Source organism: Plectropomus leopardus, chromosome 21, assembly GCF_026936395.1.
Source record: "Plectropomus leopardus strain MGB_pleo_1.0 chromosome 21, ASM2693639v1, whole genome shotgun sequence".
Classification (NCBI taxonomy): domain Eukaryota; kingdom Metazoa; phylum Chordata; class Actinopteri; order Perciformes; family Serranidae; genus Plectropomus; species Plectropomus leopardus.
The window spans coordinates 8,689,110-8,919,917 of NC_142196.1; the positions used below are offsets into that span (position 1 = coordinate 8,689,110).

At 38.7% G+C, this 230,808-nt stretch overlaps 3 protein-coding genes and 1 long non-coding RNA gene across 11 annotated transcripts; all 4 read left to right on the top strand.

The window, feature by feature from the left end:
* The first annotated feature begins 256 nt into the window (after positions 1-256).
* Positions 257-28,949, top strand: rnpc3 (RNA-binding region (RNP1, RRM) containing 3). 5 transcript variants are annotated; one of them, XM_088072164.1, is made up of 18 exons: positions 257-320; positions 3,328-3,410; positions 3,525-3,703; positions 10,780-10,936; positions 11,021-11,068; positions 11,201-11,310; positions 11,709-11,798; positions 14,840-14,951; positions 15,632-15,700; positions 17,217-17,359; positions 17,597-17,722; positions 18,098-18,240; positions 21,130-21,315; positions 23,810-23,904; positions 24,046-24,104; positions 25,274-25,406; positions 27,973-28,050; positions 28,597-28,898. In XM_088072164.1, the coding sequence occupies exons 4-17, from the start codon at positions 10,784-10,786 to the stop codon at positions 28,039-28,041; spliced, it is 1,536 nt and encodes a 511-aa protein (XP_087928290.1). In that variant the 5' UTR covers positions 257-320; positions 3,328-3,410; positions 3,525-3,703; positions 10,780-10,783; the 3' UTR covers positions 28,042-28,050; positions 28,597-28,898. The 5 variants fall into 5 exon arrangements, with proteins under 5 accessions (XP_087928290.1, XP_087928291.1, XP_087928289.1 ...); XM_088072165.1 differs by lacking the exons at positions 257-320; positions 3,328-3,410; positions 3,525-3,703 and adding an exon at positions 9,927-10,037; XM_088072163.1 differs by lacking the exons at positions 257-320; positions 3,328-3,410; positions 3,525-3,703 and adding an exon at positions 10,000-10,171.
* A 2,894-nt stretch (positions 28,950-31,843) lies between these two features.
* LOC148186012 (uncharacterized) lies at positions 31,844-60,532 on the top strand. Of its 3 annotated transcripts, none has more exons than XR_015775415.1 (4): positions 31,844-31,968; positions 35,901-36,013; positions 51,054-55,515; positions 56,842-60,532. It is a non-coding gene; the product is annotated as an uncharacterized LOC148186012 (long non-coding RNA). The 3 variants fall into 3 exon arrangements; XR_015775414.1 differs by having other exon boundaries at positions 51,054-51,262; positions 51,352-60,532; XR_015775413.1 differs by having other exon boundaries at positions 51,054-60,532.
* Positions 60,533-61,142: 610 nt separating this feature from the next.
* LOC121960482 (uncharacterized) lies at positions 61,143-172,728 on the top strand. Of its 2 annotated transcripts, XM_088071802.1 has the most exons (6): positions 61,143-61,265; positions 61,609-61,710; positions 65,775-65,912; positions 102,855-102,908; positions 143,079-143,157; positions 172,033-172,721. In XM_088071802.1, exons 1-6 carry the CDS (start codon positions 61,159-61,161, stop codon positions 172,111-172,113), a joined length of 561 nt encoding a protein of 186 aa, XP_087927928.1. In that variant the 5' UTR covers positions 61,143-61,158; the 3' UTR covers positions 172,114-172,721. The 2 variants fall into 2 exon arrangements, with proteins under 2 accessions (XP_087927928.1, XP_087927929.1); XM_088071803.1 differs by lacking the exon at positions 102,855-102,908 and having other exon boundaries at positions 172,033-172,728.
* A 48,013-nt stretch (positions 172,729-220,741) lies between these two features.
* On the top strand, positions 220,742-223,515 carry prmt6 (protein arginine methyltransferase 6). Its single transcript, XM_042514091.2, has one exon. It carries the CDS (start codon positions 220,796-220,798, stop codon positions 221,849-221,851), a length of 1,056 nt encoding a protein of 351 aa, XP_042370025.2. The 5' UTR covers positions 220,742-220,795; the 3' UTR covers positions 221,852-223,515.
* Positions 223,516-230,808: the final 7,293 nt, after the last annotated feature.

The following is a 230,808-nucleotide window of genomic DNA, read 5'->3' on the forward strand; positions in this document are numbered from 1 at the left end:
ACCAGAATGATGGTCAGTCAACCCTACATACCTTGTCACTGAAGGTAGCTCTCATCACCCTGATGTTTGTTCAAGTGTTTGTTTTTATATGTTCGGTTTTAATGACTTGAAAAATTATACAAAAGGGGCTGTTTCGCCACGATTGACAGCCCCGACAGCCAATCCGTGCGCTCACATTCAATGGAGCTGCTCACAATTGGTTGGATGGGAACGCCCACCGCGGATGTCGCTACTGCGCAGATGTGGGCTCATTTACATCACCCTGGCAAGATGGCAACGGCCGTAGTCCCAATGTTTTTACCTCACTTCAGTGTAGCCGGGTAAGTGGGGCGTGTCGTCCATCTTTACATACAGTCTATGGCTAGAAAATAAAACTACACGATGACTCGTCGGAGTTAACGTTAAGTTTTTGAATTACATGTAATTTTTTTTCTACTTTAAGTCACATTTCACTTTTATAGAGGTAGTTACACGGTATGTGCCCACTGGCAACGTTAGTTGCCGTTCATTCAAATGCTGTTTTCAGAACAAAATGGAGAAAATAAATGTCAAATATGTTTGTAAGTGACTCAAGTGACATGATTATATGCATGAGAAAGTACTGTGGAAAACTGGGGAACAAATAGGTTAAGTGCATTTAGCTCTACACTAACTATACTTATGAATACAAGATTATATAGCCTCTGAAATTAGTGGGGAACTTTGCACTTTTTTAAAGTAAAGTACAATAAACTAGTAAATGTACTTAGTTACACTGCTGGCCACTTAACAGCATCATCAATGACTAACAAGCTTGCAAATATTATTGAATTAATAGAACATATTAGTGGCTTAGTGGCGTCGCCACTGTCTTTGAAGACACCATGCCCCTCCTTGGAGACAGGCCTTCTATAATTAAAGAATTGCGGCCAGCCATGAGAGGTGGTGGAGACTAGCAGTCGAGACATGGCAAGTGGTGGGGATCTTAATGTCAGATTCTTAGATCCTCCCCACATTAAAATGATAGGACTGTGCTTAAATGGCCCTTTGACTTTTACCCCGGTGCACTGCAAACCTCTCTATATTACTTTAACACTTTGTGGATTGCGGATGTCACTATAGGCTGCAGGTGGCTGCAGTAAAAAAGCCTACGAAAAGAAGAACTAAAGTATGGGACTACTTGAGGCTTAACAGTATGTGGTTAAAAACCACAAAGCAAGAAATGGTCATATTAAGAGAAGAGATGATCACTGGAGAACCAGAACCACTGACAACGAAATATATGCACAATGTATATTATCATCGGTTTTGTGCATTGCTACGGCTGGAATCACTTACAGATGTGAATGGTCTCCATATGTGCTGTCTTTTGTTACAGATGCCAGTGCACTCTAAGCGGGTATATTATGTGGTCTGTTCAGATGATGTCAGAACAATGTGGATTTTTTTCAAAAACTTTATTTCATTACAGAAACCTTTTTTGTTTGATACAACACTAACATGAAAGCAGTCAGTGTCCCTAAGAAATCCATTTGGAGAAATAATTTACAAGGATGGGAATTGCTATTAAAAACTTTAACTGTGGCTTTTTTAAGGTGTTGAGCATGTTTAGGGGAGGTGTTTTTGTGGGTTTGTCAGAATGCATTGGGATTAAAACTAGATTAAACCTAATTGTTGTCTTACATGGAAAATTCTCACCCAGGGCCCAACAGCTGCAGCTTCACCACCAATAACCCAAACTGTTACATGCATACAGCGACTGCTTCAAACTTCAAAGGACCTGTCATGTTCCCCAGAAAAACATAATTTCTCCTCAAGAAATAGTGGAAGACTCCTGCTGTAGTCCAGCTGTGTGCCTCCAATCACTCACCATGTGGCCCAGTCGAGCTCAGGGTCGTGCCTGTGCATTAGAGAGATAATTAACTGTTTGGAGAGGGCAGTCTAGCTGAACCGATGGACTGGAGTGACGTGGAGAGACCAAACATCAAACAGGATGGCAAAGTAGAACACAGGGTACGAGACTCTTTAGTCAAATTGTGATTATGGGATCTTTGAGCTGAAATAGAACAGCTGTGTCCCAACATATATTTTGGTTTCCGTGAAGAAAGTAGACTTCTTACTTGCTAAAGTTTCAAGGATGGGTATGTTTGGTTCCTATTTTCACTGACAAAATGCAGGCCAAAATGCTCTGGATACAAGCTGATGGTATATTGACAAAGCATGCGATCGTGTTGTATAGGGTATGTACTGCTCTCCAGAGAATAGTTATAAAATGTCATTTTTAGCCATGCGAGCAGCATGTTGGATGGCAACATCTGTCTGCCACTCTGTCCACCACTTTCATCAAGACTGAAATATTTTAACAACTGCTGAATAGATAGCCATGAAATTTGGTACAGACATTGATAGTCTCCAGTGCAAAATCCTTATGACTTTGGTAATCCTCTGTCATTTTATCAACCTCCATCTGTGGGTCAAAGTCTTTTCTTAATCTGTGAAACATCTTAGCATACAGTACATGTGATGAACTGGCACAAAATTTGCAACAGACGTTCATGGTTTTCGGTTGATGATTCCTATTGACTTTGATCCCCTGACTTTCCTTTTGCGCCACCCTGAGATTGATATTTTGGTTTTATCTCTCAGCCTTGCTTCCATTTTTTTCCCAAGAGGCAACTGTAAAATCTGTGGGTCAAGTGGGAAAGGGGATCTGGATATTTACACTTCATTCATTTGGTTTCATGTCAACCTGGCAAAAGTAAGCCTAAAATTCACTCTCTTTTACCTCTGTTTTTGGTCTCTACCAATACTTGAATGGAATATCTGGCTCTTTAGCTACTCAAAGCTTCACTGTGTTCACCAGTTAGTTGCTAATTGTGTCTATCTGCTGCTTGGTGCTGAGCAGATAGTGTACAGTAGGTTTTCAGAGATTCTTTTGCAGTAAGCAGCATGTTAACAGGTCATCCTTAGATGGTGAACATGGTATATACTGGCTAAACATCACCGCTGTAAGCATGTTGACATTAGAATTTAGCTAAGAAAAACCAGTACTGCCCCACAAAGCAGCAGAAACAGATGTAAATATATGTGTTGGATCAATTTCTCTGCACATTTACTTGATTATGTAATTTTCCAAACTACAAGGGAATAAATCACAATGAAGATGTGGTCTCCTCAAACCTCGGAATAGACTAAGAATGTGAAACCTAATGGTGTCAAAGCAAGCCGTTAAAGGCACATGTGATTCAAGTTATCTCTGCACATACATAATGTTGAATAATAATTTTTTGTTGTCTTTGATAATGAAAATCTTCTCTCTTCAACAGTTTGTTTTTATTTCATTCGCAGGATTGCAAATGGATAAACTGCAGGACCTCTTCACTCCAAAGATTTCTGAGTGGCACTCCTTCAAACGACTTCATGCATTTGGTGTGAGTTTGCTTTTGGACCAGGACTCTCGCTAATATCACTCATCCTGTAACTTTGACCCTGAGCCATTACTCTGCAAATCCTTAGATGGTATCTCTCTGGTCACTGGTTTTCAGTGTTTGGGGTCTGCAGGCAACATTCCTCGCATTCTGCCTTAACCCTGGATTCCTGACCTCCCTTCACCCTCTGCAGTCTCCTTTCAGAGTGGGTGACACCATGCTTGATCCCTGCACACTTCTTACCTTTCTCCAAGCCTTCATCTACATGGCCAGGAAGAGAGAAGATAAGCAAACACGTGAGTTCAAGTTGCATTAACAGAGGGCCTTCACCATTAATCGTAGAGACGAGTTAAGGGCAGAAGTTTGCACTGGACAGATGTAAATTATCTTTGCAGGTGGAAGTCTGTTTACATGAATCCTTAAATAGAGGAATTTGGTGTTGCCTGTAGAATTACAGAAGATTGTAATTTTCTCACACAGTTTCAGACAGTGATTTAAAACACGATACAATACAGATTTGACTGCAGGGGCTTTACTTTGCAGTTCAGCCAACCCAATGAAGGTTGAGGCAGTGCCAGCTTGTGACTGTAGCTGCTGCATGAATCATTTTAGGATGTCTGATTTCAGGTCTACATAATTCCAAAAGCACTTTTAATACATGTCCACTACGTTAGATTGTTGTGTATATTTTGTGCATGTTTGGGTTGATGCTGAACCTACATATCATTCACCCTTAACAGGCTGAACTTGGCCATTTCCTCTTCTTCACCATCCATCAAATGCTTGCTGAGAAGAGCTGATTAAACAGAGACTACCCAAAATTCATGTTATTTCTGTCTTTGCCTGGACTCAGACTGAGAGCCACTATGTGCCATGATTATTAACCTCTGTGCTGTCCAGAATATTCAGCTTTATACCACACCTCCATTTTCTAAGCATTGTTTAGGTTTAAGGGCAAAACAGGAATTATCTTTTATTTCTTCCAAGGTGTTTTTTTCATTTCCACAAAGCAAGACTTTACAAATGTAAAGAGGAAATGTGAAACTTGAGCAGCAAACTTATCTTTTCCTCAGAAACAGAACCAGCCAATAACAACTATTGCATTAATTATAACGACAATGAAATTATCAGCTAACATGGCACAGCTGTTGGCCACACGAGTCTTCAATACTCAGATGGCTTCAAACCCTACATCTGTCAGCAGGATGGCCTTGTCATCCATTCTGACATGAACACAATACATTTATGCAAGCCTTTAATCGTCTTATGTAAACAACATGTTGTGTCTGTTTGAAATTGAACTCGTATGCAGTCAGCTTGGGACATTGACAGTAGTGAATCAGTATGCATATGTGACTTTTTTTTACTTTGATTTTGAGGACAACGTCTTGTTACAGTTAAACATGAGCATTTTGTTTTAGTAGAAGCAGATGCTAGTTCTATTAGCAGCTAATTGTTACATATTGGTTGCTTTTTATAGTATTATTAACATTGGTTATAGTATTGTTTATTGGTTTCCCTATAGCTTGTTCAAGTTAACTGGGATGAACTGAGTTGGGTGGGAAAGGGGGATGATACTATTAAACAAGACAGCTTACACATTATATTGAGAATATACAGGGAATATGGAAACACATCATGGTTTCCATGGAGTAGAAGGTATAGACATTTTAGGGATGTTATTCCATCATTCCGCCAACTTTGTTCAAGAGTGAAATATCTCAACAACTATTGGATGGATTGTGATGACATGACACGTTATTAATCTTGTTAACTTTTGTGATCCCATAATTTCCTCTCAACCCATCATTAGGTTGACAGTTTTGGTTCAAGTTCAAATATCCAGACAATTATGGGACAGATTGCAGTGAAATTTGCTGCAGATATTGGCACCTGATAGATAAAATCTAATGACTTATGCAATCCCATGACTCGCGCCATCATTACATGAAAAATTCCATTGTCCAATACTTAGAGTTTTTGACCAACTAACCGCAAAACTAATGACGTTCCCATCAGCCTCACTTTGTGTGTAGTGCTAACTGGCAATGTTAGCATCCTAACACATTATACTGAGATTGTCACAGCGAGCGTGTTTGCATTTAGCTCAAAGCACCACTGTGCCTTCAGTAAGCCTGCCTCACAGAGCTACTGTCGATTTTTGTTCATCCATACTGCCAATTCTCAAATGGACCTTCATGTTGGTGCCAGACGAGATGGTTACTGGAAGACATGTGATTCGATTATGAAGTTGGTGTGAACTGTTAGTGTGGCTTTTTTTAGTCTATAAAGACTGACAGGTTATCAGAGATTGTGGCCATTAAACTCAATAATATAAGTAATAGAAGTAAGTAGCAGTAGAAGTAAAGTATCTAATGAAAATCACTCTGCTAACAGCTTAATCTGAGCACACTTTGAAATGGCTTATTCAAACAATTAGCTTGGCTCGTATTCTAGCTTCTGTAATCATGAACGTCTGGACTGAAGGACGACTGGCTCTAAACGGAGGGAAGTGCAGATTGGAAACCAGTCAGTGCGTTCTGGCATTCCACACCAATCTGAGAAATGAGCTTTGCCAAACACACACACATGCGCAGTGTGAAACAGACTGACACAGAAAGGAATTTGGGGCATTTGGGGAAATGCACTAATTTCTATTCTTTCCTTGCATTAGATGAAAGGATTGATACCCCATCTTTCTGTTTAATGTGAAGCTAGAGCCAGCAGCTGCTCACCTTAGCTTAACATCCAAACAGGTAACACAAGTGCTGTTCAGTCCAAATGTAACAAAATCCTCCTACCAACAAACATGTTATATCTTGTCTGTTAAATAGTACAATAATCAAGGAGTAAAAACAACTATTTTTCATAAAGGTTGTGTGAGGGGCTTTTTCTTGGCCCGGTTTCAGGGGCAGTTAATGAAATACGGAACACTTCAGATGCAAAAAATAAAAGATCCCAGTAAGCCTGAACCCTTTTCCTGTAAAATAAACCAAGTCTTGTGTGTGACATGTTTGTAGAGGCACAATGGAGGCATGATATGCTCAGGATCTAAGTTTTCAATGCAGTTTCCACGCAGGCTGCTGGAAATACACACTATCCCACCACAGAGGCCCCTGCTGCCCCATTCATTGCCCCAACCATGAAAGAGTCCATTTAAAGTCTCAGAGGCTGGACATGACCTGAGTTTACTGTCTAGGGTGTATTCGCCTTCCCTCTGTGCCCAGTCAGGGAATACACAGGCCATATGGACTCGATGAGGACTGTAGGACCCTTATTTAGTGTCAAATTAAGGCTCAGGACAATTCTGATCTTCATGAAGAGTTCTTTTTAAATTAAAAGTAGATTGGATTTTATGTCATGATAGATCAAATGCTGCAAACTTAAGGCTTTTTGGCAGTTATTTATTAGTAAATAACTCACAATCAGAATTGGATGTGTGTAGCTGCCATTTTTTTTTATCTAGGGCCAGAAACTAACTGGAAAATATGTCTGTGGACACCCTTAGAGAGGAGATGACATACTGGACAGATGTGAGTAAAAAAAATGTTATTTTTAAGACGGAAATTTGGACAACCAGGTTGTAAACTGTGTCTGGAAGCTTACCATCAATATAAAAGAAGTGTTAGTTCAATGACCATATAAACAAGATAGATTTAGAACAAAAACTTGAATTGGTTGCATTTTTTTGTTTTGCCTCCTATTTATTCCACATTATATTAGCCTTACTCCCTCTGTTGGCCCGAGAAGTGAAATAGTGGTGTGAAGAAGTTCTTTCACCTGGAAGGTGTAACACAAGCAGGTCTCATATAATCTCTCCCAGATCCCACCTCCTGACCAGGTTTCTCAACCAACCAGTATGAGACAGTAGTGCAAAGACATGTGATGATCCTTACCTAAAAGTAAAACTTTTTTGAAACTCAAGATCACTCACTTAACTTTGCTTTACATAGTGGCTTCTTTTTTTCAATGAGCATACGTTTTTCACACAATAAGTAGCTCTTAAAAATGATACTCAATATTTATTAATAACATTAGAATAAAGACTATGTGTAATGAGAGTAGTGTAAGACAAAGGGATGACCCACAGAGAACTGAGTGGCAACCTCCGAGGTTAGGCCAATGTGTTAAAAACTGCAGTTCATTGAATGACCATATGAGGCTGACTCCAAAATAGAGTCAGTCCCCATAGACCATTATGTTATGTCCAACTTAAAGCAGAAATATAACATGTTTACCGCCTGGTACAAAAAACGGCTTTTGGTCTCTTGTAATTTCAACATTCTTGTCAGTTGCAGCGAGGGTGAATTTTTTAATAACTTTTTAATAACTTTAAAACATGGCCTCCAGTCAGATCCACCCCTTGCTCCTGCACAGCATCAGCCTCTTATCAAAATATGGTCATTCCTGGCTCCAAAAAACCAAGATGGTGATGGGCAAAACGCTAGTCTCGAGGCTTCAAAAAAGAAGTAGCTTAAAGTAATGGATGACAAGCATGTTTTTTTTTACATTGTTTGTTAAAATTTTCCAATAAACTTGAGTCAGTTTCTTCCCCTGATAATATCAAGAAGCGGCTGAGCTTGAATTAAAGCTAAATGACTGAAGTAAGAAAAAGAAAATAATGTCTTACTGACAGAGTCATTACCTCAGCTTGCCTACAGAGTCAACCTCCTCTGATATGGCAGGCATCATGTTTATCATGAAAGTGTTCAAATTTTAAGATTTATCGTACAAAATGTCAGTTATCCACAGCTTTATCCTCCCAAATACTAAACGAAAGCTAGACCGCTAGAAACTGAGTCAGACTCTGCTTATTTTTCCCTCACTTTCCCAGCTACTACATTCCCAAACAGCATCTCTCTCTTTTCCTCTCCCTGAGTCTGATGCGTTACGTCGGAGGGAGGAAGGAGGATCGAGTGTCTACCGTTCCTCCCATCACCTGTGAAATTTCAGAGCCAGGCCATGGTGAAAGGGGGCATTGTGTCCCCCTGATGAGGAATGCCCTTGCGTCGCTCCTCAAAGAAAAGGCCTCATTTGGCCAGGAATTTGGAGGCATCTCGAGAAGTGTTGGGGAGATTTTCTCGGGGGTGGGGATGGGAAGCTGAAGGCCTTCATAAGCCTGGACAGGCCTTCCCGAACTGGTGCTCAAATTCTCTGATACTCACAGGTTACAGAAACCACAGGGCTTGGGGGTTTTTCACTTTGTGATCCTTTTAAATATCTATCTATGATTACTGAACAATCTGACCACTTTCATATCTAAGGAAGGTCAATTAAATGGGACTTCTCATAAGCTTTGAAAATTAATACATTATACACATGAATAAAAATGTGGTTGAAGAGGGAAACCTATATACAGAAGTTAGAAATGTCAGATTCATTATTACTGTAGCAGCAGTTATTTCATATGGTGAGGCTGACACCTGCTGGTGAAAAACAACAACTAACTGTCTCATGTGTTGGGATGTTTATTGAAATACATGACCTGGAGCAGCAGGGCCATATATTTCTTCATTCAACCAATAATACCTTTACTGACACATCTAAAACATTAACAATAAGGGTTAAAAAATATATGTAGAATTGATTTGTACTCTGTGACCACTAGAGAATAATGAATATAGTTATCCAATGGTAATTTCAGTTTCTATGTGATTGCCTCAGTTAGATAACTGTATCTATATATACAGTATAAGTACTAACGGGAAGTGTTCTTAAAATGGCCTCTCGCTGTTGATGTAACTTGATGAATTTTACATGTTGCTGTTCCTCCGTGTGGCCACCAGAGGACAGTGGGAAAAAAACACGATATTAAGTATACTCAGCTCAGTGCCCCCTTAGGATGATGTTTTTCTGTAGGCCAACCCGTTAACCCTTCTCAAAAAGCCTATGGGATTTTTCCATTGGATTTTCGATCACAGCAGAAAATAAGCTCTGTTGTAACAGGGCTGATTAAGTGACGGTTCTCCGCGAGCTCCACCCTCTCCTCCAAATGTGGCTCCAAAAAACAGCAAGATGGCAGTTTAAACTTAAAAATGAGTTCAAAAACCAGTGGGTGATATTATATATATATTTTATACACTCCATGATAAGGATCCATTACTCTGAAGATAAGTACAACGGCACAGACTTGTTGTTTGATGATTGTGAAGGATTACTTTTGCATAAGCCCATACGTTGTTTTTTCATTGTTCTTTGTTTGTTTTAGAAAAATTCAGCATACCTTTAACAACAGCTCCATACTCTTCAAGTGCCCAAGTCAGCCTGACAGTCAGCACTGATGATAACAAGACCCCCAAATCAAAGCAGGTCAATGGAATTCAGCTGTAATTAGTTTAATTGTTTACACCTGTTCATCTTGAACTGTGGCGCATCCAAATGCCATCAGTGTTTCTATGTATGTAAAACCCTGCAGCGGTTTCAAATATTTTAACTCAATAACGTTATTTAAATTTTCGGTACGAATACAATGCTTTAATGTGTTCGTACTTCACAAACTTCATTAGTTTCCCCCATCAGTAGTTGCAGACGGCTATACTCCAGTCCAGAAGGTGGCAGTAATGCGCATCATTAATCCTCTTAGAACAACTAGGGGCGGGCGGAAGTGGATGTGTTTACTACTGCTGGCAGGCACGTATGCTATCAAAGATAACACTCGAGCTTTGAATTGTTAGCTTTAAAAAAACACTTATTTATACTAGTGGATGCATTAAATGTTTCGGAGTCAGAGGATAATGTGACTGGAAACAGCAAAGTAAAAAAAGGTAAAGACAACTTGGGACTTTGCCGCACATTAGCTTCGTTCAGCAGCTAACCTTTTTAAGCGCTAACGTTAGCCCAGCGTAGTTGTAGTGCAGTTCTTCATTCAAAGAAACGGCATTTTAACTTTGCCTTGACTATCGAAAGACGTACACATATGATAGAGTATGACTCTCGACACTAAAGACGTCTTTAGGAGTGGTTCTTCAATTCGGCAACACTCGTTTTAAAATTGACAGGTTTTACAGAAAAAAAATCAACCTTAATAACTTTGAACTAAGAATGACTACAGACCGTATATTACACTCGTGATAAACAGTGTTTTTTTACACCCTGCCGACCTCATTTGCATGAGGTATCAAACGCGACAATGTCGCCAACAGATAAAATCTAGGTTAAGGGCATTAGTTATAGTAGAATTGCAATATTTGATCCTAAAACATTGAAAGAGTTTTTGATGTTTCTGGTAACTCCATTTGATATCATGCCAGCAGTCAATAAACTGGTGAGAAAGAAGTAAGTGCATGTTACTGACTGGTTTTGGGTAGTCTGCAGTGTAATCTAAGTTTTTGTGGTGTATAATTGTAAGATTTTTCTGCATGCTGTCCTACAGGGAAATGGACAAGAATGAGGACCTGGTCCAAGCCAATGGCGGTAAAACACTGCTAATCCGCCACTTACCAGCTGAATTCAGCCAGGATGAGAAAGAGGACCTTTTGAAGTATTTCGGAGCTGAGTCAGTCAGGGTCTTCTCAAACACGGGTCGTTTGGTAGGTTGTCCCTCACTGTGAGCCTTTACCTCTTGAAATTCATTGAAGTTGCTCTCCATTCTGAAGTTTTTTCCGTCTGCACAGAAACATGCAGCTTTTGCAGCCTTTAAAAGTGAGAAGTCAGCAGCAAAAGTAAGTTATTTATACAGTGTTTTTAGCTACATGACATTTTTCGAATGCCTTGTTTTATGTATGTGTAGACTTAATCAAATTTTATCGAAATCTGTCCTGTAAGGCTTTTAATCTGTATTATATCTATTTTAGGCACTTAGCAGGCTCCATCAGTTGGAGATTCTTGGTCATACTCTTGTTGTGGAGTTTGCGAAAGGCCAAGACAACCTGACCGTATTAAAGGACCCACCAGTGTCAGACAGGTAAGTTGCTGTGATCACGTGAATTAAGAAACAATGTTATCTGCTTAAACTGTATCAGAAAAGTAACTTTTGCACTTACTGTATGGGCTCTTAACCTCCCTGTGAGACAGAGACAGAGGTTGGTGTCTGTTGTGCAGTCTAAAGATCATGTTGTAAGCCCCACTAACAAGAAAAGATTTTCCAAACAGCGATTTTACTTATAAATTATTAGGGAATAAACAAAACTCATATTGACCTGACTCAAACTGGAGAAAGAGTAAAATTCCAATATACTCAGAAGTGAAAATCTATAGCAATAAAAGTGAAACTTATTTTGTTTCAGTGTGAGCGTTAAAACACTTCTTCAGTATACAATCAAGGGTGAAAGCTGTTGAATCCCTTTTTACTTTTTTCCACAGTGGTAAACATGAAAAGAAAGAGCAGAAGAAACAAGAGACCAAGCAGCCAAATATTCCTCTCATAGAGACGGGCATTGCACCTAGCCTTGGGTGAGTGTTGAACTTATGATAGTGCTGGTGTGATATGAGTAAATTTTGTGCTGATTTCTGAATTCCCACTTAAACACAGCAGGTGGGTTTGTGTTATTCTCTAGTGCATTACACTTGAAGGAATATTTAACCTCTCAACTGATGTAAAGTTGGATTAGTGAAGAAGTAAGAGTACAGGTAAAGACTCAAACCAGTTAAGAAGTTGTAGATGAATTGAGGTGATAGGAGTCCATATTTAACAGTAGCAAGACTTTATCAAAACAATCTCTCACACCACTTGGGCAGTATAATCCAGGTCTCATGTATACAGTTTAAGGCTTAATAAGTCCAAAACAGACAGCCCCATTGAGAGACTGCTCCCTTCAAAGCCAGAGTCCGTTGACAAAAACAGTAATTTTACCTCACTGAACACCGGAGCCACTGCTCTACAGCTGCCTCGATCAGTTAGTTTGTTTGTGTTATTGTGTGATGTTGGTGTTTTAAGTGATTAGTGTGGATTCAGCAAGAGGCCATGGATATATTTCACTTTTTGTTAAGTTCCCCATCGAAAAAGGGCTGTTTGGGAAGCACTGAGCATATGACTAGATAAATGAGACTTGGATTATTCTGCATGCATTGTTTGAGAGTTTGCACACAGATTTTGTGATGTAGTTTTGCTGTTGTTATACATGGACCCCCATGTCTTTAAGTCATCGAGAATTTTACCCATTTTTGGACCATTCTTTCAATGGAGGCTTCTGAATTCAAGATAACATGGGGTACCTTTTTCTATACAAAGGATAATTTCGGGGGTAAAGTATTTCTTTAAAGACATCATGTTGGATTCTCGTATTGGTTCTCACACTGTCTTGTGAGGTTAAAACAAAACAATATTGTTACATTTTGCAATTTGGTAACAGCTTCTATCTCCCCCTACGGCGCCATTACCCCCCAAATTATACTACATTCAATTACATATGCATGAATGATACATGCTGTCCAAATGTGATGTTGTCAGTTTATGTGTGTGGAGGAGGCAGCCTGGAGGCTAGCTGACAATAAACCTGGATGAGAATCTGAGACCAATAGTCAGGAGCTGTCAGCGGCCTTGTGTCCAATTAGATGGTCAGGCCGCCATTGAGTGCCTGACAAGCCGTCTGTCCTGCCAGTTGGTGGGACCAGGTGGTCTTTGATACCTCTCGCTCCAGAACTGACAGTCTATCCTGCCTTGTGCTAAAATAAAATCTGGAACAGCCAGTAGTGTTCACCACCTCCTGATATGAGGCAGTTTGCTTGCTTGATTATGCATTTGTACCACGGATCAATACTACACTGATTGTTTATCAGTGTTGTTTTGGAAGCCCATAACTTGAATTATATCTCATGAGAATATCCTGATTTGGGTTCCTTTTAAGTCCAAGCAAATATTTTTATTTTCTTCTTATTACGTATGACAGTAGATAATTCTGGTGTACTGCAGTGGAAATACTGCTAATTCTGACAAGAATATGTGCTGGGATAAAACAAAGAAGCAAGTTTGATGTCCAAAAGCAACTTTGTTCTTAATTGAAAATGTTTGTTTTTAAATGTTTTTTTTATGTGGATGAAGTGATTCCTTCCTTGCATAAGTTTTAAATTATGCAGACTTTGCTCCATTAATCTGCTCAAAGGAATTAAATCATTTTTTGAAATGCTTTGAATCCAACACATAGTGATTGTTAGTGCAACGTAATATTTTCAGGGTGAGGTTGCCTCCATGCCATAGTGCCGTCGACTGACATTTGCAGGTGTTTTATAAAGATATAATAGGCAAAGACAATGCTAACTGCATTCATTGCATGCTTAAAAACTATTCTGATTTATCAACCAGATGAAGTGTAGGCTGCCAGGTGGGCAAGGCGGTAGTGTTTATAGTGACCAAGTTTGTCACTGCCATCATTAAGATTTGCCACCGATCATTATCCTCTATATTTGCTCGACTGACTGTCTTTTTTTTTTTGTAAATTCATTTTCTATAATACTGAGGGTTTGGTCAGGCAGGTCAAAAAGTGACAAAGCGGTGTTCTGATGAGTTGCCAATAATGTAGAGCAACATTGCATGCAGTAGTCCACCTTCCACTTTCTCTTCCCCACTCTCTGTCATTCTCTCTCTCTCAGTTAAACACACACAACACACACCCTGTAGCACTTTGTCCTTGTGTCAGTCTTCAGCCCTGATAACTGTGCTACTGTAATGCATAAAGTTGGCAGTTTGTAGGTCAGTTCAGGTTTGGGTATTTGATAAATGCACTTTTGTGTGGGTTAGGTGGTGCGGATTGGCTCTCATCATGGATCGCCCCCCTCCATAGATAAACATAGATTAATATCATTGTCCATTGTCATGTAATCTTTTGATGTAAAAATATGTGATAAATCAGGGTACATCCTCAAGTTAATGCAGAAATCCCATAAGTTTTTGAATGAGACCTTGTTATTGATTTATGACATTGCCTATAATAGCCTTAACCTCTACCACGGGTCCTGAATACAAGCTGATTCCAAATTTGTATTATTTATCTGCCAGTTACTGAGTAACACTCTAATTCCAAAACCAAACTATATATATTCGTCAGTTCCTTCTTCTCAGTCCCATCAGAACTGCTAACAGATTTCTTTGACATCATGCCAAGCAGCAGATTAAACAACATGCACCGTACCCCACCTTAAGTCTTTGTTTATTAGGCCTCAGTAGATTTAGATTTGTTCTCTTGTGCCATGCCGAGTCTTGGCTTATAAAAGTTATTATTACACGAGGACAAGCTTTGGTGCTGACATGGCTTGCTGGTCTCAACGTCCCTTAATGGCTGGGTTTCACATTTTATTGGCTGAGTGCTTGTCATCTAAAGAATAAGCTGCCTAGCTAAAGCTCCCTGGCTGGACCACATATTCATGTGTCTCCATTATTTTGACATATTTTGTGAGTTGTTAAGTGAAGGGGATATTGTGTTTAAGGGAGCGTGTCGCAGCTACACAGCTTCTTTTTAAGTAATTTTGCTTTTTTTCTCTCACTCTTTCTCCTACAGGTTGAAATTTCAATTGAATCCTTCTTTGAAATATTTATACCCACCACCCTCAAATGGCATTCTGACAAATATAACACATGCCCTCATGAGTGTGCCAAAGTTTTATGTTCAAGTGAGTAAATACTGCTTCTTTTACATCATTTTATTCCTTGTCCAATACCTGCATGCCTTTGATATGCATATGTAGGTCATCTGTGTGTATTGTATTTGTATTTTTGGACCATTTCATACTGTCCCTGTATTTTCTTTTTATGCAAGGTGCGACTTTGTACAAAAAATGCAAATGTGACAGCATTTCTAGCCTTCAGATTCATATTGTAAAATGGAAATATGAATATCCCAGAGGTTTTTGAACTGCATCCAACCTCTTAAAGATCAAACAGCAAACATTTGCCTTTTAAATTTCAATTTGGGGAGCAAGTATTAATAATAAACCATAAGTGGGAGGCATGAGTTATGGGTTTAACATTTCCCTGGGAGCCGTGCTGCTTGGATTTTCCTTGCTGCTATTTCTAGCATTGGAATCTTGGTGGTGCTAGTGTGTCGCAGAGAAGCCGCCTTCGTGCTCAGCCTCACGGCTGGTATCTCACTTCAGCCTCAATCTCACCTTGATCCTTGTATTTTAAATGAAAATGCAAAAGCCTTGCAATCTGTTTTACATATGGAGCCTGAGTTACAGGCTGCCGGTTTGAGTGAAGCAGTATATTTATATTACCAGCTCCCACCCAGCTTTTGGTGTAAATCTTCAGATACAACCATCACTGTTTTATTCACATATCTTCAATTATACAGGTACTTCATCTGATGAATAAGATGAATTTACCATGTCCGTTTGGCCCGGTCACTGCCAGACCCCCAATGGTAAGCTTATATACATTATTTTTAGAAAAAGAAAAACAGGCTAATGCGGTTAGTGTTTGGTGGCTTGGATACAATGAATGTGATGTTAAACAAGAAAAATAGTGTTTAAAGAGGTCAGTATGTGTTTCAGAGAAGATGTGTGCAAGAAAGAAACTCAACTATTGAGGTTAACCAGCTCGCAGCTTCAGAAGACTCTCAACAATCAGTGGCGTATTGATTAATCAACACTCTGGGGTTTTGGTGACTCCACTTCAACCCATTAAACATCTCCTTTACTGAAATCAGTGCACGTTTTGTTAAAAATGAAATGTAAAAATAGTGATTTCATTTTGTATGTGAGCATTTGAAATATGTGAAAGAACATGGAAAGCCTTGAGTACTGAAGGCAGACAACAGACAAGCTTTTTTTTCCAGCATTTGTATATCTGAAGTCATGTTGCATTAAAGCTCTGTTATTGCTCTGCTTGAAGGGAGGTTGAAAATGCCATTCAACCCTTGGAGACTCAATATAGATTCATTTTTATCTGTCTTTTTAGGGTAGCAGGGGATCTTTAGGGGGAGGTTAACAGTATAAACCACATAGAAGTGGTATATATCATTTGAGTTGATTGCATTTGTTTCACATTGTCAAACACATTTGAACACTTGAGAATTAATAAAAAATACCACATAAAGACGCAAAGACATTGAGGAACACCATAGAAAAATATGTGACATTAGTTGGTAACAAAAACTTTTGACATTTCTAGATATCAGTAAGAAATGTGTTTTTTGATGAGTGAATGGCGATACATCTTCTAAAGGCTCAAGGTCTCTAGTTTGTGGTTGTAAAGTTTAATGAGGTCTGTGGTTATCCTAGAAATTACACTAGGTCATTTTATACTGTGAGGGCATGTTTTAAAAAATGGCCTGGATCCTGCAGGTCTCACACGGTTAAAGCTATACAAGTAAAGTTGATAAGTTAATTTATTAAATTAAAAATCCCTTCTCAACAGTACAAATTAGCTTGGTCCAGCTTGTTTAAAGGTGAAGATGTTTTGAGTGGTCTTTTTTGCGTGAGAGTAAAATGACTTGTCTCTAGTTTTTTCCACTGCTTTTCTGACACAAACAATTTGAAGACCACCTTAGGCTCTTGGAATTTCTTTAATTTTAAAGCAGTTTATTTCCTTAAGGAAATAGTCATCACATTAATGGATAAATTGTCACCAGTTACAGCCTTGTAAACTACACCACTTATCACAGTCATCTTTATTATTGGTGTGGGTGACATATGAAAACGTTGCATAAGTCTCAAAATATCATGATTTAACTGAAAGCTCATATCAATCCCCCATGCTGTGATAATAACCATATGCCCAGCCTTACCTTAATACTTTTATTACTTAAACTGTCTCCAAACCAGAGTGTCAGTTTTGACTAATATCTACCTGGTAACTCTGCACTCTGTGCTTGTGAAGTCTATCAGTTGAATCCAGAGGCAGTTGTAAACTAAGCTATGTTGTTTTGTCTCCCGCAGTTTGAGCTACTGCCTCCCGTGCCACCCATCCCCATGCCTCCTCCTTTCCCTCCTGACTACCCACCTTTACCACAGGAGGAAATGGAGCTGTCCAGTGGAGAAGAGTCAGAGTATGAGAGTGGGGATGATGAAGACAAGGAGAGGTGAGGAGCAGTTGGAGATGACTTATCATGAGGCGAAGGAGTTAACTTTTATTGTGTTTTGCATTGTATCACTGCAGCCAATTGATCTAGTGTGTTAATGTGTCATTCAGGTGTAATAATTTTTCGAGAAACACAAGTGACTTGAGGGGAAATGTCTTAAAATTCCAATGGGTTGGCATTTTTTTTTGTCCAAGGTAGACATTTTTTCCCTTATTCCCTATGCTTGCTTTATTTCAGGATTGTTCGTCTGATGGGCCTGGTCAACCAAGCATGCAAGAGACCCTTGAGACTGAAAACAGCTTCAAAGAGAAAGAAGCCCAAGATCAAGGATCTACTCTATGCTCCCAAACCGGACTCTCAGAGGTACACCAAAGGCACTCATGCATGTCACAGTCCTCAAGCATAGACAGTATTCACAGGCAACTAAAAAAGGAGGACAAAAAGCTCCAGACAATAAGTTTTCCTCATAAAGACAGCCTTTTGTGGCTCAGAGACTTATTGTTTCAGCACCACACATGCACGCACTCCCTTAATGACAGACCACAAACTCTGTTTCTAAACTATAAATACACACACCCCTCAGTGTCTCCAGGCTGCATGTTTGTGGACTGGGAAATATCTGTGGTTGACCAGAACAAAATATCCCAGCCCTTAAGCCGCTCAGGAGCCAGGTTTATTGTGGGTACTTTTTAGAGGCTGTTGTTGAGGGGGAGTTGTGATTGTCTCTGCTGTCCTCAGTGCTCCGGTGCTGCAGCCCTCCGATGTGTTTGAGCAGCCCCACCCCGCCGGCCACAGGAAAATTGAATTCCACATTTCGGTTCCAGAGGTGGCAGCCATAGTGGAAGGAAGTGGACCGGGTCAGCCTGATGATGAAGACAGAGGTAAGGGCTGTGCTTCCCTGTTTTGACCTTTCTTGCAACTTGTGTTTTTTTTCCTCCATAAATACATAGTCTGTTGGTCTTTATTTTATATTGATTCATTTTGTTGACAGAGAAAAAAGTCCATCACAGTTTCCCAGAGCACAAGGTGGTGTCTTTGAAGTTCTCGCTTTGTCTGACCAGTAGTTCCAAACAGTAATATGAAACAGACAGCAACTCCCAGAAGTCCCATTATAAACTTTAAGCATATTGTACGTTCTGCATGTCCGCTTGGCTCTGTTTTCAGGCTTTAAAAAAATCTACCTTGTGACAGGAAACTCTGGCCGTTTTCAGAGAGAGCAGTTCAATCATGTCAGTCACTACCCAAAAACTGCGGTCAAACTGCCAAACTAGGCAGCGCCAATCAAATATGAATCAAGTGTCTGTTACCGCACTGCCTGTTTCTCGCTGCAAATGTTTTCAGACACATATTTAAGTTTACTGTTTAAATGAGCTGTAAAATTAGAGTTTGCTATCTGACCACCTTGAAAACAGTTAAGCCAAAAGTGAAGCTCTGCCCACCAGCTGGAACAAACATTCACATTTTACAGCTAAACAGTACACTAAAATATGATTCTAAAAACATTTGAGGTGAGAAATAGGCAATGCTGCCAAACAATGTTGATTCATTTCTGCCTAGTTTGGCATTTTGAACGTATTTCAAAACAGTGATCGGCATGTTTGAGAGCTGTGTTAGAGATTCCTTGGTTGTTCCTTGTTTTTGTGATTCTTGCAAATGCCATTAGGAGTACATTTTTTTTCCACAGATTTTGTGCCTCAAACTGCTGTCAGAATGTAGTGACAGTTATAAAAAATAACTTCAGATTTGCTAAAAAAAAGTTACCTACTGTAGCTTTAAGTTCTGTGAATTAGTAAATATTTAGAATTTGTGCTTAGAAAAGTGATCAATCTGATATCACTTTACTAGAGGTAAACCATAGGTAATGTCAAATCAGATCTGCACTTGCCTCATCAATGAAATCTGTGATCTCTGTAGAATTTGTAGTGAGTTCATAAGATAGCGGTCTATTGAAACTAGGCTTTAAAGTAACCGTTATTTTCAATCTCCTGACTTATTTTCTGACTGAATCCATTAATGGCTTGGTCAATTTAGATATGGTAAAAAGTGAAAGCCTATATTGCAAATGAAAGAAAATCAGCAAATATTTTGAGTTTCTGCTTGAAAAATGACTTAAATATTTGTTCAATTTTCGAAATTGATGTCGATTAATTTTTCTGTCAACTGACTTAATGCAGTGCATCCAGTAATCATTTCAGCTTTAACTTCAGTAAACATCCACTGTTTCCCATCACTTACCTGTCAATGATGACTTGCTTCTTGGGAGGGAACTCAGTGTCAATGTGGATTAAGTTACAGCAAATTACATAAAGTAACACAAAAAAGGCTTCTTTTGCAATTGGCTAGTAAAAATAAATCAGACCAATACTATAGTCTGCACATATATTGGGGAGGATCTGTGTAAAAAGTGCGCTGTATTCTCTCTTTTTATCAGCAAAGGTACTGTAAGGATTTGATCATTACTATACATCATGTTTATTATCACATTGAAGGAAGGGGTGGTTTGATACTCCTATTGACATAAGTTAAAGCCCTTACCATGGGTGAAGTCAGTGCCAAGTGTTACACAGCAGTATATCACAGCAGAAACTTGCACCAAAAAGGTTTCACCATTATCTGTATGAGGAAAATGTCATTGGGGGCACAGTCTGTGTTACTTGTCAGCTGTGCAGTTCCCCGTTTGCCTTATCTCCCTTCTCTCTAGCTACAACTTCACTCCCTGGCAAGCCCCTGAGAAGTAAAATAGATCTCAAAGTCAAACACAAAAGATTTCCTAAAGGCAGGGGAAAGATAAACTATGACAGGTGGCTTTTTGGATTAGTCTTGTTTTGGGGAAGGGGTGTGTGTATGTGTGTGTGTGTGTGTGTGTGTGTGATCCGATAAACAAGCTATTTAAATGGAAAGGGGAGGTGGGGGACAGATAAGGAGGAGGATAATTTTGAAAGCAGTGATCTAGTTCTCTGCCGAGAGTGTATCAGAAAAGCTCCCTAGCACTTCTTGCTCCAGTGCACACACACATACACCTTACGTGGATGACAAGCTTTCTTTTTTTTTTTTTTTTTTCTCCCCCACCTCGGATTTGTACGGGCTCACTGCTCTTAGTAATTCCATCTACAGCGTGTGTGTGCGCATGCATGCTTTGCAGAAGTCTGTCAGAGTTATCCTTCCCACTGCCTTTCAAACTCATGTTTGCAAAACAGGAATGGATTTTGATTTGATTACAGTTCTTTATTTGACATAGACTGAATGTGCTTATGCCTCACTCTTGAGACCATCTTCTTTCAATTATCAGCGCAACCAATTTCCCTCAAACGTTTCTGCCAAAGGACAGCATTTATCGTATTAAACCCTGACGCAGAAATTATTTTCAACTCAATTAGTTTATAATGACACCACGGTTAAAAATTTTTAAACATCAACGTGTTAAACTAATTGTGACCAAGAGGATTTGCTTCCACTCTCCCATCCTGAGCTTGTTTGGTTTACTGAAGAGGATAAACAGTGTGGAAGTGATTACTTCACCATCTGCTATTGTTAGACACTTTGAAAACTTCCATCTGTATTTGTGCTAGAGGGAGACTGTCCTCTCCCTGTTTTGTTTTTTTTAAATCATAAAGCACTACAGCAACTTATGCGCATCCAACTTAGTAGCACATAATATGGAATACAGTTTAGCTGCTGCCAATGTTGTTACCAACATTAATGTTGTAACAGTATAAAAGTTGGTTTTTAATGTGCTTTGTATAGTTACCTAAAAACCTCTGTCCCTTCAGAAGTGGATGAGAGGGAGCTGGCCGCGAGCAGCAGTCAGGAAGCGGCAGAGGCTGAGGGTTTTGGGAAGCTTTACCCCAGCGCCCAGGCGTCCCAACAGCAAGAGGAGCACAGCGACGACGAGCAGGATCTACCCAAAGATGTCATCTCCAGAAAGGAGCTGGAGAAAGGACGACTGTCAAGAGATGGTAAACGTGATCTTTTTAAGCAGCACTGTGGCTCAGTCGTCAGCACTGTCCCCTTACAGCAAAGATGCTTCTTGGTCCAAACAATGAGGCCATCTTGTGTGCAGTTTGCATGTTTTTCTCAATTTTTGTGTGGGTTTACTGTGAATACTTCCATTTACTCCCACCTTAAAGACATGGTGTTAGTATCAAGGAAGTGATATCATTGCCCTTACCGAGTTAAGTGACAATCAGAGCGTGTCTGGAGGCCCAGACACACCAAACCGACATCAAAGAACTAGTGGCTGTGACTGCTGTGTCGTCTGGGCAGGGTTTTTTTCTTTTCAGTGCCATAGATAAGCAAATGTCTATAATATGATAACCATCAATTTTAATACTACCTTGAAACCAGTACACTGCTGCCACCCTGTGCCTGTGTATCGCCAAACGTTGCACTTGAACACACTGCAAAGACAACAGCCAACGGCAAACTAACGTATGTTCTTTGCCTGTTTGAGAGGAAATAACTTTGAATACCAGAAAAGCCTGAAATTGATAGAGACAGGAAAGAAAAAAAACACTGATTAAGGGGAAGAAATTATTGTTTCAGGTGAGGAAAGTTATTTCAATAAAAGTCCAAACTTTGTATTTTCATGGAAGCAAATGTTTTATATTGATGCTGTGTATTGCAGATTGATACTGTACAACAGAAACCATATAACCTTAAAAAAGCTTTTGCATTTTCTGTTAATAACATTCTCCTTCCGTCCTCACAAACCCTGTTCTGTGTCGAAGTGACGCAAGAAGAATGGAAGCAGCAACAGTGGTTTGTTTGAAATGCATATTAGAGAAATTTGGCAGTTAGTGTGAGCAGTGAGAGCCACCATGGCTGAAGAAAAAAAAACTGGTGCCAACTGCATAGAATCAGACTATTCAAAAGAAACTGATAGATCCCTCCAAGAAAGAGGAGCTTGTGCTAAAAAAGTTTAACATCAGCATTACTTTTCTTAAATTAAAATCACCCTAAGATGATGAGGACTGAGGAGAGATGTAAAATAGTTGTTTGGCTCTCAGAATTGCAAATTTCTGCTGTCGGTAATTAGCTGCTGGCTGTCATTACTGTCTTGTTGTGTTTGGACAGTGCCCAGTGCTGAGTGCAAACTATAAAAGCAATGACCACTGGTCACCATTGCTGTCAAAAAAACCAGTGTGGGTTATTTCTTCAAGACATATTAAGATGTATAACAGAGACAAGTGGAGTAATTCTCATATAATCATTTCAATAGATACAGTGTCATCTGAATGTATCAACTGTTAATGTTTCAACCACCCTGATATCCAGGCTTAATCATTGTATAGACTCAAACAAAAGTAATCCCACTTTCGCTGGTTTTTTTGTATACAAACAGTGGCTAACAATTCCTGCGTAGTATATTTTAAAATGAATCTTTATAACTCTGTAACACCTGAATCCACATTTAAAGATTTTTTTTTTTTTCTATAATGTAAATCTAAGAACAAAGCAAGCACTGAACTGAAAGTCAGAGTTCCCACGGTCTTGAAAGTCCTGGAAAAATTATTAGATTAAATTAGAAAAACTATTTTCCAGGCCTGGAAATGCTTTGGAATTACCTGGGTGTTTTTTAAAAGTTTTGAATATACATTGTTTTGGCTGTTGTTTAAATTATTTTCATAACATTCCCGAAACATGTCAAATATGCAAATTACAATGTATTTAAAAAATGTAGTGCATCATTGCTTGACCATTGTTTGGATCTTGGTTTTCTGTCCTCCAAAAAGAGGTACAGCACTGACATTTTGCAAAGTACTCATATGTGCTGTTCCGGTCAGTTGACATATGCAACTCATTGCCAGCAGGAATGTCTAACTTGTGATTACAGGTAGCAGGTGAAAGCAGTTTGCTTATTCACAAATGCCTTGGAAGTGCACGTTTATAGGCCTACCCATTTTAAACTGCTTAAATCAAGTCTTGGAAATGGGTAAAATATTATGAAAAAGCTTTGAAAATTCATTATTAAAATGTGTGGGAACCCTGAGAAGTGTGTATGTTGAAACATTTGAAATTTGGGAAAGTTTTCTACATTATAATCTCCACATTCCTAATTTCAGACAACCATAATTATTTCCTCCTGACATTCACTTCATATGACTCAAATTATTTATTTACTTCACATTTTGTGCACTGTGCTCAGGCATGTTTCCTGCTGAAATACAGTACACAGCTGAGATATAATCTGCCCAAGCTATACACAAAATGAACTGGCTGGAAGGTGCTGGGATCAAACATGTGATCATTGCTTTAATGTCTCAGCGCACCTCTTACCCTGGTTCTTTACCCCACTCTATATTAAATAAAACATTGAGTGGATGGTATTGAGCTGCAATGACTTTGAATTTCACCTTTATGTATGTACGGGCAGCTCTGTGATGATCCTTTGTACCTGTTTTTGAAATGCACCTTGCATCAGTTTTTTTCTTCTTCTTTCTTTTCAAATAGAGATAAAAAGGATGTCTGTGTTTAAAAATTATGAACCGGGCGAGCCAACCTGCAGACTGTACGTGAAGAATATCGCAAAGCAAGTGGAAGAGAAGGTAGGTACATTTATAGCACTTGACCCACTTTGGTTTCACTGGATATGATGTTTATTGTGGAGTTTGGCTTAAGACCATTACACGTCATCATACGTCATGCATTCATACCCACATATTGACTTTTCATTCTCTATCTTTCAGGACCTGAAGTACATATATGGGAGATTTGTCAACCCTCTGTCAGAAGCAGAGAGAAACATGTATGTAAACCTCCATCCGGATGATCCTGACTTGATTTCTTATCGGCATGGCTTGCGTGTCACTTCACCCCGTCCCATCTTCATGAGCTATTTTTGACTCTAGCAATTTGTCACTTTCCTTTGAGAGTTTTCAGTAATTCATGCTGACTGTGTGTTGTGTTATTAATAAGTATCTAACCTGACATAGAGATCATGAGGGACATTTTATGTTTGTGCATCAGCAGTACTTCAAATGAATATTCCACCTGAGTCATCAAACTAAGCTTATGTTGAGTGGAGGGCCAGAGTCTGAACACAGATGTAGGTGATAAATAGAGAGCTGCAACTCTGCCAGACAAACAGTTTGTCCTTTGGTAGCCTATCTTTAAATTGTGGCTTTTTTCCCTGTTTGAGGGTTACCAGAGGTTATGTGAGCTAGTGAATTTCTTATGCAAATTTATCCTAACCTATATACTGCCAAATTTTAAATATCCTATCTTAACTGAAAAGTCTGGTTTTCATTTCAACCAAATACTTTACTGAAGAGTTGCTTATAGAGTTGCAGTCATATGCAAATTCATGTTTTGATGTTTTGAAATACTTCAACTTAGGGTTGATGTTTTATGCATGTTCACTTTGTCAATAAAAAAGAATATATAACAGTTTCTGATATCAGAAAAAATCAGCATGTTGGCCAATTCAGATATTTAATTTTTAAGCCAATATCTGCCAATACCAATAATGTGCTGATATTCTGGTGCATCCCCATTTGCAATTATAAAATAAAGTTTGGTTTAGCCAGGCTTCCTTCACCCAGACAACGGTTGGCTGTAATCCAGAATTTTTTTGCCAAATGAAAAATTAAGGGGAAAAATAAGAGATTTTTTCTTGTTCAAGTGTTTCACTGGGGGCAGAGTTGTGGACAAAAAAACTTATTCACTCAAAACTGGTGTTTTATGCACATAGTTGCTTCTCTTTGGGTAAAGTTGCAAACGCATTGGTTGGAATAGAAAGCTGCAGGTTGTTGCATCTCAGTAAAACATGATTGGCAACCACTATTTTACATGGTTAAAGAAGCAGATAGCATATTGCTCTTGTAACACTGAATGCTGCAGTATAAGCTTGACTCTGCTCGGCCACAAGCCGGGAGTGATAATGATGTGTCCCCGCTGTGTTTTTTTTCTCTTCAGGTTTGACATTGTGTTAATGAAGGAGGGACGGATGAAAGGGCAGGCCTTCGTTGGACTCCCTAGTGAGCAGAGTGCAGAGAAAGCCCTGCGGGAAACCAACGGCTACGTTCTCTATGACAAACCCCTTGTCGTTGTATCCTTTAACCCCCTCTCGCAAGATCAAACAAGGACAAGATTATGTAAGGAGTGAAAATCTAGGCTTATTTGATATGGTTTGGTTATTTGGAAAGCATAGAGTATATAAATAGTTCTTTTTACTGGTACATTATTTTAAATGATCAGTCACTTAAAAGAAGTTTTTAAAATTTTTGATTTTTATTCAGATTATTTTTTTGGGTTCTTGCCTTTATTTGATAGGGTAGCTTGAGAGTGAAAGGCGGAGAGAGAGGGGATGACATGCTGCAAAGGGCAGAGGCCAGAATCGAACACGTGGCTGCTGCAGCGAGACTACGCCCTGGAGCCTCTTTACATGGTGCGCCCGCTCCACCAACTGAAGGAAAAAAGCTATTTAAATGAGAGCAAGTTCCTTTGCAGACTTAAAGACTAACAAAAAGGGTGGGGTCAGTTGGTAGGTAGGTTGGTGACAAGGCGGCAGCGGCAGGGCGCTTGGTTGGTGACGAAAAGAGGCTTACTGAAGCTGAGCGTCCCAAAGCAAAATTCACTTGCAGTAGCCAGGTTTTAACCTTTGGTAGGCAGTCACTATGCATATGTATACACAATATGTAGAATTTTAATACTTTGCACACGATTGTCAAGAGTTGGACCTGAATCAATCAATAACACTGCTTAATACCCATATGTAATAATTTTCAACTGAAAAAAAGTGTTTTGGAGGTTTAGTCACTCTTTAAGCTGTGAGTGAGGCACATAGATGGCACCCCAAAATACAAGACCTATAGACTGGCTTGTACTTAAAAAGTCTGGCTTTCTGTTGGTGTGTAATATTTTACCTGTTCCACACCACCAGGCTATTTTATATTAAATCAAGAAGTAAACATTTTTCTTGCCAAGTTTTAGGCAATATGTTTAAAAAAAGTAAATAAAAAGTATATCCTGCAAGTGTGCCCTATTAGGAAAGGTCTAGACTGATGCCGCAAGATCAAATGCCACTAAACATATACAAAGGGGCAGTTAGGAGGTGTTGTGTGAAGATTATTAGGTGGACACCCCGTGTCACAGATGTGTTGTTGGCTTCGGTCCTCCATGCCTTCAGGAAGACGAGGACTAATTTCTGGCAGCCCTGAACCGCCACCTGTTTTTCCTCAGCGCAACACCGATAATTGCACATCAACCTTTGAACTTGTCTAATAGAACAAGGCTATTGATTTTGATGGCATTTTAATGTGCAGCCCATAACCAATTAGCTTGGTGACAGCATATTAGGCTTTGAGTTCAAAGAGTGAACTTGAGAGTCTGCAATGTAATTTAGTTGAAGATGTTTTGCTGCATGTAGTTATATTCCAGGTAAGGTGACAGATATTAGGTCACCGTTCAGCCATCAAAGAGGTGGTTTGGAAGTTTGAAATTTTCTTTGCTAACTCGAGTTTAGTGGTTTATAGATTTTCAAGCACTGTATGTTGGATGTGCAAGCTGCATTATCTATCAGCTATATTAGTTTGATATAATAGGTGCTTTGAGATGGCGTGTTCCTACATGCATTGTTTCCTGAGAATCCCTTGTGTTTGTGTTTATTACAACTTTAAATGGGTGGTGACGTGCAGTAGCTAGCCCACATTAGCCCACACAAGCACTGCAAGCATGCTCACAGGTAGCAACTAGAACATGTTACAGAATCAACTTGGATTTTTTGGGGGGGAGGGAGTATATTCTATTTGGAGCATCATAAAGTCGAGCAAGGTTCATTTTGGTACAGATGTCTTTTTAAGCAGTCATAGGCAGAGGACAGCCGGTCCCAGTTTAGATTCCCTATAATGATTTTTTCAGTGCTAGCTAGAGACTGCAGTGTGGCACTTGCCAGAGAATCCTCAAACAGCCTGCTACTAAAATTAGTGAGCTGGAAGAAAAAACCTGCACGAAATGCTAGTAGTATAAAGTGTCAGGTTTATTAAGAGACAGCACTACGGGACAGCCTTTCACACATCTGTGCCCTCCCCCTTTATTTCACCTGGCACATGAGCCAAAGCTTTGCAAAATGTATCAATCCACGTGAATGACAGTAGTTGTCACTGAGAAAGTGAGCCAAACTCAAGAAAGCAGGAGACTCGAGATCTTAATAGGTCCGTTTTTGGCCAGTAGTCTTCTGGCATTTCTGTGCAAACAGCTGCGACCTTTTCTCAAATTAAATTCATATGAGGCGGCAAGTGTCACAAGGAAGTGGGCCCCTGTGGCTTAAAGCTGCTTCATACAACTGTGGGAGTTGAGCATTATAGTATATGAGTAGGATATAAAATATTAGGCTGTGATTATCCGTCTGTGAACCTGTGCCTAAAGCTGAAATTGGCTTTATACATTTGTTGATAACCAAAATTGAATTATAGTCGTAGAGATTATTAATGGGAGCAGACGGAGAAAGCAGATCTGTTGACTGTGAAGGATTATATGTTGAATAACTTTCTTTACTTAAAAGAAGCTACAGGTCCTTGCCTGAAAAAAAATGCTTAGAGGTTAAAGTGAGAGCAAACCTTTGTCTGTTTAATGAAAACATTTGCTGCCTACAGACCTTAACGATACATTTACAGCAATTCGCCAGATCCGCCAGACCAAAAGAAGACAACACAGCTTCTAAGAAAGGACCGAAACAACGATGAATTTAACAGGTGAGTGAAACACTGAAGCATGAGGTGCAAAAAGAGAATAGAAAAATGAAAACTGAGTTTTCATCAAAGGTATACTATGCAGTGTTCCTAAAAAGCAGCGTATAGACTGATACAAAAGTTATCCCTCTGGGTCATCACTATGACACACTAGCAGTTTATGATGGCTGCAGAGACTCTGCCTTCTGCCTGGATTTTTTTATTTTCCTTTTATTTTGCCATGTCCAAAACGGTCCTGGACACAGCGCACAGGTAAGGTCGGGACTTTATAAACTGTAAGCAGCACCTATCCAAGAGGAAACTACAAAAATCACAGACACGACAGAACAAAGAAATCAAAAATAGCAAAGCGAAGCGCCAAGTGGAGTAAATCTGGGGTTGGTTTTCACTTTCACTTTTCACCAGCAATGCTGTACACAAATGGTGACCAACGATTCCTGCACAGTATGCGATCAAGTTATAGTGTATCTGTTTCATTTGCAAAAAACAAGCCTTCTTGTCATGATGCTTTCTTTTTACATTTGTGTTTATTTCATTCATTTATTCAAGATGCCATGGCTTGATATTGTGGCCCAGCAGAACCTTTTGTATCCTTATTCTGGCATATCCTTTGAAAAAAAAACCTAAAGTAAATGTGGGGCAGTTTTATTGTAGCACAATTGGAACTTGAAACAACTTAACCTACAATGTAGTCTGAATTTAAAAAGACTGAGTACCAGCTTTTGTTTTGTTTTGTTTTGTCTCTCACTGTTTGTCCTCTGAAATATTTTTTGTGCACACTCTGTAAAGCTGTTCTATTTTTGCGTCTCTCAACCGTCTCTTTACACTTTTCTCCACCTTGTTTGACTGACTTTCAGGTGATGGTCGTCAGATGTCATCCTCTTCCTTTTTTTTTTTTTTTTTACTAAATAAAAAGTATTTTATTAAGATAACTTTGTCATGTTTTTCTTCCAATCAAAGCTTCAAACACATGTCACAGTTTGCGGGTACGCTTCAGTCAAACTATCATAACTGATTATGTGTAGTCCCAAACTTAAAGTCCTGGCAGCAGAGTAAACACAGACTGGCGAAGGTATATGAGATCTAGATTGGCTCTGCAGCAGATGGTAGGCTGTCAACACAGTGGAAAAACCACAGTCCTGAGGAGACAGCAAACAAAGCAAACAGACTGCAGTCTGTGGGAAATTGCTGGGACTGGGTTAGCTTACCTTTACAATCCCTGGCTGGCCCCATCTGTGTGATTATAGAGAGTAAACCTTGGAGGGTGAACTTCTCCCCTCAACAGCCATCATAACTGAAGATTTGGAAATCAAATTGTTTTTTGTCCTCTTTTGGTGTAAGCAATACTGGGAGTGTACTGGGTGCATGTCAATCACAGCTAAATTAAAGTTTGTAATGTCTGATCTTTAAGACATCTGAAGTGGGAAAAGATTAAATTGCTGTGGTGAGCGGCTGGCCAGTGTGGTTTGATTCAGTTTTACACCGCTTCGGTGGTTTGACGACAGACATAAAAGCAGCCCCACTTATTTTGCGTCAGGTCCTTAACAGTGGCAACACTGGAGCATCTCATATTTTAGCTAGAACACAAAAAAAGTTCCCTTTGCCCGCATGAAAGAACAGAAATGTGAGCATCACTGAAGCTCCCTGCTTGTATCTAAAATAGGAGGAATGGAGCTTACTGGTACACCTACAGTAAAAACTTAAAGCACACTAGAACAAGCATGACAGTGGCACACAGCTCAGCTGGTGCAAGAACACTCTTACTGTGTGGGAGCTCTCAAAAATCTCCAAAAATACACAAAAAATGTTCTTTTAAAGTACAACAATAACATATAGAGTTCCCCTGCTGCAAAGGATAAAGGACCGGCCTGATTTAATGGCTTGGTGTCAATTGTTCAATAAATCAGTGGTTCCCAACTGATGGGTTGTTGGTCCATTCCTGATGGATCACGAGTGACTCCCAAGCATGTCAAGTTTGTAAAAAAAACCCAACAATTTTGAATTTCGGCACAGGGCTTTTATTTTGAAGTGTCATTTCCTCCTGTTCAGCTACCGTTTTATTGCCCTGCTATACTAGCTGTACCTTTGCAGCAATTCTATATCACTGATCCTGAAGCAAAGTGACTTTTTTGGCTGTCGTGCTATTTATTTACAGGTTTCCCAAAGTCTTGGAAAACCTGGAAAAGTCATGGAATTTCATGATCACATTTTTCAGGCTTGGGAAGTTATGGAATTAGTAAAAATCATTGAAAGTTTTGGAAATGTCATGTATTGTCGTTACAGTAATCTTACATGGATAACCTTCCATGTAATGTAACACAACAACAAATGTATTTGCTGTAGTTGTCGATGTAACATAGCTGCAATATACACTATGTTGATGATGTTGCTTTATCATTATGCATCATGTTTGAATTAAGTTTGAATCTGACATGTTTGAAAAAGGCCAGGCACGCAGGGCAAGAAAATATATATATATATATGTGTGTGTGTGTGTGTGTGTGTGTGTGTATATATATATATACATATACATATATATATATATATATATATATATATATATATATATATATATATATATATATATATATATATATATATATATATATATATATATATATATATATATATATATATATATATATATATATATATATATATATATATATATGTGTGTATATGTATATATATATGTGTATATGTATATATATATATATATGGGTTCAAATTTCACAAAAGTAAAATCTAATGATTGGCTTTATCACTTACAATGTATCAGACAGTTAACTTTTCTGAACCCTGTATCTTTTTTCACAGTTTGACCACATCCCATTCAAATTTTAGTATTGTTTCAGCTCGGGAATCCCGTGGCTCCAAAACCAAACTAAGCGCTCCTGTTTGAACCCCTTTAAGAATCTTTGAATGATACTGCTGCCTTAAAATAATTCAGGATACCACAGGCTAATCTAATTAACTGACAAGCCAGAAGGCACGCAGTGCTCTGTGGCTAACCAGGAATATCATCACAGCTATTGTCATGTAACCTTTGTAGTTACACCTCCCTGTTCAGATCTTGCAGAAGGGGGGGAGTTTTTAAAAGAGAGTTGATCTCCTTATGAAGAGGGCAATGCAAAAACCTTACTGATTTTATTTAACCACCAAGTGTTTACTTGTTTAAAATTGTTTTGAAAATGCCTCCTCTCTCTTCCCTATGATGCAGATCTGTCCATGCACATGCACATATTGTCACGTGAGTCAATAACATGTAATCTATTTTAATGAATACCTCAGTGTTAGCTGACAATTTGAATGACATACCATAGCCATGTTTCATCAAAGTTACCCTTTATGTGAGCGTAGTGACTGTGCAGCTACTAGGTGATTTAACAGCACTATAATCTGCACATGCAACAATTGTGGGTTAATGGGGTGTGCACCATAATTAAAAAATTATCTGTGCCTCCTTCAATTGCAAAATGAGCATATTGTGTGCATCTTATAACAGACAAAAGCTCCTTTGAATAAAGCTGCTGAGATGCAACTTTAATTCATTGATTTACTGTAATGGTTTCCAGAGACAGGCAACCTGATTTGCAAAAAAAAAAAAAAAGTCAGATCATGTTGCATGTGAAATCCATCGCATCTCTCCTGATTTTACTTTTGTGTAACTTTTCTATAAAAATCTGTTGTAGTTCATTAAGTCCCAGCAGCCCTGCTCATGAGTTCAGCCTCTTTCTGGTTAAGATCCAGCCACAATGCATTATCAATCACATGTGCTCGTCTGGTTCGACCCACAGCTCATACGTCAACGCCAGCGTGAGGGAGGAGTTCCCATCTGTGCCCTACTCTGCCCGCCATCTCAACGATGACAAATGTGCCACCCGCAGTGGAAATATTGAGAGTTACCAGGACATTTATCAGGTAACATTTGAGCAATATGAAAGATAACCTTTTGTAAGTGGACGCAGATAGAGATGTATGTTCTGCCTTTCCCCTGCACAGCCACCACCTCTGTTTAATACCGCAGCTACCCAGAAGTAATATCATGATGATATGTTTCTTATTTGAGGTTCAGCCAGGTTTGCATTGTGTTTGCTGGATGCAGGGTGGCTGGGTACATGTTGGACTTTAAGCACAAGTGGCCCTTTTCCTGGTCACTCTGTGACCAGGAAAAGTCAACCTCCACTTCTGCCTCCGTACGCACTACTTTTACAAATTGAGTGCAGTGTTTACTCATAATCTTTTTTAAGACATTTAAAAGAAAATGCCAGAAACACTTCAGGCTACATAAACATGCCCCAGGCCATGAGGTTTCTCTAGACACCGCCAATGACGACATCGATGTCTGAATTTACCTGTGGGCTTCTGTGCTCTATTGTCAAGGTTTTGTTTGGCCTGGTGCAATGCAAGCTTCTGTTTTTACTGGAACTGAATACTAATGCACCAGTACACATCATCACTCTGTCTTTGAGTCAGTCCATTCCCCATGCCACTGCAGCACAGTATATAAGCATGTTTGCTGTGTTGCTCTGGGATTAGCTGTGTTGGCAAAGCACTGGTTTCTTACATCTGACAACAAAGGTTCAGTCCGAGACACTATAAATTGAGAAACTGACCATTTTTATGACAGCTTTGTTGAATACCTGACTCTGATTGGTCTATTGCGACATTCAGACTGCTGCTGTGGATCTAGTTTTGATCATAGATGCTTGGCAAAAATAATAATATCACTTTAAGTCAATGACATCATTTTTGAATCATTATTTTATTGTAAGTCATTGATTTCTTTAGTAAGTAGTTGTGTAATAACTGGCACGATGTATAGTCATGAGTGAGTCATGAATCATCATTATTGCAAAATGAAAAATGAAGCACATAATCCTGAATAAACAGAATGTCATTTGTATTTCAGGGTTCCCATGCACATGAAAAACCTGGAAAAGTCATGGAATTTACTAATCAGATTTTCCAGGCCGAGATAAGTCATGGAATTAGTAAAGTAACTGAAAGTTTTGGAAAAGTCATGGAATTTTGTCATGTGTAATGAAATTGAATCTTGCATGGATGACCTCTCACGTAACATAATGGCAAATTAATTTCTGTAACATAGCTCTATAATGCATCAACATGTGACAGTGTTTTGTTTACTGTCACTTACGTTATGTAATTTTCTCCCTGGGTTCATCTTTTCTTTCCTGTATGCCAGCTGAAATTATGTTTAGAATTTGAATCTGAAATGTTTGAATAATGCCAGGCAAGCGGGGCAAGAAACAGTGAAGAAATTTTGAAACTTTCAACAAATGCTTAGGACCCATCCGCACCCCCTACCCTCCTGACAAATGTCTAACTTGTGTCAGGATTCAGTGGTTCAGTGCCATTTCACTGGAGTTGCACCTACTATAATGTGATGATTGATTGATCAATCTAAAATATTTAATTTTCTGTGTCCTCAGGCCAGACCTGAGTAGGTGTGTTCGACAAAAGACGCTCTGTGCTTTGTCTCGTAGTGGTGCATCACACTGCTGCTTTTAAAAATCACCACGGCCTTGGAATGTAAAATGAGTCGTACCGGTTTTGAACATCCTGTAGGAAGAGTAAACATGTAAGAGTCTGCCCTTTCTTGATCAGAAGCTGAAGTCGCATTGCTTGTCAGGATTCACAGATTTCATTGTCTGAGTAGCATCACATGAGATGATTTGATGCATGCAATTGCTGAGCGATCCGCTAACTCTGTGAAACAAATGCTGTGCCGCACTAAAGGGCAGTATCTTTGTCTGGACTTGAGCGATGGAGAGGGATAGCAATTTAACAAGAGGGATGCATTTTGGTCATTTTGTAAAAACAAGGAGGACGGCGCCCCACCTTGTCCCCACTCTAATCCCCTACTGGTTATGCAGTTGCATTTGGCGGAAAAGGTTCTGCTTTTGGAGGGAGTTCTTAAAGGAGGAATCTGCTAGGAGCCATAATCCCCCCTTAACATAACGGATGAATCATCAATACAAAAGATTAACTTGGAAAACATCTGGTTCTTTGATGAATAAGGTACAAGCCTGCGCATGTACGTGTACTGTTTACATAAAAACATAAGGGTAAGAGCGTTTTATTCACTGTAGTACTTTTAGTATTGTGCCAGACAAAGCTTTCAAACTACATCATTTTAGAATTATGCTGGCTAAAATATAAATTGTTGTGAAATTGTTTTTTTACTGTGTTAATGAAGAACAATGAAGGTAATCAAGTTCCCATTTTTATCAGCATTTCTGCCTCTGCTTGTTCCTAACAGATGAAATGTGAAAGACTTGCAGATTTATTTAGTTTCTATCTACCTCAGAAATATTTATATTGTTTATCAAATGCAATTGCATTATGCACAAATTTGTTAGTAATTTGGCTCATGAATTTGGCTCAGCCCCGAGGATTTTAATCAGAGGAGTGATTTTCTGTTACTTGATGTTGGTGCCAACAACACATACAAGCAACTAATGGATGTGATTTTTTAAAATCCCTGTTTCAACATGCAGCTTAATGGGCTTTATTTGTCAGATATTTATCAGTTTGAATTTAAGGAAGGCCATTAAAACTGGCATCACATTTTTTTTTTTCTAGAAAGCTTGGATACTTTCCTTTTAGCACCACTGAAACTCAAACTAACCTGTGACAAAGCAGATGATGCAAAATCTTAGTATGAATTATGGGCAAACTAAGGTGTAAACAGGTAGAAATGAGAGTTAAATAACAATACCAAAAAGAAAACTTAAACGACAAAAAAAAAATTAAAAAATCAGTTAATCATGGTTATAATGTAAAAAAAACCGAATGGCTTACTGAGCTAAAGATGTGGATATGAAACACTAGGGTCTCTAATCTGTGCTGCTGACACGTTAATTGAAATGTCTTTGAAAGCATTTAGTACAAAAATAAAACAGACATCCCTTGTGACTCTCAGCGTATCGCTACTTGAAACCTTGCTGTTGGATGACATTAAAACTGACATTGAACCTGCGTTACCAGGGGTTGCCGGCCCCAAGTGAATTAATGTTAGTGATTAATGCAGCGTGTAGAGTTCACTTGCAGGGAGTGATAGGCTGGAGCTGTTGGGGAGCACAGGGCTCTCAGGGGCCACAGCTTGATTTCATAAATATCTAAGCATATAGGGGAGAGGAGAGGCTTTGCTCAGTTTTGTTTTATTGAAAACAGTTTAAGCCAATCAATACTGAGCGGTGAGGTTTAATGGAGATGTAGTATATCTTGGTCAAATTTGGCACCATTTCTCTTGGCACAGATCAAGCCAAGCACAATGATGTCTCTCTTTTGGCAACTTTTCTTTCTCTGCTACACATCTGTTCCCAAAGTCATCTGATTTTATGCTAATAATAAAGGTATACTGTAGGATTTTCCTAAAAAAATGTATTGATTTAAACAAAAGTAATTCCTTTCAACCATTATTTATGGCCCAACAGAAGTGTGTGGCGGTGTATTTATCTGCGGAGACTCTGCCTGGATTCTCTTACTTTCTTTGCTATATTCAGGACATTTCTGGGCAACATGCTCTCACTCCCAACTTGTCAAATACTGCTGTTTGGTCAGTAGCCCTCAGCATCAGATACGACACACTGAGGCAGCCTATAGCGATGATATAAGACGAAACATGCGGTTGCTCTTCCTAACGCTCAAAGCAAATGTCATGGTATAAAGATTGAGTTCAACATAGGACGGCTGTGAGGGGAAGCGAATCTGTCAAATAAGCCCCTGACTTTCAACCAGGAAACTGCTGTACATGTCCTGTGATAAACTTAAAGTCAGTCAATTATTTTATTTTTTAAAGATAATTTTTTGACTTTTATTACATATAGGACAGCTGAAGCGTGAAAGGGGGAGAGAGAGGAAGGATATGCAGCAAGGGGTCGCAGATTGGAGTCGAACCTGCAGCTGTTGCAGCGAGGACGAAACGTACATGTTGTACCAGGTGAGCTACCAGAAGCCCAAATCAATTATTTTAAAGGTGCTGAATGTGACTCTGAAGAAAGACATGACTGTTGAGTTCATTTCCAGGTCGTCAAATACTAATGCTTAGGGTTGGTGGTCAGGCAGGACTTGAAAAAGTAGTATACCTTTTTTGTCTCCTTTCTAAGTTCATTTTGAATTGAACGAATGTAAACTTCAAAGGTCCAGGGAAAATTAAAGTTTTTTTATTTATTTATTTTTTTTGAAAAGACATAATGTATGTACTGAGCATAAATTGACAGGCTTTCCCTGAATGTCCAAAACTGACAGTGGAGGGGTACCTTGAGCGCCATAGCTTGACATGTATGGCCACTGACCAAGCCTTTGTATTTGACCAGTTGGGAATGAGAGAGTGTTTTCCTAGCCTCAGCGCTCAGGTAAGGCTGGAACTTAATGAAAAGGTATTGATCCAGACCTTAAGCAGCATGCACTCAAGAGGAAGCTATGAAAATTGTAGACCCAGTGCTGAAAAAAAAGGAAATATAGCAAGGTGAAATGCCAGGCGGAGTGAATCTTAGTTTGGTTTTCACTTTCACTTTAGCCGGTAATATGTTTACCAAAAAATAACTGACAATTCCTGCATAGTATACATAAGCTCTTGTCTTGCACTGACAAATTTACTTAAAAATACCTTGCTGTTTCCACTCTCGACTATATTTTGGCAGTGACTCCCAAAGATATCTGTGCAACTTCCCAACTTGGTTTTTACTTTGCATCAGTCGAGTGAAACTTACACCTCCTTGCTGCCTTGTTATAAAATCTGCAAAAACAATAAAAAAAAAAAAACACAAAGTAAAAGAACAGCAGGGGATGCACATGATGAGCAGTTGCTGAAGGTATTTCTTTGAGCTGATGGTAAGGCACAGACAAAACTACCACCTACAGCATGAACACAAAGTAACAAATTCCTATAGCTTTAAGCTTTCCATCTTATCTCTTTGTTTGATGGCGGATATGTCATCTTTTCTCCGCATCTTCCTTTTTTAAGCACAGGATGTAATAACCCTCAATTTGCCATCTGCCTCTTCCCCGACAGCCATCGCTGCTCTCTTCGTGTAACCCCACTGGTGTGTACAGTAAATAAATGAACACTGCCAACCTGCAGTGAGGATTCACAGTTTGGGTTTAAGCATTCCAGGCAATTTAGATGATTGTTTCTGCTTCCTATAAGAGTTACCTTTTTTTTTTTTGGTTTGGCATGGATGATTTGAGCTAGAAAATATTTCTTAGAATTGAAAAGAAGACTTAATCAACAAGGTCTCATCATTTAAAGGTCCACTTTGTAGGCTTCAGAGGGCTATATTGGTAGAAATGTAAGATAACATAAATGTATTCTATAGTGAATAATCACCTGAAAATACAAATTGTTGTGTTGTGGCAACTTTAAAATGTGCCGTTTATATCTACAAAGGGAGCGGGTCTTCATCATCCACGGAGTCTGCCATATTGCACTGCCATGTTTCTACAGTAGCCCAGAATAGACAAACTTGTTTGCGACAAGCAGCATCAGAAAAACACTACATTTTAACATAAAACTGCTTTATTCATCGTTTTAATCAAGTGAAATCACCTGGTCTGTTTGTTTTGGATAGGAAGAGACTTCTATGGATAATTTGGCTCCCGGTAAAAACCTTAAAATATCTGGATCCTAAGTTATCAGAGAAAAAAGGTGAGCACACATTACTTAGTGCTGTACTAACGCCCCATCTGCGACAAAGTGAACAGCATCAGAGAAACACTGATTTGTAATGTAAGACTGCTTGTTTCAGTGTTTTTACCAGCTTGTTTTTGAGAGGAAAACACCTCTATGAATAATTTAGCTCCTGCTAAAAACCTCCTGAACATTGAACACTGACAAAATTCTCCCTGAAAGAAGTTTCAGCTGGTTGCAATCTGCAATCCTCATCACTAGATGCCACTAAATCACCCCTAAATCTTACATACTGCTATTTCAATGACTGAACTGCAGTCAGCACAGTCACACCATGTGAGAGTAAAAATACAGCCCTCAGGTCGACAGATTATGTCAGATGTACTCTGTGAGCTAAGAACTAATCAAAGTGCATTTTATTGAAATGCTTTAAATCCTCTTGACCCTGTGGGCCTGGCAACAACACGTAGGCGTCAATAAATAAGAGCCACTGTGTATATTCACCTTTAAATGATGAATACTTATCCTGGGAGAGGCGGTTTACAAACACAGTTCATTTGAGGTGACCGATACAGAATCAACAACAGACCTTAACATTTCCCAAGACTTGCTTTTATATTCCTCACTTGTAATATTAGATCATAAATGTACCATGATGCTTTGCAGCTGCGTCGGTGGCCTGCTGAGACATTTACCGGTGTTGTCTTTATGTGGTTATTTCTGCAATTCATCAAGTTTTGTCAAGACAAATTTATATCATGGCTACAACATGAGCTTTTTCTGAAACAATCACTTTGTCCTTCTAGTTGACCTCCATTTGAACTGGGACCAGTATAAACAATTAATGTCCCACATTGAGTTCTTTTCCTGCCCGGACCAACTGAACTGTGAGCTTTTGCTGACTTTGAAGCAGCAAATAGCAGGAAGACACACAGTGCTTAGTCAACTCCAGAGTGGATGTATGGTCGTCAGTCTTACAAGTCTTTCCGAGAGCAAATGTGTCAATTCCAAGGTATGCTTATTCATTATGAAGCGACTGATGGCTTGACCATGCATATTTTATGCTTTTAAACCTTGCAAGTTTCATGAAGTTGTCCGAATGAGTAGCATTTAAAACTGAAGTGAAGTAATGTGCTTGAATAATTAATCTATAATGTCTTTGATAAGAATTTACAACCAAGGTCATCACTTTTATTAAAGCCAGGAGGTTTATTTATTCATCTTAATTTCATATTGAACTTGTTTACATTAGGAGCCTTATGGATTGGATTTATTTGGCACATACAGACTGACAGAAAGAAATAATCCAGTTGTGACACTTGAGCTCTTAATGGGTTGGCTTTTTTTTTTTCAGAGGAGATAACTCTCTTCACAAGTTATGCAGTGAAATGGTGAGAGCACAAGATGTTTGTCGGTTATTGCAGAGGCTTGTAAAGCCTGTATCGGTATGTAAAAGTACACCCTGCTTTGCTATAAAGTGCTCATCCCCAATGCGAGTTCCTTCCTCCCTTTTCTGACATTACACCTCCTTTCTCATTGCTCTGCCCTGTGCTGTCCGAGTTGCCAACTAAATCTCAGCCTCATCTTGTCCGCCGTAACCTTGTTTATTCCCAACAGTGGCATTAGCAAAGCTGTAAAAGTATTTATGGGGGTACAAATGCGGGACAGCCAATCTAAGGTAAATCTATAAATCCTGGCTGTTGATTTCTCAGGGCCAGGAGGTGCAGGCCGGTGATCAGTAGAGGTAGAAAGTATTCCCCGGGTGACTCTATGTGACTAACGCGCAGAGGCCGAGCAGCATGCCAAACAGTGCTATGGCGACACTGTTGTGCTTGCAATATGGCCAGGCTGGCCTTCGCTTCTGCAGTGAGACACTGCCTGGCAATCCGTCTACCATGAACTGGTATCATTAGCTAACACCCAACAGGGACCTGACTCAGCAATTGTGTGTGAACTATATCACATTTTGCATCCTGTCCTTGGCTTGTTTGTAGTTAAAGTACAAGCTAGAGCTTATAATTATATAAAAAAAAGAGGTGCTATTACGCTACAGCAACTGGAACTTGATATACAGTTGCATGAATCAGCTTTTGACCACTAGGGGGCAGAAAAACATAAAAACAAGCTAAGCAACAGCTCATTAAGTTCCTATCAGCAAACAGTTGCCTGCTTACACAACCTAAGCACTCATTTGTAGTCATGTTTCTGGCCACTAGATAAATGTAAGTCCAATATTCCCTCTTTTTGAGCTTTTTTTTCTGCTCTCCACCAAGTTCTTAGAATAATATTTAGGTCTCTAACTGCAACTCTTTGTCTAAGAACTAAGAACAGGAAGGGCAAGATTAAAGAATGGGTTAAATTATAATTAGGATCATATTTGGTTTAAATTGGGTTGGGAAATTATTTATTACCAAACTATTTATTTAAGTTTTTTGTACTTTATTCCATATAAATAAAATATTTAAACATTCTGTACAATTATAATCTATATGCCATTAACTTAATGAATAGTTATAGATGTTTTATTCATGGCCAACACAATATTTTAGTTGCTTGATTTTCATATGTAATATCTCAATAAATGCAAAACAGGAAAAGGGTAAAGTAATAAAAATATGATTATTAACAAGAAAATAGGTGTTGATAGTAATATTTTGTGATATTTGGATTATAGTAGACTTCAGTGTTCATTATTTGGATAATGCACACTGAGATATGGTGAACAGTACCAAATATTAATTAATAATTTACAGTTTAAATCATATTTTCACAATCTCCTTTTGAAATTCTCAGTTAAATTACCTGAAAAAACTCATTGAACTTGTTTAGAGTCAGTGAGCTTGCAGGCATTACTGCATGTTTTGGCAGAAGCAAGTTGAAGACCGCAGCTTTTCAACCTCAGTCGAACTTGTCTCTTCTTTTAACCTTGCGCTCTCTCTCAGTATCGTGCAGGGAAGGGGCTTCCATCAGCCTCCATCTCTAATAAGATTTACAGAGAGTATAGCAGAGAGAGCAGGGTGATATGTCTTGGGAGCTCTACCCTTAATATTGGCAAGGAAATCAATGCGGTGAGTAAACCTACCAGCACAGTTTGCAATCAGCTGCTAGGCCAAAAGTAATCACTGAATTGAAATAATCCTGAAAGGTTTCCCCCACTGTAGCAAAGTTAATAACAAAAGAGCCACCCAGCCCTACGCCTTGAATTAGATATTAATCCTTGTATCAAGAATAATTACCAGGAAAGTTCAGAAACAGTGACCTTGCCGAGTGAGCCTCTCTGGTTGTCTTTCTGGACTCATTTCAACATTCAACAGGCACCTTGGTTCCTGGATGTTTACTCAGTGACACAATTTGCAATGGGACAATGTAGTATCTAACTGCTTAATTCTTTGCACTACGCTGTCAGGGAGTGGGTCCCTCAGCAGCCAGGAACCTCATCATCAACAATTTCTCACTTGTTTACATTAATCCTATCTAGATATCCTTTCATTCCCATGGCAGCTCCTTGTAATTCTGCTCTATTGTCACGGTTTTGATAGACAGTCGGCCAACACTCACTAATTAGCGGCGAATATTAGCTGTGTGCAGCTCCGGAAATTCTCCTCTAATGCTCCTTAATGGGAGTCGGGTCATTTAGTAATACTACCAGGGCAGATTGAAAGGCCTCGCGTGTACACACTCCCATTGAGCTCTCACGTAAATCCTGATTCCATGCTGTTTTATTAATTAGGAGCTAAAGCCAGGCAAAGCAAGACACTCTGTGGGGAGGACCAGTTGCGCGGGAAGCGATGATCCGTCTCCTGTTGTTCTTGAGCCCGTCTTTTTGCGGGAGATAAAGCATACTCTCCTGCAAAGTCTGTCTGTCAGTCAACTGTCAGACAGCCAGGTCAGGTCTTTGTCAAAGCCCCAATCATTTTGTCTCATGAGAGGTCAAGTGGAGTCATGTTTGAGTCTGAATTGCAAGCCCTCCCTTGTCTGCTTCTGTGAGTGTAATTGCAAGTTATTTTGCAATGCCGAAAAGCAAACACGGCCATCTCTCAGAGGCACAGTTTCATAAAAGCCTTAAGCTCCAGCGTGTCTGATATCATCCACCATTAAAAAAAACGTCTCTCAGCACCAGATAGATCAGCGACTAATATCTGATCAGACATTATTATGTGCATTATTATCGAGGGAAATATTAGTACAACAGAAGTAACTTCAAATGTGGATGTATTTATGTGATGATTATTATGTTTTAGTTAAGACTTCTAAGTAGTAAGAGATTTTTACTTGACCTTTTATCTCTGTATTATCCAAGCAATTAAGGGAAAAATTCACTTGGGAAAAGCTGACAACAACATAACAGAGATTGTTACATTAATGCACACCTCCTATTATTATCCTGTTTGCCTGTTGGCTATTTATTCATGGACATAACTTTTTTAAGAACAGTTTGGAAAGACAAGCATCAGTGCACCCACTGTATATTAAGGTAGCCTCTTTTTTCCCCGTTATCCACTTTTGCATGGCCACTGCAGAAAGGAAATGGTCCAATCATGCCAGTTTTTTATTAGCTGTACTTAAACTTTATAGTAGCATGAATAGCAAATGTCTTTATCTTATTATTAATCTTAAAATTGAACACATGAACTGGCAGTGGCCCTGATGTTTTTAGTCTGTGTTGCTTAGTGTCCTTAGAATATAATCGAGATGAAAATTAATTTTTGCTATGAGGCTTTATTTTTGTACTTATGTTTTTGCTTGGTCAAAATTGTAATAAAGGTAACACGCGGTCTGCAGTGCTCCAAGTACTTCACTTGAAATAACAAAAAAATGCTCTAGGTGCTAGGTGAGTTAGCAGTAGATGCACGTTTCCTTCTGTGCGTTGACGTCGGTTGGTGGTTGTAGCTCGGTAGAAAGAAGGTTTTTTTGAATATTCTGAGTAACGGTAATGATTTCTGGAAAGAGACATTACTGTTGAGTTTTTAAAGTGCCATTTAGTTCCATTATATATGAGTTAAGGCAGACATCTCTACGGCTGATCTCTCCAACACTCAGCAACTTACACTGAAACAATCTAGATTGATGACTAGCACCAAAGGTTAGATGAAAATTATGTGTTTTTGAATTTTGGGTGAACTGTCCCTTTAAATGTCAATACGAACAAACCTCTCATTCTACGATGCGTAACAAACACAGCACTTTGTGGGAACTGCCGATGACTAAATAACATGAATGTAAAGTGGGAATCAGTCCTAACTTGATGGTCCCAACATTAGCAAAGTGGGCTGAATAGATTCAACGTTAACCCTGTGTGTTCAGCATCCTGAGAGCAAACTCAACAGTACAATTGACTTTCTCATATTGAATGTTGTAAAGGGCCTTGATAGTCAACGAACGCTATGTCAGCTTGTTAAAGAAGGGGGGAAAACGTCTCGTATCAATGTTCGTAGACAGTATGACGTTCTGCCGTCAGTAGCGCACCACAGATGTAGACAGCACGTCTCCTAGCAACGCCTGCTTTCAAATGTCAGTTAACCGCTGTGAGGGGAAATGCTCACCCAGAGGGTTGAAGCTAGAAGCTGTTTCCACAAATATGTCAAAATATGGTAGTGTCTTTTTGAAATGCGGACAAGTCTGCACAATAGCTCCAGTATTATTGTGGTTCATTAAACTTTTAGTTGGACTGAAAACTTCACTTCCATCGGAAAAGTTATGCTTGAATTTATGCAATTACAAGTTTCATATACAGTAAGCTCTTGTTGTGGCTTCAAAGCTGTAACAAGCTGCTATATCTTGCTGCACAGCACTGACCAACATAACAATCTCTTAAACACACAATATATTCCTGTTTTTAAGGAAAAAATATTTAGCTGCACTTAACTGCTTTTCTTTCACTGACTTCTGGTACTGACAGTATGTGTGTGTGTGAAAGACAGAGATGTCAACCACCGCCCCCATCTCCCTCCTCTTTTGATATTGACACAGGGTTCCTATTAGTTAAATGCACGCTTCAGGTCTATCTATCAATCATTCTGCTCATTGCTTGCAGCGTGTACACGTGGGTGTAGGTCCTCTCCTTGGCCCCGGGTCTATGAAACAGCAGTAATGATCATGGAGAGCTGGGGCAGGAGATCTATCAGGTCCACCGCTGAACTACTGGCACATCAGACAAGCGGGCATTTCTTACCCCCTGTTTGGCGTGTTTGATAGTGTTTATGTGTGTGTGTACATAGACACTGCTGTGCAGAGCTGTGGATTCGTGGTGGGGCTCGCTACGTGGTGCTCTCTGCAGTAGGCCCCAGTGTGGCACACAATAATAACCTGTCAGAAATGCAGGCCTCTGAAAACAGGGATAATCCACAGAGGCTATCTGACTAAATGAATTCTAACAGGAGCCAAGCCAAACCCCTGAGACCCATGAAAAGCATAATCTATTCTGCTGGTCTCTTATCAAAACTGACAAGAAAAAAACAGTAGCACATCAGAAAAGCACTTGCTTAGCTGAGGAGGAAGATTCTGTCATTTAGTAAAAGATAATTATTCTTTTATACATATATATATATATATATATATATAATGTTGCCTGCTTGTTTGTTTGTTATGCTTGGATAATTCTATGATCTGCTGACTTTGTGACATTATTTTCAGCCTTTTTCAAGGTTTTGGAATCATTTCTTTTCACCAGAGTTAGAATTCACCATTTAACACAGTTTGCATTATTAACTGGGGTAGCACTTGTATTTCTCAGTCTGTGTTTCCAAAGATGAACAAGCCTCACTAACAAGATTAAATTACGCGTTTGAACATGGTAAGGGAGACTGTGGTCAGTTGGGGCAATTTTCTTATCGACATGTAATAACCCTCCATTACTCACAGACTACTTGAACAGTAATGAAAATAATTTGATCCCTGAACAGATACAGGTGTCTGCTAATAATTTATCAAGATTTTAAGAGCCATTTTGTGAAAATTAGAGCCATTTTTTAAAATGTACACTGGTTGCATTTTCTCAAAATCTGGCCTCATCAGGATGGTTGGGACAGTGTGTAGGGTCAATGGGCGCACCTTGTACCTGTGGCTCAGAGGTAAGAGCGGATCCGCCAGTAATCGGAAAGCTGGTGCTTCGATCTCTGGCTCCTCCAGTCAACATGTCTAAGTATACTTTGGCAAGGTATTGAAATGCTCACGATGGCTGTTCCATCAGTGTATAACTGCTAGTGAATGACTACTGAGTAGCAGGTGGCACCTTGTACGGTAGCCTCGGCCAGCAGTGTGTGAATTTGTGGGTGAATGGGTTAATGTGACATGTTGTGTAAAAAAAGCTCGAAAGACCAGACAAATGCTATACAAGCGCAGTCCATTTGTTCTTGGCTGAAATAAATGTCATTTAAATTGAAAACAAAAACAGTTAAAAGGTCAACACCTTATATTTACAGTGTCACTTGTTCTATGAGAAAAAGAAATAATTGATACAATTGTTATATTTTCAGAAATTACTGAGATGTGCACTATTCAGAGTCTTCATTTCAGTTGCATTTATCAGTTCAGTGTGGCTACCATAGGCTACAGGCAGTCTGTGGGTTTATGTTGAGTTTGTTTCATTTTGAAAAAAAAAAGTAACAACAACTTGAGAGTTAAAAAACTGTAAAGGCTTAAGTCTTATTTAATTAAGTAACATATTTGTATTTGTATATGTATTATGTATATGTATATAGCATAACTAAAACAGTATGGCACATGAAAAATAATAAAAGAGCCAAAATTAAGTCACACATTGTAGATTTCAAAACAGTTTGTAAAATGTGAGCAGTAATCAGAAGGTCTTCATTTTAAAATTGAAAGTAAAGAGGGTGTGGCTGAATTCGAGCATGGTAAAGACATAGGCATAGTTGCTTTTTAACTTGCTAAAAGGACCTGTCTCAACCAACCCCGCTCTCCCCTATCATCTCGCTTGCAGTGCATAAAGATGACATTAGAAAATGCAATGTGCGATTAGGTCTCACTTTGTTTGTGTTTGTTTGTGTTGGTAATGCATTTAATTTGGAGATACTGTGACAAGTCAATTTTACCGTTCCAAAGTGATAGTGTACCTGTGGCATAAGGCCTGTTTGAGAGTAGTTTTAAACATATTATATGGACACACACACACACACACACACACACACACACACATAAAGCCAACGCTTCAGTTGCTGTTCAGGGAGCAGCTTTAAAGAGGCTGTTTGCGATAACGAATAATTGATTGAAATTAAAGCTGCAAAAGGCATAAAACTGAAGTCAAAACACATCATTATAAATCACAAAGTGGGACTGCGAAAGGGAAGAGCATCACACCCTAACTAAGTGAGAAACAGATGCCTCTTAGTTAACCTAAATTTATTTCATTTGTCGGTACAGTCCAGGAGGTAAACAGTGTACTTCAAAACTGGAGCGAAAGTATTTAGCTTGTGTCAAACAGGCACATCTAAACAATTAAGGTGATTTTCGACCTGGGTTTTACTTTACTTAAACTTAATTGTTTTCTAAATGTAATCACTTGCTTCACAATAGGGCTTCTCAACTCCAGTCAGCTGCTAGAGCTGTAATACATCCTCAAGGGGCCTGTAAGTCTGAACAGTTGAACCCAAAAGTGATTAAAACACACTCTTTTATCACAATAACGTCAAACTGTAATGGAACCTGTGTCCAAATTCTGACGACACACTATCTGAACTTGTATTAACCAGACTGCCAGGGACTATGATGTTGGGTTCACTCATATTGTTCTGTAAACAGAAAACTGTCAAATGGGAAAAACATGTTGACATCAGCCTCTAGTAGTAATTACAAGTTGTATATATGGGATTTTGCTGGTGGGAGATATTGTATTGTGCAAGTATACAAACCCAAGCAGCAAACACAGCGGCAGCCTCACCCACACTGGCAAACAAAGTCAGCTCTGAGATCAGAATTATTTATATATCCACATAAACTTTACTTCTACAAGCAAAGGATATATGTTCTAGATTTTGGAAGTGGGGTTCTAATAAAAAGAAAAGTGTGCTTAATGGCTTTTAAATTCAGCTTGTATGTTAGACAGCAAGCATAGTCAACTGAAGGAAATGTTGGCATTGTGCATTTCTGCAAAAACTGGTTAGTTCCTTTTGCATGTTTCATGAATGTCATATTTGAAGGTGAAAGGAATGGTGGATAACATGCCACCAAAGGGAGATGCTAAACAAGCTGCAGACCATTGTTCAGTTGTTCAGTCATTGCTGCTTTTTCAGCAGCTTTGGCACCAAGCGTTGTTGCATTTAAGTGAATCATCACTGTGGATCCACTGCAGATGGTGAACATAAAGCTGTTGTTTTTACTGAGACATTGCTGTGCTTCCTGTCAGGATGGTGCCATGAAAATTGGTTGTTTCATATCAAGACATTGCGATGTTCTCAGCGGCTTTTAGCCACCAAACATGGTTGTATTCAATTGACCTGTTGTTGATTTCCACTGCCGATAGTGTAGGAAAATGCCTTTTTTACTAACACATCACTGCATTGCCTGCCGGGTTAGCGCCCTGAAAAGCGTTTGTTTTTTTACAGAGACCTGGATGCGTTTTCAGTGGCTTTTTAGTCACCAAACATGGTTGTATTTGAGTGACTCGTTGCTGATTTCCTCTGCCGATAGTGTATGAAAAGCAATTGTTTTTTACTGACACATCGCTGTGCTTCCTTTCAAGATAGTGCCACCGAAAGTTATTATTTTTTATTGAGAAGTCATTGTGTTTCCTGCTGGGATAGTGCCACCAAAACTGGTTGTTCTTAAGTGACCTGTTGCTGGTTTCCACTGCCGATAGTGAACAGTAAGTGGTTGTTTTTTACTGACACTGTGTGCTTCCTTTTTGGATAGTTTTTTTACCTTGTCTTTTTAAGCCAACAAACATGATTGTTTTTAAGTGACCTGTTGCTGTTTTTCCACTGCGGACGGCAGTGGCGTTAGGGGTTTTTTATTTTACTGAGACATCACTGCATTTCCAGATGGGTAATGCCCCAAAAAGTGGTTGTTTTTTACAGAGACACCACACCTCCTGCTTGAATTGTGCCACCAGAACCAAGTATTTTCAGCCAAAACATGATCTTTTCAAGTTTTAACAATCAGCTACATAATAACATACAATTGCAACCTATTTGCTATTTGCAGAAATGTAAATTACAATATTTACACTTGAGATTGGGTTGCAACAGCACCAGCACTGGCAAGCAGAAATAGTAACATTGGTAAAAAATAAAGCGGAAATTGGCTGAAAATATCCAGAATTATCTTTTACAATTATTATCCCAAATTGTTGTCAAGCTCAACAATCTTTGCTAAATATATATATATATATATATATACATATATATATATATATATATATCAAATCCACTCTCAAAAGGAGTCTAGGTTCATGATGTTGCATCATTTCCAGGTAATTAACTCTTTTAAATGTTTAAAAAGCAGAATGGTCATCAGTCAGTGCCATTTTCGGCTGCCAAAACTGTGACACTGCCTCGTGCAGTCCAAGAAAAATGGAGGAGGAGCCCATGCTAAATATCCGGCAAGGTGGATATTGCCTTTAAGACATTACTGTCAGCTGTGTCAAAGGTGCTTTCCTGTCAGATATAAGTGACGTTGAATCTGAACCCTCAGTCTGCCAAAATTACTTTCTGATGGAATCTTCACCCCCATAATAATCCTATTCAGTCATATAATCAGTCTCCATATAGCTTAGAGTGTGAGTGAACCTAAAGTGTCAGCATCCAATTAGGCAAAGATTTTGATCTCCCCTTGGCACAGCTTGTCAGGCTGAATAATATAGCTGTCACCCCTGAAGGTGAAAACCGCCCGCTGCGTGGATGGAGACCTATTGTCTGGAGGATTGACAAGGGTTGATGCAACAGGCTAAAGTGAGTTATGGCCTTCACACACACACACACACATACATTGACACACTCCCTCTCTCCTCACTACTCGTCCTCCTTCGATCCCCAGAGAGGGTATTTTTCATGCTTTCAAACCACCCAGCAGTGACAAGCCTCTGACAACCCCTGCTTACTGTGACACCTTTGTGGGTCCAGAGGAGGTTTCCACCACAATGCCTCCTTTGACGGGCATTCTTGAGAGGAAACACACATTATTCTGCCATAACGCCCCGTTTGACTGATTGGCACAGTGAAACTTTTTTGGAGTGAGAGATGGCACAGAAGACTTCGACATTTATTTTTTAAGGAATCCCAGTGAAAATGTACGGATGCTGGATGTGCAATTCTTGACGTCAACCCAAAAAATAGTAGAACTACTCCCTCAAAAACTTTTATTTGTCATTATAAACCACTTGAAATATGATTTCCAGAAAGCATAAGACAGGACATGTTTATCCACCCCAGCCACACCTCTCAGTTTGTCTGTGGTTAAAAGGTGTAGGGCTTCAGTGAATGTAAGAAAGCAGCAATTCCATTTCCATTGGAACATATTTGGGAAAACAGTTTAGTAGACAAGCATAATTTCAGGTAGAAAGAGAGAAAATATAAGACAGATGATTGAACAAATTGTCAAAATTCTCCCCTACATGACCTGACCACCATGATCTGACTGAGAACTCAAGGACACTCTGCACACACACCTGTACTGGCCTCTATCCTGATTGGTAGCTCACTGTGGTAGCGACTTGTCATTCACATTGTGCTTTAAAGCATACTATGCTGAATTGTCAGTTTTACTTTTAATGAGTCCATAATTTATAAAATGAACTTTGTGCTGTATTGAAGAAGATATGAAACGGGTGATTGAAACCATAAACTCATAAGGACAATGTTTACTGAGGTATTAAATCTTGTGAAAAGTAGAGCCATTTTTATTATAAAGTGCCCCAAGGATGAGGTTTTTCTGTAGGCCAACCTAGAGGCAAATGTTGCCCTGGTTCCCTTGTCAAAAAGCCTATGGGATTTTTACACTGGATTTTGGATCATTGCAGAAAATAATCACTGTGGTAACGTTTATGATGCTTTAACATTTTGTTGAGCATCTTGATAATCTTTACATATGAACACCACTTTCAGGATTTATGAAGAGAAACTCCTGCACACTGTACCACTAACTGCTAAGATATTTATTGAGTGAGAAAAAACTATGTCTAGCATACCTAATGAAGGTCTGCTAGACTGAAATGTCATTTTTTTTTCACTCAATTAATATGTTAGCAGTAAGCGGGACAGTGTCTCTTTGTCTTTAGATTGCTCCTTTCTCCAATGCACCTGTCACACATTCAGGTGTGCAGAGATTGCTTCAGATTTCAAGAATTTTTAAAGCCTAAATGCGATCTCCAGAACTGAAAAGCTAACGTCAGGCTATAAACAAACTACACTTCCTTGACATTTCCTCCTTTACGAGACTGTTAAGCCCTGTTTGATGCGGTTCGGCATGATGACGTTCTGTAGTGTCATTTAGCCACTTGTTAGCAACCTGCTTTTTTAAGACACATAAAAGCTTCAAAGTTTGCATGTGGAGTATTTACTGACATATTTTATGTCACTGAACAAAATTCAGCTTGTATTAACCACCTTCTTACCAAAAAACACATTCAGTAAACCCAATGACTTTGAGACAAAGGGAATCAGATGTGCTTCCTAAAACCTGAAAACAGAGACAAATAGAGGTGCAGAAGACTAGGTTTCTCTCAGAGCACTTTAATAAAAAATATGCTCAAAGTTTATTATTGGATTTTTCCCAATAATGCCAAAATAAAACGGCATATCCCAGCTCTAAGTGGCCTCTAAAAAACATCTTCATAGTCAAACCCTTTTGGTTTGTTTTAGTTTGGTCCAACTCTCATTGTGCTGAGCTATATCTGACAATTTGTTTTTACTTTATTTATTCATTCATATTTTTCATGTGTTTATGAGAAGCACTCTGTGACTGTGTGTTTTAAAAAATGTGCTATATAAATAAAGCTTTACTTACATATGTTAAAAATGTAAAGGATAGCAGACTGATGCGCAGAGACCTTGGAACTTACAATAATTCAATAGTAATTCATTAACTAGCTGATTTTGAACTACATTATGTTTCACTTTGAGAGGTTCTGACATTTCAACGTGTATTACATTATAATATTCAAAGCTGCAGCTGGAGGAGGTTCCCTCTCTCAGTGTGGCTCATTTGCAAACAAATGAGCAATAAAAGTCACTATCACTGAATGCATTTTTGTTCGGTTTTTATTATATTCTGCACATTAAGCTGCTTCTCTTTGGAAACTTTGTTGTTATTTTCTTGATGCTGGCTTTTGTTGATTCTTTTTCAAGTTTCCTGGGCCCTTCATTTTTGAGCCTTTTTACTAATGCCCTGTCCACAGAGGAACCTGTAGCTGTACACCGGAGTGTTGTTGTTTGTGTCAGAGGGCAGCGCCTCGCCTTCACAAAGAGGCCACGTCGGTTTCAGCTGACTGCAGTTGTGGCACTCGCCATGTGTGGCCGGGAGACTGGATACCTGCTTCACAGCATCTCGCTTTACTGAATCCATCCCTCCCTCTCCCTAAACCCTGCACAGGGACAGCCTCCCAAGGTCAGTCAACCCGCCACACACATACCTACATGCACACTTTTCTATTCTCCCTTGCTTCCCACCACTGACAACCTTTCCCGTGAAATCAGGAATAGGTATGGCCGTGAAGTCTTCGTTCAAATGAGAAAGGACAAGGGTGAAATGTCAGCATGACATCCCAATTTGTTGTCATGGCAACCTGAACACTTGATGACAAACCTGGAAACAAACACACAACAGCAGGAAGACCGAAATGATAAATGGTAGCACTTTATTGGAAGGGGTGTGCATAAAACGGACATGTAATTGTCATAACCGTGACATTAACCCTGTCATAGACATGACGGAGTCTTTATGAATGCTTATGATAGTTGTCACTAAGTGTCATTCAGTTAATTATGTCAATTCTGATGCTAAATTGACATTGTTAGGAATGTCTTTTCATATGACGACTTGACAATACCCAGGACAACACAACCTGTCATAATGGCTGTCATTAACTCTAAGAAAATTGGCTTGCTTTCTGTCAAAAAACAGGAAAAGAAGAGATGAGAAACTTATCAAGAGATGGCCCAAAAAATTGCAAGAAATGAGTAAAACCTTATAAGAAAATTATCTAAAAACTAAACCGAACAACATTTGCAAGAAATTAGTTAAAAGTTATAAGAACATTAAAATAAGAAACAAAAACAATATATAAATGAAGTTTTCAGGACATTTTCCCCTGTTTTTTTCATCATATCAAATAATCACCTCTATAGCTAATTTTCTGGTAATTTTTTTGATCACCTTTTAATAATTTCTTTCCAAGTTTCTTGCCGGACACCTCTTGGGAAGTTGCTCATTATTAGTTTTTTGCTCATGTTTTCAAATAAAATCCAATCAATTATATCAGGTTTCAGAGGGTTAAATGCTTGTGGAAGACGTCTGAACACAGCGCAAGAAAACTGATGTTGATCCACGTGTTTAAGGTTTAAGTGTCATTTGCTCAATTATGTCGGTTTTATTGCAAAGTTGACATTACAAGTCTCTGTTATGAGACCTTGACATTAGCCAGAACAACATATCCTGTCATTAACGTGACACATCAGGTCTAACTGTCAAACTGACAGAAGCGATTTAGCTTTATGTGTTGACATAACATGAAACTCATATGTGGTTGGTTTTGACATTGGCTGTCATGAGACCACTATAATTATGTCATAAATAGTTTCACAGGATTTTAACTTTTTATTTAGGTGTCATTAAGTGTTTTTACACTGTCAAATGAGTTTACAACAGTATCATGAATATTTTACTTGACCTCATGTAAAGTAGTACAATTTGAACTTTCTATAAAGTGCTATTTCATTGATAGATTAATTTATAACAATTGTAACAGTGTCATTAATATTATAAATCATCTGTTTTCACCAAATGTAGCTGGAATGGACAATGTATGTGGTGGGGAATCTGAGATTTTCTTTTAAAGAGCAGCAACTGGCTGCTTTTGCCTTTTGGGGGACTGAAGTGGAAGGGAGCATGTTTCTGGACCACAAAATGTGAGGCAAGTACTTTGACATTTCCCCCAAACCAACATTTGTTGACTTTTACCCCAAGCAGAGGACACTGCAGACATTTTGGGTTAGCCCTCCCCCACCTCGTCCTCCTTTCTCCCCCCCTTCACCCACTACCGAACCTCCCCCACCCTGCCTCAACATATTGCACCTGTTCAATTATTTAGCTGCTACTCTGTGGTTCGGTCCTGAGCTGCAGTGAAAGCTGTACCTGCCGATTAGAGCGAGGCTTGTCACCGGAGCTGGCCAAGATATCTCCGTCTTGTCGTTGTCTGAGAGAGAGAGAGATGCCTTTGGCCACATTACGCAGGAGGAAATGTCATTACCTCATTGCAGGCTTGTCATCTCCAGCCTTTGGTCTCCCAGGGGCAGTGAGGATTTGTATGCGTGTGGAGGTGTGTGTGTGTAGCTCAGTCACCCAACACAAATGCATGAGGTGTACTCGGCAATGTGGGGGGGGGGTCACTCTTGGGGTTTTTGAAGGTAAAACTATTTGCTTGAGTCTAGAAAGTTACATGTTGTTATGACAAATCCCCCAAAATCTGACTTCTTGTTGAGAGGTAGAGTCCTCCAAAACATTAAGATTTCAGAAAACTAAGGCTTTCCATTAATACCATCATTATTATGTGAAGATTGTACATGCATGAAATTCAGGGTTATCTTAAAATTAAAGTTAAGGCTTGACACTTGAAACCAACCAGACACTTGGTCAAATCTGCGTGTAACATGTAATAAAAACGGAATTATATTTCATAGAAATAGATCAGATTTTATTTTAACAGACAGGCTTCATGCAATTTGATGAGAATGCATTACATTGCAATGTACCTGGTCAGACTATTTAGTGAGAAAAATGCTCAGACACACAAGAATACATCATTTAAATCTTATGTATCCTGATTTGTGTCTGCAATTAAATACAATTTCCACAGCTATTTGTATACAGCTCTAATAACTAGTGTCTTAATTGACATTTAACTTGTTGATATAACTACAGAGTGCAATGATCTGGCAGAAATCATGAGGAGCACATGTTTTCTCCCACTGGGGGGCACTGTTGAAGCAAATACAAGCCTTTAACACCTAATCTGCCTTCATTGTCCAAGGAACGGTTTAACCAGAGTTCTGCCTTGGTCATTTTTGGGGGGGGGTTGTATCTTCTTAAACTACTGTTTGTAGCAGGAACAGCTGGAGTAGTAAGGTCTCCATTTTCCCAGCCTTTCTGCATTGGGCTGGGGCTAGGGGCTTAAGGAAAGGATTGGAGATGGAGAGTTAGAAAGCAGCCTTTAAGCATTGGCTGTGTGTGTGTCTGTGTGTGTTTTGCAGTCACTTGTGTGTGATTTAACCAAAGAATATTCCATCCCCCTCCCCGGAGATCCCTCGTCCCACCAATACCACATTCGCCAGTTTGTTTCTCGCTGGACTGTATTTACTGTGTGAATGTCTGTCCTCAATTTCAGGCATAGATATGCAAATCACACTGGAGTTATTAATCAGAGTGTCACAGGGATTATGCAAATGAATAAAGAGCGGCGAGAGACGGGGAGGAAAGAGGAGAGTCTGGATTTCAGCAAACTTGTGTTGGCATTCACCAGAGGGAAACGGTTTTGTCTGAAAGGCTTCGGATTGTGGTTGTGATCATGGTCCCCCTTGTTCTGACCTGACTCAGATAGTCCCGGTGAAAAGGTCGTCTTTTCGTCGAGAGATGTTCGGCGAGGAAGGAGTCAAGGCCTGTCAGAGTAATGATGAGCGTGTTGTTTCACAGGGGGAAAGCCAGGCTACACGTTAATATTGATTTCCCTTTTGAACAGCTCAGCCAACATTTTTGACGTGCAGCAGATGTCGATATGACAGATTGCACCAACATTAGAAACCTGTGTAAACATAAATGCACAAATGGAAAAACAAACGGATATATTAAAGGGAAACTTGATGTAAATACTCTATTGTCATCAAAATATTTCTTAATATGATTTTTTTCAGTGCCATATCAATCCAAACTTTTTATGGTATGACATGGTGGCATGGTACAAGGTATTAAACAGCTCTGGACACTTGTGAGTTAATATGAGTGACATATTAGGTCCCATTGCACTATGATCGCACAGGTTTTTTTTAACACCAATGAAGGCAATCCTATTAACACCTATTCATCATCCAAATCTTGGCTGAGATGGAGTCCATTAACACTAAGGTTAATACTAATATGTCTACCCATATTATATAAAAGTGGCTATAATCAAAGTTTTGATCTTAATGAAGGACATGTTTGTACTCATAGTAATGAAGCCACAGAGAACTGCAGTTTCCCTCAGCACAGCTTTACCATTTTTTCCTAGTAAATAAGCTATAAAAACCCACTGTTGCTTGTTGCAGCAGACAAACACTGTTTTTGCAGCTATAGATCCTGATATTTTCTTCTCAAGTTAAAGGAGATGCCAAAAAATTAGGCCTGACATTCTGTAGGTGGTCAGAAAAACCCCAAATGACTGCTAATTTTGCTCCCTGTCTTCCAGATGTATCCAGATGCATGGCTGTCCATAAAGGGGAAAAAAGGGGAAACTAAAACATCAGACTCTGAAAAGGGCCATTCATGTTTTTCTTTTTTTTTTGTTAGCCACCGTAGTTCTCCTACATGCTTGGCACACATAAGTTTCAATTCTACAACCTCAGTGCTCGATGCCACCAATTCCTACACAATGGACCTTCAAAACAAAGGTAAACTTCATATTTATTGTTTCATTATGTAGTGAATCTAACTCTGCACTGTATTGTGTAAAGAACGAGACAGCATTCCCTGGGATGGCCTTGAGCATTTTATTGTTGCGAGTGGTCATTAGCTGCTGCAGTTCTGCAGTTATAAAGAGAACATTTTACAGGGTTACCTTTGTGTATAATGCTCCCCGTGCCTTCCCAGGAGAAAGTCAGATGCTAGAGGAAGTACAGCTTGCAAGAGTGCAGCAAATACAACTCCTGCGAAATAAAACCATGATTGCACTTTCTGCTACACCAAAAAAAAAATCTTGCAACCTTGCATAAAATTATGTTACCTCTCATAATGATTATTTTTAAGAACACTCAGTAAAATGATATCAAAATAGTGTTATCCCTGTCAAAATAAAAGTCTCACAGGAAAATATGTGATTGATTGATTTTACAGGTAAATATAATTCATAATATAGCGCAACAACATACGCTAATCACATTTAGTCAGATGTACCTGTTTCATAATAAGAATCTTTTTTTTTTGTTTTATACAACAGTTGCAAAACAAAAAAGAAAGAAAAGCTGTGAGTGGCCATGACCCGATGTATTAACTGATCTTAACTAGGTGAGAGAGAAAGCAAGAACATGCACTGTGAATTCTTCTGACCTTTACGGGGCCTCAACCACTTTTGTGAGCGGGTCTGTATACGGGCAATTTTCTGCTAACACTATATCAACTTTATATGGCAATAATTTCTTGTGAAGTTCGGCGTCTTAATTGCCGTATTTCGGACCAATTACTGAACCACTAGAAATAGGAAAAGTCGAAACAATTTTACTGAACAGGTCACGATGAAACGTCTAGTGGCTTTTTATACCAGCAACTCGACAGAAACATATTGATGTCTGTTGGTTGAGTAAAAAAGGCAATTGTTTGCTGACAAGCTTGCCAAAATTTAGGGCAATAACAATGTCACAGTTTTGATCAGAGTTTGTTAAAACTTCCCCGATGTGGCCAGAAATCACTTATTGTTGATATATTAAGACTATACGAGATATAAAACACGTCAATTTTTATGCAACAGGGATTTTTTCCCCTCATTCTGTTTATTTTTAAATAATTGTGTTTAGTAAAATAATATGTTGAGAGGCAAACTATGAAAATGCTAATAACTATTTTCTCTTGAATTTCTCTTGTGTGAAATATGTCTGAGCTCCTGAATGCTATGCTGTATGTGTGTTTTCCACAAGTGCCACAGCATCCCTGTATTTGAAGACCACCATCACTTCTTAAAGCCTGTTTCCACTTGTCCCTAATCTACCTGTGGGACTTTACAGATTGGAAATAGATCACATGAGGAAAGCTCGGCTACCTGCAGTGATTCTTTCCCGCCCTGGTGGACGATTATTGGCAGGTTTTGGGGCCCTGCCGCGAAGGGTGAACGAATGCATTTCTGCAGATGACTGTGAGGCAAGGAAAGATTGAATTCTCACTCCCTTCCATCTGTGTGTGTGGTGGGGGAAACGGGTGAGTCTCCTAGAAATAGGCAGTGATAGATGAGGTACATGGAGGAAGACAGCTACCCCTGCTCTCCAGCCTGGCTGAATCAGGAAACTGTCTGCCAACTAAATGCCTCTCCCTCCCTCCTTCTCTCACGCTCTCATTATAATTTTCTCCCTTTCCTCTTGGCCTCCTCTTTTCCTCTGCTTACGAATCAATCGTTTTGTTAGTGCTTACCAGACAACAGATCTTTAGTCATTATGAGATTGTGCTTTATATCACTGCTTAATGAGCACTACACCCACTGCAAGCATTCCAGGCAGCCGCTAATGGTCAAAAAAAAGCTACACTTTCTTTCACTTGCTTTTTTCTGTGTGTGCATGAGAATACATCTGAGTTAATTAAAAATGTTTACATACTGGATAGTATGCGACTTGATGCAATTGTTTTCTGTCAAAATACTTTGACCAGGTTGAAATGGTGATAGGAACAAGCACATGCAAGCATGGATTCAAAACTGAGTTTCTCTCACGATTGGATTGGTGTCACATCACCTTAAGGAGTTGCTGACTCTAAAAGGATTTCATTAGTGTGAATTGGAGTGGAGTTTAAGTTTGCCGTGATGGGGGCGACCTCAGGCTCACCTGGTAGAATGTGCGCCCCTGACGGCTGAGGCTTCTGCAGCGGTTTGAGTCTGGCCCTTTGCTGCATGTCATCCTCCCTCTCTCTTCCTCATTTCCTGTGTCTCATAACTATACTATAATTTCAATAAAGGAAAAATACCCTAAAAATAATCTTAAAAAAAAAAGTTTGCTTTTGAAGGTTTCCTGGTGGATCTATTCCTGCTCATACACTAAAGGCCCTGACACACCAAGCTGACGGTCGGCAGTCGGTCAGTGTTGGATGAGCGTCTGTTGATCTAGTCTTTGCAGTGTGTCCTACATAACTGGCCCTCAACAGACGTTGTTTGCTTTTTTTGGCCAATTCAGTATGTTAAATTGGCGTAGGAGACCAGTTGGTGAATGAAATTACTCTGACTGGCAGTCAGAGAAGAGAAACCAATGTAAGGAGAGTAAATAGAGGGCCAAAGTCAAGATGAAGCGAGATCAAAACAAACTTGTTATATAGAAGCTTAGCTCTTTAACAGAAACACCCTGATGGTTTGTGCTATTATTTTCTGGAGCACAATCATTTTTTTTTGTCCTTTCAACATCAGATTGTTTTGTTTATCTGCTAACTGTCTAACAAACGTCTCAACCCATCCTGTCTGTCTTCTGGTTTTCCTTTTTGAATGACAAATACAGATTACCACAGCCTGCAGCTATGGAGAGTCATTTCCTCTCACCAAGGCACAGAAGGTATGTGCTGGTTGACTGGTTATAGTCTTTGCAGTTTGTTCATGTGCAACTTTTTGGCCAAGACACAGGTGATGTGAGGCGATGCAACAGTCAGCTGTCGTCACCGCTACTTCTTTGATGTCGGTTTGGTGTGTCTGGGCCTTGAGAGTGGATTTTGCAGAATACCTGCTGTTACTGAAAGCACTCCAACAGATTTTCTCTCAATGAAAAATCTCCATCAGTCCCTATTTATGGTCTCCTGGGTGGATGGCTAAGAGTCCAAGCCAGGGAGCCAGGCCAAAAGTCAGCTAATGACAGGTGGTTGCGATCTTTGACCCATGACCTTTAAAAAGGCTCCTTGTTGAAACCCACTTCTCCAAAGCAAATGTTGTTTTTTTCATCCTTTTGCGCTGTGGTGCTGCTCAAGCCTCTTATTCCAGCCTGTGGGTGCTTCTTTATTCATTGCTTGGATAAATGTACATGACCCCTTAAAATAACAGGAGCTGCCCCAGAGGGCAAACTTGAGCGATGTGACATTCCAGCTAACCTGAGATGACTTTTAAAGAACAGATAAGTGAAGGACAGTAGGAGGATGGAGGGAAACAATGGAGGATGAGGGGGGAAGGCAGAATGGACAAAATCAAATCAGCGTAAGCAGATAGGTTAAGCAGAAAAGGTTAGAGACAAAATATGAGACTAAAAAAATAACATGACGTCCAAAAAAAAAAAAAATCCTTTTTGGCACTGTCAGATGGAAGATTTCAGTTTTTGACATGACAGGCTTTTTTTTTTAAAGCACGCGCAATTGTCTGTACGCACACACTCAGCAGTGCTCCGAAATGGGAAGATCTTTTCACAGTAATTGAGACATACACACTTGACTGCTCATCATTCTACAAAACACCTAAATGCAGAGTTTGAATTTGCATGCAGCTAAGGCAAGGTCTTCTGTCAAACACACAGGCGAGCACTCATCAAGGATTCCGTATTTAATCAGTGGAAGTTAATGCTTTACAAACAGTCTCTGTAAAATGTTAAGCAGAGCTCCTAATTAGCCTATCGTGCAGTCATAATCACTTCAGAAATAAATTAAGCTGAAGGTATTTCGGCGGGCTAATGACCTGCATTGGTCCTCACAGCCAGCCTCTTCTACTAAGCTGTCATGTTCAAAGTGGAGCACTGAATAGCACTTACTTTGTCCCTAACCTCTTGCTCCGTGGCTCTGTGTGTAAATATGAAATACTTTATCTGTGTATGCACCAAAGAACTAAGCTCAACCACCACATGTGCTTATGTGGGGTTTTTTTTTGGATGCTTTAGAGTAATGCTTGCTATTTTGCTTTTCAGAACAGCTAGATTCTTGTGCAGTTATATTGCTTTTCATTTGAGCTCTGTGGTTGAATTAGGGTTGTTTGATTGGCACACTATGATTTCGATTGTCATCCCAGGGTTTTCTGTTGCATTTAGACTGTAATAAATACCCCACCTGACCACCAACATCGTTAGACATTATATTTGTTTGAAATTAGGTTCTGACGTCTGTCATTCTATGTCAATTTCACATAGAATACTGACGACAGATTGAATGTTTTACATTTTTTTTTTTTTTTTTAATTCTGTTGTTAAGTTACCAAAGTCCAACGTCTTCCAAATGCCTCATGCCTATATCAGCTGGTTGTAGAATAGAATAGAATAAAAACATTTGTTGTGAGGTGGTTTTGTGTTTTTATTTGGATGTTATATTAAATGGATATTCTGTTGCTCCAGAGTTCACAGAAGATTCACGATGGGGTTTCATCACAACAGGATGCAGCTGGTTTCTGTTGAGATTGGACTGTACCCAGGAATGCACTTTGACTGCCTTGTGAAGAAGAGCTAGATAACCATATGGGAGAAGTTTTAGGATTGAGAATACATTGCCTTATTCGGAGCGAGGACAGGTCACCAATTTCGAGGTCAGTTATCGGTCAGAAGTCAGATTGTATTTGGACTCAAGAGTTTGGTACTCTCTGATTCCATATTTGGAACTTCACTGAGGTCCTGTTGCATTCTGAAGCTTCTCCCTCTTCCTAATTCTCTATATAGGATAGTTTGCAAAATGTTTTAATGTTAACGTCCACACAATGGAAAATTAGATATTTCATTAATTTATTCATTCCTCCCAAAATTTAATGTGTGTCTAATGTAAGAGTCCAACATCATATTGACATCTGTCATCTGTAAAATGAATAAATAATAATAATTTACTTCACAGATTATTATTATTTTTTTTTAACAGCAGTTACTTTGACATGATAAAAAGAACATCAATAATGACCACATTACATACAGGTTTATTTGTTCCTGGGCCCTGTATTGTGTATGCTGACTTACTAACATGGTTATTTTACATGCAATGTTGGAAGAAGTACTCAGACTTCTAAAAAAAATATATATACTACAAAGAAAAAAAAGTCATTACACAGTGGTTACATGAAAAGGCCTCCATTTAACGTTTTAATTCATCAAAAGTACTGAAGTATGTGCCTGTTTATGTGTAAAAATATATGAAACTTTAAACTTAATTAAAAAAGCTTTTCTGTAGCTGTCAAATAAATATAGTGGAGCAACAAGTACAATATTTCTCTCTGAAAAATGGAGCATAAATAAAGAAATACTGAGGTGAAGTAAAGCGAAGTAAATATAGTACTTGAATAAATGTACCTTGTTACCTCCAATCACTGCACAGCTAATTATAATAGTGCCATGGTTGATGACATATACTTTCACCTGTGACCAAAAATGGCCTGCTGTCTGCTCTGGAACGTCAAGCACGTGATGACGTCATCGGTGCCGGAGTTGCCTGAGAAGAGAAGAAACTCCTCCAGCTGCATCTTTCTATGTACCGAAACACGAAAAAACACAGCGCTTTTCTCTGTGAGCATGTAAGTAATTACTGAGCTGTTTCTGTGATCTCGTTTTATTCTTAAAAGAAAGTTCTGACCATTCATTTTTTAATTGGTATTCAGAAACTCTTACCTTAGAGCACTAAACATGGCGGCTTTCGACGTGTGTGCTTTTGTGGTCAGCTGTGTGGTAGGCTGCTCTGTTAGCCTTGAAACCATGTGAAGTGCAGGTGGAGGAAAACACGAGTGGCCATGCTGAGGCCTACATTACTGTATATTTCTTATTTTTGTCGCGTTGAATTTGATATTTTGGAATTTACTTCCTGTGTGTGGCTAACTGCTAACGTTGGTTAGCTAAGGTAAATATGTCCTCACTTTGCAGAGCTTCACTCATACAGACTCCTGTGAAGAAAGGTGAGCAGCTGAGGAAGGCAGCTAAACGAAGAACTTTGAAGATGGTTTCAAGATACCAGCTGGCTACCAGGTGAAACGTTTCTGTCACATTTTTACAGCGGAGGAAAAGGCCCCTGTTAAAGGGGGAAAAAGTTACATTAGGAGAATACAGAATTATGTGGTAATTTCGAAAATTTAGTTGTAATATTGTGAGAAAAAAGTTGTAATACTTTGAGGAAAAAAAGTAATATGATAATAAACTCGTAGTGTTACGAAAATAAAGCCATAGTTTTACGAGGAAAAAAGTTAATTTTATCAGAAAAGTCATAATTTTGACTTTTATATTTTTATGTCCCTGACTGCTCTTTTCTTCAATGTGGCCCTAAAACTTTTGTACATTGTCATTTCTAATATCATATCCTGTTTTTCTCTGTAAGAGTTAAATGCAGCCAGTGTTGTAATGTAACAGTACTTAAGTGTTTTTTGTGAGTATCTACTGTATATGGCCATATACTTTTGGGAGTAGTAGTACTCAATTTGAGTTTATTTTTATATTTCTGACTCACTTTTACTCCACTACATTTCCTAAATAAAGTGTATACTTTTACTCCATTGCATTACCCCTAAGCATTTCAGGTATTTGCTACAAAAAAGGGAGGTAAGGAAGGGACAGACAGACAAGTGAAGGAACAGGAGGGAAGAAAAAAATGGATTTTGTTCTTTAAATCCTTTTATAATTTTATAATTAATAATAGACCTTGTTTTTCTTCAGTGGTATTATAGGCTCCATTTTCACATATAGGCAAAAGCATAGCCTTTCACACTTTGCTTTGAAGAACCTGAATGAAAAACTGAAGTGTATGGTTTAAATATTGAAAATGTCTCTATCAATTTAACAGTTATGAACAAAAAATAATTTACTAAATCATATAAGCTGTATTCAGTGGTGGATGAAGTACCTGAAAGCCATACTTGAGTAAAAATACATATTTTCTTACAAGAAAATTACTTAATTAGAAGTTAAATGTCACTAATTAGAATATTAATTGAATAAAAGTATCTGATATTTACTGTATGCAAGTATCAAAAGTAGTTTTATGATATTAAATGTACGTAAATATTGAAAGTAAACGTACAAGTAAATGCTGGTAAAAAAAAAATCAAGCGATCAGAATTTTGAGAATCATGAAAATGGATCCTATAATACAACGGAAGAAAAACATGGTCTTTTATACAAAAGGAGGAACTGATTTAAAGAAAAAAAATCCAGTTTTTCCCTTCCTCCCATTCCTTCATTCACTCTTCAATCACTTCCTTCCTTCCGCCCCCTCACTTTTCTGTATTGTATTAAGTAACTCAAATACTTTGGGGAAATGTAGTAGAGTAAAAGTACGCATTTTATTTAGGAAATGTGAGGGAGTAAAAGTAAAAGTTGACAGAAATATAAAAGTAAAGTACAGATACTCCCAAAAATACTAGTTCTATACTAGTATACTAGTAATGTACTATAACAAAGTATTATTACTGACATTACACTACTGGTTAGGCAATACAGTTTAGGAAATGTGGTAGAATACAGTATTTAAAAAAACCCTGCAATGTCTAGAACTTAATTTCAGGGTGGCAACTTACAGTTTTTTTCATTATCAGTCAATTTATCAATTTTATTTCAGCAGCTATAAGGTACAGGATGAGCAGCAAAAGAACAATACAATAATAAAAAATAATTACAAATATAAATAATATTGCTAAATAAAAAAACAAGGCCCCAGTATAAAAAGAAAACAAGGTCCAAAAATAGTAACATAAAATTACAAGGTGCCAACAACTCAACAGTCTGGAAAAAAAAATCTCTCTCTCTCTCTTTATATATATATATATATATATATATATATATATATATATATATATATATATATATATATATATATATATATATATATAGAGAGAGAGAGAGAGAGAGAGAGAGAGAGCGAGTTTGATATATTATGTACAACAACAACAACAACAACAATAATAATAATAATAATAATAATAATAATAATAATACTAATAATAAAATGTCAGAAAATAGAAAAGGCAGAAAACAGTGAAAAGTTTCTCAGAGGCCACCATGGCAGTGGCAGATGTCTTGTTTTATTGGACAAGCTTCATTTTGAGAAGCTGAAGATGAGAAGATGATTGGAATTTTGCATGCTGAATGAGTAATTGAATTTTTAGTGATGGCAATGAGGTTAACATATTCTGGTTTGTTTTCCTGAGTGGTCGTTATTAATTTTACCCACTACACCACAAAATAACGCTCCACTGGTGTTCTGAAATAGCTATCAGTCACTGTGACTGTTTATAGCTCTTGCTTCATTTGTGATAAAGCAGTGTGAACTAAACTGGCTAGTGCAATCAGTGCATCTTTCTCTAGTGTGATTCCGACCGAAGGTAATCAACTAAAAGTGTGGTCACACTATCAGCGGCTTCTGCACCAAAATCACTTAAAGAAATCAATTTGTCACACAACTTATTCAAGCTGTCTACAATTTCGTCCATAGCTTTTCACAAAGGACCTGGGAAGTGAAAGCCATTTATGCTGAAATGACGAATGTTAGTCACGAGGTCCAGAAAGATTTCAGAGGGAACATCAGAGATGCATCTAAAGCTTTGGCTGGAGTGTAATGAGATTGATGGCTTCCTGGAAAGCTCCCTCCCACCTTTCCTTGCTGTTCGAACGTACATAATACAAACACACACACACACACACACGCTCAGTAGAAAAAGCTTTGATTACTGTTACTGGCATCAACTGTAGAGTCTTTTGGCCTAAAAGGAAAGAGCTCTTTCACAGCCCTTACAAGTGAACAAGTGAAAGGATGCAGCTTTGCATTTCTGTAAAAGGATGTGATACAGCCCAGTCATTTGAATTCGGTTGATGGTGGGCTCACTTCACACTGTAATGATGTGGGTGGGAATTGCTCATATGTTTATCACTCATATTTGGAGCAGACAGTGGGACATCCCAGCCTCAATATCAAGCAAAAGATGGATTGTACCCTTCGGTTACTGATAGACAGAAGTGTTTTTAAACTTGCTCTGAGTTTTACTGAGGCACGTTTCAGTTTAAACACTTTACGTTATTTTTTTTAATTTATGTAATTTATTCCTTTCAACATATTCGTCTGAAGAGAGTGTTTTCTAGTCTCAGAAAGATACGCAAGTGGCATCATTTAATTAGTCTCATTTAAGGCTAAGACTACATTTTTTAACTGAAAGCCTGCAAGACAAACAGAGAGCATGGAGTTTGAAAGGTGTGTTTATCAAGCAGGTTAGGGTCTTTTTAAAGATTTTATTGAGTTGCATTGTGGGATCCAGGGTCATTAGGGATTTCTGGATCAATTTTTAAAAAGTTTCTCTTGCATTTACTGTATGACAGTGCTTTGCTTAATAACTGAAGTACACCTTTATCTTTTTATCAAAATGCATGAGAAGAGCTCAGTTAACCTAAACCAACTAACCTTGTTAGCCAATTAAATTATGTGCATGATAATTGAGCAAAGCAGTTTATGAACACATGCAGCCAACACAAAAATTGGGATCAAAATTGGGTCCAAAATTAACACCCGCCAAGTGTCAAATGTGGATAGATTTTCTATTTGACCAGTTAATCTCAGAAGGTTATCCGCCACACTGGTGGGTAAATGTTTGTGCCAGAATAGTCATGTATTAAACTTTGCTGAGAATCTCTGCTGCATTTTGCTGTCATTTAGGAGACGCAATGCTCTGCTGCCCTCTGCTCCTGTGCTGGTTGTGTTTACCGTACGAGACATCAGCTTAAACAAATGTATAGGTGAAACAAAGACGACAATTTTTTATTTTGGATGATAGAAAAATATGCTTGGCTGGTAGATTTTTTTAAATCCACCAGCCGTATTAGCCAGAGTCCAAGAGTTAATTTTGGACACTGCTTAGCAACGGGGAGAGGTTTCAACTACATTTTGCTAAATCCCACACACTGCTCCTTTAATAGTGCTCAGATTAAGAACTTCATGGCTACATACAGTACATGTATTCTGTCATGTATGTAAGACTCACTTCACTCACTTGCATTACACACTAACTTCTCTTGCAATGTAAATTTGTGTCTTTGCTTCTCTCTTCCAAAAGACAACATGGACAACTAATCCAGCGTACACACAAATCTGAGCTGAAAGCTTCACTCTCCATTTCACTGAAGCAAGAGGACCTGGTACTGGAAGCAGCTGAGAGGGGCTACACAAGTCTGGAGGATTCTGCCTTGACATGGTACAATCACTTTTCATTCTTTGCACACACATGCTCCACTTCACACACTGGTTGCATAAAAAGATTATTTAATTTACACCAAGGATTTTTATCAGCACTTGCAGCTGACCGACACAGCCATTATGGTGCTGATGATAATCAATCTCAAATCAATTAGGCAGTAATTGCTGAGTCAATGGGGGAGGCTGGTTAAATATTGATAAGTGTCTAAAAGGCCCATCAGGCTCTATTGACAGCCTAGGGAGACAGACAGCACTGGTTCAGCTGAGAGGGGAGGGAGGAGTGATGGAGAGATGGCTTAGGGGCTCGGGTCATATTCTCTACTCAAGCTGGCCGCTCCGGTAATCAATGCAAACCTGCTCTCTCTCTGGCTGTAAGCTCTGTTCATAACTTTTATATTACTGTTGGAAGTACCTGCTGCACAGTTATGAAACTATCTCCACCCTAAGCTTGATAAGAGAAGAGATTAGCCTCTAGTGCGTAAGACAGCACTTAAAAAAATCTCTGCATTGTTTTCATCTATGGACCCTTTTTCGTGGTTTGGTGGTACTTGTCTCATATCTGTAGATAACAGGCAAAGTTAAGATGTAGACATTTCAAATGCAGCTTTAATTGCAAAGTAACTGAAAAACTGTACAGCAATATGGAATATTAAGACACTTTAACCCGTATATGTGCAAATCGTCCTGCCAGTTAGAGCAGCTTTCCCCTCTGTGAAGTAGTGATTTATATACTCAAACATGGCGAAAGTAAGAAAATCCACCCATACTTTCCATGCATATTTGCCATTTGATTATGGCATATCACCATCACACTATTTTCTCAAAAAAAGCAGAGGGCAAACTCCTCAATTTTGTATAAGAAAATCTTAAAAAGTTATAACAATCAGCTTTCCAAATCTTTAATAAATAGTAAAGAAATACATAAATTATAATTCATATCAAATATTCTGTCATCTGTAATTTTAAATGTGTTTTTGCGCAACACTGGTCCACTGGTCACTATGACTGACTTAATCTTCAGTCAATAATCCATATAACGTGACTGATGGGGACAGGCACAGTGTTTTTTTTAATCTATCAAGGCCCATGGACTGTTTTCATGATGTGGTGTTGAGTACACCTGTGTAATTATTGCGTGTGGTTTTGATATCAGGTCGGACATTCTCGGCTACTGGAGCACACCTCCTGACAGCATGTTCAGTTCAGCTGCCTCTCTCTCATCTTTTCTGCTCTGCATTAAAGCTGAGTACCCCCCTCTGTCTATCAGCATGCAGTCAAAACTTTATTACCATTCCCCATCACACAGCTTTGTGAAGGTTTTGTCCTTTGTCAGCCACAAAAATAATATTTTGGAATAGATTGGCTGTAAGTGTATGACTGATGTATCGCCTTCAAAACCGGGGGTTTGATTTGACCATGGAATTAGTTTATCTTTGAACTTTATGTTAGTAATGCTTTTGAAATCGACTTTCTTTTTCATTTTGCACGTATTGTTTTCTCTCTCTGCATCGCTGAGTTCATAGCAGCTGCTTCAGGAAGGATTAGAGGTTCCCTTATTGTGCTGGGTTGTTGTAATTTAACAATTAGGTTTGCCACTTCACATTTAGCTACCTGAGTTTGGCAGGTAGCCTGCGTGTGTAAACTGCCTTTTTGACCACACAGTTCCTCTTTCTTTGCTTAAAAACAGAAAAATAATCTTGAAAAATTACTGGTGGTTAGTGTTGCCACTAATGCTTTCCTCACACCTCACAGTTTGGGTTTAGCGGGATGTTTGTGGTGTGTTAGGCCTATGTGTAAGACAGTATATTATGTTGTATACCTGCACTTGAATGTCCTTTTTGGAACCAGCAAGCTAAATAGCTGCGCACTGTCTTAGTAGCTGTATTAAGAAATAACAAAAATAACTCTTCAAAAATTACATTATTGAACAAACTTCTTCTTGTGTAAGCTGTGGCTCTTTGCAGACACAGACACACACACACACTTGTAAACACATGTACATTATATGTTGATGAATTCTTTAGATCATAAAGTGATTTAAGAACATTTGCGAGCCGGTGTCCACACCAAAAAACAGTGCCATTTATATTGAGGAAACTGTTGGATAAAACATTTTGTGTATATGTTGTTTTCATTTGGCAGCAGTCATGTGTTTGACAGATGTGGGATGTTAACCTATTCAGTTCTAGCACAATGCATTAGTGTCTCTTTTAGGACAAACTGAACTGAAAATATCAAACTACAGTGTCAGTGTCGGCATTTGAAACCCATATTAGTAGCACCACAGCTGTGCCATTTGCGGTTTGAGTTTCATTGGGTCTGAAGCTTAAGAGAGGAGATGAGCAAGGACTTTGTCCTAATTATCATGCTGGCTAAACATGCTGTGTTGGTTAAATGGTGTTTGCAACAGGCACAACCTCTGGCTGCTTATAGCAGCTACTTCCTGACACTCCCAATCAGCTTGATTGATTGGATCCCAAACCACTCCCTAACTCTGATTGGCAGCTTAATGACAAGGGGGGGGTTAGCTAAAGGAGACAGGGCATTTTTATGGTACTTAGCTAATCCAGAGTAAGTTTTTGTTCTTAAAATGGTTTGTGTGTAAGTGCCTCCCTCATTTGTAGGTCTGCAGTAAAGGCAGCATCAGAAAAATATTCATCCATAATAATCTGTCTGGGCTCTTTTCTTCGGCTTTCCGAAAACTGTCACATCTATCAAGATTAGGTGACTGGTGGAGCCCAATTCTCCCTTTAAATGAATCAATCTCACTGAATGCCTGCAACAACTGATGCTGACTGTCCAAGTGACTCGTGGTATAACCAACTCAGACAAATATTCAAGGCTCATACCAAACTACTGATTAGACAGCTAAGCGATCAATCTTCTGCAGACGATACTGACAGTCATGTTAGCATCCATCTGCATTTGTTTCTCATAGGCAGTTAATACTATTAGCCTTTTGAGAAGGGTGGTTAGCTCATGATTTTCTATAAATCTTTTCCTTTAACAATCGTAAATCAAGCAAGGGGGTTTTCAGCTATACCTTCTCTTATGCTGACCCGCTCGTGGTGTCCTTGTTTGTCTTTGACTCTACCAAGATGTTTAAATGCCTCCTACTGTCATTAAAACATAAGGTACTTACATACAGGAGTATAGCCATGAAGCAGTTTTCTGAAACTATTTGCAATGTTCTTAAAATATATGACACATTGTGTGCTGTCATTTGCTTGACCTTTGCTGCCTGCTTTAAATGGTAACGCTAACGTTTTTGATTAGATTCTTTGAATCACAGGAATTTGACAGTGCACTTTGCCAGCTCTCATCTTTGTCTTTCATTCTTCTTAAAATGTGTTGTTTCCTTACATATCCTTTCAGTGAGAAATGGGATCTTTATCATTTTTCATCTAGGTAACAGTGTCCCAATGGAGTAAATTGTTTGTAATCAGAGAATTAAAAGAGCATTTAATCTTAAAAGGCTTGTCGCGTGGAATCGCTTTGATGTGAGCTAATTCAATATGAACGCAACCTGGGGGCACTTAAGATGGAGATTGGGGTTGCGATAAGATGTGCCTTTGGAATACTAGTGCAGAGTTGGCACGCCCAGTGAAGATTAATCGTGTAAAGGAAATCTTTTCTTTGAACCCTTCCCGAGAATATGAATAAGATGAATTAACAGCTGCTGATTGCATACCACCACAGGACTTGTGCCAAAGCTTGCGCGTGTGATAGCAGAAGTTTGAATAGAAACTCCCAGTTATATGAATCAAAGGTCAGTCTTTGGAAACATTTTAGAGTTGGTGCCACTTATAATTATTATTATTATTATTATTGTTATTTTTATTATTATTATTATTATTATTATTATTATTATTATTATTATTATTGTTATAATACAGTTTGTCAGTGTAGACAGCAGCTGGTAGAACACCACCATCACATACTGTTGAAGTGCTGTAGAGTGGTGCAAATAACTGCTGTTTGTTTTGCTGAGCTTGTTACTTGTAAAGAGTAGAAGACTGTGGTAGCACTGGGCATCTTGCTGGGTGAATGTGTGTAAGTGTATATGAGCTAATGTGCGTGTGATACAGAAATGAAGCTGCATGCTCAGCAAACCTCTTTAAAACAAATAGACGTGTTAAAAAGGGAAGAAAATTATAACTCAAAGGGGCAGTAAATACAATTTTTAGTTGACAGTTGAACAAAAATGACCATTATATTTTAATAGGATTGTAGATCAACAACAGTGACTCAACAAATACTTGGAGAGAGAGTTCAAAAGTAGTCTGATTTCTGGCCAGATTTCTCGCTTTTGCTGTAGGAGAAAAAAAACGTTCGAAATTTTGACATGGTCCTAATAACCCCCTTATTTTCAGTTGCTTCAAGATTGCATTTAGTAGTTTAGCAGAAACTCTAAAGAATAAGTTAACAAAAAAAAAGAAAAATGAAAAGTCCAAAGAAATGGAGCAGGAAGGGGCTTTGCAGAGACTTGAATAGGAGGGAAAGAGGCATAGATGTTGGTTTATTTACTATTCTTTGCAAAAATCATAAAAAAATCATCATAATATCTGAAAACATATCTCTTTTAAGGCATAGACAGGTCCAGTGTGCCACAGAAATAGACATTTCTCCAAATCACATTAAGGCATTAAAACAATCACTGGACACTGGAGGCACAGGAGGAAAGGTGACGCGATGTAACTGGGAGCAGATTGACTTCTACAAGACTGGCCATTTGGTACAATTCTAATTAATCCACTAACTCTCCATGGGACTGCTGTTAGCACCACAGCCGTTCACACAAACTTACTTGGCCAAGGACACCAGCTAAGAGGAATTTAATCAATGTGATGGATAACATTTGTCTTTACAGCTCTTGCGGCTATTCCCATGTTAACCATCCGAGGCGACAGTACTTTTCCTTCCAAATGTTCTTGGCTTTTTTTTCTGCTGGCAAGTGATAAGGTAAAGTAGAACCTAAAGGCAGTGAAAAAAAGTGGATTCACTGCCGTCACAAGGGGAGGTGGTAGTGGGTAGTTAGGGCAATGGAAAACAAGAAATTGTCTTTGTGGGGCGTTCCATGTTGAGAAGGACAACATTTTCACAGATATTTTCCAAAAGATTATGTGTGTTTTCTGTGTGTTTGTAATGCAGAGGGGTTCAAAAGAGTTCAGAAGAGGTACTATCTACGTATTTTATGTGACATAATAACAGCTTGTGACAATTTTTGTTATCATGGATAAGTTATAGACCTACATAGATGCTCATAATAATAGACTCTGAATCTCAAATAATGCCTAACAAGGATGAAAAAAAGAATACCCGAATCCCACTATAGAAAACCTACACAACAATACATGCAATAACTTGCATTCAAAGCCACAAAGCAGACAGCCAGGACTTAAATGCGTGATGCTACCAAGATTTACAAGCAACCTACTGGCAGTTAATGAAAGGCTAAATCTGTGCGTCTTCCTTCCCATTACAAAATTAAGGTTTCTCATTTCTGAATAGGCTGAGTGGGGTTTCATCAACTCCTCCCGGAGCTGACACCAAGACATTTTCAAGACTTTATTCGTGTCATACTCATAATGTTATAGTAGTGCATGACACACTGGGCATCTTTTGAAATTGCCTGTATTAATTTTTGGGGGGGTGCATTTTTGAACAAACTAACAATTTGAAAATATTGTAATTTCCATTTTTTAAAGTTTTGTCTCTGCTCAGTTAAATCTAAAGCAGAAGCGAGCCACATTTGGCTTTCATGCTGCTTGGAGTGCATTGAATCCTGTTATGGATAATAGTAAATGCCTCTTGAGTGATAGTTAATCACTGGCTGGCAAGAAAGGCAGTCTTTTGGGGGCCTTAGTGTTATTTATGAAATTGAAGATTATATTCTATCATCACCTTATTTCACACATACAAAACGGCAGTGCAAGATGACGTGACTGTAATTTCCCCAGAATGACTGGAGGACTGGGCAAAACAGGTTACCTTATACTGTGTCATAAAAGCCAGTGTGTGGCCTTGGTGGGGCAGATATTCACAGAGGGAGGGGGGAGTTGTGTGGAAGCAGCGAGCTGTTTTAATCAAACAGCCCCTCCAGCTGTTCCCCACCTGGTGAATAGCAAAGCGTCTTCTATCGACACAATGCACCGGTGAAGGAGAGAATGCTCCTTGTGCATCAACTGTTCTTTATTGTAACTCGCAGTTGTGCTGTGCTTTAACAGGGCTGCAGAGAAAGCAGTACACAGGACAGAGAGCTGCAGAATTGCAGTACTGTGTAATCATGGGAGCTGACAAACAACTTTTTTTGCTGTCACAGGTTACCACATGTCGTGCTGTGTGCACTGGCAGGCAACTATACTAGACTGACCAAGTGAATTTGCATCAGGAATCTTGTGTGGTATCATGCAAGCAGCTATTCCCACCATTCTGCCGTCTGATATTCAAACAGGCGGCAATATTTTGGAATATATTTAGAAAAAACATTACAAAACAGAAGTCTAACATGTTTTGACAAATATCATATGTTACCATCTGCAATTGTTGGCACCAGTGGTGCAGTAAAAATTAGGAAGCTGGGATAGATTACAATAGCATGAATAACAACAAGCAACTTTCATAGAAGTAGCTTGCAGTACAAAAGAGTCAAACTGTAAGTTATCCTGACATTCACATGAAACCCAGCCGTCACACTGACTGCTGAAAGAACAAAGACAACACGAGAAACTGACATTGAAGAAAAAACATGGGCCCGTCATGAATATTAATAATTGCAATTGTTTTGAGTCTGGTGGTCTCATTCAATGGAGGAAAAGTGTGACTGACAGCCGGATGGCAATGGCGCACCAATCAATCAACCACTTGAATGAGCTGTATTCCCAATACCATATGCTGCCTACGTGTAGGACACCGCACTGTCTTTTGGACGCACCACCATTCTGCATTTTTTATAATTTAATTTGAATGACTAACAAGACCAACCAAGCGGGTGCTTGTAAAAAGGGCTGAATATTCAGTGAAAATGTTAATGCATCATTTTATGGAAATTAGGCACTGAGCCAAGATGCAGCAGATTTATAAACACCTGTTTGCTTTTGATGTTTTGCCACAAACTCACCGCCATTTCAATCCACAAAGTGAAGACTTTACTTGAGGGACCTGCAGGGATGCGCAAGAAAATAATAGAATAGACGAAGGAACAGTACGTGTGTGACTCAAACCACGTCTCTATTGAGTTAATGGATCTATAGAGGCACATTACAAGGATGATAAAGTAATTAACTGATCTATATTGGAACTTTTCTTGAAGAAGGAAGGGAATTCTTCTTCCTCCCCACCAGAGAAGTGAAAGTCTGTCCCATGAAATATTCAAAAAGCTGTTTTTCCCTGGGATAGTAATTCATCATCTATATATAGCCTCCTTTTTATCACTCTTCCTGGATCATGGATGATTCCTGATTCCGGCGATGCATTTTTTTCCTCCAGACTTAGATGATGAGAGGAATGCTGGATGAATAAAATATTCAGCTGCCTACTTAGTCATAGTGACAGTGTGAGTGTAGGGGGGCTATTTTGTAAGTGACCATAAATAACCAGTGAACTATAGCTAAACATAGTTCAGGCTGAAATCAAATTATGATTTCTGAGAAACTATAAGAGGTGATAGAAGGGAAAAGTGTCTATAGAGTGATCAAGTGTGCTACAGACTAAAGCAGTGAAGATGGAAATATCAGACAGTCTAGTTAATGCCGAAGGGCTTGGAAAATATAATTGACATAGTAATAGGAGCTGAGTGCAAAGGTAATCAACACCTCCACATGGGGCAGAACATGTTTCAGAGCTGTAATTCTCAGCATTTTCTGTGAAGTAATCCCCAAAGGAAGATGCACAAAGCACTCACGTTTCCACTTTCAAAGTAGATCTATAATAAAATAAAAATACTTTTTTTTTTCTTTTACTCTGGCCCAAGTGTAAACTTAGTGAAGCACATGATGGTGCTTCTTGAAAAGCTTTACAGTGAGTGAAATTTTGTCATATCATCGTGGTGATCTTTTGGACTAATTTGGCAATCTTTTGACATTAGCATTATGCTGCATATGGTGTTCTGAGACCAATCCAGGATGGAGGAATGAATGCTGAAAAGTTCGAAAAATATAGATTTTTTTTTTTTAAATGTCTTAATGGTTCTGCTTGTTACAATTACCAGACAATGATTTCTGACATAGGAAATGGAGAGTAGCGTTATATAGTGAGGCATTTTTCCGTTATTTGGATCTTTCAAGTTAACGTGGGGTACTGATCAAAGTTGGTGTTACTGACTTTCTGATGCAGGTTACGCTCAATGATCAACAGCCTTCCTTCTGGCTTGTAACCTGCTATGTTTTTAGCATCTGGCAACAAATTGATGATTGTACAGTAAAAGGTTATTTTACTGCACAATTTTTGTGTGTTCAGGGGTTAGAAAGCTTATTGAACAAATGAATTAAGTATCTTTCTTTACCACTAGAGATAATTTTGGCTTAGTTTTATTTTATAAATGGTTTAATTTCAAACCAAAACATAGACACCCCTTAAATAATTTTGCTTATTTGTATTGAATACGAGTGCATTTATATATTTCTAGTAAAACAATGCATTAACCATCATTGTAACATGTCTTGATAAACATTACATTGAAGGTCTCAGTTGACAAATAGATAATAATAAATAAGTTTGAATAATTCCTAATTACAAAAGTTCTGATCAGTCAAGAAAAAGTGTTATTTGAAATATTAAAAGCTATTTACAGACTGTGTGGGCGAAAACACACAAAAAGCCTAATTCTCCTTTACACTTTCCTTACTCACTCCATGTATAATCGGGTGAGCAAACTCATTGTAATGTGCAATAATTAAAATCAGGGTTTATGATGGAATAGCTACTTTTTCCCCAGTGGCCATCTACTCCAAGTTCATGTGGAAAGCTCTGCATCTTAAGTCATGACATAATCTCCAACATCCATTTGTGTGTTTTTTGCGTGCACAAACTGCCATTTCTTATTTTTGTGAACCCCCCTTCCCTCCATTGTTTTTTCTAACCCCTGAACACATTTCAGGCACAGAAATTTTCCTTGTTCTAGGACCTGAACGCTTGATACATTTTCAGCTCTCTATCTATCTAAATACCTTAATTCCTAAATAACTTGCACCTAGTGCACTGTGTTTCATAAAGGAGGTAGGTTATTGAAACTATTTCTTTTTATCTTGTCTTTGGCGCTGTATCTTGCAAGGGATTGGGATGGGCCGAACAAGGTACCTTCAAAGAGCTTGAAAGGCTTTGATGAGTCCACTTCCTCTTCCTCGTGGATCAGCAGGGCTGTGGCCTTTACTTGCTCCAAGGAAGACAAAGTCCTTCCTTGAACTTGTAATCAGCTCCTGGAGGAGAGCTTGAGCTGTGACTCAAGAAATGAAATCACTGCATATGACATGTGGTTTCAGTGTGTGGCTTTTGATGCCTTGATTTCAAGGTACTTGGCTTTCTGTGAAACTAAGACAGTGGTTTTATCTTTCATTAAAATAGATGCCTTCGTAATTTATTTTTATCCTTATGAGCCATCTGGATATTGCAGGACTTAGGATGTAGTAGAGGGAAATTACATATTAGCATGAGGTTAATCATTTAAGACCAGCTAATTCACATGGTCAGTAGTGTTTGATGATTCTGGTGGAAGCATGTGGTGCTTCAACTGACCAGTTTCTTTTCCATTTATAAAAGCACTTAGAGAATGAAATTGAATTTGAGTTTCAAAACTTCAAGTTTCTCATATATCTGTAAGATTATAGCTGTGTGCTAATGCCGTACTACAGCACAATGATTCTAAGCATGTTTTGAGTTTGTTCACACTAGAGAGGTAAAAAAAAAAGAAATCCAGATGTACCATTTTTGAGTGTGCTGTTGATGTTCATGTTCATTATTGTCTAACAAGGTAATTGTACAAAAGCCATGGAGGAGACACTGCCAGAGTGCATTTTTGGGTGGGTAATTATTAGTGGAAACAGTGCATGCCTGTCGTGGCTGCATTTCTAAATCCAGTGCCGTAGTTTAAGGTCAGCAATCCATATGAATTCTACTCAGTAGTCAGTTCAGTAACAACTGTAATAACCACCTTATTAAAAAAGCCAGAATATGTCACCATATGCAGTTATATGTGACTATGATCAGTTTCTTGCTTAAAGGTGGCACAGAGGATGGAGAGAAGTTGAGATAAGAGACACTGCAGGATACTTGCTTCACAGCCAGGGAGCAGAGATGACCAAAGCAAACCCCTGTGTTGCCATGTTGCCAGCAGGGCCCCAGGAGGCGTGTGTTTAGGTTTAAATGTCGATTTTAACAGGCACTGTCTTAACACAGCATTCTCCAAAAGTGTCTCAATTTAGCACACTTAGTACAAATTAAATATCTAACAAAAGTATTTGCAGCTGTATGCAAGCAGCCATTTTTAACCAGGTAGGACTAGTGTGTTGTAATTTCGCTTTCCCTAAAGGTAAGGTGTAACCTGTGCAGGTATATTAAAAATGCTTTGGTGGGGAAGAGACACTAATCAACCTGTATTCAACAAAACTGCATTTAGCAGAAAAAAGAACGAGTGCACTACAATGTATTATTAAAGCAGCTGGTCTTAATAACTGTAAAAAAAGAAGAGTTTAAGAGAGAAAAAGGGTGTATATATATGAGCCTGGTGAGTTGCAATATTGTGTTCATTACGGTCGAACCTTACCAAGCTGCTGGAGTGATTTTGTCTTTTCATTTTACCTTTGGATAAAGTATTTGAAATGTACTTGGCTACAGGTACTTTAGCAATCCAGGGACAAATCAGCTGTATCACTGCCATGCATGTCCTCCACCTGCTCCAGGCTGAGCTTTTGCTCTACTTTGTTTTGCATGTTATTATGTAATCCCATCTGTTTTTCATTTCTTTTGACAACTCCTGTTGCATTCCTTATTTTTAACATATTTTTATACAAGGAGACTGTTGTTAAAATTTTAAAAAATATACCCAATTTAAAAAGAAATGAAGACAGATTTGAGTTGCTACGGATGCCCATTTCCATCAGTGTGATGGATAAAAGAAAGGTCCTGGAAGTCATTATAATGGAAAACTTTTTCCAAAATAGTGACTTACCTATCTCACAATAATGACTTTATATCTTCAAATAATGAAAAGTGTTCTCATATTAATGACTTAGTATATCAACTTGGTATTATAAATATTGAGTTAGTATCCCAAAATAATGAGAAATTTCTCAAAATAATGACTTATTATTAAGTATCGTTTCAGGAAGTTTATCAGTTTGAGATACCAACTTATTTTTTTGAAAGCTATTCAGTATAATGACTTATGGGTCTGTTTTCTTCATCATACTGGCAGAAATGGGCTTCCTTAAATTGCAGCCATAGTGAATGGTTTGGAATCTGTTATTTCATTATGTAATTACATTTGTGAACACAAATTGAATGAAAGGAACAGCAAATTTCCCCTGTGAAATTTACACTGGAACTAACTTCAAAATAGAGCTTAATGATCACGAACAGGGAAATGTAATGTAAATAATAATGAGGACGAAATTAATCACTTATAAACAATTTAAAATGAACTTCGCAAAATCGCCTTTGATTGACATTTTACAGAACTCGGTATAGCCGGCAAAGTAATAGGACAATACATGAACACGGCTACAGTATAACTCTGTGTACTTCTGGTCTGAAAAGTGCACATTCTTCCTTTATAAATACCAGTTTATGTGTGGGAAAAGGGGTGGCATAATTTTTGTGCATGCATACATGTTTATGCATCTGATGTCATATTACTGGACACAGTGACGGACAGCTGATATCTGTGAAATTCAGAGAAGAAACATCACAGCATTCAGTTCTTAACAGAAGAGTTCCCAAAATCAAAACAAAGTTTCAAAAATGAAAACCATGAACCTGTAGAGGTGCTTCATAAGTTACTGTGTGTGGAGGATTACATCACAGGATCAGCATCTTTACACAGTAGCCATCCCTCAGAAAATCTAACCTGAACAATTGCTTGTCACCACTGTGTCAAACACTGAGATATGAGTGCTGACAGACTGAGTGGAAAAGAAAAGTGTAGCTTAACTGAAGATTTCCCTGCAGACCCTCAATACCAGGTAACACTGCTCTCCCACTTAATTGCACCGTACAGTTAAGAGTCATTTTCTCAGATCCAGGAAGGGGCTCCGGCCTTGATTTGCTGTTAACAACCCCTCAGACCGCCACATTCTCCAGACAAGGCTATATTAGACTTTAATTAATTCTGTGGCTAGCAATACTCAAAGGTAATGGCGATGCAGGTATGCAGCTCACAGCACAGGTCTGCAGTGCTGTAATGAACAACATGGCTCGAGTTCAAAGTGGATGCCTGGTGTGGGACACTGCAGGAGCTTGATTTGAGGGAATGCTGGAGGGACTGTGCCATGTTTGGCTGTAGCAATAGAAATTACCCACATTTGAGTAGTCGCTGTTATCTATGTTTTCCGTCTCCTGTGATTTTTTTGGATCATGAGCTATCAATGCTTCGTCAGTAAAGAGCATTTTGGTGTGTCTCTAAACTGGGAATGCCTGCATCTGGTTTGGCACAGTGGTTTAGTGTTGATGACTACAGGTAAAATACCGATTGTATGTTATGAAGCTTTGAGATAATCAGAATTACCTTCATGATAGAGATGATTTATGAACCATTGCCTCAGGTACGATTGTTCCATTCCCAGTAATTGAAATACTAAGAATTCACTTTGTTGCCCAAATTACATTCTGCTGTATGACTGTATGTGTGTTTTAGTGGTGGTTTGGTGATGTTTTTAGGCAATTGGATTGGTCTCTAATGTAATATTACATTATATGTAACAGTAAAAGTGGCAGTTTTATCAATATTATACAGTTATACAGGAGTTTTAGCATTATTTAAGTGATCGTTGTGCTACTAGTAGCAATATTAATAATAGTAACAGTAATAGCATCTACTAGATGCAATAGTGGCAGTAGTAGTGTCTCAGCACAGGTAAGACTGAGCTTGGCATTGTTTTTACTTCATTCATGTCAACAAACAGACACAGACAGACACTAAATCATGCATTTATTATACATTATTGGATTAACTTAGACTCATATTAGATAATTGCCATTTATTTATTGCCACTCATTACTGCTTAACCTTTTTTGTATTTTTTTTAGTTATTCATTATAACATAGGCGCAGAAGTTACAAACAGAATCTTACTGTACTTTGACAATGACAGTAAAGATAATCTATTCTGAACAACCTGCTCTCCTGAAATGACAGCTTGTTAGCGTGGCAGTAGAACAAGTCGTACTAGTTTTATTAGCTGTAATAGCATCAGCAGTAATAATGCTAATAGGACATTTTGACTGGTCACAGCAGGAAAAACACACGTGTCAGTAAAAACATTAACAATGGCTCTTTTCTTCTTCGTAAATGTCCCAGTATATCATGATACTGTGACAGTGAGAAAAAAAACAAAAAAAAAACAATACAATCACAGCAATACTGGCAGTGTAAGAAGTGTTGGTAGTAGCAGAGCAGTGCTTCTTTTGATACCTAGCCAGTTCATTGAACCATTAGTATTAGGAGTCATTGTAACCATCATGGCAGTGGTGCTACCTGCAATATTTATAGTGTTTGTTTTAGTTGTCCATAATTCCCTGTCCATCAACAAGATTACATTTGAAGTCTTAGCTATTAAAAGAATCTTAGCTGTTTCGTACCTAAAGAGTTCACACCCAGGTTAACTTGTATATCAGAGACCCGCTTATGTGGAATTAACATCTTGCTGCACAGCTTACTTCACCACCCAGAGTGAGCTGTTTGTTTATTTTCAGGAGTATGATTCTACCAAGGTACAAACTCCGCTGAAGTTCTCTGGGTATTATATATTATATATTATATTCTCTGGCATCCTGGTAAAAATATGCCGAATATGATATTGGTAGAGTCCTGGTGATTAGTAATGCAGTTTTAATCAAATCTCCTTGTATAAGGGTTTCAGCCAGCAGGCTGCCACCTCTGTACAGACTGAAGGTCAGGGAGAATGTCTAAGATCAGCATTGCTGGCAAGCTTAGGTAGGGCACAACAGTGTGTAATCAGAAGGGATTAAATTGAAACACATTTGATTCACCTTCATCGCGGTAATATCCGCTCCTTTAAAAAACTAGCTGACTACTCCAGCTGAGGGCACAAAGCATCATCTGCTGTTTGTACTCTGAACACACCTCGTCCTCTGCACAAATTAAACCAAACCACATGAAAACACCAATCCCACACACAAACGTCATACATACAATGATGTACATGCATGCATTCACATGCAATGCAGACACACGTACATACACAGTGTAACCCCGCAGAGGTTCATTTCTCCTGATGCAAAGATAGTGTTATTGATGTGATGGGTCACATTGCAATTTAGAGGCAATTAAAAGGTAATGAATGTGCTCAAATGAAACCTGTGTCTGGAGGGCATTTGCAGTGTATGGTAGAGATGATATATTTGTCAGTGTGTGTGTGTGTGTGTGTGTGTGTGTGTGTGTGTGTGCGTGTGTGCGTGCTGGACACACTCATGTAGCTATGAGCCAGTATGAAAGATAGCTCAAAGAAAAGTGCCTTTGAAAATGACAGCTATTATAATATTTTAATAGTTATGGCAATATGTAAATCTATCGAGTTTATAGTCAGAGGACTTAAAACAGCACAGCGTAGCACATGCTCATATGTACGTTATTCTAAACAAAATACTTAATGGTCAGATTTATTTCCTTTCATCCTATTATACATAGGTAGAATTGGCGTGAAATTGGACGTCGCTGTGGCCCGACAGTTACTGACCCTCTTTTTTCCCCTTATCTTGACATGCACAGAGGACTAAACACTCTGTGACAAATTCATTTCTAACAAATTATCTTTTCAAGTGGAACGGTTTTTGGACTCAACTATCAATTAAGGACTTGCAGAAATTCGCTTTGCTCCTCACTGAGTAGAATCATTTTCTGAGCAACTTCATTGTTTAATAAGGCCTTTGTACATGCAATACTTCATCATTATTTGGATGGTTATGAATAGTTAAAAAGGTGACATTTCACCATGTCAGGATGTAACCAGTAAATGTACTCCAGTGTTATGCTTGAGTAATCAGTTTTTTAGGCCCCTTTAGTGTTGTATAGAGGTTGATAAAAGAAGCATTTATACCCAAGCGGCAACTTAAATGGTTGAAAAATGATGCCATTGCAGAAGTGCCAAAAACTGCAGTTTTTTGAATGGCCACTTGAAGCTGGCTCCAAAACAAAGTCAATCCCCATGCAGCCTGTTTGGTCTCTATAGTTAATTTACGGGGGGGTGACTTTTTATGTAGCTAAACCATTTAAATTTCAATAAGGATTAAAGTTACGAATTATCAAGGGCATGGATGCTTGGACAGCTGTCTGAGAGGTGTTGCTACAGTATATGAGTCAGATCAATTCCTCATTCTTCCATAGCTTCATTACTGCATACAGTCTATGGTTACAAGACCATGCTGATGACAGGAACTCAACATTCTGTGTCCGTCTGGACTTACTGCTGCCCCAAACACTCAAACACCGTCAGTGGGCGGGCATACGCGCCTTTACAGACAAACTCCTTTAGCCAATTCTTACATTAACACTAGCCTCTACTACACAAATATGTTGTTACGTTAGACGGTAACAGTACGTCTAAAAAATACAATTTATTTACCGTTCGTATGTGACATCTTAAAAATGGTCTTACCAGGCTGTGGTTATACCACATTGAACAGTAATTTGAAAATTACTGCAAAACGTTATCAGAAGTTGTAATCTTGATTTGGCAAACCCATTGGCATTTTCCAAAGAAGTAAAACTGCCTGCAGAATTTCAAACCAATGTATACCAACCTTTTTCTAAGTTTCCCATAACTAGCAAATTCTGATCATTTGTCATTCCTCTGCCCACATGTTGCTCAGAAACCTGAAACATGGTTGCAGTCCTCTTAAATAGCTAACTATATAAAAACTGAATGCGCTATTTGAAAGTTAATTTATGGATATCACTTTCATGCCACATGTATAATTTTATCATCTATTTCAGATGTCTAACGACCTAGCAGGACGAAGAAAAATGTTTTTGTCAGGCACACGTGTTTCCCTAAATAGAGTGTCTGCCATTCTAAAGGAGGAACTTATAGCAGTATTACTCATTTTCATGTTCATTAGATCTCCCTAACCTTACAAACCTAACCAGGTATTACTTCCTAACTGCTCTCCTAGGTGTTTTTAATTAGTGAGGAATCCTCGTTATGTGAGGCAGATGGCACAATCCTCTGTCTTTTGTTAAAGTCACACTAATTAGGATTCTCCGAGAAGATGCGTCCAACCAGAATCCTTAATAAGGGAGCCTGTTAAGCCAAGTAATAAGAAACCTGATGTCTCCACGACAGCGCTCACCTTGAAACTCGATAATAGAAACCAGTCAGTTTTTCAGCACAAACCTTTTGTCAATGCTTTCTGTTGCATGCTGGTGTTTCTGTGTCTTGGAGTTAAATATATTAATGTGGTTTAAACAGATTTTCTATTTTGATTCACTGTATGAAGTCCGCTTTTTAGCTGGTGATTATATGTCATTGCTAAATGATGCACACTGGCGAAAAAAGTGGCCGAAAAACAGATTAATGATCAGTGATTACATAGATATTTACTGTTAAATTAAACAACAGTTGAGTCAGAGAGGGAAAGCAACACACAAGAGAATGTCTGCTGACTTTTGTGTGAATGGAAATTGCTTGCACATCAAACCTCCCACATGTCAGTCCTCTCTGGGCCTTCCAGGGCTTTGAAAGCAGGACTTTGAGGAAGAATTGTAGACACTCTCATCCGAGTCCAGATACCCCCTTCTAAACAAGCACAGATGGCAAATTAAGGCAAATATGGCCCAAAATGAATCTAAGTCAGTTTTGGCTTCCTCCACTGAATAGGGTCTGACAGAAAATAGCGCTGGCTTGGGGTTTTGACATTCTGAAACATTATCATTCACACTCAGTCTCCAGGAAATAATGTTACCTGGTTTTAATTGCTATCACCATCACTCATAGTGTATACTGGTGATGGTTGCAGCATGACAGATGAAGGTCAACCAGTTGTATAGTATGTATGTGTGCAGTTTATAATACAAGACATTATGGACAATAATCCATAGCAGCATTCTCAGCTCTAATAATTGGGCATTATTCAGTTGCACATTAAAGAAAAAAAAAAATAACAATGCTGGACCAATGACCATGTGATACTGCTGGCTGTTTACATTTCTTTTTCTCCTAGCTTACACGTTGATGCCGACACCTACCCACAATGTCTGTAGAAGAGTTTGCATTACCTCTAATAAGGGGAGGACTGGAACAAGTAACAGGGAACATGCTAAAACATGGTGGTGCTAACAAACAGTACCATGTGGAGGTTTCTTGTAAATACACTCATATTTACTTACAGTGCTGCTCACCAAATGTATTGGCAATGGCAATATTATTCATATAGTACTTCTCATTACATAATTCAGAGCGCTTTATATTTAAAGACAACAGATAAAAAAAAGAGAGCGTAAATGGCATAAACATGCATGAACAGCAATCATCAGCATCAACATAATATCACAGAATACAAAGCATCAACACAGTCACGTGTGATATTGTGTATCTTTAAGGCCCGTCAAATAATTGCGTTCCCTTTCTCATTAAACATTTGAAAAAGTAATTTTTGTAATAATTTGATAATTTATTGTTTATATTCATGTTAACTTTGGTAAGTCTTCTTGATTTCCTTCTACTGGTGCGTTGCTACATTTCTAGTCAAGTCACCACCACTGTCGATTAGTGCTTTATTATTAAACCAAGGAACGTTCTACAGCTTGAATGCACTTCACATTTCCATTATCGCCCCCGCATTTGGTATAAATGTGCATTGCAACACTTGCATGCTTATACATATACACATACACATGTGTATTCGTGCACATGCTAGTAGAGCATGAGATAAAAGACACAATAGGAAGACTGCAGCTTTTCGATTCTGTGATCCTCCTGTTCAGCCCTTCGTAATTTCAAAAACAAAAGTATAGAATTCAGCCGCTCTGGTACTTATTGGTTGCTTACCTTGGAAAAGGACAATATATATAAATCAGTAGACTTTCCTAGTGTGCAATCAATAATGGTTCAATAACTCCTCATCTCCCCTGTGTACTGATGGCCAGAGCTGGCTTTACAGAAACAAACAAGACTATGCTGAGAAAGACAACTCTATAGTCTGAGCTTCCTTCTTCAATTATATAGTATTACCCGAGCAACAAAGAGTTACCAGTACAAAGCTGATTCATTTTCCAGGTTAGAGTGCTTTGTGTTCTGCATCTCTTTTATTCAGCATCAGTCACTTTTTAAAAAGAACTAATATGGACATCATAATTAGAGAGAATAATGCACCACTTAATTCAATTTGCTTTTTAAGATGGAATTAATAATAGGAAGGGTGAATGGAATTTTCTACCTGAATCATTTTCATAAATCTTAATAATGAAGTTCACTCCCTTGTTGGCTCTAAATGTCATACCTTGAACTCAGAAACATGGTGCCTTTCTCTCAAACCAATTAATCTTTAGGATGAACTCTTTCCCTTTTCCAAGAACAAGCTCTCTGTTATAGTCAGTCCTCTTTCTGACAGTTTCCCTGCCTTGTCTATGATATCATCTTCATCTTACAAGATGATGTATAGTACCTCTGCCTATATTTTATACAAGACATCTTTCCCATGTAATGGAATTGACAAAGAATGAGGGACATCATAGAGCCAGTTTCTATTTATAGCTTGAATTCCCACTGCTAATAAAATAAAAGCTGTTGTACTGTAGGCATCAATAAAAAACATATAAAAAGCATTATTCAGCACAAACTAAAAATATGATCACTAATTGGTGAGAGTTTTCATAGATAATGGCCCCAAAATCTAGTCATTCAAGTGGAGTCTGGACTCTTAAAAACGAATTGGGAAAAACATTTTGTAAAATGGAAAACAATAAAACACTTAATACCTGAGGTAATTTTGTGAAGGGAAGGGGGGCTTCAAAATCCAAAATCCATCTACAGACAGACATACTGTATAAAAACACGTGGCAAAATACTCAAAACAGCTTCAGTGCGTGTTCCTGCTACAATTGGTGTCACCAGTACCACATTTTGCCACAATAACACACACACGCGTGCACACATACTGTACATGCAGGCTCAAAAGGTGAAAACAGAACAGGCTGTTTGGATATGGATCTGTGAGTTGATCACAGTTTACAATCTCATTTTCAATGTCAACAACAATGGCAGAGTAGCAGGCAAAGCACTTGCAGTGTCTCACAGACATTGTAAAAAAAAAAAAAAAGTTAAAATAAACTTCAAGTCCAATGTTCCGCTTGAAAAACCCCACACGCATCCATATGATGTCACTAAATTGTCTAAAACTCAATGATAAATACTACTGCTGTTATTGTGGTCAGTGTTAGTAACAAGTCCACCTCACATAAAGCAGATGAATATATTTCAGATAAACTGACTGAGATGAATATGGATATAAACATGGTGAAAGGAAGAAACAGCTGCAGGTCATCTGAATGACGTGGATTTGTGGCCTGTGTGCTTGTAGCATACTGGGTGCTGAGGGAATAAAGAACAGTCTGTTTGGGAAGCCTGCAGGATGGATGTCTGGGCTGCGGCATGCCAAGGATACCTCTGACTGAAGAGATCAGAGTGTTTGTTTCACACACCATATGCATCAAACTATTCATTTCCAGTGATCTAGTGCACATGGATGGAGCCAGCCTGAATTCACCTTAAACAGGGAGAGAGGAAGCACAGTCACATGATGTTGTGGGAGGGCATATGGAGAATTTCATAATGTGGATTTCAGGATATTAAATCCCACTCACCAGCTCTATTTCAAGACCATCCTTGCGTATTGGGAGAATTGTTAATACTGAACAGACATGGTTTGGGTGGAAAATGTTGCGGCAGAACATATGGAGTAACATGTAGATTTCAGCAACGTGGATCCCACTCATTAGCTATTTTAAAAATCATCTGCTGTCAGTAGGTGACGTCCCATGTTTTCAATGTTGTTTGAGAGTCTCAACAAAAAATTGAAATTACCAGCAAATGGTATTTGCTCCAAAACATACCCAAATCTCTTTTAAGCCAATTGTTTGTGCAATCACACAACCTCAGCATGGATATAATGTGCATTGTGATACTGTAGTTACCTCTGTCCAGCATCTGTGACAGGCTCAGAATGGCAGTATGATAGAGACAAAGGTTTTTTGACTAAATAGATGATATTTTGCTGCAGTATTTTTACACACATTCACTTTAAAGAGTTCTTGATATCAAATCATCAACACGTCCTTGTGATTATACTTCTTTGACTGACTTAGTCTCGACGTGCCCTCATCCACAAACACGTTTCACTTGCAAAAGAGAAGGGTACTCAATTACTTGACCCGAAGAATTTTTGAAGCACTACAAAAGCGTGAAGTGCGTGGTTAGTTCAATATCTTGTTAGTCTTGTCTTGCAACAGTGTGGTGCAAGCCTTGAATTCAAATCCCTGCAGATAATGAGAGCATTAAAGTGACAAGTGTGAGGAGGTCTCACCTTGAAGTACCACTTGCATTTCCTCATGAGCCAATTTATTTTGAGGTAATTAAGTCACAGGTTGGAATTAGTTGGTGGCGTTTACAGTCATATGGTAAGGGGAGGAAACGGCAGGATGCAACTGAAGCCCTCTCTGAACCATTTGGTGCCGTTTTTCGTCTGGGGAACAAATTAAATGGAATAACAGGCCTGTGAAAAGAGAGCCTGCCTTGCCCTTAGTTCAGCCACAATAAATAGCCTGGGCCCCCACCACATTCGTCATATTGATTTTTCTTTAATGATATGCACAAGAAAGTAATTTCCTTGTCTCTGCATTGTCAGCGGTGACTAATCAGATTTTCCCGAGACAACCAATTCCATACCTCAAGGAAATGCTTGGCTACAGATACTGGTCATCCAAGTGACACAGACATCACCTAACAGCTTGTACAGGTGCAATCTCTCTCTGCATGCAGGGCTGGAATACTAAGTGTGTACTACCTACACTGTGTCCTTGGTTTTTTAAAGCAACATGTGCATCCTAGGCGAAGCATTATGAACACAGATATGATATCACTAAAGTACGCACCAATGCACATAATCCTGCTTTCTTTAGAAAAGTAAATATTTCTTCCACAAAGGTATTTCTTTGACTTAAGTACTCGGAGGGGATGAGTAACTCCACTAAGCAACAAGGTTGTTTGTGTTTCCCACCTTCAGTACCAAATCGACACAGCAGCTCGCAAAGTAAACTGACCTCAGTTCATTACCACACATTTCTTTTTACAATGATCCATCAGCAGGGAGGCTCGCCTCAGTTTATGGCATGGTTTTCATTGACCAATAAACACCGTAAAAGGCAAAACCTCCGATAGTTTATGCATTGTTTGTGGGATTTTCATATGCTTGTCTTCAATATTTAACCTTGGCCAAGTGAAATTTGAATATCTAATCAATCATGCCATATTAAAGTTGAATGCTAATCGCCATCGGCTCATTACTATTTCACGAGGCGGCTCCATTTATGAAATGTCACTCAAAATAGTGTACCCACAAGCCAATCGATGTCAGCCGTCTTTCCATCTGAATGTTTCATTTGCTGTAAATACATAAACAGAGAGATATGGATTGAGGGCAGGCAGTTGGACGCCCACATGTGGTTTCTGTGCCGGGTGGGGGCATGCTGAAAAGGCATTGATCAGTGGTGGGGCTCAGTATACAGTTTCCTGGAGGCCTAGTCTAAAGCTGGGACTAAAGCCTACCGTGACCAAGACGTTTGGAGTCAACTCGTGACCTTTGAGGTTGGTCTGAGACCATGCTATTGATAGAAAAAGGGATACGGTTACTACCCCACTGGAAGTTGTCATTTTTCAATAACTGATATCAGACTGTGTACAACATTGAGCAGAGAGAGAGGGGTGCACACAGCATCACTGGAACAGAGTATTTATAAAGAGGCTACAAACATTACTGATGTGTTGTATAGCTGTTGAAATATTTCATTTCCATTCTTTTTTTTTAACAGAAAACAACAACTAACAAATGCACTTTTATTTAGTAGCTTTCCATATAAACGTGTAAACATGGTTTTACAGTATTGAAAACTAGATTTGAAACTCTTTGATCACCCTTTTAGCCTCTTAACTGGATGTGTTCCACATCCATTGTCACAAAAGTGACTCACCATTTAACCTGCTCTCCGAAACAGCAGAGAGGCGATAAATAAGCCAGAATGGGTGATGTGGATATGCTATTATGCAAACAGAATTATAATGAATCATCCACCATACAGTGAAAAAACATTTCCTGTGTGCAAACAGGAAAAAAAACCTTGGTTTGCTGTATTGTAGAAATAATGCAGAAATACATAGACATTAAAAAGACAAGACATAGGGTGAGTGCAGACACATTCATGAAGTGTTAAGTGGCAATGCAGGTTCTATCAGAGCACAATAACTTATAGATATAGATAAAGACAGATAAAGACATGGACATTCCTATCTATTTGGTCTTTTCTAGTAGTAAATTATGCATCAGGATACAGTCTGTAGTCACCACTGTAAATGAACAACAGGAATAAGAAAGTAATTGGTTGTCACAGTTTGTACATCCTTTAACTCAACCACATTATTGGATAATTATTATTGTATTGAGAATTATTGTATATTGACCCTTGGTTGCCCTCTTGTTAAAGCTAATATAACTTGTGGATGACAATGGATTTTTTTATTATCGTGTGTGTACGTGTATCAAGTGATATAGTATGTAAATGGCCTTGCACAGCTCCTGCAAACTTACTTTTTAACAGACACATTTTACCTCTTGTTAGCTCTGAGGATCTAAATAAACACAGGAAGAACACAAGAATAACTTTACATAATCCTAAATGATAAACGGATTCAAATATGAAACACCTTTTACAGAGCTAATTCTTTGCTTTATGACACATCCAAAAACATTCTTTGATGTCAATTTTTCTAATAAGCTTTTCTCTTTGAGTATGAGTAGTAAACTGCAAACAGCCGTATTTGCCGTTTAACAAACCTGTCTCTACACTCACTTGATGCCATTATGTTAATTGAGAAAAGTAAATATCATCAGATATTGCAGCTTTTAGTGTGTTGCTTTACTTCAAAGACATCATAATTTGCAAATTAGAAATTAATTTAAGCCAAAAATCTTCATATTCATATTAATTTCTCTTCAATACCCATTAACCAAAAACGAAAAAAGCAGAAGAGAAATATCAGATGCTTTTTGTTTCCTTTGATTGGTATTAACCAATATTCTCTCGGATGGAAAAGACTAGTGGCATGTTGTTGTGTTTCATATAACTGAGACTTCTATGTGTCAGTGTGATCACACTTAAGCCCCTGCTTGATGTCTCTGCAGAGCAGAGAGGGAGGTAGCACAGTGTGTTTGCCAAGCAGCCTGTATCATATGCGTCTCTAAACTTACCACCCACTTCTGCACGCTAGCTAGCACTGCTCCTTCTCTTTGTAGCCCTGGCTTTGGTGAATTTTCCTGAAATACACATATTCACCACTGCCAAGGGCATAAACAATTATCAATCAGCTCTAATCCACTGTTCCGCATAAATAAGAGTTTCTCATGCAGTTTGCTGAGCTGTGCTGTCACTTTTTTTTATGACTTATAAAATTTGACTTGGCAGACAGAGCCCAACATGATGCATGACAAGTAACTTACACTGGGGTCTCAAATCCATTGCAACGCTTACACAAATAGACTGTCAGTTTGCTGCAGTAATCGTGGTCCAAATCGGTGTTTGTGTTTATTACAAGTGAACCCCTCAAAATATTTCTTGTCAGAGTGAGAGGGCCTCTGAAACAGCATTTAGACCATCACAAATACTGAAACTGTCTTCTGAAACTCAGACAAGCGGAACAATATTAGGATTAGCATCTTATTATGGTTGTGTGACCCACCTGCCACCCTATTCAGTGGTCAGATGATTCAGACTTTGGATACATTAGACCTGTTTGATTTATTTAAAACAAGTTGTGGGTCAGGAAAAAACATCCCTACATGGACTTGCTGATATCTAGGGTGGTATCAGCCTATTCATTTGTTTCCTCCCGCCCATGGGATTTTTATTTTTTTCTGCAGGGTGCTGACTAATTGAAATGCTGCTGACTCTCATCATAGTTTTACCATTTCAATCACACACCGGTAGTCAACCAGCTATTGATAGTGTGTCCACTTTCTGGCCAGTCATCCACTTTTAACAACCCAAAGTTGGTTGTAAGTAATGAGAGAAAGAGAGAGAAGTAAGGGAATTATTCCACAAAAGTTTGCTTTTGGACACTTCTGGATCCACTAGTTTAAGTTTTCTTGCAGCTGCACTCAGTTGTTTTGGGCAATAACCAAAGTTGTGCTTTAAGACTCACCGCAAGAGATCGTCGAGGACACAGATGTACTGTATTCAGATATATTTACTACGTAGATAAAGACATTATACACAGCGTGTGTCATTTTGGATATGCCACAAAAGGGAGCAGAAGCAGACGATTGTAGACACAGTGTATAATTGCCTCCCTGTACCCTCCTTCAGGCATTTTTCCAGTCAGAAACTATGAAACACCCAAAGGCAACTGCTTGTGTGCATAACTCTGAGACACTACAAGTAAAAATGATTAGACTGTGAAGGCCTGTGTGAGCGTTGTGCACTGGAGGGCATTTGTTTAGCATGCATATTGTTTGGTTTGTTTTTACCGTATGGGCTCATCAATAATGCAGGGCGACTTAACCAGCAATTACAATGATGAAGACATCAAAATGCAAAACAGAGGGCTGTGAGCTCTCCTATCCAATAAGAGTTGTCTGCAAAGGGAGGACTACAGACTGGACAGACTTTTAATTAGTGGGCTTTGTATCCCAGCCAGGAACAGCAGATTGGCTGCTTGCTCTTTCTTGTAATCATAGCCATAGAAACCAAGAACTTGAAGCATGACCATTTGAATTATGGGTAATTTAGTCTAGTTAGCAAAAGCTTGATGGACAAATCACTTGCAAACCAATTTTACAAGAAGACGGACAAAGCTGTGAAACTACTGACTGGTAAAATTAAACATTTTTATCATTTTGTGCTGGCCTGTCCATCCCTGGTGCATAAAGGACTTTGATGACCAGATAAAACCACCATGCAGTTGCCAAGTTACAAGCAAACACATTACATAGATTTGCGATAATTATTTTCCGTGTTTATATTCTACAGTTCTCTGAGAAAGTTACATTTTCTGCTTTAAGGCATCTTTTTTTTTAGCTAACACACATTCTTAATGCTTGTTTTTATTATGTTTAATTTTCTATTTTTATAAAAGTTGTAAATACATCATCTTGTCATTTTGTTAGTGGTTCAGTTCTGTATTTATTTTGCATCAAAGGCATGACTCCCAAATGTGCTTTGTGAAATTCACTGTAAATGTGACAGAAAGGTTTAAAAATGACTTTATACTTTTTCATCTTAGTGTCATGCTTTATGTGTCTCAACGAATTAAGCCACTCACTATATTAATAACTTTATCAAAAGAGTAAATGTAGCTAGTTGACTGGCTATTTTTTTTCTTTTTATTTTGAATCACAATTAACAAAAGTATTACACTAGTGCAGCTTGTGTTATGGTGTTCTGTAAGTTGGTCTTTTCTCTCTAGTGATGTTACAGTGTTGAACGGTGCCCAGGACCAGCTTATTAATGCTTTTCAATTAACAGTGTGTTAAGACCCCTATATCTGAGTGGCTCTCTCAATGTTGTACTGTGACTTTGACTTAATGTATTCTTTTATATATTTATATATTTTATTTATCAATATAGGCTTGGACTCAGTCAAGGTCACAAGGAAGTCCTCTGCAAAGAATGATATATAAATGTCACTTAACAGTATTAGTTTATTTACTGGAAGATTCAGAGGAGACAAAAATGAAATGCTAGTTCTAGGTATCCCTCTGTGTCTTCTCCCCAAATACAAATTATACTCAGACAGCTGTAGACAACACGCTTCAGTCTCTCCGAGCACAGAAAGCAGCTGCTTTGGAAATCAGTACAGTCATGTAGATTTTTTTGGCCACTAAATATAGGCTAGTGTGGAGTAACATTTTTGATGCATCCAGCATCGTCTTCTACACCTCCCAGTACTTTCTCCGCATCACTGTCCCATTCTTTGAAGCACATGCTTGTCTTATGGGAATTTCCAAGCTCGTATAGAATTGAATTTCTGATAAGTCACCTTGTTTACTATCCAAGCGTTGGCTTATTTGCGCATGGTTGCAGTTTGAGTTTGCCATATCGTGTCTACATTTAGAGAGGGTAAATCTGAGCACTCCATGGCAGCCAAGTTTACCATTACAATCTCTTCGCCTAAGTGTGCCCTCACCCACAGTGACCTCGGTCTTATTGAAAGTAGAGTGTCTTGTCTGACCTTTTCGGAGGACCTTGTACTTGTAAAGAATGTCCCTGTCAATACTAGTTTTCATGGACCACTTACAGTATTTCAGCTTTTCTTCCTCTGGCCAGTCCTCTCCATGGACTATTGGGCTGCAGCACGAAGAAGACAACAAACTCAAGAAAACCAAACAAATGCTGTTTATATTCAGATCTTTTTGAGCAAATATTGAAGTTCTGCAATTGTATTTCATCTGTAAGGACATACATGCTTAATCTGTAACACAAAAGTAATCTAATGCAACCCAATTTAATGGACAACACTGCACTTCTTGCATTAACCACTTTTTGGTAATATTTGATGCCATTACCACTGAGTTCAGTTTCATCCCTGGCTTCACTGAACATTTTTCCGTCCTTTCTGTTAGCCACAAGTGTGCACACAAAGCCACACCAATCTGAGACCACAGCCAGTCCAACACAAAAGTGACTGAAACCTGTCCTTCCCAAATTACCAATTAACCTTTACACATTACAATGTCCACACTTCAGTGGTCCTGTACCTTTCTTCATGATTTTTTACACAAAATAATGTTGTATTTTTATGTCTCTGCACTGGCAATTGCTCTGGCTGCAGATATTGAACGCCAAAACCGTGATTTTCTTAAAATTTGGCATCACTGTAACCTTGCATCAGTCTCATTCTCTGTAAAACAATATCTCAAAATATTGTTGAGGAAATTCCTTCAAATTTTGCACAGACGTCCACTTGGACTCGACAATGGACTGATTAGAATTTGGTGTCTTTGTGACCTCACAAAAAATGTTTTTGGCCATAACTTGAGAATTCATACGTTGATTTTGACTACATTTAACACAAATGTCTAATAGGATAAAAAGTGATGATATTTTAAATCCAATAGGTCAAGGGTCAACTTTACTGTGACATGATAATGTTCTGCAAAAATACTTTTCTGGCCATTAATCACCGTCATAACTCAGGAACAGAAGGGGCGACATTTGGTCTGATAATGAATTGTTTAACTAATCTTGGGTGTCCTTCTTGAAACTGTGTTGATTGTTTAGAGCACCTGAGGTGCCAGGAGCAAGATGTGTGTGAATCAACCATGTTTTCACAGACATGGGTGTAAACTGTAAGTGCAATGTGAGTGTTTGTGAAGGCATACAACTGCAAGGCTATAATTCTAGTTTGCCTTGTGATCTAAGCAGATTAAATGTTTGTGTTTTTAAACCGACACCCAGACTTCTACAGCTTTTGGATGTAAAGAGTTTGACAGATTTTTGTAACATGTCTTGCAGTAAAGCTCACATTTTGCCCTGTTATGAGTCAGGAGCAGTGTCAAAACAAACAAATGGGATCTTGACTCTGTCTCTGAAGTCATATGAAGGTTTAATGTGAATCTGTGAGAACTTCTAGTACTTGTGGAATGTGTTATGAGCTAATGAGGACAGGTTCTGACATGGTTCGATGTGGAATACCTGGCACGCTGGTTCTATGTGATCATGGGCTCTAATACCTCCTTTAATCAACACAGCTTGGTCGAAGGTATTCAGAGGGCATTTGTCTCACCTCGCCAGCGACACTCGCTGGCAGATGCTTTGCATATCAGGCCTGGTGGATCAATATGTTATTAGAGAACAACCTCTTGGAGGCATGTCAATTAATTCTGGGCTGTCAGCCGCCCCCCTTGCATTGTCCAGTGGGGCTGAGGGAGAGCAGTGGGTGTCTTTTTAACTTGGTGCCTGTGGAGAATTTGCGACCTTAGCTGCTTCAAGGTTTCATCCACAGATCCTGAGAAGTGGAGAGTAAGGACTGGATGTATACCGATCACATGATCTGACTTATATGAATATAAAACTGCATCAGACATGATTTTCATGTAGAAAAACATCTAATCACAATACATGCACTATGCTGTGTGCTATGCTATGCTGAAAATATACAAGTATATACAGGGTATATACAGGGGTACAGCAATGTACACAACACAGTATTATTGGAAGTTAAATAATAGGTAATATCAATAATATAAAAACAAAGGCAGTCTTAAGCTCTTCATTTTTTGCATGTTAGTTACTGTTAGATTGTACACCTGCATTTTGGTAGGCAGTAGGGATGTATGATAATCAGTACATCATCTGTATCGGCAGATATTGGCTTTAAAATGAAATATTGTCAAAGTGAACGTGTAGAAAATATCACCCCTAAGTTAAAGTATTTTTATTGTTTGGCACAATGAGTGAATATTAGTTACACTGAAAAGTATTATATTTCATGTCTTTATCTGCTGGTGGGCCATCACAATAAGAGCATGCATAATAACATGTTAATTACTCTACTGAAGAGACTTGATATTCACTAAAATTTGGCGGGGAAAAATGTGGATATATTGGTTATCGGCCGAATTAGTTGTTATATATCTGCATATCGGATATCAGCAAAACATTTAAAATCTTGCATTCCTATTAGGCAGTGCAAATAAATCAAATATGAACCAAGATTCAGTTACTGCATATTTCACACCTTAAATGTTTTCAGAGACCTTTCCATTTAACTGTAAGTAGAGTTAATTTGTTACCTGTCAATCTCCATATTGTTACCTGTCAAAATAGCCAAGCTTGCATTACTTCAGTCACCAGCTGGAACGTGTATTGGTCCAGTGTGGCGCTGTGCATTCTGGTAGTTGTAGGTTTTCTACCTCTTGAGCAAAGAGCTTAAAGAGCAGAAAACCCTGGTCACATTTTATACCTATATGTTCTGTAAATATCGGGATTAAATACCAAAGATCGGAACCAGTTGTTTTTTTCTGTTGCAAGAACTTTTTGCAAAGTTTGGATGACACTCTCAGATGGAGGATCTGCTTTAGAGTCAGATCAGGGCCTGAAGCCACAAGATTAGTCGTTCCCCTCTCTCAAACTTAGTTATTTTCCTCTCCCAGTTTGACATTTTTTTGTCTGGCTCATGGTTATATTGTGCTTTATTTGCCAGCAAATCTAGTATTGACTGTTTTGGAAAATATTCAGTGTTTGCATAATTTGACGTAGCCTGACAAATTCCAGAGAGATGATGTAAAGGCTGCAGTCTATTATAGGTTTTACTGAATGCATTACTGTTTTCCATCACTGTTTACCTGCAGAGGGTGAATGCAAAAGAAGTTCATACTCCTGAGGGGGACAGGATACTGTTACTACATATTTTCTGTCTCAATTGAAATTAAGTTGGTGGCTGTGTGTGGGAATAGCTGGGTATTCTTTAAATACACCATAAAGGAGTTGGCTGTAGTGTGTGCCCTCACTCTGCCACAGACAGACAGAAGTGTTTGCACAGACAGAAAGCAATGAGATAACCTGGATGACTCATGGCACTTTTATAAAAGGCTCTTTTCACATAGAAATCTTCACACTCTTGGAATCAATGCCTTCTAGCGAGCCACTGCACCATCAATATGTTGACGTTCTCTTTGTGCCGGCTGTTACAGATTTTTCAGTTCTCAGAATTTAACATCACACAGCGGGGGGACTGAGGGACCGGTTTCTTGAAGTAAAACCTCCAAGACAGCCTGTCCAGCCATTTTTCTAAGATTGACCCCAAAATCCAGCACTCTCCACAGATTTCTCTCTAGACATTTGAAGTAAAGTCATTGTGCTGGCACCGGATGACAAAGATGGAGAGACTATTGTTTAAAAATGTGACTGATGGTTTTTCTGCCTGCTCTGCCTTGAAGAAAGAGATGGTGTTGATAGATGAACCAATACACTCCAAACTCTTTCTTCTTTAGGTTTGCTGTGTGTGTTGTTTGATTCACTTTTCTCCTGCTGAGGTGATATTTCACCTGTTTGCTGTGACACAGCGCAGCAGTGCTGGTCTCTGGCTGTGGATGTCTTCATTAGGTTACATTTCTATATATTTTTTTTTTTTGACTGCTGAGCTAAAGGCTGTGTTGCAGCTCTTTGCTCTTTCTCGTTTCAGTGCCATAGAAAACTTCAGCTGAACATACCTTATGACATCTAATAGTGTGTTATTTGAACTATAAAAAAACATGGTACAGAGTTGTGTTTAAGGTGCAGCATTAAATCAGTGGAGAGAGGCAGGAAGCACAGTGATCAAACAGCTACTGTTGGTGGAGCGATATAAAGAAATATCCCCTGTCACTTCATTAAAATTATGCATACAGATGTACTGGAGGAGGAAAATGTTGAAATTGAGAATGGCTGCAAATATCATGAACCTTGTAACTCTTTCTTCACTGACCTTGGAATACATTCAACACCAATACGTATATACTTTAATGAAAATCTTCACTTAAATATGCACTTCATTATTTACATTCACTTTGCATTTGCAATCTTTTAGAGGGTCTTCACACAACACTTACATACTTGAAGTATGTGAGTGTTGTGTAAAGTGTTTTTGTTTATTACAACTCATTGTTGCATTTATCCAAAGAAGGATATTTATTACTTTATTTATATATTTTCCTATTTATTTATTTTAGCATATAGCACATCATACCTTGCACAAGGGCCCTGGTTCTCCCTCATGCCAAAGTGAGCGTAAACGTTTATCACTTTGATAAGAGGGTGAAGCAGAACTATGCTTATTGTTTGGAAACATGAAAAAAGTCATGAGAGTCAACTGTTTCTTTTATGCCACAACTTGTGCTGTGTTCTGTGACTTCGTAACTGAAGTGAGAGTGAAATACAACTAGCTATTACATTTGTTTAGGTGTTTATAAACTGCAACTCAAAAAAGAACAATGCATCGTGCATGAGCATGCATTCAAATGCATACGCACAAAATGAAACCACAGCCTGTCTGTGGACCAGTCCAGACAATACGTGGTCGTAATGCCACTCTTTATAGGTGCACATAATTTATATTGGGCAATAGGGATGCACATTTCTCAGTAAATAGTAATTATCAGGGATTCAGCTAAGCCGTAGTATAAATAGTATTTTATATTTAAAAATGTATGAAAGGAAATTCTGGGGGGAAAATACGAAATGAATAGTGTATGTTTAAACCTCATTCTGGTCTGTCTGTATAGGTTTACATATTCTTTGACTGACAGATGGACCAAACTGTTTTAAAGGAGGGAGGATTGTAGTGGGAGCACTGGGATGTCAGGCAAAAGCAAATGGTTTAGGGCTTCAGGGAGGTCAGAACCGCTCTGCTTCATCACTCGGTTAAATGACATTACTCTGTTGCATGTTTTTTTCTGACAAAGGCAGTTCTTTCTTTTTCACTATACATATGTTTGTGCCCCTGGAACAGGTAATTCTGTTTCTTTTTTAACACAACTTGACAGATGTAGTCTGTTGCTAAAGTAGATTTTTGGTTTACTTACAAAGAAATTAGACATTTTTGTTATTGAAAATTGTGATGAGAATAAATTTAGTTAGTTTGGAGATTCAAAATGTTAGTAATTTGCTCAATTTGGTTTATCATAACTCCCTGGTTTGATCCTGTCTCTTAAAAGCCTTCATTAACTGATTCCTTCTATTCCCCACCTTTCTTATCCGCCTCCTCCTTCACCACCACCCTCTTCTAACGCGTTTAACTTATTTTTATCTCAAATGCATCTTAATCACCTCTCTTCTCTGACTGCCCCCTGTCTTTTTTTCCTTTTTCCCTTTTTTTTTGTCTTCCCTCCCCTTTCACTCATTTCACCCCACTTCCCTTCGTCAGCTCCTCTTTACACCTTTTCGACCAGACAGCCAACCTCTGGGGATGCTAGTTCCTGTTTATATGCAGAGCGCCTCTCCTTCCAATCAGTACTTCTGAAAGGTTGTTACTAATGGTCCCCAAGGAGGAGAATCAACCTTGAATACGTACAAGGCCTCTGCCGGCATTTTGCAGGTGCGCTGGGCACTGGGAGTGTCACATCTTGCTTCACACCTTGTCTCCACCAAGGTTTAGATGCAATACCGTGTCTATGAAATGGAAATACAGCCTATTCATCTGGATTTTATTGTCTCACAGGAAGATTCTGAATGATTAAACACATAAAAACTTTATTTTCTAATATTCATGGATGTTGTGCAGTGCTTGTAATCAGAATAATCTAGTATATGAACTTAATAGTCCTGTGATTAAGGTTTAATACTTAGTGTTTAACAGACCATCAAAGTATTGTTTCACTTTGTGTCAAATTATCATAATCACCCATGTTGTTGTGTGTTGTAGCAAGCCACGGAAAGCCCTGCCTTTTATTTTATTTTACTTACTTTTAGCAGAGACAAGAACAGGCTGCACAATTTATGACAGTGGGCAGCCACAATCTTGAGCCCCCGAGAATAGCTTGATTATTCTTCTGGGAGAAATGCATGGACGGGGAGAGGCATTCCATATGTTTCACTTAACAACCAATGAAGCTGCGATTCAGATAGTTGGGGCAGAAAGAGCTGACAGCGCTCGTCCACACCCCTGGCTTTCTCCAGCACAGCCGAGGCAGGCAATAATCTAACTATAATTAACGGGTATAAAGCATGTCATGCAGCCATTAGACCAAATAGCTGGCAACCAATCAGCTATGACATTAATGGTAGTAACCAACCACAACTTTATAATTCAGCTGTGTTGTAAGAAGGGAGATGTGTTTTAAGAATTCTACAGTTTGGTGCATAACTCTTTTTGAGTCAGTTGGCAGTTTATTTTTATGTAAATAAATCACGCCTTGTCATGCTTTCATTGTAGTCAGGGGCTCTTTGTCGAAGGTGACAATCAATTTTGGTAGCTCTGTGAAACTATGTGAGCACATATTTGCACACACGCACTCGCGCACTCACACACACACACACACACACACACACACACACACACACACACACACACACACACACACACACACACAGTGTTACTGTGTAATTGGCTGCAAAATCCTTTGGTAGTGACATCAAAATAACCAGTGTTTACATTTTGGGATTATAAATGAGGTTTTAAATATTTGCTAAATAAGTACAGTTCAACACAAATAATTTAGCCCAATTTTTCCTGCTTAGATGTGGTCAACCTCTGCCTCTGCACTGGCGATCGCTGTGGCCAGAGGCATTATGTTTCTACATCTGTCCATCCCACTGTTGCCCTTCTTGAAAATAGGTTAAATCTACACTTAGATCCCCATGGGCAGATGACATAGACTTATAATGTTGACAGAAGAACAACACACACACACACACACACACACACACACACACACGCATTCTGCTAATCAAAATAACTTATAATATCTTCATGATCATTAATGCTGTGTAAAAATAAAAGACTCACATTCACACACTCATCAGAAGTCCGAGCTCCTATAATCCTGATATATGAGGAACTGATATCCCGTCATACTAAGGCTCATTTTTGTAAAAAGCTGTAAGGGGAAAATGTGGGCGATATGTAGACGGGAGTTTTTAGAGATATAATATCATAACTGAGTAATACACTTTTGAAAGTGAAGAGAACGCATGTATTGGTTTTCTGACCAGTGGTAAACTGACAGTGAGCTGAGCTATCGTATACACTGTTTCCAACAAGAAGACAAGTATACTGTATCTGTGGCAAAAGGTGGATAAGGTCCACACTATTCTGTTCTATGTCAATGAGAAGTCAGCACTTACAGGAGATTCCTAATGCAGCTCCTGAGACCATTTACTACCTGAATAATGAAAACATCAAATGGTTTCTCGCTGAAGAATGAAGTTGCATCAAAACTTTGTGCACAGTGTGCCAGCTGAGCGGTGCTCGAAAGGGTAAGACCAGCATCAAAGGAAACGAGAAATACATCGGTTATGGTTGAAACACCAGACACTCAAATCTACCACCAAAGGGTTTGGTGAAGAATTATTTTTAATTTTAAGATTTAACTTGGAGTCATATTAGGTCCATCTGTGTTACAACACTTTGTTTAAACACTAAAGTACTACGTATTCTTTTGTTTTGGCAAAACAACTTGCGTCATTACATGTAACTGAACAGGAGTGTACCTATCCAGAGAGTACCACATGTCTCAAATTCTGCAAATATAGTTAACATTGTAGTTTGTATTAAAATTAATGGCTCTTACTTAATGATGAGAAGGAATTAATTATTGTCTCCAGTTTGAATCAGCAGTTTGCATGTTGATCTTTATGTACCTAAAACAATAGGTGGCGCCAGGGGCAATCTTCATGTCCGCATGTTCCTCTCCTATGTAGTCTCTTAGCTCTGCCCTAACACTGGATGGCCGGCCATTAGGATTTCCAGTGACCAGCTTTCATGCCAAGACACTCAGGCCACTAAAATGAAGCAAATAAAGTAAACACAGCGAGGGGAAGCTACATTTACTCACGTACTGCTGCTAAGAATAGTTATTTTTTAAGCACACATTGATTTTGCAATATTTGTCAATTGAAGTGTGACTCCAGACTCATTCAAAGACTTCTGGGAAAAACCCTTGGTTTTCCACCATCTCTAGAAATGTCCCTGCTTAAAAGGTTGGCTCACCCCAAACTCAAAAATAAATATTTATCCTCTTGCCTGTAGTGTTGTTTATCAATCTAGATTGTTTTGGAGTGATTTGCCAAGTGTTGGAGGTATCGGCCGTAGAGATATGTGCCCTCTCTCCAATACAGTGGAACCAGATGGTGCTTGTGGTGCTTAAAATACCAAAAAAATACATTTGAAAACCTCAACAGCAATGTCTCTTTCCTAAAATCATGACTCTGTTACTCAAGATAATCCACAGACCTTGTTGTGAGCAGTTTGATGTAGGAACTGTTTTCTTCCTACCAACCTTCATTTGCCAACCAAATCACTGTACAAATAAAAGGGTTGATGTGATCTGTCCCAACAAAGCAGTTAGGTTCTATGCATTCTTGAACACATAAAGTTATCAGTAACATTTTACACTACCATAAAGTCAAAGTAGGTGCCACCTATGAATGAATACAAATAAAGAGTAATGAATACAGCTTTTTACTTCAAAGCTCCTGTTTGACGACGTTTCAACAAAAAGATAAATAAAAACACTAATACAATACATCAGCTTATCTTTTTCATAATTTTTATAACTTCATTAATGTACATGTGGGATGCAGTGTGATGACGATATGCATTTTACAGTTTTTTAGATGCCTGTTTTTAGAACACACGAGAAAAAAAGCTGATGACCTGCTGTGCCCTAATTACAGTAATGAACTGGCCTCCTATATGTCCCTCCGTCATTGTGAATATCTTACAGTAGTCCACTAAAACAAAATTGAACAGTATTACTAGAAATATTGCTAAGCATTTTTAATAATAAAAGCCATACTATGCATCTTTGTTGCCAGCAAAACTAACTTGCTTTACATTTACCTATTTTGATGAATTGATTTTACACAGTTTGGCATTGTCTTTCTTCATAATGGGTTACTTGGAAGGATTGCATGTTTACTCAGCAAATGATCAGACAAGAAATTACTCTTAATGGAAACTATGGATCCTTCCCAACCGCATTCTTCGCATTCTCACAGCTTAAAGATCTGCCCCTATAGACAGTCACTGACAGCAGCAGAATTTACTGTGTGTTGGAATGCAGCCAGAGTACGACTTGAGTAAGCATTAAAAGGATGAGCTTTGTGTGTGGCTGTTCATGTTATATACAGTAACACAAATCAATAGTTATATTAAATTCTTAAGCAGTCATATCATCGTAGAGATTATATGCAAAGTGTTGAATTCTCTGTATCCTTTGCTCCTTGTTGGTTCATTCTGATTTAACAGCCTTTTTTTTTCTCCTTTTTTTTTATTAAAGACAAGACACTGGAGGTTGGAGGTCAAGTTTTCTGCACAGCAGTATAATCCATAATGGTGCTGGTAAAATGCAGTAAACCAAGGAAGCTGATTGAAGCATATATGAAAAACGTTGCTTGGCCTTCCACTTGTAGAGAATGCAAGTGGAGGAGCAGTGAATTTAGATAAATACCAAGCACTTCTAAGTTGGTCCAGAGCTGAGATCTTTTGGTTTGCGGCAAGCCCTTTCTTCATTTTTGATTTATGTTTCAACTGAATTTTTACTTGAAGCAAGAAGGTTTATTTTCTGCTCACATAACGTAATTGATGGAGGTTCAGCATGAGGCAAAACGGCAGCAAATCCATGTTGTGTGATTTTGTGCAGACTACAAAAACATATCAGAATGTTAACTCAAGGTTTCCTTGTCTATTCTGTGTGGAGCAGACAACCAGACAGAAGTACAGACAGACATCTGTCTACACACTTGTCGTCCACACTGCATTTTCAGTACATCCATCCATTTTTTAACACCCACTTATTCCTTTCAGGGTCAGCCTGCCCCAGCATGCAAGGAATGGAAGGAAGGGAAACACCCTGGACAGGTCAGCAGTTCATCACAAGTCTAACACGAACATTCGCATTCCCACTCACATCCACACCTAGGAGTAATTCACAGTCTCCAGTTCAACCTGAGAAAACTGTAGCACCCAGAGGATGCACGCCCAAGATGCATGAATAGAAATGCTGTATGCCATTTCAGACAACAACAGCAACACATCTTCCACAGCCAGGTAGATAGCAGATTGCCCTCCACCCACGCTGTCCTTTGCATTATGTAAATTACAGTTTCTGGATGTAGGATTAGTTTTAAATATCCATCCTGTTTATTAGCTAACCAAAAGAAAGCAGTTTAATGAGCAGGAGACACAAGACAGCTGTGTGCAGATGTGACTGCCATATAGTACAACAAGTGTTCACAGAAAAAGAAGCGTGCACAAGTAAAGTGAGGGCTGCTGGAAGGGGATTGCTTGTTATGTTTGTTGACAGTGGCGGGGCAGGTAACCTTGGAATGCATCATCTCCTCCCTGATTAATCTGTGAGAGATTGCACCCTGTTTTGTTAATGAAAAACACACATCTTTGCATGGCCATACCTCAAGAGAGGAGCATTACAATGCCTAATCTTTTAGCAGTGGTGTATGTCACCTCTGGACATGATGTTACATGTTGTCTCACCTTTTAAAGTAATGATGTCTACATTCTGCTGCTACACGGAGCAGAACTATATTAATTAATAACATAGTTTTGCCCTAATGGTTCATGGATGTTCACTTTAATGGGGGCCCAGCCACTGATGCTGCACAATTTGTGCAACATGCATAGAGGATATTTCGCTGTGGACACGATAGAGAGTACAGGTCTTTTCATAAAGCATCTTTTGTTTGTATCTGTGTTTTTTAAGGTTGACATAATCACTCTGTTCTGATAAAGCATTTTATCCATTCAGACATTCGATAAAATACCACATGTACTAACACAGTCTTCGTGCATCTCAAATTAAGTAGAAAACAGGATCATAAGAGACATGGAAATGTAAATACGGAGCAGTCAAACCTGAACATGGAGGTGTGAATCTTCAAAAATGAAAAGGTGTGCCTAAACCTACAAGAAATAGGTCAGACTGTGAGACACAGCTGTCAGACTACTGAGAGAACAACATTTTTTACACATACTCTGTATGCTACTATTACAGCTTGTACTTTTAGTTATGGTGTGATTCAGGATGTTGCAATGGTGGGAAAGCAAGCAAGACCTGCTGTCTTGTGGTTGTAGTGACAAGAAGGTACAGTTAGTGTTTGAATATTGGTGGAGCTGCATGGGCAGTTTCACTGCATTGCCACACATATAGCAAACAGCTCTGACTTTTTGGCCGCTTGCTTCTGGAGCTGTAGCTGTCAGATATAATCTTTGAAAAAAACGTTATCAAATGCCTTCTTCTTTGTTGTGTTGCCACTGTATGTAACCAGAAAGAAAGATGTTAGTCAGGGATGCTTAACTTTACATCTAAAGAAATGCAGATTTTAAAGGCTGTAATCTATTTATTGACTGGATGGTATGTTTAATGTGAGCCAAATGTATGTTTTGTTGAGGACTATCGTAGTGCTTCATGTGATGTAAATGTCTTACACTGTGGGCTAAAGCTGCCTATTCAGCAGATGGTGGCAGTGTAATGAGTGATGTCTCATAAAAACACTCATCGTCATCCTCAAATATAAGTTATGGTGTAGTACAAAATCATCGTAGTACTCTTTGCATTTTCCAGTTTTTTTTCCTGTTTTTTATTGTTTTGTGTCCACTCTCTTCTCTAAATTCAGATGTTTTGCGGGTCCCTTAATGCAGTACAGGCGTAGTTCGCACTTAGAGTGCAGTTCATGGTGGCAGATGTTTTGATCGTGGTGGACAACAAAAATAAATAAATATATGGGAAAGCCATATGTATTTTTTTCTAAAATAGGCAGTCTTGCAATGCACTATCCTCTCATTGTGACTCCATCATAATTTTAATTTTACGTTTTTCAGTAACATTTAACGGAAACTACAATCTTTCCTGAACCAAAGTACTTTTGAGCCTGTTTATACCTGGTATTCATGTGTTCAGTGATCCTAACACCAGTGGACAGCGGAGACACATCTCTGTTCACACTTGTGCTCATCGTGCATCTCCAGCTGATCATGTGTTCAGATTTCCTTACTGCCTACATCACAGGGTAGAAGATCAATGGCGCATGGTTATTAAATCCACTGTTTCATTAGCTGCTTGCTAGCATGCTCAATAGCCATGTTAGCTGTTGTGTCGGTACAGCTGGAGATGTTGTTGTTAGCAAATTCTAAACTGTCTTCTTCCGTAGGGTGAAACAATGGATTTTCACAAAACTCTTTTTCCAACTTGTTGTAAAATGGGCAAGTTACAGTGAATTAGCATGCTTTTACCAAAACAACCACCACGTCATATGTGGATGACGTAGTCCTGGTCAGGGACGCATCAGGACGCATTACCAATAACATAACTAAAGATATGTGGTTAAATGCATCCCAGACCATGTGTTCTGAGTGATTGGATCACAATGCATCTTGGTGGTTGTTTACACTTGTATTTAGCACTGTCCACTTGTGATCAGTGTGAAGCAGTTACGTTCAGGACTCTTGGAACCTTTGTAATGCCTAGCAAACCAGCTTGTATTTCCACCAGTTTTGATGACTGACAATATCTCACTTGACTTTTCCATCCTCTCATTCAGACCAGTAGAATGTGACACAAACCAGCTATTGTTGTCACGGTTTGCTTCCCAGGTCAAGAAAAACCTGCCATTTTTTGTTCCAAATGGGAACCAACTCTTCGAACTCAGAACCAATTTATTTATGGTCGAAATGCTCTGAATAGTTCAAAGCTAGATGCAGGATCTGGAACAGAGCCTGTTCTTTGTTGGTGGAAAAGTGGTAATACAGGACTCTAGATGCAAAACCAAGGATTCTTGGGTCACAGACCTGCACTTTGAATGTCCACCAACCACCCCATCCACCTAAATGTAGTGTTTCATTGATTCAGACAGAACTGAACTGAGTAGTCCAGGCAGCATTTAAGTTGTCACCACAAAGTGTTTATGAATTCAATTTAGTAAACAAATGTAGCCTACAAATATAGTTTACAAATAGTATACAAATGTAATTGCTTTTTAGGACACAGGATTGACACAGTACATGAAAATTTGTTACATCTAATGCAATTTAATATTGAACGTCATAATTCAAGACTACTTCTACCTTTATATTTATAATTGTGAATATAGTGCAGCAGTATTTTACATACTGAATGTGAAAGTCATCCCCTTCCACAGGATGAGGAAAATAAATAAATAGTAAAGGGAAGTATGGAGGGAGACGTCTCAGTGGGTGAGACTCTAGGTCTCTCTGTCTCTCTCTCTCTTTGCCATCTCCCCTACAGTTGTCACCTGGAAGCTTTCCGTCAGCCCCTCTCTCTCTGGAAGCCTGAGATGAGAGCCTTTCAGAGGAATGGCCTCAGGCACAGGCCTCTACGAACGCTCAACTCAACAACCCCAGCTGTTTCAAGGGAGCCTCTCTTTGCGCTTCAAAAGCTTTCTACGAATGGGAACCAAGTTGGCTTCCCACCATAGGCTGCCTCCATAAAGACCTTTTTTAGTTGCTCAGTTTAAAATCTATATGAAAGGCTCGAACCACAAGCACACTTGGGATTAAATGTAGAAAAGAAGTAGGATTTAAACTAACAAAAAGTGAAATTCCTCAATACTCCTATAACAACTGACATTCGGAGTGGAGTGGAAGTGATATTTGGGATAAAATCAAACCTCAGGGGATGCTGAAAAGCCATATTGCCTCAATTCAAAGCCTGACAGAGTTAACAGTTTGACAGAACAATAGTGATCTCTGTGTGGCATTGTGCATTGAAAAGTGCTGTGTGGGATTTCAGCATCAACATGACCAAGAGAAATGCCCCAAAACAAATAACATGAAGCAATTAGGGAATTAAGTATGAATTTGTTGTGTTATTGTACTCCGTGCCAGCTTTGGTTTGTCACTTTAATCACATATAAATCACAGGACAACCTGAATCAGCCTGGAAACTGTCTTGAAATTTCATCCTGATGGATGATGGTGCTTAAAGTCATGACAGGGTAATAACTGCAAAACAAACCTCACACAAAGACACCAATGCACACAAGCACCCAGATATTACAGGTGCTTTATTTGTTCCTTCTAAAACGTATAATTTAAAAAGCATTCAAATTGTTCAAGTGATGACTGAGGAACCTAAATATAAGCATGCTGTTTCCTCCACCTACAGCAAAACAGCCACATATTTCTGTACAAAACGCACATACAGATACAACCTGTGCCTTAAAATTCAGCCCTCAAGTATATCTTTGAATAGTAAGTGTTGTTTCCATGGAAATGGTATTTTAACCTGCATTAGGACAATGCTTTTACTTTTTCACCTTCCAACAGTTTTGTTAAAAATCACTGCATGTGGGGACTTCGCTCGCCCAGAACTTTTGTTGACTCGAACAAATTAAACCAGCATCCAGCTGTTTCTTTTGAAATGAAATCTGAGCACTCAGACAAGCCAAGGAGCATCTCACTTGGCAGACCAGTGAAATTGTAACAACATTAGAGTTGACATAGTGTTTTACTACAGTCCTGGGCAATCATCAGGATCATTCATCTGCACATTCAAACTCTTTACTTTCTCATTTGTCAACCCAGCGGCTTGGCTCCAGGCTAGAGCTGGACTATTGCAAGCTAGCATGTTTCCTGTGATGTATGACACTATGACAAGTATATCTGTGCACAAAATATGGATCCCTGTTCAAGATGGGATTTTAAATGTCCAGCCTTTGATGTAAATGCAGACAAACAGGTAGTTACAGTTACAGTCTTGATATGAATTTATTTTTTCATGCATAAATTGATGTGTGGAGATTAGATTGTTGAATTTACAACACATATGTGTATGTTAACACGGGGCTCAGCATAAGAGTATATTTTGAGTTACAGTGGTTTAAAGTAGGGTGACATGTTTGTTTGTTCCAAATGAAACCCCTTAGTCTAAAAACATGCATGTCAAGTGAAATAGAAGCACTACATTTCTAAAAGGGAGTTGTTTCTTGTTTGTTCTGTATTAATCCTGTGATATACTGGCAACGTGTCCAAGGTGTACTTTGCAAATTTTAAGCTGGGAATGACGCCAGACACCCTTGACCCTGAACTGGATATGTGGTTTCAAAAATGGATGAGCAAAAAAGTTTTGAGAAGAAAGTCTTTATTTGTCACAAGAATCCGATATCAGTAGGAAGATAAGCAACAATTGTTCTATAAAATACTAAAGATTGTGGTAATTAAGACTATACAGACAGAATGAATACACTGTAGAACATATAACAGGGTGCTATTTTTAGCTCTGCCATGAGGTTGGCATTTGTGGTCTGAAATGTTTCAGCCACTGGCTGTCATGAACACTGGTACAGAGATGTTCCCCTCGGGATAATTTGTATTGAATTTTTTGATTCTCTAAGTCTACATCCAGAGCCATCATCAGGTCACATTTTTTATTTGTTCAGTATTTTACTGTAGCTGCAAATCTTATGAAATTTTCATTGTCATTTGCTGACCGGAGGTTGCTTTAATCGAATATTTTCCATCACTGACTGATTTTCTTTGAACAGTAACGGAAAAAAAAACTGAAGGTCATTAATCATTTTAATAGATTAGAACACTTAGGGCGACCTATTGCCTTCAAATAATTTACACCCCTGTCCAGTTGGTGGGTTGTTTGCATATTAATTAGCTGTTTTCTTGTCTCATCTTTGATCTTCCATACATGACCTTGTTGTCTAGCTATCTTTAGTCAAATAGGTTACCTCTTTGCTTTAGCTGTTGCATTGGTTAGCTTTATAGCTACATACTGTTGCATAATGTCACTGCAGCTGAGTGTCTGTAGTTTCTTTAAAAACCAGATAATTGTTAAGGTGTTCATTAACGAGGGGAAAAAAGTAAAGCTGGTCAGTTCAGTGTTTGCCCAGTTAACTAACACAGCTGCAGCGGCCAACATACCAAACCGGGCTGTAATATGGTCCAGGCAAAGTCACAAGGACATGGAAAAGACTGGATTTGTCACGCTAAAGTCATTAATAAGTGTTCGGTAATGTTAGCTTTGTGTTGCTAACAGAAAGCCCTGTCATCGTGTGTGTGTGAGGGCAGTCTCACAAACTGTCCCTGGCTCGGAGTGTGCACCACAGCAACAGTGTCAGTGTGATAAACAGAGGAAGAGCAGGACAAGACGGCCGGAATGAAGTGCAGTTTTACAATGTAATAAAATTTCACGCATTTTAAATAGTAGAGTATTAGAGAAAACATGTTCAGCAGCACCTCCATAACCAAAGCGTCAAACATTCAATGTTGATTACTAACATTACCAAAGCTCCATGTTTCATTTTAATGTTATGACCGTTTCCCATCAAAATGACGGACAACAAAGTGTGATACCTCTGATGTTGATGTTAGCATCGCCTTGGTTCAGCTTTACATAGCTGCTAGTATGCCTGCAGACTCAGTCTTGTAAATAGAATGTTTTCTGTATTGCAATAAATATATGTATGGCTGGGTGTTTAACATGTCCACCTTGTATGGTCATACTTTTCTGAGGCATTTCAAACTTACTTTTATGAACCAGTTTCTTGATAAAGGATAGCATTTTTTGTTTGTTTATGTTATTGTTTATTTGTGATACCAAAACTTTGTTATTCAGTGACATTCATTTCATGTCTAGCAGTAGTAGACATTGCTGTTGCAACCAAACAATGATATTCTTCTAATAAAACTGATTTAAAATTACCCACACATATAGTTTGGTGGCAAGGTCACCTTTTTTTATTCAGATTATGTTGATTCTAACATTATGCCACACAATATTAACATGCTCTTTGAGCCCATCAGAGGAAATCTCATAACTTCAAAGTGTTCCAAAAGCAGTTTACCGAGCACTGAAGGTCAGTGTGTGCATCTTCGTATATTTTTGCACAGACCGAGCAGGGAACATTTGGAATATTTATGATGGAGATTTCAAATGGCAAAGTGAGTTTTCCAAGGCTGAATGAGCAATAAACACAACGAAAATGTCATATTGCTGGACTTGTAAGAAGTGATAAAACAAGCGATAACAAGTAAACAAACACCACAACTTAACTACAAAACGTGTCTTTTCTCTCACTGCATTGTTAACTTGTAGCTGAATGTTAGTGGTCACTACCAGTATGGTTTCTGGACTGTTGCCATGAGGAAGCTATTATCCATTGTAGGATGTTCCCTCTTGTTTCACCCTATTACAATGTATGTTTGTTGAGATTCTCAATATATGACCCGATATGCTCCGACTGGCCATAAATATTGATGGAAAGCAATCAGGTTTGAATATGAGTCCACAGGCTTTGACTTATTTTTTTATTATGATACCAATTTCTACTGCTTCCTCTGCCCTTATGAGTTTGCTGATAGTGTTGATCAAGTTCATATTTCTTTCCCCCTTTTGTCCTACACAACAAAAAAAAAACCTTAATCTCAAACACAATTACTCCACAGCTACTATGCCATATGTATATACTTTATTTTTTTAACATTTCTGTGTTGTTGCATTTAATTATTTAGAATTTCCTTCAGTCATCTTGTCTGGAGTTTTAAACACTGTCTAGAAGTCTGTCATCACCCATGTATACAAAGATGATTGAATTGGAGGAATCTGAAAGGCCTTTATTGTGATGTGGTCTTTACCTGTTGACCTCACAGACTGTACACAGATAGTTTAGTATATTATTGCTTACAAATTGTAAGAAAGTGTAACGTAAATCAGTAGTGGGAGAACTTTGTCTTTTTGGCTAGTTTGTTTTTGTATTTTTGTGTAAACAATACAAGTTTTGCTGGGAGTCTCAAGGGAAGAGAGCATTTCTGCAACAGAAAAGCATCCTTTTTTTTGTTAAATTTCTGTCTTTTTGCCAAACTCTGAGCAAATCTGGCAGGTTTATACATGTCATTAACATTTTCTAACAATCCAGCCTGCTGCTACAAGTTCTCATTTTCCCTCTTTGAGAAGGAACCGAGTTGTCTGTAATTGGCTAACATAAGGTGTGCTGAAGTGTAGAGTGCTAAGTGTTAAGGAACAATTTTCAATTCATTACTAATGAGGTTATTACCTGCACACTCAGGTACACTGTCTGTGCTTGCTTAACTTTGGATTCTTGGAGGGGATCTCCTTAAACCCCAAATCACACATTTACTAATTGACTGAATTTCTCTCTGAAACAACTAAACTCAAAGTTAGCACACAACACACCTTTATAAAAGTGTTGAACCCACTTTGTGCTTTTCTCCACTGTAGGCATGATTGAAAAACAACGAAAGACAGCTGTTTTAAATGTAGAATCGGAGAGGATGGGATTGGTAAGGAATGCCATGACTCCGACTCCTATCTTTACTCTTGAGATAAGGTGTTAATTTTGGCAGCTATTTTGGATTTAATCATTTTTTTCCCATTTTTTTATCCCTCATTATGTTGGTCTAGTTTTCGTGGAGGACAACTCAAAATGCTTTATTCCAGTTGTAGCCGTCACATTTTAGTCGACTTTTGATTACTTGCAATCAAAATGCTTTTTCCTTTTAAACTAATCCAGTTGAGATAATTCAGGTTTGTTGGAAAGTGAGAATGTGGAAATTGGAAGTAAGGTGACAGATTGTGTGATTCAAGAGCATACACTAACTGATCATCATTTGACAATCTCAAATATTCTATTATGGCCTTAAAATATTAGAGACCACATATAACTGATTTGAAACAACTAGACAACTAGAATTCGTACTCAAGTTCAATGTAAACTCTGACTTATCGATGTCGGTTGAGAAGCTGTTCATCGGCTGACAAGCAGAGCTAGCTGCTAACAGCCGCTGCAGCAGCTAAAACATCCCACAAGTCCATCTAATAGCACCCGCAGTAAGACTCACACAGCTGCTTATTTACTGATGAATTTCACAACTCATGCTTATTGCTGAAGCTGTTCCTGTGTGAGTGTTTTGCAGGCTAGAAACATCCTGGCACTGACTATTTAATGGAGTTTGTCAGCCTGTCGGCACTCAGATCTCATACTGTTCATACAGCATTAGAAAATAATTGCAAGCATTGCTGTTCTCAGCTTCCTTGTTAAAATCATGTTTTTGATGCGTCTCATATAATAATTTACCATTCTGTTCTCCTCTTTTTTCATTTTGAATGTCCAGTAGTCCACCACTAACATTTTGGTCCCATCTTGTCTTGACGGCAAAAATGAAACTTGCACTTTGTCAAGATTTTTATAATCAAAGATCTATTTTTAGCTCGTCAACTCCTCATCTTTGGAAACAAAAGTCTTTGATGAACATTTTTCATCTTACCTTTTATTAACAGTGAAAATAACACTGTTGTGATAGGAACATTTTTATGTGTAGTTTACAGTAGAGCATAGACTATTTGTCAACCTGGACTAATCACATTTGAGGGTTACCTTTTCCTTTGGACACCTCCCCTAAACACATAAACATTGACCCTGTAACAGTTACTGAATTAGGCCACTATGGTGACAAAGCATTCAGCTTTTGGGATCCAAATATTTACATTGCAGACACCACGACAGATGTAGTGTTTTGTTTTGTATTTTTACTTCTTTATTATCTACTTCCAAAGGCAGAAAGATAAAGCAAGTTTTGACTCTTGCTCTCACCCATAATTCTGACAAATACATTCCACTCTCACATTTTAAGAATTAAACAAACCTTTTGCCCACACTGTTGCACCCATGCTGTATGCCCTATTGGACCTCCCCATGATCGGTCTGATGGGAACATATGCCTGGACAAATCCCCCGTAGCTTGACGGCGGGATATTCTCACTGTTGATGGAGCTATTGATCATGCACACATTAAAATGATGTTGGCAGCGGTAAATGCCAATGGTGGAGAGGTCCATTAATCAGGAAATCAATGGCCCCGTCAATAGGCCACTCCGGCCCTGACAATAGATGACAGCCTGGAGGTGGAGCTTAGGGTTAGCTGAACAGAAAGCATTCCACTGCCGGAAGTCCATGCTGTCTCACTGCTAAAGCTCCGTCCTGTCCTCCTCCACTCCCAGGCATGACTTCATCATTTACTAAATCCTTTTAGGGACTGCTCAGCCCCACAACTCATTGAAGGCAGAGAGCGTGAGTGGGTCATGAGTCATGGTGGGATATGAGTAAGTTCAGTGTCAGCTTTCCTCCACTTGCGCCCTAGAGACAGTTGTCTCCATGACTGAAGGACACACATAAGTGAAACACCCCTTGCAGTTGTGAAAGTAAAACATCAGCTGTATAGTACAGTATAATGTTCACTGGATTTCCCTGCAGCAGTGAGAGGGATCCACCTTCGAGGAACAGTAACACATGTTCCATTTTGATCATTTTCTATTGCTACTCACTTGCCATCATTGCAAGTGACTGCAGGTGCTCAGAACAATATAAGACATGTATTTGTGGCATTGCTTGTCCACACTAGTTATGGATTGACTTTTAGACTCCAATGGTCTTGCAGTTATATGACTTGTTTTCTTCCGCTCTGTCCTGTGTTTACTGTAGCTGTTGGCCATTGATTTAATTTGTTGCTACAACAAACACTGCATTGGCTCCCTGGCCAGCACTAAGTCTACCAATAATACAATTGTAGTGCTGACCAAAGTATCTTAATGTGGATCATTAATCATAAATCCTGTCATATTAATCAAATATCTCACTATGCTAAATTATGTGACTCAACTTTTTTTTCCAGCAGATTTTTCTGCTGATGGAATGAATAAGTTAGAGCCATGTATAGTTACTAAGTGGAATTGTGGTTCACAGATGACCTACAGAGGGAGAATCATGCTTGCACTGGACAAAAAAGAACAGTCTTCAGTAGATGTGACTTGCTCCCTGGACTACATTAAGGGAAGTCCACAGACAAAAGACTGAGAAATCATAATCTAGTTTTACATTCGTCAAAATGCTATAAATAGTCTGTCAAATGTAGTCTTGGATTTCATTTGCATGCTATTTGTCTGGAGGTTTGGCAATGTTGGTTTATGACTTGATTCCATCTCAGTAACTATTGGATGGATATTCACAAAATTTTGTACAAACACTCATTGTCTGTAGAAGATGAATCCCAATGACTATTTTCCTCTTAATCTTTCCTTCTCTGCCACCATGAGGTTGACTTTTTTTGTTTTTTTGGGGAAAATCCTTGACAACTGTTAAATGGGTTGCCATATAATATGGTACACATATCCATGGTGTCAAGAGGATGATTTCTGTTGACTTTTCCTCTAGCACCAACATGGGGTTGACAAAATATCAGCATTTTAACATCATCATTATAAGCATATTAGCATGCTGACGGCAGCATTCAAAGCACTATTGTGCCTAAATACAGCTGGTAGCATTGCTGCTGATTGTAAGTCTTGATGAGAGATAAAAACAGTGAATATATAATATATGTCAATTAATATATAATATATGTCATTATAAAAACATTTAAATGTAAAAGTAACAGATAATCCACAGTTTAAAAAAAGTAGTAGTAGTAAAGAATTTGTAGCTAAACAGACAAAATGAAAATCTTAATGAGATAATTTTGACTACTGTAGTGTTGAAGGAAGTGATACAGTAGAACTCACTATTGTTTCATTCCATTCATTATTTCATTTGGCTTCCACACACATTTTCATTTTCTCCCCCGGCAAAAGCGAAAAAGAATTTAAAATCATCAGTTTATATTAAATTCCATTTTTAAACCAAGTTCTATTTTTACTTTTTTTCACTGGACTCATTACCATATTGGTCTCTCAGAATATTCCTTTATGTTTCTATAATGAAATTTCCAATGACCAGTCCAATCACCAGAATGCAGCACCACCTCCGATGTCTTAAAATAGAACAAAGAATAACAGCCTTATTAAAATTTAATCTGGGTCAGCGGATAAAAAGACAACTGTACCTATAATGGAACTCCAAAAAAAAAATCCAACATAATATAATTAAACTGTGCAAATGGGTGTGTGTGTTTAACCAAAGTGCCAAAATGCTTAAATGGCACAACCCAAAAATTACAATGCCACTCTGTGTGGGCCTACAGGTTTTTATGCCATTCAATAGCAGCTTTATAGTTGTCAAATAATTGCTGAGAGGGACTTGACTTTTCTATTTTGAAACCATTCGTTTTCCCGTCAAGCATTACATGAATAGCAGTGAAAGAAGTCTTCGCTCATGTCTAGACCAGAAATTGGCAGGCAATCTGGCGTGAGTTTCCCTCTTTGTGAGTCCGTCTTTTAGCGAAAGCGGCAACTTGGAAAATTCCTTTTTAGCGTTTTTTTCCCCTCCTCTTTTCGATAAGTGAATTGAATTGCAAAGTCCTGGATATAATTTGACTTTAGACATAACCAATTTATCTCACACCTCAGTGCAATCCGAGACCCTGTAATGAAAAGCCAAGCTGAGAGTCAGGATTGGCGGAGAGTGACACCTGCTTCAGTTGCTTCAAATTAGAAATGCCAAAAGAAAGGAAGAAACTGTCAAATAGAAATGTGTCAGACATTTTACAGGTCTAATACTCTTGTAGGCTGGAAGGTTGAGGTTTCACTCGAAGGGTCTTTCAAAAAGTGTGATGTAAGCTGCGCTGAGCACACACATACACAATGACAGGAGGCATTTCAGGATGCTCACCTGTCACAACCGCCCATTCTAAGCCTGTTGTAATGCTGCTCTCACTGATGTCTGAAAGTCACAAAAACTTCTTACTAGGCCTAAATGCAAAGAAACAACTTTTTAATTCAGAATTCCATAAAAATAAATATTAAATAATAAATAATTTCCCAGACACGAAGTTACTGAATTGCATCTGATGTCAGGCAGGCATGATGGCAGATACTAACGATAATGCAAGTTTCAACTTTGTTTCCTTTAATTCTTATTAAAGTTTCAAAAAAGATCAGATTGGGCGTTACAGACTCATGACTATTGATAGTATTTGAAATTGTTCTTTAACCTCAGAAACATTCTCTCTGGCCGTGTCTAGTTTCTGGTGGAAAAAAATATTGCAGAGCTAAAAAATCTATTTAAGTTCACCTTTCTGTTATGTGCGGTTCTCTGGGGAGCTGGAAAAATGTCCAGCTGGAGTGTTTGTTATTGCTTTTTCAGTCGGCTGTTACCAAAGATTTGAGTCTCCAATCGACCAGTTTTCTATAAATCACAATAAACATTTAGAGGTTCAATACAGGAAACATCTGTTAGGAGGTCAGTTAAGTGATAAAACTGCTTTGATGTCATATAAAATATGATAGGAGATGACGATATCATATGATTTACTGTATGACTCCAGGCTATAAAGAGCAAAGCAGTTATTTGTCATGGTATGCTTCTTTGGGGTTTTGTGGTGAAACGTGATATTGATGTGATAGAGATCACCCATGACCAGTCAAGTGGTCCAGAGGTTGGAGTGACGGCAGCAACTTTATCTGGAGTTGGAACACTTGTATAGATGCAAAGAGAGCGGGATGAAAGAATTGGAAGTAACTGAGCTCGCCAGGAGCAACGGTGGCATACGATGCAGCACCATTCAGCCAACTCCAGGCTCCGGCTTGGCTATATGGTAGAGAGTGGCATGAGGAACAACACAGTGGCCAGCTAGATGACCAATAATCTCAAGAGGAGCAAAATGAGAAGCAGCACAGAGACCAGGGAGAAGTGGAGCTTGAAGACCAGCCACACAGATGCCATAGCAGCCAGTGTGAGGCTGCAGGCTGAAGGTCAGGGGCACCATCATCTCAGGAGGTTCCAAGCTTCAGCCGCTTTTCCCTAAAGATAACTTTGGCAACTACCTCACAACGGTTGAGAGAGTGGCCAAGGTTTGTGTTTGGCTGAAACATGATTCAGCGATAGGGCCGATCCCTCTGCTCACAGGCAAAGCAAGAAGTGCTTTTGTTGCCGTGGTAAATAACATAGGTCGTGTTAACTGAAGATTTCCCGCCACTTACAGAGACTTGGAAGACTTGATGAAAGGGCTAGGTGAGGCGGAGACGAAATTCACTCAGGCTTTACCAGACGGCAAGTTCTCGTGACTCATGCTCATGCAGACACACGTGCAGACCTTCTCCATTTTGGACACACAGTACATTGCGGAAGTAACTAAATCTATCAAAGAAAGATTTCCCTCTGAGCATGTGGGCATCATCACTGAACACTGTACTAAACAGATCTCGCTATCCAGGCACCACCAAGGATCACAGAGGGGTACTGCTATGCCCCTTGTGCAGATGGAGCACATGCTGTGGGATTTCTTCCTGATGAACGAGAGTGCTTGCATCTGGAACAAAATTAATTGAGATGAGAAGTCGTCTGTCCGAGGCAAAAACAAAAAACCTGATGACGATCTCCTCTGCAGCGATTACGCTTATGCATTTGATTATTCTCAAGCAAGCAGACCGTTTAAATCCGTATGAACCAGGAAGAAGGTTTGAGTTCAGGCTAGGTTACAGCAGGTCAGTTCAGTTAAATTCAGTTATTTTTGTCAGTGGTTTGTTCATAATTTAATTGTAATTTAAAAGTTTATACACAATGGCACAGTGTTTTTGGTGGTCTCCGCTGTTACTGTGTGAGGAAAATCATTCATCTGCAGGTGTGGTATTTTGTAATGTCCATACAGCAGTAAAAATCTGAAGGAAAAATCCAGCTGGTTATCTTTGCTGTTCATGCCATGGCTTAAATGCATAATCTTTACGTTGTTGTGTTTATTTTATTAAAATAACAATGAATGAATGAAAACTATTACATGTCTTATAATTTATAAATATAAAATTACAGTAAAGGATAATAATTGATTATGACAGAAGTTTTACTTCCCTGCCAGCCAATATGACGGACAGTCAGAAAGTCTAACACAACCTCTGGTTAATAACTATGAGTCCAGAAAGTTTTTTGTGAATCCATTTGGCATGTTTGCAGCGCTGCCTTTTGCCCTCATGGAGCTTCCACCACCTTTCAATGTCTGATAGACTATGTGCAGAGTTTGCTGCAACATATATAGATGATGTGCTCATCTTTGACACCTGGTGCTGCAATAAATGCACCTGAAAAAGGCTAAACAAATCTTATCCTGAGCCTTCTCACCAGTGTGTGAACTATATCATGGCTTTTTGGGGGAGCTCTCTTTTTGTAGGGGGCGCAGAAGGCCTCTCTTAAAGAGACGACTTATTATAACTCTTGTTGCAATGAAAAATTCATATCTACTAGCATGAGGGGCTAGAATATCTGATATATAATACTCAGTTAATGACCACTACATGATAGCATATGTAAGAAATTTAGGGATGGATTATTGATCTGTTGATCATGCATGAATCATACATCAAAAATAGCCTAATTGTTCACATGATCCATGATAGTAAAGATAAGGAAAAATAGAAATGCATGGCAAAAATAGTACATTGTAGAGACCCCTCCAAATTTTATGTCTTATTGGGAGGAGCCAAGCTTCACACCCTGCTCTCACTCATCCACATTCAAAAGCCAACATGAAAACATCTATTTACATTATTGTCATAATTAGCATTAAGACATTCAATTTTAACCTGTAACTTCAAAACATACAGTATTGTAGGAAGCAAGTCTGAAAATCAATATAGTTACCATGAGTGTCATTAACATTTTTAAGTCACATCTTGTCAAAAGGCACACCTTAATATACAGTTTGTTACACAATTTGTATCATTTTATCTACTGGATGTGAATCAGTATCAGTGTCACTTTTGTCAGAGTTTACCTTTCCCTCTCCACCACCTTCCTCTTCTCATTTTCTCACAAATTTAACCTCAAAACAGAAAGTTTTCCTGATTACGCCAAATCACTGAAAGTTGTTATCGTGCAGGCCTCCTGGTGAGAGCAGCTGCTCGGCTGTCGCATTAATCCATGTTGCTTATGCAAATGTACACCCTTTTCAAAGGTTCTCCAGAAATATGATGTTATTTAGGCTGCCAATCATTGTTTATATAATTACGCCATTACATGTTCTTGTGGAGTTTTGATGAATGACACCTAGATCAACAGCAGCATGTAAGACTGACAGCATGAAACATATTTTGTGCGTGAAAAAACTTTTCTTGCGTCGTAGAAAATCTTACCTAGATGTGTAATCAATAAAGGTGGATGAGGATTTTTTATAAGTAATGACACTAATGCATTTGTTCCATCAATAAGACATAGATTGTCTGCCATATAGGCCAATTTATTGGCTGAGACAGCTGGCTGTGCAGACATGTTCACAGCCAGTTTCGAATGTCATCGCTCTTTGTGTCAAATTTATCCATATGTTTCTAACATCATTGTGAATAATGTGGGGGAAACCAGGCTGAGGCCAGTTGGATGTAATGCTTTTACTGTTTTAGGGCAGGCTTATCTTAACGTGGCTTAGTTTTCCCAGTGATAAATGAGCCGACACTACAGCTCAGAAGAGAGGACTTAACATGAGGAGACAGGCGCTCCGGCATGCCGGTTCAATTGCTTTATTGATGAGGCAGGGGAAGCAGTCAACAGCTGATTGCGAGTTTAATTAAGTGTACTTGTCAAGGACACAGGTCTCAGCTCTGCTGAGTCAAGAATATCGTCCACTTTCTGAAAATCCCATCATAACCCTGTAACACCCTGATGGATAACTCCATGTCTTTGGGCACCGAAGAGAGTCATCTTTGAGCTAACTCAGGTTTCAATTAGCTTCTACTCCACCTTCCATCTCCCAGCACCTTCCTGCTTTGTAAAATCAGTTAAGGAAGAAGTCTGCAGGACTGCCAGTTCAAAGCAGCCTCTGGATTATGGATGCTTTCAGGCATTGCGTGCGTGTGTGTGTGTGTGTGTGTGTGTGTGTGTGTGTGTGTGTGTGTGTGTGTGTGTGTGTGTGTGTGTGTGTGTGTGTGTGTGTGTGTGTGTGTGTGTGTGTGTGTGTGTGTATCTTCCCCTCAGAAATTCTACTATTCTGTTTGGACACAGTGAGGGGTCTCTTTGTTGCATTCTGCCTCAGTATTGGTCGTTATGCACTTTTGATCAGTGTCTACTGATAGGAAAAAAAATGACATTACAAGTGTTACATGATGCATAGTTTGACTATTGGCTGCCCCACAATTCAGCTCAATGGTGTAGCCACAGAGCAGTTTAGCATTCATACCGTCTTTTCTTATGTTACTACTCTCACAAATAATCTGATTAATCATAAATCAAATAACAATCAACATAACACTTTAAAATGATGAAGGGTTTGCACCATTCCAAGTAGAGGTAAAGTACCAAGGAACCATTTTGCAGTGCAAATTATTTAAAAGGAACAATTTAAGGTATGTTCAGCATTTATATTGCTTAAATGAAATGTTTCCTAACATATAACCTGTTTTTAAATAACCCAAAACCAAATCCATTTTTTAAGATGTTGATACCGCTCACAGTGACTGCTCTAAAACACCTTGTGGCTTCATGGAAACATGCTCAAAGTTTTAGTGCCCAATATTTCTCTTTTAGTCATTTTCAGTGTGCAATAACTGAAAGTTAGTAAATTTGATGAATGGTTGTAAGAATGTCCATCAATATTTTGCGCTAAATTTTATCAGATGGAATCAGACTTGAAGGAAAAATAATGAGAAAATATATTATGCAGAATAATCACAATGGTTAGTGCAGCTTTATATCCTCTTCTAGTTAAATATAAAAACAGCAATGTAAAAAGCTACCACTGTATTTCAACCTAAGTCACCAAAACTCAAATCAGTAAAGCTAACTTTTAGCTTCTTGACAAAATTATACAAACTTGCTTCAACAACGCAGGACGTTTAAAGATACAGTAGCTATATGTAATGATAGGGCTTTCTTGTTGACCAGCTTCAGGCTATACTCATCCTGTCCTGACACCAGTAGAGATCACTGCTCTGTGTTTCTCTTTCCTGCTGTGTTCACTGGATGAAACCTTCGCCCAGAGGCTGACATAGGCGCGGGACCTACCTCGTGTTAATGCCGTGTAGATTCATCATGTGTGTTTGTCAGGCTTTTACATGGGCTCCAAGGTTGCTGCAGCCATCCATTCTTTAAGACGCTGCTTGTCGCCTTGATAGATGACTTACTGGCTTTTTGGTTGTCTGAGTCTTTGACTGTCATGCACTATATATCCACGACTCCATTCAGTCTCACAAACCGACCCTCCAGGTCGCTGCCTGTCTGGCTTGTGGCAAAGCATCCATTTTCAGCAGGCTCCATGCTCGGCTCATGCGCTCAGCCTCACAGTAGCCCTCTATCAGGATGAGGTTAACCCCGCTATGTAGAGGGCTGGTGTTTCCAAATGTTTGCACAGCATCCGAAAAGCAACAGGCGAGTAAAAAAGTAAACACAGCTCTTGTGAGGTGAAACTAATTCAGAAAACACAACACAGTTGTTTTTATTACCACATGTATTTATATTCTTTTCCCACTCCAGAGATAATGGCATATCAATTAGAGAGATTAGGCTTGTATTGGAATTAAATTAATACTAAAATTTTAAGTTAGCTATTTTTTTCCCATTTTGCCCCAAATAAAGTGGTTCAGTTTAGAGCTGTTATTTTCTTGACTAATCTTTTTTTTTTAATAAAATGTTAATCACTATAAACAGATATCTGAAAATGTATTCAGAACCTGTTGGCAACAGTACAAGATTTTAGTATCTGGTTGCAGTTTGCAGTCTGTTTGTATTCCAAGTAGTATGACTTATCATGTTTTAGCGGCAGATAAACCATTCATGTGGAGAGCAAAAGAAGCAGAACACACTAGCCAAAATGCAGTCTAGGAACCTGTAGGCCATCATCTGACTATAATTGAGCTCTTTATTCGCTCCTTTTCCCCATATTTATCTACATTTATGTGCAGGCAGCTGTTTATAGAGATTAGCTGAAATGACCAGTGCACGAAAGAAAAAGTCTTGGCCTGGAAATCCGCTGGCTACACCAGATCTACGACAAATTGGCCGCTGCCCCCAGAAGCCGATCATCATCAGACCGATGGCCAGTTCGTTCCAAGATTGATAAAACGTAAAACTGTAAAAAAAAAATTTAAAAAAAGTGCCCATTAAAATTTCGCAGAACCCAGGATGGCATCTTGAAAACCTTAACCATCTGTACCAAAGCCAAAGAAACTCATTTTACTCAGTATATGACACGGAAAAGCGGCACATATTCAGCATTTTTTGCATCAAAATGACTAAAAAAATTAATCCATTATCAACAATGTACATTTTCTGCCCATTCACCTATAACATAGCATTAGGTAATCACCTAAACTACTTAATATTCATCTCGATTGTGTTTTTGCCTCATTGTAGAAATGACTCAGTGTTCCCAGATTTTAGCTATCACTTTGGTGTGTACAGTGTTATTAAAAACAACAACAAATAGCAGCAAATTTATAATAAATGGTCATTATCTATTGACAAAAAGTTTATTTGGATGTATGTTAGAATTTTTTTTATCTAATAAGCACTTTTACTTGAATTTGTGGTAAACTGCAGGTACTTTCCCCTATGTGTGCTAGAGTAAGTATGTTGGGCTCGTGCACTGTCAGGATTGGAGGTGCACTGGATTAATGGCCTTTATGTACTACAACTAATGGAGTGGGAGATCAGTGGTCAGTAAATGTGACTTACTCCAATCAAGTGCAAGGCTTACTAAGCCTGACTGCTGCATCCTCCAGAGCCATAAAATCTGTTGTTTTATTTCTCTCTCACCACCCAGTGACCTGCCTCCACCGCCTGGTGTCAGTATTGGGCATAGAGATTTACAGTGGAGGTCAGAGGATGGATGGATGTACAGTAGACCTGCAGGGATGGGGGATGGGTGTGAGGGGAGGGTTGTTAGGATTGTGGGGAGAAGCAGCTGACTTGTAGATCACCACTAGTTGCATAGATGCATATGGCTTTGAATTATTGATGGCTTTTGACAGTGAAATTGTAATCACATGTCACCCATGGAAGGCAGAAGTCAAAACAGAGCAGTCCCACACAGAGCAGAAGAGCTGCAACCAGGCCTGTTTTCACATTTTCTTTTAAAGGAAGAGGGGGAGTGTGCACTGAATGCAGTGTTGATCCTGAGCGCCGTCTCCTCAGCATGTGAATGCAAATGCTCTTGGTGTGCTCACTCTCTTTTATTAAGCACTTTGAATTAGGCAGTCCTCGATAGTGCTATCATTTACAAATTTAAGGCTGATTCACAGGCACAGCATGAAGCCCCGCCTGAAGAATGTAACTAGAGCACTCATTCGATACAGAGACTGACTGCCGAACAACCAAATAATTGTTACCTCTATGGCAAGCCCTGTTGTTACACATAGCAGTCAGAATACTCTATACGCTGTGTGTTATCTGATTTGGTGCAGGGAGAGATTTTCAAACGTGTCAGTGACCACTGGCTGGCATGAGTGGAATTGTTTGGCATGTTCCAGTGAATGTCAGTAAGCATGGTGGAAAATGTGGGCTTGTTGTGTACTTTTAACGAAGCATAAAGATTACTGGGGTTCTTATGTAAGAGCCTCTCAACATGTTGTGTTCTTGAGAAATCCATATTGAAATCAATCAGGTGAACAGAACAGAAGAACAAGACGGACTGCTTAGAGAAAGGTTTGTTTGGACTAAATAGCAGCGGCATGCTGGGTGATGTGACTGTTAAAAATCTTTATTTAGAGGAAACATTTATCAACCTTATGATCCATGTTGATCCGTGATTAATGCCCTTAAAACCCTCTTCGTCTCATCAGAAACAGTTTCGCAATATAGCCTGTGATAGTTATTGATACATAAGTAATTAGGGGAAAATATTCCAAGCTTTCATTCTAGATTACATTAATATTCATTTGAACACTGGTTATCATCTGCCTCTTCTTTCAAGACATGATCACAGTGCCGAGGACTTCTTACAACTGTAAGTTTTGCCCTTAAGTTGAACTCAAGCAAGAAAAATCCTTGCGCACCACACATGCACATCTCCAGGCAATGCATGTGTCTCAAGCTTCTTCAAAAGTTTAAATTTCCCTGCCACCACTGTCACACTTGAAGACAACGTGCATTCCTCCGCTCTAGCACTCGGGTCTTTTAAATCTCGATACATATTTTAATACAATCATGGGCCAGGCGCCACAGATAAATCCGTTTGTATAAGTCTGATAAAGTATCTGGCCCAGCTGTCAACCTATTTCCATGACAGTTGTGTAGTACCCAGGGCAAGCATTATATCATTCCAATCAATCAAATCTGACATGCTTTCACTTGAAATGAAGTCAAGTCCTTGAATGGCTTAAGTAATGTCATAGAAAACATGCACTGGTTTGGAAGTCGCCCGCGTGTTTATCCTCTGAAGTGAAATCCTGATTTTAGGAAACATTACCCTGTTTGTGGGTCTCACAGGTTGTTGATTCCAGGTTATTTTTCAGCCTTCATGCAAATTATTCGAAATGACATGGACAGAGAAATTGCACACAAGGACTTGTTTAGTTGAGATTCGCCTTCATCTTGAGCTTTAACTCATTGAAGGCTTCTCACTAACTGAGAGGAGGCATTGTTTATTGCAGCTCAGTCACATTTCCTATTCATATCAAGGAATGTGATGAAATGCTTGTTTTCACAGCAGTCATGAACAATTACAGTGCTGTCTTGAGAGGTGGAGAGGTGTCACCACTTGGAGACTTTTTACATGTTTTTGCATTGGAATGCTGGATTAGTTCAGGTGTTTCTGCATTAATGCTGTCTGTTCTCTAATGAAGAAATTATTCATAAAGCCATTGGTGAACCCTAGAAGCACTGTAAGAAGTCAACAGATAGCTCATGTTAAACCAGGGTGAGCCGCTGTTCCCGTTGACCTCCCGAGACAGGGATTGATTGGCTGGCATTGTCACCAGACCTATACTCATCACAGATTAAACCTTGAGGTGCGCGCGGGTAATTACCCAGGATCCTTAGTCATCAAGCTATGTAAATCTCTCGCCAGCTCATTAGCGGGGTTTATTTGAAGAACACTTTTTCTCCCCATCTTCTTTTCCCCAGCCTCTCTGCCAAATTTTGCACCTCTGTGAGAGGCTTTGCTGAGCTGTTTATTTCCTGTGTATGTGACGGGAAACTGAGAATCGCAAAGATGATGCAATGGCCATAAAACACCAAACATGTTTGAAAGCCAGCGCACAGAATCAGTTAAGAATAATTTTCTTTTTTTTTCCCAAAGATACATAAATAAGGAGGGATATGAAACTATTGTTACAAGCATAGAGGTAATGTGATTTTATTTCCATCTTCATAAGGTAGTGGGGATGAATAAAAAAAAATGAAGTGGTCACCTGATCACAGTTATTACAGTTATTGAGGAATATCTTATTTCACTTTGCTCATGTGTCTGTATCATCTGCAGCACAACTGTCTTGTCAATATTATCAACCTCAGATAATTAGTCGCCATTTTGTGAAAGGAAAGCTGCAGGCTTGGTGGAAGTGAGTTTATTGATGAGCGCAGCAACACTATTGACTTTTCCAGTAAAGCAGGAATTCAAAGGCAGCGTTTCTGTAGTCATCATGAGATCCAGCCCGTGTCAGTTTACCCGGTTTGAACATATTAGTGCGATTAAACATCAGATTAAACAATACAACCTATTAAACCCTAAACTCAGTCAGCTTTATGTAGTCAAAGTACTTTGCAGTTTTGGGGATAGACATTGAAAGACATCACAGCCTAAAAACTACTTTTTCATAATATATTCATTATCATTTGTAGGTGACAGCTGCTTAGGTTAGAACTAGATTCACTGTGATGCCTTGGGAATGCACAAAAATCTGTTTAGATTAGAGAATGCAAACAGAGAATAGACTGACAATAGAATGACAAATAGAGTGTACGCAGGGTGTGGAAAAGTGCTCTGAAAAGGAGTCATCATCGCTTCAATATATTTTAAAATCGGACACTGATGAAGTTTCAAACACCAGTCATTCACATCTTTTTTTCACTAATCCTACAGTACATCTGATGTATTTTCTATGTGCCCTCATCCCCTCTACAAATATTTTACATGTACTCAGCACCGATCATAAGTAGCACACTCACACACCCCTGCCAGTCTTAAAATTTGGAAGGACAGACATCATGAATGTTGAATAAAGTTGCCCACCTGTCTGGCTTGGAGGTGTTGCGTTTAATGTCAGGGCAGTGAGCGCTGGCGGACAGACGAACCCCCGAGAGTTCATGAAAGAGGCAGCCGGAGCGGCGGCTCATTTCACATGCAGCGCCTGCCAAGGGAAAGCTAACGCCCCATATGCACGCCAAGCCAGAGTCATTATGGAAATACATTTTGTCTGTGCTGGCTGCATTTTTATGTAGCAAGACAAAAATTTACATTTTATATTCTCTCTATTCTTCTCTGTTTAGAGGCCTCTAGAGACAATCTATGCCTGTGTGTGTGTGTGTGTGTGTGGGGGGGGGGGATAAGTATGTTGCTATTAGATCATCCCCCTGGCATGTTGTGAATGCATGCGTAAATACAGAGCAGCTGTGTGTTTTGTTTAACTGAGTGTGTGTGCTAATGCACATACATTACACACTGTAATGTAATTTTGTAATTTTGCATGTGTAAGTTTATGAATGAAGATGTAATAGAGTGCCTGTACTTGAATATAGCAGCGTGTGCAGTTTTGCAGATGCTTTTGTGTGTGCATGCTTAGCAGGATGTTTGTGCATTTACCAGTGTGTGTGTGTTCCTCTTTTTACTTCATCAAATATTTTCTCTAGTACTCACTGTATTCTGGTAGAACAGAATGCACTGTGGTCTGGTCCTACCATAGTGTTGTCCCCTGTCTGCTGACCCAACCACATCAGAACACCCCCTCCCGCTCCCGCTGAGTGATTTGCGAGGCACTGCTGTCCTTCAACAATTGGTTGCGTCTGCGACTAGAAGCATTTATTTCCCCCAGCCTATCAAGCCGCTACTGGCCTCAGCCCGCTGTAATTGTGCTGACCACAGGACATGTTGCTGAAAAAATGCACCGGCTGCAAGGGGGGGAAATAAGAACTAAAGTCAAATACCTTTTTTTTCCTTTCTGAATGCTTCAGCTGAAGGATACCTACAAAAACCAGTATGAGCTGACCTGCAAGGCAAAAAAAGAAGTGCTTTCATAGATTCTGCTTCTTCTGCACGAAACTCAAAATGCAAGCTCCAATAATTAAAACCTGCAGTAAATACATTTTTACTATAACTCTGTAGCACGAAATGGCCATTAAAATAACTTCAGTGACTAAGTGATTACAGGGCCAGATGCTGAGATTTGGAACTCACTTTTTGGCTTACAGAATTGTTACTCTGGTATTATAGCATGAACATACAAAATAGTATGTGTCCAAGTCATGAAAAAGGAATTTATTCCAATATTGAGCACATTTATTGTTAATAATAACAATTAATTTTAATTGATAACTTTGGTGATTCTTAAACGATTCTAATCTTAAGGTCAAAGGACGGGGGGCAGCATGCAACATCTCTGAACATTTATAAACAAATAGCAATAATCAATACTTATGACTAATCAAAGGGAGTTGAGTTAGAGTAGAGAAGCAATGGTAAAGTAATAATAACAAAAATAAAAAAAACGACAACATACATTTCCCTTTGTGGACAAATTTAATTTAAATTTAAATGTTCTGTCACAAAAAAATGTTTCAAAAAGTCATCTTACTACTTAAATCACTTTGCAAACATGAATGTAGTTGAACTAACAGCAAGCACGTGCAAAATTTAGATCAACTACTAGTTTAATTAAATGTGGTTAACCACTCCCCAACACTGGCATTTAGTACAAAGCACAGAACATGGCCTTAGACTTTCATCTTTGTTTTTGTTTATTTGATTTTACAGGCATAATTTCATAAACAGCAGAAAATGTAGTTTACAACATGAGATAATGTGTCAATGACTCAGCATGACTTCTCAGTCAAAAAGGTGAACATATACCTATTACAATGTTAAAAAAAAACAAACTCTGCTCTGCTCTTACCAAGCGCTGCAGTGGGTAATTGAATTCTGCCAATTTCAATACCCAGAAAACCACCAACAAAAAAAACTGATGTTCTTTATGTTAGCACTGTCTCCTATAATAGCTGTATCTGTACTGTTTTAGTTGGCCTCTGTTGACTGTTTGCAAACCACCTGGGCACTACGCTTTTGACTTTCACAGCCAAAGGTTGCATAAAGGCGACAAACCATAAACCAAATGTCAAATATAAACATCAAAATCCACTTGAAAAAACATCCACAGATAGTTTCTAGCCAGGAAAAACACTGAGAAAACAATGAGCTGGCAGTGAGTGTTGCCTGGATGTCAGCAGGGGAGAACATGCTAATGCAAATTATAGAGGGGTCACCATGTGGAGCAGTACCCCTTTCTGCACACATCTTTGTGACTATAATACCAGCACAAATCAAATCCCACCGCCATATTGAACCTGGATAATTGCAGACAGGGGTCTGATAAGCCCTTGTAATGGAACTCTGTCAATCAATTCATGCCATATACCCTCTCTCTCCTGGGTGTTTGCTCAAATTGAATGAAGAAATCCAGGAGCCACTGACATTTAGGTCTACTGCACCGCTGATTGTGGGAAGAATGTTCTGGTTTATCTTCATTAACTGAGGGAAAGTAAAAGCAAATTTGCCGTATGAAAAGCAATTATGGCGCTGCTGACTGGAGCTTTTATGCTGGGGAAAGGTCCTCCTCTCATTGTCTGTCTGGGTGAGAAAAGTTCCCACGATTTACTGCATGAGGTATTTATCATGCAAGTAAAACACAGGCCTCATAGTGGGGTAATTATTTGGCCTCAAGGTCACTGTAATCCAAACTGAAGGATTTGATGATAACGCTGCATTTCATCAATTGTTATTCATCTAGTCAAAGTTGTTTAGGTAATGTGTTGCCTCCGGTGTTTATCTGACAGTTGCATCCAGAATGACAATACACAAAAGCAATAGTATCCATTTGCGGCTATGTTTATCACTGGACTACAAGGTCTGAAATAGGACAGCAATAAAGAAGACATTAAGTCAAACAAAAATGATGGATTGAGTCGTTATACATGAAAATAAACATTTTGTAAAACATATACTGAGAAAACGTGTTTTAAATGACAGAAAATAATACCCATATTTATTAGATAAAAGGTGCATTACCTAAGAAAATTAATCCAGTCCATTTGATTTCTATTCTATTTTATTCTTTCAGTTTTCTTGAACAGGATCAAACAACATTATTAGATGTGTCTCAGATCATATTTAAATAAAGGGGAAAGTATAGTTTGATGACTCAGCAAAAGAAAACACTTTTTTACATATCAGTTGGTTTTGGAAAATTTTAACCGTATATTTTAAACTACAAAGAAAGACAGAATATAGGACATGTTAGAGTTTTCACTGATCCAAAGGTTGCAAAAGCAGTGAAAAAGCAGTTACAGTCTCATTTACTGCAGCTGCTCCTTTATTGACACCTGCAGTTGATCATCATTTATTACCACAGCAGCCTTACTAATCTCGTGAAATTTATAGACTAAATTGTCATCTATTTCCACAAGCCATTAAATAATTGAATATCTGATATATGAGTGTATGTGGATGATGATTAAGATAATTAAAGAAAGCTGACTGGGAAGAAAGAAATAGTTTGAATGAACAGATAAGACTTCAACACATTTGAAAATTACTGGGAACATTTTCAAATCATGGAAATGTAAAATTTGAAAAATAAAAAGTCTTTTGTGGTATGCAACACAACAGCTCTCTTTTTAAAAGCTGCATTTTACAGGGAAAATATGTCCATTATCCCCAAATGAGAATGAATGACAGTACAAAGTGTCCACAAATGAAAACAGATGAAGTATGAACAACGCCCTGTAGTACAGCTGTTCCTTTAAAGATTCTTTGATTTTATAGGGGCAGATGTGTCACAGTAAAAATATTACACCTGAACACTATCACACATTGTAAATCCCCACTTTAAAATGCCTCATAGATGATGGAAGCCAGTGTGAATTGCAGAAACCAACTAGACACGTGTTAGCATTTAATGATTGGGTTTCTTTGAAAGATGCTATTAACTTACACACACTGACGCACCATGTAATGGACAGGAAACCTTTTCTGTTATTTTACATCCTAAAATCTGAGTTGCTTTGTTAAATGGGGATAATAAACATGCAAGATACAGGAATATGTATGGTAGCACTGACTAAATGCCAAACCTACTCCAACAGCAGGCAAATTTGCAGAAACCTGACAACGTGAAAATGCTCCCCAACATTTTCAGGTTTTCTTTAGTGTTAAATGACTAATTTCAGCGTGGTGTTTTAACAGTTCATTAATTTTTCAGTCAACCTCAACAAATATCAACACAAGTTTGTTTTTGTTGTGTATTAAGACCAGGATATGAACTGTTAAAAGAACAAAATAACTGGTGATGATGGAGGTGTGTTCTGCTAACAGGACGTGTTGCAGATCATCCGCTTGTTTACTGAGAGTGAAAACAGGTGTGCATCTCTGTACTCTGCAAAACAATTGCGTTTTCAAGTGGTTAATGTAGTGTTGATGAAAGTGTTACTCACTTAAAATGTCAACCGTAAGTATTATTGTGGAGTCTATGAATGCTTGCTTATCGACGGAAACATCAACACCTCTCACCTTTACCTGCCATTCTCAGAACAGCTGCACCTCCTGCTCTGCCCTTTGGCATCATTTAATGGTTTAGTCTGTAAGAGTTAGGGGCATCTATTTGAAGAAATTGTGCATTATAGTCATAGCTGTGTTTTCAGTAGTTTATTATCACCTGAAAATGAGAATCTTTGGGTTTATTTACCTCAGAATGAGCTCTCTCTCTCTATATATATATATATATATATATATATATATATATATATATATATATATATATATATATATATATATATATGTGGAGTGAATCCTCTTCTATGAACTCAATCATGCAGCCCAAAACTGACAAACCTAACACTGGCTCTAGATAGGGCCATTTGTGTTTTTGCATCAGTCACCATAATGCTTCTGCACACTTGGCACACAGGAGAAGCTTCAATACTGCAAAGTCACTGCTAGGTGCCAATTAGTTCTACACACTGGACCTTTGAGGCTAAAACACACCACCAAAAGACACACCTCCACTTGCTCTATCTCTAGTATGTGCTGAAGAATGGATGAAAAGAGACTGGTTGCTGAGGCTGAGAAATATTCTGAGTTATATGACCCACAATCCAATCATTACAAAGACGATGGCAAAAAAGATCATGCCTGGCAAACCATAGCTCTGGAGGTTAGCTCCTCAAGTGAAAAAATCAAATTTAATTAGTTGGTGTCCACACATGGTTTAAATGCAGAGGTAGAAGAAGTACAGATTTTTTAGTTAAAAGAGTCATAACTGTGTGTGGTCTGATGTTGATGCGCTGCAGCGTGAAGCTTCCCATTGGAGCTGGGGAGGGCACTTGACACGTGTCATAAGATGTGCCATGGCACTACTACAGCAGCAGTGCATTTTCAGCTTTACCTCTTTTTACAAAACAAATTTGAATTTTGAATTCCCTTTTCCACCAAATCTTGACACACTGTAGACTTAAAGTCAAAATGAATGTTTTGTACATCTCTGAATAGTGACAGAAAATCTCTTTACCATCATCAGCTGAAGTAGATCTTTAGAGATACACATCCCATTAGAATTCAATAGATGCTATAAAAAGTATTAAGTATGCAGAAAAAGGCAATAGATTTGCTGAGGAGGAATGCTAAGCTGATTAAACAATGCAAAGACAGCTCACCATTGCCAGAAACAGAGCATCTACTTGAATCTGCAGCATCGTAGTTTCAAGTAAAGCAACTAAAACTAATCTGCCACCCCTGTGATACCCCCTGTAACCACTGAACACACACACACACACACACACACACACACACACACACACACACACACACACACACACACACACTCTCATTCATTAATTGTAAGGGAACAGGCCACTGCACTTTAAACAAATCCGCAACAAAACCACGGAGTGAGATGAGACGTGAAAACTTACAGAATGAGTGCTGAAAAATCAATCATGGCCTTTATATCCACAGCTTCAACTCCAAAGCATCCTGCTGTTTGAGTGCCATGGGCTGTTCTCTCCTTTCTTCCCATGAACATGCCCCCTCCGAGGTGGTAGAATAGTCTGAGTGCATGGTAGAGGTCACTACCTACCCACCTGTATTTCTATCAGAGTCACAACAGCTCTGGCAACTCTCACTGTTCTGAGAGAACACTGGATTAAAACCTGTTGCTCACACAGAGAGCTATCAGCACACACAGGTGAAAGAGAGGGGCCAGGGGCTTCTGAATGGCTCCCCATGGCTGCACTGTGTCCAGGGAAAATGTGTTGCTCTGAGCGGGCCATGTCTAAAACATCAGGGTGCGGACATGTTTTCAGACGTTACAAAATGTTCTGGAACCTGAGAGGAATCAATAGCAGACTAGCTATGGAAACCTGGTAACAGAGTGTTGCCTTTCTTTTACTGATGGCAATGTAATGATAAATGTGCCTGCACTATGAAAGTGATTTCAAACTATTCACAAGATCATAGGGATATTAAAAACTATTTATTGACAGTGGGGGCTATATTTCTAGACACAGGCACACTAGGGTTGCCACGGTGAGGAAATTTCCCTACCACTTAATAAACTCATGACACCAGCACTACTGTAGCACTGGACATTTTAAAAGAAAAGAAATACATTGATGATGCTCAATATTTGTTGAAAATTTATTTTGATCTATAACTGAAGATCTTTCCCTTACTTTAAACAAACTTAAACAGTTGCTGTGGCTTTACCTGTTCTCCTTTTTAATACACTTGATAAGGTGTTTTTTTTTTTTTGGTCCGCAGCTTTGCGGCAGCTTCCTCCTCTTCCTCATCTCTCTCTGGTCTCATGGGATGCGCTCTCTGCATCTTCCTCTATCATCCTCTTGGTCTCCTCAACATTCAGGTTGTTGTCACTAGCATAGGACCATGAATGCAGCCTTGAACATAAGGTTTGCTTCTAGCAGAGCTCACCACGGTGACTATGGAGAGAAGTGTAGATGACGTAACCACAGTTGGAGCTCTGTGCTATGACTCCGCTGCTGCTGCTGTATGGAGGAGACACTTACAGTTCAGAACTGTAGTATTTGTTGATAGCACAATACATACTTTCCAAATGAGAAAAAATGTGGTTTTATTTGTTCAACATGGGCGCTGGAGTGGAAAAAATGAACTCAATGGGTTTTATTTCCATAAAAAGTAGCAAAACAATGATCAGCAACTTAATTGGTGTATGCCTTGAACACTGGTAACGTCTACTACTGCGGTGAGCCTAATGCACACATGTGGCAGAAACCGGGCTGATGCAACAAAATGCTCACATTGCGTAGGTGTCTGCAGTCCCTTAAATAGAGATGTTATGTTTACATCTGGCTGAGCCTGCCTACATTCAGCAAGTCAAAAGCAGATGTCATATGTAATTAGAAAATCAACACATTCTATAATGCAAGTATAGTTATTACAAAAAGAAGAATGAACTGGCAGCTATACTGTATTTTACAGTGCGTGCTGCTGGGTTTTCTTTTCACCATGTAGAACGAGAACCGCACTGTTCAGAATCCATTCATGTTTCAGCATTTTGTGTGTACTTGTACTGTAGTGTTTACAGTGAGGGTCAGGTTTGGCTAAAGCATGAAATAGACCTACATAACCCAAGCCCCTGTGTCATCATGATAGTGAGTACATTCAATTTCAGCAGCTTTGCCTCTTAGCTCTTCTTTTTTTCTCTCTCACAGATTGATTTAGCCATTATTATCACTCCCCTATTCAGAAATATGCAAACCTCTAGCTCTCACCCTGAGCCCAGAGCAGTTACACCAGTCAGATGTCTCAGATATTGAAATACTTAACTTGAAATAAAGAAAATAAAGGCTGGACGATAAAAATGCTTTTAATGTGGAGAAGTTCTGGAATTTATAGGTCTAGATAAGCAGACACTGTCTGTTGTGGAGGAAACTGACTTCAAACAGGAAAGTTAACATGAAAAGAGACTAAGCACCAACTTAGTCTTTTGATAACACCAATTACGCTCCAACAGAATCTTTTTTGTTTTTAATTTTAACTTCAGTGCCGGTAACCCGCGGCGAGCAAGAAGCAGACTTTTAGCTTTATAGAATAAAACAGCAGCAGAATATTTCACAGGGGTAAATTGGAATCAGGGCCCAGTGAGAGGCCCTTGGGGCCAAACTCTGCCAGGTTGCTGGTCTCAGCACAGGCCTTCCTCGCCAAGCCTGTCTCATTAGTAACACAGGGAAATGTCACAGGATGGCGAGTTGGGTAAAAGAAGTTGACCTGGCTCACCAGTGGAACTGCTCTGGGAACCTGCAGCTAGAATAAAGTACTGGGGAGGGCTCTGAATATTGTTTCACACTTTGTTCTAGTGGCCAAGTGTTGGGCTTTGTATTTCTCTTCTTTTACTCCGAGTTACATTTAGGAATAACGCAAGAGAGACCAACATAAGTCAGTGGTACTTCTGTGGTGGGATAAGGAGGAAGTAAGGGCAGGGAAAAAGTCCTTGAGATGGATTCTAGTAATATTGCATCACTCTCTCTGTGTTCTAATTGTGCTTCGTGAAACACAATGAGGGGAGATGAGAATTTAAAGTGGTCCGTGGCGAATGATCAGAGAATGATAAAACGATGCCCCGTACATTCTGACAGAGGTTGAAATGAGATGCGTTAGCGTCGGGACAAAGACGAACCTCTGGGGAGACGCTGCAAGAAACTTAAATGAATTCTTATTTTGCGAGGCTGTCTATTGCATCGCTCACATCGCTTGACAGGTGCACTACTCACTGTTTTGAGGCAATCACATCAACCTGTCGTGCCAATGGGGAGGAAAGGAAGCCCTTTGCCACACAAAGAGATGGAACTCAACTTGGTAGTTAGTCTTCTAATACTGTTTATATTTTTATATTTCGTCAACAGGTCTATTGAGTCATATGCAGCAATGGATTGTGCTTCATTATTTTTGTTCGGTTGCAGCAGTGTGAGGCAGAGAACTGCAGATAATACTGAGCGATAACTAAATGACATCAGTTTATACTTGCGTTAATAAGTGTCACCAGCACCTGTAAATTCAACTCAAAGGCTTTCTTACATACGGATTTGCCACATTTCTAATTTTTAAACTCAGCTTAAGATAACATGCAGGTGGTATTGCAACACCCTTGAAAGGTGATAAAGCCTTTGCATTTTTGCACTTTGGTTATTAATGTTATACTGCCAATCTTCACCTTAAAACTCATGAATAAAATAAGTCTACTTTTTCTTTTAATATAAATGTCTCAAGCAGGTGGCTGGCAGGTCCTTAAAAAGTTATAAAATGCCTTTGATTTAATTTGATGAATATTAGGCCTTAAAAGTCATTAAGTACTCTTAAATTTGAATTTGTGGAGGTCTTGATTTCCACAAACATTTTATCTAATTTCATTAATCCATCTCTTTATTGATTTTTGGAGCAATGGCCTCTTCTGCCTGAAAGTCCACATTTCTGATGTTAAATGTTCCACTGAACCTAGCACTTACCTTTTGTTAAAATGCAGATTAATCTAACTCACTCTAATAACTATATTTCTACATAAAACCTACCTCTGCATTGAACCACATGTGTACTACTAAACCGTTACACTTACCTGCAAGGCTTGTTTAAGAAAACTTGTCTAAAAAACAGTCTTAAATGTGGTAAAAAATTGTCTTGAAAATGTCATGAAAGGTTAACTTTAATTGTCCTATACCTATAGACACCCTGGTCTCAAGGTTAATGTATCGTTTTTAACATAGTGTAAATGCCAGATTATACAACAACTCAAACATGCAAGTAGGTATATGAGAGTCCAAATATATGACACAGCTTAGTTACAGTTCTTTTGTTTTCCCCAGTAGCAATCATTATCTAGCCCAGGTTACCTAAGAGCATCAATGTAACCTCTTTGCAGTTACTATACCTAATTGCAAAAATGGAGTATGGTTGAACCGTCAAAGTAACTCTGGTAACTTTCCTTAGTTGGTAGTTGCTGGGCGCAGAAGAAAACTGAAAGCAGACAAGCTGTCTTTGCAACAGCGGTGCCAATAATGTTAATAATTGAAAATGCTATCAGGGGAAAGTTGAAAAGTTGTCTGTTTAAAAATTGAATTGATTTTAAAGATATCATCAACTTTTTAAAGGCATCTTTAGTAGGGATTTCAACAGAAAACACTCAACAAGTTAACCGCCAAATATATTTTTGACTGGTTACACATGTTGCTCTATAGGTTAGTTTTGATCTTTCGTTTACTGCCCTGAGCACCACCCAGGTCCCATAGGGAGTAGATAGCTAGCAGCGCCACTTATTCTGCAGTTACCACTTATAATGCTGTCCTGATCCAACACAGAAAACAAGATAAAATTCAAGACATTTACAATTCAAAACATTAAAATTTCACCACCTCTAAAAAAAGATAGCACTTTCAAATGGTACGCTTTAGCTCACTGAGACAATAAAGCACCAGACTAAAGGAAAGACCTCTTTTATTTTAGGCCTTTTCTCTTAAGTTCCTGGTTAACAGGTGTCTGCCCGTTTAAAGCACAGTAAACTGAAACTGACAGCGATAATGTGTAATTTTGTGTTTCCAGGGAATAAATGTCTAAATTGCTGTGCTTGGTTTTGATGCTCCTTGTCTGCTACCTTATCTCTCAACTGTAACTGACCTTTTATAAACTAGGTATCACCAACCCTTCAACTCGTCACTCTCAACATTCTCAGCAGTAGATAGGTAGCTACAATTCTCCAATAAACCTTAAGTGACAAATATCTGTCACAGCTGTTGGTGGAGCTTTCCTTATAAAGCACATGAGGTGCATTGTGTTGACAGGAATTACTCAGTAAAGATGTATTCTCTTAGTGCTGGCCAAGGTAATTTTAACAAGTAAACTGAAAGCGGACGTTTTGTTTGAGAATACCAGTAGTGATTATTGGATATTTGGAGTTGTGAGCTGGTGCCAAAAAGAAGAGAAATCGGCTATTGATATGCATGTCGCTTATTTTTATGGCAAAAACAGTGAAATAGCTGCCTCTCTTCAAAATTTGAAGTTTTACATATGGTGTTTTCATGGGTGTATTCTGAGCAGGTATATGTTGAATGTTATTGACTGAAAGTGGATGGCTGTTTTTTCTTTGATGCCACGCTTTGATCTGTTTGACGTGTTGTGAGGTCCTGAAGTGATGGGAAAGGACAACAAGCCAGCTTCAGAGGGCAAAGACCACAGTCAGACAAAATCGCTGCACAAATCTCATCCAGCAAATGGCTGCTGCGCACAGCTTCAACCAAGAGGCACGCAAATCCTCTTAAAATTAATGTCAATCATAACGTAGTGCTAAAACAGGTCAAGGAGCAAACTTGGAAAAATGGACAATGCCTCTTCAACAATCAGATGTCAGAATAAGGGCTTTTAAGGAAAAATTACTGATAATTATAAAGATGTCATTCCAGAAGTCTGATTGCTGGTATTAGTCTTCATTTCTCATAAGTTGAGAGAGCAGCTGACAATAATACCTTGATTTGTGACAGTGAGTTGTGGGACTTTTTAAAAGCACTAAGGGCAAGGGGAAAGGATTTAGACAAAACCTGCCTGAATGTGGCTCCATACTCAGCCATACACATCAGTGTTTGACCCACATGGTTTTTGAAGGACAGTAAATGGAAGTTACTGTTGTGTTTTATATGCAAATAGCACTTGTATTCAGTATCTTCGGCTACTTTTACATATAAAAATTGCAAGTGATTTACCGAGGAATGCTTCATTTCATCATCAGTCTCATGGCAGGCACATCAACAAAATAAATTCAGAAGGGGATATGGAGAATAAACATTGCATCACACAAATTTAAAAGTGCATTCCATTTAAAAACATTACATTATACAAAGAGAGAAAGTGAATTCTCTTAGTTTAGTACAGTGTGATTAATGGTCATATCATTGGTTATGTTTCAGCCATGATTTCTATTGTGATTTAAAACTAGAGAGCACTGTCTGACGCAGCATTATAGTGCTATGAATACTCTAGTCACAAAAATGAGCTTATTTTGTTTTGCCAAGAAACTTCAGCTACTTTAATTTTTCATGAGGTGTCAGGTATTCTTTAAAAATTAGTATAATAGCAGCTAATGTAAAAAACTCTGATAATTTCTCAGCTTCATTATCAACTCATGAAGCTAGATAACTGAAAGGAAGTACATTAAGTTAATCAGAAGATTGCTATAATAAACAGAATGCAAAAAAAAATATCAAAATGATAATAATAAGTACTAATAAGAAGTATTTTTTAAATTGATTTATTTATTTTTTTTCAGTGGAACTTCTTTTCAGTGCCAATATTTGTTTCTTTGACAATACAACTTTTGGCTTCATCTTAGCTCTTTACCTCTCTTTATTGGTGTCTGCCCGGCTGCTTTAGAGAAAGAAGTTTGTGAAATTGCATTCAAAATGTACATTTATTTTGGTTTATGGAATAATTTGCTCCACTCTCTGTATATTTTAAATATCAATATATTTGGTTTCATGCTTTCTTATTAATGTTTGCATTTATTGAGGACAAATTGGTTCAAATAGTATTATCTTTGACATGATTGCTGTCATTGCAAGAAAAATGGAGTGGTTTTGTGACTTAATGTTGCTAAACTGTGTTTGGAGCCTGAGAAGTCTGTTATATGACTAACAGCTGGAATCAAGGGAGAGGGGAGATAGTATTGCACCTTCCACAATTCTGTAAAAAATTCAAAAGACTCAAAACATTAGCAGTGTCAGCACAGATGGGTGTTTAAGACAGAGTCAGCAGCTGCTCTTAAGTGTCTAAAACTCACACCTGGGAGACAGTTGTGAGTTAGAGCTGAACTTCATCTGTCTTGCTGTGCGATCACAGATGATGAGCATCATAGGAGACAATGCAGGGTAGTGGGAATATTAGTTACTGAGACTCTTTTGTTTAAGGTTTGTTAGGAAACCTGGCAGTTTACTGCAACGTTCAAGGTTGACAACTGATATTGTTATTGGGTCTAAACCTAGAATGTTACCAAATATGTGTCACTCTGAGAAGAGTATGATAAGATAAATACAGGCCTAATTTGTATGGGGTCATTGAGACAACAGCTGAGAAGAAGCTGGAAGTGGGATCATCTGACAGCAGGAAGTTTGGGTTAGGGGAGGGTCCACAGCTGCTCACAAACATAATTGATCGATAAACAGAATTTGATACCTACATAGGAAGAGGTTTAAAAAAAAAGGAAAGCACTAAAACCAAATAAAAAAACAAATATCTCAAATTAAATGTTTTGTTCACTTGTGCTAAAGACTAGTGACTGATGAATAAGTATCCCAATAACTGATCGCCCTTTATTATCAGAGTATTTTCTGAAATTTGTAGGACGTACACCGTTTCAAGTAAAAATAAAAGTAAATACAAAAATGCAAAGCACAATATTTAACTAAACAAACCATATAACAATGCTGCATAACACACCAGGCATTACAAAAAAGGTATTTCAGTCAGGAGAGACAGGTAAATGAAATAAAGACAACTGTTGAATACATATTGCAGATGCACAGATTAACAGATTAAGATTTGGAAGGAAGTGTTTGATGCTTGGACTCCTGAAGGAGATTTGTAGTTTAGCGACATCAGGGCATCAAGATAAATATCCAGTGAAGCCCAGACACTGGTGGTGTTGCCTGATGACTCAGACTTATGGCTGATGAGGCTGGTGAATCTGCAAAGAGTAGGCAGCAATGATGAGGTGGAGGATGTCCACAACTGTAGCATGAAAGACTACAGGAAGAAAGAGAGCCATGTGTAAAACATAAAGAAATAAGATGAAAAGATAAATGAGGAGTGCCACTGTGCTAGTGGTTAACTTTGATCAGCTGACAGAACAGCTGATGTCTCAGTTGACAGCCCTCAACACTTATAGAAATTATAGTTAACATGTGTGCAAGGAGTGAATGACAGATGGTATGGAAGTGAGTTACAGACTAACACAAGCTAAAGTATAGTTTTCCTGCCTGAACTCTCATGAGAGTTTCATTCAATGCAAACAGTTTTATTGCTACCTTTTAATTTCTGTGTCTAAATCAGGTACACTGAGGGTGCTCAGAACCCAAACTCTGTGAACTTGAATGTGAATTTCGGTCATGAGAAGTGTAAAACATGTATTCCCATTTGTCCATTATCTCTACCTGTTCAGCATGTCGCAGTTCCTCAATGACATATATTAATGCAGGTTTGAGGTTGCAGTTTTGAATTTTTTTTCTTCAAAGGACTGCGAATGTCATTGTCATTGTCCATTGTCTTCTATCAGCTTAACCAGCAGAGAACAAAAGGTCAGATCTTCCTGGGTGGTAGCAGATGATTGTGGTTATGGGATGTGTGTGTGTGTGTGTGTGTGTGTGTGTGTGTGTGTGAGAGTGTTTCTGCATGCAAAATGTATGATGTGAGGATTAAAAGCACAGTCTTTGTAAAACTCAGAGGAGTAAAAAAAAAAAAAAAAAAAAAAAATCCCTCCCTTCTGCTAATCCACTCATCTGATGTGACCAGATGATGTGGTGTTGCAAAGTCACTTTAATCAGTTATAATGAAGTTTGAATAGAAAGGATGCAGCCCAAGCTTCCACCGCCTCTCCAGCTGTGTTTCGCAGCTCACATCAATAAGAACTCAAGAGTCCATGCTGCTGATTCATCCAATCAGAGATTTAACTTTCACTTTGGTCACTCGGGTTAGTTTTAGTGTACGCATAGAGGTAATTAACGCTGTTCCTCCACAAGAGGAAACCGGTATCCTACCCTGAGCAGACATATTGCCTCTGGCTGTCTTCACCTAACACTTTCAACCGGATTAGGAGGAAATCATGATCAAAGGTGGGGGGGATTATATTGGACGTTTGGGGCTGATGGGTTGGGGCAACATGCAGGCCTCCACGTACCTATGCTTCACAGTTTGGTGTTGACCCAGTTATAGAAGGTCAGGTAAGGACAGAGCCATCGGAAAGAGTCACAAGTAGAGATAATTGAGTTGAAAATATGGGAAGAGGATATGAGCTCATTTATGACTTCTTGAAGAACATGTGTTGGTATGAAAATATGACACACATAGGGCATTAATCATTGCAAACACACAGCTTTGAGCATTTTGTATCTGAGCTTTTGGCATCAAAGAATAATTGAACTGTGGCCTTGACAGACCTCTTGGGCTGCGCCAGGTTCCTTAAATAAAGTGAGTGGGTGACATGTTAGGTCACCATGACACAATTTAATCGTCTTCAATGTCAGATACAGGCTTTTACTGTAATTCAAAATAAAAGGAATAGCTTTGTTGTGTGGCCCGAAGCTTAGAGGAAGATTTCCCTGTAAAGCTCTCAAAACATTAAAACAATGTTGCTACTGTACCATCTCCAAATTAAAATGTTACTGTCCTGACTATCCTTTCATTCCCTTGTATGGAGAGGGATTAACTTGGCACAGAAGATTTGGACCTTAACTCACCTCAGCCAAACCCCATTCCATCAGTGAAGGACACGACATGGTTTTTCAAGTATAAATCTATTGTTGCATTTGATTAAATAAAGCTCATTTTTGCTGTATTTGATTAGTATTTATCTCAATAAAATAAATATCAACCTTTCCACTACTGTAAGTGAGAATACTGCTGATTCGAATTAGCAAAAAATCACTACCACAGCACAGCAAGAGTGAGATCAGTTATTTCACAGAGAAGGGCTGCAATGATTTTTTGGGGGACAAATTATGATGGAAGGTTATGAGGAAAATGTCCATGTTGCTTTTTCACTGTATGCACTGTTGTAAACTACTTTTACACAAGAGTTTATTAGCTGCAATAAAATCCCAAGTACTGAATTTATTACTATAAAAAAAGTGACAAAACAGAATTTAACAATGTGGCTGTAATGGCTGAATATGGGAAAACAACTGTCCTGACTCTGTTCTAAGGTAAACAAAACCAGCACCCCTATGGCTCAGTATTTGTTATTTTTTCAGCTTATATTGATAACTGATTTATACATGTCTTATACCAAATAATTTTACACTTTTGTATCTTAAAAAGAAGTTTACAACCTGTAGTTTTTGCATCTCTGAGGCTAAGATTTATTTAGAAAATACAGAAGGTTTAATATTCCATACTTCTGACCTAACCAAATCTAATAAGTGTTTTTTATTTAAAAAAAAAAACTTACCTAACATACTTCAGTTTTGAAAGAGGATTTTTCCCAAAGAATAGAAATGAAATGCTAATCTATCAAAACAGACATGCCAGTGCGTTAAACAAGTAATTGAAACAGACAGTTAAGTTTCTCCACCTTCCTACAGAGGCACTAGGCAACTGCTGCTACGGATGTGTGAGCTCATTGCTGTCTGGCTGCACACACACAGCAATAGGGCTAATTTAATGATTATTAATGCATGTAACAACAGAGAAATGCCTTTTTGTGTTTGTTGGGGCCATTTAAAGTCCTTGTGTTGTATGTAAGCCACTGCTGCAGCGTTGGCTCATGCTAATGCTCTGGAGACAGTCCTTCAGAACTGTGTCTAGCCTGCTTAATGGCAGCAAGAAGTTTGCTGATTCAATGAGATGTGCGTTGGTTGTGGATAAGACCCTCAGTGCAAATGTGTTGTTTTTCTCTGAATCGTCCACAGCGGCATGTTTGGCTATCTAGTCAGCATGCTGGGCTTGTTATTCTTCTTCTCTGTGATTACTGGCAGCTAACAAACCAAATTTTGGTATCCCATCATCTCCTGTTTTGGGTCCTGGCTTGGTATTATCTGCGCTATTTATCGGCAATAACTTTATTATTAAAATAAACATGATAATACAAATTTCCTATTAATGATAATTTATCAGCCAAATATATATTAAGTCTCCCTGTTTATTTTGTTACATCTCAAACAAAGTGTGAAATGTCATGTTTTTGTTTTACAGTGGGATACGTGCTTATTTTTTCGCAACCAGGGACAGGAACTTCCAGAAGTCTTTTAACAGCAAAGTCTTCAACAATGAGGTAAGCTGGAGTAACAAACTACTTCTAACAATGGGCACAAACAGAATGAGTTGTTTTCTTATAGTGTTTAACTTTTGCTTTAGCACGCAGTAATACACTTAAATTGAAACATACTGAATTTGAGTTTTAAAAAAATCCTTTTGGATTTCAATCCTGGTGTGGCATGTGCTCCTCCCACAGTGAGAAAATAGATTTAAAAAAAAGTCCTCTTCACACACTGCTCAATTCTCTCCATTCATGCCTGAAGGCAGCAGAATAAATTAATTCATAAGTTAACCACAGTCGTGGTTGGTGCCTTGACCGTGGTGGATAAGAGGCGGCTCATCACAATGCAATATTTAACAGTCAACTGAAGACTGCGGCCTTTGTGTATCCAGAGAACTCACACAGGGCATTTGCTGCAAAGTCCAGCACCACAACATCAATAAAATATGGGCTGTGCACGAGACAGTGACAGACTCCTCCTGCAGATTTCTACAGTGTTGTCAGTTGATTCCCTAAATATTAAATTAATTCAAATAATGAAACATAGAAAAGTTCAGAATTGTTACATGGCCCTCAAATGTTTGAACAAAACTCCTCATCAAAAAAATGATCCCCTTGCAATAAAACCCCCCAAAAAACAACGTATCTGCCTGAACCCTTTATTCACCAATTTGGAGAAGCACCATTGGCAAATGGTCAAAGCATAAGCTTTGACTCTTCTTGGCTTTAGCTGTCAGCTTTGCATCTCTTGATTTGGGAAGTTTCTCACTTTCTTCCTTGCAGATCCTATCTGGCTCTATTCTAGTGGAAGGGTTTTTGAGAGCTGTGATCCCTAGGTTTGGTGAAAGGTGTTCAGACTAAACTGCTGCAGCATTTTATTGACTGTGTGCTTCAGATTACTCGTGAATCAAAGGCCATGCATGTTCTAGTTTTTTTTTTTTTCTAGTTTGTTTAAGACTTTACTTTTCATTTCATTTTACATTATTATTTCCCCAAACCTGATAAGTTTCTGAATACATGCCGCTGAGTAACATTTATCCTTAACCATGCTTCCCCTGCACAGTGATGCTACCTTGAGGCTTTGCTGGACATCAGCTTGCATTCAGTTCAGTTCCTCTGTCCTCAGACCAGAGGACTGCTTCGCCACTTTGCAGGCAGAATGTCACATGCATGCTTTTTTTTTGTTGTTGTTTTTTTCCCTTCAGGAGTTGTTTCCATCTGGACACAACAGAATAAAAGCCAGATTGATGGATTGCTGCAGTGATGCTTGTCTTTGTGGAAGGTTTACTCATGTCTGCAGAGGAATTCTGAGGCTCTTAGTTATTGGTCACCTCACTGGCCCAGGCCCTTGTTGCCTGGTTACAGAGTTTGACCAGACTTCTGAATGTTTTTGAAAGTCTTGCTGACTCTTAAAATCTGTGTTTCACAAAGAAGAGGCTTTCTGGACGTCTTTAAACTTGGAATGTGTCAGCAATATATTCCTCCTCTTCCCTCGTATTTCACAACCGCTCTCTCTTGGAGCTCTGTGGTAAGGTCCTTGGATTTGATGTCTTAGCTTTTGCTCTGACATGCTCTGTGAACTATATCACCTCAACGGCTCAGGCACATCCGGATTTTAAATGAAGAAAAGTCAATCAATCCAAATTCACTTAATTCAATGAAATCACCATGATCAGGAGTTGGAATCTGCTACAACTTTAGCACTCCAATTTGCTCTGTTGACCAGTAACAAGATGTTTTGACAGTGCTGGCCTTTGAGTGGACAGGGGGCCAGAGAGTCCAAAATAGATGACGGTATTATAGCTTATTAGCTAGGAATCTAATTTCATCCAACACATTGAACAGCTTGCAGATGACATTGGGTTTGAGGAAGGAAATATTTCTGGGTCTATTTGGTCTCCTGTCCCTGACTGGTTTCTACCAGTACCTGAAGTAGACCTATCCCTACTTGACTAGATGCACAGTAAGAAACTTCTTGGTTGTTTTGCTGGCAGATATGTAAATCAAGTGCAGAAAGAATATGTGCAGATTTTCACAGATGGGTCTAGGGATCCAGCCTCAGGGAAAGCTGGGTTTGGCATTTGGTTGGTTGTTGGCATTAAAAGAGGGGAAATCAGCATCCCGTCCTGATTTGCTTCTGGAGATTATGTGTGGCTTGCTTCAGATTGGGAATTTGGGGTGTCATGTTGAATTTTTGTGGGTACCGGGGCATAAAGGTATCGAAGAGAATGGCATTTCTGATAAGCTAGCAAAAGAGTCTATCTTACGACAGTGTTGATTTGAAAGTCCCTTTGGGGAAAGGAGAATTCAGCAGCATCTGCAAAGAAAAAGAAGGGGATGAAGAGCGAAGGGGAAGGCATTATTTCTCCTTGCAACCATCAGTCAAAAGGAAGAGGCTGCTGCTTAAGTCTTGCAGAAAGGATGATGTGGTTTTAATTAAGCTGACACTGGGACATTGTGGTCTTGCCAGTTATTTGAAAGTCATCAGTAAACATCCTGATGGTTTTTGTGTGTGTGTGTGTGTGTGTGTGTGTGTGTGTGTGTGTGTGGAAATTAGGAAACAGTCTAACACATTGTTTTTTAATAAGATAAATATCAAACTTTCAACCTGTTGATGGAGCACTTCTTGGATACCTTCATGCAGCTGGTCTGTACTCTAATATATGAGTTGAGTAACTACTCCTAGACTGTGCTGGGCAGCATTACACTTTGCAGTGTACAGCCAGCCAAAATGCCATTAGAAGAAGAAGAAGGGTGGATATTGGGTGATTTTCTCATTGGGGAAAGGCATATGTCATTGAAAGCATTAACTGTTTATTCATTAACGACACAGAGATGGTGAGTTTCTGTTGGTGTAAGATGAAAATTTTTATTTTGAAAAAAAAAAAAAATATATATATATATATATATATATATATATATATATATATACATTAGGAAAACCTTTTTTTTCTTACACATCTTGCAATTGAGCTGTGATGCTCTACAGTAGAAGAACTTTAAAATAAAAAAAATAAAAAGAGTTTTAATAGGAAAATAACCTCAGAGAACCTTACTTCACAAATGTCCACACTCCTTAAGGATACGTGGAAGAACAATACCACAAACTTTACTTTTTTCTCCTCTCCCTCTCTCTATCCATCGTTCCTCTTCTGCGTGGCTGCTTTGTGACTGGCATGTGCTGTGATGCCACATGTGTAAAGAAAAATGTCATCAGAGAGTCTGTTCTTCACCTCTCTGTTTACCAGCCTCCTGTCATTAGGACACTGCACATGAAAGCCATGACAGATATAAAGGGGAAAAAAAAACTCTGAAATGGAAGATTGAGTTTACCTTCCTCCCCCGTTACCCTTTTGTTTGCCTTCCATTCCTCAAAAGTCAGCGTAATATCCATCTGGCTCTCTCCCACCTCAGCGGCACCTTCTTCCATCTCTCAGCTTAAAAGACAGAACAAGAAATGATTACCTTTGCCCAGAGATATTGGGCTCTGACTCTAGTGTAAACTCATTTGGAAAGCAGATGCTCATACATCATATTTCACTCACCAGAATACAAAACTGATTACCATGACACCAGCTGAACCATGATTGGCAAACTTAGTTTGAGGACTTCCTGCTTTGTTGATGAAGCGGCATACTATAGTGTTTTCTACCTCAAGTACTGTGCAATGTCGATCCGCCTGTGAGGACAGGACATTACACTGGCACTCATACATTCCACAGAACTATGAGGTTCCCAATTCAAAAAGTCGCTTATAGCAGCAGCTGTTTCCACACACTAATGTAATTCACATTTTCCCCAAGGCTGGTTCATGAAACTGTCACTAGCAGCCTCTCCACAATGTTTTATACACTTGGGAAATACTTAAAAAATAATTTAAGCACAGTGAAATTTTTATAATTTGGACTGTAATGAGCGTGAATCAATTGATTCATTATCCAGAATGAAGGCCTCCTTTAATACTTAAAAAATATTCCTTTATATTGCTACATATGAAGATAAACAACTGTACATCCATAGTTACGAATGCAACTTTCACAGTGTAATCATCTTGAAGTCACACAAGTCAAACTCAAAATTACAACCTATTTGTAACCGCTGGATCCAAATCCAAAGTGCAAAAGTTATTGAGGAGCGGATGTAGAAAATGTTATTTTTTGCCTTGCCTTACCTTCATGCCATCACATATTTCAGTACTTTTTTCCAGAGGTTTTGTGTCCTTAAGCTACAGTACACATGCTGTTTAGGGTGTGTTACTAAGAGTACAGTGAAGTTAAACCACTGGAGATAACAATAAAAAAAAACCTGTGTTTTGTTTTCATAATTCAGCTGGTTTTCTAATCTCTGGACTTTTAGATATTTAGGATGCGCCATATTGATAGTGTAGCCTAGATTTTGCATCCCTTTTTATAAGTACAACAACAAAGTTACATTATGACAAACAATTTTAAGTATCCTAGTTGAGGAGAATAAACTTTAACAATAAAAAAAATCCCCCAAACACCAAAGTTCATTTCCATAGTAAAGAGATAAACAAATTAACTGTATGAAATAACCTGATCTTATAGTGACCGCATATATACAACCTGTTTTATTTTTCTTTTTTTTTTTTCTATAACTCACAATATTTATCCATTTCCTGCAAGATCGGATGAGCCAGAGCCACAAATGTCATTCTGTTGTAGAATAATACATTTATATCCCAACAGGTTTGGGATTCTGAGTCAGTGTGACATAAGGCTTAAGGCTGTGCAGTGACAGCAGAGCCTACATACAGCCATTCATCAACAATGTGTTTGATATGACATCACACACTGTGCTGCCATACTGGAATTAATCTGACATGCTGTATCACAAAATAACACCAGGAATCGTTTGCCTACTATGTTCCATTACTTCATTAAATGATTCAGCATATTTAAAAAGCTAATAAATGCAATTTAATAGTTTTACCCTGATACCATTAATCAAGTAGTTTTGTAGTAGAGACTCATGTTCTTATTTGTTGGTTTCTGTGGAAAAATATGATATATAGTATATGGTTTTGATTTTAATTTGATTCCATTGCTGCTTGTGGGCATGAAACATTTTCGCATGAATGCTGAAACACTGCAGCTGTAAGGGCATTGCTGCAAGCTGTGTCCTTAAATTGTGAGAGCAGCCTGAGGAAACATGCATCTACAGAGGGGACTTATTCTTAAGAGCCAACACAGAAAACCATGTACATGTTGGAAAATACAGCTCTGCATGTTAGTCTTGTAAAATGCAATGGAGTGTCATTCATCCTTAGGGTACTCGCATATATAACAGTTAAACACAATGGAGATATACGAATGGATCAGTGCTGTGGCCCACTATGAAGTTGGCGCTCTTAGTGTGGCTTTTTTTTTATTTATTTTTTTTTTTTTTAATTTGATTCAAGTCAAAAAAGGTTTAACAAGCATAAAAGTAGCTATACTTTATCCAAACATTTTTACATTTATACAACAGTTAACAATAACAGCAATATATGAATAATTCAAAAATATGTTATGCTATGACACTTTTTTTTTCTGACCAATTCATTATTAGAAAATGTAAACATAATCTTAATTTAATGTAACAAATTTTTGCTTTTACTGTATGTTATTCGTCCCTGTCACGTTGCTGTAGGCTGCAGATGGGATTGCGTAAAATCATAAGTGTTATAAAACAATGTAAGAGTGTTGTCTCTGTTCTATCATTTGACATTACGCACATGTCATTATATCCACATTAGAAGTAATTATTTATCAAAAATCTAATTCTGCGAAAATGGATGAAAGGATCAGTAGTCAATCCTACAAGACTGTTGCAATGTCTATATTGAGGTATTTGGTAAAAAATATTGTCATATTTGATTTTCTTCATATTGCCCGGCCTTACTTGCTTGCCAGTGTTCAGGCTCATTCATTTGTGATATCTAGACAGGGGTCTAGATATCACAACAGTTAAATTGTCAGACATTATCAGTCAAGCAGTCAAGTTAAAATTCAGATCCTGTGATAAGCACTTAAGGGAAACCAAATTAGTTAGTACATTTTGACCACATGATTACATGGGTCAAAGCAAACACAGAGGATAAACAGATTATTATTTATTTTTCATTTTGCAAAAATTAATCGTAATTTCAGGTCCTAAAGAGGAACTAAATCAATCAGGTATTAATGTGTTAAATTAATGTGTTAAATTTTAACATCCAATATTTGCCAAAACAAAGACACAGCGAATATAAGTCAACAGACCTATTTTGACCTTCACAGTGTTGAAATTATCCCCAAAGTGAGACAAATTCCCCAAACTCAGACAGTGCAAAACATAGGAAACTCTGAATACTATAAAGACTTCGGCTTTATGAAATCATTGAAACATTGACTGCAACTGAGCAAAGGGAGAAAAATGGCATAATCAATGTGGATTATTTTCAGTAATTATTTAAGTCATTGCCACAAAAGTGTCATGGGACTGTGCAGGAGTTGCACTTCCTCTTTAGCATGCTAGTAAATTGTAATCATCATTAGCATGATGTTTCTGAGCAACCACTTTCTTCCCATGATACATTTCTTCACTAATTGCAATGTCTTCCAGGATGACAACACTTTCATCTACAAGGCGTAAGTGCAGTGAACTGAACAGCATGATAATGATGGTGAAAATATAACAATTTATTCTCTATAACCAGCCATCCAGGCTGAACATTAGGGGAGATTTTTCACTGGGGTTTAGAGACTAAATCTCTCACAATATTCATGACATGCATTGTTTTACTGAAAATGTCCAACAAAGGTGAGGTGACCAGATTTTTGTCTGATGGGGTAAAAAGGGGAGAGAGGGTTTAAGGTGGAAACTGTCTTATTGGCCACCTTTTTTTGTTGTTGTTGATATGGAAAAGTGAACATAATTATCATCGATGAACTGCTAGCCTACCTCAGGTTTTATTAAAAAAAAGTCGTTCTTTGTTGAAAATTAAATACATTTTGAATATTGAAGCTCCAGAACCAAACCATGATTGGCTGATTTTGCTCTGTATTAACTTTTGCATCATATGAGTGTGTTCACAACACACATTTGGCTCCTGAAACCACCGTCATTTCCACCAGATGTTAGGAGAGGTTTACACGGGCCATAAAGTTTTAATGGTCTGGAAATACACAGCCTTGACAGGCAGGAGAGTGTCAGAGTCATTTTGTCACTAATCTCTAAAATGTAATACAAAATTGTAGGGGTTGTTTTGAGATGTGAGCAGCTTTAATGATGGTGTCAATTTTAAGCCCAGCGCCTCTTATTAGTAAATGCAGATTGAATGACGATAAAAAAGACAGTGCTTCAGCCCTTTAAAGACAAAGTTTAGAAAACTTTCCTGAGGCCTCTGTTCAGCCGTCCTTGTCTCTTTCTGTCTCTCAGGTTCTGTTAAAGGGAATTAAGGGGAATCAGGTGCTCTTTGGTGCCTTTGTAGTCCTGGACTACCTTCGCTCCAATCCAGAACCAAAGCTCGACTTCACCCCTGCTTGACCCACAAACTGAAGTCCGTTGCTTATCTGTGCAGAACAGCAGACCAAAGGGATACTATTGTTTAAACCATTAATTTTATTTTCCCATTTTGGATGAGATGGCCACAATTCACCTGGCCGGTTACAGTGTTGAGCAGGATTTTTGTTGTGTTGGTGTTTATGTTGAGAGACGGACGTACGCTCACAATAAATTACGGAGCTGACGTTTTTTTCTAGATGTTAACAAAAAGCGAAAGCCTGAAGAGCAAAGTGAAAAATGATAGAAGTGAGAGGCCGACAGTTTGAAAGAGGACAGTGTGAATGCAGCAGTGCTTCATTCACACATTTGAAAAGCAGCCATTTGTAGCATTTCTTTGCATCAAGAAAAGCGCGGCGAAGTAGGATTCAGTGTGTGTAAAATACACTGGAGGTAGAGGGCACGGGCAAATGGTATGTGTGGTCACAGTGGAGATCTTTGGCACCTAGGGTCTTTTGCCACAGGCTTAACTCAGAGGCATAGCACACAGAGACTGAATCAATATAACTGACACTGAAAGAGAAAGAGATGTAAAAAAAGAGGAGAGCAGGAACTAAATATAAAGAGAGACAACATAATGAAAGGACAGAGAGCCTTTGGCGGAAGAATTGGCAGTAAAATGACATAGAAACTGTTAAACTTAGTGTCCCTTGAAAGTGTTGTGGACCAGCTGGAAAGAAATGAATCTGAAAGGTTATACAATCACTGACAGATGGTACGGCCATGATATGATGGAATTGGTATTAGGAAAAGGTAATGTGCCCCACCAATCCCCCTATGCTGGAGCCCACAGGCAAATCATTTAAGTGATAGTCACTTATCTAATCTGTATTCTATATTTTTCATGCATGGCTAACTTCTATTAAACAGAGCATGGCTTACTGCAGGACGGCCCAGTCACAACAGTTTCCTCTAGTGATGTTTTGAATAAGCTCTGCACTTTCTAACTTTAACTGCACCCGCAAGGTCACACACCAAGGACCTCTCTTGTCAGTTGCAGATCTGTTGGAAAAAAAAAAGAAAGAGAAATTGTGGATAGAGAGTTGTTATGAATAAGAAATGATAAATTCATGAAAGATTTAGCCCTGTCTATACTGAGATTTTGGGTTCTGACTTTGTGTCACTTGCAATGTACCGTAGCCTCAGTGATGACTTCAGGTTTGGTGGCCGGGCAGCTGAGACTTTTTTCTTTTTGCGCCGTAAGCAAATGTCGTGGTACGTCAGTGGGCAAGCAGGACAAGCTGACGAGGTGAAGGTGTGTCTTTGAGTCATGGCTGCACTGTCACTGTGAAAGTAAGCCCTGCTCTCAGAAAGCCTATGGCTCATTCATAACTTCCAGTGTAATGTTTTATATTTGCCATTTGTAGAAATTAAATTGTAACTGATGAAGACATGATGGCACACTGACATCAGTCTGGTAGAAAACAAAAACAGTCCTCGGATCAACAGTAAGAACTGCCAGGGGTTTAGTCAAAACTTGATTCAAGTGCTCCCAGTAGAAACGAAAAAAAGGGTCAAGTCAAGGTTATATCATACTGCTTTTTAAAGGAGGAACATTTAGAGCACATCTATATATCAGAGACAGGTGGAATTGTCTGCACGCGGTTACCAACATTGAGATAGCTGAGCCATCAGCTAACTGTGCTAACAGTGCCAACAGTGTTAACAGGGGGGTGGGCATTGTGCTTCAGCCACAATGCCATTTTCTGCAGAAACTGCATGTAACCGTTGTCTGAACGCAGTGCAGAGTGCTGGCAATCGGTAAGGCATTAGGACAAATACTGTGACTCACATGCACTATCATGTATGTGTGACCAGATCATTTACAAGAAAAAAACGTGAAGCTGTGATCACAAAACACAGAGGGAGTGTGATTTCATTCTCTGCTCAGGGTGACATTAATCCACTACATCTTCACATAGCAAATGGTTAATTGCCACTGTATTAATGTTTTGAATGTCTGATACAGAACCTTTAAATATTTTTGAATGAGTTGCATGTTTGGAAAAAAAAACAAAACAAATGACATCCATTTTTGAAGTCATTTGAACCTCTAGTTTGTTTTGTTTGACTAGTGAATCTTTCAACTGAAAAATAGTAATTAGTTAAAGTCATTCATTACTTCTTTCAAAAGTTATTGAATTACTTTACCATTTACTGTTTTTTCTAGTTAGTAGAGAATGTAACTTTGGTTTTAATTTTAATATCTGCTCAAATTCTCTTGCTAATATATTATTTTAGTGTCACAGTGGCACAGTGTGGGACAAGACTGTCAAATTTTATCTATGATTGTACCCATTATCACTATAATGAAAAGTAACTTGTGGAACAATGAAATAGTAGATATATTTGGACAGGTCTATTTATTGTTGCCTTGGCAGGCTTTCATATCAAGCAAAACAGCTCAGTTTTCCATGCTCTCAGCAGAGTAAATTTAAATAAAATCTGTTCCTCAGACATTTGACAGTAATTTCTTATCACGACAGGACTAATGAAATAAAAATGATGAAAGTTAGTCACAAATAGGAAAGATACTGAGGTTTATTCTTTGTAAGCTCAACAGTAATTCAAATGCTGTACATAGACTACAACTCACCAGGTTGTCCTCATCTTGAGGAGTGAGATATAATGTCCATTTTTCCAGGAAAGCAGGCACAAATTATTTGAAGTGTTGGCTATTATGTGCAGTGACTGTCAAACGGTGATTGATTGATTTACTCCATTTATTGCACTGCAGCAAGGTCCAGTGTTACACTGGCTGACCGGCGTTCTGAGTAATGTTAAGTTATAACTTACAGAAAGATTGCGTGCAGTAGTCCAGCACTCACGCACGCACGCGCACACGTGCGTGCGCGCGCGCACACACACACACACACACACACACTAACACTCAAAAGACAGAGGTACTCAGCGCCGCTCACCTGAGCTATGTAACAGTTGATTTTAGATCATATCTTGGAAAAAAATCTAGGATATGGGAAAGGCTGTTTATCTGCTATTATCAAGACAAAAGTAATGGGTAACAAGTCCATTTATATTTTAATAACTGCAGTTGACTTATTTATTTGAAAAAGTAATGTGTTACATTTGTAGTTACCGTCAACAGAATTACAGTGAAGTCCGTATTTTACTTTGAAAATCCCCATAAAAAAAAAACCAATGTGACTTCATGTTGTGTAAATCAAGTTTGCACACTAACTCTGAAACTTTAGTCTGTCATTGCAGTTTTCTGAACAAGTTAGATTTCCTGCGTTCCTTTGCATCCGTCTGTGTGTGTGTGTGCGCGTGTGTGTGACTTCAGCTATGCTAGCAGCCCATTAAACTGGACTGCTGTCCTGTAATAGACCAGGAAAAGTATGCGGTATTTCCCAGCTCCTTCATCAGCTGGTAAAGCTGTCCTTGTTCTGGACACCTTTGGATTGCTTTTTCTATTTTCACAAAGTGAGAAGCCCACAAAATCTTCCTCATTGCTTGATGACTCAATTCAGTTTTGAATTGTGAATTTGTGCAACAGAAAGAACAATGAAATGCACCAAAATCAGTGCGCAAGGGTTCTGTCTGTAACAATTTTTATTGGATGACACACACAAAAAAAAGCATACAGAAAATACTTTGCAGGTGTGCAAAAGTCTTAACACATTACTTAGCCGCTTGGTAGCAAGCAGCTAAGCAACCCAACTCTGCTTGTCACATATCAAATAGCATGATGAGGGGGAAAAAGTCAACCCTTATTATTTATAAGGGCATTATCATTATAAAGGCCTTCAGAAAATAACAGCAAGTTGAAAGCTCACTATCAAAAGAGGATATTTGCCGTCTGCGAAACATAGCATCTATACTGACAGAATGGCTGCTTGCTTTGAAATAATATGATTGAATATTTTATTTTTTTTTTTTTCTTGAGTCATGTATATACAAAATTAGAACTCTTCAGAGGATGCGGTTAGAAATGAACGGATACTTTTTTGGAATTAAAGCATTCTCTCCATTGTAATGTTTCCATGAATGTAGCCTTATATTAATCACAGTTGACATACAAGTGCACACCTCTATGTTGTACGAATGACACATGTTGATGCAGTGTACCTGACATTCCTGAGCCTTCACCTTCTCAGCAGGTGTTTATTTTCTTTAATTATAATCATGTGGGTATGAAGTGAACAGAATTGAATAAACAAAGCCTTGAGCCAAAGCGTGGATTCTATTTACAGTGGATAATTGGTATGGGTATGTCTAGACTCTAGCCTATTAGACACAGCTTAGCCGACCACGCTGCCGCTGATATCATTGCTCGTATTAATCTGAGCAAATAATGAAACGGAGAATGAAAAATGCACCTGAGGCAAATCTGTGGATTCTCTCTGAGAATAATAAGCGAAAAACAAAGATGACAAGCACACTGCAGTGATGCATCAAGGAAGGCGTGCGGGTCACGCACTGATATTCATCACATCTGTTAAAAGATAGATGGATACCTCATCTTTCTCTCTCAACTCTGTGTCTGTGTTTACGAGAAGGACATACAGAGCGTGGCATACATACACAAGTGTTTGTGTGCTTATATGCGAGTGCTTTGATTGGGCGTATCTGTCCTGTTTACACCCACATCTGCCCGTTATCTTCCCATATGTTCTCAGTATCTTTTTTCTTGCTCTATACTAAGTCAGAAAATGTGACAGGTGGAAAAGTGCAGAAACGTCTCTACTGAATAAGTCTGCTGTCGTGAAATTATCAAGACTTTAATATTAGTGATTGAATGTGTTAATAACTTGTGTTATACGAGATGGAAAAATTGTGCCGGTCTTGATCTTATGAAACTCTTATGAAACAGGATAATTTTTTTAAAGCGCAGCTCAGGCGTGGCACATCCACTGTGTAGGATTTCCTTACTGTGTGGACGTCCTGGATGCTTTCAGAGGTAAAGCTAATGTTAGCTGCTCTGTCCTGGTCTCTATTGGATTTGGGGAAACTCCAGCAACCCCAGCCATTTTTATCTTCAGCAGGGTCAGTGTTTAGTCTTCATTCTTTTTCAGGCTCACTTTATTTTATTTTTTTTATTTCTCATTTTTTTGGCTTTTTATGCCTTCATTTCGATAGGACGGCTCAGGCGTTGAAAGGAGGAGAGAGGACATGCAGCAAATGGACACAGTTTAGAGTCAAACCTGTGGCTGCTGCAGCAAGGACATAGCCTTTGAACATTGTACTAATAGACGCCCCTCAAGTTCACTTTTGAAGTGAAAACTTCTGATTTGAAAATAAAGACAAGTAGCTTACATAAGGTAAGCAGATAAACTAGGTTATGCTTGAATGAAATAACATTCTGATTATCAGATGTATAACACAAGGACCAACTAGCTTCCAACTGCGATGTCTTCTCTATTGATCTTGGAAGGAGGCTAACATTTGACCTAGACACCGATACTTCGGCCTTAGTCTCAGGTTTTTAGAACACTATAATGCATGCAGCCCCTTAAGTGCACAGGTAGAACCCCTTTTACAGGATTCTCATTTTGAATTGAGTCGGCATAAAACCTTTAACAAGTCAGACGAGGAGGGCATTTTATACCAAATCACAGACAATCTGAGACCAACAGTTGTTGATTCAGACAGTAAAATCAACTGTTCCAGGCAAGAAATAAGAGGCCTGCTTTTGCCTACTTCCCTCTGAAATCAAGAAGCCATTGCTTTGAAAATGACCCAAATTTTTGAGCAATAAATCTGTCACTGTTGTTGTGAATGGCTTTGTGTGTCGAGCAATAATGAAAAGCTTTATGTAGCGGCAGTAGCTGGGTCTCAGCAAACAGTCAACTGTCAGATAATTCTGAAGAGTTTGCAGACTTGTTAATATCAGGTTTAATTTGTATATGAGAAAAAAATGTTCCTTGGTGTTTAATGGGGATGCAATCTTCTGGTCGAACAGTATGCCCTTATCCAATTAAGTTCTCAGTGGTTGAATATATTACTTTGGGTCCCTGAAAGCCTTTATTTTCCTTGCTGAAAAGTGGAAGCTGTTGTTATTCAGCACTTGTAATTCTCCTGTGTGATAATTGGTCTTTGTGGTATTTGTCCTGCCCCTTCTCCACTGTGATAGGATGGCTAGTGTCTGTGTCTAACATTAGCGTCTGGGACTAAAAATACTGAGGGTTTTTTTTTTTTTTTTTGCATGCAGTGTTTCAGAGATATTTAACATTAGTAGCATTATGTTGTATATGGATTTTTTCATTTGTCCTGTTAGTGGTGAGATGGACTCACGCACGTTGCTCAAGTGGTAAAACATTGCAGCGTGCAGTTTATTTTCTCATTTTATAACATTGGAGATCTCATTCATGTGGGGATTAACTGGGGCATTCCACTTGCCTGAACATAGTTTACTTTGAGCCGACCAAGATTTTCTTTGGTTGACTTGTTGGTTGTCGTCACATTTACTATAATAACTATTTCACCATAATGAACATTTTTAGGAATGCTGTTAGTATAAAGAACATTATATGTGAGCAAATTTATGTAAACTCTTGCACTCCTGCAGTAAAGTATATAGGTATACGTATACATTGCATGCTGAGAACAGTTTTCTGATCTCACTTTTTATTTTTCTCCATCTCATGTCAGAGTCTCTCTAACAGTTTCTCTGTTGAAGGTGAGAAGTGTGTGAAAGCTTGAAGGCTGTCATAGCCTCAGCCTGGACCTCCCAGAGGGCAAACACCGGTGCTTCACTGCCATCACAGCGAGTATGGGACTCTGCGTATTGACCCTGAATATCTCAGCGGGATTTAACATGTTGGTTTTGAATGGTGTGGCTTAGAGTCTCAGCTGCCTGCAGACTGGCTGAGTAAACACAGGGGTTGTCTATTTGCCCATGGGAATGTTTTCTAATGCATCCGTGGTAAAAGAGACGTATTCTGCTTCAGATGGACTTGTAACATTATTGCATTTTATTAATTTAGCTTCATGCAGTCGATTTTCTATTTCTCCCTCTCTCATGAGTACCAGGGCAAACATTCCAACTCCACAAATACACTAATGTGTTTTAGGATCAAACGTGCTGTAATTCCATAGATTTTCTGCAAAATAACACTCAGTTTCACATTCTCAACAACTTTCTGTCATGTCCTTATCGTTGAATATTTGACTCTTCTCTAAAAGAGCATACTTAACACACCACAGAAAGGATTCCTCATAACACCACATGGAAATCTGCCCTGTGATGTGCCGTGCACTCCATTTCCCTATAAACCCGTAGCAGTGGTGGCTGGTTTTGCTTTGCCTCCAAGGGTCCAGTAACATAAGCAGTCACTTGGAGGGGATGAGGAAGCTGTTTTTAATGATCCCGGGAGACGAACCAGTATATTTACCATAATCCCAAGCCTGAGGGAGCATCAACTTCTAATCACCTCCATCTTCCCTCCCCACTGCAGATAGAGATCAGTGCCCATTATAAACCTCATAAAGCACCAGGCTTTAAGATGAATCTCTCTCTCTCTGTACTGAATGGCTTATATATACCGTAGGAAACACTGCTTTGTAGCTTTGTGTGTTTGATCGATGTTTTTCACACCATTTCTTCTCAGAGACACGACAGGATGATAATGATATTGGAAAAAACAAACTTTAACACGATGCTACATGTAGCATTTTCAAATTAATTGTCAAATTAAATGTCATTTATTATTTTAAGCCCATAAAAATGTACAAACTAAAAAATGCATCTCTGTCTTCATGTTGGCAAAATCTGAAAGCTGCAGCTTTATTTCTATTAGAATAATAACAGTTCCCTCCTGTTGTTTACTATCTACTATTGAAACGGGTGCAGAGGTGCATTGAAATTTTCAAGTGCTACCACTGGGGTAGTGGCCAGAGCTGAGAAATGTCAAAAGTCTCTGTAGTGCCGTAAAATAATGAAATGTGTGATGCTGACTTGCCTTACACAGGTTTTGTACTGAGACTTATTTGCCTTTTAATTATTCAGTCAGACATTGTTAGCCATTCTCTCTTTGGAAATCAATGGCATGTGATGCATCCATTCCTACAAAATCATATTCAGTTCACTGCAGTAGCTGTTGGGAAAAGCGGGTGGCTTAGTGTTCGTCATGCTGTTTTAGTTTTAGACTTACTGTACAGCAACTTGTGTAGCTTTGTCAGTCTCATTCACATGTATCACCATTTTCATTCATTTTTTTAGCATGTAATGATGATGTCACGCCTCTTATTCATGCTTACAAGACTCTGATTAGCTTCTTTTTTTTTTAAACCAAATTTAAAAATAGTCGTCAATTAGAAATTATTTAGAAGTTTGGGAACCATTCCAGGTAGCGCCATTGATAATGACTATTTTGGGCTAGATGGGTCAAAGTGACTTTCCTGACAAAGATGCATTTTTCCATTAAGATATTAAGGATTGGCAATCTTACTTTTTTCTTTGTTTGTTTATAACCTTGTGTGTGTTAGTCCTTTTTCTATTATTCTGTGTCCCCCTTCTATATTGGGACCTTTTTGTGGGTCCTTGAACAGGCGGAGCTCGTCCTGTGTTCTTTTCTTTTCCTCAGCAGCACTTTGAGAAAAAACATTGAAAAGTTTGAGTTGTGAGCAGCTGCTGGGGAGGTGAGTGAAAGCAAACTTTTAGACTCAGCTCAGTTAACGGTTAAGTGTTACTTTCACTGTTCCTGATGTTCTGCTGCTCCATTGTGCCCAGAGTACGCTCTTAGAGTGTGGTACAATGAATGGCAGTAGAATAGTATATACACTGTATGGACAAAAGTATTGGGCCACCTGCACATTACACCTACAGGAGCTTTTATGACACCCCATTCTAAATCCATAGGCATTAATATGGAGTTGGTCCCCCTTTGCAGCTATAACAGCTTCCACTCCTCTGGGAAGGCTTTCTACAAGATTTTGGTGTCTGTGGGAATTTTTGCCCATTCATCCAGATTTTATACACTTGTGGCAATGAACCACCTGAATTCAATAATTAAGAGGTGTGGCCCAATACTTCTGTCCATGTAGTGTATATTTCAATAGTACTGTTAATGAATGGTCCAGCTCCAAAAATATAAAATCAATACCTGGCTGATGATGTTTAGGCCATCAGAGGCCACCACAAATAAATAAATGTGTGAGAACCTTTGATATGCTGAAATTCAGTATTTTCCACAGTTTTCAGCAGGTGTAAGTGTGGTTGTATGTCCACATCGGTAAACACTCTAGCATTAGTTATTGCTTTGGCACAGTCCAGATCTGCAGCGGAAGGCTGCCTGAATGCTGTGGATAGAGGGACTCCCAGTCTGTTTTCGTCTCGTTATGCTAATCGCCACATTTGGGTGATGCTGTTGTAAATAAAATGTTAGCAGTCATCCTTAGAGCTCCACCTTGTAATGTGATGACAGCTCAACAGACTGTGACTGCAGCAGTTACAGTTGCAGTGGGTTATTTTCCAAAATAAAGTCACTAGAGGGTCTAAAAAGTCACTGAATTCAGTGAGGAGGTTGCCAAGTTGGTAAGATTGAGCTCACCACTGTAATGGAAAGGGCCACACTGGATATAAAACACAAGATAAAACAAGAGCATCTTTGCGGAAAAAAAGCACAATAATTGCTTTATCTCTATTGTCTTTTTTCATAATCGTTGGAAGCCAAACTCGTGCTATAAAATAAATTGTGATTAATCGCACAGCTTTTAAGTGGCATATGCTTGCATTGTGCCAAGATCTGGATTTCCTGTCTCTAAATCACTGAAAAAATGTGGATTAGCTAAAAAAACCTGAATGTCAGAATTCAAATAGCTTCCTCAGAAGCCTTTGGGTGACATTAGAGATGCTGTGGTTCTCTGTGGTCTTTCTTTTTTCCTTTAGCACAATCAGTTGCTGTTTATGTCACAAATTAAATCCAATAGAAGATGCAGCACAGCATTATGGAGTCTGATAGTCTCTTTATGGTTTCTTTATGCAGTAGCTACAGACATCTTTCAAAGCTGATGTCATAATGATTTGCTGACAGTACAATGATTCACATGTCACTTTTAATAACAATATACTGGCTCGCAGATTTAAGTTAGTTGTCTATTTTTGAGTTTGGAAACAACTTTTTTCAAATGATCATTTTAATAGTTTTTTTTCATCCAGATTTATGCATTTCAAAGCCTTTGCATTCACTTCACTTCCACTTGTGGCATGATGAGTCATTCACCACCAGTCTCGGGCTGTCATTATGTCATTTCCCTCTGCCTTACAGCAATGAATGAATGCCAGCCACTGTCTTCTCTGACACATCACGCAGTTGTACTTGAACTACCTCACTCAATTAGTGTGACCTCACTTTACATAATTACATGTGTGATTCAGTAATTACCTGAATATGTGTCATGTAGTTCATCCAGACAATTAATGACTGATCTTGACTTCCTGCACTGTACATACACTGTTATCTCCATTCACTTTGTAAACTGTTACACAACATGTGACCAGGGCACTTCAACAGGTGACAGATCATGTAAGGCGAGAGTGGTAGAGTAGCAGGTCAGGGCCAGCCATCAAAACATGATGTGGCCAAATTAAGTTTCTTCAGAGAACAGTAATTGGGTTACACTTAGGTTTGTACAAGGAGGAGAACATTTCACTTCCTGGGGGGGAAATTGTTGGTCCACCATATTGGCAGATCAAGCAAATTAATCCCTTCTTTATTCTTAATCCCTTTCCTTATCATAAGATTATGAAAATCCAGATCCCTCCCTCCTCTCAGATATTAAATTGCACCCATAATATAACTCCTGGCTTAAAGAGAAAAAGAGGACGGGAGAAAAAAAAAAAAAACGCAGCCCAGGCCTTCAGCCCTCGCAGATCGCAGCTCAAGTGCTCTTTGTTTTGAATTTCTTTCAGTAATTTCTAATTCCTCCACTCTGTGAGCCTGGTCCACTGCGCTATGAATAATGTCAGGGGGCAGCCAGGCTTTGGTATTCAGTAGTTGACAATCTGCTTAAACAGAAGCAAATTGGGAAAAAATAGCTTTCAAATGCACTTTCATTCCTGTGTGCGGGGGAGAGGTTTAGGCAGGGTTATTTTCTCAGCAGAGGGTGTTTTTTCTTTGACAAGACGTCACCCTCTCTCACTCCAGCCACTGTGTGTGTGTGTATGTGTATGTGTGTGTGCGCGCCTGAGAACTAGTCATTGCAAGTTCATTTAGACATCCAAGTATTTAATGTCAGCTGTTGCCTTGCTTTATTTGTGTCACACATGCAGCATCTTGTCATGCATGTGATATCTTGTCATATTTATTTATTTAAATGCTGTTGCTTCTGCTGCGTATGTTACTGTAACCACAGTAGATAGCAGTTAGTTCATTGGTTTATTAGATTAGTGTCATGCCATTTTTGTGTGTCAGCTGCCACATGGGAATGTTAGGAATAATTAGTTTAAAAATTTTACCATTGAATGTATTCAAATGCATATAACACTCACGCTGGGTGATGTGCAGAAAATCAAATAGCATAACATTTTTTACCAAATGATATTGCAGTTATATTTTAGGCTTCACCATAGGTGCTTTCACAAAGTATTACCACTATGAAATTTTAATGAATAATAATTAGCAATGTAGATATAATGACTAAGTGGGTAAAGGCAAATAATAGAAAAGTCTGGTAAGTTCAGAAAATAACATCCCTTTACTGTAATGCAGTCTTTAAAACCAGGAAAAAGACAACACTGACAAAAATCGAAGACATTATGTAGTCTCATACAACAATAGCAATATAAAATGACATAAAAAACTGTAGAATAAGTACTCAAGAGTGGGCCTGACAAAAGCTCTTGGCTTGTTAGGTTTTATATCTGATTTTTGACCCTTCTAGTCATGAAGTAATACAATTTGTTTGAATAAAATATTTGGTTTACAATTGTACAGTTTTAGTGGAACTGAATGTTGTCAGTTATCAAGTAGAATTGTCCAGTCGTGATCACTGGGTTTCCATCTTTGGTCTGACATTGCGTCCACTCTGATGTTCATCATGGAGGCGAGTGGATTTTCTTTAAACATCATGAGAGACCAAGATATCCACCTTAATTTCACGTCATTTTAAGTCCACACTAAAATGCAGCCATAACAATATATTTCTTTTGCCAGCAGATTTTTTAAAGTGGAGCAGAGTGAAGTAAAAACAAATTAAAATGTAGGGCACTTTTTAAAAGATATTGGACTTTGAACAGCCTCGATAGCGGCGTCCTGTCTTGTCTATTGCACTCGCCGTTGTGTAATTTTTTAAAAACTGTTTCCGGTGCACAATTTGACAACGCTTGACCATGGTAGTCCTGTGGCGAAATTGCTGTTTCATGTCCACTTGATGGAGTTGGTAGATTCAAAGGTCTGGACCCAGGCAAGAACTGAACCTGGATCGTGATCAAAATTCACCATCAGTGGGTTTTACTGTAGACAGCCCATTGGCACCTCTGTGACAAGAAACACAGTCTGTATGTCACATCATATGAGCACATCCTGTGCCACCTTTTCTCTTGGGTCAACTTGGACATTAATTAAGTGTTTGACTCTTTACAGAGGGCAAACAAGAGAAAGCTGCAGTACCTGTCATTGGTGGCATGAGGCAGCTCTATGAAAATACTGCATCATTAGCACATTATTGGTGTGTCTAAATGTCACGCAGCCACGAAGGGGACACTAAACCATTGGGAAACAGCCCTCATGCACAAGCCAAGCACTTATTTTGTGTCAGAGTCCGCCTTGACCTCTCACAAAGTCACACTGGAGATCATTATTAACCTTCTGCAAACAGTGGCAGGAAGTAGAGTCTGTGTGTTTCTGTGTGCACGTGTGTGCTCTTATTTCTGTTTTGTGTTACTTGTTCATGCACAATGAGACAGGGAGAGAGCGAGGGGACACCCAGAGAGAGAGAGAGGGTGGGGGAAATAAAAAGAAATAGAGTGTACTCATAAATCAAGTCAAGGTCCAGCCAGTTGCCGCTGCCACTGCAATTTTTTTCCCCTCCGTGTTTCCCGACATTTGACGCTTCCATCTTCTCCTCTTTTAATCTCATCAACCTCAACAAGTGCAGGAGGAGGGGGCGGCAGGGCTCGGCAACGGGCTGTCCACTGTGTCAGATGAGGCCTGTCGATATCTCTCATCAAACAGGAGCTGATCAAAGGCCTGCCTGTGCGCATGCAGGCGGAAGGATTAAGCCACATCATGCACAACCTCCTTGACAAAAAAAAGCCTCTCCACACGAATAAAGAGATTAAGTCAAGAGTGAAATCTAATTCAAGGGGAATTGTTAAAAGGGGGCCTCCACGTTGTGCTCCACACCTGACTACTTCTGTGCAAGTGTGATGAATTTGTAAGCTTTGTTGCACATTAATAGCTACAAGCTGATGTTTTCTCAATGAATTAAGTCCTACTAGAGACACAACACAATCAATTTGTTTTGTTTTCAGCTATTGTGATTCAACAGTGTCCGTTTACATGCACAAAATATTCCGGTTTTTAGCCTCATTCCAAAAAAAAGAAATTATTCCTACTAAGCTGTTTCTAAGGCTAATGAAAATTAATTTCCCTTTCAATTTCCTATTTACATGGCTGTGCAATTCGGATTAACGTGCCCTTATATTTCATTTATCATGTCAAAATATAGAAAAGGGAAAAAGCTGTCATTTATGCCAAAATTTTTTAAAGTTTACTGTGGCGTTTGACCTGTTCAGTGGTGCCAACACAGTCCTTCTCTCTTATGTCAACAACTGTCTTAAAAAGTTGGCATTGCAGAATGTGGGCTTTTATTTTGGGCAATCCCACCCCACAGCCTTGCAAACCATGGAGTTGGTTTGTGTACAACGTATCCATGACAACACATAGAGCTGACTGTTAACAGGCAAGGATGCTATTAAACCCAAATAAGACAAATTGTCTTAATCGTCTTAAAAAAAAAAAGGCCTTATTCCAAATATCCAAACCAAAAATGCTGTCATATTCAGAATAATTAGTATGTATTAAAAATATCTGCGACATTATCAACCCCAACTCTCTTTTGTCCTGGACAGTACAGTTTTCAGGATTTACTGTAAAATTAGAGATGTGGAGTGTGAGTCTGACTTCTTACAAATTTGATGATTTTAGATTCAACTAGAAATCAAAACACTTGGACTTGAGCCTTTTGACTTGATATAATATTGACACAAAACTCCAAGTACTGATGACATAAGTATTTATTGGTACATATCAGTGTTTCAAACCTCATTATACTGATAGAGGCCCACTCTTAACATCTTTTATTCTAATATTCCCCCAAAAAAGAATAAAATTAATCGGGTATAAATCAGGTTAAAGGAGACATTGCATATTTAAGTTGCAGTATAAGCCGTCTTTGGAGTCCTTCCAATAATGGCAGACCTCGGCTCTCTGAGGGCCAATCAAAACATTATTATTGCAGGGCCAATCAGCAGGTGGGATTAGTGAGGCTTTGATCCGAGGACTGAGCTTTGCTTTCACCGATCCACTCCTCACAAAGTATTTACAGGCTTTGAATTGCCAATCACGTTCATGTACGATATCACCCCAATGTTGTCGTACAACGTCTTTCACAGAGAAGCTTGATTGCAACATGTTAGTGTTACAGTATAGACCCACCAGACCAGATCATTGTACTGCTACATGGGATGTAATGCCCTGCCACTGTTGATTTGTATTATTTAGAATTTGTTCCATAGATTTAAAACAGGCCGTAGCCAGGGACATAACCCACTTTACCACAATGCACTCAATTATTAATTCATAGTATTCATTACAGTTAGAGGTATCTAATATATGTAAGTGAAATCATGAAATGTATGTGGTGGTTTGTGTTATGACATCACCTGGTGACAGCCCTTCATCCAGGCTGACTGTAGCGCATTAAAGACATCTAAAAGATGACAAGTGGAAAATGACCAGGGTCAGAACTTTCCAGTGCTCACTCAGGGGGATGCAGCTTTGAAGCCGACTCCCTTTGAAGTGAACAAAATACATAAATGTCAAAAGCATCCTTGTTTAATTAGGCTGATGAAGAGCAGGTAGCCTTAATTTGCCTTTACTTGCCTTGACTTTTAGTTATATGGCATCACTTTTGTTGAACAATTAACAATTAACTAAGAAACTGGTGATCCAAGGAAAAAGAACTTTTGTACTTTTCAGACTTTTGTTTTTTGTTTTGAGACGTTGTTCACTGCATGACTGACTGAGCCCCTTTCTGTAGTAGCTGTTTTGGCCTTATTTCAGCCTCATTTTCTAAACCTTTATTTGATGCTTAATAAATTATCATATAAACATTGCTTAACCAAGTTTAGTGCCTCAAATCGAAGAAGACAATTAATGCTATTTTAAGACACCATTAAATTGGGCACCTGGTGGCTGAGTGGATAGAGCAGGCGCCCCATGTACAGCCCAGTGGGCTCAATTCCGCCCTCAACCCTTTGCTCTTTCACGCTCAAAAACTGTCCTATTGATTAAAGACAAAAACGCCCCAAAAAATAATCTTATAAATAAAAAAAAGATACCATTAAATGTATGAGCATAAATTATTCATTGATTTATTTTCATAAAGATATAAGACATTGGATATTTGAAAAAAAAAAATGAAAAAAAGAAAGAAAATCACACTTAATTGTTTATTTTGTGTATTTGTTTTACAGTAAACCTACTAAAATATGAGTTGTAAAACATTCAAAAATTCCAGGTTGATATGCAGAAGTTCTAAGGTTTTAAAGAGCAATTATTAAGCAGTGTTACTAGGCGTCCCCTTGTTTGACAAACATATTCAAAACCCCTCCAGAATGGCTAAAATGTGCTTTTCAACATTTCAAGAAATAACATTTTATGAACCACACAATAAAGGGAATTTCAGTTTTAAAATGAAAATGAAGGTTTAGATATGCATGTATCAAAAATTATATTCAAACCTTTCTTTCCTACCATCTGCAGCCAAATACTTTGTGTCTTTGGGTGACTACAAATATTGACATGATCTGTGTGGCATAGCTGAAACGGCGTTCTGCAGTCCTCTGGCCCTCTGCTGATCATGGCACTCTGTGAAGCAGAGACGATCTGGGATTTTGCACAGGTGTACATTATTTATTATGTGAGCGACACATAAGACCTTCAATTGGAGATTGTTCCGTTTTTTTCTTCTTCAGGGCAAGGCAGAGAACACAGCACTGTCTGTTGTCGCCTTGCCCCAAATATTTAAGGAGCTCGCATCACTTACAGGCTCAGGAAAACATACAACAGGCTTCTTTTCAACAACCTCGCACCTGTGGCACCGAAAGAAAAAGAAAATTCAGTCACATTGCAGCAGCATAACCAACACAAGAAATCACACTGGCAAACATCAGTTATACTGAATAAAATGTGTCCTTCAGTATACAAGTACTTCCTTTTTTGTGTGCTGTGCTGTATAGATTGGACTATATATATAAACAACCATGCCTCAGGTAGCGAAGTGCTGCCAATGCTCAAAGCTAGCTTTCAACTGCAACAGACACACACACACACACACACACACACACGCACTACTGTTTACTGAACCCACAATGACAATGTGCTAACTTCACACATTATACTTCTTCTCAAATAAAAAGACACAACAGAGGGGTTGTGTGCTCTGTAAATACCATAAAAAATGTAAAGCTTAGAATAAGCCCTTTAAGATGCCAAACTTGACAGTCATTTTATAGATTTTGTTGACATATTTCTAGGGTGAAACAGAGCAACCCATTGTTGTTTCACATAAACCCAATGATGTGTTTGTAGCGAATTTTTAGCCACCAAACGTGGATGTTTTTTTTTGTGATCTGTCTCTGTGTCTCCAGTGGCTTTTTTGGGACCAAACATGGATGTTATGTATTGACCTTTCGCTTCTTTGCCATCGGGGATTGCGGCACCGAAGGCTGTTGTTTCATTACAAAGACAACGCTGCTTTTTAGGCATCAAACATGGTAGTTTTTTGAGCAACGCATCGCTCTGTTTCCAGTGGCATTTTAAGTACCAAATGTGGATGTATTTTAGGAACTGCTTGTTGTGTCCCCAGTGCTTTATAGACTCAAAATTTACCCAAACAACAGTGTTTTTCCAGTGTAAATTGTGCCCTCTAAAACTGACCAAAACCAAGCGGTTTATATAGTTAGAACGTTAAGTTTCCCATATCTGCTACATAATAAAAATGCAAATGTAATGAATTGTTTTTCAGAAATGCCAACATTTTTCTGACGATTGGATTGCATGCCCACAATGTACAAATTTGCAAACATTTGACCTACACAAGACTTTTCATCAAATTAGTGTACACAACAGTCTGCACAGAAGCCATATTCTGTTATTCCCAAAATATTGGCCTGGGTCCTGGCTGCAATTTGTCAAACATTTGTACCGAGATGTACTCATATTCTTCTCGGGTATCTTTTACAGCAGCACTTTACTATTTTTTTCCTGATTTTATCTTTTTTCACTCATCTTTCTATTTTAGCCTTGCCATGCAATTACAGCGCCCATTAATGTCTCCATTCTCTCCTCTGCCCTCGACAAAATGCCCCAGATCAGTGTCAAATGGGGAGGAGGACTGAAATAGTCTCCCTGTGACATGCATGTAATATACCAGCCTTGAAGGATGATTCAATATTTATTCACAAATGTTGGAAAGAAGAGGGTTTCAGGACTAGTATTGTTTCAAGTGTCTTCTTTAGTTACACATAGACTGGGTTAGCTGCACTTCAGCCACTTTGTAAGATTCAGCATATTATTCAGCAGAAACCAGGGACACTTAGTAAAAATATCTGGCAGATGTTTTGACAATGCAGTTACAAATGTCCTATAATATGCCATTAACTGCAAAGAGGGCAAAATATTTTAGAAATCATCACAATAACAAGTTTGAGTATGAAGGGCCCTTTTGTGTCTTTATTCTTTGTTGTTGCAATTGTCATGCGATCCCTCTCCTCTCAGTATCATCACGCCTTATTTTTGCAACCTTCAAAGATGCCTTGGCATAAGGAATGTGTACATGAAGGGATGTTTACCAGAGATGACAGTACATGCTGAGCTGTTTGCACGATATTGGCATGGCAGAAAACTGAGTGATCATCCTCTTGTCATGTGTGGGCGACGACTCACCGGCAGGCAGTTGCCAAAGGAACTTGAGTCTGTGATAGTGATGCATGGCACCAATACTAGACATGAGATATAAAAAGAACTTGGCACCTCTGGCAATATGTCAAACCTGCACCAGTAGACACAATCTGGGGTTGTGATCCATTCAGACCACAGACTGGTGGATTCTCAGCCGAGCGGATTTTGCAAAAGCTGTGATAAAGTTCTTTCATGTCATGCCCGAGAGAGAACAGCGTGAAAGTGAAATTATAAAGACGAGCAAGCTTAAAGAACCATAAACAACTTGGAAAAAAAATGAAAGCTTTTAAACTTAGTAGGTATATTATTTTCTCTTGACAGTATGGAGTGTGCAACAATCAGCTCACTCAATAGATTGTCCACAGAAGCCCCTATGCATTAAGACAGCAGGACTACATGAATACCAATCAAGCCTGAATGATCTTAGAGTGCGGGGATAAAAACACCACAGGGAGGTGAAATATCAAGCCATGAGCTGTAACAACCTCAGAATCCAGGGGATAAGAGATTACTAAACATAAAAACGGCTGCAGCCGGAGACGTATACAGACCTGATCTATATGCATGCACTGTACACCTCCATACTTGTTAGTCTTGGCATACAACCTCTGCAAGCAATACTAAACTACTATACCAGCCTGCTATTATAAACCATAAAATGTAAGCAAATATGATGGAGCATGTGAAAGATACAGTAACCTTCTGCATTTTGTTTCATGTAGAGAAACGCGTTAGTAATTCGTGACTGCAGAAGATAAGAGCATCAACGAAAAGCCTCAAACGCAACGTTTGATCATCAGTCTGTCACAAGCCTTTTTGTTTGAATGAAAAAGCCTCGTCATGTAAGTCCATCCTTTCCGAGGGTGGCTGACACTAATGAGCACTCATCCATCATTGTAATAAAACCAGCGAGAAATGTATTCCTGCAAGACTCTGTGCTGCTGGTGAGTGTCCCGTCATCAGCATGAGGTATCGGTGACTCTCAGGTGGCGTTAGAGTCTCATGACTGTATATCAATCTCCAGGCCCATTGATTTAGTCTTTATTCCAGAGTTTATTCCAGAGTTCATTGTTGGTTCCATGTGTAGACTAATAGTAACTTACTGTAAATGTAGGTAATAAGGTTGCAATGCAATGCTGGTATTTGTGTATATTTATTACACAAAAAATATTGTCAAGACAGTTACATGTTTAAATTAGGGATGCACTGATTGCGAAATTTTGGCTCAATACAGATGTTTAAAATAACATTTTTGCCAAAAGATGGCACTAATGTTTTGTTGTTGTTGTTGTTTAATTTGTTTTAGTTGTTATTCATTCCCCACTTTTGTGCCAGAAAAAAAAAAGAAATATATATCTTTTTAAAATACAGAACTAATGTAAAGTGTTTCAGGCCCTCGTTACACTTTCTTTAAATATCTATTGTACATTATATTGAAATGAAAATATATAGACATTTTCCTTCAAACAACTGTATTTATTTAAATTTCTAAACAAAAGCTAATTTAAAAAAAAAAAGCTTTTATTTTATTTGTTTTATTTGAACACATCATGAAATTATAATTTACCCTCACCCAATTCTAATTTTTACTGACCAGAGCTCGAACACATCAAGATGTAACTCTATGCAACCCCAACCTCTGCTGCACTGAGAAGGTAAAATAGATTTATTTGTCATTATTTAAAACAAAGTTTTGAATTAATAATATTTTTTATTTATTTTATTAATTTTTTTTAAAAACATTTTTCCCACAGCTATTTGTTGTGGCCACTAGGTGCTAACTGCTAATGCTAAGTAGCTCTTCTGCCAATGTCAACAGAGATTGTAGCATTATCAGGAGAACGATAAGATACGTGCCCTGAAGCATGGTTAGTATGTATTTTTAGGATCATGCATCCTCCATAGTTAGCTTGAGACCCTATGTCTACCTCAAGTAAAGACCTACCCATATATAGTGAAGTATTAGTGCCGCAAGTTGATCATAGATACCTGAGATGGACCAGTGCCAGCAAATTTAGCAACACAAACACATTTCTTCTGGCATAATTGCATGCTTCTTTCGTTTCTGTGTTGATCCGAGTGCTCGTAATAAACTTTTCCTGATTGGAGCTTCAACCGGTGTCTCAGTTCCTCGATTTCATGACAGGAAATCATCCTATCAAGCAATGATTGTGAGTTTTTGGCCTGTTCGAGATTAATGTGACCCAACATAAAAATATCTGCCACTGCCATAAGTGAATGTCATCTTGATTGCCAATAGGGCGATGGTAGTCAAAAAGGTGAATATCAGCTGATACTGCTGTTCAGCTGATGAATCAGTGCATCCCTAGTTTTATTTAATCGTGTTCTAGTGCCATATATGCTACCTATATGCTGTATGTATACAGTAAGTACATACCTAACTGCTCGTAAAGTTTACAGAATTTGATAAATACATGAGAAGTGCTGAAAAAAAGTTACTGGGAATGAGTCTGAATATCAGAACTCGACAATCTACACAACAAAGTATAGCCTGCATTTTGACGAATCTGCATCATTTTATGATTTCTCTTCAAATCATTTTATATGATTCATAAACAGATTTATGGACATTTATCCTGAATGGCCAACAGAAATAATGTGTTTAGACTCTGGAAGAAGGTGTGTGATGTGTGTGTGACAAATTGTTTTGGTTTGGAAAAGAAAAAAAGAATTATTGCAAAATTCAGATGCAGTTTGTATCTGTTCAAAGCACATTATCTGTTCATTTGTGTAAAATCAGCAAGTGTTCATATCTCTCTTAAATATTTTACCCAAATTCAAAAATAAACCAAGTGAAGTATTAGGTTGGTCACTAAGGGGATATTTTATATGTCTCACTTTCTATCTTTCATTTTTCTGCAGCTTATCTCGGCACAAATCTGTCATCATCACTGTATATTAAAGTCAGAGCTAACCTGTGATGTAAGTGACAAGATGTTTATCAGCGTTTTTGCCCACTGCTACGCAAACATCAGAAAATAAAGATAAACAGATGGTTATAATTCATGACAGGACCAATTTTTCAAAGACAGCCTGTTCAAAAATGTGCATCCTCATGCTCACGTTCTGTACATGCATGCACATAAACGTTCTGTCGAGTTTTAGGTGCCTCTGAACACTCGCACAGAGGGGGAAACATTTCCTCATCAAAGTCACTCTTCTCTCCACTTCTGTCAAGGAAACCCAGTGGGATCCTGGGAAAGAGCAATGGCGGTGCTCTCGAGTGAGGGCTCATGCTGCTGCCTGGCTTACACAATGAAAAGGAGCGCGTTCATAGATTCTGGCCGGTGCCTTTCTTGCTGTTTTATGGAAATACCATTTTGTTTCAAGTTCTTTGTTTTGGATAAACAAAAAGACTAGATGGAAATGAGAGTTTAAGATAAATGGTGGAGCCTCGTCGCTTTGCCTCAGGGAGTGTTTTCAAACATGAACCCATTGAAATAAATGTCATTTTTACTGCCTTTATTGTAGAACAAACTGTTCCCTGATGAGCCCATTAAAGTATATTTTTTTCATATTAAGTTGAACTAAATAATTTTTCAGTCCTCTTTCCCTGTGTTGGCGTTGATGAATTTAAAGGCTCATTGTTTTCTGTGCCTTTTTCTTCTGTTGTCTCTGTTGTCTTCCTTTTGAAGTTCAAAAACTCTGCTGTGAAGTGGGAACTATTTTTTTTAATGTTTTTCTGTAATAAATCCAGTGGGGAGGGAAAAGACTTATTTTTCTTTTATCAATCTGCTTGCTGATCTTTTTGTGCGTGGGCCAGTGAATCCAATCAGAATGCAACCCCTAAGCCCTTTGATTCCACCAACAAACGTTGATGGTCTCCCAGCTTGTAAGCTGCCTATCAGATAATAAGGGGGACTTGAATACCAGCCGCTGTGCTGCAATGAGGGTGGTCCTGGTGTTTTCACCTGACGTCCAGCGTGTCTTTGCCGGCCCTGTCCCACTGTTTCCTCCAGGGAAATCTCCCAAGAGCAGCTGTCCTTATCAATGTGCCGGCTCCCCGCTCACTGCCTGCCTGGGCCACATTCTCCATGACAGCGGCACTGAGGTAGCTGTAATCTGCCAACACTTCAACAAAATTAAACCGCCAAGCAGGCCACCGGGGGAGAAGCAATGGGGAAAGATTTCCTGCTCACCGTGATATGGCAACAGAGGCCACAGACATTAATATGGCTTTGCATCTGCAAGAAATAAGAACTGCTAAGCGTACAAAGCTGAAACCCTTAGTGATTCTACTGCTGGTCTCTGCTTAAAGGGTCAGTTTTCCCAAAATACAGTAAAACCCTTTTTGTTTTTTCTTGACTGACATCTGCCCATCCAGTTATTTCATGTCACATCAGTACAGTTGTGTTCAATGCAGTTTGGTCATAAAAGATCAAAACATAATAACATACAAAGGCAATGTCTGAAATCAAAACACAGCACTTTGTTGCAAACAGTTTTTACTGGGAACTTTGTAGGAAGAGACATCACTTTTGGGTTCTTCAAACACAATGTTTTGGCACGTAAAACATCACAAATCATACATCAGTGAACTCTTTAACACTGGTGTGTCGGTAATTGGTAACAAATTATGATTTTACGAAAACTTTTTGAAACATCAACCCTCAGGAACACATACTGCATCTATCCTGCATTTAAAGTGCAGGTTTTCATTCTTTTGCACTTGCTGCAGTTTTACTTGAGTCACCTGAAAACAATCATTACTGTTAACCTGGCCCAAGCATGAGAATAGCAGGCAATTATAAATAACTGGTGTTTGAAAAACTCACTTCCAGGAAAGCGGGACTAAAAGATTCTTACCAAAAAGTAGTCTAACATATTTTAAATACTAAAAAAAACCCAGATAGGTGACAATAAAATTAGCAACAGGGAAGTCTTTTATAACACTATTGTATTATTTTATTTAGTAGCCCACTGCTGTAGTATTTGATATGTGTTAGTAGTTCTGTTTGGGATGATGTTAATTGCAATATAACAATAGCTGGGAGGCATATGGTGGTGCAGTGTTTAGCAGTGTCACTCCAGAGCAAGAGGTCGGCTGGCAGGTTGTGGCTGGGCCCCGTCAGACATTTCCAAAGACATGCAGGTTAGGTTAACTTTAGGTTGAAGGTTTATAGCTGTGAATGTGATGTTAGCATGAATGGTTGTCTGTCGGTCCTGTGATAGTCTTGTGACGTCCCTCGCCTCAAACAGTGTCAGCTAGGCTTTAGCACACTGGCAACTCTGAACAGGATAAATTATTACAGACAATGAATGAATGAATGAATGAATGATATGTTAGAATAAAATGTGCATATGTTGTCATTTATATGCTGCAAGACATATCATGAGTGAAATAAGCAGTCAGCTCCATGGCTGAGCATTTTTCCCTTGGAACAATGGCACTTTCAAAAACAGATTCTGGCTTTCAAGATTTGTTACATCACAAACATAAGGAACCAATTACATCATCGTGCAGGGTTGAGCTCTCCATATCATCAGCATCACACTATGGTGAAACAAGGGACATCGGAGGAGACACAGGTGTAGCTATGTAACATATTTTGCATTTTATGTTTCACTTTAACTTGTCAGAGCTGGTGATCTAACATTACAAACTCATTTTTAGCTGTTTGATACCATGGTAAAGTTTCATGTTATCTATTACTGTTTACAAGCAGAGGTGTGTGTGTGTTCAGTGAGCAGAGCTGAAGGTGAACAGGTACGCTTCAGCTTCAGGTGAGCGGTGGGACTAATTTGCAGTTTTATTTATTGCTGCATATATTTTTTGAAATTGTAATGTAAAATAATAACAAGAAGCAGCACTTGGGTGGTGTGGTGGGGTGGCCTATCAAATCCTCTGGGAAGGGTTAGAGAGGATGAACTGAAATTCCTCTAATGACAGACGTAAAACACCCGGCGTTTCCATAAGCTAAGAAAACAGACACAATGCAGAACAATGGGGCACTAACACAGAGCGGTGCTATTGAATGATACCATGTGGAGACACACTACACAGTGTGTCATTGCTGAAGCGCTTGTGCCATTTTCAAGCTTTTTCTGCAGCCCTTTGTTCCGCTCTTATCCTGCTGTTAAACCTCCACACCATGGCGTCAACAGTTTGAGGGGTTCAGGGTAAAATATAGTCAGTTATTGCATATGAAACCAGATTCTCCTTCTCCTTATTTGAAGTATCTTGGGAAAGCGGCGCAGCTCATTGAGGGCTAAAACAAGGAGAGGGAAGAGAGGCATGAGGATTAGATAAAGTCTGGCACATACTGAGATGATAATAAGCAAGGCAGGAAAGTGAGGAGAAAGAGAGAGAAACGGAGAGAGAGAAAGAGAGAGAGAGACACAAACAGATGAAAACAGAGAGGGGGTGGTTATAAAATGATTAAGGGGCATGCTATATAGAATTTCATGATTTGAAAAACACAAACAGGTCTGTCAGATGGCTCTGCCTCACCATCTGTTGTCTGCTGCCAAAATGTACAGCGGGGAAAAATTTGTGACGCTTCACCATTTTAAACACTGAACGTAAATAGCTCTCTGATCCAGCATTACTGAAATAATAGATTGACCTTAGAAAGTTAGGTCATGTTTGTACTCATCGGGGTTCTACGCTTACTTCTATCCCAAAGATGATTTGTTCTTCTACATGAAAAAACAAAAAATGTAAGAGTACAGTGAAAAATGTGACACAGAGTTTATTAACAAACAATATACTATACATTTATACTGCACGTCCCTGTTTGTGTGTGTTCCTTCTCCTTTATGTGCAATTGTGATGTGAAAACCAGTGGAGGACTATGGAAGTGGAAGACCCTAATAAATGCATGCCAATCCTGGCCCTTGGACCAATTTTAAATGGCCCTTGACTTTCATAATACACTACATGTGGCCCACCACATAATATAGGTGAATTAAGCAATACCACTTTGCATTTTTCCCTTCACAGCGGCAATAATTCAGCTTGTAGGCATGCATCAGGTAGAAACTAATGTGTTTTCATCAACAGTCAGTAAACAAGCAAACAGCACGGTTACCTAACAGTAGACAATTACTGCTCTACACCAGACATGGCCACAGTGGACAGTAAGGATCGCCGCTTTCAGCAGTGATGGAAAGTCGAATACATTTTCGTTGCAGGATGAATTAGTTGCATTTGTCTTGTTTGTTTGTGTTTTTTTTTTTTTTTTAATCACCTATTTAATGTGAGAAGCAGTTGGCTCCCAGTTGTTTTCACTTTATATAATTTGACCTTCATTGAAAAATGCCAAAATACACTGAAACATTGAAAAAGCTTTATAAATATTATATTACAAGTCCTTTTTAAAACGTTCCAAATGATTTTTTAAACATTGTAGAACTAAAATAACTTTTTGGAAAATTTAAACTGCTTAAACAAAAATCGCATTTTAACGAAAGCATTTGCTCTACAACATAGTAATTTTCTTCTGTGTTGTCACAAGTATTAGTGTGCTTGTACTAAGGGACACAATCGCGTGCCCATGCCTACTATATGTAGATACTTGTTAGCCAGCAGCTCTTCTGTGTTGCCTGTGTGGCTTCAGTGGACATTGAAGTGACTGCAGGGGTCAAGGTTGCTTTGCTAATGTTATTCTGAGCCTCATTGTGTGTATAGTAGCCACCATGCCAATGTATACATTAGTGTAAAGCCTTATTAGCTGATCCTTGTAAATCCCCCTCCCTGTGTTCCTTCTTTCTCCTCATCTCTTTTTCTTTAAAAATGAAAAGTAATGGGCTACATTTTTTGCAATGTCTCCATGTACACATTCACTTTTCTCTCACTGAGTTTCACAAAGCCAAACCTATCTCCACAGTGCCATATGTGTCAGCACTAGCAAAAGGTCTGGAATCAAGGATAATCACTCTGCTACGGCGTAAAAAATGCTCTGGCTTGTTCCTATTTCTTTAAGCCAATCACATTCATCTTGGGCAGCATTAAGCCTGGGATGCAGCACAGTGCCCTTGCAAAAAATGTTTGCATGGAAACTGTGTTGGTAGAACATTTGCATATAGAGAGGCGAGCACTGTCATTAAATGGGTAATTCTTGACAAAAGAATTACAAAAAAAAAATCACAATACCGGTAGGCTACCAGTATTCAACTTAAGTGATAAGATACCAAAGAACCAGGTACCAGAGTACTTAATTTTATACCTATCATGTTAATGGAGTGGGGTATAGCGTAAAACCATGCTTTCATGCTGCTGCTGCAGGAGTGTGAGCTCCATGTCAGGTACAGTTGTGAGAGTCGAACCGTTTGCACATACACAGAGACAGGGCTGACTGCTGGCCACCACGTGCTTACTGGGCGGATTCGCTGAGATAAGCGTGGCTCTAGAGTCGGCAGCAACAAGAAGTTTGCTGTTTGAAGGAGGAATGTATTCAGGTGTCATTTGATTGGAGACATTTTGGGAGACGTGGTAAATGACCTCCATCAGAAACAGACTAACATGGGACAAGTCTCCTGTGAGACCGAGTCCGGGCTTTTCTGACGTATGTTCACAAGTTGTTATATATTTGTTGTTGGTCTTTACAGCAATGCACCAAAAGAAAGCAGACGTGTCTTATGCGTGATCTGAATCTTTGTCAAAACTTGACAGTTTCGTACTGTATGTTGTTAGCTGGGAGGTTGTTGTTTGCTGTTGTGAAGGGTGTTTTCTGAATGGTTACATGCAGATCGCAGAAGGCAGGTAGAATGCTGGTCTGAATAGCTGGCCATGGCAGGCTTATAGTCACAAACTACATCATTTTAGTCAGAATTGAGACTTGACACCATCTTCATCACGTGCTCAGAAATTATTTTTTGGTTTGCACGTATCAAAAGAAATGCATATACTATGGAGCCCTGCTCTTTCAAACAGGTATAAATATCCATACACAGTTTATATTTTTGAAAATATTAGGTAAATGTCTGACTTGTTCCCTCATAAGATCAGCTATGTGTATTTTAATTCTCTATTATACAGTATACAGTACCATCATGCAGGAACCAAGGCTGTAAATTATAGTGAAAGCTTGAAAGGTAACTGTCATCAAACACAATTGAATGAAGGGTTAAGATGCTGTAAATACTCATCTGGTATTTTTGCTTCATGGAGCCTCTGGCCCCTTCCTGTCCGGAGCCTGTGAGTCTGGACACACAGACTAAGGGCCAAAGTGCTTCTGGCTCGCTAATGCTGCATGGACACACACACACACGCACACACATTCACACGCATGCACACTAAAAGAGGGACATTTCTTTTGCAAAACCCCCTGGCATGTAAAGTGCACTTGGTTTGATCACATATACTGTATACAGTACAAGGAGAGAACCCGATATTGCCTCACAGTATCGTTCAAAAACTATTGATTTTTTTAACTTTTCATAAGAGGAAGGTGCATTATAGTAATATGATGCCTGCTCATCTCTACATGATGATGAATGGCTGCGGATAACTCCTCAATCATTTGAGCCTCTGCTTACTCTTAATGTGCACCGCTTCAAAGGTAATTATCTGAAAATGTGTTTATTTAAGGCTCTACATGTAGCATTTAAACGTGAATGAATGATTATCGTAGTCATTGTGATCCATCAGTATAAAGCAAGGGACCGTGAATGAGACTCATTACTCATATTGTGTGACACTAGGTGAGATTTAGAGGGAAATCTGCTCAACAACTTAAAAACACAAAAGAGTAAAATAGTACAGGGGATTCACATTTCCTGATTTAAGATAAAGAAGTGAAAAGCTGACTGAAATTTTTTAATTGTCTTCATCATTGTCAATTCAAAGAGAAAGTTTGTAAAGGTTAGAGCAATGTTTATATGAGTTAGTCCCTGTTTTGAACTTGCTTAAGCATTCTCGTGCAAATGTGTATATGTAAACAAATACATTCAAATATATGCAGATACAAATATCTTATTTTTCGCTGTACTAAAGAAGGATAAATCTGGACTAAAGCGAAACAGCTGTTATTTTTCACCTCATGATTGTATGTTGAAACCAAGCGACAACTTCCAGAGCTGAAAAATGAAGCCAATGCAGAAGTGCCAAAAACTACCGTTCATTGGATGGTCTCTTGAGGCTGACTCCAAAACAGAGTTAGTCCCCATAGACCTCCATGTTTAAATGCCCAACTTTACAGCAGAAATAAATATCTTTACAGCCAGGAACAAAAATCAGTTTTGGTCTCTATAGCTAATTTCCAGACTCATGACAACTGTACAGGGGGTGAATTAATTTTGTATTATCTGTATATGGAACCTTAATCATTTAACCATTAACAGTGGCACAGCTTACATAGACTCAGTTTAGTTTGACTATTTTTCTTTTTTGGAGGTGGGTTGATCAGCTTAACTTGTAATTGGTATACAGATATTTTTGTGAAATAATCAGATACGAAGTGTTAAAGCTCTAGTGAGTTTCATGCTTCTCTGCTGATAAGTTGGCAGCAATAACGGCTGAGAAATGTTCCAAGGTGCCAAAATAGGCAGTAAAGAAACAAAATTGCTAGCACGCAAACACGGATGTAAACAATGCATCATTTCACATTTAAAGGAATATCTTTGCAAATGTTTTATTATAGGAAGGAAATACATTCAACACATTTTTTAAACCTCAAGGACACGCACAATGGTGGGAAACACTGAATGTAGACATAACTCTTGATTGTTTACAAGAAATCTCCTAAAGGCACCTTAAACAGAAGGCGAGACATCTGTGTGAGCGATCCTACGAGTTGTTTCTGCTCTGTTTTTACTCTGTCTTTGATTGTTAGGACTCCTCTGGAGTGCCTTTATTTCCCATATATTTCCTGAAAAAAAAAACCCAAAATGTTTAAGCACCATAAAAAGGAAATAAGCATTGGGACATGTAATTAAATATATGACTCGGTAAAAATAAATTGATTTTGCAAAAATAACTTAGGATGATAGGAAATTGCATTCCAAGCAGTGCTGCAGATCAACAAAAAAGGCATGCCTAGTCATTAGCATCTACATAATCAGACTATGACTGTTCAAGAAAAAGGCTCTTACTCAGCAGTATTAGTTTATAAGAAGTTATAATGGCTGACATAAAAATACAGGGGGAATGACTGTGCCCATCATATTACAAGGGCTATTCCGCTGCTGTCTTACCTTCATAGTCCTCCTGGATGATTACAACAGCAGCACAGTGGGAGGTGAAATAAAGCTGTACGGCAGGCTCTATAGCTAGCATCAGATGACTTAATCAGGCCATAAAGAAGGCCTCACTTACAGATGCCGTGTTGCCCCTGTGCTCCGCATTTCAACAGCCCCAGGGAAGGGTGAAATATGCTTCCTCTGAAGGTAATGTGCCCTATCTCTGTCCAAGCGGTGACAAATTTATCGCCCCCTCGACTATTTACAATCCATCCGAGCCGTGATGATCTGGCTTGTGTTATTTAAGCTGCAGAGGTACAGCTATGTTGATAATACTGCTGTTGTGAGGTGCCAACAAAGGGGCACAGCGAAAAACGAGGGGAAAAGTAAAAATATATCTGTTTCATGCATGAGGTTTTGTAGTCCCCACATGAGCCAGCTGCTGTACCATGACGTGATTAAAGTAAACCAAAAATGGCATGCATTAAAGAGCTGCATTCAGAGAAGTACTGCAGCTTGAATCATAAAAGCAGATGTATTCAGGGTGGGATAATCTCATGTTTCTACCACATTGTCATGGTCTTCCAGAGCCAAATTCTGCTACGGCAGCATTGCAAAGACGTGGGCACTGTCAGATCTCAAGGTGTAGTAAAAAGCATGCACAAGTCTTTTCTATGGGGCAGTGCCCAGGGAATGAACTGAGAGTTGAAAAAATCTTACTTTCAGTATGAATCTGCACACTTTAGCTATAATTTGGTTTTATACAAAGCTGATCGTTTTACATTCCTTTCTCTTGTATCCAGAACTTTTTATTTGATCTAGAAAAAAAAGGATTAACAATAGAATAATGAAAATAATATTTCAAGTTCTAACTGTGTGACTGCTTTGGTTAAATAGCCCAAGTTTCCAGAAAGCAATTAAAATCAAACCAGAGGCAGGTGATATTTCTCTCAAACACAACAAGAATTTCTCTCAGAAAGCTAATTAGCTGCTCACATTTAATGAATCTAATTAGGGGAATTCTGAACTACTATTCACAACAGCATTAAAATATTGATTTACTAATGCGTCCAAGATGTATACAACCACAATCAATAAAAGCTCATTTGCACTTGCTAAATTATGAATGACCTGTGTCCACTACAATGAATAGCCAACAATATTGCCCTATAATGAAACAAATCTGATAACATTAAACTGCACAAACTTTAAGTTTTATATCTGCCTCATCATAAAACATATGTCTTTTTGACTCATATATACATTAGATGATTGTACAATAATCAAAAAGCCAAATGTGCATTAAATTAACTTCACAAGAAGGAGCAGTATCATTCAACACCAACACGCAGATCTGCATACACACACAACAACACATCCTTTTGAACCATCAAACAAATTATCCACCTCAGCTAGTGTGCAGACTCATCACTAAATGTGCTCCATTATGCTGAACAGCTCCGGATTGCATGTTAGCACAACACAACCTGCTGGACAGGCCATAAAGAGGATCTCCAGGTCGCTGAGAGGGCTAAATGGCTATTTGAACAATTCTACTGTACATTTAACATGAACACAGTACCGTGAGGTGGTACAATTGCAACAACCCAGTCACACACACACACACGCACACAAAGCTACATTACTCTCCTAACATTTGACAGTGGTAAACTGGTATTTCCTTGTTTTTGTCTCTTCATACAAATAAAAAAGCAGGGATAGATGCTTATATTTTTAAGCTAAATTTGTTGTTGATCAAAGTACATTTTCATGGCTTTGATGTAAACCTATGTAAAAACAATAATCTACAGAAAAGGTTATTTAAAGCAACTAAACACAATCTCACTAACTGACGCACAATGAATGATTAGACATTAACAGGATGAAAATATCTTTTTATACTAACAGTCGCCCTTTATCATTATCATCTGAAGTTGTTAGTGGAGTAATAAAAACACCATTAAAATGTTGAGGAAATAAATATTCTTTTGATAGCCCTAAAAAAGTCACCCTAAAAGAAACAAGATAGATGTTGAAATGAGCCAGAGTTTGTCTGAGTTAAATGTTTTTTCATAGTATTTTGTATTTAGTTTATGTAAAACACTTAGTAGTCAATAACAACTACATACATTATCAAAGTACAAGTACCTCAGCAATGGATGTCAATACAGAATGGAGTATCTGGTTATTTACTTTAGTCTCTGACAAAAGTTTAGTAGGATGTAACACTGCAAAGAATCTGGAACTCCAAACTTTAAAGTACTTTTAACATTACCTCCAAACTGTACTCGGCTGTATTATGTCTTCGGTACGTTACACTCATTTACTGTAAACTTGTCTTGTCACAATAAACTGCAGTTCATTGTTTAACGCTTCATGTTCTTCTGAACATAAAATCTGCTCAAATCAGTTTTTCGCTTGCAAAGCAATAGTTATGCACAATTCCCTTTCATCCCAGAGGTGAAAACGTCTGTTCATCCCGAACACATTTTCTATCGTCACCAGGACGACGGGACGAACCCTCTTTAGCCAGTGACAGGTACTTTTCACTGTTGTCATAGAATGTTGAACTAAAAGGTATAAGTGGTATTTGCAGAAGTTTGCGCTGTATTGGTGAAGGCCTGCAGTATGGAGATTTTGTTATTTATTTAAAATGGTGCATTGTATATATAATGCACTATATAGTAAATCGGGAGTGGTTTTGGACAATGTCTCAATGTTTTTTGACTGCAAAGAAACACTGACTTAAATGCACTTCGCTACAGTAAGCAATCCAAGGGATGTATTGGAAGGAAAGCCTGACAGAACCAAGATTCACCATTGTAGCCATGAATGCAGTGAAGCCTACTTTTCACAAACAACTAGACTTGTTATAGACAGCTCAGACCTGTTAAAGGACTCCCACTGTGCTGAGCTGTAAGTGTGTGCTTTAAGGGAGTGATTAGGTTCAAGCCTACACACCAAATACCAGCTTTCTACATTTTATAAGTCCCATCTGTTCCATGAGATCAATTGAATCAGCGAATATCTGGTACTTTACATCAATGACCAGAAGAATGGACTGAAATCTCGAATCAAGACATCAAACCTTTTATCGAGTATGACACCGTGCAGAGACTGCGGAGACTGTTTAACTTCCCCTAGATGGCTCTTTGTGTCTGTTACTCCGGAAGCTGTCATCAGATCAGTATTTGCTCTGCAGTTTAAACTGCTCTCCCATATCTTCAAAGCTGTCTTATCTCAAATCCCTCATTCTTTTAATGTAACAGGATGCCAGCTGGATATCTGCCATGGGGTCATATTGTTGGGCTCGATTGTGAGAGCACTGCAGTGTTAGCACAACTAGATGCAATAATATTCTACTTCTTAAGGGCAATATGGCTATAGTGGAGAGCTTTGTGGTGTAAGATAGTTAAGTCATCAGGAGTAAACAATGATAACTTACTGCTGATGACTGGACAAAAAGATGATGATGAGAGTATTGAAAAACATACATTATAACAGCATCAGAATTACAGCTTAGATCTTTATTTTATATTTGGAAACTAGCTTTTAATCATACAGGACAATCTACCGAGTTGTCCAGCTGTACTTTGGGTAGACCTGAGTCTGTACATCGTTATCACCTGGCTGCCTCCATACTGTGTGCACATGCCTGCTGCACACGTTTACAAAACACTATGTTCACATATTATAAGATGTTTTTTTTCTGTGTAATGAAAGGTACTGTGCAGGTGTGATTGTCACTGTAATTATCAGAGGCCCTGTTTCACTGGTCATTATAACTCTTGGCACTTTCCTTTGAGAAAATCCCCAAGGCCATTCACAGTTTTTTTCCCCATTATTCTGTCCAAGATCAGCCCTTCAAGACCTGAGGGACTGAGCTCATTCAGAGCTGTAACACTGTAAAATGCATTGCCCTATATAATTATTGTCCTCATTATTATCACTTATCAGGCCATCTTAAGAGTTAGTGAATTTAAATGGAATACTAATCCTAACTAATTTCTGAATTTGTATGGAACTTATATGATACCTATTATGCTATTTTCTTATTTTGTTTCATGTATGTAATTTTTCAGTGTTGGGTGTTCATTAAATGTGGGCAGATTTTAAAGTAATGAGATAAACGTTTGTTAAAGTAATCCCACAGAGATCTCAGGCTTCAGACTGTTGTAAATACTCTGTTTTCAACATTATTTTTTCACTTTCAAGACAAGCTGACACCAGTTTGTGGGAGATTTCTTTATATGGTCATCTTCTCCAGGCATGCCACCACAATGTTCACATATCCTACACCGCTACATGTATGAACATGCTAATGCCAGGGTAACAAAAAACATGTCCGGTTGTGTTTGGAAGCTTTTATTGGTGATTCTTCAATGTAGAAAGTGCCACAACTTTGTTACAGTCACTCCACTGACTCCAGTGACAGTGCAGAGCGACAGAGGTATGGAAGAGCTGGAAACACTGACCAATCAGAGCAGACCAGCTTTTCTTTTGCCCTAAAATGGAGCGTCTCAGACAGAGGGGAAATACAGGCATTCCAGCACAGGCAGCATAAGCAATATAAATTGTTTCTGAATGTTAAAGCAAATTCATTTTAGTAGAAACTTTACATACAAGTAAGAATCTGAATATAAGCATATGAAGTGGTCTTTAGTAGCATTTTTCATTGTGTTTTTCCTTCATTTTTTGAATGGCTGTGTAACATGACCTGCTAATTTGCCTGTGGTATCTACACTTTTTTTCTGGGAGATTTTGTGATAAAGGGTTTTGATTTCAGTGAGTGATTTCCTCATTGCTCAGGATGCCTTTTAACATACTGTGAAGTACTGACCATGAGATTGTTGCATCACGTGAAAAATCGTTACAGTTTTTCTAAGGTTCACTATCTGGCCAAAGGGGACACTTAGTCTTTGGACTAATATGAAAACTCGTAGTCTCTCTTTTAAACACACAGCACAGCGTAAAGAATCCCTGTGAACAGGCACACTGTACAAGAATACAAGGAAATTTTGTTACAGATAAATTTGTTTAGGGCAATGCGCGATGTACATCTGCATTGTTGGCACTTTTTGTTTATTCTAAAAATGATGATTAATGAAAAATTCTTTCAAGACATTTGACATAGGAATTTTGTTGGGATTTTGTCCCACTGGAAGCAATATATCAATTTGATATCTGAAGTTTGATCGGTGACAAGCTTTGACTGCAAAGATCGACGTCATGCAGTCAGAAACCTTCACATTCTCTAAAGCATTAGATAGTTACATCGATAAGCTGGTGGAAATGATGGATGTCGGGCTTATATTTGATTTTTAGAATGAACTTAATTGGCTTTGTGTGGTCATGTTTGGCTTGTCAGTGGAATTTTAACGCACATTACAATTACTGATATAATAATTCAAGTCCAAATCCCAGCAACGTCAAGGTCTTGTGGTTTAATACAGTATATATATATATAAAGTTTAATGTAGTTTTTACAGTTAAAATTACAACACTTACGTCCGATGAACTATCCATTTTCACACTACACCCATTGGTTTTTGGACTGCTGTTTTGAAATCTTAAGATCAGCATTTTGGCCATATCCATATTAGTTTTTGAAGCCAGATGTGACCATATTTGGATGAAAGGGTGGAAATGTGGAGGAGCGAGGGCTGGATCTGATTCCAGACAGTAGGAACCTGTCACTCAAGTGGCCCTGACCTTAAATATGGTTAACTTTTGGCCTTAATAAAATGTTAATAGGTGAGTTAATTAAAAAAAACGCATTCCCTGTATAGTCATTGTTAATGTTGATATCAGCTATACAGACCAAAAACATTTTTTTCTTTTCACCAGACTGCAAACATGTTTATTTTTGCATTCAGTTGGGCATTTTAACATGGTGGTCTATGGGGACTGTCTCTGTTTTTGAGGCAGCTTCAAGTGGCCATTTGAGGAACTGCAGTTTTCAGCACCACAGTATCAGTTTCATTTCTCAGCACATCGCTGTCTCCACCCTCAACAGTAGAGTTTACAGTTTAAAAGACTTGCAGGGGAGTTATATTCTAATGTACTCTAAAATTATGGAGAAAGTAGGGTAAAAAACATTGACAACATTACCTCCATTGGGTTTAGTGCCAATCACATTTCCCTTCCTCTACAAACCAGGCCCAACATGATAGGCACAAGGATAGCCAACATGCTTCACTGTGCACACACAACTGTCAAGCTGCCACGAAAAAAAAAAAATAAATAAATAAAATAAAAATCAATGGCTGGACCTCGGTAGAATGTGCCAGTGTTTTAACATCCCCTGTTGGTTTGTCAGCCTCTCTCAACAGGTTCCCAACATCCTTCGCCTCTTCCCTGTGTCAATACGATTCCCTTCCACTTGTCCTGCTCGCCAACTTCTCTCAGCATTGGCTTAGAAATTATGATTGCTTATTGTACTGTGACTTTCCCAGCCACTGCCTCTCAGTCACCTACACACAGTTTACTTCCTCTATTGTAGCCTCAGGTCCCTTGCCTCCCTCGCTCTCTCCATCTACACCCCCCCAATTCTCTGCCTCCTCTTGCTCTTCCTCTCCATCCTCCACTCACTTCAGTGCCTTTGTGATCGGAGTGACAGGCTTTACAATATGTCGCTGCGGATCTACCTCACCTTTAATATTTCAATAAAATGCCAATGCAGGGTGGTGTAGGACCTTGGGGAATGACTGGAAGAAGCCTGTTATGCCTTTCTCTGCCTCTCTGGGTTTTATTCTCTCTTATCTACCCTTTTCAGACAAGACAAAAGGCTAAACAAACAGCCACAACCAGTAATTATCATAGACAATATAGAGGAGAGATGGATCCGTGTTTAGTCATAGCTGAGGACAAAAAGTCAGTGGAGCCTGCCATCTGAGTTGTTGGTTAAAAAGCTAATAAAGAGAGGTAATGACAAAAAATAAAACATACATATTTGTTCAAAATTAAACATCTCTGAGGTGCTTTGTGGGGCTTTTGATAGGAGAGTCTGAAGTGTTGAGAATTGTGTAAAGAGGCCTATAATTAGAGGTGATGAATTTGAAGTGAAAGGCACAGTGATTACAGATATTACCAAGCACCTATCTGCAGAGTCATGAATGAAGTATAAATATCTACAGCAAATACAAAAAAAAGACATTTGTAAAATGGATGAAAGGCTAATAAGCATGAAAAGGTGGATTACAAAGTTACATTTTTACTTATTTCACAGTTTTAGCTGCACAGCGCCATGGATATTATTGTCTGGCAGTCACCACTAATATTGTAGCTGAAATATCTTAACAAGTATTGGATCTATTGCCATGAAATTTCATGCATACATCCGTGGTCCCAAAAGGATAAATCATATTGACTTTAGATATCCTCTGACTTTTCTAGGGCTGCCTCCTGAAAAGTCAAGGATTCAAATCATCAGTTGGGGACCCCTCAGTCGACTTAGATTCTTCAAATTCAAGTTCTGCTCTCTGCTACAGGCGGCTGCAAACACAGAAACAAGGTAAGTCTGAATTAGCAGGAGGCTGCTGATCCGAGGAAGAGAGCCTTTGCCCATTCAGGCCCCAAGATAACGTTATCTTCTACATTTTGCTTATAAGTAGTGAATTTACAGCTCACAGCAACTTAAAACCATGCAGTCTGGTTTTTGTTTGATATCTATTGGCAGAAAATGTTTCATATTTTCAATTTTTCATTAGCATAGTTGGCTCACAGGGCTCACTTGACTTGTTTACCATATTTTGTGGAATTCACTGTAACCCTGAAGTCCTTCCGAATCCCTTTCAAACTCAAACCCAGTATGTAAAAAAAAGGAACGAATAGTCAGATATTTGTATTTGACAGCCAAATCCAATTTGACTGACATAATTCTCAGCCATAGACTTTAGTGCCACTGTAAGCCTGACACAAAATTCTATTCAGATATTCATGGCTCCCAGATAATAAATCCAATTAACTTGAGTGATCCCCTAGTCTTACTATTAGTGCCCCTGGCAGCTTGACATTTTAGGTGCAAGGTGACATGTCTGGAAAACAGTGGGATAGATTGCCACTTGCAAATATTCATGTTTCCTACATGATGAATCCTAATGGCTGTCCTTTACTCCAGTGCCACCATGCGTTTGATATTTTGGGGGTTTTTTTTATTAAAAAAAAAGATCTCAACAATTATTAGATTGATTGTCATGAAATTTGGTATAACCATGTTCCCCTTGGGATAAATTGTAACGACTTCTGGCTTTTTCATAATTTCAAAATTTATGTCAAAGTTTAGTTTGTCCAAGACTGTGGTTGATGACAGCATATCTGCAATACTTAGGAACATTTCATAAGCCTCAGCTATACTTTGTTTTAGTGCCAATTAGCTAGCATGTTTGACTTGTCACTATGAAAATGATAGCATTTAGCTCAAAACAGTGCTGCATATAGCCTCCCCAAGCCGTAATGTTACTTTGGACTGTTAGTCTTGTTTAACCAGGAATTTCCTTTGATACTGTCCACAAAAGCATAACTGTGTTACACTAAACAAACATATCATACATAATCAAAATGCCCCCAAGTGCAAAGTCATAATTTGTTATAAATGCCCTCAAAAGGCAGCAGTTTCAGTAACAGAGCAACCTATTAGCCCTGTTTTCACTTCTACTGCCAACAAATAAAAGCATACCGCACTTCACATATCCTTGAATTGATGCCAATTATACAGCAAAATGAATATTTATCAAGGTCTTATCTGAAGCATCTCTGAGCTAAATGTGGTTAAATCTCCTTGAGTAAACTCATGATAACAGATATCTAAAATAGATGACTGCATGCCGTGACTAAAGAGCATATTTACTTTTTATATCATTATCTTCCATCAGCATGTCTTGTTATTGGGTTACTGTAAAAATCTCTATTTATTTGCCTGACATAGATCTTATTTTTTAAATCAGAGATGTCAGCTTAGTGTTAGAAATGTTATTTCTTATAGTGGGTGTTCCTGCAATAAAGATAAATGATGCTCTACAGTTTTCACGCCCCTGAACTGGAGGATTTGTCTCCAATAAAAAAGATCTCCTGTACAAGGATTCGGGATCAGTACACAGATATCATTACAACACAATATCCCAACAGAGATCTAGAAAATGTATTTGTGCATGTGTGCGTATGAGAGAGACAGAGAGACAATGCTTCAGTCTCCAATATTAGAACATGGCCTGGGGATAATGGTTAGCACTGGGGCCTTTGAATTCTTAATCCAGAAGACAAGAGGCATGGATTAATCACGGAGGATCTGGAAAATCTATCTTACCGACAGGTCAAGTATGTTTGATAGGCATTAGCAGGGGGCACAGTGTTAATACCCAAGGTTAAAGAAGCTACCGATGTGATCACTTGAGAAGACGATGAGACATTTTTAAAATGCATCTAATGGGCTTTCATGGTTGTGGAGTAAACAAGGGCATTTTTAAGTGTTTGTTAGGCATTTTGTGCTGGAATGAAACAGTAAAGTTAGGAAAAAGATGGTGCAGGCAAATTCTTGCTGCCTGTGGGTAAATTGCATGCACTTAAGCCCTATTGAAAATGCTATAAACTAAAGCATTTAAATGAATAATCTTTGGAAATCAAAACTGATCGGATTGGAGTAATTGCAAACATATTAATGATCATGAATAAACATTCCTGCCGTGGGCTTTAAATTAAACACATTTTCAGTGACACATTTCTTGTTTTGAAGGGGAGACTTTTCTGCTTATGAACTCTTAAAATCATGAAAATGCGGAAGTCTTTCATGTATTTAGTGGAATAAACATGTTTTCTGTGTTTAGGCTTTACAAAGTATGAAAGTCCTCATTCATATTACAATGTCACACTGGTCAAGGACACCAAAATGACCTTTGGTATTGGCAAGTTGATCTTAAAACTAGTAGTTTAAAAGTGGCAAATCAAATGGCAAAACATGGTGGTTTATTGTGAAGTAATCACAGGATACAACATTTTTGATATAGTGGTTGCATGGCACACCAAATAACGCTGATCATTGTTGACCCCTTGTTGAATTGGCATGAGTTTGTTTGGCTGCACTGTAAACGGATGCACCCTGATGTTGCTTCTTTCTTGTGATTCTGACAAAGTAGCTGTTCAACAAGTGTTTGCTGCTTCTGGAATTCTGGGGTCTATTACATTCAGCTGCACTTTTCATTAGTTTGAACAGGTGTCACCAAATCAATCAGGAATTAAATCTGAAGGATTAAAATGGTAGCATTTTGATTTCATATGCTAATCTATTTGTTAATCTTGAGTTCATGTACAGCAAAAGATAGCCGCTCCTTCTGATATTACATTGTGAGGAACCCAAGTGTGGGATTGTTGACAGTGACTGGATATATTAAGATTTGTGGACAATACGAGAATTAAAACAGTAATTTAGTTGTAGTCTTTCTGTTGTGGTGAAGCAAACATGGCTAATTTGTTTGGATTCTGTTCAGCTCTTCAGCTTTATTTGGTTGTAAAAGTCAACTTGCTTTACACTTTACACAAGTACACAATTTTGGGTGAAGCTTCCTTTATAATCAGTCCAACCTACATGCTGCTGAGACTTTGCTACTATATATACAGTGAGTCTAGAGTCTGATAACTCTGAAGGAGAAAGGCGATACCCTGGTTGCCTTTGCTTCAGTTCATTCAGACGTGAGCTTGATCAATGCTTTGGCTCTGTATGGACTGGGACTGGTGTTCCAAGGCGTCACTGCACTCATTTGTGTAGACTACCCTCCAATTCCCCTAACCCCCACCAGTCCAATCACACTTCTGAGACTTTTAATAGGAGAGTAGCAGTAGTTAAAAGACTCACCGAAATTCTAGATAATGATGTGCTAACTTTTGGTTTATCCTTTAGCTTTTTCTGTATCCTTTTTCCTGTTTTCTTCCACACTCGCTCCCAGCAATACTTTCTGCCCCACTCTGTGTGACCTCAATGACAAGATAAGCAGCAGTTAGATCACCAGCCACAGTCAGTCAATTGTTCAGTGATCAAGCATCGAGATGACATCATTATGCGCTGAAATATTAGCCGAGCCTGCCTCTATCTGCCCGGTCCCACATTCCTGTCACTTCTCCCTGGCCCCTTTTTGCATATTCATTGACGATGTGATCTCCTTGACGTGTACCCAGGGGAATCAGGGGGATAACCTGAAGTGTTCATATGTGCCCGTGTTTATCAGGGCCGCGGCATGGGGGTGGATGTTAGGGTGCAGAGCGGGCGAGCCAGGGCTCAACTAGGTGTGTGCATACATGATTTATGTGGCTTATACACAGAAGGGGGAGATAGAGACGACCTTCCGCACAGCCGAAGCCAAAGCTTTTTCTCTACATGTTGGCATACACTTGATCAAAGTAGGAATGATGATACCGTACAAAAAAAAAGTCACATTATAACAGATGGGAGATGGATTGCTTTAAAGATTCAATCAGATTTTCTATTTTATAGCTCTACTCTTGGGTTTTATGTCTGGACCTGAAAGTGGTTTTGCTTTAAGAAAAGGTTTGCAACTTTTTTATGTCTAGAAAATGCCCATTTTGTTGCTGTTTGTCACTGATTGACACAACAGCTTTTTAGTTCATGGAAGCTCAGTTCACGAAAGGTTTTACTTCTTTAAACCTTTGCTGCAAACAATGTGAGGCATTTTACATTTAGGGAACATCAATTCAGTGTAAAAGTCAAAGCTATAAGAAACATAACATAACAGATTCTTCATAGTTAAACTATGTCATCAAGAAAGGCAGATGTTGAAGAGAAAGCTATGATTAGAATAAAAAAGAACTTATAGTTTAAATATATAATAATATCATAATCTCCTTAAGTGTTTTATGAGGTTTGGTAGAGGATGGCATGAAGGAACAGAACAGTGATTACATGTCATTTGCATTAGGACAGCCCCTAACCAAATCTATTAAACTACGTGTGAGCTTGTAATGGGGCTGCTAATGCCTGCAGCGCTTGCATTTGGTTTTACCAAATGAACCAGTTGCTCACTTTGCCCTTCGCTTCACTTTGACTACTCAATCCGAAATCAATTGTGCGCTTGACCGTGAAGACTTTTTAACCCTTGTCAAAACACAGGTACGTGTAGGAAATGTTGCATTGTTGTGGCTGAAACCTTTTACATGTGAGTTCACAGTGTCATGATTGCAAATAGAACCTTGCATTGATTTGTGTTTTCAATCTGACACAGAGGCCACTACAAAGCATGTCGAGCTTGTCACCTGACAAGCTTTAGATTACTTTGCTGCATCTTAGTAGGCGTATAACCTAGTCCCGAATGTGTTTTCTCTTGCCCTGTTTGTATGTGTGTGTGTGAGAGAGAGACTGCTGGATTTTGCCGTCTCTTTTCACTGCATTCAAATCAGACGTTTATTCACTCTGCTGTTGTCACATTACGCTCCTTTAATTTCCCTGAATCTTAACAAATACAGGAAACCATGAGATGATTTCACTTGAATGTGGATGACAGTTTGTTAGTGCAGATTAAAGCCCTCCTCCTTGTGACTCTACATTTTAGGAGAAAGACACCATTTACCTGTCCTTATTAACACAGAAGCAATCATCCGCCACTTATAAAACACATTGGATACGCTGCATCATGTGCAGTTGTTTATGTGACAGCTCTGTCACAGCTGTCAAATATAGGTCATGTAAAACCCCAACAAAATGAGAACTCAGGCAGCGTGTTTCCTCAGACGAGATTGCTCTGCGGAGGTAGTAGGTGACATGTTTATTCTTAATTTATGGGTGAAATGTGTGTCTGTGTGTGTTCATTTACCTATCCTGCTGAGAAACTGTCGGTGTAAGTAGTGTTATATAGTACAGGGACAGTGTGAGACCTTACTTTTCCAAAGGCTTAGTTTCAGAGGAGGACTTATGTTTGACAGTGCTGCTTTGAGCCATTTTGGTGCCAGACACCCTCTTTTCATCTTTTTTTCTATATAATTGAGGCGTGTTTTAATTTTTATCAAACACAGAGTTGTCTGTCAATGATTGTGTTTGCATGCACAATAGTGTCCCTGTTTAAAGTCATATCCTGGTTATAAGCATATGATATAGAAGAAAAGAAACTTTTTCTTATCTTTACATTAACCTAATACAACAAACATTTTGTTATTGAGGAGCCCTTGCTGCTACTACCTTTATATAAGATGGAGATTCCTGACAAAAGAGTTAAATACAATGCAAACTCATGTTCCTGAGACCTTTTCACTTTTCTAAATGGCTCCTCATCTATATTTATACACTGCTTTTGTGCTGGCAGCACATGTCCATGTCCACACATCACGTCAATCTAAAAAGGCCTGCACAAACACGGCACTATCAATCAACAGCGCAATGTATACTCATACAACGCTTCAAATATATTACAAAAAGTTATGCACATACAACACTTTGTATGATGTCTTACAAAGAAGACCCCTGCTGGTTAGATTGGGTTTAGGAAATAGATAATGCTTTTGCATCGTCGCATTATGTGCTTAATGTAACACGACAACATAATGTTATGTACGTATGTAACTTAAAATAACTCAACATAGACTTATGATTTCACATATGACACAAACACAGTCTCCTGTGTAAAAATCCTGTGCTTATTTGACCTAAACACCTCCTTACACTACATCACAATGACGAGGGTTATATATCAGTTATATTACATAACTTTTAGTAAGTATAAATAGAAACAGTAAATGAAAACAGCCTGAATCTAGTGAGACTGACTTGGCATGTCCATGATACACATTAACAGTCACTCTCAGGCCCAAAGGCTTTTCTATAATTTTGGTCTAATGGATCAGTGGTGTGAACCTAGAGCCCGTCAAGTCAACCAAGATGTCACAGCTTTGATGTCCGCAACAATCTGCCTGTAGACTTTTTACTGTAAGTCACTTTGTTTGGGAGAGTCACTTTGGAATCATGACAATGTTCAAATACAAAATATGTCACTCAACAGTGCACAGATGCATAAACAAAGCAATCCACATTCCTAAATGTTTCTAAACAAGGACAAGCGTTTTTTATTTTTAGCAGATTCAATGAGAAAACAACAGCAGGAACAGAGAGTCCGTGATGCAGACAGCTCTAACAAGGAGTTTCTTACAGTGGCGTCTTTCTCACATCCATCTCTTCTTACTTTCCACCTGACAGCATGAGCAACAGTAATTACTAGAGAGGGAGCCCCATTTATGGGATTGTACCAACAGTTTAGGATCTGTGCACAAAACCAGAACAACTGCATTCCACTAGTTTAGGTAGCATATCAGAAAATAGTTTTGTACTGAGGCTCTAAATGGTTATCTTGATTCATAAATATAATTTCCAAGCCAAAAAACAACACAAAAAATCTGACAAATGAATCCAAGAATTCTCTCTTCCAAACCTTTTTTCTTGTCAGTGTGAAAAACCCTCTGAGACAGCATGTAGACCAAGACGTGGCAGTAAAACCCTCCAATGAAGCTAATTAAGTTCTACTTTGGATACTCTTTAAGGGACAATTCTGTTCATTTTTAGTAATAAAATCTATCTTCCTTCTGCCCCTTCAGGGAGAACTCTGATCATAGGCCAAAAGTTTGACTCAGTCCCAGAGCCAAAATTGCCGTCTCCAGCAGGATCAGATCACAATAGCGGCTTTGGGTGCCTCAGACACTAATTTGACATGTTCCCTGTCGGAGGCAGAAGATTTAAACCTGGCAATTTTAAAGCAAAATGAGTACTTTTTTTGGACTGTCCCTAAATGAAATCTGAATTGTGAAGACGTTTTAGTTTTGCAGGCATTTCAATTCATTACGACCCACAATATGGCACGTGGAAGTAGAGAAAATCCTCCATCAAATGTTGAAGGCAGAGCAAGTTGAGAATGCAATGCCAGTGTCAAATTATCAAAATTAACCTTGTCGAGGTTGAGGAGGGGCATGGCACTGAAAGACTAGTCAAATAGAGAATGATTAAAGCTTTTGTGAGGCATAAATGTTTTTAATGAAGAAATATAATCACATACAGTAATTATATTGGTCACAAATATGGATTTATCTGCGCTCGAATTATCTGCTCTGAGCTATCCAGGCTTTCCATCCAACCCGACCCAGCTGGATGCCCCAGTTCATGCCGTGGCTCAAACTTTTTGCCTGTTATCACAGCACTTGCCAAGGGGATACACTCAGAAATGTTTACTATTGACCACCCTGGAGCTGTTCAGGAAAATCAGAAACTCTGATTCATCATATTGACCAGTCATCGACTGATATCCAGTTTTTAGTCAAAGGTCAACATCAGCAAACAAGCTAACATTTTTCCTCCAATGCTGCACCATCACACACACCAGCATGCTTGCATTTAAAGGCTATTGGGTACCAAATATGAAAAGGATATATCTGCTCCATCACCCGACTAAGCCCACTCTTTCTGTGCCTACTACACCGCTGGGTCCAACAGACGTCCATCCCCTAACAGCTGAGTGGACAGGGAGCAGAAGCATAAAGAACACTGAGAGGCCGTGCATGTCTGCGAGCGAGGGGAGGATTATCCATACAGACCTGCTTTCTTCAGGCCATATTAAATCACCTAGTGTTCTGTAGCCAGTGGTTGAAGCCGCTCACTGGGCCACGGGCATCTCATAATGGCATGAGCTCTCTGGCTGAAACCTCCAGCCTTGACAGTGCTTTAATAGACTGACACTTAGACTGAGGCAGAGGAACTCCAGCACTCTCTTTGGGAGAGACACCTCGCTCCCCCTGACGAGGGTATGCTCTACGTAGTTATGAAAAGGGCTGCAGAAACATCCTGGCCGAGGTGAAATCATAAGATTTTAAATGAGACGTCAAGATTCATGCAGCTGACAGCTGAGTGTGAAATGATCCAGAGCTCTGCGGTATGACAGCAATAGACGGGTAATAGAATAGTTACACACAATAATTGTAGAGTTCAGAATAACAATTGTGTGAGATTGTAAATGATCAAGCTGTGTGACAAATCTTAAAGGAGTTTACTTCAGTGAAACAGTGCCTCCCCCATTTTACGGTGGTGTTCATACACAGTGATCATAGCCTCAAGCCAAACTAATCCCATGGTGGGGGATAAATAAAACAGTAAATCTACATTCAAGTCGCCTGAAAGTATCAGAAAGCTCTTTATTACTTGAGTCAAGGCAATAAGAATGCAGAGGAACTATTAAAGTCGCTGCAACGAACATGAAGAGAAATGGAACAAATCAAGCCGAGGCTTTCCTAATTGCATGCAGAGAGGCTGCAAGGACTGTAAATCCTGTGAGGGAATTACCTGGCTGTATGCATCTCATGAACAGGACATATTTAATATCCTCTCCTCAAGAGAGTATTTGAATGATTGGAGGTTTATCAACAACTGCTCTTATTCATCAGACTTTTACAGCCCATTTCCATGCTGGATTGTCATTAGTGAGGCGCTTGCTTAAGGCCATCCCTCAGTTTGCTGGAGTGAATCTTCTGTACATCACTAAAAAATGCAGGTTCCAATGCGTCAAAATTTAAAATATGCTGATAAGCAGTCTGATATAGTGGGTCTCCAGGCAGGTAAGGTCCTGAGACTTCCTGTACCACCATTTACAGTGACCAAATGGTCTGCAGAGCTGTAACTGGAGCACGGACATTGTTTCCAGCTTGCCTTTCCTCACCTCCATGTCTAAAAAGCTACCTCTCTCTCTCAAATTGATTCACTTCCCCCTGGCTGCTGCCTCTTTATCCCCCTCCAGATGAACTACTATGCAGGAGTGACCAGTGGAGCTCGGAAATAAATGCCCCCTGTTTAAAGATTATCATCCTATCAGCCGTCCGTGCACTGACTGAGCTCCTCACCATGTAAAAGAATGCCACTGCCTGTCCCCGATTAGAGCCCTATCGCACTGCGTTTCCATTGCAGGGTAATAAAATGTAATATACCTAGCTGTCACTCACAGGTTATATCCTGCTAAGAGAATATGGAGCTGGCAGTTTTAAGGCAGGAAGATAAGCAAGCTGTAATATTGCAGGTGTGGCCCCTTCAGTGGCAGGTGTTGGAAAAAGTGTTGCAAACCTGCCCTTTGTCAAGGATGTTTCCAGCATTGTGCATGATCTAACCGCACTGTACAAGTTTTGAGGGATGACAAAAAAGACGTCAAAGTCACCCACAGCGCCATGGTGGACAGTTAACCCTTGTTCCCATTCTTATACTTTAAAGAGCCTGCTCTCCATTACAGGTGTTCAAAATGACTCTGGTTTATTAAATCTCAAGTCAGATTGGGACTGGGTGGGGCTATGTTGGGAATCAGATGCTGTCACCAAATAGGCTGTTTTCATTTGCCAGTCATACATATACTTACAAATATTTACGCACTATAACTTATTTAGAACCCACTTAGTGATGAGCCTAGAAATTGTGATCATGTAACCTATGCCCTGCAGGCTGTTGTGAGGAAAGGAGGATGTCAGGTGACATAGTATAAAGAGCAACAAACTCCGGGGAGGAAAGACGTTTAGCATGTATAGATGGGTAAAAAAAAAAAAAAACAGGACTTTGACCCAGAAGATAGCTGTTCATGTCCTGTATGAAACTAAAAGTCAAAGCTGAGTTATTTACATAGGTAATGTCACGTCACACTTTCACATTACATTAACTACATAATGTAATGACACCTAACCATGTTTCTTTTACAAACCGAAAGGGCTGGTAATACATAAGATATCATACGAACCGTTATGTAAGGATACAATGCCCCAAACTCTAGGAGCAAATACCGATAAGTGTGTTTACATGCATTTAAGTAAACAGACTAAAGTTTACTTTTCCTGCAATGTTAACAGGGAACCTGGTTTCTGAAATCAGGGTGGTAGATTAGAGAAACCTACTTGGAAAAGCTAGATTTCTATCACAAAACACTGATTTCTAGGTATGTATATTTGATGACTTTTTTACTTCGATGCACGTGCAGGACAAAGACCTCAGACAGCAGAGTGTCTGGATGAAAGGAGAAATGACTACAAGGTTGTCATTTTTAAAATGGTTTCATCCACGGTCAGACTGAAACTCAAAGTAACAGAAAGTAACCTTCAAAAGAAGTTGAAATAAATCAGTTTCACCAGGCTGAACCTTTGGCCATTTATTCAAGTAAAACACTTTCATACCATGTAAAAAAGCAGCGCTCTGTCCTTTTGTCCATCTGTCCTTCAGTCTCAACACTCTCATAGTGTCAGTTTTTGCCACAGCAGACAGCTATTTTCGATGAAAAAGCTTTAAAAACCCACTGTTCACTAACCAGTCAGCACTAAGCTAACTGGTGAAGATAGTGGGGCATTAAAGAATGAGATATTTCCTTCAGGAGTTGGTAGAGACCAAAAACAGAGCTAAAAGAGAATGAACATTAGACTATCATTCATCAGGTAGCCAGAAACACGGCTCCTTTGCCATATCAACTTAAAGGGTGATGATATGTCAGTGCTTTGTTCACACCTTTTCCAATACGGATCATTGGACAAAAATGGGGTACTGCAGTTTTAACGTAAGTAAGTCTTGCTTCCAAAATAAAGCTGGGGGTTGGGGTGAAATTTGACTACCACTGCATGTATACATAAATTTAGTTAGTGGGTTACAGTGCATGTAAACACTTGTCTGATTATGTGCATCAGCTGAACTCTCTGTGGAGCCATCCACGTAGTCCTGAAAAGAGATAACATTACACATCTCTTAAAGAGAAGCTCTACAAGTGACACTTTGACCAAGGCCAAAAAAAAGAGGAGAAAGATCAACCTTGGTCAAAATACTGTCTATAAAGCATAAAGTCTTAAAGGGAACTCTGATTTAAGTGTGCAGGGACTCAATTTTATTTCAGTGTCCTGTATATATATATATATATATATATATATATATATATTTTTTTTTTTTTTTTTTTTTTTCTCCACCATACTTTTGCACACACCATGTTCAACAATGCTCTGCAGTTATTTTACACAAGATGACTGACCTTTAGGTAGTCTAATCAAGTGCTCTTTATTCATAGTGGCCTGTAGATATGCCAATTATAAAACAGCAAAACCTTTACCTCAATATACCTTATGTATCCACAGTGCTTCTAAAGAATCCAACTCTTTTTCTCTAAAAGTATAACTTCTATGTGTAGTTATTTCAGTCACATGACCTGATTAACTCGAGATATTTAAAACAAAATACTTTTGACTGTGTTTCTTGGGTTAAAGACTGCATACTGTAACAAGCATTCTTATTCAGGTAGAAAACAAATTAAGCAGTAAGTTTATTTTTCCATCTTTTTTATCACCAGTCAGAGGAGGAACATCTTCTGTCAGATGTTAAAGTACTTTGCCACCCAAAATCTATTTTTTAACCATCAAATACTCACCCCTATGGGCTTAAAAAGGTGGCTGTAAAAAGTAGACAGTTTCATTTTTCCTAGAGAACAGCAGGTGTGGTCAGCTTGAATTCATGTCCCCTGGATCACTGTTACAGCTACTTTCAAAGCTCACAGGTGGTGACTATCTGAAACTAAAAAAAAAACACTGTAAGGCACAAGGACAAAAAAAAAAACATTGGAGGAAGAGTGTTGTGAAAGCCAAAAAACCTAGGAAACAGCACATATTACAATAATGAAGACATCATATCTTTTAAAGTGAGACATACATGTCTTCTTACTTGGTTTTCGTTCAAGTTAGCTTCCCTGACAGTAAACAATGGCTTTCAACCAATTAAATAGCATGCCAACTCAGCCAAGCTAGTTGTGGATAACTGTAATTAGCCATGATTTGGCTGATAAAGTAAGTGAAATGATTTATACACCCCACCATGCATTTAATACAAAGTGTATTTTACCTCCCCTGTTTACACAAATCATGCAGGAACATCTGGTCCAAATAATTATCCAAATAAGCTATAGACTGTCAAAAGAGATGACCAATTAGCTCTGATACACCACCTAATCACAATATATGATTTTAGTTTTTGACATTAAACCAACAAATCATCCCTGCAGAGGATGTGCTGACTGTGAGGGTTGACATAAATAATGAAATACAGAAAAATGCTCCCTAACAATTTCATTACTAATATAGCAGAGGCAACAAGTCGCACCCAAGTCCTTTAGATATTGTCAAAGTTACTCACATTCACCTGCAACTTTATGCTGATTCCAACAGAGTCATGTATGGCAAACACATGCAAACTCTTAAGTAATAATGGTTCAATATAAGCAATTATCCATAAGTTCAACTCTAATAGAACTGTAGCCTTTGAAATGTTACCTGCGTTATATTTAAATATCTCAGACCATAAAGGATGAATAGTGAAAAAGCTGAACACCAATGTGTCTCCAAAGTCTTGTAACATTTGTTTCATCAGTGAATCTAAATCCATCAGTAAAACAGACGAATTAAAATACATCTGGATGTGGCTCAGTGCTGTAAATGAAAGCTACCAGACATGAAGCTCCCTGTGCTTTTCAAATGCAAAGATAAAAACAGATTTGCTTGCTTGCCATGCGGGTCATTGCCACAGACAGACCCTTTGTTAAAGACACACTTCCCACGGGTAGCACACTATGCACGGCCCACAGAAATCTCCCTGAATGCAGAGGAGAGTGGAACAAAGAAGTGTAAGCTGGCATTTTCGTTCAGTAATAAGGCTCTTTTCTGGGCAGACAGCAAAAAATGAAGTGCTTTGGGGAATTAGATATTACATTTGTGGGTGATCATGTGCTCACCATTCTTGTGCAGAGTTACAGCCATGATGGTATTGGTTTTTTTGGGACCATTTTAAACATCTTTAAAAGTTAAGTATAGGTGGTTGGTATCATCATTTTTAATATATTAATACGATACAATATATAAGGAGAAATGACTGAGAAATGAGAGGGACATAAAAAAAAAGATGGATATTCATCACAATTATTTTGCAATCATGCTACATTATATTGCAGGTTGAAATAAATAGAATCAGTTATTAAAGCTACACACAACAAATTTAACGTAAGTGTAAACCTCTCTTAAAGTGCCCACAGGGTGAATAAAGGCTCTGACATCTGACATCTTTGGCATGTTTTGTCAAAAGAAAGTGACAGTCCTACAGCACAGTACAGTACAGAACTTAAGTGTTACATTTTCATTTGTAATTTCTTGAGCTCTAATTTTAGTGACACGTGTTGGTCACATGCACGTTTTTTATCATAACTGCCACACATAATGTAAACAAGACTAATAGGATCTAGATCCAAGGATGAAATGAATATTTTTTTCAGTCACTATGAAGAAATCTGAACTACCCTCTAATATAGTGAATAATGTTGTTAAAATCCATTTAAAATTTCAGGTGTTGCTCAAACCCATTAACACATTTTATAACACTTCAATATATTGCTTCCAAAGCTATTTGGCTTCACCTGTTTCTGCACAGTGACCCTCAGTCACACACAAGGATCTCTTTACAGCTCACTTCACATTTCATCCGAGAGCCGGGAACATAAACCAGACCGCTACACTTGCTCTGTTTGCTGCGAAAGCTGAGGCAAAGGGACAGGAAATCATTGCCATCAAAACAACTCTGGCAAAGGTCAGTCAAATCAGGGAAATGAAATTAGTCACCTTGAAGAGAAGCAGAGACCCTGTAACAGATGTGGAGGATAGGACAGGAGGCGGTGGCATGCGGTAAACTCCACATGATGGAATGTATTTATTTGTGTCTGAGTGTGTGTTGCGTGTGTGTTTCCTTGCTAATTAAGGTGTGTAATTGGGCCATTCCCACTCCTTAATTAACATGACAATAAAATGGGATTAAAATGATTAAATACAGCTGATAGCCTACATTTGGAAGTAGATAAAAAGACAAGCCAACCGATCTAAGTTGCACATCAATATTCAGCACTGCAGGAATTTCCACCCCTTTTTTTTTCTTTAGCAAATGCTCTGACGCAGCTTTCTCTTGCAAAGTGTTATACATTTTTTTCACACCAGCTCCAAAGAGAGGGTGATGCAAAATAAGGAGTTTAGCATGGGGGATGTCTTTTAATAGAAGTTGCATTTAATTTACGAACAACAGCGTGCAATCTCATCTTCCACAAAGGTCCTGTTCATGCTATCACAGGGAAATGTGAGGAAAGGTTGAAAAGGTCGCGACTGTCAAATTTGTTCCTATTGCAGAAGATGCAGAGGAGCTGCTGGGTCTTTTCAGCGGGGGGATTCATTAGACAAGCAATTCATTTGGTTGTTAGCAGCGTCTCATTATGTCAGATACACAGAGGCTGTGGCGGTATTCATAGAGTCATCAAGCATGCTTGCTCTTGTCATACACCACAGGAGGTATGAAATAGCTCAAAACATAGTGGCACACTGGAGACTTTGATCATGCTCACAATAGCCATTACATTTAACTTTTCCTGTTAGAGAGAGCCTGTTTCATTTTGTTTTCAGTGACTCTGAACAATATGATGTGAGTTATACTGCAGCGATAAAAGCATTGTAGCCTTGAACAGTTGGTAGCTTTGATTGTCTCAGATGTGACATCCAGCTGACTTAGTACTTTAAAGTTTCCTCATGTTATTGATGGAGGAGCTACACCTTGAGGTACCACATGTTGCTACACCGGACTCAGATTCTCAAAGGCACCTAAAATATCTTTTTAAATCTAAGCTGTTTTTCTATAACATTAAATACTCAGTACTGAATGCAAAATAGTCTAAGTTTTGAAATACATCTTCAGTTCTTATTTCTAAAGAGTTTAACCCTTTGAAACCTGAGCAGATTGGTGAGATTTCTTTCAAAAATATGGGGAGAAGGTATTGAGGAATGGAAAGAATAAATTACCCAAAATCAACAAGAAATTTGAAAAAAAAAAAAAAAGATAAAGAAAACAAAAGGGGTAAAGAAGGGAGAAAATGGTTTTATAAAAATAAATGAATAACAAGGAAATGACCTGGAAAAATTGCTTTAAAAACTATAATAATTTTGTAACATAATTTTATACATGTAATTATGATTATTATAAATACAGTTTTTCCCCTAGCTTTTTAAAAATAATTTTCTAAATCTACTTATTTCTTGCAATTTGTGAAACATTTCTTACCACGTTACTCCTTGCCTTTTTCCCATGTTTTCAAAAGACATTGGACCAATTTGCTCAGGGCCCAAAGGTTTAAATACCTGTGAAATGGTGTCTGAAAGCAGCACAAGAGAGGTGATGTTGCTTTGGGTTTTAAAGGGTTAACACTCCAAAATGTCAGTTAATAGGTTTAAAATAATGCACTTAGTGAGTATGATGTTTATTATTTATGAGTGAGTCAAACAATCTGTCGCATCAACAAGAGGAATATGTGATTACAGTATTTCCCAGTTCAATGTGCAGGATTGAATTTGATCTAATGACTTCTCATGGGAGACAAGTTTTACATTTGGATTTCAGCAAGTCTGCTGTAATAGCAAGAATACCTGAGCTTTTCGTATTTAAAAAGAAACGATTCCCAAAAGCTTCAATTGCTTAATCATCACTATGTATTTATGGTGTTTGCATGGTGTTTTTATGAATGCTGGTGCTGACAGCTGCATATGACCCAGAGTATGAAATTAAATTTGAGTGCTCTGAACCAATTTTACATAACAATTTGCACTTTTAAAGCTGCCAAGTGTGGCATTTTGTGTCTCTTAGAAACCACATTCCAGTGAGTACTGTCAAAGCAGGATGTTGCTGCTTGTCCAGCATCACTCTGTCTGATCTGAAGAGCCAGAGGACGGATCAGATAAAAGCCAATGTGCGTTTGACCTGACAACCTAATCTCGAGTGAGATCCATCAGTTAAAATAATAGGACTGCAAGTGAAGACATAATATAAAGCAGTAATTGTTTTGTGCCTTAATAAGGCTGTGTATTAGAACTTGAAACTCAGGTATCAACCAAAATAACCCAGTACCAAGAAATATCAAGTGTGTCCAGTCAAACAATACCTGCATTGACCCTTTTTGTGCCGATAGTGTGCTCTCGGACTGTCCTGGCTTCCCACAGGGTCAGCAAACTTTCTGTTGCAGCTTATTTTGGAGCCACTCTCCTCCTGGTGAACGTTCAGTCAATGTCTGTCTTGTTAGCTAGAGCTTACACAGGAGCAGCGGTGAACATTCATCACTGAGTTGTTGAATGATCCTAACAAACTTGTGGCTCGACTCTGAAACTAAATCTGTAAAGTACCATTGGCTAGCATTTGCTGTGTGATGATACTAACAGTTAGCCTTGTCAGTGTAGGTATGCTGACATGTGGACTTTTGCCAACTATTCTCGGCACAAAGCTCACACTTCTGCAGCAGCAGCTATAGCCCATACAGTCTTGTGGTGTGGTTAAGTCAAGAGTGGGGAGCTGGCAGTTCAGTGTGGCGAGATGCCACCAAAATCTTCAAAAGTGTGACCATACGACACAGCACTCTATTGACCTTATTCAGTTGGTATTGGTATGACTTCAGGGACGTTGGTATTGGTAGTGTCCTGACATATTTTTTATATATTATATTATATCATATTTTCAAGTTAAAACTAGTGGCCTTATTGAAATGCCGAAGTTAAACACAGCACTTAACCAGCTTTCGTTTAACTGACACTTATTGGCTTAAATTGGTACTATAAACTACTATAAATTATGTATTAATTAATGTTTTTGGCTGTTTGGGGGCAGTGCAGCAAGCTGCAAACATTATGAATTCACAAAATTACTGCATCATGCAAATGTATTAACAAACTATTGTCTACTTACACATCCAGCGGACATGAAGCAACATTAGCAGTCATTTGGAGTTGTGTTTCTGGACACCTGACAGTCTACTATTCACTGTCCTTTTAGCTCAATTTTGGCTCTTTAGCTGCTAAATGTTCCACTGTTTTCACCATTTTTTCGCAAACTTTGTGGGTTTGCCATTTGGCGCTGGGCAGGTAGTGAACAGTCAGTTATCAGAATGATTTAAAAACTGCAGTCTGATGATAATTAACACCTGGTTATCATGAGGAAAAGATCATGTCTGGCATAAAATACCTGGTTTTTGTGGCACAATTCCCACAGGATATGCACTGATGTCACTAATGAACAACCTTTGTTTTTGTTTTTGTTGGTTTTGAACAATGGTCTGCAGCTTGGCAGTCACACCATCAACCATTTCTTCCACCTCTTCATGACAAAGTCGGCTCTTATAAAGCACATGGTGCTGCATTACAACAAACATGCCCATTTAATAGCTGATTATAGCATTCTAAACATGCTAACTGATATAGCGGGGACCTTCTAACCCACGTATATCTATAACATTGATAACCACTACTAAAGCCTGTTTAATGTGATAATATTTGAACCAGGTGCAGAATGTGGGGGGAACATTTACACACAGCATATTTGGTTTTAATTTATCCATCAAACAGCTATTGTGATACCACTGTGATACTTCAAATAAAAGTGAAATATAGTGAGAACTGTCTCCACAGAATGTCAAACATTAACAGAAATAACCTTCAAAGCTTTCAAAATATCACATCTCCAGTCTGGCAGAAAATTCAGACCCATCCTGTTTACACCTGCGGGTACAATATTCATACCCATATACAATAAGAGTCAGCATGAGTTCATATTGATTCATTGCAAAAACAAAGGTTCACTGAGAGTGTGCTGAAGTCCTGTTGTCTGTAATTTACAACCATGTTATGTTGAGGTAATGCTGGAAAACAAGGGATGCTCCAGGAGGGACACATTCTCCATGCTGGTAAAAAAAAATGCTTGGTCCAACTGAATGTTTTCATATTATGCTAGAAAGAATAGAGAGAAAAAGAGGGGCTGAAGCGCAGACGATTATTTACAGCTTATTAGCCAGCTGCAGCGGGGCATTACTTAGCTCCATGCTGTGCGGCCTGCCATCTTGACTGCATCCAGGGACCGCATGGCGGAATCCTGTCATCTACAGCACATTGTATGTCTTTGCACTTTCTTGCAAGCAATATTGCAAACTCTTTAGCAGCTCTCCGGGGAAGGAGAATGACCAACTTTAACTAAATGTCCTGTGCAGTGGCCCAGAGTAACCATTTAGGAATGCAGTGTAATGTTCCCTCCGGCACATGCTGCCTCGCCAATTAGAGGTCAGAATGGCGGCACTTGTGCAGAGCATCGCTTTAGATAGACGATGTCATTGTTTGGGGTTGAACACAAAGCAAAATGAAGAGTCATGGCTCTCTGGATCCCCAAGTGCAACTTTTTAGGAACCTCAGAGTAAAGGCAGCGGCTTTTCCAACAGTTCACTTTTAGAGGCAGCTACATCACACCCAGAGTGTTGTTACTTAGCAGGTACACACCAGTAGAAGTTTGAGGAAGGAAATCAGGCACTTCCCCCAGTGAGCAATTCCTGTTCACATGCCACTAAAATAAGAAATATATTTAAAATGTGGCTTTAAACCAAACAGACGTCTGCTGTGAGGTTTCTTTTTATGTGAAAACGTGTGTTTTGGAGTGGACAGTCGCACTTTGTTTACTCTGCCTGAGGACACTGGCTATATTTGCCTGGGGCCCACATAGTCACTATGACAGGTTTGAATAAGGACATCAAAAGCACCCAAGGCAAGACAGTACATTTTACTTTGGGTCAACTTTGTGTAACAGTAAGCTAACATGTGGGGTAAACAACACCCGAGCACATATACACCGCAGAGAAAAAAGGGGAGGTTGGGGTCTACATGGTCACTACTTGTTACTGATAATACCATCATTTAATTCAGTTGAGTAATGAACTCCAGTTAGTTTTTCTAAAGGGTCATAGCACAGTGTAAATGTTTTTATAGTCCTTTATTATTTAACAGGGAAAAGGGTCCAGGTGGGTAAGTTAACATTTCAAAGCACACTAGGTTAACTGCTTGACCTAAGGTTTAAATCACTTTTTAAAAATGTAACCACTTAACAGTACTTTCCTCCATCAACACATATTGTTTTTTGCAAGACTTCAAGATTTCTCGCAGAAATTTTACTTTCTATATCATTGTAGCAATCTGAACAAATGCAGTGTGATGCACTGTATGAACGCACGAAAAGAGCAGTGAATGTGTTCTCTGTGACCCTTGAAATGAGCATTTTCGTTTGCAACTACTAAACATGAATAGTATTTACTCTCATTACAATTAACAACACTCAGGCACTGCATTTTACGGCACCCAGCATGCCAAAGATGGTTTCCCCATTGTTATGTGTTATCCCCATCTAAATCTGAAGCAAAGCTTTTACTCTACATTCACACAGAGGGGGACTACACATTTTAACAGGAGGAAAGCTCTATTTGACAAGGAAACAAACTACGATATATTTGCAAGTGTAAATGGCAACTCAGTTAATGGAGCTACTTGTACTGCTAAAGCCAGTGCATGTGAATATTTAAGAAGTTTTATGAGAAAAACACTACAGATTCCATTGGGAAAAAAAAATCTTACCCTCTGCCCCAATTTTAAATGGAAAAAAATCACAGTAAGTAGTTCATTTTTTGGAACCATGGACTTACTTTAAAATACAAATTGTGGACTATGAACGCAAATGTGTGTGAACTGAACATTGAGCCAGCTCTGTGTGAACATGCATTATATTGTAGTGTGACGGCCACTGTACTTACTGTGTGACGAAGTATCAGTGGAACGAGACATAACATTGGTAGAGTTGTAAGCATTACTTTCTTCCGTGATCTTTATTGTTGTTGTGCCTATATATTACCAAACCCATTAAACTCTGTGCTAAGCAAAAGTAGCAAGTCAAGTTGCAAATGAAAATGTTTATGCATCACCCTTTTCTGTATAGCAGTGAATGGGAAGTGAAATCAGAATGAATGAGATCGGTGAAGCTGGATTAACAAATTAGTTTCAAAATATTTTGGCTGCATATGGACGGTGGATATGACTTTTTTCCAATAAGGTTAGAGGACAGGGTGTTTTAAATAACACATGTATAGTGCAGGAGTGATTTGATTATGCTGAGACATTCATGTCCTTGGACTTGAATTATTCAAGTAGAATTTCAATAGCATCTGTCACTCTAAGCTAAAGAGACGATTCTATAGCCGAAGAAAATCCCTGACTGGCCTTTTCCTTCAGGTTCTATATAGCAACTCCATATATTTATCATATCTCAATCATGTGACTGAACATGGCACAAAATCCTTTATCTGTCCACTTAGGGTCTTTAATTTCACAATTCTATTTCAACTGGAGGAGGTTGTGAACAGATCAATGCGTGCAATAAGACACACAGAGCCTAGCAATTAGCAGTTTTGCTAATGTGCTTGAATGGATTTTCTGATTTGGCTGGAGGAAAGCAATACTGTACAGCTAAATCTCTCGCCACCTGTCTTCACTCAGCGTCTTGCTGACAGGAGAGTCAGAGAAGCATCTTTGCCTGTCTACAGTAGCCTACTTTAAAGAAATATTTGATTATTTCTGCAGAGATACAGCAGGATTGTATATTTAAACTCGCGTTTTACATTTTTTTCAGAGCTCAGTTGTTTTTTATACACTGAAGAAACAATTTTGGCAATGAATGCTTGACAAATGTTTACCACCCAGACATTAGTTAGTATTTCAGCAATCCTGGTTTCTGTCTTAGAGTCAGTGGGATCTTTGAATAGGGTTTTGTTTGGATGTCTGAAATAACGTCTGTGGTTAACACAAGCTGAAAAGAGGTTCACATTTTGTTCAACAGGATAAAGTACTTTAGTAAATACCCCATTCGGCATCACATCGAGCTGCACCGAACACGGCTTTACAGCCTCATTGTGGTGATGACGCGAAGTCATGCGACCGTGGTGTAGTTTGTTTATGGCCTAACATTGTCTTTTTATGTCTGGTGTTTGCATTTAGGCTTCAAAAATCCTGAAAGTGGTGTTCTTTGGTGAATATTGGTGAATAATCTTTCTGGAAAAAAAAATGTTTATCATGTTTATTAAGTATCATGAACTCTTGTTTGCCACGGAGTTTATTTTCTGCATTAACCCAAAATCCAATGAAAAAAAACCCACAGGACTTTTGACAAGTGAACCAGAGTGAAGCTAACTTCTGTGTCAGCCTACAAAAAAAACATCATCTCTGGGGTGCTCTATTGTCCATCAGTCTTTGCTATGTAAACATTAAATTGTGCAAGTGTCTTGAGGTGCACAGGCTTTTGCTCACTGGTTGCTTCATGTGAATAAATCAGGTAGCTTAAAAATATCAAACATTATTCAGTATTTAAAGAAAAAAAAGATTTCCAAAGCATAAAAAAGCCACAGGAAACACAAAAATCACTGGTGAGTTGGGGAGTTTGTTTTGACTCATTATATCCTGCAGGCAGAGAAGTGGCATAGAGTGCCAATAGAATTCATTTGAGTTAATAGACAGAAGCAGGATCTCATTGGTGTGCAACCAAATTATGATATACAGCTAATTTATTAGTTTAAGTTGATTTGTAATTAAACCTCTACAGCTTTAGAGGGGAAATGGTAAACAATAGAAAACATGTATTTACGTTTAACACATTACAGTTTAGCGACCTGTTGGAATTGTACAGTCAGTCATTGGCGTCAACATGGCTTTTTCAGGCATGTGCTGACACCTATTTTTTTTTTTTTTTTTAATATTAAGTGCATTATGAGATCTTAAATGTCTCCATTTAAACATAAAGCTTTGAAGACATTTCAAGCTGCTAATGAAGTTCTTTCTTTGAGCATTAGCAGATTGAGGCAGGTTTGATTTGAGATAGATGAAGCTAACTGCCGAATCTCTGACTCTAAACAATATGCCACTATAGTTGAGCTATTCTCTAACCCTATCCTTTAATGTCGGCGCCAGTGTCTCTGTGTGTATGTGTCTGTGTCTATCTGTTCAGATAAACCCTCCACTGACACGTACTAACTAACATCACAGGTTTTCTCTTGCCCTGTCTTTCCCTCTGTGGAAGATGCACGGTACCTTAACAGAAAGTGAATACTGCCTTCTGTCCTCCTGAAAGAGCATCGATTTTTACTTTGCAGCACCCAAGGTCAGTGCGAAGAACAAGCCGGGAGGATCTTATCACCTCAGAAGTACAGGCCTCTCTCTCAGTCTATTTATTGAAGGGAAAACAAACACAAATGAAGTTGAGAACATAGCTGTGTGACTTATCTTGACCTTGCGTAATGGCAAAGCAACAAATAGCTAAATGTTTAAAGTGGGAGGTGTTTTAAATTAAAAGAAAATTGAACAATGCGTTATGATGGTACATATCTTTTCCTGTGCATGTCAGTGTTTTCAAATTTCTCTGTGCCTGCTTATCTTCTCTTTCTCAGTCGAAATGTACCTTGTAACCTAAGACTTAGCATTTCCTTGGCTGTTTTTGATATCATACTTAGGCTACAAAAGGCAACATGCACTGCCTTGGAGTCAGTCAACAAATAATAGGCTTAATCATGGCAGGTGACAGGATTTCCAAATTAATTCGCTCCCAGTGAATGACTTGAACTTGGACCAGAGTACATGAGAAGAATTAAAACTGACAGCAAAACACAGGAGGCAACGTTGTATCAAAGAGGCAATGAGGACGATGCAAATTTTCTGAATGCAAACATTATTCATTACATGGCTGTGTTGTTGGTATTTGAACACTTTCAACACCACTTGCTATCATACTTTACAGAGGTAAAGATAAACAGATACATAAACAGATAAACATGTGAATAACATGGTTAAGACAGATTACACTAATTACAAGCCAAGTTGCATTTTTCACTTACAGTGAAAATGATGCTTCTGTCAACTTGTCAGTGATGTACACAAAACATACTTTATGTTGTATTTTTCATCATTTAAAAGGAATCACATTTGATTTGATAAATAAAAAATCTTACATCATTTTAGACAAATTTTAAGGCTACAATTATTGAATAATTTATACCACTTCTGCTAAAAAGAAATTTAAATACACAAGTAAAATTCAGAGTTTTTTCTAGATTGAATCTAAATCAGACATATTGGATGAAATGGATGAATGAGGGGAGAAGGTTAAGGGAGAATACGGATGTTATCAGTCACGAGAGATGCTGATAGATGGCTTTCAGAGTCAGGCTGGTTATTTCCCTTTGTTTCCAGTCTTTTTGCGTAGCTAAGCTTGCTGGATGACATGTCCTCTTACAACAGTTCATATGATATCTTACAAAAAACAAACAGACAAAAAATCCCAGTTTGTATAGTATATGAATTAGCGCCCCACGACGATGCATGTACGTACCTTAAAATAACCTAAAGTTTAATTGGTTTCACCTGGGACATGAACACTGGTCTCCCTGGGGAAAGTCCTGTATTTGTATTTGTTTGATCCATCCACCACCCCAACTTGCCGTCTTCGTGGATTGCTCTTTTTAATAATACTTCCTTCTTCCATCAGCCTTTTTTCACATGATCACAATCTTGCCAGTAAAGTGGCCTATTCACAAATTAGATTACATGTGTTGTATACGAATTATGATGCATGAGAACAAGCTGGACAGGCTGTCTGTACTCAAGTATTTAACCTACAAATATAAGAATCCATCTTCTTGTCTAACTCTTGACAAGAAAGTAAATAGGCATATTTAATATACGTGTCAAACTATTACTTTAATCTAATTTAGTGATAAATAAGTGTTATTAGCTCGTATTAAACCATCGGCAATTCTTGACCCCTTCCCTCTCCATCCCAACTTTAACTTCCTCGTCGCAACAAAGTGTGAAAGCTGCTAGAAGCATTACACAAAATGTCATCCTCTTTGGCCAACTGGATTGATCCTCTCATGGCAAACACAGCATGCATTTGCATGAAGTGGACTGAATTTTTAACTCATGTCTTGCCCTTTGCCTCAGGTTGCGTGCTTGCTTTGCACCACAAGTGAATTACTCGCTTCTCATAGACAAAGATCGGAGGCAGAATTGATTTCTTAGTGGTCTGCAGTTGGCGTGGCTCACTGGTGATCCATAGTTCCCATCCTAATTGTAGAAGTAGAAGAAAATGCAAAGCCTCACGTACAAAACAGGATTATCAGGTACAGTAATCCTGTCTTGTACAGAACACAACTGGTTCCTGAGCAGAAAGTCCCAGACACCTAACTACAAACCTGTGTGTGCATATATTAGTCCCAGGATTTCACTTATCCATGATTAGGAATTTAACAAAGAAGGGTGGCTGTGCTGTGGAATTATGATTTATCTAAAATGAACAAGTTGTAAAAATATGCAGAATTTTCTCTGACAAAATGTTTTTACTTCTACATATATTTACCAATCTAAATCATTGCTCTATTGCTGTAGCAAGTTGTGTATACAGTGTTGCAGGTGTCTGATAATGTAAGAAAAAAGTTCAATTCTGAATCTGGCCCGTCTGACATCAGCACAGTAAATCGGCTTGAGATGGAGAACTCTAGTAGCCAGCTGCTGACTGTTCCAACAGTATGAAGCTGTTATTCTGTAGCTAGAGGGTGGCCTTACTTGGGCTCTATAGTACCTTTATGGAAGGAATTGTCACAGTAAATTGTGCTACTATGACCATTGGAGCTACTATGACCTTTTCCCAACATTTTCTGGGGGGCGGGGGGGCAAACTTTTTTCTGGTATTCCTCTCCTAATAGCACGCCCCTCATAAAGAAAACTTTTATATAGAGGCTACATCATAAAAACAAACTCTGATAAGGTCTTTGTTTTACGGTGACATTGTTTTGGAAGGAATAGTTCGACATTTGGAGAAAAACTTTTATTGCCTTTCTTGCAAAGAGCTAGATGTGAAGCTTGATCTCTTAATATGAAATGAGCTAGCAGGTGATTTGGTTAGCATGAAAACTTTAAAGGGAAAACTTAAAAGAATCAATGATACCAGCATCTCTACATAAGCATGTATAGATTCACTGTATAGTATTTTTTATCTCGTCTATGCACTCTCAATAAAGTGTTTTGTCATATCATTACAAGAAACTATATGGTATATATGAGCTATGTACATCATATTTGTAGGCAGAATCCTTGCATTATAGTTTTCATTCTTGTTATTTGTTATCTACCTCGAAGTCTACTTGTGTTGTTTGCTTTGCAGTTCAATAATGAACATGTAGCAATGTTTGTTTCATCTGTACACATACATAAATCTAAAAATGATTAAACAAAGGAGGTATTAAACATATTAATTAGTCAAATTTAGAGGCAGCGCTAGACAGATTGAAGCCATGCTAGCTGTTTCCTCCTCCAGCTATTCCTCTAACGTGACCTTCCACTTTTATCCATTATTGTTAAATAAATTAAGATTATATATAGTTAGTGGTCATAATACACCTTGTTTCAATCTGCACAATATTATTTTCAAGCAGCAAAACTACCCCAGACTTCAGGACTGTCATTTGCAGAATCCTGATTGGACGATTACAGTGTCTCCTCATTTATGTACTTATCAAATAACCTCCATTAACAAAGAGACAATATTTCCATTTTACAAATTGCGCAGTTGGTTTGCCGTGGAGTCAGCATAATACCTCCCTGACGCTGCCATAACGGCTGTCACATGCAGGTTGTTCTTAGTAATTTAATCTAATTGCAGTGTAATGTAACTGATACTGGGGTGGCATGAGGGAAGTGAGTCTGCAGGGAAAGGGATGTAATTAATGAATTGATTACTGGAGCTCTGGATTGACAGGCCAAGATCCTGTAAAGTGATTGGTTGGGGCAATTGAACGGTAGTGGGCTTGGGAGTGGTGTGTATGTGTGTGTGTGTGTGTGTGTGTGTGTGTGTGTGATGGTGGTTCGTGGACTGTACAAACAAGGGCAATGAAAACGCCTGGGGCAGGAAATTTTGCTCTGGCCGTTGTTATAACTTTTCCACTGATAAGTACTGGCACACACTGTGTCCATATAGGGAGATGTCAAAGCATGAAAGTAGATAACGTACACTCTGAAAGGGCATCCAGATGGATCCACGCGTGAAACAGTCTTTTGGTCGAGATGAATTATGTTTGCTGTAAGAAACAGGTGAATAAGGAGGGGAATAAGGGATGGAAAGTGTGTTATGACACACCGGCATTCACAGATGTGGGCTCTTTCTCTGGGAGTGAGATATCAAAGCAGCCTGGTATTGATCCCTGGGAACAATCAATATGAAGCCATTGCACCTTTGTATTTGTTGCTCAGCAGTCTGCCTTCCTCTGAAATGGGTGATCATGACGCCAAAACAGATGGCTGTGTGTGGATGTGTGTGCACATAGTATATATTCTGTATCTTGCTGCTGGAGGTTGTGTCCTCAGTGGCCTCAGTATTCTTTTTTCGTGCAGGTTGCAATGCATGTATGTATGCTATACATGCGTGTATACATATCTAAGTATGCAAGGCTGGGTTATTGTGTGAGTGTTTGCTGCAGCAGCTGACAGATCCAGTAATACTGACAGGACACAGGCAGTTCCCATGAGGCTGTGCATGCTGACAGCAGCTGGCTAAGAAAAAGAGCAGCTGCTGATGGGCTTCCAGTACAAAGAGCCCACACTGCGCTTCCCCTTTATCTCTCTCCCCTCTTCAGACTTCTATTCACTTATTGTTGATTTCGGTTTCTTTGCTTTATTACTGATATATCCTCCCCCTTTGTCTCTCTCACTTCACAATATCAAAAACATTCTTTCTCTCCATTTAACACACGAGCCACGCCGTTAAGTCTTCACACAACTTTTGGAGCTTTAAGGAAGAGAAAGATGACAAAAATGAAAGCTTGCTTATTGATTTTTCTACGACACCCCTCATTGTCAGAAGTGATTGGGCTACCACCGGACCCGCCATGCTTGACCGACCCGTGCCTGCTCCACTTTCTCCACCATTTCTCCTGCCTTCAGCATTATCTCTTTGTATTTACTCAACATGTTTCAGCCACAAACAGGTCACTGACACACACACAAAATAAGAACACATGAACACAACGCACAAACACTCCTCTGTCCTTCCTTAGACCCGATCATTTCCTCATCAGTGGTATGTGGGAGAAGGATTTAGATGTGCAAACAGCAACTGGCCAAGTTTAATTAAAGAGGATGAGCTGTGCAAATATGCAGCTTTTTAGTTTTTAGTTTTTAATTTTTTGTTCAGATCTTCCACTCATTTGAGAATGGGGAGATATTTAGATTTTACAAACTGTGTCTGGGACTAGATGGTAGCATAAGGTAAAGAGGTGTGTGTACATGTGTGAACATGTGTGGATTTTTGTATTTTTGTATATATACTGTACATAAAGGAAGACATACTATCCAACACTGCTGTGCAAAAAATACAGCCCAGTATACTCTACCAGATGATTGCACACCATACGATTTACATGTTAAACATATGGCCTGTGCCAAGGCTGGGAATAGTGTGGTCTGTATGTATTGAGGCAGAAAGTGAGTGCAAGGTGGTTGAAGCCTAACTGTCATGCAGAAGATGGGAGTTCATGATCTGTCTCCCAGGGGAGGGGGCATAGTCTGGCCTTGTGTTGAGGTAATAATACCATCTCCTTTGTCTCTGGAGCAAGTTTATGTTATGAAGAAATAAATAATTTGCTTTTGACTGTCTCTAACAAATGCCATTTAATAGTTTGTTTGTTATACTTTTTATATTACACGCCAGTAATTCTTCAACCTAATTTCAGCTAATTAGCGCTAAATCCGCTGTCTCCAGCAGATTTGCTTATGTTTTTACCGCCGTATGGACCAGTGATGTTGCTGAGCTATGAGCTATTTTAAAGCTAACACTGGATAAAGCTAAAAACTGGCTACATTAATTTACCACAAAAGTAAAAGAACAGAGGGGAGGTGTTTCTGTCTGGTATGTCAGTTTTTAAGTTAACCTGTAATCGTGCATTTGTCCATCAAACAGCAGTAGTGGACAAAGTACACAACTCTATCACTTAAGTCAAAGTATTAATAGTGAAAAGGGAAAAGTTCCTGTATCCCATTATTACTTGAGTTAAAGTAATGGAGTACCATTAAAAAAATCCAATATTAAAAGTATATTTTTTCAATCATAATGTTTTATTATATATTGTCATAATACATTACAGAACCTAACGATTCTAAAACAACCCACTGAATGTGCTGACCTGCTTGCAGAACTTGCAGAATGAAAAACTCATTGAATGTGCTGCCGAGCCTATACAAATGGCAATAGAAACATGTATTAACAAAAGGACCACCAGTCTTTTCTTTAATGCAGTGGTGGGGTATCCTCATCTCCATCTTCTGTCATAGCCATTACTAACACCGCATAATGAAATATACAACCACCTGCTGATGACTTCTCCTCTCCACCTGACTACACTGATGAGCTTCCTTATCTGAGTAGCGCATGCGTGATGTAGAGGTGCGCAATCACCACTTCGACAAACAAGCCACACCCACAGAACAGTATTGTCACAGTTTACGGACTTTTGCATTTTAGAGAAGAAAAAAAATTATCCACTGACCTGAAAGCAAATGTAACGAGTAACAAGTTTTCATAGGAATGTAGAGGAGTCAAAAGTACAATGTTTGTCTTTCAAATGTAGTGGAGTCAAAGTAATTAGTTCCAAAAAAGTAATATGCAAGTACAGCTATCAAAACTGTACTGAAGCACATAAATTTACTTTGTTACTGCCCACTACTGCTATACAGACACAAATCTGCTAGAGATGGCGGATTTAGCGAAAACTAATCATCTGATATTGAGTCAAACAGACACTGGAGTTTAAAGAAACGTTATGGAGTTTTTGAACATTTCATGCCATTAGCCAGACAGTCGAAAGAGAATCTTGATTTCTTAGAAACAGAAACTTGAGAAATGTGTGATCAAATATGTATTAGTTATGTTTCTTTTTCTATTCTGATTGCATTGCTGCATCCCCAGTGTCCATTTATTGTGGGATAAAACGAAAAGACACAGTGGGAATAATGAGTTGAAAAAGTATTATTGAGTCGCCCAGTAGCTCACCTGGTAAAGCGGGCGCCCCATGTACAGAGGCTGTGTCCTCGCCGCAGCGGCTTTGGATTCAACTCCAATCTGCAGCCCTTTGCATGTCACACCCTCTCTCTCCCCCTTTAACACTCCTATTTATAATAAAGGCAAAAGCCAAAAAAAGTATCATTGACACAATATTAAGTAAAACATCAATGAAGCCCAATTAAAAACCACACTGAATCAAATTTTCCAGGTTCATTTCAGAGTCTCTGTAGCATCAAACATGAAAGTATCCTTTACAAATGCCAAAATATAAGGTCACATACAATTGGTCAAGGATTGCCAATTTACCTGAGCATACACTGTAAAATCTGAAAATTTGATCTTAAAAAAATCTTGGAAACCAATTGCCTTCAAAAGGTAAATAAAACTACAAATCATAATTTATGTGTACTTTATGTCTAAGTGTTAAGTTTATGTGAAATTTAGTTGTATTAAGTTAATTTTGTTAAGTTGTTGCAACTTAAAATTAAATGTCAAGAGAAATTACCTTGTTCTTTTCTGAGTGTTAGCAACTTCACTAAACCAGGTTAGTCTGACTTAACTTGATCATGACAAAGGATTTAGCTAACAATGAAGTTTGGAGAGCTTTGAGTTCTGACTTTTGTTAACATGTGTAAGAAAATACAAATATAAATTGACTAGTATGAAGCCGGCAGATTACAGTTATAGAATGCAGTGTATTTGGTTTACTGATGTATGTAAACTTGGAAAAAACGATTTAATTAAACTTGTCATTTTCAAGTTGCAGCAGCTTCACAAAATTAAGTAAATATAACTTAATTTTAATATTAAACTTAACAATTAGATATAAATTTAACATATAATAAGATTAATAGTTAAATGTACTTACATTTTCCAAGGCAATCTGTTTCCTAGATTTTTTTTTTTTTTAGGGTAAAATGAACAGATTTTACAGTGTAGAAACTGTGCTGATGATAGAGCTCTGCAGCGTTTTGTGCAGAGAGGGAAGCCTCAAATATCTCTGTGACATTGTAAAAATATATGAGAGACATTTTAACCTGGTTTCCCATTAACATAACATGGTTTTTTATCATGTTGTACCTCTGATGCACATGCTGTTGACCTAAACATGGATCAGCTGTAACAACTTGTTGTATAGTGGACTTTTCACTGCATGAATACAGACGCATTGTTATTTACTTACTTTAAAGATAAAGGTAAAGTGTGCCAGGCATCTCAGTGGGAGCTGAGTGTTGGCTGTGTCTGGGCCTGGCAGCAGATCTACCTGAAGCTTGAGAGGAGGAGAGGACGACATGGCCAACAGCTGCTTGTCTGTCTGTTATGTCTACCGGCTACAACGTCTCTTGCCAAATGCATAGACTCACAATCTCAATTCCACTGTCTGTATTTCACGGTTCACTAATCTATGCTATTGTATGTTTCCATTCCTCCTTTGCACTTCGTCCAGTGTTGCTTTTGAACAGTCGGTTGTGGGTGTTCAGCTTTGATATTTGGCTCACTCAAGGATTACACTGCATCTTTAGATAATGTTTGGTGTTATTGTGTTTCTAGTTTAACATAAATCAAATATATCCAAAAGGGAAAACTAGAGCTTTGAATATCAAGTCAGTGTTTACTACAAAGGTATGGCTCATTTTCCCTTGATGGTTGCTGTTTCCATTACTCAAGCTGAAAACATATCAGTTCATGCAGAATTATTTCCCTCCTTTATTCTCTATATAATTTTGAAAAGACTGAATTATTAAATGCACACATTTTCCCAGGAGTGCCAGTGCATGAAAGGAAGCATTGGATACAAATTTAGAAGAAGCATGTAAATGTGAATGCACGCACATACACCCACCTATCCACCCACACACACACACACACACACACACACACACACACACACACACACACACACACACACACACACACACACAAATTTCCCAGCAGTATTTTCCTCCTATTTTTCAATGATATTATTTCACATTTCTTGCATTACGCTGTGCCGTCTTCGTGCTTTGGAAACAACAAAATATCTAACATCTTGCTGTATTTCTCCTCTCAAAGAACTGCTTCCTTCTCTCTTTTTCTCATTTTTATGAAATGGAATACAGCTCCCGCTCATTTGTCCAGTATCTTCTGCCAAAGATCTCTGAAACAGAGTGCAGAGGGTCCCATAGGACTGTCTAGAAGAGAGGAGAGCTGAGTCACAAGCAGCTGTGTTCTGCCTGCCATAACTTTGGGGAAAGCTCAGAACTGGTAATGGACATGCTGTGTTGTGCAACTTGTTATGAGACAGACACTGTACAGTAGATTTACTATAGATGATTGGATCCTGTCTTAATTATAGAGTGAAATACTGCAGATATTGTATTGCTTCTGTTGATTTCTCAAAGATGTACTCTGAAATGTAAAGTCCTGCAAATGTAGTACGACAAGGATATGTCAAGAATCTGAAAACGCATCAAGCATCATGTGGTGCAAATTAGTGCCTAGAAAATATATATGGCTTCTGTAATCTTTAAGTTGCACAATATAGTTCTACTATCATGGAGGATGGAATAACAGGTTACATCCTAATGTGCTCTTTTTTGGCATGTGGTGTGTGTGGTGGTGATGAAGAGGTTATGGTGACTCTGGCTTTTGCACAGGGCACTTACAGTACTTAAAGGCTTGAAAGTAATATCTCAGTATTTGTAAACAACAAGGTATGTGATGGTGAAAGTCAGTTTTTGCACATTTCAGAAAATGTAAACTTACTTTCAAAATTATGTTATTCAAATCAGTTCAATTCAGTTCAGTTCAATTCAATACAATTCAGATCGCTTTATTTGTCCCCAAAGGGCAATTATAAGGCACGGAGAGTAGTACACGTCAAAAAACACTGCACAACTCACACAAAGCAAAAATAGAATAGAGGAATAAGAGAGAAATAAGACACAAAGAAGATAAAGTGCATTGCTGTTGGCAGAACTTAAAACTATAAGTTCTAAAGTGCAGATGATATTTTTTAAAAAGGTCACTACTATATTTTGAGTCTTTTTAGTGTAGATCAGAGTATCATTGGAGCCAAAGGTATATATAGGTATATATATAAAGGCATGTGTGTGTATATATATATATATATATATATATATATATATATATATATATATATATATATATATTTATATATGTATATATACACACATACAAACAATTATTACAGCATAATTATAATTTTGTAGCTGTAGTTATTCCGCCTTTCTACTCCTCAGAGGGACAGTCAGGCATAACCTTTTACAATGAGGCATATTATATATAGTTTCTACAATTACTGTAATGTCTTGTCCAATAATAAGCCATAGCATTGTCGACATGAGCACAAAGGGATGCTAATGTAAAATTATAGTAGTTTCATTAATAAAGGCATAGGGGCATAATAAAGGGAGTTTCTCAAAGTCAAATTGTAATATTGTTCTCAAAAAAAAAGAAAGACATCACAGGCGGGTATATTTGTGCTAATAACTGTACTATTACAAGGACATGACAGGTGACTTTATGTGGCCAGAAAAAACAATTTGATAAAGTGCCACATCTTAAACTGATATGGCAAGCCAGAGAAAGCAGAAAGGGGCGCCGTTTCTGTCATTGCCCAGCAGAAGCTCATGTTAACATATCTCCCTTCTGTCAGTGAATGCAGCAATCCGACCTCTGCGTCACCGGTGTGTGGTTGTGGGAGTTGTAGTTCACTAAAAGATGAGTCTCTCGTATTGGGTACAGTTGGAAAACTACAAGTTCCACATTTCACAACGCGGAAGTAGCGCGACAAAACATCGTGAGGTTGCAGCACATAGCCGAGAAGATGTCTCATGTCGTAAAGAAAAGAAAATTGGATAAAACCCGACAGGACAGGCTGTACTTTGACAGCTACACTGATGTAACTATCCACGAGGAAATGATAGCGGACCACGTCCGCACCAACACGTACCGGATGGCGATACTGAGGAACAGTGAGTCCATACGGGGTAAAGTTGTACTGGACGTCGGGGCAGGAACCGGCGTTTTAAGCATGTTCTGTGTTCAAGCCGGTGCTAAGAAAGTGTACGCTGTTGAAGCCTGCTCCATCGCCGAGCAGGCTGTGAAAATAGTCACACAGAACAATATGGAGGACAAAATTGAGGTTATTCGAGGCACGGTGGAGACGGTGGACCTACCGGAGATGGTGGAGGTGATAGTGAGCGAGTGGATGGGGTATGCCCTCCTGCACGAGTCCATGCTCAACTCGGTCCTCTACGCACGCGACAAGTGGCTGAAGCCGGGTGGCGTCATCCTACCGAGCAAAGCCGAGCTGTTCATCGCACCCATCAGCGACCCGGTGGTGGAGGACCGCTTACATTTCTGGTACACCGTCAAAGACCAGTACGGCGTCGACATGTCCTGCATGTCCGACTTCGCCAGGAGGTGCATCATGAACTCCGACATCACCGTGAACTCGGTGACCGTTGAAGACGTGCTCTCCCACCCGGCCCGCTTCGCCGAGCTCGACTTGTATTCGGTCACCGTGGAGGAGCTGCGGTCGGTGAAGGGCAAGTTCCGGTGCGAGTCGTTCGGCTCGGCGGCGGTGAACGCTTTCTGTGTTTACTTCACGGTTACTTTCCCCTGCCCGGACAAGCCGCAAGCGCTCGTGCTCTCCACCTCCCCGTTCAAACCGGAGACGCACTGGAAGCAGGCGGTGCTGTACCTGGACGCTCCGGTGGATGTGGTGCAGGACACAGTGGTTACCGGAGAGATCAGCATGTTTCCCTCGGAGGAAAGCGCCAGACATATATGTATCCATGTGGACTACACGATAGGAGAGCAGAAAAGACAATCCAAGACTTTTTCCATCCCTGACTGGAGCAGCGAAGCTCAGTCATAGTTCAGCATCAACATTTAGTGTTATAGTTTATTCACCAGGCAGCACACTCAGACCCTTCGATTATTATCTGTCACTAAGATTCCCAAACCTGTTCAATGAGTTTTGGAAGTGGAGCAATGACTGTGTGGTGCTTAATGATCTAAAGGCTATGATGCAACTATGATACAAATGCATGATGGGCCTGCAGCTAACATACTCAATAGGTTTTGACCCATCTCTCTAGGCTAAATCATAGTGCATTTTTGGAGCAGACACAAACACCACTGAGTGTGTTGTTTATGTTACATGTTCATAGTTTGGAGTCGTTTATGTCTTGTTCAAGTTTGTTTTTAGGCCTAATATAATAATACACCTAAATTGTAGAAGAAATAAATGCATATCCTTAACACCTTTCATATGCATTTTTTTCACTCAATGAGACCAATATAAGGTTATGACAGTATCATTTTGAAATGCATTCCGTTTTTTTAGTGATTTATAACAAATAACATACTTATAACACATTGCATCAGTAGTAAGTAGGATTATGACTAACCATTGACTTCTCAATTAATCATTTGGTCTATAAATTGTTAGAAAATGTAACAAAAATGTTTGGTCCAATCAACGGTCCAAAACCCAAATACTGTTGATTTACTATTACTAACAGTAATACTAACTGTACTTACCGATTACTACACTAGTGCAGAAAAAAGAAAAAAAGGCAAATCCCTTCAGTTCGGTCATTTTGAATCAGAAGTCCCTGTAATAATTGTCAAACAGTTGCCGCTTAATTTCTATCAATCCATTAATCAATTAATCAGCTAATTATTTCAGTTCCTGTAGGTTCTAACAGTTTTATTCCTAGACTGGAAAAAACATTTGAAACAGCATTTGCAGCATTTGGCCATAAAAGCATTCTTGCTAATGAACAATTTTAGGTGTGTGTGTGTGTGTGTGTGTGTGTGTGTGTGTGTGTGTGTGTGTGGCAGGTTTCATCTGAGCTTTTTACAAATTGTTGAATATATTCAACACCATGCTGCAGACATCTGATATTCTAATAAATGTAATCATGCATATTGTGTGCAGTCTGATCAAAATGCTGCATTCATATGAGGATTAGACCAATATATTGACTTGGACAAGCTGCTGTCAGGCAGGAGGTGTTTTACATTGGCTGGTTTTCAGTTTTTAAAAACAAACTAAATTGGCTCATTATTTTGGTTTAAAACTAGCACACGCTGTCATCTGGTGCCAAAAACCACTGACTTTATCCAAAGTTGTAATTCTGTTGCAGCATGCTGCAAAGTAGCAAAGACTGTGTGCAACAAAGTATTTTCTTTCTGGCTAATAAGAATCGTGCTTTATCCAAGTTGTGAAAGTTTTTATCATTAGCAATTATCAGAATTAATCTTTTTTTTTTTTAATGAAAGTTTATAGTTTTATTACCATGCTTATCAATTTATCATCATGCATATAAGAAAAACTGTAATCTGCTCACTATCAGTCATTGATTCACTTTGTATGACTTTGGAGTCGGCAAACAATAAGTGGGTTTGGGTTTTGGCAGATTATATTGCGGGGAGTATGACTGGCACCTGTGTTTCAAAGAAAATTATTGACAAACTACATTGACTATTGGGATGAGAAATGGGAACTAGACTCTAATAAATGGTTTGACTGTGTCATGTGTCATGTGTCATGAGTCCTGACTCAAAACACAGTAGCTAAGTACAGGAAGAATCCTGAGCATGTGTTTGCCACGGCTTTATTTATACATCCATACTTTTCCCCGAGGAAACTTCAGCTTTACACATTTATTTGAAATTACTAATTGCGAATGCACTATGCTTTAAATGTAGGTCCGCTTTTAGGAGAACTGCCCTGCTTTCATTAGGTTAATTAATACTTTGAAAAAGCTGAGTTTTTAGCCTGATACGGTCCAATATTTGAGCATGATACCAAATATGTTTATGTTAAATTATGACAAATTGTGATTTTGTCATTATTTTGTTTTCTGAGTGAAAATAAAAATTTGAACAAAACACTAGCAAAATATGTTATAAACTTATATAAATATTTTGTTGTCAACCAGTAATGTTAAAGTATAACTGTAATTTTAAGACAAAATATGTTAAAAAAATTGAGACATTAAGTCAAGAACAACTGAATAATAATTATATTTATGCTTATTAATATATATATATATATATATATATATATATATATATATATACATATATATATATATATATGTTGTTTTATTTAATTATCATTATTTTTGGAGGCACATTATTATTATGTTTTGTTTTGTTTTTTAATATTGTGTTACTCTCAGGTCAAACCAAGGACAATATGTTGATTAAACATTTATGTAACTAAAGTAGACACTGGACCGAGCTGATGAAGTCTATTTCAGTGTGCATTGAATTTGAGCCATAAGATGTGAATGAGCAGAATAAAGCACCTTCTCTGCATTTCTAATTATACGGCAGTTAATAAATACACATAAATTCCTGGAGACGTCAGATGATAATTCATCTTTTACACCCTATCATCATTTGAAATATGGTGTTCATTTGTTTCAGTGTCATCAGTACAAATGTGAACCCACTCTGTAATGAACACATTGGAAATTAATCACAAGCTATAGTGTCTACAAATCAAGGGCATTGTCTGTCAGTTTAGGAAAGAGTGAATAATGGCTGAATTGCATTTTCAGCTGCAGACGCCTAGCCTCTGGTTTCCACTCGGATGAACTATATTGCAACATTTTAAGCCTATGAAGAGAAAAACACACATCCAAAGACTGTGTGTGAATCAGCAAAAAGCGGATAGATTAAACACACTGCTTGCTGGCTTTTTAGAATGACATCAAACAAGCTGATTAACTATTAGTTCTGGTCATAATGAATCTGAGAAAGGCGGCTAAAGTCATCCAGCCCCAAATCAAAGCCTCTTGAAATGATCTGAAGTGTAAATCTGGTCTTAAACTGACTTCAGTGGTTTTCTTGACCATAATTTTTTCTCTAAACATAGAAGATTTGGCACTTTAACATTTCTCAGATTTGCTAAAAAGTTTTTTTTAAAGGAATATTGTCTATCACAGCACAATAATAAAAGGGCCTTATGTAGCAGATATGTAAAATTTTACATCGCTATAATGTTGTGGTTATGTTTAGGCACAAAAATCACTGTTTGTGTTTTAGTCTATGTTTTGGCTTAAAATACCTGGATTTGGTGGCACAGTCATGGCTGGAAATTACCATATGTCTTGCCAAAAATCAGCCGGTTTGTTGTTTGTTGGTCTTGAACAGTTGTCTGCAGCTTGGTAGCCACCTTGCAATCCAAGTACGAGAAAAATTTGGTATGAAATGTTTCTGCAAACCATGGATAAGTTTGTGCATTATTTTGTAGTTGATACATTGAAACTTGGTGTGGCTAGGTTTAAGCACAAAAAAACACTTGTTATGGTAAGAAAAGGTCATGTTTCGGCTTATAAGACCCATGTTTTAGTGGCTCAAATGCTACAGGGAAATGTTGTGATGTGCCTGTAAAAAAAACAAAAAAACAATCAGTTTGGTGCCACATCCACTGGTGGAAACACTGCAAAGGGTTGCCAAGACAACCAGTGGTGTTTTTTGTTGGTTTTGAACATTGCAGCTTGGCCTCGCATAGGTGACATTCCATTCACCATCGCCTTTACATCCCAGTGAGAAAGTTGGCTTATATAACGTCGCTTAAATGACGTTAGAAAATGCTGATATGATACATTGTAAATGTAATGTCTGTGGTGTGCAGAAACATACAAACACTGCAGATATTTTCTCCCAGGGCTGGGCTGTGTCTCGCTTAGGCGTCACACCATCCACCATCTCCTCCACATACTGATGACAAAGTCAGCTCATATAAACATAACCATACCTGTCACTTTAGAAACGTTGATACAAAATGTATGAAACATATGAATGTAATATATCGGTTTTTGCAGAACTGTATAATACCAACATTTCCTCTGACACTGGGCTGCAGTATGAAGTTGATGTTTGTGTGAGACATAAGTTCCTCATTGAAACGTGAAGCAAAGCAGAGACGTGAAACTAAGACATGGCGCCATGCTTCAAAAGTTTTGTAGGGAAGTCAGCCACCTCAACACTGATGACTGATTGAAATAGAACAGCTCTGTAGGCTTTGCGTGCTATTTAACTCAAGACACGAGATCCTCGGTTACATAAGTGACAGCAGCTGCAACCTCAAACAATAAACAGCACAGCAATCAAACTCATGATGCATGTGATCAGTGTACAGTTAGAAAACACAAACAGTGGAAGCTTGTCAAGTAGAAAGCAGTCCTCCATGAAGTCTCTCCTGTCACAGCTTACTGGAGAAAACCGCTTCTGTAGTGTCCTTCAGTTATACTGTTCAGGAAAGTTTATGTAGAGCTAAAAAACTAGGCATTTAGTTACTCATTGCTCCCTATATTACCATAGTCATCAGCTGGGTTTTTGGAGCATCTTTTGTCTTGACTAACAAGTACATCTGATTGTAAATAAAAACACATGCAGACATTGAAAATTGTGTCAGGATGTCAGATTGAATGTCAGATTTCAAACCCTAGGTAAGATGAATGAAAGGGAAAGGAATTTCCACGTAGTGATTTGACAGGAGAATAACCCACTTTTTGCAATTAATATCAGAGCACTAGTCATGTGTTAGTATTGGCTTCCAGGTTTGCAGCTGTTGTTTCATACATGCCATTGCAAAACATGACTTTCAGTGCCATTGCAATGGAAGAGATCGCTGGTAAAAAAAAAAAAAAAAATTGCTGTGTTTCTGACACTTTAATCAAACAAAATCTTGTTCTACCACATTTGAAATCCAGAGCTTCACAGTCAGTGGCTGACAGACGTTGCAGTCACAGCCATTTTAAAGTGTGTAACCCATGTACACTCTTTCTCTTTCAAAAGTCAAGCAGTCAGACTGACTGAAAGCCGTGGTTATGACCACGTCTGACCAAGGTCAGATTCTTGTTGTCAAATGTCAAACAGGATTTTTTCTTGGGTCATTGCTCTGCTGTGAAAGGACCATACAGTATGAGGTGGGTCTTTTAGTGTCTTTGTTGCCCAAGGAGCGCTTTTGTGTCAGAGAGAGACAGAAATAAAGTCCTACGCTTTTCATTCAAATTAAATTCTACACTTGCAGCTGGCCTAATGTGCACGTACAGTGGCTGAATGTCTCCTTCTACAGGTGCCTAGTTTAAAAAAAAAAAGGAGTCTAGTAGACAGCACAAAGGAAGGGGTCTGGAGAATGGAAATGTCAAATGCAGCGCAGGCAGCCACTGTTAAGCCTGGAATCACGCTCATGCATGCATGGCCACTCTTGGCTGCTAAATGCTAAACTAATTGTGATCCATTCCTGCCTGAAATGGTTTGGAAAACATTAGAAACAAGTGTTGAAACTTGAAATGGGATTATTTGTCTTGCATCGCACAGCAATTTAGGAGCCAATCAATAGACAATGTGCTTAATCTAACTGATTTCAAGACTCATTGTTCAATGCAGGACTGGTGGATGAGACTGAGCGACAACACGGTCCAGGCCTCAGTGAATCAGTGTCAGAGTGCATGCAGTAATCTTTAGAACCTGTGTTTCAACTTTTGGACTATAAATGTAATGATTTGTGGGTTAGGAATGAAGTGATGCGTTCTAGGAAAATTAACGATTACACAATTTTGAATAATCATGTTAACAATTAAATCACAAGCTCAGTTCAGCATTTTGGATGTTGCCATCTTTATGGGGCCAGAAGTGACCATATTTGGATCAGCTGTGGGGGAGTGAGGGCTGGATCTTGCTCATAAATTGTGGCAACACCTCATCTTGTCTCTTAAGCGGCCCATTATATATACCTAACTTTAAATGCATATAGTTAGTTATATAATAGCATAAAACAGCAAACGCCCAGCGACCCAAAGGGTCAGGGTCCCCCATGGCCTCCACTTGCAAAATGTCAGCTACTGACCAGGAAGAGACTCAAAATGTCCACAACCAAACAAACAAAAAAATACCACAAAGAGATGCAAAGTAACTGCAACAGACTCAAAAATAACTACAAATCAAAGAGACAAAAAATGACACAAAAACTAGAAAGAGACACAAAATGACTATGACAAAAAAAAAAACTTTGGAGACGCAAAATCATTTTTTTAAAAATAGACACAAAATTACCTTAAATAGACACAAAACCACAAAAAAATCCATAATGACGACAAAGAGATGCAACACCACAACAACTACTTGTGTGTCTTTCTCCTTGTTGAGAGGTTGTGGAGCCCTTTGCGTATATACCCAAGGACCCTTTCCTTGGGTCCTTGGGCCCAAGACAAAAGGGGCAACATATTTAAAAGGCTTAGTCGATGAAAGCACAGGCCATATTGGTTTCCTTTCTACACATGTGAGGAGGAACCAGCCCAAGGAGAAATTTATATATAACTGTGGGAACATCTTTGCCCACACAGTGATAGTCACTCAGCAGAAGCATACAAATACAAAGGTGTACAATATAACCACCACAGCAGTAATAAAAAGCAAAGCACAGTGGTACACAGTATCCAACATCTTTGGACACTGTCCAGGTGCATTAATGAGAGCAGAACTGGGATGAAGAGGAGAGTACCACTTTCTCTTGCATCTGAGGATTTCTAACAAGGTTGTAACAGTGTGCATTGGTCACAAGAGTGATTTCAAGAAACTCACCAGAGACATAAGTGACAATGTAAACATCAAGTCACAAGTCAAAGAAATACACAACTTGCAGTTACATGGTTTTTATGTTACAGCAGTGATATGGGTTTGTCCTTGAGATGTCAGCCTGTAGAAAGATGGGAACACAGTGTACAGCTCCTCACATCTGTGTCCACCACAGCCATTCAGCTCGTTTTACACGGCTCCCCCTGCACCGCCCTGAAAATTAGAATATATGGTCTGATGTCTGTCTTAACAGCACTCCATTTAAAAATAACAGCCCTGATGCCACTGCAACACAATGACAACCTGACTTTAGAGAAAAAAGTACAATATTGGGCTTTTTACCATATCACTAAAATGGAAATATGTAAACCACTTCACACGTTGTAGCATCAATGGTGCTACGAGGTGATGGATATCAGGGTCTCTCACCTCCACATTCAATACCTCGCTGTCACCTTGCTAAAATCAAATAGTGCCCTCTGTGACTAAAGCTATGAATTATGTATTCTAAAACTAAAATAGGAAAATGTAAATCTCCATAATGTAATTGGGTTTGAGATAATTGTCAGTAGTGTTGGAAGGCCATTTAAATTCCTGCAGGAAATTGTTCCTGTTAGTGTTTGTAGTGACCAGATTAACATGCACATGAAAACTCACTAAGGGTTGTATAGTATAAATCCTAAATCTTCACTCTTCACTTAAAAGCTGGGGGGAAATCATTGAGCGTGTTTCTGCAAAGCTCATTTTCGATCGCTGCTGAAACCTGACTGGACTCTAATCATGGCCACTCATTCATCCTCGTATGCTAATGACACCACAATAAGCCAATAGGATTCATTTCCCACACTCGCTTACAGTAACCAATATTTCTGTCAGCATATCCTGTGAGTACAATTTAGGAACACGGTATTGACAAAAGCTAATTTGGTGGCGAAGCCCCAGAGAGGTGGACTTCATTTCTCTGGGGCCCAGCAGGCCAGACCATTTGTCATCATTATCATTAGCAACAGGAGCTGACCCTTGTGCCTGCTGCTAAACCCCAAAATAACTGTCCCGCTGTATGCTCCTATATTTTTTTATCAACTAATAAAACAGTACACTTATTTAAATGAGAAACAGTGTTTATTCTCGCCTTGAGCTGTAAATCTCTGCCAAAAAAAAAGCCACTGCCTATCACAAATGCATCCAGCTGAAAGCAGTGAGGCGTGACTTCATGGACGGACACACATCGTACAACAAGGACAGATCTGGACGGCTCCTGTTAAGAAAGTAAATCCCAAATCACTCACAGGGGCACGTAAATCTGAACGGGATGGCCCCGATTCACAATCAGCCCGAGGCAGACGGCTCCCAGCCTGTGAGCAAAGTACAAATCCAGCAAACTGTGTGGCCACATTCCCCCTCCCCTCACTCCTGTCTGCTAATCCTTTTTCAATCATGCACTTTTTGGATTATGCCGCTATGTAATTCTTCTCAGGTATTGTTTTATAACTTAATATGATATTTCAATGTGGGTGGGTTGGGTTATGGGTTTAGGACACCGTGCACAATTGGATAAGCAGCAGAGGTCTGCAGGCGGCAGATTGGAGCGCAGGGTTAGTGGCAGGCTGAAAGAAGCGTGATAAAGCTTTGACACAAAGTCCAAATGCAGCAGGTGCATAAAGGTGCTGTGACTGACCTGATTCAGTCCTTTCCAAGGCATCCCATTCTGCAATGTGAACCCTACATTTGTCCAGACTCTTACTAAGTGTCTCACCTCCCAGGGAAAGTTAGGATGCTTTGCATAGTTGGGCCGATTATAAAAGAAGTAAAGATAGCAGCTCTGGAGACACCATTTTGATTCACCTTGTCTGTATGATGTGAGCAGGAAAAGTGCACAAAGTTAAAGTGATGATTGCAAAGAAAACATTTCCTTTTTTATTGGTCTCCTCAGTTTTATGCAAGCTTCACTTTGTCTACAAAAAGTGTAACTCCTGAAAGCTACAAAAGATGGAAAACTCTTCTCTGAAATGCAAAGATTCAAACTCTTTAATGCAATGTTTTTGTGACCTAAACTTTAGATGACTAACTGCAGTTTCTACCTACCAACATTATTGCATAAAAAAGTAATCTGGATCAATTTATTGATTTAGTGATCAACAATACAATATTATCAATGTAAAGTGGAAACATCGATACACATCTTCATCTTAAAGATACACTTTTCTTTTAAAATTTCTATGGCACATC

Bases quoted from the DNA above. Each gene is read 5' to 3' on its own strand.
- rnpc3 (XM_088072161.1), top strand. From the start codon at position 10,624: ATGTTTCTGGTAACTCCATTTGATATCATGCCAGCAGTCAATAAACTG. The intron at 18,241-21,129 runs GTAAGGGCTGTG...CTGTCCCTTCAG, and splicing joins GCCTGATGATGAAGACAGAG to AAGTGGATGAGAGGGAGCTG. The intron at 23,905-24,045 runs GTAGGTACATTT...TCTATCTTTCAG, and splicing joins CAAAGCAAGTGGAAGAGAAG to GACCTGAAGTACATATATGG.
- LOC121960482 (XM_088071802.1), top strand. From the start codon at position 61,159: ATGACGTCATCGGTGCCGGAGTTGCCTGAGAAGAGAAGAAACTCCTCC. The intron at 61,266-61,608 runs GTAAGTAATTAC...CTCACTTTGCAG, and splicing joins GCGCTTTTCTCTGTGAGCAT to AGCTTCACTCATACAGACTC. The intron at 102,909-143,078 runs GTCAGCAGTTCA...TTTGTTTTACAG, and splicing joins AAGGGAAACACCCTGGACAG to TGGGATACGTGCTTATTTTT.
- prmt6 (XM_042514091.2), top strand. From the start codon at position 220,796: ATGTCTCATGTCGTAAAGAAAAGAAAATTGGATAAAACCCGACAGGAC.